The sequence below is a fragment of the Meriones unguiculatus genome, chromosome 8 (genome assembly GCF_030254825.1).
Source record: "Meriones unguiculatus strain TT.TT164.6M chromosome 8, Bangor_MerUng_6.1, whole genome shotgun sequence".
NCBI classification, from domain to species: domain Eukaryota; kingdom Metazoa; phylum Chordata; class Mammalia; order Rodentia; family Muridae; genus Meriones; species Meriones unguiculatus.
This window is the reverse complement of record NC_083356.1, coordinates 17,563,907-17,848,177: the sequence shown is the minus strand read 5'-3', so window position 1 is coordinate 17,848,177 and position 284,271 is coordinate 17,563,907. Positions and strand designations below refer to the sequence as shown.

The window sequence follows — 284,271 nt, the reverse complement described above, 5'->3', positions numbered from 1 at the left end:
GCAGAGGCAGGCAGATCTCTGTGAACCTGAGGGCAGCCTGGTCTACAGACGGAGTTCCAAGACAGCCAGAGACTACACAGAGAAACCCTGTCTCAAACAAAACCAAAAGCCAACCCAACCAACACCTACCCCCTGCAGAATCAACCAAACAAACCAAAAACTGGAAAAACAACAACAACACATTAATCATTGCAACTGGGCAGAGGGGCCTGGGCTGCCGATAGAGGTGTCAAGGAAGGGGGAAGCAAAGGATGATAGCTACGTGCCAACGTCTGTGGGAGCTTCTAGTTGGAGAAGGCAGGGAAGCAGGGTCCTTTCAGAGCCTCCGAAGGGGTCAGCTCTCCTCTCCTGACGTTGGACCTCAGCTCAGTAACACCGGTTCAGGGCTTCCGGCCTCCAGCATGCATCCCAGGATGCATGGGATGGTTGAAAGCCACCGGAGTCGTGGAAGTCTCTAGAGCAGCCACAGGAAGCAAATCTCCTCCACTGTAGCTCACCATCCACATGGGCCAGCAAGGGTGGCAACAGGGGCCGAGTCCCTGAGATGCCCTTGTTCCGCAACTGTCCCTGCAGCTGAACTTGCCGAGAGAGCAGACTTTGGGCACCCCAGCTTGAGATCTCGTCTCACAGCAGGCTGGCCTTGGCCTACCGCTTTCCCATACTAGTGTAAACACCACGCACAGGGGCGCAGTCCTGGAAACTTGGGGGGGCTCGTCGGCTACTGTTATGGCTTTGTGGAGGGGTGTTCAAAGTGTCAACCTTCTCAGGGAGGGAGGGAGATCCCATGGCTCCCACGAGCTAGCCCTGTTGGTCAGGTGTACCGGGAAGCCGTGGTGTGCTTAGAGCCTGCTCCTGTGGAGGAAGGACTGTGGGTATTTTTCTTCTCCATCCTGACAATAGCTGGCCTGAATATCACACTTGTGCTATGAGTGTGGGGTGGCCAGCCTCCCAGATGCTGCTAGGACTGGACTCAGTGCCTGGCCTGTCCCCAGGGTCACCACAGGACTAGGTCCCTTGGGTCTGCTCTGCTCAGACCCTCCACTCTCATTCCTTGCCTCCACCCTCCATCCCTCTGCTCCACACACTCTGTGGGTTTGTTGCCGCTATGCTGAGCAGGGACCCTCTGGATATGAGGTTAGAGGGGACAGTTTCCTCTGAGACCTACTGGCAATCTCAGGGGTCCCAGGTTACCTCAGGGTTGCTAATTCACCAGAAGGATATCAGGATCCACCGGGAGCTACTGTCCTAGTGGTCACAGTTGGTGACAGACACCATTTTCTGGGAGAGGCACACTTGGGCACTGGGATCAGGATCTAGGGAATGTTGTGGGAGAAGGGGTTGGGGCCAAGTGATTGCTCCTGACTGCAGGTGGTTCTAGAGCCTCAGTGCTCGGAGTCACCGTGTGGGTCTCAGAGTTTCAGAACATCATCCGTGTTGCAGATCAGTGGCCCAGCTTCTAGAGGTCACCTGTGAAGGTGCTGCCTAGAGACAGGTTTTGTTTTATGGTTTTGCTATCTCCCAGAGCTGAGGATGGCATCCAGGACTTTCCTCCATTGCTGAACCATACCCATGCTCACCCCCACCCCCCAAGCAGGCTATGTTGGCCTGAGCAAGCCAGAGGACAGTTGGGTCTGGCTGACATCCTGTCCTGCTAGACATGGTCACCATGGCTGTCTGTCCTTCACTGCCTTTCCCAGTCTTTGGGATCAGGGCTGAGTTTCTGAGGAAGCCTGGCTGGCCTTGTTCCTCCCTCTCCTGCTCTCTGCCCTCTGTGTTTTCCCTCTGCTGTCTTGGTGGCCTTCTCTGTTGCCTACTACTTTAGGATTGTCATCTTTGCAGTGTTGTGAGCTGCCCTCTGCCTTTTGTCTGAAGTCCTTGGCTCTGGCTGGTCAGGCACTGGGAGTGAGGCTGACTATTAAAAACTATTTTGAGCATCTTGTCGTGCTTACTGGGTCATTAAGGGATGAAGGTCTCATCCCAGCTCAGAGGAAAGTGGAGCGCCTTGACCCCTGGCCATTCATTATCTGATGATGGGCATGGAGAGGTACCAGGTCTGGTGGGGACTGTACATTGGCCAGCTGGGCATCACCTTAGAAATGGGCCTGCATTCTGTAGGCCTAGGAGCCTCAAACACTCACCCTGGTGTCTGCTGCTGGCATTTCTTCCTGCAGCCATTTCCTCTGGAATCAACCTGGATTCCCTGTTAGTGTGTTGGAGGCCAAAGTGTCCTGTGCTTTTGTTAGGGAGAGGCCTCCATGTTCAGTGTCCAACAAGGAGGCCCACCTTGTCCCCAGGACCTGGCACAGAGCTCTGAAGCCCTCGGAGTTTCCTGTGTGAGATGTCCTCTGCCACACACACTCTTGGCCACACCCAGGTCACTGCTAATGAGGGCATTTGGTGAGCTCCTTATTAGCTTCCAATGGAGGTTGATCCTAAGAAGACCCATACATGCACGGTCAAGGGTTTGGCCCTGTTGATTTCTGGGAGGGGAGGGGTCTGGAAGGTGGTTCTTTTTTCTGATGGCCAATGACTGAGGCCACGACCTGGGATGTTCTACCCTGGCCAGTGACTGTCACAGCACATTGACTGCCAGACACCTGAGGTCAGAGCACTGATGTTGGAGCACCAGTTTGTGGGGAAGAAACCCCCCTCAAACCTACACAGCCCTTCCTTTTAAGCACGACAGCCAGAAGCAGCAAGACATCTCATGCAGGGGATGGGGTGCTTCTTCCTCATCTTCACATCTCATTGTTCAGTTGCTGGGCAAGGCTTAGCCTTGTCCTGGAGCTGTTCCCCACTCCTCTCTCATGCCCGGGTCAAGGGGAGGTATTCTTCCATGCTCAGGCCTCACTGGCTCCCACTCCATTCAGTAAGGTGTGTCTCCATCCCCTGGAGGACAACACAGCCCTGGACTCTGTTTGGTAGTGATTAAAACGTTACTATCATGGCCCTGGGGAAGACAGACCGCAGACCCAATTACAATTCAAGAGGGACTAAGGGGGGAAAGTAATTTTTTATTCTAGTTGGAGCAAGCTCCTAGAGCTAGCCATGATCGAGTACCGTGTAAGGACATAATTAATATATGTCCTCCTTATTCGCCCGCAGGACCTGGGGCTGGCAGATGAGCGAGTCCCTAAAAATAATGGCTGATGCTATCTTTAAAAGCTCTTTTGTGAAATGGAAGATTAAGAAGGATGACCGGGAGCAGAACGACGGGGTGATGGGTGATGTCCCCAAGTCAACTGCTCCTCCTGGGGGGTGGTGTTGAGACAGGAGAGGATTTTTGCTTCCTAGACCTGAGAGCCTGGCCCATCGTGGAGACTTTGTTTTTTGAGCTTTTGTCCTTTTGTTCTTGCCTTTGGGCTTGATCTAGATGTGGGTTTTTTTGTTTGTTTCATTTTCCTTTAACTTTTCAATTCTCAGAGAAGAAGCATTCTCTCAAGATTTCCTAGCAGGGCTGTGTTTGAGAAAGAAAGCCCCTGGAAGCAAAGTCCTATAGAAAGGTCCACGTTCTTTCTAGATGTGAATTTTCCCAGGCGGTTCTCTGGTTTGTTTGAGAACTTGAGTCTGCATCTGTCTTAGCCACTGCGGATAAGTGCTGAGCAAAACAGCTCCCTCGCCAAGCTCACCGTGTACCTGGGAGAAAGACGTGATTAGGACCAAGTAAATACGTAAGCAGTTAGCAGGGGTTCCCTCAAAACCTCAGCCCCTTCTGCTGTTTTCTGCAGGGCAGTCACCGAGGTGGCATTTAAGCAGATCTTCGTGTCAGTACCCAGGTGAAGATCATGGCCAACTGCCCAGTCACAGGTGCAAAGGTCCTGTGGGTATACCGGTGCTTGGCGCGTTCTAACAACCACCGAGATGGGTAGGGTGATGAGATGCGTGAGCATTCAGGGGAGTGGCCAGAGACACAGAGATGGATGTCCCATGCCTGTACCCTTCTCAGCCTGACACCCATGACAGGCGACTGCCTCTGTGAACAGGGACTCCACTGCATCTCTCTTCGTCCTCACTTTCCCAGGGTGGCCTCTGATGTGGGCACTCGTGTTCTTATCCTCAGGGGAGAGCTTAGAAATGAAGGGACAGCAGCTGTGGCTTCCTTCCCTTCCTTTCCCTTCTTGACAACTGGCAGAGTTGATTCCCCCTTACCCATTGTCTTAGGGTTTCTGTTGTGACCAACAGTTACCAACACCACATTTGGAGAGGAGAGAACTCAAAGCAGGAGCTTGGAGGCAGGAGCAGAAGCCACGGAAGAGTGCTGCTCACTGGCTTGCTCAGCCTGCTTTCTTATTCTACCCAGGAGGACCAAATGCCCAGGGGTGGCATTATTCATGATGGGCTGGGTCCTCCCTTATCAATCAAGAAACTGTATCACAGGCTCGCCTACAGGCCAGTCTAGTGGAGGCGATTTCTCGACAGAGGCTGCTCTTCCCAGGTGACTCTGGCTACATCCAGTTGACACAAGTCTATCCACCACTGTAACCCCAGCGATCTCAGCATACTATCATTCTTCCATTCCTTATGAACTTAAGGTCTTTCTCTTTTGTCCCGAGGAAATCCTTGCTGTGGTTTGCAGCCCCTGGTGTGGGAACAAACCTTAGACCCTTGGGCAGAAGACAAGTGGGCTTTGGGGATAGGGCCCTTTGCAACCTGTTTTCCTCCAGCCAGGCCCTCTCTCCTAGTTTTCATTGCCCAGAGGAAACAGGCCAGTGGCCAGAGAACACAGGCCAGACTGGAGTCCCATCAGCCAGAGAGCTGGAGAGGTCTCTGACTTTGTCCTCCTGCCCCTCGGAAAGTACTTTGATACCTCCAAGGGGCTGGGTGGCCCTTTCCCCTAGCCACATTCGACTCATAAGCTCCGTGCTCCCTCTGAGTATCTGATTCAGTCTCCCATGTGTAGCTGGGCTTCTTGGCTACTTTATTGGGTTCTTTTTCCTACCTCCCTACACCATTCCTTCCAGTCCACCAATACCAGGTAGGAGAGAAAGAAGGGTAGAGGGAAAAGTAGGAGGAGGAGCATCAATATCATTCGACTACTTCCTGCTGATTAGGGGCATCAAATTCCTTGGGGCAAGTTTGATCTCCGTTGTCAGGATCTCTCCAACCGGCAAACCAGTAACCAGCAATCCAGCAACCAGCAACAGGGGAACAGCAGCTGCCACAGGCCCCCATGAGGGTCTATATAGACCCTCTGAAGAGGGACTTCTGGCTTTCCCAGAATTCCAAACGTAAGCTATCTTCAACTGGCAAAATCACACCTCCACTAGAGCACGAGGCAAATCATAGCCAGCTGCTATGGACAGGCTGAGGCAGCCCCATATCCCACACCTGTGAGTAGAAAACAAAACAAAACAAACAAAAACATATTGCCATAATATTCCTCTGTTTTTTTGGAGAAACCCAAATTTTCGCTACACCTGTAGACACTTGGAAGCCGGTCAGGACTTGATGGGACCTGACAGGTCAGGACTCTGTGACCAATTTCTCAGGTCATTGCTGTTTCAGAGATTAATGAGACCTGTACTTTCGGGTTTGTGCACTTTGATCCTTCTGAGAGTGGCCAGAGACCTCCACCTCTCAGGGGTTAAAGGGTCCAATTAGACAGCTTAATTGATTCTTCTGGCATGGAGACCCACAGTCCAACTGTCATGACTGCAGCCTGGGTGGGCATCTGCTTTATTCTGGGTGGGATGGTGAGTAGAGCTGGCTTTATTTTGGCAGCTCTTCCCAAGTACCATCCTTGGGAAGCCCTCTGTTCCGTTCCAGAGACACAGTGGAAGGTGGTTTGCCTCCACAGTGTGTCTTCCAGTGCACTGAGTGGAAAAACTTGTTAAGAAAAGCCTTCAGGAGAAGGCAGGGATGGAAAAATGGAAAGGAGAAACTTGACCTATGAGTGTTCACAGCAGTGTGACGGGCAGAAAGCCACAGGACTCAAAGGTCCAGCCGTGAGGGAGACAAATATGATGACCCTACTTTTGTGTTGTGCTATAAGATGTTCAGCCGGAAGTGGGGCAGAGGCAGGAGCTGTGACAGGGGTGGGCTTCGAATACCATGCCAAGAGAAAAGCCAGGCACGAGGGAGGAGTTACATGCTGTGCAATCTCACTGACTACAGGAAATGGAAAGGGGCAGAGCCTCGGGTAGCAGGCCTGGTTTCTGTACAGGGACGGGAAAACATTCTAAGGTGGACTGGGGTGACCATCACACGGCTCTGTGGTCTGCGGGACACGGCAGGTGGATTCTCCATTGGCAGGACAGTCTACAGAGTGTGGTGAAGAGAAGCCATGCTGGGACCTTTTGTATCAGACCCGGCAGGACCATGGTTGCTGCAGGTTCGCAGCCTGCCTGGTTCTGCTGGGGCCCTGCTGGGAACTGTCAGGAAGTCCCAACTCCATGCGTGGGTCTGGCTCTCCACTCCTACCCTGGCCATGGACCAAGAGGCACCTGTTGTCCTCTGTGGTCACCAGGCAGCACTTGTGTGGTTGAGCAGCTGCCCGTCTGCACCTGCTCTGACCCTGGCTTTACCTGGCATGTCTCTCACCTGCCCCAGGTGCTCCTGGACTGGATCAACGATGTGCTGGCGGAGGAACGCATCATTGTGAAGCAGCTGGAGGAGGACCTGTACGACGGCCAGGTGCTCCAGAAACTACTGGGTGAGTGCCAGGACCCCACCATGTAGCACCATCCTCCTTGCCCCGGGCTCTTGGGAGCAGACCCAAAGCTTGGTTCACACCTCCTTGTGGCCCTAGCTGTGGTTTCATTGCCACCTGTCTTCACGGTGTCTCTGCTGGACAGTGAGTCCCCAGCCATGGAGTCACAGCAGGTCCTCTTGGAAGCTCATGCCCTCGTTGACCAAAGAAACAGGCTTCAGAGGAGAGTCATGCCCCTTATCTCAGCCCTCTGGCCACCCTTGTCTTATCCAGTTATAAACACATTTAGATTTGTGGTCTTCAACAACGCCACGTGAGAGAACGTGTCATTGTCCTGACTCATGCCTCCAGGCTTTACTGTCCCCAAGTTCTGGCTGAGGATGATTGAGTATGTTCCCAAGCTAGATTGATGGGAGGAAAGACGGACAGGTGGGCAACCTCTCCATGCAATGTTCCTGAGCCTTGCTGAATGCTGGGCTCTCGTCAGTGGCTCATGAAGCAGACATCTACCTACCCTGCCCTTCTGGAGTGTGTGGTCTGTCTGAGCAGCCAGTGACAGATGCTGTGGATCTGAAGAGTGGAAAGGTCATACAGGTGCCTATGGCCAGAGTGGGTAGCTTTACCAAGCACTGGGGTCTAAGCTTCTGAGGAAGGTGAGGGAAGAGTGGCTGGGAGAAGAGTGGAGAAGAATGAAGTCAGGAGTGAGGAATGGCAAGGTCATCAGAGTCATGATACCTTGCCCTGGCGTGGTGATTCATGCCTGTCATCCTAGCACTTGGGGTGCTGCGGCAGGGGGATTGCTGGTTTAAGGCTAGCCTGCCCTATATAACAAAAGCCCGTTTAAAAAAAGAAAAATAACGAATGATACATCCTGGGCACCAGCCCGTCTCTCTTTCAGCTGTTTGTCAGGTGCCTGAGGCACCTGTGTTCTGATTGTAAACGTGTTTTTCTTATCACAGCATGTTCTCACTGCAGCCCAAGGGCAGGCCCAGTGACCAGCATCTCCAAATGCCTTTTCATCCAAGGCATTTTACCCAGTTCTTTCCTGACTTCTCAAAACATCTTCCTCAAACCTACCCCCCACCCCCATTTTTGTTCCTCTCCATCGCTTATGACATCGTTGAAGGACTTGGGAATCTTGTCTTATAGAAGATGGACTAATGTAGGTTCATCTGATCTCCCTTTTCTTTTTCTTTTTTTTTTTTAAAGATTAATTTATTTTGATTTTATGCGTATGAATGTTTTGCGTGCATGGCTGTGCGCTACTTGCATGCAGTGCCTGTGGAGGCCAGAAGAGGGCATCAGAGCGCCTGGAGCTGGAGTTTACGGATGGTTGTGAGCTGCCTTGTGGATGCTGGGAATGGAACCCAGATCTTCTGAAAGAGCAGCCAGCACTCTTAACTGCCCAGTCATCACTCCAGCCCTGATTGCACTTTCCTTGGTGTTACTAAACAGGCCTTTTTGCTGGAGCTGGTGCAGGGCCCATTGCTTCACAGTGCCAAAGGTGCACAGTGCCAGTTTATGGATGGATCCTTAGCCAAGGTGATGAAAAAGGGAAGTGGTGAGGTTATTGAGTTGCTGAGTGGCTGGGTGGTCATGGTGACTCCTCGGGGGAGCTCACAGCCACATACACCCACAGAGCTCCACATCCCTGCCAGTGGCCGGGCAGGGCACAGGGTCTGAGACAGGTTTGTAGAGCAGGGAGGGAGATGGGATCTGGGATGAGGCCAGGAAGATATACAGGCCCAGATCTGGTAGACAAAGGCTTTCCCTCTAGGTCACAAGAGCCGCTGGGAGTTTGAATGGGGCTGTGCCATGACCTCTGTGGGATCTTACAAAGGGTCACTCAGGCTTCTGGGTGCAGAGTGGGTGAGGATGAGGGTCTGGAGTTGGAGCTGTATGTGGCTCAGGGTGCTCTTTGCAGAGCCCCAAGCTTCAGAAATGGCTCTGGCCGGGGTGGAACGCAGACGTGGACAGACATTTTAGAGGGTAAAGCTGCTACAGGAATGGAGGGTGGAGGCCACAGAGATGGACTGAGGAATTAGCAAGCCAGGAAAGAGCTGGGGGCCCAATCAGTAAGGCTTTGGGGGTGAGTGTGCCTGTTCGGAGCCTGCTGCTGGGGCAGGAGTTGGTGGCTCCTACTGCAAAGTGAGATGGAGTGCAGCTGCTGGGAGGCAGTGTTTAGCGCCTCGGGACCAACCATTCCCTGGAAGGGGGTCCCAAACTCCTCCCTGGGCTGGATGCTGAGGTCAAGGGTGAACGTGGACATTTGGCTAAAAATGTGGTCTTAGAGTAAGGTTCACTCTCACTGAGCCTGGAGTTCACCAGGTTTGGCAAGATTACCTGGCCAGTGAGCTCAAGGGAGCCTCTTATCTCCCCTTCCCTACCTAACCCCGATCTGTGCAGGGATTTCAGGTGGGCACTGCCACACTAGATTTTCCCCTTGGAGTCCAATTCAGATGTTTTTGAGCCACCTGACTTGGGTGCTGGACTCTGAACACTTGGTCCTCATGACTGAGAGGAAAGTACCCTTAACCTCCTTCCGTGTCCCTACACACACACACACACACACACACCCTTGGCAATGCCTTTTCACCGGAGCAGTTCCTCTAGTGGGCGCTGAGTCTCAGCTCACAGACAGGACAGGCTCTTACTTTGCGTCTCTACTGGCCGTGGATGGCTGTCACAACACTGATGCAGCCCTTGGTCCATCTTTGAGAGCGGGTATTGTTGACCTTTTGGGCACATCTTTTTTTGGTTCCCTCTTCAGTTTGCCTGGCCGATGCAGCACTGACCTGAACCCCACCCCGTTGCTTCTCCAGGCTGTGTAACATGAAGCTTGGGGTTGCCCAGGCTCTGCTGTCTTTGTGTTGTGGAGTGGTTGTTATTCCCTCTCATTTGAATATCTCCAGTACTTGAAAAAGCAGCTGGGAAACCTCTTATGTCAAGTGGGTTGGTCGGACGGAGAAACGGACAATGGGAAGAGTATTCGGGGCTGAAGGGGACGCCGGCATCTGCCTGGTTGTGTGGGCGACGCTGTTTCTGATGAGACGTGATGACGATCCACGTGATCTCTGAGACTGGGCATTCCAGGTGTGACCTTGATGCAGGCAGTGGGCTCTCGGGCTTCCCCACGGCAGCTCTAGATCACATAAGGGGGTGCTGGCTGAGCAACAAGGCTGAGGCGGTGGAGCTGGGACTGGTTAGGATGAGGAGGAGCCAGCAAAGAAGTCTGGTGAGATCAGCATGTGGGAAAGGACCATGAGAAGTGTCACATGGGAGTAAGAGGCGGAAGAGGTTATTTTTTTATTAATTTGAATTACATGTTTTTGCGTGTGGGTGCATACATGTGAATGTGGGCATGCGTGTGCCACGGTGCATGTGTGGAGGTCAGGGGGTGAGCTAAGGCTTTTTTTTCTCCCTCCCCTGTATGTGAGGCAGGGTCCTTTGCTCGCTCCAGGCTAGACTGGCCTCTGGGGCATCTCTTACCTACACCTTCATTCTTGCTCCCAAAGGAATTCTGGGATACAGATCTGCACATGAAACACACCTGGCTTTTTGTGTTCTGGGGATCAAACTCAGATTCCCATGCTTCACCAAGCAATGGAGTTACCCACGGAGGTAGGTCCCCAGCCTGAGGAGGTGTTTTGAGTACATGAGAGTGAATGATGAGGACGGTGTGGGCCGCTGGGTGAGCCACCAGGGCACCCAGAGGAGCCCCTATTCTTGAGGAGAGAGGCTGGAAACAACTGGGGATCTCTGGGCCAGGCCGGGGTTCAGCTTGGCTGGGTGTGTAGTACGCACCTCAAGGTGGTGGGTCGGGTGGGGTGGCCATGTTGGATGCTGAGGAACTCCTGGGCCAGCCGCTACTCCCTGCAACACCTTCAGGCCTCCCTCGTGCGTCCCATCACCCTCCATCGCGCGCTGCGCTTTGAGGGTCACCTTACCTTTTGTCTCTTCCATGTTGGAAGATGAGGCCATGGCACATCTGTCACCCTCAGCAGTCTGCAGATCAATGCCTGGGTGATACGCAGAGAAATCTCTTTTCCCGCCTTCTGGAGTTACTGCCTCATGGAGACCTAGGGCAAGAAGCGGGACACAGGACCCGCCTTCCCGGGCTGAGTCATAACCCCCAGCCCCACATTCATCTATTGACATGGCTGCTGGCTAGTTTTTATGTCAACTTGGCACTAGCTGGGATCGTCCGAGAGGAGGGAACCTTGACTGAGAGATCGGACTGTAGGCCAACCTGTAGGTCGAGACCCCCGTGACAACCCTCTACCTCCCAAAATATTTACAGTGTGATTCAAAGCAGTAGCAAAAATGACAATTATATAGTAGCAATGGAAATAATTTTATGCTTGGGGGTTACCGCAACAAGAGGAACTGTATTACAGGGTCACGGCCATTAGGAAGATTGGAAAGCACTGCCGTAGGGCATTTTCTTAGTGAGTAGTGGGGGAGGGCCCAGCTCATGGCGACTGGAACCACTCCTGGGCTGGTGGCCCTGGGTTGAGAAAGCAGGGTGAGGCCAGGCCTGGTGACGCACACCTTTTATCCCAGGCAGAGGCAGGCAGAGATCTCTGTGTTTGAGGCCAGCCTGGTCTACATAGTGAGTTCCAGGACAGCCAGGATTATGTAGAGAGATCCTGTCTCACGAAAGGGGTGGGGGTGGGAGGAGCAGGCTGAGCAAGTCATGAGGAGCAAGGCTGTAAGCAGCACCCTCCATGGCCTCTACATCAGCTCCTGTATCCAGAATCTGACCCATTTGAGTCCCTGCCCTGATTGCCTCTGATGATGGACTATGATTGGGATGTATAATCAAAATAAACCCTTTCCTCTCAAGTTGCTTTCGGGCATGGTGTTTCATCACAGAAATAGTAGCTTTAATTAAGACAGCATCCTAACCCTCAGACCTTAGAATACGGCTGTATTTAGAGACACATTTTAAAAAGAAGTAATTAATTCGAAATGAGGTCATACCTATGCCGGTATGTCTAGAGTCCTTATGAGAAGAGATTAGCCAGGGGACGTGCGGCATACCTGCTGGTCCCAGCACTGAGATGCTCAGGCCGGAAGACAGAGAGTTCAAGACCAGCCTCAGCTACATAGGGAGACCCCATCTCATTAAAAAAAAAAAAAAAAAAGAAAGGTGGAGGAGCTTGGGAGACAGCTGCACACAGAGGGACAGCCGTGTGGGCACATAGGGAGAGGCCACAGGAAGAAAAGAGCCAACACCTTGTCTCAGGCCTCTGGTCGCAGGGCAGAAGATCCCATAGCCTGTGCTGACTGACGCGGTTTCCCTCCCTCTTCTGTTGCCTCTTCCTCTGCCAACCCAGGTGACCCAGGTGGTGGCATGGGACAAGAGGGCACGCTGGGTTCTCTTTGACCCTCCCTCCTTCCCTGTTTTCTTCCCCCGGGCCCTGCTCTGCCCTGTGCTTGGTGGCCGCACGCCTGTGGGTCCAGCTTGCTGTGTATTTTCATGTTGTTCACACACGCAGCTGTGGGTGTCCCTGCTGGGCCCTGTGACACAGGAGGCAGGTGGTGAGACTCCGAGGAAGCGGGCACTCCTGTCCGTAGGGGCAACCTTTTCTCCATCACGCTCACCGCCCCTGGACCTGTCATGTGTCTGTTCGTGGTCCTTGATTGTCACCTCCACTCTCTGTCTCACCCCCCCCCGTGTGTTGTCCTCTCTTGTCCGGCGCTTAGGATGGCATCTGTGTCCAGTAGCTGTCCGTTGGGTGGACATATGATTGCAGAGCGGCGCCGTGCAGCTCTGGTTGAGTGCCGCAGTCTGACCTTTCTAAATGCAGGAGCCAGAATTCGGGAGTGGGGTTGGGGGCGGGGTGGGCAAGCACACTGAAGTCCTGGTCGCAGTTAAGATGTATGCGACAGAACTTTGTGGGACCTCAGTGGGGCTCACGATCTCAGTGACAATGAGGCCGATGTGATGGCAGCCCTGCCTCTCTGGCCACAGACATGGTAATCACCCTCTAGGAAATTGCCTCCAGTCATCCTGGGCCTGGGCTTTTTGCTAGTTGGCGGAGGAGACCTGTCAGGGAACGTCACATCTTGGAATTAAAGACTAGGAGGGAACAGGGCTCCGAGCTGCCTTCAGCAGGATCCCCTGAGCTCTGGCTGCTGTATCTGTGGCTACCTGCTCTCACCTGCTGCCTCCGCCGTTCCCAAAGGAAATTGAAGGCGGCTGGGTCTCCGTCTCGGTAATTGAATTCCGAGTGAATGTGACAATTCTCACCCAGGCTCCTCCAGAGTGCTTCCTGCTTGCTCTTAGAAATGACACAGTAACAAACCCGGCAAATGTCCAATCAAACTTCTTGCGAGTGAAAATGTTAGAGGCAGGGAGAAGGGGAGCCTGGAAGAACAGGCAAGCAGCCTTAAGGTTTTCTTACTGTGTTTACCAAAGTGTGCAGTCTGGGACCCCGGGGAACACACCCCCTTCCTGCACCCTGTGCAGCTGACCAAGGATCTCTTCTGCATCCCCCAACTGCACATTTCGCTTTTGTTTTAAAATCACTATTTCTTATCATCGCTATTATTATTATTATTAGTGTTTGATGTGTGAAGGGGTCATTGGGTGCATAGAGAGGTCAGAAGACACTTTTCTGAGAGAGGTTTCACTGTGCAACCCTTACAGACCTGGAGTTTGCTATGTTGTTCAGGCTAACCATGAACTCACAGAAATCCATCTGCCTCGCCTCCTGAGTGCTGGGATTAAAGGCATGTGCCACCACATCGATTAACTTTTATCTATCTTTTATCTATCTATCTATCTATCTATCTATCTATCTATCTATCTATCTATCTATCTATCGCTCTAATTAAAAGATTATTTATTATGTATACATGTTTTGCATGTGTGCCTGCAGGCCAGAAGAGGGCACCAGACCTCACTATAGATGGTTATGAACCAGCATGTGGTAGCTAGGAATTGAACTCAGCACCTCTGGAAGAGCAGCCAGTGCTCTTAACCACTGAGCCATCTCTCCAGCCCCTAACTTTGATTTTCAATAACATTTTTTAGGGTATTTTGAGCGTTTTATACATGAATACTATTAACATCATTTTTATGTCTTCCACTCCCTCTTAAGTTCATGACCTCATCTTTAAATATACCTGTGTATGTGTGTGTGTGTGTGTGTGTGTGTGCGTGTGCGTGCGCGCTCACTTGTTTACAACCTAATGAGTCCATTTAGTGCTGTTTATATGTGTGTGTGTGTTTAGGGCACACACATATATGTGTGTGGTATGGAATGATCAGGTAGGGGCTCATTCTCCCTGGAGAAGGCTGAGTTTCCTTCTCTCAGCAGCCATTGATGGTTCATGGTTCTTCATCTAGGGGTGGAGCTTTGAGATCTCTCCATCCATGTTGGCATGCCAACTGGTGTTGTCACCTTCGGGTCTTATTCAGGCAGCCATGAGGTTGAGAGTTCATGGGTGCTGCCTTCCGGAAACATCTAGAAGGTACTAGCTAATAGCAGGGGCAGAGCACACCTTCTGAGTAAACCCTCCCCTTCCTCTGTGGCTCCTGGCAACTGACTGCCACCACGCGTGGTCCCCGGAGGCCTCTTGACCTACTCTTCCATGGTGCGCACATAGGCTTGTTCCGCAGAGCCTGCTTCAGCCTCAGCTGCCCCCTTCACTCACAGTGCAACTTTCGCTCAGTAGAAACGGCCTCCCGAGTCCAGAGCCTCCTGGCTCAGCACAGCACCCCTGGCCCCCTAGCACCTCTGGCTAGGGCACAGGTGGCTCCAGCCCCTTCAGCCCCGACACTGCCTCGTGACCGTGCTTCACGTCTCCACAGAAAAGCTGGCGCACTGCAAACTGAACGTGGCAGAGGTGACACAGTCTGAGATCGGGCAGAAGCAGAAGTTGCAGACGGTCCTGGAAGCTGTGCAAGACCTGCTTCGTCCCCACGGCTGGCCGCTGCGCTGGAATGTGGACTGTGAGTGGCCCCTGTGTGGGGAGGGGGTGTGGGGAGGGGGTGTGGGGAGGAACCGCCTTTTCGTCTTTCTATATTGTCATCGATCATCCCATATGGCCTTGTGGTTAAAACACAGTGCTCCCTCCTCCTGAACTGTTCAGCCAGAGGCCCAAGAGAGGCCTGGAGATGCTAGGTTGGAGAACACACAGCTAAGCACTCTCACCCCCCAACTCCCCGTCCTTCAGCTCTAAGGTTCTTGTTTGTTCCTATGCTTGTTTAATTTGTGTAGGTCTGAGTGCACATGTATGGAGGCCAGAAGCCAACCCTAGACAGCATTCCTCAGGAACTATGCGCCTTCTTTGTTTTGAGACAGGGTCTCTCACAGAGAACCGCAGCTCACCAGTGAGGTGGGACTGGCCGTCCAGCAAGCTCAGAATCCTTCTGTCCCCAACTGTCTAATGCTGGGGTTACCTAGCACGTGGTGTCACAGCTGGCTTTTTCAACTCCAACTTGGGTCCTCATGCTTGTGTGGCAGCCATTTTATGGACTTGAGACATCTCTCCAGGCTTTGTTTTGTCTTTGAGAGTCTCACGTAGCCAGGCTAGCCTTGGATTTAAAATGTAGCCAAGCTTGACCTTGAATTCCCTGTTTTCCTGTCTCTACCTTCTGAATGCCAGGATTACATGTCTGGCCCAAGGAGTTCTCGCTGGGACTTTGCACCAGTGCAGTTTCACAAAGAGAGCCCATATCGGGGTGGCTCACTGAGGCAGAGACCCAGCAGTCCACGCTAGCTCAGCAATGTCACTTGTTACTGGCTTGAGGGGGTTGTGGCATTACAGAGGGAGAAGGAGGGGATGAGCTGGCTGAAAAAGCTGATGGTTTCTGACCTGTCCTTGTCCACCTACCCTCACCCCCCTACCCCCACATCCTCTGGCTCCTTACAAGGCAGGTGTGGTGTGGCATGCCTCCAGAGCCTGTCCCTTCAGGGCCAGGAGGGCTCTGCAGCCTGCATAGAGAGCCCAGATCTTAGCTGTGGAGATGAGGCTGGCTCTGCCCCTGGTTTCTTGGCATGACTTTGGGTAGGCACGTCCTTCTTCCCCGAGGTGCTGGGGCTGTGGATAGGAGGTGTCCTATCACAGGTTTGCTATAACCTGGCCCGAAACTAGGGCAGGGAGCCAGGACTGACTGGGGGTCTAGAGCAGCCCCTATCCTTGTCGCCTCTCCTTATGGGGACAGCTGATTGCAGAGTAGCAGAAGTTAGCCCAGTGCCAATGGTAATGAGATGCGTTATTGTGGTGGGACTGTGACTGTGACCTGGCTTCCCGGCAACCTGCAATTCTCTGCTTGAAAAGACACAATGCTTTTAAAAGTGGCTGCCAGGGTCAGGCAGGGTGACACGCACCTTTAATCCTAGTACTCCGGAGACTGAGGCAAGGGAATCATTGTGCTTTTCAGGCCCAGCTAGTCTCTAGGCCAGTTGGGGCTATATAGTGAGACCCTGCCTTAACAAAACAAAACAAATAAACAAAAATAAAAATCCCAAACAATCTGAGCACAGGGATCTTTTCTGAGACTGATACTCCAAACAAGGACCATTCATGGAGATGACCTAGAACCCCTGCACAGATGTAGCCCATGGCAGCTCAGTGTCCAAGTAGGTACCCTAGTAAGGGAAATAGGGACTGTCTCTGACATGAACTCAGTGGCCTACTCTTTGATCACCTCCCCCCTGAGGGGAGTGCAACCTTACCAGGCCACTGAGGAAGACAATGCAGCCAGTCCTGATGAGACCTGATAGACTAAGGGGAGGAGGACCTCCCCTATCAGTGGACTGGGGGAGGGGCATGGGTGGAGGAGAGTTGGAGGGTGGGATTGGGAGGGGACAAGGGACAGTTGGTATACAAAGTGAATAAACTGAAATTAATAAAAAATGAATAAATAAATAATAAAAAAAACCCTCAAACAACAACTAAAAAACCCCAAACCAACAAGCAACAACAAAAATCCTAAAATCATGGTTGTCAAGTTGCCTTGGGCCAACAAGAAAGGAAGAAAGAGAAGCCAGGCATGAGCAGGCAGGAGGCCCTGGGGGGGGGGGCTTATCATCCCTGTCTATCTGAGGTCACACTTCCCTCCCCTGGAGGTCTCCGTAAGACATACCCTAGAGACTGGTCCCTGGCTCGCTATGGCAGCTGACTCGAGGCCTCTGTTTTCTTCCCTCTCCACCCCAAAGCTATCCACGGGAAGAACTTGGTGTCCATTCTCCACCTCCTCGTGTCTCTGGCCATGCATTTCAGAGCCCCCATCCACCTCCCCGAGCACGTCACCGTGCAGGTGGTGGTAGTCCGGGTGAGTACGCTGCGCTGACTTAGCCCCTCTCTCTGTCCCAGGGGCTGGCTGACTTTCTCCTCTTGTAGTTTTCCAGCTCTTTCCCCTCTCCCATCCCGAGAGTCCACCTTCTATTTCCCCCCCCTTGATAAAATTCATATCTCACCCCGGCTCTCGGAGAGATGATTGGAGCAGGAACAATGCTGTTGATTTGGAGAGTGGCACACGGGTGTTGAGGTTTAATTTCCCAGATTTCTGAGGAGAACATTCATTTCTCTCCAAAGCCACCGAGTCGGAATTCAATCCCCTTGAATGTGCTTATTACTCACTGGAGGAGGCTGCGACCGGCAGAATGAAATAGACACCCAAATTAAAGGCTCTCCACATTTGCTCTGTATTATAAGCCATCATTCCCCATTATCTCTTTTTTTAGGTTCATTTCTCTTGATTTACTCAGAGAAGGGAGCCAGGACCTGGGGTTCTGCTAACAGGGGCAGGCGTGGGTCTGTTCCGTGTACGCTCCTGTGCGTTAGCATCCAAGCGTGCAGGTGTTGGCCAGGCTTGGTTCCTGTGCACCTTCACCAGTAAGCGTGTATCAAACACCTACTGGATGCTGGGCATCTGCCTGTACTGCTGGGGACCTGGAGTAAGGATTACCCATTTTGGCCTGGAAGAGCCGCCATGTCTGCCAATGGGCTGAGGACCTATACGTCACTGGTGTTTATGCTTTCGGAGACACTCAGCTACACTCTGTTCTCTGAATTTTTCACTTATCTCTTCTGTGGTCTGTGGTCCGTGGGGACCTGGCTGAGCCTGTGTTTTCTGAAGCCATCCTGACCTCTCCGCTACCCTGGGAGCTTAGTGGTTCCCTGCCGGGAAGGCCCTGTCTGACATTAAGAGATGGTCACCTGCCATTTCTCCCGGCTTCCCTCCCAGTCAGGATGTTTGTGGTCAGTGAGAGTGACGCAGACCCAGGGGGACCATTCCTGTGGCCCTAGTCTTGGCTGCTGGCTCCTAGGCAGTGGGCCGGGAAAGGCTTTCCAAGGACACAAGGGAAAACGGTTCCTAAACCTACCTACGTCAGTCTCAGGCCCCAAGAGTGCTGAGCGGGCTCACCGGCTGGGTATTTCCTTTCAGTTTTACACATTGATCCAAGACAATCTTGGGCTTTTGGAAAATCTGATCGCCCCCTGCAAGCCCCCTCCAGCATGCTGTGCCTAAACTGGGGTTCCTGGGCTGCCTGAGCTGAGGCCAAAGTAGAAGAAACTGGGCGAAGAGGTTCAGCTGGATGGCAGCCTCTCAACATCACCAAGCCCCACTCAGTCTCTCTGCCTCTCCTGAGGTCCTCTGGGCGAGCTTATTTGAGATGGGGCAAGATGGGCATTTCATGTGGCATTTCATGGCTGGAAGGCTTGAGAGCCAAGCCTTGCTTACCCCCAGCAGCAGAAGCTTTGGGGAGAAAGAACTCTTGACTGCTCAGGGCTGCAGGGATTGGCCTACAATTCTGGGGTGATGTTGCCATTAGTTATCCAGCTCTGGGTTTACCAATGCCTTCCCCAATGCCCGGGCACTAACAGGCACCTCATTGATGCTTATGCACATAAGTCAACCAAATACCTAGAGTTCTCTCTTGAGTGTCAGTTGGAATGAGGCCTGGAGTAAGCCAAGCTGAAGTCACCAGCTATGTTTCCTTGTTACCAAGGACTAGTCTACAAGATCCTTGGGGCCAGCTCAAGGAAGAGCGAGAAGGCTGCCTGGTTAGGACACAGGTTCCTGTCCCTCCGGATCTTCAAGGGACATGTGGCTATGGTTACTTTGGTTGGCCTCTGGGAACTCCTGTTGCATGTCCACCATCACCTCTGCTCTCCTACTGGTGCCGCCTGTGCCTTCCAGGGTTGCTGCGGTGAGGTACCACTAACTGGGGGCTTCAAGTGGCAGGTGGATTTCTTCTCCTAACACTGCCAGCTTCAGGAAAAATCAGCCCTCTTTGCCCCATTCTGCTTCTACCGAGGCTGTCTGTCTTTAGTGTCCTGGGTTCATGGCCATGGGCCTCTGTTTCTGCTCTTTCATTTTTCAAGAGTGCCACTCACCCTAGCTGCAGAGCTTTTATCACCGTGTCACCTCTCTTAACTAATGTTGGAAGGAAAAGCATGTTCCAAGGTCCTGGGTAGACATGTTCGGGGGATCCTGTTTGACCCATTACCCACATGTTTTTTCCTCTGGTGCCTCTCCAACATGACTTGTGAACTTTCTGACTACCCATATCTCCTCCCCCAGCTGTAGTATCTGGCCTTTATTTGGTGGGTCTTGCCTGGGATGTTTCTCTTGAGCCTTGCTTAGTGACCATATCTCAGGGCACCAAGGAGAACAATTTGGGGATAGTCACAGACACCGAAAGGGTCCCCTTTGTGGTCATCTGGAGTATACCTGTCCAGGTATGAAGTGTACACCGGGGTATGTGGCCCTTCTTTGGCTGCTGTCTGGCCCAGGGTCACCTGGGAGGGGATTACCCATGAAATGATCAGCCCGTGTTCTCCACTTCACTAGTGCCCTGTGGTCTGGGTCTTAATTTGCTTGCTTCGGGGTTTTCAGAAGCGAGAAGGCCTGCTGCACTCCAGCCACATCTCGGAGGAGCTGACCACGACCACAGAGTAAGTAAATGGCGGCTGCTCCTCGGGGCTCTGTACCTCATGCCAATGGCCCTTTGGGACCCATGCCTCATGCAAGCCAGGCTCCAGGCTCTGGCTTTACTGGCCCCAGGTGAGCCTGTATTCCTCCATATTAGCTAGTTTGAGTGTGTGTGTTTTTGTGCAGGTACCTGCTTGCCTCCTTCTTCCACACACTTCCTTCCAGACTTTCTGTGTTAGACTCTCTCCCTCCTCAGAGGCTTTCTCATTCCTTATTTTAGAAGGTGAACTGAAGGGATGGTTCAGTCAGTAGAGTGCTTGCCGTGGGAGCATGAGAACCCGTCCTCAGCACTGAAAAAAATCAGGTACAGGGGTGCATATCTATAACCCCATCACCGGGGTGGCAGGGACAGAAAAATCAGTCTGCCTGTCTAGCCAACTCAGTGAGAGACCCTGTCTCAAAGAATAAGTTGGAGAGTCCTGTTTGTCTTTTAGTTTTTCTTTTCACATGTCTATCACCAATTGTTCCTTTAGAGGGAGGAACTGTGTGGCTGTTAGAACTGTCCTATGGTAGACACTGTTGAGTCCTCTGATCTCTTTGAGAAAGCCAGATTTTTTTTTTTCAAAAGCCTAGAGGAACTTGACCCTAATAGCAAGCTTGAAAGTGAACCACGTGTGTGGCCCCCGTGCTCCATGATGGATCCTAGGAACTCACTGCCTCTGCTCCTCCTGACTAACCTTGTCTCAGTGTTTAAAGCATGGACTGTGTCAGCTAGCTCACTAGCTCCATTCACACAGACGCTAAGGCTGTGTGTGCCGTTACAGCCTTTCAGCAGCTGACTGGCACAGAATCCACTCAGGCGTGGTGAGTGGGCTGCCAGAGAAACTGAAGATATGGCAGTGTGCCCTGTGGTGTGTGTGTGTGTGTGTGTGTGTGTGTGTGTGTGTGTGTGTGTGCGTGTGTGCTATCCTGCTCCAGGCATCCCCCAGGGAAGGAGAGATAGCTGGTGGGTCAGGCGGTTGTATGCTGTGCCAGCCCCGTGGATCTGTGGCTGCAGAAGGGTAAATTCAAGGAATGGAGTGTGGGGTGGGGGGCTTGGTGGCCTGTCTTGTGAGATGCTCTCTCCGAATCATTTCATTTCCTCACAAGCCAGTCATCAGCCATGTGAATGGGCTCAGCCAGGCAGTTCTGATAATCTTGCTGTGGCTGGTCCTGTGATAGGTATATCTGAAGGCTTCCCAGAGCCTTCTCTCCCTGCCTATTGTCCTCATGGGTTGAGCTTCCTCTCCAGTTCCCTTCATGGTCTGCGAGAGTGAGTACCCTCATCCTGGGTTCCTTTTTTTTTTTTTTTTTCTGTGAGTCTTGGGTCATCCCGGGTCATGGGTTTTCAGGAACAGACTCCACCTTCTGACCTTGAGTGGTCCATGGACCTGTGTGTGTGGGAAGCTGCATAAGCTGTCTGTTGCAGTCTGCTCAGGGCGAGAGGGACCAGAGAAGGTAACAAGAGGTGCTGGGGACCCCACAATCATTGGTGGCAGAACCTGAAAGCAGAGAGAGTAGTTTGTCCAGTGCCCTCCTGACAGCCTACCCGCTGTGTCCAGTGCTCTGGGGGCCTGCTGTGTGCCCATTGGAGCTGGTCATGGGAGAAACAGGGTGTGTGTCGGACATGGATGGCCCTGTGGTGGACTCACAGTAATCCACTTACCCCTGCCCCTCGAGTACTGGGATCAAAGGCGTGTCCTTCTGGTTTCCTAGAGGCGTCTCCCTCCAGAAAGCCCTCCCAGCTTGCCAAACAGAAGTGAATGGTCTTAGCGTAGCCTTTTATGTCTTTTCTTGTTACCAGCCTTGAGCTGAGGAGGAGAAACCCTGGCCTGCATGGGCTCAGAGTGTCTGGTTCTGTGTCTTTATGTCCTGCAGATAGTCCGTCTCTCCAGTTAAGTGTTTAATAAGATGGAGCCCAAGGATTTGTCCTAGAAGCAGGTGTCTGGGGACCGAATGCATCTCTTGACATTAGGAAAGAAGCAGGTGGATGGTAGCTGAGCTGCATGAGAGACTCACCCTCATCCTTCTGGGAGTTGGCTCCAGGGTCATGCCTCAGGGGTCTTTGGGAACTTAAAGTTCTCACAGGTTTCCAAAAGCTTGTCATGCTTCCTCACAGACATGGTGGCTGGGTTAGCTATAGCCAAGTCATCTTAATTTACTTTCCGTAGTTGAAATAAACACCATGACTGTCTTAGTTAGGGCTTTATTGCTGTGAAGAGACAGCATGACCATGACAACTCTTAGAAAGGAAAATATTTAATTGGGGCTGGCTTACAGTTTCAGAGGTTTAGTCCATTGTCATCATGACGGAAGCATGGTGCAGACATGGTGCTGGAGAAGGAGCTGAGAGTTCTACAGCTTGATCCACAGGTGGCAGAAGGAGACTGTGTCCCACACTGGGTGGAGCTTGAGTATAGGAGACCTCAAAGCCCGCCCCCACAGTGACACACTTCCTCCTACATGGCCACACCTCCTAACAGTGCCACTCACACCCTATGGGCCAAGCATTCATACACATGAGTCTATGGAGGCCGAACCTATTCAAACCACCACAATGACCAAAAACAACTTAGGGGGGAAGTGGTTTATTTCAGTTTACAGTTGAAGTCTATCACTGAGGGCAATCAAGCCAGAAACTCAAGGAAGGAACCTGGAGGCAGACGCTGAAGCAGAGGCCATGGAAGAGAGCTGCTCACTGGCTTTCCCAACCTGCTTTCTCATAAAACCCAGGTCACAGACACAATCAACTCAAAGCAAAACCAAACTCCAGCAGCTGTACTTGGTTCGTGTCTGACATCTGGGACTCACTATCTTCTGGGCTCCAAGGAGCCTGGGCAGCTTTACCTTTCTGGCTTACAACTTCACAGCACACACAGCTTGTCTCCTAGGCTCTGACTCCATACCACACCTGCTGATATCTTTGGTGTTCATCCCATGTACTGGCAGCTCCAAAATGCTGTGGTCTCCACCCATGGCCTCCTGGCCTCTCTTCGGGGACTCTGACCCTACCACATGTTGCCAGGCCTTTCTCTGTGACCCCTTCGATCCTGGGGCTTCTACTGCAACTGAGGTTGTCCCCTCATCAATGATGTCTTCTGCTCTTTCACAGTGCCAAGCCTCAGCTGCTCCCTGTGACCCCTTCATGCCTTCAAAACTAACACCACCAGGGGGACTCTTACACACTACCAAGTTCAGAGGCCAGCCCCAGATGCAGCCTCTGTGCTGACCCTGAGGAAGCAGGTCCCAGGTTTCACCTCGATGATGCTGGTCTTTTGTTTATCATGGCTGATTCTTGAGTTCCAGCTCAATAGAGCCACACATTATTTCAAAATATCACCTATTCAGCCCCATGGAGTCTTTGAGGAACTCTCAAAATTCCCTCCAAAACTTCACAAGCAAGATCTCCCAGCACTCTCTTCCAAGTTCCCACCACAGTTCATTAATCTTTAAGCATTCAGTGGCTTTTCTAGCCCAAAACTCCAGACCCCTTCCTCACTCACCCTCTCTCTCAGAGGTTTGCAACCTTCCTAATGCTACAACCTTTTAATACAATCCCTCATGTTGCCGTGACCCCTGCCAACCATAAAACTATTTTCATTGCTACCTCGTCACTGGGATCTTGTACTGTTACGAATCATAATGTAAATATCTGATATGCGACCCCTGAAAGGGTTGTTCTACCCCTAAAGGATTCGGGACCCACAACTTGAGAAACACTGGTCTATCTGATGGGCACGGCTGTGAGACACTTTGGCTAGAATCAACGTATTCCCAATTCCCATGGTCCATTATGTCTGTCCTCTCCAGATGGTATACCAGATTGGTCACCGTGTCAGGAAAGAGGGCAGTTTGCTGTCACTCAGTCATTCAGACATGCCCCTCACATCTGCTAGGCTGGAGCAGAGAGGAGGTCCATTCGTGCTGGGGGCCCTGAGTCTGGGCGCCAGGGGTCTGGTTGGCTTTACCTGCCTCCCTTTAAAGACTAGGTCCAAGCGACCATCTGACTTTTTGTTCTTGTTCACAGGATCATGATGGGCCGGTTTGGTAAGTACCCTGGTTTGGGGTGGGATACACTGAGACCCCTGGGCACACAGGGGCCAACCCAGAAAGCTCTGGGGTTCTCAGGCAGGAGGGGTGAGGCTGTCGGGAGGGGGGAATGCCAGCATGGAGACTGTCTCTAGCTTACCTGCAGGGAAGGAGGGAGAAAAGGAGGTGACTACTCATCCTGCCCCTGTCCTCAGGACAAGAGGGGGCAGACAAAGGAATCAAAAACCTGTGGCTGCATTTAAACCGTCAGAGGCAGAGGCCTGGCTCCCGGCTTAGGTAGGGAGGCCAAAGTGGGCAATTCAAAACAGAAAGCACCTCGGCCACTCTAGTGTGTTCTCCAGCTTGTGGGAAGGGGAGAAGGCTGCTAGAGGAGAAATGGAAGCCAGATAGAAGCTCCCAGTTCCTTTCCAGATGTGTGCCTGGCATTGGGGAATCCTTGAGGGAGAGGCAAGTGCCATTTCCAAAACCCAGAGCCCTTCTCTGACCTGGAAGTTCTGCTCTGGGGAGAGTGGACACAGCTCTGGCGGTCTGGAAGGCCTTGAGTTTGAGAGAAAGCTGCAGCTGTGTAGCCCCTGAGCCTTTGCTAATGGAGCTATGCTTGTTGGGGAAAAAAATCCACAGGCTTCTTTAGCATTTTGTTAAAGCAGCTCCTCTCTCCTGCTTCCTTCCTAGTCTTTATGTCACTATTTTAAACACAAAGGAAGACTGAATAGGAGGCAGAGGACAGATAGGGTGGAGGCAGACATGGGTCATGTGGGACCCCTGGCTGTGCCCAGGTACAGGCTAGTTTAGAGACACATCTCTCCCTGTCACCTCCTCTACATGGAGGGGCTCTGAGCCCCTGGGGACCGCAGAGGTGGAAAGATGACAAATGAGGACCCGAGAGTGCCCGAGAGTGGAGTTGTCACAGTGTGCATTTGGGTTGGCCCTGTTTCAGGGTCACAGGATTTGAAAAGGGTTGGCTTGGCTGCTGGGGATGGTGGTTGGAGGTTGGGGATGGAGTGGGCCCATTCGGTATCTTGGGGGCCACCAGGCTGGGAAGAACCTGGTCAGGTGTGCAGGCTGTGGCTCCCAAGGGGAGGGCCAGGTGAGCCAGGACTCAGCCACAGTGCTGGGGACATCTGAGGCCGCACGAGGCCTCCTAGGAGGCTGTACTCACTTTACTTCTCGAAGGCTCTGGCGCAAGATGAAACAGGCTATTAGCTAGTGACAGGCAATTAGTTCCGCCCCCGCCTTGCGCTTCTGCTGACGCAAGGAGGTCTCCTAGTTACGAGGCTGACAGCCTGAGCCTTGGTGCAGTGAGTCCTGGGGCTCCCAGGCACATGGCTGTCCTGGGATTTCTGGTCACATCTGGCCTCACTGCCCTGCCAGAGTCTGGTCACACAACTACCATTGGTGCACAGTCGGATTCCACCCGGCATTTCTGTTCGGCTCCTTTGCACATTGCTGAGGAGGAAGGGCTCAAAGCATCCCTTGTCATTCTGTTTCCTGTCCACTGTCCCTACAATGGCCTCTCAGGACACCCCAGACATCACATCCCCTGTAGCCTGCTTGTTTCCTCACCTCCTGAGTGTCCAGGCCCAACTTCGTGGCTTTCTCAGAGCCACTGCTCTCCATTTGAGATGCCCTCCCTAAATTACCCTATGGTTCCCTCTTGCATTGGCTGAACCGTCGCTCACCAGGGATCCCCTGCCACAAACCAGCCTGCACCTTCCCTGCGACCTTCAGCTTGTCTTAGTCGTCTATAATCATCTGACACACCCAGAGCCAGCCCTCCTCCCGGGAGCCTCACAGTGTATGTGTGTGTGTGTGTGTGTGTGTGTGTGTGTGTGTGTGTACTTTCCTTGTCCCAGGACAATGGTGCAATTGTTTGTAGGCACATCCAATGTCTTTTCCTTTCCTCGGGGGCTCTAGAAGCCACCACCCCTCCAGCCTGCATGATCTCAGCAGCCTTCCTGGACCACTGTCCAGTGTGTGGAGGTTTCGAGACAGCAGGAGGACCCTCCACGGCTGGGTCAAGCTGGAACCAGTTCCCTTTGCTCTTTGGCCTTCAAGTGTTGCGCCCAGCGATGTGGCTCTTCCCTGGTTACTCTCCCATCACTCTGTTAGATGATGGGGTGCCCGGCCCCTTTCCATCAGCATCTTGTCCTGGCTGAGGTGGGAGCAGGTTTTCCTCTCCCTGGAAACAAGTCTCCTGGGAGCTGGGAGGTTACAGCCTGGTCTCCATAGCAACAGCTTTGCCAGTTGCCTTTTCTCCAGCTGGTGGACCTTCCTCCCCAGTTCCCCCACTCTGAGCCCTTTCTGAGGCTGTCAGGATGGGGGGGGCAAGGGAGGAAGCACCTTCCTCTTCTGTCCTGTGCTTGCTGTGACCCAGTCTCTCCCGTTCACCTCTCCAGCTGAGCCTGTGCTAAATTAAAACTCTCACCTCATGCTCACACCCTTGATCATCCAGGACACCAGGACACCACCCTGAAGGATACAGCTCCTGACAGCCTCCCCTCTCAGGCCATCCTGCTCTTGAATCTGGTTCTCTTTGCACGCTCTGATCCCTCTGGCTGGAATGCCCTTCCCCTTCTCATCTCTCCAGCAAGCCTGGCTCAGACTTCAAGGCTCTTTCTGACATCCTTCCATTACTCCAAATCTGGCCCATGGGTGCAGACTTGGGTGCTGCCAGAGATCAGCCTAACAGAGTTGCTCAAACCCCAGTAGCTGAAGGTTATGGCAATGGGGTACCTGGGAAAATAGGAGCTCCCATTCTCGGCTCAGGTGCAGCACCTTGATGAGAGGTGGGGTGTGCTCCCAGCTTTTGTTTTAAAAGGGGAGTCAGAGCACCTTCTGGTCTAATGGAGACTGAAGCTCCAGGGGCAGATCTGGGACCCTCCTGTTTGTGCCCTTCCCAACTAGTGACTTCCCCCGGCACAGGAGGGAGATTGGTAGAAGATCCAGACATGCAGAGGGTTGGGCTTGTCCCTGAGACCCTGCCCCTGCTCTTGATGCTCACAGGGGTGGTGGGGAATGGACAGGGTTACAGAGGAAGAGCCCCTTTGGCTGGGGAAGGGACCTGAAGTCTGTGGGTAACCCAGTGAGGGTTTGAACCCAGCTCTTCCCTGACCCCACCACCCCTGTTGGGAGCCCCTTGTCCCTCCTGGCTACGGGGCCACATGATTTGTCTTTTAGGACTAGGTAAGCAGCTAGTGTGGGAGGTGCCAGGCAGCCGCCCACGGCGCCCTCTGCCAGCCCAGCAGTGGCCCAGCTAAATAAACCAGTGACGTCAAGAGCCTCAGCTCCTGGGGCTTTGCCTAAGCCGCTTTGCAGGGCTGCACTGCTTCAAGAGGACTAAGCTCCTTTTGCCCCTTTACAGATTGTTTTCTGGGGGATAATCTGACTTAGCTGGTTATGGAAGTGAGTGACATCTGGTGCTAACTGAGGGTGGCTTTTCGTCCCCACTGGCCCTTAGGGGAAGGAGCTGCCTCCCTTCAACAGACACACATACTCATGTACACATACAGAAGCAAACGGTCCCTTCTCTCCATTTTGCCTCTCATCTTCCCTAGGGCTGAGAAAGAGAGGCCCCACACTGGATGGAGCTGCCTCCAGACCCTAGTCTGAATCTCTGGCACCTTCATCTGGGGCTAGGTTGGAGGGAGGCTTCCTTTAGACAGTCCTGACTGGCTCTTCTCCCAGGAGCCCTGGCTAATCAACTCACCCCAGCCTTCTTTGTTCTTCTCCTTGGCACCCCTTATCCCCTGAAGTGGGAGAAGGCTCCCTGGGCCCTACCCCTCCAGCCAGGACTCTTGTGTTGAAGCTGGGGGTGGAAGGCCTCTCCGCTAGCTCCTTCTCAGGAGCACACACTGCCTCAAGAACCAAGAAGACAGAAGTCAGTGCTGAGGTCCCTTCCAGTCCCTCTCCTTCCTCTGCAGCACTCTGCTGGCCCTGGAGGCCCCAGGCCTCTGCCTGACCTAGCTATAGCCTTCTATCCTAACAACTTCTGTATTCCCCACTTCGTACAAATATTGGCAGACACTGGGGGTCAAAGGGCATCTCTGGAGAGATTCTAGGTTCTGATCAAAGAACAGAGCAGAGACATGCAGTACAGCCGGAGCAGACTGAGGAAAGATCCGAGATGGAGGAAGCGATGCCTCCAACGTGGACAGCTGAGCCCGCTAGTTACCTTACAGCCGACTTTCCCCTCATGTGCATCGCAAGGGTGTTTCGGTTCATTTGCATAGAGTAGGCTTTTCTGAGCGTGCGTTACTTGTCACATGTTCACAGAAATCCATGTGTCAGCATGTCTCACTAGCATCTTTAAATCTGCCCCCCAGGGGAGTGCCACACTGTTTCAGTGAGTCCCGGGCCACCCGCAGACACTTTGGAGTGCACGATGTCCTGAGCCAGAGGCACAAGCAGATTTTCAAGCTTAAATTTTTTCCTTTTCTTTGTCAGCCTTGGTGGGCCGAGGGTGTGTCCATTGCGGTTAGGGAGGGGCTTGGGGGGGGTTTTCCAGTGTCCCTCTTTGCCAACTTGTCCTTTTCATATGCTAATTTTTCAGAGGACCAAAGAGAGTAAGGGATGAAGACTTCTGTGGGGGGGGGGACGGCAGCTTGCACACACAAGCTGTGTGGCAGTTAGAGCAGACTGTGGGTCATCTGGGAAGAAGTGATGGGACACCTCAGGGGGAAATGAGCTGCCTGCACAGGTATCCTGCAGAGGACACCAAGGGCTCCCTGCTGCAGGAGTCAGAGACAGGGCCGGGAGTGGGAGAATTGCCCCCCTCTCCAGGAAAGTCAGGGGCCGAAGGTCCAGCAGACTGCATTGCAAGGAGAAACTATATTTTCAAGCTGTGATAAGTACAAGGCTACACCCTTTCCTTGGAGAGCAACCCGGGGGGGGGGGGGGCGCAGTGAGGCTCTGTTAAAGAGCCCGGGGCATGTTAGTGCTTGAGGGATGCTGGAGTGCGGAGAGGCTGCTCTTTGGTAAAGGCTGGGAGATGTGTGGGAGGGCCGCCATCTTGTTATACCCATGGGAGTGAGGTTGGACCGCAGTCTAAGATGATGAGAGGTTGGGTTTGGGTAGGCTGGTGGAACTGGTGGAAGTTGGCCAGTTGAGCTGGAGACTGTGGCTGCCTCCAGGTGAGGGGAGGTGGACCAGGCCTGGGGGCAGCAGACATGGGCTTCACAGAAAGTTAGTGATAGCTCTTAGGAAAGGAGAGGCAAAGATGCTTCAGGTGCCCAAGTGAGACCTGGTATTCAGTGCCCAAAGCTTTACTACTATCAAGGAATCTCCACACAGTTCTCATTCATAACACAAGCCCGGTTTTATTCATACTCTGGGGCTGTGTCCACCTGCAGGCTCCCCTGCTCTGGACGAAACTAGAGGGGATCAAGCAGGCCGGGACTCTGAGGCAGGACATCCTGAGGGGGGCCAGGGGGGCTGTTTGAGACCAGGAGTTCCTTTCTAGAACTCCTCTCTGTGTTCTCTCTTGCATGTCATGAAGAGCGGGATGCCTTCGACACGCTTTTTGACCACGCACCGGATAAGCTCAACCTTGTGAAGAAGGTAGATTCATCTCCCCACCCCACTACCCCGACCCCCAACATCTCATACCCCAACGGGACTTGTGCCTGTGCAGACTCCTTCTAAGACTCTTTGCAGACCTGAGACAGGCTGAGATGGTAATGAGAGATATTTGGAATTTCTAAGGTTTGCCTTGTGTGTTGAGACCGCACTCAGCAATGTGTGCCGTGATGGTGCTCTTTTACGATAGGGCCGTGTAGACCAAACCGAATGGACAGTCCGAAGGTACAGCTTGATCCCTGTGGGCTCTGTGCCATTAAAACTAGGGCTGGCTTAAGAGCGTGGAGCCTGACACAGTAATTTTGTTTCAGCCATCAGAGGAGGGTCTGAAGCGTCTCGTGCCGGGGTGGGGGGATTAGGTGGGTGGGTGGGGTCTGGGGTCTGTGGAAGGTTGCTGATGTTGCCTTTGCCTCTCTGCCCGGACAGTCTCTCATCACGTTTGTGAACAAACACCTCAATAAGCTGAACTTGGAGGTGACCGACCTGGAGACCCAGGTAGGCAGGGCTTTTGGGGAGGGTCCCCTCTGGCCTGTGGTTCTAACAGCTCTCAACTTAGGTGGGGAGTGGGGACAAGTGGGACCGCCTTGCCTCTCGGGAGGAGCTCCCAGGGTATAGCCCACAGTGTTTATTGCTCCAGCCTGACCAAGCTGGCCGCTCACACCTCTGCTTCCTGTAGCTGTGGCAACCAGAGACGGAAGGTGGAAGCCAGGGGCTCTGCAGGCTGAGTCCCCAGAGACCCAAGGCTGAAGCCTGGGGCTCTGCAGGCCTGGTCCAGAGTCACCGTGAGGGCGGGCTGGCTCCTTCCCACTGCTTCTGTGCTTTCGGCAGGCGGGCGTCAGTGTTCTTGAGTCCGTAGATGTATTACTTCCATCCTCTGTGGCCTCCTCCTGTGTCTGTATTCTGCACACGGCTCTGTGCTGTTTCTCCCCCACCCCCCGCCCCGTCTGCTTCCCAGAGATAGTGTCTAGAAATGGACACTCGAGAGCAAGGAAACATCGCGCTGGACTAGAGCCCACCCCAACGGCATGAGAACAAACAGACCCTGTTTCCAAATGAAGTTGCGCACATAGGGTCTAGGGGTTAGGATTCCAGCCACAGGCCCTCTGCTTCGATGGCCTCTGGGTCTAGAACATTCCGCACCTTCTGCTTCAGAGGTGGAGACGAGATAGCTTCACATTTGGCCCTGTGGCAGCATGGAGGCAATCCCCTATCCAACCTGGGGCCAGCAAGGTGGCTCAGCTGACAAAAGTGATGACAAGGCCAAGCAAGCCTGATGACAGGTGTTTGATCCCCAGGGACCCACACAGTGGAAGGGGACAACTGACTTCCCGCACGTTGTCCACTGACTGCCCAGGCACCGTGAGCCGAACCTGATGCCCCGCCCCCTACATCACAGGAATTCCAAGGATAGTAATAAAATAAGCATCCATTTGGTGAATAGGGACAAAACACTTCTGCCAAATGTAGAGCGCCATTGCAGTGACAGTCTCCAAGCACACAACACACCTTGAAGGCCCAGCAGGATTTTTCTCGCTTGGTTGTGTGGTTCAGTTCAAAGCCGCCCCTCCACCCCCCAATCCTCGGAGCGGGCAGACGTCCCTAAACGCATAGCTTATCCTCTAAACCCCTGGGCGTTTTCTTCTATTGCTTTCTCTCCCTCTAACTTCTCTCATTTGCTTTTCTAATTAAAAAAGTAATTCAGGTTCATCGCAGAGGTGTCTGAAAATGAAGATAAGGAAAACAAACAAAAGTCACTATAATCTATCACCCTGAGGGCTCTGCACGCCAGGGGGTTTGTTCCGAGAACTTCTCCTGGGTGTTCGGGATGGAGGCTGTGTGTGTGTGTGTGTGTGTGTGTGTGTGTGTGTGTGTGTGTGTGTGCGCTCTCTCTCTCTCTCTCTAGAGTGCTCAGGCGCACACGTGTGTGCATGATTCGCAAACTCGTCTCTTACCCTGAGCTATTTGCTCATGCAGCATGCTTGCTGTGTGACACGTTAGATTTCTTGAAACTCGGGAAGCCAAAGTGAAAAGCTGTTTCTCTTCCTCCCTGCTGCTCCCCACCCCCAACCCCTTTCAGAGTGTTCATGCATAAAACAACACACTGTCTTTAATAACGGTCCATCACGCCAGACAGCTGTTTTGTAATGTGTTGTTTCTTTTCTCCCTAAATACATTTGGGCATCTTCTTTCGAGAGATGGATGTCTCTGTCTGAAGCTATTTCTTTTCTCAGTCAGTCAGTCATATTCATTTTCTTGCTATCTCTTTTCCTTTCCTCTCTCCTTTCCTCCCTCCCCCTGCTCCTCCCTCCGTCTCAAGACAGGAGAGTCACCTTCGCCTTGGATCCACTTTGTAGCTCAGGCCGACCTTAAATTTTTAGTGATCCTCCTGTGTTAGCCTTCCAGGTGCCAGGGTTTATAGGCACGCACCTCCGTGCCTGGCACGGTCCCCTTTTAACAGTAACCTTCTGAGGCTGAGAGGTGCGGCCGGCTCACTTGCATAGCATCATGCTGAGCATGCTTCAGGCTCTTGGGTACCCTACCTGGCACTGTTAACATAATTTCCACAGTTATTTGTGCCCTGGCTGTTGGGGGGAGGGGGGTTAACCTCTAGAAATGAAGGCAGCATGCGCCTGTGGGGCCTGGGAAGGTCTGATCATGGAAGCTGGCTCCAGCTGAAGCCCCGCCATCATTTCTTATGTGACCCTGCATTTTTTTGCATTTTTTTTCTTCCCCGACATCATATAGCGCAAGGCAGGCAAAGGCTGCTTGAGCTATCACTGGCATCCTATTAAAGTCTGTGCTTGATGGCCGGTCCCTAGGAAGCCCTGCCACCCGCTTAAAATTACTTTATGGCTTTTTGCTTCTTAGGGGAAATTTTCCCCAACCTCCTGGTTCTTAAAATCAGATATTTGTGATGTTCATTTATGCGCCGTAGGGTGGGAGTCTCCAAGGCCCGTCAGGAGAGTGGGAGGCCTGGCCGAAAGGGTTTGAGCTTTTAAAGGGTCCCTCCCCCTTCTTCATGCTCTCCTTTACATATTTGGAGATGCTAGTCTCTAGAAGCTGCAGGTCACCAAGGCGGCTGTCCCTTTCCCTCCTACCTCTCCAGGAGTCCTGTTTGGGAATCTTAGAAGAGCCCTGATGGTGGGGTCTCCTTTAATGGTGGAGGTATTCTGTGGGTGCGCCATTTACTACTGCAGTTGCTGGCCATGTGCATCGAGGCTGAAATCTGTCTAGTACCACCGGAAACTACCTTTCGTTTTTTGTTTTTAAAGATTTATTTACTTATTTCATTATGTATACAGTACAAAATTCTGCCTGCATGTACGTCTGAACACCAGAAGAGGGCACTAGATTTCATTATAGATGGTTGTGAGCCACCATGTGGTTGCTGGGAATTGAACTCATGACCTCTGGAGGAGCAAGCAGTGCTCTTAACCTCTGAGCCATCTCTCCAGCCCCCACATTTTGTATTTCAGTGCAGTTTTAAAGAGCCAGATTCAGGGGTCAGCAAAATGGTTCTGAACGAAGACGATTGCTGCCGAGCCTGACAACCTGGGTTTGATCCTGGAACCTGCAAGGTTCAGGGAGAGAACTGACTCCCACACGTTGTTCGCTGACCTCCACACGTGCGCCCTGGCGTGCAAGAGCACATGCGCACACTCACCTCACTGAGTAATGTAATTAAAGGAGGCTGGAGAGATGGCTCCGTGGTCAAGAGCAGCTGTTGCTCCCGGAGAGGACCATCCCGCCACCCACATGGCGGCTCACAACCATCTTTAGCTCCAGTTCCGGGGGATCCAATGCCCTCTTCTGGCTCCCATGGACACTGAGCATGCCCATTGTGCTCATACATACATTCATACGTACACACGTACATACTTGAAGGTACCATACTTGTGCACAAAATAAATCTAAAAATAAAAGACTGTCGTCAAATTCAGGAGATTTGAACATTGCTTGCTCAGTAGGAATGCTTCCGGCTGTTTACATTTAGCGGTGAAGGTGTATAAACAGCCATAATTTAAATGGTTTGACAAGGAAAAGAGCCAACAGGGGCTGGGCGTGAAAGGACAGGTACCACGTGATCCGCTTTCGTGAGTTCCGCCGAGAATAAAACCCCTGGAGGTAGAGAGGATGGCACGGATTCCTAATATCAACACCTGGGAGGCTGAGGCAGGAAGATGGCTGAAAATTCCAGACCAGGCTAGGCTAGAGCGAGAACCTGTTTAAAAAAACTTTGGGCTGGGAGAGTGGGCTCAGGGGGCCAGAGCACACGCTGTGGAAATATGAGGACCTGAGTTCAAATCCCCAGCACCCAGGTAAAAAGCCAGGTGTGGTCATGTGCCCCTGTAACCCCAGGGCTGTGGAGGGAGCAGACAAGAGGATCTGTAGGGCTCACTGGCCAGCCAGACTAGCTGAAAATGGTGAGCTTCAGGTGCAGTGAGAGATCCTGTCTGAGGGGAATACAGCCCCAAATTCTAGCACCCAGAAAGCTGAGGCAAGAGAATCGTTTTGAGTTTGAGGCCACCCTGGGGTACATAGCATGACCCTGCCTCAAAAGATAACATATAACAACAACACCAATAATAGGAGCATGGGGTTTCCTAGGGAATCGGTGCTCCACGGAGTCAGAATTCTGGCTGGTGGACAGGGTGCATGACAGTGTGAATGTTCTTCTTGCCACCGGAGCATCTAAAAGGGGTGAAGACGGGGACCAGTGAGATGGCTCGTTATCAGGTTAAGGTATTTGCTACCGAGCCTGATGGCCTGAGTTCAACCCCTAGGACCCGCCCACCGACTCCTCCTACAAGTTGTCCTCCAAATGTGCGCTGTGGTATATGTGTGCACACATACGTACAAAAAAATAAATAAAAATGTAAGGGCTAGAGAGATGGTTCAGTGGAGTAGAGCACTTGTTGCTCTTCCAGGGTATCTAATGCTTTCTTCTGACCTCTGTGGGCACCAGGCTTACACCTGGTGCACATACAAGCATACATACATACATGCATACATACATACATGCAGGAAAAACACTCATTCACATAAAATAAATCTTTAAAAAGTTAAAATTGTTTTCAGCTGGTTAAGTTGATAAATTTTGTGTTATGTAACTAAGGCACCCATTGCTCCCAATGCAGAAGCAGCTGGTGCCCCTGCCTGGCTTGCTCAAGGAGGGGCATGGGTGTCAAAAGGGAGGGTTCATTGTCCTGTACCCTGGTCCCCTCCTGTGGGTGACTAGGGCGCGGGACTCTTTCCCTGAGCTCTGCCGAGAGTTTGAAGGGCAGTGTGGGAGTGCTGGGTGGGGCTCGGGTCCTGGGGTGAGTCTGCCCACCCCGCTCATGCCCCAGGACTGTAATTGAGTTTTCTCTGCAGTTTGCGGATGGCGTGTACCTGGTTTTACTCCTGGGCCTCCTCGAAGACTACTTTGTCCCCCTTCACAACTTCTACCTGACCCCTGACAGCTTTGACCAGAAGGTGAGTGCCTTGTCTCCCGGCACTGTCCCCAGCCATGCCCAGTGGGGCAGGCAGATGGAATGTCCCCTGCTGCACTGGTCAGCCGCAGACCCTCGGTACCCTTCAGCATCTGAAGCCACAAACGTGTGGGATTCAATCCCAGAGAGCTCCCTGAGTGGGAAACCCTTGGTTCATGTATGTTGCTTGGTTATGACCCTCCACATCAAATGCCACACACAGCCCTCTGAGCTTCCCTGCTTTGAGAGACTCCAAATGTCGTGTCCCGGGGTGACACATATGTGACTCTGCAGCATGCTTGTCTGTGTGCCTCCTGCTGGGTGATCCTGGCTGCGTCAATTTGCTTCTATTTTTCCTCCTGCCACAATAGGGCTCTTTCTCAAATATTTACAATCGTCTCTCTGAATCTGCTGGGGATGGGTTCCAGGGGCCCCTTGGGTACCGAAGCCTGAAGATGCTCAAGACCCACATATGAAACGTCGGGTCTGGCATCAAGCCTACGCACTTTTTCCCGTAGATGTTAAATCCTGTCTGGTGGCTTATAATACTTAGTGTAAACATGCAAATGCTATGCAGAGTAGATGCTTTCTGTATTGTTAGGGACCAGGAGTTGGAGGGTGCTTATTCAGGATGCTGTAGTCCTCCAGACACTATCTGCAATTAGTGTCATCTGAGTGTGTGTGTGTTTGTGTGTGTGTGTATCTGTATGCTGTATGTGTATGTCTGTATATGTGTACTTAACATGTCTCTCCATGTGTATGCATACATGACTGTATGTATGTTTCTCTGTGTGTATGTCAGTGTGTGTACTTATGTATGTGTACATATGTATATGCCTATTTATATGTATATGTATGTGTTGCTGTTTATGAATGTATATATGTGTGTATAACCATACCTGTATTCATTTATATATGTATGCATGTCTATGTGTGTATATGTGTGTATGTGTGCATGTATGTGTATCTAAGTTCTCATTATATGCCTGTGTGTATATATATATATATATGTGTGTGTGTGTACATATGTGTACGTATGTATTTGTGTGCATACATGTAAATGTAAGTGTATATGTGTATGTGGTGGGATTTCTGTGGTTGGTTTCCTATAAAATTCCTTCTGTAGGAGCCTCTGGGTTGGTCCTTGAGTGTAGCTCACCCATGCTACCTCTGTTCCCTGTGTCTGCTTCTATGCAGTCTGTCCTTCCCAGGCTTCCTGCAGTTAGGCCTGTCACTGAAGAGTTAATGCCTCACTTATGGGGACTTGGCAGAGGCCTGTCTGGGTTGCTTGGGATTCGTGACACCTGCCACTTTATTTTTCCAAAGTGCAAGGCCCGTGATGCATGGAGGCAGACGGCGGCAACTGCAGTGGGAGCCAGGGCAACAGCAGAGAACGGGCCAGTGTTTATCAATCTGCCGGCTCCTGGCACCAGGCAGTCTGTCTGCTCATGGCCAAATGTCGTTCCCACCATGCCTGCAGAGATAGAATTGGACAAATCAGAGAGGTCTTGGCATGTGGGCGTCCACATTGGAGATGGAGGGAGAGTGAGTGCAGTGAGGAAGGAGCTGTACAGAGTTCACTGAGACCATGGAGCTGTTTTAAGTGTAGAAACCAGAGGTCAGGTTGTCTGCTGAACAGGTTTTTGCATAGCCAGGCCCTTGTGTGGCTGTGTTATCTCCGGGAAATCATGTCTTTGTTTGAATGCATAAGGAGGCTGACAGGAACTGTGGATTTAACCAGTAAAAGTCAGATGGCAGAAGCCATGCTCTTCAACTTTCTCCCTTTGAAACCAGGATATACATCTTTGCTGGCCACTGCCTGGCCTAGAGATTAAGAACAGCTCTGGTGATGAGCAAGCATTGAGAGGGACCCCCCCCTCTCCAGGGAAATGGGAGGCCAGGGTGTTTGACCCAGGGTGTCTGCAGGCATCTGGGGCCTTCTCCTCCGGGAGTCATGAAAACTGGGCTCCTTTCTAACATATTTGCATATATATTCTGACCTCTTTATCCCGGTGGTGGTGGTGAGGGTCATCGCAGCACATACTGCCACATCTCCAGGAACCCTGATTTCTGTATTTGTCTCCCAGTCCTCATGGCTGGGAACGCCAGGCCCTGCATGGGGGTAGGAGGCAGCATCTCTGACCAGTTCTGTGGCCTGAAGCTGAGGGTTCTTAGCTCTGGCCCTGGGCATCTTGGTTGCATCTCAAGAGTGCTGAAGGAGGCGGAGATTCAGCGAGCAGAGCAGGAGATGTACGAGAAGGCGGTCCCTCAAGCATCGCAGAAGTCTACGTCTTTAACCAAAGGCATTAGGCTGGGGTGCGGCTTGCTTGGTAGAGTACTTGCCTAGCATACTCAGGCCCTGGGTTCAATCCCTGGCATCGTGTAAAGAGGCACAGTGATAAACATCTGTAATCCCAGCACTTGAGATGAAGGAAGAGTAGGTCAAAGTTATCTTTCTTAAACTTGGTTTGAGGTCAGCCTGGGCTAAATGAGACTGTCTCAGAAAACAAAAACCAAAACAGAAGCAAACAACGTTAGGGTTGGAGGAATAGCTCAGTGGCAGAACACAAGCCTTGTGCATAGGAAACCCAGGGTTCACTCTCCTGCACCGGGGCAGGGGGAGCCACAAGTCCTCACAGCTCAGACCCTCTGGGTTCCTGCCTTCTGTTAATTCATAATTGACACTGTAAGGGAGATCATTGCTGGCATTCATGGCTCACTCACAGTGGAGTGATAGGCAGTGCTACTGCTGGAGAGACAGTTGGTCACTCGGAGCCCTAAGGCCTGTCCAGCTGGCGTCTGTGCACTCACTGGATTGATTGTCCACCTGCCCATCCTCCTGTGCTCAGGGAAGGCAGAGGCTGCACATGGCTTGGTTGGTCTTGTGGACTTTAAACATGGCAGAGAGGCTCCCACTTGGAGCCTCTCCGGCCATCATTAGCAGAACGGAAAGCCTCCACTGAGTCATCAGTTGGATGGGCAGGGGAGGGCAAGCAGATAGTTGGGGCCAGGACTAGGAACCTCAATGCCAGCCTTTAGATTAACCTCAATCCCAATATGGTCCCCAATTGCCTGAAGGACAGTGTACCCCACAAAGACACACCAAGCCTCCAGGGATGCCCAGCTTGTTCCAGCTCTTTAGTTACTCACCAGATAGCATGAAGCTGCCCTGTTCAGAGGAGCGTTCAAGGTGGTGAGTGCCTTTGCAAGGGACTTGTCTTCCCCAAGCCTCAGTTTCCCAATCTGTCATTTCTCGAGTAGTAAATTCTGGCTCAGGGGGAGCCCTTGGCTATGAATCCTAGGGAAGGAAGGCAGGCTGGGAGTTGCCATCCTTCCATCCATCAAACCCAGATCCCTGACACAGGAACAGGAACTGCTGCCTCAACCCATGGACTAACTGTGTGTGTGTACCCTGTGCCCTGTCCTGTGTTCTGGTGGGCTTTGTACAGACGAAAGTGGTCAGTTTTTTCCACATAGAAGGAAGGACTGTGTGGATGTGGTCAGATGTGGGGGCCATGGACCTTCTTGGCACTGACCCTACTGCTTCTTGTCCCGGGCAGGTGCACAATGTGGCCTTTGCCTTTGAACTGATGCTGGATGGAGGCCTCAAGAAACCCAAGGCTCGCCCTGAAGGTAACACCCCATCAGAGCAGTCCCAAGCGAGGGAGAGTGGGGCTCAGGGCCCCAGGCAGCCTGTGTGTCCGGTTTGAAGCCTCACTTCTGCTACACACTTGCCCACACAGTCCCACAGTTCCTGACGTCTGTCCTCTCCGGCCAACGCTGTCTGTCTGTTTCTTTCCACAGACGTGGTGAACCTGGACCTCAAATCCACTCTGCGTGTCCTTTACACTCTGTTCACCAAGTACAAGGACGTGGAGTGACAGCGGCTGACCCTTCTGGAACAATTTCTAGGCCAGAAAAGTGGGAGTGGCCATCCACGGCCCCTGCTCTCCCAGGAAACACCTCCCTGGGGAGGCCTCAGGCGTCCCGGCTGCCTGCTGCCCCTTCTCTCTGCCCTCTGCCTGGTGTGGCTGTTGTTTTAAATCCCTGTCCTGTGTGGTTCCCCGGCCTTTGAGAACTTGGTGCTTTAAACGCCCTCTCGGGTCTGAAACTTCGCTTCCTCTTTTTCTCCGCCTCTGTCAAAAGATGAAAAAGAACAAAAGCCCCAGCCCACCCCTCCGCTGGAGTGGGCTGTCCACCTGTGCCCCAACCCGTGGAGCAATTACCAATGGCAGGAGCACAGCAGCCCTGGGCGCCAGGGACTCTGCCCCACTTGTCCTCAGGAATCCCCTGGGCTGGGCTCTCCTTGGAAGCAGGGTCTTGTCTCAGTAAAATCCTCACAGTTCTTCACTCCTGAGTCTCAGAAGCTTTAGACTCGTGACGCGGGTCCCCACCTCCATCCGTCTTGTGGTTTTCTGGGTCTAACTGACTGTTTTACATGAACCCTCAGGACCCAGAATGCCTCAGGCCCCCAAGGCAGCTTGCACAGGGCATGTCTGGGTCTGTTGCTGGCTCTGAATGTACGGCTTGAGCCAGCTTGGAGCCGGCACCTTCTGTCTCTGAGGCCCTGTTAGGGGATGGACACATTTTTAGAGATTTTACAAGGGGCTGGGAATCCATTAGCAGGGCTGCCTGACCACAGGCTACCAGCAGCCAGAAAGACAGAGGCGTGCATCTGGAGGCTCTGGGGGCTGGGAGTAGGAGACAGAGGTGCTGGCAGGACACTTCTCTCTGCCTTCATACCAGCCCTCCTCCTGCATTAGTCTCTTCTTCATTCGAAGTGGAACCCATTCCCCTGTATAACCTCGCTGACTCCATGACATCTGCAAGGCCCCTGTCTCCAAATTTCGGTCTCCCCCAGATAAGCCAGGAGTAGGTTTGTAGAGCATGTCTCAGCTGCAGGTGGGGGCATATGAGGTGTCCAAAACCCTCCTGGAACTCTCCTGACATCCCCTGCAGCATGGCCTATAAGAGAAAATGCTGTTGCTCCTGTGAGCCTTTCGCCACTCACTTCCCTTGACTCCAGAGAGGAGTGGTGATGCCGTGGGTGGCTGGCTCCTTGTCTCAGGAACCCTACTTCTGAGGTTCACCCCCTCTCATGCTCCTGCTACCTCCGGCCCTCAGTACAGCTACCCTCTTCCTCGAGTCTTCAGTGTTCACGGCAGCTACAGTAAGCCTTCCTTTTCTGATTCCCACCTTGCCACGGACCAGGGCTGTGGAGGGAGGTGTTGATACTGAATTGAATGCCAACCGTGAAGTTCCAGAAAAACAGTTTAATATCCTCCCTCGGTCCCACTGTTGCTAAGCTAGGGACGGGCTTGGATAGCCGCTCCGATGGAGGTGGCTTCCCAGCAGGGGAAAGAGATAATTAAAACGGCATTACCGTGTCTCCCTGTGGGATGCGCTGACATTAAAGAGCCACACTGACAAAATAGTCGGGACGGGAACGTTCTGTGCTGCCTTCCTCACGTGCACAGAGCCACAGCAGCATCCGGGAACTGCTGGGTCCATCTTGCTCTGCTCACAAGTAGTGTGGGCAAATGTGTCTCCTATCCCCAGGGCAGGGGACCTAGATGCAAAGGGTTTGCAGAGACCTGTGGTGCTGAAGGGAAGAAAAGGGTTGGTCTGGGAAGGGCCGTGGCCTTCTGGGCTTCTCTATCTGAAGGGCACATGTCCCACTTGGCATCCAAGAAGGCTCTTATGCCTCCCATAAGAACCTGTGAAGCCAAAGGACTTCATGAAGGCCTGAGCTTCCCCAGCGGCTGAGCGTGGAGGTGGGGTTCTCACATGCCAGTGAAGGGCTCCTGCTGTCCTTTCTCTCCTTTCACCATGGGGTTGGCATTCACACCACAGCTTGGACAGAGACACCGAGAACCAAGGTTTCTAGGTCAACTTCAGGGCCACCTGTGTAAGGCAGGCTTTCTTCACAGGAAAAAGGGAGAGCTGTCTCCCTCCATGACCTCAGGTAATCAGTGCTGATCCCCAACCTTTCCACACTCCCCCACCCCACCGGGGCAGGAGGAAGGAACAGGCAGATCTTCATACTCACTCTTCCTGCGAGCCAGGGCTGGAGTTGCTCCCCTCTGTCTTCACTGGTTGGGCCATCCCCTCCGGCTCTGCTGACCTCTGCAGACCAGCAGGCAGCTCTTGTTCCTCTTTTGCACCTAGTTGAGCAAAGCTGAGCCCAGGGCCCCCTGCTTCCTCGTGGGCCTGACAAAGGGGGATCTTTTCTTTTCTTTTTTTTTTTTTTTTTTCCAAACCAAGTTCGGTCTCCCTCTGTGAAACAGCGCTTTATTGTCTTTTTAATTGTTCGAAGCAATGTGTCCTTTGGATTTCTGGATATTAAATAAAAACCACTAAACCCCCGGCTGTGCTTTGATCAGACCCTCCTGGCAGACAGCAGGGACGGCGTGCTTGCGACAGCTCAAACTCATGGCTTCCTGTGCCAGGCATTCAGTTGGGAGATGAAGCTTGGGGTGTCACAGTGTGCTCTGACTTACTTTAGTGATGAGCTCGGATGCACCAGCCGGCTTTTGGCTCTTTGTGGGGCCGCTTCTCACATATTCCATGTCTGTTCTCCTTGCCTGGAGCTGGGGCTGCATCATTTCACATTGCCAGGCTAGCTCCCTCTGATGCTACCAGGCACAGGCTGAAGGAAGATAGGGGTGAGGAGCAGAAGGGCTGGGGGATGGGCTTCCCTGCTTTCTGTGTAGATGGGGTAGAAAGCCAGAGCTAGTCTGTGATGGTGACCTCAGCCTGGCACTTCATACCCCCTTTTCTGAAGAAATCCCATGCCTCGGGCACACTCTACAGAGTGGTGCTCACTGGGAAGCCAAGAGTTCAAGGCCATCCTGGGTGACATAGTTCCAAGAAAGCCTGGGCTATAGAGTGAGACCTTGTCTCAGGCAGTTTCCTCTACCCCAAAATGCACAGTTGGGGTGGACGGCAAGTTGACGTTGCTATTTACACAAACTGACTTCCTTCAATGGAGACTGTCTTGTGGAACTAGAACCTCATCTCCTGGGGTTGGGAGATGGCCCATGGGTGAGGTGCTTGCTGTGCAGTTGAAAAGACCTGAGTCAGAACCTGCAGCTTTATCTGCTCGATATGGTATCGGGAGTCCATAATCCCAGCCCTCCCGCAAGAGACGTGAAGACAGAATCCCTGGAAACTCAAGGGCCAGCTACCCTTGGTGTACACAGCAGGAACAGCAGAGAGAGCACCCGCATCAACAAGGTAGAAGCTGAGGGGCGACGCCCGAGGCTGCCCTCTGACCACTACCCACGTTGCCGTGGCGTTTGTGTGCCGCCATTCGCAACAGAAATAACATGTGCCCACAGAGACTTTTTAGAAGGCTAAAAATGACTAACTGTGGCTGGGAAGGATTTAGGCTTTGGATGGGCTCTTGGGCGCAGGTCCAGCTTTGTTTTTCGATGACTGCTGAAAATTTGCCCGAGCCTCCCAGTTCTGAGGAAGAGAAAGCAGCCATCTCCAGTACTGTGTCCCTCGGCGATGTGCTGTAAAACGTCTGAAGGTGGATTGGTTGTCACAACTCTGAGCTACTCACGCCTGTTGTGGAGGCGTGGCTTGCTGCTGACGCCCTACAGCTCACAGGACAACAAAGAATTCATGTCCCCAAATGTCATTGTGTTCCGTCTGGGACACCCTGAGGTAAATTGCCAGCTCCTGGGGTAGTCAGTCCCTCTTCTTTTGTTGTACAGGATTTATCTGTTACTATTGATGAAGGAAACAAAACAAAACAAACAAAAAGCTTTCCTCTCAGCAGCTGGGGCCACAGATCAGTTGGTAGAGTTCTCAGCTAGATACTCCAGGCCCTTGTGGGGAAGCTGAGACAGAAGTAGAGTCCTGAGTTCGAGAGCAAACCAGGCTACATAGTGCTAGGCTCAATTCCCAGCAATATATGGGGTGGTGGCATATGTCTATAATCTCGGCACCAGGGCGTGTAGAGGCAGGAGAATCAGGAATTCAAGGCCACCTTCTACTATACAATGAGTTCAAAGCTAGCCTGAGCTACATGAGAGCCTGTCTAAGGAAAAAGTGTGTGTGTGTGTGTGTGTGTGTGTGTGTGTGTGTGTGTGTTGGGGGACTGGGGCTTATGTCCTAGTTTGCTTTCTATTACTGTGATAAATACCATAAACAAACAACCTGGAGAAGAAAGGGTTGATTTCAGTGTATAATTGCACGTGATAGTCTCCACTGAAGGAAGTCAGGACAGGAACTCACTCATGCAGGGCAGGAACCTGGAGGCAGGAACTGAAGCAGAGGCCATGGAGGGGTGCTGCTTACTGGCTTGCTCTTCATGGCTTGCTCAGTGCACTTATAGAATCCAGGTTCACCTGCCCAGCTGTAACACTGTCCACTGTACTCTGGGCCCTGCCACATCAATTATTAATCAAGAAAATGTCCCACACGCTTGCCCCTAAGCCAATCTGGTGGAGGTGTTTTCTCTGTTGAGATTTGCTCTTCCCAGATGCCTCTAGTTTATGTCAAGTTGGGGAAGAAAAAAAATAATAGCACATATTAGAGACCAGTTCTTGAGGCCAGCCATGACACATGACCCTCTAGGGACCTTCTGATTGGGTCTTCTCAGTAGGTCTTTTTTGGGGGGTCCTGATTGATCAGAGCCAGTGGAATGACCAGAGATAGAGCTGAGCTCTGTATCAGGAGACTCTAAGGATGACTCCTGGTAAACCAGGGTGACAAGGCACAACAGGTTGTGGTTATACACGTACAGAAGCCTGTCTTCGTGAGGGTTTCATTGCTGTGAAGAGAAACCATGACCACGACAACTCTTATTAGGAAAACATTTCACTGGGGTGAGCTGACAGTTGTAGAGTAGTTTAGTCCATTATCATCATGGCAGGAAGCATGGCGGCATGCAGGCAGACATGGTTCTGGAGAAGGAGCTGAGAGTTCTACATCTTGATCCGAAGGCAGCAAAGGGAGACTATGTGTGGCTTGAGCATATAGAGACCTCAAAGCCCACCCCAACAGTGACATACTTCCTCCAACAAGGCTAAACCTACTCCAACAAGGCCACATCTGTTAACAGTGTCACGCCTTGTGGGCCTATGGGGGCCAATTACATTCCAACTATAACAGACCTCAAAGCCAGCTCAGAGGAGGAACCAGAGCTGAGGGCTTCGTGGGCTGTGCAGGCCTTTGTATCCCTCATCTCTCAGGAAAATGTTTCCATTCTCCTGAGGTGACCATCTGTCTGTTGTCAGGCCCCCCAGGGAAGTCTCCTGTTCAGAGTTTCTGGGCTTGTGTGGAGTCCCTGTCTTCCTCTGTAGCCAGTCTGGGGAATGTGACCACAGGGAGTTTGGACAAGTAAAGGGCCACCTGCTATGACCCGTGCAACCCTCCCCAGGCTAGAGCTGGGACAGTACTGCCCTGGACGATATCTTATAGCTGGGACGTGGAGGCCTGCCATGGAAGCCCCCTCTGCTAGCTTCAGGTTGTCATGATTGTCAACACCATCAAGGGTGGCCTGTGCACTGGGCGACCCGTGTAGGCCCTACACAGGAGGGACTAGTTTCTGAACGTTCACTCTGTGTCACACCTGCTTAGGACCTCCACATCCGTGATCAGGAACTGCTGGAGTCTGGCCCCAGCTGTATCTCTCCCCATGGACCGTGAGACGTTTTGACTCACTGGCTTTGTGGGTCAAAGTAACACCCAGTGTCTGGTTGCTTGGGGTGCTCTCTTAATTCCCTGTTGCTGTGACAAAACATCGAAGATGGTAATTTGCAGAACTCAGAGGAATGCTCGGCTCATGGTTCTGGAGGCTGAGGAGTGGGTTCTCCAGCAGGGTTGACATCTGTTGGGGACCTCCCGGGAAAACAGGACAGAGCACATCTCATGGAGAGGCAGAGTAAGAGTGCTGGCTGAGCTCACTCTTTTTCTTACGGCACCAAGCCTGGGAACCCCACCTTCAGAACCTCATCTACCCCTGGCTCCCTCTCTTAAGCCCCGCCTCCAAACACCATTAGCATGTGACTAGGGATGAAGTCTCAGCACATGAACTTTTGGTGGGGGATACATTCACACCACAGCTTTAGCCTGTCCCGGGACTCTGGCAAACTGGGGGGAGGGGAAAGCAAGTTCTCAACAGGAGGCAGTCATGACGTCACTGGACAGCACTGCCTACCACTGCCCACTGTCTGTCATCCTGGTGGGCTGTGCCCACATGGAGCCTCTATGGACCTACTGGCTCACAAAAGCCGGGTAACTGACTGTGAGCACTCTTGCTAGAGTCAACTGAACACCTTTTGTCCTCATTCTGTCCCCAGTGGGCAGCCTTGTAAGCTCTGAGGTCCAGGCATGGCATATATGGGCCTTGGCATCGAAACAGCCCCCATCACCAAGGATGGGGCCTCCTCATTAGCTTTGAGAGAAGAAAGGCTCAACCCTCACAATTTCATTTGGGAGGGGTTGTCTTTAGATTTCTAGACAAGTGGATCCCCAGAGAGCCATGGGGCAGCAAGCCCCTGGACTAATCTATAGGTGTCCCCACAAGGCCCAGCACAGGACTGTCCACTGTTGCCATATATTATATGCAATATAAGTATAATTATATTGTATATAATATATGTATATTATATATAATAAGCATTATATATATATATATATACACACACACACACACACACCACATACACACACACATATATATAATATATAATGCTTTACCCCATTCCATGGACGCTGGTCATTGATGGGGTATGGTGTAACCCTCTGTCACCATAGCTGCCCCCTGGGCTGCTGAGCTAGCTTGGCTTTCTCTTCTGTTGACGGAGCAGATCCTTAGTTGGTGGCCATCTGTTTCAGTGCTGGATCAATTGTCCACAGCCTGCTGGCCCCAGGCTAGACCCTGCTGAGCATGGCTCTGACCCTACATCCTAGCCCAGCACCCAAGCTCTTTTCAGTGTTGACTGGTAGAAATGCTACCGTAATCCCTCCCTCCCCTCTATCCGTGCCCTCGGGTGACACCTTCCTGTGCTGGCTCTTGCCCTGGCTGTGTGGCTGGCTTGCTTTGGCCAAAGGGACAATAACAGAAGTGACACTGAAGGAGATTTGAAGAGCCTTCGGGCTCTGTCTCCCCAGCTGGGGATGAGGGCCATCCAGTCGACAGCCGTAAACCCTGCTTACGGTAGCCTGGGACTGAAGCTGTTATAGACAATCAGCTACCAGCTGGCTGCAGACATGGAGAGAGCCAGTCAGGGCAGTGCTCTCCAGCCCAGACTACTCAAAACCATGCCATGAGGAGGAGGGCTATTGGAGTGAGCCTCCATATAACTCCCACCAACTTCCAGAACTGAAGGGCTCCCATGGCAGATGTGTGCCTGGGGGGTGGGGTGATGGAGCCTGAAGGGAGAAAATTAGCATTCCCTGTAGGGTAGACACCTCAGATGGCTGCTGGTCCTTCTAGGCAGGGCAGAGGCTTTTCTTGCAGACCCGGGGTGGGACTCAGGGTTACAAGGCCTTCCTGGGATTTGGGTTGCTCAGAGACCCTCTTCCTGTACCCAAGTCCCACCTTCCTGTGGAGACTCAGTGGGTATGGCCTTAGTCTGTGTCACAATTCCACATTTCACAAGTTGAGATTCTACATCTGTCTCTTGGCTGCATCTGTCCTGCAGCCCCGAGACAGGGACACCTTCAGCACCACCGTAAGTCTGCCTGGTGTGCTGACCAGAGCTCAGCTGAGCGTGTAAAGCCTGGGATGGTCCTTTTCACGTGTCAGACTCTCTAGGTGCCGCCAAGAGTAAGCCCACCACCATGCTGGCATAGCCCCGCTCCCGGTATTTCACACACATTGAGCCAAGGCTGTGGACTAACCACTCCTGGCTGCAAATGATCACTGGGGATTGTGTCACCACATGTGTGGCACTCTCCCAGGATTCCTTTTGCTCATGGCTACTGGGTTCTCATGCTTCTAAACCTACCAGAGCAAGAAACCAATCCCAGGCGCCTGCTTCTGAAGACACACAGCCTGCGAGTGAGGCTGGACCCCATTCAGTCCCAGAAAGTCTGCGGTGACCGTGGAAGGCTCAAGGGGCAGGCTGCAGGTGGCTCCTGGCAGCGAGTGGCACCCACTGCAGTGTTGGCCTGGGACAGTTGCTGCCAGGACCAGGAAGCCTTGATGACCTCTGCTCCAGGGTGTTCTGTTCACCCACTCTTTGTACCTGTTCCTGTTCTATGTCCTGATCTCTGTGGACCGAACCAGTGGGCTTCCCTGGCCCTGGCTCCCAGCAGTTTTTGTTGAGGTGGGAGTTGTTGCCAGGAAAGTGTGTGTGGCGGTTGTTGGGGGGGGCGCATTCCTTTTTCTGTGCCCTCAGCCAGTCCTCACGAGTGGGCACGTCCCTATTTCAGCCTTCCCCCAGTGGCTTCCTCTTTCTGGGCTCAGCATCCATGGGTTGCTTGCTCTCTGGGCTCCAGCCCCCTCCCCCTGCTAAACTGGGGTACAGCGTCATCTCTTCTGGTCCCCCTATCTGGTGCAGCGTTTCCTTCATGAAACCATAGAACTTACTCTGGTTTCCACGCTTCAGTGTGTGGGCTGTGTTCACAACACTCGCTGCAGGGGTCAGGGAAGCCACTCAGAATGGTGAACCTGGGTTCTGGGCTGAGCTGCGGAGCCGCCCAGCAACACGGGTCCCGAGCATGCTTGCTCGCCCACCTCCTAATGAACTCTGGTCCTGCTTTGGTGTGTTGGAATGGCAGCGGCGAGCCAGGAGCCTCCATTTTCCCTGCAGAGTGGTGGAGTGACACCTGCTTTGCAGATTGAGTTCCACAAGGTGACAGTCCCTTAAGGTTTGCTTCCCTGCTAGCGATTACATAAAGATGACCAGGAGTGACCGTGCCCACAGTCACCTTGACAGTGTCTTCGGAACCCTGTTTAGTGTGCCTGTGCACTCTACCTCTGCCTCCCACCTGCCCTGGCCACTTCTCTACTGATGTGTCACAGACCAACGGTGCCTAGCTTCCTGCTCACTCAGCTTGCCACCCGTCATCACGGAACTCTTCATCTCGGGCTAGACCCTGGAGATTAAAGCTCTGAGACCAGTAGGGACCTGACAGAGCCACAGTGCTCTGCCTTCCTGATATTCCAAAGGCCTTTGCGTGGTGGGTCCCTCACCTCCAACCTCATTCCCACACCCTCGAACCAGCAAACTCCTACCGAGCCGTCAAGACTTTCTTCTACAGAGAGCCAGCTTGGTCCCTGAGGTGGCTCATGACAACTTGGCTGCAGAGGTGTTCGAGGAGGCACACCTCTGGTGTGTCTGGAAAGGTGTGTTTTAGAAGGGTTTAAGTGGGGAGGGAAGACCCACGCTGAATGGGCGTGACACCATTGACTACAGACTAAATAAAAGGGTGAAAGTGAGCGGAGCACCAGCATTCATCTCTCTCTGCTTCCTGACTGCAGACTCTATGTGAGCGGCCACCTCACACTCCCGTTACATTCCTTCCCTGCGCACACCCTCAGCTGTGAGGCTAAATAAAGCCCACCTTCCCTAAGTTGCTCTCTCCAGTTTTTCTTTCTTTTGAAAGACAGCATCTCAGGCACTCTTGAAACCCAGGCTGACCTTGAACTTCTGATCCTCCTGCCTCCAATTTCTGAGAGCTGGATTACACGTGTCAGCTGCCAAGCACAGTTTATGAGGTGCTGGGGATTGAAGCCAGGGCTTCCTGCATGCTAGGCAGTCACTCTACCAGTTCAGCCACACATCCAGCCCCTTTCAGGTATTTTTGTCACAGCAACAAGAAAAGGGACCAACCCAGTCTTTAAGCAGTAATAAACATCGAAGTATAATCACTGAGACCATTCTGTACTGGGTGCTTTCGTAGGCACTTGTTGTGGATATAAACATGGTTTTGTTTTAATCCCAGGTGTGGGATGTAGGACTGATTCAGATGGCCCACCGCAGCAAACTATTTGCATCGAGTGGGCTCTGAGAGGAGTTCTTTGCCAGCTGCAGATCTGAGGACTCTGGAGAAAGATTAAATGGCAGAGCCCAGAGAGTGTGGAAGTTCTGAGAAAGAACAGGCTGCTGCTCCCCCACCCCACCCCCACCCCCACCCGAGGCTCCTGTGGCTGTTGATGCAGTGAGATCTCCTGAAACAAGGATTGGACTGGCTCCAAGGAACCCAATGACCCTAGCCAGCAGGAAGCAGCTAAGAGAACTATGCTCCTTCTCCCAATAACCCTTTCTCCTTCCTACCTGGTGTTGGGATGCTGGAAGGGATTGAGGTGGAGTAGGGAGAAAGAGATATAAAAAATATAAATAAAAGAGTTTTTTTTTTTTTTAAGTATGCGTCCAGGAACTGGCTTTTAATAGTAAGTGGGAGAAATGGGCCCATTCCTGCAGAGCTCTTGGTTTGCTGGGGGGCTGAGGGGGTCCAGCTCTCAAGCGCTGGCCATTGTCGTTGGCTGATCCAGCATGGTTGCAGGCCCAGGCCACTTGTGAAAGACAAAGATGTCGTGGAAGGGTTCCTAGAGAAGGAGATACAGAAGCTCATGCCGGGAATGAGGTCTGAGCTGTGTGAAAAGCTGAGTAAGTGCTTACAAGACATGGGCACAAGCTGTGTGACGTCAGCATAAAAGCCTGTGGCACTGGCAGACAACAGGCAGGTGTCAGCGGAGTGTATGGGGAGAAGATGGAGAGCTGTGGAAGGTAGGTTATGGATGTGGGGACTCAGGCTGGGACCAGTAGAACTGGCTCTTATTTAGGACTTACTGGCTGGATGTAGTGGCCCATGCCTGTATGCCAGGCATGTAAGAGATGGAGGTAGGAGAATCAGGAGTTGAAGGTCCACCTTAGTTTGGTGAGTTTGAGGCCAGCCTGGGCTAAGTGAGACTGTCTCTCAGTCAATCAATCAATCAATCAATCAGTCAGTCAGTCAATCAATCAGTCAATCAGTCAAGCTCAGTTGGCATCTTACTCAGGTGGAGTCAAAGGGGAAGGTTGGGCACTCTGAGAAGAAAGGTGGTGGAGAGCTCACAGTTTGCTGCTGGGGCCCTAACCTCAGACAGCCATTGCTTGGAAATGGAGAGGCAGGGGCAGGGAGGGAAGTGAAAGAGACCCAAGCTGCCCTCTAGCCTTGGCGGACTAGGGCACAGGGCAGGGGCTGGGGCTCTGGCAGCCTTTCGGTGGATTTAGGGTACCTCACTCGCCAACAGCTCGGAGGAGGAAGCCGCCTTGCAGCCACCAGGCAGAGGAAGCGAGCAGAAGCCCTGCCTTCCACCTCCAGACCGGAACCTGTCTCTGCTGGGGACCTGGCCGCCCTCTAAGCTAGTGGGCTCCGTTTCCTGGTGTGAGAAGAAGCAGCCGGTGAGTGCATCTGGCCCTTGGCCTGTGGAATCCCTCAGCTACTAGAATCTTCCAACCTGTTCACATGGCCCTGGGTGCTGGAACTCACAGAGGAAGGCACAGAAGCCCCTGGACTAGAAACCCAGAGCCTCATTTCAGCTGCGGCCTCACAGTAAGGGGCTCTGCCAAAGGGGGAACCACAAGTCCTGCCACATTGCTGAGGCTGTCGCCTCGTCCTACCAAGGAGTTGTGAGCCCCCACCTCCACCCCCAGACAGAAAAGCCCTGACTATCTCCCCTGCAACCAGATGAGCAGTTTTTGTACCAGGGCCCTTCAGAGCTTCACTGCATTGGGAGAAAGCCGAGCTCCCTACCATAAAGGAACTGCTGTATGGGACAGGGAAGAGGCCTGGGACTGCTCACCAGAGGCCAGTACTTGGCTGGACAGAGGGTCTAGGCTCTCCCTGTAAAGATGTATCAGGGCCAAAGAGAGAGTGGGCTAGCCTATAGTCACGCAGCCTGAGGGAGCAGGAGCTGGCTGGGGCCTAGGCTCCCAACCCCCCAGCCTAACTCACTTCTCACTTTCTTCTTCTTCTTCTTCTTCTTCTTCTTCTTCTTCTTCTTCTTCTTCTTCTTCTTCTTCTTCTTCTTCTTCTTCTCCTCCTCCTCCTCCTCCTCCTCCTCCTCCTCCTCCTCCTCCTCCTCCTCCTTCTTCTGTTAGTGGGGCTTGAAACTCATTCTCAGGGGCTCTGTCCTCTTGCTCCTGGCTTCAGGGTAAGAATAAGCTTCCTGAGGTTTCCAGACTGTGGCAAGTTTGAGGAGGGTGGCCTTCAGGCCCCACAGGCACCCCTTCTTCCACACAACTCCTGGGATCCTTGTTTTAATACTGGGCAGGGGTGGAGGCCGAATGAAGGATGGAAGGGGGGAGTCAAAGGTGGCCATGCAGCAAATGAAACTTCCAGAGGGGAAGTGGGAGGGGAGAACCAGAAGTGGATTAGGGAACCAGAAGGGGTCCATTAGCTTCTGAATCTGATCCTTTCTGGGTGTGGGGAAGGCCTAACACTACTCATCATGAGGCCTGGGGAGGGACTGCTAGTCTTTCACAAGGAGCATGTACTCTGGGCTTCATGAGCAATGGCCCGGAGAGACCACACCCCAAGTGTGGGGATGCCAAGCCAATCTGAGAAAGCTTCATTCAGAACTAGAGGCCAGATGGTCAGTCTCCCTCTGTAAGTCAAGCCAGCATGGGGTGGGGAATGCACCTGGGTGGCTTTGGCCTACCACCTCATTCACCTCATCCGTGGCTGGAGGAGTGTGCTCTGTTTTGACCTGCCCTGGATTCAGGGACCCTGAAGGGATGGATGGCCACTCCACCCCAATGGTGAAAGCACACCCTGATACAGATTAACCCAGTGTTCCCTTCCCACACTTGTCTGATGCTCTGTGGAGGCTGGGGGGGCAGGGTTTTGTTCTGGCTGCAGAGGAAGGGCCAGGGCTCCTGGCCTGGGTAGAGAGCAGGCTTCCGTGTGCATGGCTGACAGGAAACCCGCTTTCTCACCAAGCCTCACCCAGGCTGTGCCCTCAGCCTGTGCCTTAACTAACTCTTCTTGTCGCTATGGTAAAACACCTTGACGAGAGGAGCATGAAGGAAGGAAGGGTTTCTGTAGCTCACACTTTGAAGGTACAGCTCCCGTGTCGGGGAAGTCATGTAGCAGGAGCAGGAAGCTGCTGGTCAAACTGCAACGGAAAGGAGAGAAAGAGAGATGAATGATGGTGCTCAGCTCACTTCCTCTTTTCTCTTTCAGCCCAGGACCAGCCCACGGGATGGTGCTTTCCTTGTTATGACGAGGTAATCTAGGCACGCCCAGAGCCTTGCCTGCCAGGTAAGTCTAGATCCTGCCAAGGTCAAAACTGAGATTAATTATCAGAGCCTGGTACCATCTCTGCAAGGCTTGGCTTCAAGCGGCTCCACACCAGGCCCCTCTCCTCACCCTTGCTTGGCTCTCAGTGTCTTGTCCACTCAGTCACGCCCCAACCTCCATCCTCTACTGGAAGAATGAGTGCATGTCGAGTCTGGGCTTTGGGTACAGTAACACACTCTCCTATCTCTCCCAGGGAAGGCAAGGGAGAAGATGGAGTCGGAGCCCATCTACAACCTGCTGCAGCTCCCAAAGGAGGTGGCTCAGCCCACAGAGGAGGAGCTCCCACGAGGTGCTGGTCCTGGCAGGCCAAGGGTTGTTGGAGCAGGAGGTGGAGAGAGTCTGTGACCAGCTCACTAGAACAAGACGGGCTTACCTGGGGACTGCCCATGTAGTCATGTTTTTGTCTGTCCATCTATCCACCCACCATCTATTCTCTATTCATCTTCCATCCACTCACTCATCCATGAATCATACATCCATCCCTTCATCCACACATTCATCCACACACCCATCCACACGATTATCCCTCCCTCGTTCTATCCCTCACTTTCTCCTTCTATCTCTCCCTCCCTCCCTTCTCCCTCCTTCCTTCCTTCCTTTTCTCTCTCCCTCCACCTTCATCCACTAGCTCACTCATGTCATCAGGAGCAGACCCCAGGCCAGCACATGAGTGAAATATTCTATTTATTGTCCCATCAGGACAAGTATGCTTCAAGGTTTTGGGAGCTCGAGCATCTAGTGGGTCACATAACAGGTTATATTTTATGAGCTCGGGGAAGGGCTGACTCAGTTTCTTCATGTTCACTGAGACCAGCTGGCCTACAAAGTCCCTTTGGGCCTGATGCTTTGTGGGTCCTAAGAATTTAAAATGTTGGGAGCCTGCTTTCCAAGGTCTCAGGGAAGAGAATAGCCAAGCCAAAGCGAGCACAGGAGGCCTCAGTGATACACCCTGACCAGAGCCGCTTGGCAGCACAGGTGATGCCCCCTGGCAGGTCTTTTACTCCTCTGGGTTGTTTCTTCACTCTAGGCAGGTAGGCAGGGTTTCTGGAAGATACCACACATCAATCTGCTTCATGACCTTCGGAGTGAAGGGTGACCTCTGGGTTTAAGTGTGCATGCCCAGTGTGAAGTGCTCATGATGAAGTATGAGAAATAGGGCTAGGCTCCGACAGGGACCCGGTTCAGTGGGTGACTCGCAGGGAGACAGCTGCCAAGTGCCCTCAGGGTCCTCACATTCCTCACACCCACCTCTGCTTTTCCAGGAGGAAAGAAGAAATACCTGTCCCCCATTTCCCGGAGGGACCCCAAGTTTGAAGAACTACAGAAGGTATACCACCATCCCGAGCCCTGAAGTCTCTGGAGCCAGGCTTGGGGCCCCCCGACTTAGGGACATCACACTCCTGTCCACACCCGACCAGACACCGCACTCCTCTGTTCCAACAATACACGCCTACTTTCCTCCCGAGACCTCCATGCTTCTACAACCCTCTCTTGGAGGCAGCCTAGGAGTTATAACCAAATTCCTATTGCCAGCTGCTGCCATCACCGAGTTGCACAGCTATTCCCCCATTTTAGGTTTTTGGTACACTGATGGCAATCCCTAGGTACCGAAACCTCACATACCAGAATTATAGCTCCTCAGGGCAGATGTCTGAGAGTTCTTGGGGAGAGGGGTGGTCTTTGTGAGTGCAGAGCAGGCTCCTCATGGCCAGGGAGAAATTTCTGGAAGGTGTGCTACTTGACCAGGCCTTGAGGAGGGGGTAGGAATTGGTGGGTAGGAGAGGTCACTCTAGCCTGAGGTGGGAGCCTGGTCAGGTGACTCCTGTCTTTGTCAGCTGTCCCTCTGTGACCGGCAGGTGCTGATAGAATGGATCAACACCACACTCTTGCAAGAGCACATTGTGGTCCGCAGCCTGGAGGAGGACATGTTTGATGGGCTCATTCTACATCATCTGTTCCGTAAGCAGAGGCCCTGCCTTGACCCATGTGTGTTCCCGAAGCAGCTGCTCATGGGGCTTTGGGGTCCAAGTGCACCCACCTTGGCCCCTCAGGTGGCTTCCTGCCTCAGTCCCCACCACAACCCCCTGGGGTATGCCTAGAAGTGATGTCCAAAGTCAGGCCAAATGTCTGCCTCTGGCTGACTTTTCTTACCCATGTCTGGTCCGCAGGTGTCTTGTGCAAGGAAAGAGATCCTGGCAGCAGTGGGGTCCAGAGCCATAGTCTCAGAGCCTGTTCAAGCCACAGTTCTACAGAACTTGGCAGATGGGCTCCAGAGTGATCCTCCAGCCTTCGCTGAGGCTTCTGGGTACTTCTCAGGGCGTAGGCACTGTCAGCTTCCTGCACAGCTCACTACTATTCCTCTCCCTGGCTATGGTGAGACTGAGGCTCCTAGACACAGAAGGATACAGCCAGCTCTCAGCATTCAAGAACGCAGGGGTTGGGATAGTAGCCTAGGAGTAGTGTTAATGACCAGGCCATGCTGCCCCATGGGAATGGCACAGCCACAGAAGTGCAAAGACCAGCAGGGCAGAATGGTCAAGGTGAAGTGGGCCAGAGGGGAGAGCCCAGAGGGCTGTAACCTCACATACATGGTCCATGTGTCCTGTTGGCCCATTTCCCATGTGGACAGGAGCTCCTTGGATAACAGTATGTTTGGTTGAGGCTTCCGGGGTTGCCCAGGGCCCAGCACCGTATATCCCATAGATCCATATACTTCTGTCCAGGCTTATCCTCACAGAGGGTCCCCACGACACTTGACTGTCCTTTTGCCACCAGAGAAGCTGTCAGCCGTCAAGCTCGAAGTGGAGGAAATCTCTCTGACCTCAGCCAGCCAGAAGCGCAAGCTGGGAGTCATCCTGGAGGCCATCAACCGGAGCCTGCAGGTTGAAGAGCAGCAGGCCAAGTGGAGCGTGGAGAGTATGTGGGGGATGAGCCAGGCCTGGTACCTGGGAGGAGAGGGGGGCCAAAGGTTATGGCTTCCAGGGACACAGCGCTGCAGAGGCTAGGAACACACTACACTCCTCAGCCTGGTCAAGTGCTCACAGTCCAGCATTCTCTCTCTCTCTCTCTCTCTCTCTCTCTCTCTCTCTCTCTCTCTCTCTCTTTTTTGTTTTGCCTGTTAACAAATGAATGTGCCATGTGCATGGGATAGTCTTCCCATCTATCCTCCAGACTGTTCAGTATACTGTCTGTCTGTCTCTCTCTGTCTTTCTTTCTCTCTCACACACACAACACACACAGAGAAAGACAGAGAGACCACCCTACCTGTATCTGTGTCTGTATATGTCTGTCTTTCTGACTTTCTGTCCTCTCCTCTAGCCATCTTCAACAAGGACCTACTGGCCACCTTACATCTCCTGGTGGCCCTGGCCAAACGCTTCCAGCCGGACCTGCCCCTCCCATCCAACGTCCAGGTGGAAGTCATTCACGTTGAGGTACCGGCTAGGTGGCGGAACGGGCCAGTCATCCGAGAATCCTGCTCCATGCCACCGCATCTGCATGGGGCCATTGTCTGGGAGTGACTCCAGGGGCTATGAGGACATTATATTAGGACAGCAGTTGGTGGGGAGATGGCTCAGGGCTGGCAGAGACCCAGAAGGGTAGGAGGAGGGCCCTGGCCAGCCAGTGCTGCTCAGCAGTCAGCTCTCCCTGGCGGAGGCAGGGACAGGTGCTCCAATAGGGAGAGCAGCTGGTGCCACCACATTTCCTGGGTCATAGGTGACTGTCTCTCCATGGCCCCCCTCAGTATAAAGCCTTTTTCATCTGTCACCCATCATGACCACATCCTGCCTCCTCTTCTGAGAAACCTTTGCTCTCTGGCATTGCTAGCTTGTGTTCTATGGTGTGTGTGTGTGTGTGTGTGTGTGTGTGTGTGTGTAAATGAATATGTGTTGGTTCAAATGAACTTGAAAATGTGTGGTTACCTTTGATTTTTTTTCCCATTTATATACGTGTGCACACGCATGTGTGGGAGTACACACAGGTCATACGGGGCTTATGACAGCCGTGGACAAGTTTCAGGAGTCAATTCTCTTTACCATGAGGCTCTCAGGGATTGAACTCAGGTTGTCACGCTTGGCAGCAGACAACCTTTACCTGCTGAGCTATCTTGTCAGCCTTAACTCTGATTTATATGAGTTTGAGGAAGCCATGAAACTGCTCAGTAGTGAACTTGCAGCAAAGGCTTGGAAAAGGTGAGAATGGGTTTGACCAGGCCCACCTAGACACAGCTGATTCTGTAGGGCAAGGAGAAGGAACACACATACACAGACACACATACACACACAGACACACACACACAGGACTCTAAGAGGTCTTAGGAATGAGGCATCCATAGTGCTATCCTCACGGGTTCAGTGACCACAGGGAACGTGAACAATGAAGCTGGCCCACAGAAGAATCCTGAGCTGGGACAAAGTGGAGTGTACTGGGTCCTTTAACTCTGCTCTGCCCTGTGGGCTTGGTTTTGCCTGTCTCTGGGGTCACACCATTTCTTCCCCTTTCCCTGTTGTAGAGTACCAAGACAGGCCTGAAGTCAGACAAGCTGGTGGAGCAGCTCACAGAGTATAAGTGAGTATGGGCCGGGCCTTGGCTGGGTAGGAGGCGCAGGGGGTGCTGAGCCAGCAAAGTCCTCATTGTGCCAGCTGTCTCTCAGCCTGCAGCAGGCCGCAGGGACCCCCAGCCCTGACAGCCTCAGCCACACAGCGTCTAAGTTTTCTGAGGTGTGTGCACGCAGGGCGAGGCTGCCTGCCTATCAGCCTTTGCTTTCCTCACGCAGGGTCACTGCGCCTCCCCTGCCTTGATTGCCCAGGAAAATAAGCCCATCTCCTTGCTGCCTGCTGGCAGCAAGCTTGTTACATTAGGTGATGAGAGGGCCGCAGACTTTTTGCTAACTCTTTGATTGCTTTTCTGTCTCCCGCAATTTCCCTTCTAGCTCACACAAGGAGCAGCCTTCACGTGAGTAATTTCATAACTGAAGGAAACCTTTCCCTGATGATGGGTTTGAAGCAACTGTGTGTGTGTGGGGGGGTTAACTGTAGTCTGTTACTCTGCCTGGCAGGATCTATTCATGAATTTGTTATTTCTTCTGTGTGCCTGGCCTTTTGCTGCCTAGTACTATTTCCTCATCTCAAACACCTGGTGAATGACGCCTGCTAAGCTGGGTCATTTTAGAGATCCAAGTGAGTGACAGGCACGCATCACAGTGACTGCAGTGGGAGAAGGGGTGCAGGGATGGATGATTGGGAAGATGTATATCTGACTGGTTTGTGTATCCATGGATAAATGGATAAATGGCTGTGTGTATGTACATGGACATAGATAATGAATGATGGATGGATATGTGTGTGTATGTGTGAATGATGAACATGTGTGTCTGTGACAGGTGGATATATGTGTATTTATGAATGGATGGATAACTCATTGGGTACTTAGTTCTGTTCCTTTGGGGACAGACCCACAGTCCACGCAGCGAGGGCAACATGACGTTGATGATGAATGCCGCTCTCTCACTCCTTAACCATGTAGGCTTGGGGAGGTGCCTTAACCCGTCTCTGCCTCAGTTCCCTCAACCTGGAAGCCGCTCTCTAAGCTGGAGGTGAGGGCTAAAGAAGGCAATCTGTGGGTGTGCACAGCACACGGAGCACTCTCGGTGGTATGTGGGCAAGCACATGGCTACTGCTAACGTGACGAGCAGTTCTCCAGTGGGTGCACTGCCCAGCTGTCACCCCTGTCATTTTCCTGTTCCTCAGTCAGCTGGTTGAGTCAACTATGCACCCACTTAGTCATTCATAACCCTTTTTTCCAATTATCCATTTATCTGCCCACCCACTTATCTTTCTGTGATCTATCCATCCATCTATATACCTATATAATCATCCACCCATTTATATATCCATTCAGCCACCCATCCACCCAGCTGTGTATCTACTTAACCATCTATCCACCTATCTAGCTACCTATCCATTCATCTAGCTAGACATCCATCCATCTGGCTATTTAGCTATCCAACCATTGATCCATCGACCCAGTTATATGCCTACCCAACCAGTTATCCATCCATCCATTCATAAATATACATATACCCATCCATCCCACTCACACATCCATCATTCATATATGATATATATATATATATGAACATATCATCATTCATACATGCACACACATAGACCCAACCACTTACTCATTTATCCATCTATAAACAAGCCAGTCAGATCTGTATCTACCCGACCATCCATCCCTCTATCTACCCACCTCCTTATCCCACTTCAGTCTCTGAGATGCCTGTCCATCGTCATTCCCTTTGATCTCTAAAACGACCCAGCCTAGCAGGCATCATCCACCAGGTGTTTGGGATGAGGACACTGAGAGTACAGAGGGGGAAGCCCCTCCCACGCTCAGCCAGAGAGCTGTGTGTCCCAAACCCAGGCCTGTGTCATTCAGGAACACGAAGAGCAAGCTGAGGCTCCCGTGGGGCTGGTTATTCTGAGAAACTTTTGTGCAAAAACATTCTGTTTGGAGCAAAGATAACAGTATCGTAATGAGCTGTTTATCACTCTGGTCTGCAGAGGACGCCTTTGATGAATTATTTAAGCTGGCTCCGGAGAAAGTGCATGCCGTCAAAGAGGTAGGGCAGATCAAAGCTTCCCACTCCCCCCACCCACCTGCCCGTGTCTCGGGGTGATGGGGGAGGACACGGAGCTCACTCCATGCCTGCTGGGTGCTGGGTGCTAGCAGTTTGGAAGGTGGCATGAGGGTCCCTGAGTGGTGTCGAGGTTCTTACTTTTCTGTCTCAGGCCATCGTGAGCTTTGTCAACCAGAAGCTGGAGGGCCTGGGCCTGTCTGTGCAGAGTCTGGACACCCAGGTAGGGGCATTTCTGGGTCCCCGTGCAGGGAAGAGGGTTTCTAGGCCCTAGAGACTCACTGTGAGACTGGAAGAGAGGAGCCAGAGACCTCTCTAGTGGGGTGTGCTGCTGGCAGGCAGCATTTACAGAGAGGGAACCCCTGGAGAACCTCAGCAGGGGGGCTGTGGGAAGCTGTGAAGCTGAGCTACCTCTACGGCTGCCTGCATCATTTTTCAGAATGGCTCCTAGGACTCTCTAGGGCACACTGCCACTAGAGCGAGGGTCCACCACCCCCCATACCCGTGATCATGTTTATTCAGGTGTAGCAGTGAGATTCACGACAGGTCCGTTTCCTAGGTTGTTGGTGCCCAGGACTGGTTGGAGGGGCTGGGATGGCACCACCATCTCTCTGTCCTCTCAAGCCCTGAGGGCTTAGCCCAACGTGATGACACAAACTCAGTTGTCCTGAGGTGGAAGTGGAACCCTGCATCTCTAAAACACCTCCCCTAGCCATGACCTTCCATGGAGATTCTGTGTCTCCAGGGTTCCCGCAACCAAAGGGGAGGAGACACAGAGATCTGACGCTGCCTGACATACCGGCAGCATGGTGATGGGGTGCCTCCACAGTCTGTAGCTGTCTGCCACATCTCAAAGCCTATGCAGAATCTGTTCTGCCCAGAGCAGAGTATTCTCTGCCATCAGCTCTGAGACTCCCCCCCACCCACCCAAAGTTCCCCGTAGATGTGAGAACTGATAAAGTCCCGTTCAATAGATGATACTATTAAGGCACAGAGAGGCTAGGCAACTTACCTAAGGTCACACAGTGATTAAGTGGTGGTCCTAGGATTTGGGTGAATTACCAGACCTTTCTGAACCTCAGGCTCCTCGCTTTGTAAAGTGGGAGCAAATCCAGCTCGTGGAATTGTGAGTTGGGGAGCATTGCTCTTTAGTGTCATTCAGTACCTGTGTCACCTGACTCACTGTGGCCTTTCCCCGAGCAACACACCCATCTCTGATTGTGTTTCTACAGGCGGACATAAGACCATGTCTCAAGTTTACACTTGTACCTCATCCTTCTCTCCTTTGGTAAAACAAGAGCGAGCAAGCAAGGATCACAATTAGACACGTTGGGGGGTGGCAGAGGAGGCTTTGGAATTGGGTTTTTCCAGCTACATTCTGAGGACAGCAGCAGAGAAGCTTCCAGGCCCAAACTAATAACATCAGAACAGACTTAATCGGGGGAAATTCCATTAAAGACAGAACAGCGTCTTTCCGAAGCATCCAATCTCCTGTGCTTTGTATCTTTGAAGAGATTCAGCAGGATTACATTAGCATATGGCGTGCTCACGGCAGTGTTATCTTAGGGCGTTCAGACAGAACAGACAGAAATATTAATGGGCCCGTGTGCCCGTCTTTGCCTTTCCTGATGGGAGGATTTTTATGCTAACTCTGTTTTCACTCATGTATCTGTAGTCCGTGGGATGACTTGTCCTTTAAAAATGGACACGAGGGGCGTGGGAAGGTGGCTCAGGTGGTAAAGTGCTTTCCCAGAATCCTGGGGTGTGGTGGCACGTGTTTCTCTTTTATGTGTGTGGGTTCTTGCCTGCATGTGTGTATGTGTAACATATACATACGTGCTTGGTTACTGAAGAGGCCGGAAGGAAGTGTCGGACTTCCTGGAACTGGAGTTACAGATAGTTGTGAGCTGCTGTGTGGGTGCTGGGAAGCAAACCCAAGGACTGTGTAAAAGGAGAGTGGTCTTCACCACTGAGCCATCTCACCAGGCCTTGGGCACACATTTAATCCTGGTATTGAGGAGGCAGAGACAGGAGGATCCCTGGGGCTTGCTGGCCAGCCAGTCTAGACTACTTGATAAGTTCAGGCCAGTGAGAGATCGCCTCCTCCCACCCCCAAAGAGGTGGACTGTTTCTTTGGGATAATATTCTAGGTTGTCCTTTGGCCTCTGCATGTACATGCATTTATGTGCACAGTTATCTGCCCATATGCATGGTTGCACACACATGAACACACACATATACAGAGGTAGGTAGGTAGGTAGGTAGGTAGGTAGATAGATAGATAGATAGATAGATAGATAGATAGATAGATAGATAGAACACAAGGTTATTCTATAGTAAGTTTAGAAATGGCTCTTTTAGTCAAATGTATTCTGAGAGCCAGGCAGCCCCTAAACTGCTTCATGCTGCTGTTGATAATCCCCCATGCATCTGGGATTGCCAAACCCACTTCTCAGAAGGAACATGAGGCTCAGAGAGGCAGTGAAACTTCTTTCAGCTCACACAGCATATAAAAGGCAACGTGGAATCGCTCCTGGTTCCTTTCTTTTGTCAATCCCTTACACGTCACTGTGACAAATGCCCAAGACAAAGAGGAAAGGTTTGTTTTGGTCACAGGTTCATGTTTGGTCTCTTTGCTTGGCTCCACGTTCTTGGGAAGAATATGATGGGGACAGGAGTGTCTGGTGGCAGGCAGCTGTTCACATCATGGTGGGCAGGAAGCTAGAGCAGAGCGGGAAGGAGCCAGGGAGGCTGTACCCACTAAGAACTCACCCTCCTCCCCCAGTAATCTACCTATAGCCAGGCCCCACCCAAAAAAAGCATCCAAGCCAATGCAGCAGCTGGGGACCAAGTGTTCACAGCGTGCTATGGGGTCCGTTAGGACTGAAACACAACACCTGCAGTTTGCAGATGGAGTCATCCTGCTCCTGCTGATTGGACAGCTGGAAGGCTTCTTCTTGCATCTGAAGGAATTCTATCTCACTCCCAGCTCTCCCATGGAAATGGTAAGCTTCTGAAGTCTTCCTCCGTGGGTTTTCAGTTTGTTTTTGTTTTGTTTTGTTTTGTTTTGGTGGCAGGGAATGGACAGATCTATGGCATTGGCCTGATAGTCTTTATTCAATTCCAAACAATGAGAAAGGTGGAAGGAAATTTTGTTCATATGCCTATCTATCCATCCATCCTCACACCCATCCATCCACCCATTCACCTGCTCAGGCACCCACCCACTCATCCACCCATCCATGTGCCCATCCATTCATCTATCCACCCACCCATCCATTGACACCTATCCACTCATCCTCTCACCCAACACCTGTGTACCTTTTTATTCATCCTTCCACAAAGCTATCTACTCATCTACCCATTCATCCATTGACCATCCATGCTCAACCATCTGTCCATCCATCCATCCATCCATCCATCCATCCATCCATCCATCCATCCATCTAGTTTTCTGCATATCTATCCATTGGCTCATTCACCTACCTGTCTGTCCCCATATCTACTTACCCACCTTCCTCAGCTCACCAAATCACCCATTCACGCACCCACTTATCCACTCACACACCAAACTACCTGCTCTCCAAGGGTCTGCTTAGTGCCAGGCCACGCTGTCCTGGACACAGAATAGTCCCTCACAACTCTGACTTTCAAGTTCCTCCGCTTCTACCAGCTGTGCTCCTGGGATGGTGGCCTTCTAGGACATCAAGGTGGACATTGGCTTCTGGTGTGCTGGACAGAGACTGGGGTGTGTTTTACAGAATCCAGAAAGATGAAGGTCACCTTGAATAAGGGAGCAGGCTCAATAGAGACTCAGAAACACTTTGGGGGAATGGTCTGAGGCTCACAAAGGCTACAGGGACTGGACAGGGCAGGTCTGGTGGGTGAGGCATGTCACATGGACCCTGCAGCTGCCAGAAGACACAGCTTTAGTCCAGGCAGGCAGCTAGGTTTGACCCCAGGAAGAGGGATGGGGAGCAAAAGGCCAGTGAGTAGATGTGAGTGGCAGGGTGTGCTCCTTCCGAATGTGCCTACCTTCCCCACAGAGACCCCAGCACCCTCCCTCTGTCCTCCCTCTCTGCCCATAATGCTCTGCATCTGAGCCTTTCACCCGCTCCTCTGGGTTATAGTCCAGGCTTCCTTGAAGAAGCCCTTTCCAGAGGCTTCCTTTCCAGGGAGGAGACTCCTAATGCGTTCTACACGAGGATCCCAGCAAGGAAATTGAGTACTTTGTGCTGGGTCAGAGCCCTCTGCTGGTCTCAGGCTTCTTGTCTCTGAGATGGGTTGCCAGCACTGCTTTGCCCACTGTCAGCTTGTGTGGAAACTGAGCAGTAAGCAGAAGTGTGGAGAGCTATTGGGAAGGAAGCTTGGAGGGGCACATATCCCTGTTCCCCTACTCTGTGCTTTCTATGGTTACTGTAACCTTCCGGTCTCGGGCAACCCTTGAGAAGGGTGATGGGGGTGTAGAGTGAGGACAGTTGGTGACCTGCCTGGGACCAGATGGCTGGCCTGTCTCCATCCACATTCTTCTCAATAGTGACCTTTCCTCCTGAAGTAAAACCCAGGATGTCTGTCCCCGAGTGTGTCACCTGCAGACTGGGTCCTCCCAGGGGCCTACCACCTTCCTAGTCTGGATCTTGTTCCCCGCCTCTTTTGCCCTTCACCTGCTGTGCCCTCTGCCTGTCTTGCCCCATTGCAAGGCCCCTGCAGATACCCAGAGCTCAGCCTTGGGCATCTTGGCTTTACCTACCCTGGCATTGCTATCTACATGTTTCCCCAGCTGGCAGCTCTGCCTCCTTCTCACTTCCTCAGAGGTCCCCGGGCACTTAACAGGCCTCCTGATGAAGCTTCTTTCAGGTCCCTTGGCATTACCCTCCCTGGCCCACCCTTCTGCACCCTGGGAAGACGAAGGGTGAATTGTGTGTCCACTTTACACAGAACAAGACTGGGTGCTTGGAAGTCTGACAGTCTCTTCTGGGACCACACAGATCACTGATACAAGGCTGGCCCATGGGAACAATCCACCCCCGAGTCATTCTTAGGACCAAGGCGAGCCTGTGGGAGGCTCAAACCTGTGCAGGACAAACCTGCATCCATTGAGTGGGACATCAGGGATGAACCTTGGGACAAATCTGAGGAAGGAGACAGGCACCACACAGCAGGAACCGAGGCTCAGCAGCATGGAGCCATGCCCATGTCATTCAGAGGCCAGGCTTCTTGGGACTCAGCGCCTGTGCTTGCTGCTTCATCTCCCCCAAGCCCCAAATACAGGCCAGGCCAGGGCACAGAGGTCCAACATTCCTGGCACAGCTAGTTTGTGAACCCACCACTAGATCCTCTTCCAACCCTTCTTAGGAATAGATGCAGAAACATGGCATTAGCTTGGAACCCAAGAGAAGAGGGTGGGGCTTGTGGAAGAGACTCAGGGCAGGAACATGGCTGACAACACTCACAGGTCCTTAGCTGGAGGCTGGAACCCTGGCTGGTTCTCTTGCAGATTGGCCTCCCAGGAGTGCAGTTTTCATGGACAGGTAGTGCTTGATTACAGCATAGACACAAGGGTGTCAGCGTTCATTTCCAGAGTAAAGTTACCAACAGAGAGTGAGGTGGTCATTTGCTTTGCAGAAATCAAACCGCCAGAGCCAGAAAGCTCTGGCTTCCTCCCACATCTCTCTTGGGAAGATGGGAACTCACCTCTTGGGTCCTGGCCTTCCTCCACAGAGCTTTGTCTTCATCACCTCAAAGTGCTCAAAGCAAAGGACAGGCTGGGGAGGGTGGGACAGGCCTTGCAAGAAGCCTGACCGAATCTGTGGTTCACGGGCTCCTTGGAGGAAGCATGTGCTAAGTTGCCGAGTGTTCTCTCAGTCACTCACACACGCCCTTCAGCACAGACTCCCCGGGAAGAGGTGCTGTTCCGATTCTGGGCTGTGTGCATGGCCAGCCTGCAGTTGAGGGTCAGCAAGTATTTTTAAAATATGCGAGTGATGGGCAGGCCAGGCCAGATGGCTCAGTGGCTGAGCATGCTTGCCGCCCAGCCTGGCGACCTTAGTTTGATCCCCAGGACCCACTCAGTGGAAAGAGAGAACGGGCTCCTGCACGTTGTCTTCTGACCTTCACACACGTGTTGTGGCATATGCTCCCCTCCATAAATAAATAAATGTAAAAATAAAGTAAGTGCAGTTACAGCCCAGGGCAGCCACACAGACATCCAACATTCCTGGAACAGTCAGCTCTCAACCCATGTGAGGGAAATATGGTAGCTGCTTAGCTCGGGGGGCCCAGGAGGTTGGAGTGGGGAAGCGGCTGGTGGGGGAAGCAGCAGGGTAGATCTGGCAGTTGGTGCATGCTTGAATCCCCAACTGTTTGAGAGGCTGAGGCAGAAGGATGGAAAGTCTGAGGCCAGCCGGGGTTACGGAGTGACATCAAGCCAGTCTGGACAATTTAGTGAGACCCTGCCTCAAAATAAAAAGTAGATATTGGCTTGGAGATATGACCCAATGGTAGAGCGCTTGTGGGAGGCCCTGAAGCTGATCTCTAGAAGTGCAGGAAAGAAGCCTTTCCCCCAAACTGGCCCACGTGAGGTGTTGAGACAAATGGAGCCAATGGTCAATTAACTTGGGAGGGGAGGAGACAGGGAGGGTGACAAAAATACCCTTGAAGCTTCTTGACATATATTTGTGTGTTCAAGACTCTGAGAGGTCCTGCAGCGAAAACCCCCACAGTTTCTAGATCCATCTGGCTACAGATACCCTGTCCCTTGACATCCCGGATCACTCTTTAGGGATTGCTGGCTTGTCAAGAGCATTCAAGGCAGGGCATTGAGGTCCAGGGTAGGGGGATGGAGTTCCCTCTTACTGATATTTTCTTCCTGGGCAGTCTGCAAGCAGCATTCCTGATGAGAATGTGCCAATAATGGGGAGACACCCCCCCACACCTTTCTCAGGATATTTTCAGGGAGGGACTCGGGAACATAGAGGCAGGCCCGAGCCGTGTGCGCCCCATCTGCATTTACTCAGACTGCTTCCCTCTTGGTCTGGATCTTCCTGAGGGTGCCCAGCCCTGTAGAGCCGAGGGCCAGTGATCTTCTGGGTGCTTCGCCTTATCTGTCCTACTCCCCCAATGGCCTACCAAGCAGAGAAGGATTGTTTACCACTTTCTAAGGAGACTCAACCACCTACAAGCTCTAGGTCCCTTCTGAGACAAAGTCCCCTCACCTGACAGATTCACATGCAGGGGGTCACTTCCCCCCATGGAATGTCTCAGTGAGGACCTCCCCCCACTCCCCCACCCCCGCTAGCAGTGACCCCCTTGATCCTGCAGCCCAGCATGTGGTGTCTGTTAAGAGCTGTGTGCTGATGAGGGCCTCTGTGTGAGAAAGTGAGCTCCCCATTCACAGGGCACAGAGAAGATGCTGAGTGTCACCTGATTGTTGTAGTTCAGGGGTTCAAACCTTGGATGGGCAAGAACAGATGCCGTTGGTGACATGTTGGTATAATGTTCTTTTGATATATATACATATACCTTGCCCTTGTTCATTCAAATGCTGATTTCTCTCCCTCACTCTCTGGTTTCAAGCCGGAACGTTGCATTGTGATACTTTTTCTAAGCATCACCTGTCTCAACTTTGTGTAAACATGACAAAATAAAACAACCAGCCACGATGTTGAGCAATAGAGAAGAAGGAGTAGGTGGGAGAGGGGAGGAGCCAGAGGACAGGAAAGAGTGGGAGGGAAGGGCAGAAGGAGGCTGGGAGAGGAGAGGCAGGAGCAGAGGTCTTGGAACGATGTGGAGAAATGAACTGGACCTAAGATTTCACTAAAAACAAGTATAATGTGGGAAATCTAAATGTTAGGAAACTATGAGGGCTTGGAAGTTTAGGATGGAGTAACTATTGCCCAGCAGTGTGTTCTAGGTTAATTAAATAAATCCCAGTCTCTGTGTGGTGACTTGGGTATATAGCTGTTTAAGATATTAATCACAGTTTACAACAGTGACAGGACCTGGTGCCTGGACCCAGGGTCTCATTGGCTGACATTCGATTGGCTTTATCACTACAGCTGCACAACGTGACCCTAGCCTTGGAACTGCTCAAGGATGAAGGCCTTCTCAGCCACCCTGTCAACCCTGAAGGTGAGTGCATGGCTGCCCCTTACCTGGTTGACCTGCCTTGGATATGCCTGAGAGCAGTAGCAGGGAGTGGAGGGGCAAGCGTTGCTAACAGGGTCCCCTGGCCCAAAAAGAGATTCTGACTGTGAGTTTTCCTATGGAGGGGTGCTGTGGCCACCATGCCGGCAATCAGGGGCTAAAGTCCCTGGGGATAAGTGCTCAGAGGACCCAGACCCCAGAGTCCCTGTTGTGGGGGATTTCAGGGGAAGCCCAGAAAAGAGGAAGGAGGCAGGGTCATGTGGTTACCCCTGCGACTTGAGCTCCCTTGACCCTGTTTGCAGGAGATTTTTCTTGTAGCATGAATCTTCCCCCATCCCAGGGGACAAATGCTCCTCCCTGGCCTGGCCTAAGAGGCTGCCTTGCTCCCTCTGCCCACAGATATTGTGAACAAGGATCCCAAGAGCACACTACGGATACTCTACAGCCTATTCCAGAAGCATGCGTTGAGGGCAGAGGGCGACAGGGCACGCCATGGTACCCCAAACTAGCCACCTCTGCCTCCCCATGCCATTTCTCAGGACCTGCCACATTTGGAGGACCCAGCAGTCCCATTTCCTCTCACCCCAGCCTTGTTGCTGTGGGTTGGTCATCATGCTTCCTTCTCACACCTGTCCTGCTTACAAGTGGGCTAATACCTTTGACCTCACCAGATGGGGAACTGTTTTAAACCCATCTCTGCTTTGCTCAGTTTAGTTTGACAGAATTGTATTTCTGTGGGGAAGGGGGTTTCCACGTGCCTGTGGAGTCCTGGCTGAGCCTTTAACTCTGGTGTAAGTTAATGGCCGCCCAGCCCCCACAAACATGGCCTCCCTAGCCAGAGGCTCTTTGGCATCAAGGCTGACGGCCTCTGGCCATGGCCTCAGTGTAGTCAGTTCTTGTCAGTCTCCCTCCTACTGGGGCAGTTAGCTCAGGATCATCACTCAAAGACCGGAGCCCCCCATGAGAGGAGAAATGAATTCAGTTTCTTGTCAGAGGACCCTACAACTGCAGCCCTGAGCTTCACCCTGAGCCCCAGAAAAGAGAGCCTATAGTTGGTTCTTGGGTTCAAGTTATTTGCTGGTCTGTCTTCAGACAGCCATGAGAATTCTGTCCCGTGAGACTTAGTGTCTTCTGCAAAGAGAGAGGAACAGCTGAAGAATTGAGCTGGGTCCATCCAGGCTGGAGGAGAAGCTGGAGGCAGCGGTGGGGGAGATGCAAAGCAGAGAGAGAGGGGTGTAGTGACTCAGTGGTTCAGGGATGTGGGGAGGCCAGGCCAGCTGTCACTCCTCCGGACTTTTCCCTGCGTGCCTAGCTCCAGGCCCCTGGGATTCCTCCAGTCTTCTATGTTTGGGGGTGTACAGCCAAACACTTTTGCCTTGAGGAGACTTTGGAGCAGAGTCTGGTCAGGATAGGACAGCCCTACCAGGACAGTGGGTGGAGCTGAGTGACCTGGAGCTCCTGTGTCTGATGTGAGGAGGCCAGAGGCTCTTCTCTCTACCCAGCTCCAGTCCACCTGTCCCTTTGCCTGCTCTGCAGGCCGCTCATAAGTCTTAGAGGGTCCGGTCACATATCTCCTCTGTCCTGCTGCCCCTGAGACATGTCCCTCTCCCATTGTTGGGGCATCCTCATAGAAGCCAGGGGGGGTGGGGCCGCTGCCTCTACCTGCTCTTGGCTCCCTCCCTCCTGCTTCCTAGCCTATTTGCCCACCTGGCTCCCCAGTGTCCTCACTTCATGCCCTTACCTCCTGTCTGATAGCAAATTGAAATCATAATGAGAATCGTTTTTGTAAATTTATTGAGGAACAAATAACATTTCCTAGCTTAAATGTACAACTCAATGACTGTTGACAAACATTCGCAGTCACGTGCCTCCGCCAGAAGGGTCAAGGCCTGAAACAGCCTGTCACCTGATGTCCCACCTGTTGGAGGCCTGGCCTCAGAAGCAACCGGTCCCCTTCTGTTACTGCCATTTTGCTGTTTCTGCACCTTTTGGAAACTGTATCAGAGAGGAAGCAGCCTTCCGTGTGGGGTTTCTTTGCCCTGGCACAGTTCTACTGTCTCCACAGTGACCCCACAGCCCATCCCTCGCTGATGACAGCCCCCCTCAATGGGTGTCATTCATTCCTGCGTTCGTTGTCTACAAAGCTTGAGGGCTGTCTTTACTCTTTAGTTTCTATACAGGCTACTTGCTACTCGTGTTTTGTAGACTGTTGTGTGTGCTCACGGCTCTGTATGGACACTTTGAGTTTTCCCAGGTGGATACACAGGACTGACATGGCTGATCCATACAGTAATTGTATGTTTTATTCTCTTAAGATACTGAGAAATGTTTTTTTGGAAGTAAATATACTGTTTTCACTCCCACCTGTAATGCCCAAGATGGTTACTCTCCATCTTGTCAGCACTTGGTATTATCTGTCTTTTCAAAGCTAGCCACTCTAGAGGGTGTATGCCAGCATCTCACCGTGGTTTTGACTTTAAGTGTTATTCCTCTCATGACTAACAGTTTCGGGAATCTGTCTGAGCTCCAGAAACCATAACACAATGCCACAGACCAGGCAGTTTAAATAACAGGCCATCTGTCCGACAGTTACGGTGGCTGGGACTTGTGACGTGGAGGAGCTGGCAGATCTGATGGCTGGTGAGAACCGTCCTCCTGGCTCAGAGATGCCCTTCTTTCTGTGTCTTCATGAGGGTGCAGGTGGCGTGGGGTGGGGGCTGTCAGAGGGGAGAGAGAGAGAGAGAGAGGTCACCACCCTGGCATTGTCTCGCTTTCTTCCTCTGGGGACCCCGCCTTCATGACATCATCTGAATCTAATCGAGGGAACCTCACCTCCACATAGCATCCCGGGGAGGCGGGCCAGCACGACAAGGGCATCACCACAGATTGGGGAAGGGCGGCATCCGTCTCAGACAGTGTCTTCGCCTGGATTTTCCACCCTGTATCATCCTTGGCAAAGTGTTCTTACATCATTTGCCTTAAAAAACAATTTGCATGTTGGATCCCTGGAGCTGGGGTTACAGGACTGATGTGGGTGCTGGGAATGGAACCTGGATCCTCTGAGCGGTAAGGGCTCTTAGCCACTGAGCTATCCTTCCAGCCCATTTGCCTTTTCTTTTTTCTTTTATTCTTTGTCTAGTGTAGAAAAAAAAATCATTGTAATTTAAGCTTCATATGTAGTGTTGGATGTATTCTGAGTTAATTTTTACATAGAGGGCAAGGGTTGAACTGTAATTTTTCCCGCTGGGTACTTCATCATTCCAGCCCAATCTGTTGTAAAGACTTTCCTTCGTCCACATCAAATCTCCATGGTGCCTCGGTGCAAAATCAGTCTTCCGGCCCAGGGTTGGGCCACGCTCAACTGTGTGCCAGGGGGGCACCACGGGGTCTGTGCCAGGGTCTTAGCTGCTGGGGAATCCACGAAGTCACGACCAAGCAGCAGGTCCGTCGGCTTTGTTCTCTCTTTGAGAAGCAGCGTTGGCTCCTGAGAGCCCTTTTAATTCATTTGATCTCCATGTAAAATTAGAATCAGTTTGTCGTCTGCTGTTTTGTAAAACGCCCCTGAGGTTTTGATTGGAGTTGTGCTGACCCTTCAGTCAAGTGTGTGTGTGTGGGGGTGGGGGGGTCAGCCGATGGCTTAGAACCCTGGGAAGCTGAGTCACTTGACTTGGGCACCTCCTCTCTCTTTTCACCTTTCACCCTCAACTCCTCCTTCATCTCTTCTCCCTTCCTCTTTTTTTTTTTTTTTACTGTAGTTTAAAGATATTATTATTAATTCTTTGAGAATTTATCTTATTAACTTAATCTGATTGACAGTGGACATTAACAATGACAGGCACAGGCAATTCTCTTAGAATTTCCTACCATGTGTTTTGATCTATGCACCCCAACTCCTTCCCCTAACTCCTTCCAGATGGAGCTGGAGTGACGGGTGGTTCTGAGCCACCTGCTGTGGGTGCTGGGAATCATTTTTAGGTCCTTGGCAAGGGCAGTGCGTGCCCTTAACCGCTGAGTCATCCCTGGGGACCTGATTCATGGTTTCCTATTACAGCAAATTGTGTATGACACGTTTCACCCGGTCATCATTTTCCTGCATGATTTCTGTGGCACTGACTGTGTTCTCATGATTGCACCACCATTTCTGTGCCCACCTGCACCTGTGTCTCCAGGCTACCCCACCCCATCATTGTCCCCAGCCTTGGGGAGACCACCTTTCTGGGTCCCATCTCCGGGACACTAACTGTGCCTGGCACTCTGGTACATTTGAAGGTGTTCCTGCTACTCATCCCACTGGGCCCTCGTGTATTCAGTTCTTTTGGACTGAAGGCATTCTCACAGCCTGCTTTATTTCCATCGTTGGTTCAGCCGCCGAATTCCTTTGTTTTCTTTCTCTGGTGGCATCTCTGGTGTAGATCCACACTGCTCTCCTACAGCTGCTGTGCTCTCACAGTTCTAAATGCTGGAAGTCTGGAGTTAGGGGCCAGTAGGGCTGTGCTGGGGAAGACATCTGTCCCTTGCCTTTTCCAGCTCCTGGTAGCAACCTGCATCTCAAGGCTTGTGGCTGCATCACTTCTCTATTGCCCACAGCCATTTGTTTCTTCTTTTCTCTCTCTCTCTCTCCCTTCCTTCCTCCTTTCCTTTCCTTTCTTTTTCCTTCCTTTCCTGCTTGTCTGTCTTTCTTATTTCTCCTCTCTCCATTTCTTCCTTCCTTTCTTTCCTTTTCTTCTTCTTTCTTTCTTTCTTTCTTTCTTTCTTTCTTTCTTTCTTTCTTCTTTCTTTTTTTCAAGACAAGTTCTCACCATTTCATCTTGGCTGTCATGGAGCTCACAAGATAACCCAGGCTGATCTCGAACTCACAGAGATCTGCCTCCTTCTGTCCCACCATCCAAGTGCTGAGATTAAGGTGTGTGCTACCCCACCTCACCCTCTAGTTCTTTCTCTGAACTCTCTTCCTGGGTCTCCTTTACAAACACTTGCTATGAGATTTATAATCCCCAATGGCCTCAGAGCATTTCATGTCACACTCCCCAACTTGAAAGTGTGAGGATGTCATAGTCACTAAAATACATGCTTTGTAATTGCAAGGACCTGAGTTCGGTTCCAGGAACCTGTATAAAAGTGCCTAGTGTGGTGGTGTATGCTCATTTTCTGTTACTATCACAAAATATTTGAAGCTGGGTGGTTTATAAAGAACAGGGGTTTGTTTCTTACATTTCTGGTGAAGGGGACCACACCCCATGCCATGGCGGAAGGCAGGGGGCTAAAATTATAATGATATAAGTATACTCATAGAGGTGGAGCCCCAGTGACCTAACATCTGCACGGGGGATTAAGTTTCTAGTGTGTAGGCTTTGAGCACACTCCCAGAGCAGAGCAGCCTCCTTCAGATTTCACTGCAGCGCCAGCCCACTGTCAGGGTCTGTACCTTCAAGAATGGATTCACTTTAAAGAAAAAGGTCTCTGGGTGTAAAATTCTAGATGGACAGGGTTTTCTCTCTCTCTTTCTCATTGTTTTTAAGATTTACTTTATTTTTAACTGTGGTTATGCCTGTGTGTCTATGTGTGGGTATGTGCCTATGACGGCAGAGCCTGTGGAGGCCAGAAGGGGGCGCCAGATCCCCGGGAAGTGGCATCACAGGCTATTGCAAGCAGCCCTCAGCCTCTAGTGCTGAGACTAGAATTGGTTTCTCCAGAAGAGCCATCTCTCCAGCCATTTATTCATTATTTAATATTTATTTTTACCTCTTTCCCCATCTTCATTCTTTGCTGCTGCTCTTTCTTTAAGTTGTTTTTGCAGGGTTTTCTTATGGTGTCTTCCAACTTTTAAACTTTGCAGTGAGATGTTGGCCATTCCTCCCCTCTGACTCGCCTACTATGTCTTTTTCTATTTGGCTGTTTTATGTGATTTTCAATTCATCCCTGTTTTTTAATCATGTGACCTTGAAGAGTCTTGGCATGTGTTTTTACATTTGTCTTGTGGTTTGAGTGTTTGGATAATTTTAATTCTGTGGGCTTATGGTTTTTATGAAATTTGGGAGAACTTTGGCCATCATTTCTGCAAACAATAGTCTTCTTCCCCCTTCTCTCTGATTCTTCCTGAATTCCAGGTTAAGTGGCTTTTGACCTTGTCACACTTGGATGCTGTGTATTTGTTTTTCCTTTTTCTCCCAGTGCTGGGGATCAAAGCCAGGGGTTCACACCTGCTGAGCCAGCACCCCATCTGTGCTGTAGCTCAGTGGTGCCTTCACTTTGTCTCAGCCTTTTTCCCTTTTATTTTCAAGTCCATCGATCGCTTCTCTAGCGCAGACTCCTCCGCTTTTATCACCACCGCGTTTCCAACCTCAGACGTTAAGCTCTATCGTCTTGGGAATCCATTTAGGTCATTTAAAATATCCCCCAGTTCTCACCACACTCACGCTTTCCTCTACCTTCCGTGCATCTGAGGCTTTTTTATACTTGTGTTTAAACACTTCCCATCTACTGAACTGTTGTCTGTGATGCTTCTGCGCTTCTTCCCTTTGATCAACTCTTCTGATTATGGTTTATGTCTGTCTTGTCAAATAAAATTGTATGCCCAGCAAAAATTTACATCATGGATTTTATGTCACCGGGCACTGAGTTTCTTTTACAGTATTTCTTGGGGCTTGTGAGGTGACTCAACGAATAAAAACACCCTACACCACACCCGATGACCTACCTGAGTTCAGTCTCTTGGAACCCACATGGCAGAAGGAGAGAACCAACTCCCCAAAGTTGTCCTCTGACCCCCACATAGGTGCAGTGGCATGCAAATGTCAGCTGCCAAATAAATAAGTATGTAATAAAAATAAAACATTTCTTTTTTTTTTTTTTAAAAAAAAAGATTTGTTTACTTGGGATCTGGAGAGCTGGCTCAGTGGTTAATAGCGCTGGCTGTTCTTCTAGAGGATGCAGGGTTCAATTCCAGCACCCACATGGCAGCTCACATCTGTCTGTAACTCCAGTTCCAGGGAATTTGACACCTTCACACAGATACACATCCTGGCAAAATACCAGTGCACATAAAATTAAAATAAATCATTAAAAAGGGTTTCTTTATTTCATGTGTAGGAATATTTTTACATGCATATATGTCTGTGTGCCCTGTGCATGCCTGGTGCCCACAGAAGCCAGAAAAGGGCACCAGGTTCCCCTGAACTAGAGTTACCGATGGTTGTGTGCTGCCATGGGGGTGTCAGGAATCAAACCTGAGTCCTCTGTGAGAGCAGCAAGTGCTCTTGCCCACCCAGCCACCTCTCCACACCCTTAAATATTTCTTTACATTTATTTGAGAAACAGTTGCTGGGAGTTTGTTCAGTCCTTTTGTCTGTGAGGTGCTGGGCTCAAGCACAGTGCTCGCTAGGCAAGTGCCCTACCACTGAGTCACACCCTCACTCTCATCTGCTCCTTGGAGGCATCCTAGGAGCCTATTTGGTGAGTCCAGAGCACACTGGCCTCACCACTGACCTACGCTGAGCTAAGGACCCTCCCTGTAGTTGGAGGTTGGGCTGGCGGGATGATAGACAGCTCTGTTGAAACTCCGGTCCTGGGCCATTTCGTCTTGCCTCTGGCTCCTTTTCCAGATGGACACATCAAGGAGACCTCTCCCCTGACCCGTGAGATGAAAGGCAGTGTTTGTTGAACTTGGGCCTCTACCTACAGTTCCTACTTCTGGAACTCTCACCCACAGATTGTGGGGGTGTTGGTGTTTTCATACTCTAAGTCTCACCCCTCCTATAGGGGCTCTGTCTGGGTCCTGCTTCATTTGCTTTCCTGGAAAAGGGAATGTTGGCCCTGCCCTCTCTCCTCTACGATTCCTACCTCTCTCCCATGAGGGCTACTCTCCCAGCTAAGCTCCGTATTTCTTTCTTCTGTTCATGTGCTTGTGAGTATGTATGGAGGCCTAAAGATATCCTTAGGTATCTTTCTTTAGGTTCTATTTACTTCTTTCTTTTTTATTTTATTAGGCAGAATCTCTCTCTCTCTCTCTCTCTCTTTTATGTTGTATGTGCTTTTCAGGACAGGGTTTCTCTGTGTATCCCTGGCTGTCCTGGAACTCACTCTGTAGACCAGGCTGGCTTCAAACTCACAGAGACCCACTCCTGCTTCTGCCTCCGGAGTCCTGGGATTAAAGGAATGCACCATCACCAGACTAGAAAGAGTCTCTTAATAGCCTGGGTCTCAACAGATAGGCTAGGCTGGCTGGCCAGCTAGCCTAGACATCCGCCCATCTTCATCTCCACAGCATCACTGTTAAAATGCTCACCACTATGGTGTAGTGGTGAGCATTTTAAAAGTGGATTCTTGGGGTTTTGTGCTGGCTTGTTTTATGTCAGCTTGACACAAGCTAGAGACATCTGGGAAGAGTGAACCTCAGTTGAGAAAGTTTACCCACAAGAATGACCTATGGGCAAGCCTGTGGTGCATTTTCTTAATGATGATTGATGTGGGGAGGCACAACTTACTGTGGGCAGTGCCACCCCTGGGCTGCTGATTCAGGGTGCTGCAAGAAAGCAGGCTGAGCAAGCCACAGGGAGCAAGCCAGTGAGCAGCATTCCTTCATGGCCTCTGCTTCAGTTCCTGCTTCTGGGTTCCTGCCTTTTGCTCCTGCCCTGACTTCCCTGGACGATAGACTATAATCCCTAAACTGAAATAAACCCTTTCTTCCCCAAGTTGCTTTTGGTCATGGTATTTTATCACAGCAATAGAAACCCTAAGGCAGATTTGAACTCAGGTCCTTATGCTTGCAAGGCAAAGGCTTTAACAACTGAGCCAGCTCCCTGTCTGCATGCTGGGCCATCTTTAATTGTGTGGCTCAGCAGTGCTGAGTTGATTCTTGACCGTCATGACCCTCTCCAGACTCTACTCTTTCCACTGTCCTTATTAGGTAATAACTCCGCCTCCTTCCCCTGGCTGGTGGCAGCCCCCAGGCTACTTCCTTTTGACTCAACTCACATTTACTGTCCAGAGCCTGGCTTCTGTTGGGGTGCCACTCAAAACCCTCACCTCCGAATCAGGTTCTACTCTTCCCTGGCCCTGCCTCCTTTGCCCCCTTTGCTCTCTTCAATCTACCCTTCTAGTGTCACGATACCCCTGTACTCTCTCCAGCCTGCCTGATGACGTCTCTGCTCTTGAGGCCTCATGCTATCCAGCCGGAAACACACCATCCCTGAGGGAGTGTGGCTCCCTGGGTCTTGGGAGAGGATACTTGGGGGTGCAGGAGGAAGTGGTCCCACAGGAGGCTGTAGGGAGAAAAGCCCTTCCCATGCTTGCTCCACTGTCCAGGCGGCAGCTGCACCCTCCTCCTCCGGGACGTGACGTGAAATCTGACTCCAGTTGCTCCCAATGTTGAAGGTGAAGCCGTAGCAGGCTAATTATAGTGGGCAGAACGGGAAGACATCCAGGGTTAGAGCAGGAGCTAGCAGCCCTGGTGGGGCACACAAACAGTTTCAGAGTGATGGGAAATGCCTCGAAGGCCGCCCGGCCGGCCGGGGTGCCTAGGAGTTGAGCTGCTTCCCAAAATAACTCGGGGGCAGCTGTCTCAGCTTCTGAAACTGGGTCTGGCCTCGGGAGCGGTGGGAGCCCCAGGCCCTACACCAGCCCCACTCTGGGAACAGATGGTGTTAGTGATTTTTATTTCTTCTACCAAAGTCAGCTGGTGAGGAACAGCTTGCCTAGAGAAGTGTTGCCCACTCCCCACTCTTTTGGCTACGGACCAAAGCCACCCTTCCCCCACTGCCTCTGTCTCCTTTCCTTTTAAGTCTGGTGGAGGGGCCAACAGCCTCTTCCATTCCAGAACCCACAGGGTCCTCACCAGCTGGACAGGGGATGTAGCCCAGGGAGCATCCTGGTCCCTGCTATCAGTGGCGGTCTTGGTGGAGATGGGGCTGCAGATTCTGAGGAGGCCCGGCTGGGTGGAGAACAGACAAGGAGGGTACTCCAGAAATGAGTCTTCCAAGCCCTGGCCCACTGACCCCAGGCTGGACAACAATTGCCCGGATTCTTTCGTTCACCCGCATGCCTTTCATACTGATTGACAACCAAAAAGGGGGGATTCGCCACCCAAGAGCCTTCTCCATCTGTGCTGATCAGTAGGTCTCCATGTGTGTGTACTTTCTGTGTGCAAGGCTTGGAGCAGGGGCTGGAGAGATTATAAACTGGGGTGCTTGAGGTCTACTTCTTGGCATGCTGGTTTGGATGCAATGCTTGGGCCAGCTTCTGCCCCGTGATCCCTTTCCCCTTTCCCCACATGAGACTCTGGCCCAGATCCCTTACCTCCCTGGTTCTCAGAGTCCTTGTCTGTTAAAAGGAAGCAAGAAGGAATCTATTCTTCATGAGGTTTTTTTTTTTTTTTTTTTTTTTTTTGTGAAAGTTACAAAGAGAATCCATCTAAAGAGCTAGACAATTAACAATTGTCTAAACTAGACAGTTGACACTTAATAAAATATTCCATTGTATCATCACCATCATCACCATTATCACCATCACAATTACCGCCAATATCACCACCACTACCATCACCATTACCTTTACTGTCATCATTACTAATCATGATCATCATCACTTGCCATCAACACCAGACTGTCTTCTTCATCATCATTATCATCATCATCATCATCATCATCATCATCATCAACCCCATCACTATCATCACTTCTCTAAAAGATAGTGCTGAAAGTGTCCTCCTCCATCCTAGAGAACATGCAGTGACATGAGGTATGTGCAGTCAGGAGACTGGTTCACAGTTGGCATTTAGGGCCAGGAACTGAGAAGCATTCAATGCATCCTCACCCCAGTCTTCCCCGTGGACACGCAGGGGGCATTGTGTAAATGCTTGGTGGAAGACACACTGATGGTGACCTCTTAAATTTCCAGGTCAGGCAGATCTGGACATAAATATTGCCTTGCCTCCCGGCTGCCAACCTCTGGCAACCCTGGCAAGCCCAGGATGCCGGTGTTAAAGCTGGAACCAGCTCCTGACACTTCCCTGACCCCTGGGCTAGTCTTGTGGGCTCCTCAGTTCAGCCAAGAAAACAGAGGGATGAAGAAGCTCACCGCTTCATTTCTTCCCTCCCACCCTGCTGTCTGGAGGAAGAGGTGCTGGTATAAGATGGGGAGGCTGGTCCCCGTCTCCAACCAGGCCTCCCAACAGCCATGTGCTCTTGGGTAAATCATGGCCTCTCTCTGAACTGGAGTTTTCTTATGTGAGAAATGGGAATGGCCCTCCCTGCTTGGGTTAGCTAGCAGGGAGGGTGCAGAAGGAGGAGCTGAAATAGTGATGGATAGTGTTTGGGGCTGAACTATGTGCTAGACAGAGGCCACAGCCAGCTTTGGCTAGATCTTCCCCTTCCATCAGCAGCCACACCCCAGACAACCGGGGTGCTTACCAGCCCCTTTTCTTCCTCCCACTGGGCTTGCACTGGACTACATTACCCAGCCTCCTTTGCAGTCTGATGTATTCCAGTAACATCCTGTTCGATAGAGATGAATAAAGTAAGATGCTGGCTTGTGAGCCTGGTTCTGGCAGATGCTTGGGCTCTCCGATACTCAGAGAAGCTATCAAGCATGGCAGTCTGAGAGGCTGTGTGGTCAACATGGTGAAGTCACAGACGGAGGCACCAGGGAGCAGAGCCTGGCAGTCGAGAGCCTGTTTCCAACTCTACATGGATAAGCAACACCCAAACTCTCACTGTCTGGTGCTTACTGCAACAGCTGGTGTGCCAAACCTGTGCACCTTGATCAAACCGAGACTGTCATGCCTCCATCACTCACTTTGTTTCTGTCACTATGGCTGTGACATTTGAGCTGCTACTTTACCAAAATGCCACGGCCATTTCATAGTCTATGGTCTCACTGATAGACCATAGAGCCTGACAGGAAATGTTAGGAGTAGAAGAGAAGAGAGCCCTTGTGAGGCCTCCTGGGGCCTCTGAATGGTCACCTCCAGGAAGCATAGAAAGAGGTCAGGATAGCTGGGTTCAGAATCTGTTTCCTTATTGTTCTTGGCTTTGGACCCTGACTCCAGCTGTCATCCTGGATCACAAGAGACACTTCCAGCTTTGGCCTTGAAGTGGGGCAGAAAATGCCGTGTCTTAGGCCATGTTCTGTGGTCTGTGGCCTTGAACCACAGCCCCATCCATGCTGGGATGCCACCATGTCTCTGGGAGTCTTGGACCAGGCCTGGCTCTGCCTCTTGCATGACCGTGATATGGGCCTAGGTAGGATTAGAACAGTCGGTGAAGACCTACTGAACAGCTGGCCAGGGGCCAGGGGAAGGCTCCGGGGTGTGTTGGCGGCTCCAATCTGTTGCTGACCTTCTTCTGGGTAGTTTAGGGCTTGGCATGTGTCCTTCTGAGCCACAGAGGTGATGTATGTCCTGCCTGTGTGGCAGTCAGCTCATTCTAGCCTCAGGCTAGGGGAGGTAAGTTCCAGGGCCATGGTTGGGGATGAGGTAGGGAGAGTCAGACCTAGAACCAAGGGAAAGCTTCCTATGTCCAGCTCTGCCCCATAGCCCAGGGCTCCTTGGAACGTCTACTTCCAGGTCATTTCTTTGCTTTCTAAGTTGTCCTGGTCACTGTAGGATAGTTCACACCAGTGGAGAGGACCACCTGTCACACCTCATCCTGCTGCTCTCAGTGAGAGGATTTTCTTTCTGCTCTGCTGGATGTGTGTCACGCTTCAACAGATGTCAGAGTAAGTGCTATACCCACCACGTTGGCCTAGAACATTCTAGATGCTTCTCATCCTCCTCCTAGCTTTGTTTCCATATGAACCTGGCTCAGCTTCCAGATGAAGGACCAAAACTGAGGACAGCCTGGAACCATCCAGGTGGCAAATGAGACTCCTTCGTGTTGGGTATTTAGAAAATGTTAAAACCTGAGGAGGCGAAAAAACTGGCCTCGCACCACACATCACCCAAACCAACCACACACCCGCTTTATGGTGAAGCATTCTTGAGTAGGTTATGACTTGTGTCACAAGTCTTTCTTTTGGCATACCTGGCCGTGTGATGAACATAGAGCAGGTCTCTCTTCCATTAGTCCAGACACCAAAGGCCTACCGAGAAGTTAGGACATGGATAGCAGGGGTGGCCTGAGGTCCAGCAGGACATGGAGTCCCACCGGGGCCCTGTAGGCAGCAGAAGGGGTTGTGCCATCACCCCTAGTTACCAGCCTCGTCCTTCCCTGATTAAAGACAGAGAATGTGTTGGACCTGGGTTTCCTCAGAACTCAGATTCAAGAGCTTCTGTGGGCCAACATGGCCAGCCCAGAGGGAGCTGCACCAGATACCGGGAAGGTTCTAGGCTGTTTAATTTCCAGGCGCAAACAGCCGCTCCCATTCTCTCAGGCACTGGAGGAGAAGGAGAGCCATACCTGCAGCCCAGGGGAACTTTATATGAGAGTAAAATCCTTCAGACACGCTTACTCATACACATGCCAATCAGCCTCTGTGGGAAAGAAGAAAAGCACACACGAGAAACATCAGCCCTAGGCAAAAAACAAAACAAAACAAAAAACAAACAAACAAACAAACAAAAACTGTGTCTGGTGCAAGGTTACAGGGTACTGATGACTTGCTGGGAAGATGGGTGAGGAACATTGACACTTGCTATCTGTACACCTACTATGAGCCGCTCCTGGCTATGTGTTTCCAATCCCCCATCGCCCACTGCAGAAGCTCAGAGTCTTCAGGCTACACAGTGGCAGGCTGAGCCAGGAGAACCATGCATGACGGATGCTGGGCAAGTCTGGGGTATCTGAGGGGACCAGACCTTTTTGGTGTTAGCAGCAGAAAGACCCAGCAGAGAAGATGCCAACCTCTGTCTGTGCTGGGCCAATCACCTATCACTCTTCCTGCTAATGTTTGAAGAATCCTGGTTTTGTTAGCAGGTTTTTGCTGTTTCTTTCCCTCCCCTCGTTGCTGGAGATGAAACCTGGGTCTCACCGGTGCTAGGCAAAGTCTCTGTCACTGAGCCTCATCCTGACTCTCCCCAAGGGTAGCAACCAGTGATCACAAGCTGGGCCGCTTGGTAGAGCATGGCTGGCTTCGCTCACAGCTCCGAAGGTTAGCTTCAGGTGCATACCAGGACGGAGGCCCTGGAATCCTTGAGGGAAGCTATTCCAGGCCCTTTCCTGGTCTTGGTGGTTCCTTGGCTCTCTGCTCAATAGATCCTGTCTCTCTGGCTCTTTTCCACGTTGTGGGGCTCAGACCTCTCTCCTGAACACTCATTTCACTCTTTTAAAATGCAAACAAGGTGTTTGGGGAAATGGCTCACTCATTAATGCGCTCTCTGTTCAAGACCTGAGTTCAGTCCCCAGCTCCCATATAAAAATGAGGTGCTATGGGACGCGCCTGCAATCCCAGTGCTCGGGACTGGGAGGGCAGAGGCAGGTACTTGCTGTCCAGCAAATCTAGACTGGTTAGTGAATCCCAGGTTCGTGAGAGGCCTTGTCTCAGAAAGTGAGGTGGAGGGAGACTGAGGGATAACACCTGAGGCTGCCCTCTGGACTCCATACATGGACTCAAACACACACACACAAGCACACATGAACATACGCACGCACGCACACACACACACACGCACACACACACACACGCACGCACAGGCACTCAAACACGGGCATGTACCCATAAACTAAGCTGGGCCTGGTAATTCCGACACTCAGGAGGCAGAGACAGGAGGATTGCCACACCTTGGAGGCCAACCTGGGTTACACAGTGAGTTCCAGGCTAACCAGGGTTATACAATAAGACCCTTGAAACTGCCAAACAACATCGGGAAACAAAAATCAAACTGTATCAGGGAGCCTGGGGCCCTTCCGGCTGTTCACGGAGGGTCACTGCAGATGAATGGCTGTGGGCAGAAGGTTCAGCTCAATATCATCAGAGAACAGTGACTCTCACAAACGTCTTCTTGTCCCCACAGCCCGGGTCCTCTCACCCAGGAGGCTGGTCAGAGCCCAGGTTTCCACAGGCCGCCTGCCCTCCCGGGATCAAGGCCCTCCCTCCTCAGCTGAGGCCACACAGGCCTCCTCCCCCCACCGTGAACTGCACCAGGAAGTGAGGCTCCCCGGCGGAGCCAGTGACTGGCCTGTCACCACGCGCTTGTAAGCATTTCACTCCTGTTACAAGAGTCCGGACGCCTTTTCAGGGGGACGTTTTAATCAATGTGTTCCATAAAAGAAAACTCTTGGTTTTGAAATGAACGCCTTTGTGGGTTTAATTTAACAGCAGAAGCTTAATAGCTGAACAATTCTGCTCTGTTTAAAATAATTCGCAGCGGCAGGGAAGCGTTCGATTTTTGAAAACATAACCAAAGTGGGAGGGAGGGATTCTGAACATTGGGGATACTGGAAACCAACCCCTGCTGGGTCTGGTGGTGTAGGCCTGCCATCTTAGCTGCTAAACAGGCTGAGGTAGGAAGGAGGGTCTCATGTCCAAGTCCTGTCTGAGGACCTGGTGAAACCTTGTCTCAAAATAAATACAAAAAGCCAGACGTGGTGGCGCATGCTTTAATCCCAGCACTCAGGAGTCAGAGGCAGGTGATCTCCGTGAGTTCGAGGCCAGCCTGATCTACAAACCGAGTCTAGGACAGTCGGGGCTACACAGAGAAACCTTGTCTCAAAACACCAAAAGAGACGCGGGGAGGGAAATCAGGGGATGTGGCTCATTGCTACACACTGCTTACCATTGGTCACCCACGCTATGGCCTGGTTAGTTTTCTGTCAGCTTGACATAGCTAGGGTCATCTGGGAAGAGATGGAAAACACCTCCCATCAGTTTGACCTGTAGGAAAGTCTCTGGGGCTTTTTTTTTTTTTTTTTGGATTAATGATTGGTGTGGGAGGGCCCAGCTCTCTGTGAGTTGTGCCATGACTAAACAGGTGAACCTGAATTGGATAAGAAATCAGGTTGAGCAAGCCACTGAGCAGCATGACTCCACGGTTTCTGCTTCTGCTCCTGCCTCCAGGTTCCTGTCCTGAGCAGATGGACTGTGATGCAGGAATGTAAGCCAAATGATGATGATGATGTTGATGATGATGATGATGATGATGATGATGATGATGATCAACCTTTCCTCTCCAAGGCAGTGGGTTTTGGTCACTGTTTTATCACAGCAGAAAGCAAACTGAGACAGGGGTCCTGGGTTCAAGCCCTAGCACTGCAAATAAACCATAAAACCCCAGCCAGCTACTGAGTAAACCAAGGAGGCAGTGTCTCTTGGGTGGCACTGGGCAGCATTTGCAGTGGGGACACTGACATTATCTTTTTTGATTTTCAGATGGCCTGGTGAATGGGTTCTTTTCTCCCTGCACTCTCAGTAACACCCTCAAAGGCAATTTAAGATTATTATTGAGGGGGATGGAGAGGTGGCTCAGCAGGTAAAAGTACTGGCTGTTCTCCTCAAGGACCCAAGTTCAATTCCCAGCGGCTCACAACTGTCTGCAACTCCAGTTCCATGGGATCTGACACTGTCACATAGACACACATGAGGGCAAAACACCAATGCACATAGAATAAAAGTAAGTTTATTATTTTTAAAAAGACTGTTAAGTGTTCTTTCTGGTTAGAGATGGCCAGCAATAGCTGTTATGTGTGAAGGGCTGGCTGCTTGACTCTCTCTAGCCATTTTCTTCACTTCCTGCACTGGCACACACTTAGCCAGCCCCTGGGACACACTGGGGTCATTGTCACTTCCCCAGTGGGGATGCCTGTTGGAGTTGGCAGGAGCACACAGCGCCATGATGTGTCTGTCGTTTCCCTGTCACTATAAAAGCTTCTGGATAACTTGGGGGTCTTCCCTTAGCAGCCTGTGAGACTAGATAACAGCTTCCTTGTAACCACATCTTCCAAGGCCCAACAGCTTACGTCATAACTTCTGCAGCCCCTGATGTGAACACTCTTCAGCTTGCTGGAGGCTTGGAGCAAGATCTTCATTTTTGGAGGCCTCTTTAGGGCTGTCCCCAGGGAAAGTCAGCAGCAAGATGGGTCTCCAGAGCAGTCCTGAGCAGTGGGAGAGGTGGGGAGACATACTCACTGAGGGTGCAAACTGAGTTGCCACAGCCTCACCCCTCTGTCCACAAAGTACCCCTCAACTGCTCTGATGCCTGGCCTTCTGCTGGCCGGTTCTCACAGCTCTGGCTACCCCAGGGATCTGTCTTGTGTTAGCTTTCTCTGCCATCACTCCTTTCCCTCCGCTTGTGTGGGCTCCTGTGAGTCTCTCCCTTGGGGGCAGGAGCCTATAAGTCTCGTTCAAAGCACCCTGTGTCTAGAGCAGTGCACAGATTTCAAAGACAGCTTTGTCGGATGGAGAAGTTTGGTTCATCTGACAACAGAACCAACTACCAGAGTACTGAGTTCCTCACCGCTGGTGGCATGTAACCCATGTCACAGACAAATGACTCTGGCCTTATTCTCCTGCCCCTCAAGACTCCAAGTCACCCCTGTTCTTCCTCCGGCATTCCTGTAGATCTGAAAAAGAAGAGGCAGCAGCAGCCCTGTGTCTGTAACATGCAGACACATGCTGCAAGCAGGGACAACTATTCATTATCATCTTCAGACATTAGACAGAGAGCCACAAATAGACATCTCTAGCAAGTGTTCCTGCCTGCGGGGCCCGCTGCACTTTCCTCCCTCGTCATGTCTCGCCACCTCCTGCTCTGAGAATTGGATATTCGCCAGTCGCTTGGTTATTTCCTGGGGGGATTAATGAGAAGGTGGGCTGTCCTAGAGCTGGCAGGATGTTATTCTGAAAGCCCGTGTGTGTCCCCCCTATCTGAGCACCAAGGCCACATGAGTGGAGGCTGGCCTCCTCTTGGAACAGGCCGCAGGCCGAAGAGCAGTGAGTGATGAGGGCCTCTGGCTGGGGGACTCCCTGGAAACGCCTGGGTACAGCGCACTGACTTCATTCTCTGCTGTGCACTTGGCCGGAGTCCATCTGCACGTGGCTCAGGACAGATGTGTGGGTGATACCCTTCCACCCTCGGCTCTCAGCAGCTGTGTCCATGCAGCTGCTGTTTCTCTCATCTCATCCATCCTTCTCTGCCGTGCCCATTCCCTTCTTCCAGCAAAGTTCCATGATCTGATGCTCGAAACCGGCTCTTGGAGGGGTGGGCAGGGATTGGTCTTAATGATACAGAAGAAACTGGGAATAATAACTGTATATTATAAAGGGAACTTTCTTAGGAAATAAAAAAAAAAACACGAAGTAGAATTTAGCTAAAGGAATGCTCAAAGCTGTGTAGAGTACACATAGACCAGTAGAAATGACAGGAAGGAAACATTTGTGCCTGACATAACTGAGCTTTAGGTTTGCTGAGAGCATGTTTCTTAAGATTGTTTCACCAGAACCAGGCATGCTGGCACGTGCCCTTAATCCCGGCACCCAGGAGGCAGATGCAGAAAGATTTCTGTGAGTTCAGGGCCAGTGTTGTCTACAAAGCAAGTCCAGGACAGCCAGGGCTACACAGGGAAATCCTGTCTCAACACCCACTTCCCCACAAAGTGTGTTCTATTCACATGATAAAAAGGAGACACGGTTGGCTCACAGCTGGCCACGAGGCCCATCCCCACATCAAAGACCCTCTACAGGACAGTTCAAAGAGGACAGCTCTGGACCAGGGCAGCATTAAGTACTGGTCTGTCATTAAGCCCTGTGCACAATTCTGCCAGGCAGGCAGGAAACATCCCAGAGCTGGTGTGTCTTGGGATAGCTACCGTAGTGAGTATTTCTGCATTGAAAAATCTCCCTATGTGTCCGGACAACCAAACCTTCTGCTTCTGTGGAGCACGAAAAACTGCTCAAAGTGTAACCTGGGGCCACCATGAACCTACATAAGCAGGGTTTCTGCACAGCCGCCTCCCTTTTGTGCAATAGCCAGGACAGACAGGTCACGTGCTGTTATTACAAAGTTCTTTCCTTATCCGTCTCTGAGTGCTTGGAACGATTTCTCACTGGGAAGGAGAACTAACTCTTCAACAGTAACCAGAGGCTCTGCATCACCCCTTAGCCCTGCCAGCCTTCCCACCCACCAGCCTTTGCTCCCATCACTAAGTCCCTTCCCTACCCGCCCTGCAGTGTGACTACTCTAACCACTCTGCTGGGTCCTCCTTGTCCTCCTTCTGACCCTATTGACCTCCTTGACCTTGAACGTGTTGGTGGTCTCTTGGGTTCAGTATCTCTTTTCTCCCCTCCCTTACCGATTTGATCGTGCTTGCTGGCTTTACATGACTCTGAGATGCCCGGGTCTTGGCTGTCCCCTCCAGCTGAGTTTCTACCTGTCTCCACGGCCTTGCCAACTTGCATGTGAGAGCTAAGTCTGAATATCAATACTGAAGCCCTCCTCGAGTGGCCAGGGAGCAGCTCCCAGCTTCCAGAGCTTCAAAGGCCTGTCCACCAGGCTTCCGCCCCAGCTCCAGGCTATCAGAAAAGCCTACAGCGATGTCTGAACCTGCTTGCTACTCTCCACTGCCATTCCACCCTGGCCAGTCCTCTTCCACCCTGGCTCCGCGCAGCAGGCAGCCCTCCCTCAATACTCCGAGTTCTTGTAAATGTGAAAGTACAGCACAGCACCCCTCATCTCCAAACCTCCCCCACCTAGTCTCCAAATCCCTCTCAGCCTTCCTGCCTTGTACCGGAAGTACAACTCAAGTCCTTACCAAGATCCGCAGAGCCCGCTGTAGTCTCCCGTGTCTCCTCTCACGCTTCATGGAACCGTGCTGTCCACCTTGAGGTCCCCTTGACAGTGCACCAGACACCTATGAGCTTGACATTCCTCTTCTTGGATGCTTCAAGATACCCATTGAGCCTTCACCTCCTCTGATTCTGGTCGCCATCTTGGTATGACCCTTCCCCACACTGCACACTCTTACTTGCTCTATCCAACACAATGCCCCCTGCCTTTCATCACACAATGTTTAACTAGTAAGTGTTGCTTTTCCACCCAATGCTGTTGGGATGGAAGCGCCTTCCAAGGCATACAGTGGACAGGCAATACGCGTTTGCTGGATCCTAAGTAAACAGATGGGCGTGTGTAAAAAGGTGTGTGCACAGCTGATCCTGACCGGCACCCAGTGACTAGTTGTCACAGGTATATGTATCATTGTTAATCTTTCTGACCCTCAGTATTGTCATCCATAGAAGGGGGTAACAGTGGGCCCAACTTCTGAGGTCAGTTATGAAAAAGTGAGGCAATGGACTGTCACAGTGCCCAGCGCCATGCTGGAGCAAAGCCTGTGTTTTCCTGTGATAGTGACATCACCGCCATGCTGGGTTCTGATTGTTATTGCTTTTAATGGTGTCACTGAAGCTGGCAGAACATGAAATGCTAACTATGTGGCACTTGCTAAGGACTTTGGGAGCATCTTTCTCTGCTGGGGCAGCTCCCTCCTCTCCTGTCCATCAAAGGGAACACGGCTGAAGCCCTCCATTCAGCTGTGATGTTCTGCTACGCAGAGGCCACACTGAAGGTGAGGGGCTGGAGGCTCACTCCAGGGAACTGAGGGCTGAGGAGCAAGAGCTGAAGTGCTTCAAGGGAATGTGGGATAAGGCTTCCACAGCTCTGCCGGCCCTTGGCATTCAGCATGCTGCCTGGGATGCGGGTAGGTAGATGGACGGGTATAAGATGGATGGGTGGGCAGGGTATTCATTACCGTTCTCATGGGGTGGTAAAATACCTGACAAGAACAACATAGGGCAAGGGAAGTTCCTTTTGGCTCACAGCTTAAGGACACAGACCACCGTGGAGGAAGGCATGGCGGCAGGAAGATGGAGCAGCTCCTGGCCACTTTGCATCTGCAGTCAGGGTGGAGAAAGAAATGAATGCTGGTGCTCAGCTCGCTCTCGTTGTTACACTTGATCTTAGCCAGAAGGCTACGGAGTGGTCAGTTTCTCCTTTTTGTCCACTCTGGGACATCCCCGCATGTGAGGTGGTCCCACTTCAACTCAGGATGGGTTTCTCCTCCGTAATTAAATCTCCATGGAAACACCTTAAAGGCACACCCAGCAGTGTGTTTCCATGTCGATTCTAAATCCAGTCGAGTCGACAGTGAAGATTAATCATCACAGGCAAATAAATGGATAGGCGGATGGCTGGATGGCTGGGCAGATGTGTGTAGGTGTATAGATGTGTGTGTCTCTAAGTACAGGCAGATGGATAATGTGGTGGTTTCACTAAGAATGTCCCAGGGGATAGAGAGGTTGCTCAGTGGTTAAGAGCACTGGCTGCTCTTCCAGAGGGCCTGGGTTCAATTCTCAGCACCCACATGGCAGCTCACAACTGCCTGTAACTCTCAGTTCCAAGGGAATTTTACATCCTCACACAGACAAACATGCTGGTAAAACACCAATGCACATCAAAATAGAAGTAAGTGAATAAACAAACTTGTCCTGTATTTAAATGCTCAGTCATCAGGGAGTGGCACTCTCTGAGAAGGATTAGGAGGTGTGACCTTGTGGAGGAAGTGGAGGTGGACTTTGAGGCTTTGGAAATCCATACCAGGCCCAGTCTCACTTGCTCTCTCTGCCTATGGATTAGAATGTATTTCTCAACCACTTTAGTACCATGTCTCCTGTATGCCACCATACTCCTGGGACATCATGGGAATGGACTAAACCTCCGAAACTCTGAGTAAGCCTCAAGTTAAACGTTCTTCTTCTAAGAGTTGCCTCGATCATGGGTCTCTTCACAGGAATAAAAGAGTGACTCAGACAGACAGATAGATGGGGGAGTGGGTGGATAGATGGATGGATGGATGCATGGATGGATGCATGGATGGATGGGTAGATATGTAGGTGGGTGAATGGATAAATGAATGGATGGATGGTGGATGGATGATGGAAATATGTGAGGTCGGGGCAAGGACAGGACAACAAGTTTGTCTTATCAAGAATTACTAGAAAAACATAAATGACAAAAGTCTTGCCTGCAGACTTAGCTGGTGCCTGTTCTCTGCCTCTGTGTGATGGTGGACACGTTGCCTTCTCCTCTTGAGCCTTTATCTCCCCATTATCAGATGAGATATTTGGACTGGATGCCCACTAATACTCCCCCTCCGTCTCCCAGTCTCAACGAGTCCATGATTCTGTGTGTGCTCGTGTGGACCCGGAGGGCGGCAGTGGTTTACAGAGGGCATCATCGCTAGCAATGGGCATCAGCGCCTCTCCTCCACTGGGCAGTCTTACTGCTTCCTCATCAAAAGGTCAGTTCTGTTGCTCCTCTCCATGAATCTGAGCTGGCCCCGAGGCTGATAGATAGAACCTGGTAGAAATGACCATTCTCCAACCGCTGCCTCTTGGAGTGTTGCCTGTTAGAACCCAGCCATTATCATGTGAGGAAGCTCAAGCTACGGCAAAGAGAGGTCCACGGAAGAGAGCTGAGCTCCCAGCTGCCGACATCTGACACCAGTAAGGGAGGTCGTGTGGAGCCTCACACCGTCACACCCCACGTCCCTGCCAACACAAGACAGAGCGACAGCAACACAAGCGTGGCCATGGCTTTGCCAAGGTGCATGCTTACAGGTGACTGTCTGCTTTAGGTTGTCCCGGCTCAGCAGAATTCTCCATAGCCAATCCTTTATAATGAACAGAAATTTATGTTCTCGTGGTCAGTTCTGGCACTGGGAAGTCCAAAATGGAGTCCAGCATCTTGCTGCGCCCTCAAATGGTGCAAGGCGAAGGGCGCCTCCGATGGCCCAGGCCTTTTTATGGTGCCATGAATCCACTCCTGAAGGCATACAGCTACTGTGATCGAAGCATGTTTGGGAAGCCCCACCTCACAGCAGAGTCACCCTGGGGACCAAGTTTCCAGCCGAGGGGTGTTGGGGCGTTTCAAACCAAAGCACCAGTTTCAACTGGAGTGACTCACTGCACAGGGAGAGACTCTAAACCACTGTCCAGAGGAGGCCTTGGCTAACAAAGTAGATTTTTAAGCAACATAAATAAACTAAGTGCATCCATAGATTTTTATGCAAATGCCAAATGGGTTAACATATGCATGGTTTGCTTTCTTGGCCGCCTCTTTGGTTCTGTTTTTCTATTTTGTTTGGCTCCCTTTTCTCTTTCCCACCCATCTCATCGTCGGGCCAACCAAGCTCTGATTTATTCTGCTGAGGCTTATGGTACCATGTACCTGCGTTCACAGATGCACCTACAGAGGTACCAGGGGTCACAACGCTGTAAAAACGTGACCAACAGTGTGCTTTTTTGCCATGTTAGGTCTGCCCTACTTTGCTAACTGACAGTCCTTTTAAACCCACCGCAGGACACTCTGCAATTCATCCTTCTACATAGTTGCATGGAATTCCAGGCCCTTCCTCCATCAGTCAGCAGTGGCCTGAGCCAGTGTGGGTGGCTGGGATAGTAGATCGTGCATGCCTTGGGGAGTTTATGCGTCAGCTCCTAGAGTCAGCAAAGGTGCATAATGGGAACACCCCCCCCCCCCCCCCCCGTTAATCTCATCACGCTGCCATTCCCCCAACCCTCCCAGCTCAGGGACCAACTTGAAAGAAGGAAGGTGGAAAGAGTGGATGAGCCAGAGGTCAGAGGGGACAGAAAGGAAACAGCATCTTCCAGGCATGACAGGACCGCTGCACACATGAACGCACAGCAGCTTCAGTTTCGGCACAAGGTCAGGCCAGTTAACATTCCCAGCATGGAAGGAAGGAGCTCAGAGCTCCCACACCAGCCGAGGCTCCGTGGACACTTGGTGGCCTCTGGGGAGGGAGAGTCAGTTTTCTTTCAGGGTGTCTCTGGCCCCTGAGAGTGAACCACTCTCCAGCAAATCACAGTACATGTGAGAGAATACGTCCAGCTCAGTGGCTTTTATTTTATTTTATTTTTTAAAGAAGAGAAAGGGCATTAAGTTGGGAGTAAATGAGGAGGCAGCGAAGGTGGATCTGTGAGCAACCGGAGAAGGATCTGGGGAGAATATGATCGAAATGCACTGTGCAAAATTTTCAAAGAATGAATAACATTTAAAAAAACACATTTTTTGTTGAAAGCAAGCGTAATCAATGTTCAGAATGTTGGTTGCGCCTCCTTCGCCGTCGTAGGTGTTCTGGAAGTTGTTGGCTGTTGCTATGGAACAGGACCCAGTGGTGCACGGCACAGCTCTCCCGAGGCAGCACTCAGGGATGACATGTTGTTGGCATTTCAAGTTGGCTACGGGCCGTGTGTGCCCCACGGAGCCTGGCAAGCGCAGCATCTCAGGGCCAGATGGACTGTTTTGTTGACTGTCTAGACTTGAGCAAGTCACAGAGGGAACATTACCAACCCGGTCAACTTCAAGGTGCACCGCGTCTGTGGCTGCTGCACCGGGAACAGAGGGATGAAGCTGGGGGAAAAAAATGTTCCTCTGAGATCTGAACACGTTCAGTCTATCCAGAAGGAGGCCGAGCGTGCCAAGGAGTGAGGCACCTGCCCACACCATGGCTTCCACCCCACTGTAAGAGTGAAAAATCACACTGAGTGTGCTGGGTGGAAAACTGTTTATTAGTTACCAACACATCCTGGAGCCTGTCCCCTGTTGATAGAACACACACACACACACACACACACACACACGTTTGTTCCCATCCAACACAGAATTCCATTCTTTCCGTGCTGGCTCACAGGGCATACTTCATTTTGAATCGATATTTTCAGGCTGTCTCTAGAGCCTCACTATTGAGAGGAAGGTGCTGTACCACCCAGCATTTTCTTCAGCACCCCGCCACCTGTTTTTATTTAGACCAGGCTAGCCTCCAACTCTAGATGGAGTCTCCTTCCTTCACCTCTCAAGTGATGAGCTTATAGTATCTGCCACTGTGTACACCTTGTTCTCCCCTTTTTAGCAAAGCTTAACCTAAACAGAATACTTGATCAATATTACAAGGGATTCTAGTTTGCGCTAGTTTGTAAAAAAAAAAAAAACCAAAAAACAGTCTGACTTTATATGGAAAACTCAGCTCTGGATCTCTTCCCTGGCATACAGAGCAGCCCACTCATGGACTTGTCCACAAAGGACTTGTAGAACGGTTCCTGCCAGTCTGCTGGGTGCCCAGCACAGCCTCATCATCTCACCTGCTCCCCGTTCTGATGGCGGCTTCTCATGGTCAATGCTTCTTCATGTCCCCCGATGTCCTCCCTGAGTCCCATGTTCCCTTCTGTCAGTATGTCCGTGTTCTCAGCATGCTAAAAACAAGGCCTGCTTGTACCTGCCTGGGGCTCTTGTGTTCCAAGTCTCTGCTTTCATGTGTTGATGTTGACTGTGTCATCTTCTATCACGTAATAATTATGATTAATATTTTATGACCCAATCTTCATCATGTCTCCTGAAGCTCCAGGGCATCTAGTCTTGATTAGGAACGTTTCCTCATGTCCAGAAATTTTGTAAATTCCTGCAGGATTTCTTGCCTCACTTTCATCCCATCTTAGTTGCTTTTCTGTTGCTGTGATTAAATACCCTGACCGAGGCAACTTATGAAAGAAAGTGTGTAACAGGGTTTAGGGGTCCTAGAGGGTTAGAGTCTGCAATGGCCAAGTGAAGGCATGGTGGCAGGAACAGTTGAGCGCTTACTTCTTGTACCACAAGTAGGAGGCACAAAGAGAGAGAGCAAAAGTGAGTGAAAGTGAGAGAGAGAGAGTGTGAGAGAGAGAGAGGGACTGGATGTGGTATGGTCTCTTGAAATATCAAAGCCCACCCCCACTGACACACCTTCTCCAGCAAGGCCACACCTCCTAATCCTTCCCAGACAGTTCCAACTGTGGACCAAGTGTTCAAACATATGAGCTTGAGGGGCCATTCTCATTCAAACCAGCAGATCCGTGTATACACAGGACAAAGTGTGGCCACCTCCCCCAGTTGGTTGCAAGAGTGGCTTCTCACCAGTCCACACTAGGTTCTGCGTGAATGAGGCTTGTTCTTTTCTTATGCCCACCTACTGAGCTTAATTTTGTCTTCAATTCTCTTGAATGCTACACCTACACAACTGTAACAAGTGTTCAGGACACAGGCAGAATGCAGTAAGATTCTCGGCTCCAGCCAGCTCATGGTGGAGTCCCCTTCTTCTCTGTGATGTCTTGGCAATATTGCCTTTTTCTAACATAATATTTTTATTGATTATCTGGGAATTTTATACAGTGTACCCTGATCACACTCGCTTGCCATTCTTTCCACGTCTGCCCTCCTCAAGGAATGGGGGGAAAAAGAATGAAAGAAAAAAAAGAAGGAAGGAAGAAAGAAGGAAGGAAAGAAAGAACACACCAAGTCTAATGGCTAGCCCCTTAAAGAACACTGTGTTCTCCCCACCATTCCCCCGAAAAGCCATCAGCCATAAAGAGCTACACTTCAGCATCTTTATCACAATTTTAAAGGATCTTCTTCAACAATTGTCTGGACTGTTTTCTTTTGGGGCATGTGTTTTGGGGGTGGCTGTCACATAGCCTTCAATGTCTCTCATTCTCATTATGACTCTGGAGTCACTGATACCACTGCAAAAGAAGCGTCCTTGCCCGTGACAGCCAGCGGCAGCATGGATGCTAGACTTCCACATGGTTTCTGGCGGCAGCAGGGACCTCGGGCATTCATTGACACCGCCTCAGGCATGGAACATGAACTTCAACATGGTCCCCAGTGGAGGCACAGACCTAACTCAATGTGGCCTTCGTCGGCAGAACAGACCACAGGACATTTCCTGTTGGTACTTGGCATGGCGTTCTGATCTTCTAAACTCCCACGTGACTGGGAGTGTAGAATGCTCAAAGCATTCTAGGGTTTCTCCAACTCTCAGCTTCAAAGTCTTCCACATTCCTTCCACAAATCAGTTCAGAGGCCTAAGTTCCACAAACTAAAGTTCAAAGGCATGGCGGAGTTTGTCACAGCAGCCCTGCTTCTCCACACCGTTTCTTTATATTAGTTACCTTCTCCATGCTGCCAGCAAACACAGGCAGCAAGTCTGGGAAGAGAGACTTATTTTGGCTCACGGTTGAGGTGAGGCAGCCCATCAGGATGGTGGAATGGTAGCAGGGTGGCTCTCTGTGCTGATGGGGCCTCGTGGCAGATGTTTAGTGATATCTTAGCAGGACAAGGAGACTGAAGGCTGGAGGCAGGTTAAGCTATAACCCTGCCCTCCTTCCCCAGGGACCTGCCTCTTACAGCAGACCCCACCAGCTAAAGGCCCCACAGCTTCCCCAAGTGGACTGAATCATCAGCTAGGAATTAATGGTCAAATACCGAGGCCTTCGGGGGAGGGGGACATTTCCCTTTCAAACATTTCTGTCATGTGTAAACAATAAAGGGGTATGGAGCCGCCACATTGCCTACCACACTGAAGAGGCCATCATACAATTGGATGGAGGGATCAAGGTGGCCGCAAGCGTCGCGCTGGGTGGTGGCTACCCTTTGTCCCTCAGGTGCCCTTGTTGCCAGCTCTCTGGAAAAGCATGCTGCGTGCTCACGCAGTGAAAGGGACAGAGGCCAAAGGCACACGCCAGAAGAATCAGAACACAGCAGGAGACTTCAATGAAGTCCTCTATAAGGTCACTAACCCTATTCATCTGGGCTCCACAACTTCATCCCTGACAGGACCCACAGCTCAGTGCTGTTGAGTTGGGTCATTCGCTGCCCCTCCCCCCATCCCGTCCCTCTATGAACTCAGGTCCATGCAACCACAGTGGTCTTTCATCTTTCTTATCCTTGTTCCACCTGTAATGACATCTTTTAAATGCCTGCTCTCGAGACTTCGTGCTTCTTATTTTCATCCTGCTGAGGAATGATGGGCTTATTAGCTTCTCTCGTAAACCATCCTTTGGCCTTGAGGTCCCGTGTGCTTTAGTTTCTTCCCCCTTGGTCGTGCGTTCATCATCATTGCTCTTTTCCTCCTATTTTGTGTTCCTCTTGCTATTCTATTTTTAATCTGTGGGAGGAGTGGCTTGATCATTAGCTCGAAGCCAGCTAAATTCCTGCGTCAATTTGGACACAGTTGCTGGATCATGAGCTGTCTGTTTCTTAGTCATTCGGATCTCTCTCCCCCTCCCCTCCCCTGTTCTTCCTTCTCTCCCCTCCTCCTTCCTTCACCTTCCTTCCCCTATCTTTGTCTTCCACTCCCCTTTCTTGTCCCTTTCCCTGATTTTGTCAATACAGACAGACTCTGGTTGGTTTGCTGGTTTGGGTTAGTGTCCATGGCATATTTTCCCATCTTTTAATTTTCATATCCCCTTATGAATATCTTCTATAAATACATGTTTTGTTTTGTTTGGGTTTTGGATTTTCAAGACAGGCTTTCTCTGTGTAGCCCTAGCTGTCCTGGAACTCACTCTGTAGAGCAAGCTGACCTTGATAGGACTCAGAGAGCTGCCTGCCTCTGCCTCCCAAGTGCTGGGATGCACCACCATGCCCAGGTGTTTTTATTTTTTAAATTTAAACAATATTCTCGTGTATTTATTTTCTGTGTATGCACACATGTGTGCATATATAGGCCAGAATACATGTGTGGAGGTATCATGCTTCCGTAGAGCCTTTCATTCACAAATGTTATATGTGATCACTGCAGGGCTTAGGCTCAGATATTTTAATTATGTGCTCTTTCACTCTCCATCATTGTTGTTTCCTTTGAAACAGGCCTGTAACTATGTAGACCAGGCTGGCCTTGAACTCACAGTGATCCTCCTGCCTCTGTTTCCTGACTGCTGGGATTAAAGATGGGTGTTACCATGCCTGACCTATTCCTCTGTCCTCTATCCTAACCACTCCCACTTCCCTCCTGTCCCTCCCCTGCCAGCTCCTTGATCCCTGGCAATTGTTAATATGTTAACCTCATCTCTGATAAACTTTAAGTATGTCATAGAAACAGAACTATATAGTATGTAACATCTATATAATATGCAGTATTGTACAGTGTATAACAGCAAATCACTTTTTTGCTCTGAACACTGATTCTCAGATCTCTGTGTATATCAGTAGCTCATTTTTCTTGCTATCTAGTATTCTGTGGGGTGGATGTACTGTAGTTTGTTTAGCCACCTGCCTGGAGAAGAAAATCTGCTTCCAGTCTTATGCCCTTAGGAGTATGCAGCTGCCAAGAGGTTTCTTAGTGTGGATTTTAATTTTGAATTATCTGGACCAAATGCCTGGAGCATGACTTCTGGGCTACGTACTAGTATTTTTAAAGACTGAGCACTTATTTTTAATTACGTGTGTGTGTGTGTATGTGTGTGTGTGTGTGTGTACACTAGAGTGCATTGTCCGTGGAGGCCAGAAGAGGGCACCATGTACCCTGGATCTGGATATACAGATAATTGTGAGCTGCTTAATGTGGCTCTTGGGAACTCAGAAGAGCAGCCAGTGCTCTTAACTATTGAGCCCTGCTCCCCTCTAAAAAAGAAACTGACAAATTATTTGCAGAGTGTCTGGTTTACATCTCACTGTGATGTGGGTGTCACCCTCTTCTCCACATCCCATCCCCATCAGCGTTTGCTATAATTCTTGACTTTGCTGTTCTGTTGAGTATTTCATGATGTCACACTGCGGTTTCAGTTTGAATTTCTTTGTTATGAGGTCTTATGCTTCCTTGCTTCCATATTTAACAGAAGGGTGTCCTATTTGCATTCAGTTACTGTGATAAACACCATCACAAAAGCAGCTGCTTCTTCTTCTTCTTCTTCTTCTTCTTCTTCTTCTTCTTCTTCTTCTTCTTCTTCTTCTTTTCTCAGCTTACAATTCTAGGTCACAGTTTATCACTGAGGGAAGTCAGTACAGGAATTCAAAGCAGGGAACTGGAGCAGAAACCATGGAGGAACACTGCTTACTGGCTTGCTCTCTGGCTCATGCTCAGCTACCTTTCTTATAAAACCTAGGAGCACCTGCCTAGGGATATCACCCACAGTGGGCTGGACCCTCCTATGTTAATCACCAACTGAGGCAACCCCCCCATAGACACACCCACAGGCCAGGCAGGTGGAGGCAATTCTTCAATTGAGATTCTCTCTTCCCAGGCTTATCAACTTGGCAGGCAAGGTTAGCATCGCAGAATTAAGACGTGGGCTCTGAAAGTGGAAATGAAGCAAGATTCAGGCAAATGGGAAGACATCCCATGTTCATGGATTGGAAAACGTGGTAGGGTTCAGACAACAATGGTTTCCAGGCTGATCTCTAGACACAACAAAGTCTCCCTCAGCACCTCAGATAGTTTCACTGCATAGAACAAGAGGCAGATCCTAAAGTTCACACGCTCCACAAGGAACCAGAACAGCCCAGACACTACTGAACAGAACAGAGAAGGTTCAGATGTCTATGAAGCCGAGCCCATCAGGACAGCGTGTTCTTGGCATTGGGAGACGTATTAGTCACTGGGATAGAATTTAGAGTTCAGAAATAAACTCATCACATTTATGATGAGTGGATTTCTGACACAGGACAATTTCTCACGGCACTGGGACTACTCATGGTAACCGGAACTACTGGATACTGACATGAAAAAGGATGGATTTGAAACTAAACTTCACCGTATGCCAAACTAATTCAGGATGGACCAAAGGCATATATGAAGGGGCTAAATTGTCAGGCTGAAAGGAATCTGCATGGGCTTGGATTAAGAAGGAGGTTTTTTTTTTTTTTTTTTATACAAGGCTTAAAGCACAGCCAATAAAACAAAAATAGGTATTTGGCCTCCATCAGAATTGTTGCCTTCTGTGCTCTTTTTAGTGAATGTCTTCTTCATGTCTACTTTGATCTTTAACCATTTTCCTCACCTGTTCTCCTCCTTTTACTCTCCCCGCTCCTCATTATTTGAGATGGGGTCTCAGGCTGACCTCAAACTCGTTGTGTCACTGAGGATGATTTTGAACTTCACATCCTCCTGCCTCCGCCTCCCAAATGCTGAGATTACAAACCATGCCTCCCTGTGCCCAATTAATGTTGTGTTGAAGATTGTGCACGGGGCTTCGTGCATGATACATGAGCATTCTGCAGGCTGGGCTACATCCTGGCCCCTAATGTGCCGCTTTTGTGTTTAGGTCCGGGTCTCCTTTATGTGTTTTGGCTGCTAGCTCTTCGTTGCATATGTGTTTGCAAATGTTTTCCTCTTGTCCATGGCTTGTCTTCTTTTTGCTTTTTAACGGGGCCTTTTGCAGAGCAGAGCTCTTGGGAGGAAGAACTGACATTTTTATAATGTGGGGTCTTTCAATTCGTGTCGCTTTGGTTTAGATACTCTTTGATTTCTTTTTGTAGAGCCTTTGTTTATTTGTTTTTGGTGTTTAAGTCCTGCACATTATTTTCATATTTCTATTCTTATATCTATATTTTATATCTCTAAGTATCTAATTTTTGGGCTGACCTGTGACTGTTTGGCATTTTAAACTTTTCTGTTCTTACGTTCAATATTGGTGGGTGGAAATCAATTGATTAATAGCTTCTCATCTAGCATCCTATGGGATTTTGAACTCATGGTTCTTAGTCTCTGTAAATTCCTGGGATTTTCTCTCATACATTCGCAGAGATTTCTTTTTCTTCCTTTCCTGCTGTTCACCCTGGTCCCAGCATCCAGCACCGCCCTTAGTATCACGAATGGATGCAGACATTTTTCTCTTGTTTCTAGAGTCATTTGCTTTTGATTTTGAGCAACTATATTTTAAAATAGCTTTGGGTTCATAACACCTCCAGCCACCACACACACAGTCCCCAATTCTAGCGTTCCACTAGAGTCATGTTCACGCCACAGTCAATGGGTCACGTTGACGAGTCATTGTCACCAGACTTCTGAAATTTCCAGAAGATCTGTGAACTCCGGATGTGAATCATGTCAGTTTTGACACAGGTACAGCGATAGGGACCCAATCTTACAACCTCATATGAGGCAGCTTTACTGCCCTGAGAATCCCCGTGTTCCTCCATTCCTCCCTCTCACCTTTTCCAGAACACCACAGAATCGGGATGCGTGAGCCAGCATCATCTTCCGACTAGCCTCTTGCACTTAGACATATGCACTTCAAGTTCCCTCAGTCTTTCCTAGCTCAACAGCTCATCCCTTTTTAGCACCATATCCTATCCCATCATCTGGGCAGGCCACTTTCTGTTTCCTCAGTCTTCTGCTGAAGTGTGCTTGGCTGCTTCCACGTTCTGGCAGTTAGGGACAAGGTTGCCGCGGCGGCCCCAAGACTTTGTGTGGACAGGCTGTCAGCGTCTTTGAGTGAATGGTGAGCAGCAGGGCTTCGGTAATATACGGTGAAACACAAATTTGTTTAATCCCACTGACCGAAACCTGCTGCTGTTGTCACCAGGTTTGGGAACTGGGGCTGGGTTGTGAGGGCCGGCACCCTTACTCCTGGGGTGCAGCATTTGGTTCTTTGCTGTCCTTTTGTTCCCCACTTCAATGCCCAGCATCCTGGGCTCATCCTGTGAGGTCCTCACCTTTCCTCCATCACCTCCCATGCTGGGAACCACCGAGGGAGGACTGACTGGTCTCTGGGGTGTGGGGTGCCTCTAAGTGACTCAGGAGGTACCAGCTGGCGATTTCCTATCCCCTTGGTAAGCACTGATCATCATGGTCCAATAGAGAAGATAGAGGAAATATTTCAGAAGGAGGAGTGTAGATGGAGGGAGGGGCCAAGGCATCCCCATAGGCAGGACCTGGATTTGGGGATCCAGGTGGTTCACACCTATGTGGATTAAGGATGTGGGTCTTAGTCACTAAGTAATGAGGGCCACCGTCCCCTCAGCAGAGGCAAGGAGCATGGTTGGTTCATGTGAATCAGAGCTGGTGAGTGTGTGGATGGGTGTGCTGTCCAAGGATGTAAATTGGGGGCAGGCACTCCTGCATGAGGCCTGTACCCTGGCCTCCTTGTCCTCCTTGTCTGAGGACTGGGACAGGAGACCCACTGTCTTCTGAGAAGCTCAGGCGCTCCCCACTGAGTACCCAGGGAATCAGATTAGCCATATCCAGGCTTCCCTATCGGAGAACCCAGGATAGCAAGACAGCCACACCCAGGCTCCCAAACCTTATACCGCTGCCGGCCTCTTCCTCACGCCAACCAGGCTGCACCCGCTCAGAACAGCGTCTTCGGGCCTAGTTTTTGGCCCTTGACCTTGAACCAACCTTGAGGTCTTCAGGATGGGCCCTTGACCCTCAGCCCCTTGGCTGAGCCCCCAGAACCTGGTCCTCTCCGCCCACAGGGACAAGTTACACTGCTTGGGGTTCCCAGCGTGTGTTCTAAAACATGGAAACCAACTTCAGCCAGGGGAAACAGTTGTCTCGATTTCTCCTTTATTAAAACTAAGGACGTCATTATAAAAACCACTATATAGAAAGACAAACGCAGCGAGACAGCGTCAGTGTGACACACACCATCATTACATCGGATTGGGACGAGGGAGGAGAGCTGATATCAGGTTTTTTTGTTTTGTTTTTGTTTTTGTTTGATTTTGGTTTTCCTGGTTATGGGCTTTGAGAGAGACCCCCCATGCCTACTCAACACTGGCGATTCTAGCAGAGCGATACCTTCCTGCCCCACCCTGTCGACCTGCCTGGTCCCACTGACTCAGGGTGGAACAGGTCCTTTGCAGGAAGGTCCCTTGCCTCTCTAGGGTGGCCGGGCCCTGGCCCTGAAGCTTTCCTAGTTATTGCACTTCGCCCATATGCTCACCTGTGGGGATTAGAAGAAGACACTTCCCCACAGCTTGAACACAGACAGTGGGGAGAGATGGGAAGAGACCGGATGTGAGATCATGAGACACAACACAGGCCTAAGAGCTCACACTAATCAGATACTAGCTGTGACCAAGTGGGAGGTCACAGTGGCCCTGTGACTCCAGTTGCTGGTCCCATGCTCAATTTAAGGTAGATACTGACCGAAAGGGGACTTGGTATGTCTCAGAGGGTGGTTCTAGTTGGCCAAGGGTAAACGGGTCAGGGCTTTGACATTAAGATAGGAGTGTTAACCACCGAGTGACTGACTAATGGTTAAATCCACTCACTCCGAAAGCATTTCTAGCACCGACTACCAGGCAGGAGTCTGGACTGGAGACGGGGTCGGGCGGGACAGACAACGCCAGCTCCAAGGTCACTTCTGTGGGAGGGACAGATAAATGTTCTGTGTGTATTTTGGGGGGAGAGGGTGGGAGTGTTTCTGTTAGGCACAGCGAGTCAGGTAGCAGTGGCGGACCCCAGCCTCTCGTGGGGCCCCTGCGTGTTCTCTGACACAACACACGTGTTCGCACAGGCAGGACCTCAGGTGGACACTGGCGACACAGCAAGGGCTGCCCAGCGAGCGTCAGCTGAACAGCGTGTGGGTGGTACGTGTGTCCCTGCGCAGATGGCCTCGGCTGTCAGTCTTTCCATCCACAGCTCGCAAAGTGTGGGCACACTGCTGAGGCTACAGAAGGCGTGGGAGACCACCGTGGCACCCGACACGACAGGCACCAAGCCTGGTTTTCTAGAGGGCACAGGGCCACGCCTCCTCATAGGCCCCGCCTCCTCATCAGCCCCGCTGACCAGCCAGACATTGGCACATTCAAGGTTTGCTGAGTGACTCAGCCCGAGGCCGCCACTGCCTCGGCACAGCTCTCTGGCACACAGTGTGCTGGCTCCCTGCCTTTCACACACACACACACACACACACACACACACACACACGACGCCGCTCAGATTGTCACCTGTGCGGCACAGCTCTCTGGCACACAGTGTGCTGCTGGCTCCCTGCCTTTCACACACACACACACACACACACACACACACACACACGACGCCGCTCAGATTGTCACCTGTGCCCAAGTGCCTGGGGAGTCTCATGTTTACCTCCCAAACAATTCCTGTTAGCGGGAACCAAGCAGCGAGGTTGAGAAGTTAAAACAAGCCAGTAAGAAACGTCCGGAAGCCCGAGGCCCTGGATCCTCTCGAGACCTCTTTCAGACTGTGTATGTGTGTGTTCGTGTGTGGATGCATGTGTATTCATGTGAGTGTATTTGTGGATATGTGTGAGCTCTACACATGTGGTATTCGTGAGAGTGCATGTGTACACGAATGCCGGTGTTTGTTCTCATGTATACACGTGTGTCCACAGATGTGCGTTGCTGAACATATGTAAATTACACTCACTGGTATATGCACATATATGCACGCATGGATATGTGCATATATGTGTATGCATGTGAGTGTGTGCGTGCATGTGTGGACATATGAACAAGTACAAGTTATGTTCACATGGGTGGGTAAATTGTGTGTGTGTGTGTGTGTGTGTACATGTGTGTGTATTTCTGGATATGCACATTTGTGTGTGTGTGTGTGTGCTCCTGTGTTGGGATTAAGGCCTTTTGCACACTGGTGACAGTCCCCGTCAGATGCTTGGCCACTCCCACGAGAGATGGGCCAGCCATTTCCTTGGTGAGTACAGCCAACCAGGGAGGAGGTTCCAGTCACACAGATGACGGGGCATAACACTGCTTACTGAGGACATACAGTTCCCAGGGGTAAAAGTCAGACAGACACAGGGATGTCCCGTGACCCTCTGTGGGCACACAGTGTTTCCCGCCTCTCTGCTTTCTATGGCTACTCACTCGTGTACTGTATGGAAAGCAGGGGACAGACGCAGCTGGACGGGGCAACAATGGGAGCCTCGGCCGAGACACCGCTCCACAGCTATTTGGGAACTTGCAGTGTCTCTTCAGGACATGCTACTAACTGGCACATCTGTCAGCCATAGACAGGGGGCAGGGGACGGCTTTTCACTGTGGCCCCCTGGGGTCCTACAGCCCACCCCGGGTGCTCAGATCTACACGGGCACAGCTCTTGCCTCCAGTGGCTCTGTGAGGTGGCACGGGGTAAGACCCTGACCTCTAACCCCTGCTTGCCAAGTGAGAAGTGGAGCCTCAGGGAGCATGGGTGGTGGGTGAGCCGGGATCACCCAGCTGAGTGGGAGCAGGGTGCCCAGGGCCTGCACAGCCGACCTCTGGGGACAGGGGTACTCCTGTGCCCTGGATAGAGTCCAGATTCTTACCTCAGACACATACATGAGAGATGCAACCAGAACCTTCACGGCGACCTTCTGCTATTCCCTAGGAGACCTCTGGTGGATGCCCCTCCCCACCCAGAAACCCTGCTGTCCGCATGCCGTGGTCCATCCTGTGTCTGAGGAAGAAGGCTTCGCAGAGGAAGTAACCCTGAGCCCTGTGCAAGCAGCTGCAGGAGTGTCACCCAGAGCCAACCAAAGCCAGACATCCCCTCCATCTGCTCTGACTCCTTCCTCTTGCTACTGGGGAAACTGAGGCAGGGCGGCCTGTGATCACTTTGCTCACGTGCTATCAGAATCTGTCTTATGACCCCCCTGGCCCCGACCTCTTTAACTGCAGAGGCTCTGCCTAAGAGGCTGCAGGTGTGGCCTGATGCAAGTGATCCAGTGCTGAGAACCCTCCAGGGCAAATGGCTGTTCCACACCCTATGACGTTTCAGCACGTGGGAGAGGGTCCATGTCCATCTTTAATCAAGCTTAGGTTCTCCAGGCTGTGTGCAGGGCACAGCAGCGCATCTGAGAGAAACAGGCTGGGTGCAGAGACAGAGGTCTTTGACCCGTGAGGCCTTTAGAACCAGCAGAGTGACAGCTTCCATCGTCTACAAATGGGACCACCGCTTCCTCACGTGGGGTTGAGAGGATCAAGGGCCTGCCCGAGTGGAAAGAGCCTTATTTCCTGAAACACAGCACCGTCAAAGGTGAGGCCTTGTGCGTGTGCATCGTTATGGTGACAGAGATCTGGGTGCGGTGTCACCCTCTCACTTCTGCTGTTCTTCCAGTCCTGGCCACCTAGCTTGTTTTCGTCTAGGAACCTGAAGGGCATTTACTCTTGTAATGGCACTTGCCTGGGCACATCCCTCTTATCTAGATCCCACTGCCACCCTTGTATGTCGTTTGAATCAGGCTTAAACATCTCTGACCACCCAAGCCCCACGCAGCTTCCATGATTTGCCTTTGTGGTGCCCAAGGGGGACCTCCATGTTGGCTCTTCCTTCCTCGCCACCCCTTCCTCACTGTACTCCACAGTGTTGGGTGGGCAGGTTGCCAGCCCATGTGGGGACCCCCTGATCTAGTGAGGATGCAGCTTCGGGAAGAACGGGTCACAGGGCAGATGCTACAGGCACCCAGGCTTACTCAGAAAACCCCGTTTCAGGTAGACAGATTCACGGAACCCTCCGCTCTGGGTTTCCGTAGGACCCATCACCCTGTCTGTGCGGTTTTTCTCCCTCTAAGGTGCGGCACCCCGGGGCAGAGTCTGGCCCTCACTCACTCACTCACTCACTCACTCACCGGCCTGGTGCTGGGCAGGCATGTGGCTAGAGTGAGCTTGTGGGTGACAGGCTCAAGCAGTGACAGTGGAGGACCCCCGGGTTGGGGAGGGGCTGCACTCACTGTGAAAATGTCAGACACGTGCTCCAGGGACCGTACGGGGAGGACCCTGGGTCATGAAGCTTGTTACGCTTTAGGAATCAAAACCCAGATTTGGGTTCCTGTCACCCGGGGTCCAAGCTGTGGAGCTGACCACTCCCTGTCATGAGACTGTGGCACCCTTCCCCAACCTGCACTATTTCCAGAGGCATTAGCGCTTTCCAGGGACTGTGATGGAGCACACAAAATACCAACCTAGGATGCCCAAAGCCAGTTGAGATGCTTCCTTATTACTGCTATGGGGATAAATGCCACCAGAACCAACCAGCACTGGTATGCTCTGGTGCCTGCTGCCTACGGCATGGGAAGACTGGGCCCCATGCCTGCTGACTCCACTGCCTCACAGTTGCTGGCCACGGCAAGACGATGCCTGAGCCTCAGACAAGGACACGGGCAAGACTCCTCAGCCACATGGCCACCTGTGCTCACCAGAGAACCTGTGGCCGGTGGCGGTGGGACTCAACTAAAAACTAACTGAATGGACGTATGGAAAGGACACCCTGACCACACACACACACACACACACACACACACACACACACACGGTTAATATTCCGACACGCATAGGCCTAAGGGGGGGGCACTATTGGCGGGAGTGGAGGCAGGGGAACATCAGTGTTTGGACCGCAGCACAACTCACGGCCCCAAGTCCTTCTGGCTGGGATCAGCCAGGGCAGCTTCGTGTTGGCCATCTCAGTCCACACCGAGTGTCTTCTCAGAAGCCACCAGCCCCAAAGAGGACTATTGCTTGCAGACAGGTGGCTCGGACCTCCCTTCCTGCACCCTGTCCCCGGACCCTGAGTTCGCTCCTAATCTCAGAAGTCCACGGAAGGGGGTTCTGGGCACAGGTGGTGTTTCCTCTTCTGTTACCACGCCACTGCCCCGGCTCTCCCTGGTGTCTTGGTTGAAGCTGTTTTTTGGAGGCTGCACCAGGTGCTCCGGGTCTAACCTCCTTCATCCTGAGGCACAGCAAAGGGGTTTTCTGGAGAGAGCAGAAGAAAGAAGCATCACGCATTAGAGTGAGGAGGAGCCGAGGAAGTACAGCATTTGTACTTAGGACACAAAAAGGGTCTGTGGCACTGTGGTTGCATGGCATTCTAGAGCTCGCGGTCCATGCAATAGGACAAGAGAAATATAGAGTGCCGGGACTCGAACACAAAAACCCAAATCACAATTAGCTGTTTTACAATCTATCTGGAAAATCTAACAGATGCAGCAGGCTGCTTATCAGAACACAGGTTGCCAAGGCAAATAAAATTCTCACTCTTTGAGTCATCAGATCTTATGAGGCCCAATGGGTTCATGTCCCACAGCTTAACTATATATCTTGCCTTGAGACAGTTTCACTGAACACTTGCCAGTGAGCATATTTTTTTTTTTTAAATACTGCTAGTCTTCAGCCTTCCAAAGTACTCTGATTTGGATGGAAATGTATATAGCATTCTTGTGAAACAAGCAAACAATTATTCAAAACAAATACATGATGCCATTCATATGAATAAAAATCCCATTATGCCTTTTGGGCTCTCACCATTGGACAGGGCTCCATGGCTTTGGGCCAGATGAAGTCATGGAAAAGAACCAAACACACTCCTGGATCAGGGATGACGCAGGAGACCAGTGGGTAAGGTCAAGAAGGTAAGAGAGGCCTGAGGACTGAGGGCCTTGACTGGCTGAGGCAGGGTGCAGGCAGGACAACAGGGAACAGGAGCAAACTCCATCTACACCACAGATCACCACACTAAAAACGACTACCCAGGGCGGGCGAGCTGCTTCAACGGTAAAGGTGATTGCCCCCGAGCGAGCCTGACAACCCACATGGTGAAGGGGGGAACCGACTCTCAAAGGTCATTCTCTGACCTTCACACAGGCGCTGCAGTGTACACACCTACACACAGACATGCACAGAATAAAGAAATGGATGTAATTTTTGAGAAAAAAAGAGAAAGAAACAAACAAAAAACCAGCAACCCACCGGCAGGTCTGTGTCTTCCTAGAGGCCTTTGCAGATGAGGCCGAACACATGTTGGGGTGACTGGCATAGGGAGGTCAAAGTCTACTGGGCCACAGGAGGGCCGAGGTGGTTGGCTGTTTCCTTATCCTGTATTTCCAGGGTCTAGAATGCCAACTGGCACCCAGTAGGACTCAATAAATATTTGTTGAATGAATGAATGAATGAATGAATGAATGAGCCAACCAAGCAATTTAAAGCCTGGACAGGGGAACCATCTTTCAATCGTGAGGTCAGCGGAAAGATGCATATTTGATGCATTTTTGAATTACTGTCCCCGTGAACACTTCTTAAATAAATCACACAGGACAGGCTTGTGCACGTGAAGGGCCATGGGGGAGGCTCTCGCTCTAGGGTTATGTTTGAAAAAGCCCAAGGGTTCTGAAAAGCACAGAAGAGAATGGGAATGAAAACAGGGAAGCGGTATAAATAACAGATCGTGGGAGGGATGAGGTGAGGAGGAGGTGGTGTAGATAAAGGAGGTCTGACTCATTTAGAGTTGGGGGCCTGAAGAATTCTTCAGAAGCAGAAGTCAAATCAGACGTGTGAAGGCGCCCAGGACAAAAGAACACAGTGATGGAGAGACAACAGGAGGCGAAGGAGAAGACATCCGACACTGATGTTGCTCATTGTGGGGAGAAAAATAAACACGGTATCAAGAAGTAAATGATTAAGCCTATCGCATCCCATTATAATTACGGAGGTAACCATGGCATCCAAACACGGCTTTCCAAGTGATCAGAAAGGCATTTACACAGAGAAATAAAACAAAGAAAACCCAGGCCATCTGGGGGAAATTGACAGCCCCCACCAAAGCTATAAACACACACACACACACACACACACACACACACACACAAATGTATCATAAACCAGGACAACAGAAATGGGCCTGAGTGTGTCTGCTCCAGAAGTAGACATAATGAGCCGTAAGAACTTGCTAAAAAAAAAAAAAAAAAAAAAAAAAAGACGCTTAGCAGGGATTGAAGATACATTTCACTTCAAGCCAAGTGACTCAGAAAGGCCCACCCTTCACACCACTGGAGCCCACACTTCAAAATGGTCAGGTGGTTAAGTTCTGCTCTGTGTACTCTACCCCGTTCCAAAAGAAAGCATGCCTGGCAACACACAGTTGCAAAACAGGAGGAACTGAGGGGCCTGGGGTCCGTCCTCAGCACTGAATGAACTGGTGTGGTGAGAATTCAAGGTTCCCCCAAACAACACGGGCACTGGGAAATGGGCAAGAGGATAAGAAAGCAAGGTAGTGTGTGAGGATGGTAAGAACAGGGACCGTGAAGGCCCAACACTAGTGAATGCCTGTGCACGAGACAGCACAGCTTTGGATTTGCACCACAGAACAGCTGGGAAGGCAGTGAAGAAAGAGAGGCAGAGTGGCTAACATCAGTGAACCCAGTTCCCTTCTCTCCATGACACACGGAGTGGCCAGAACGTACATAAGGGAATCTCCCCAACCCTCACACAACCCTCGCACTTACGTTAGATGGAATCTATCCTTTATTCAAGCGTTGTTGAAACAGTGCCCTCACAGATGCTGACAATCAAGTCTAAATGTCAAAAAGGCGGAAATAAAACATTATCTCGACGTAGTGTAATGGAATTCGAACAAACAACACAGGTCAGGGGCAAGAGGTGGTGAGTGGTACACACTCTCTCAGCTTTCAAGACACAGAGGCAGGAGGATTTGCTGCCAGTTTGAAGCCAGCCTGGGCTGCATAGCAAGACTGAAACAAAAATAAACAAAAGACAGCTCGGCTGGTAAGGTGCTCGCCGTACAAGCTTAAGGGCCTGAGTTCAGAACCCCAGCACCCATGAAGAAAGCTAGGTTTCATGGTCCCCTCCTGCTCCTGTAGTTCCGGCACTGTGGAGGCAGACAGGAGGATCCCTAGACCCACCGACCATCCAGTCTAGCCAAATCGGTGAGCTCCAGTTCAGTGAGAGAACCTGTCTCAAATGGTAAAGTGGAAAGTGATTAGGAAAGACATGATGTTTCTTACCCTGTAGCCACCACAGACATGTGCACACACATGAACATATACACCAGAGAAAAGTGACAAAGCAAAATGAAGCCTACAACCAAAGACTTTACCTAAGTGAAAAAGAGCGAGAGAACAAAGGGTAAAAATTATAAAACAGCGGGGCACGGTGGCGCACACCTGTGATCCCAGCACTTGGGAGGCAGAGGCAGGCGGATCTCTGTGAGTTCAGGGCCGGCCTGGTCTACATACAAAGCAAGTTCAAGACAGCCAAGGCTACACAGAGAAACCCTGTTTCAAAAACCAAAACCAACCAAACAAGCAGAGAAGAAAAACAGAAATTTCAGAAATGGTCAAAGACCATTTCTGAAATGTTATTTTCAGTCAAAGACTGAAGATAACATTTCCAAAGCCTAGTGGTACAGCCCAATCCAAGAGGTCGTTTCATAGCCCTAAATGAGCCTTTCAGAAATGCCAAGACACAAGTGGGTCGCCAGGCTCAAACAGTTAGAAAGGACAAGAAACAAACAAAACCAAGGAAGACGCAGGAAAGCAAGAAAGAGATTAAGATTGAAACATCAGCCTGAAGACGAGGCTTATAGACAAATCCAGCTGTTGGTTCTTCGGAAAGCAATGGGCTGTGTGCATAGCCGGGGATTCCAGCACAGCAGAAGGTGGGGAGATAAGGGGGAGATGACATCTGTGTTTTCTATCTAACCAGATTCTATCCAATCTCCAATTAGAATGACTCCTGTCACAGTCTCCAGAGACCCCCACGCAGCTAAATCTGTAGCTAGCAGTTACCACCCCTTGACACTGGCCTAGTGGTGCTGACTCAGCAACACTTCTTGCCCTTTCTGGCTGGCTTCTAAAGCTGCTGACACCCAGGTCCCTGACCGCCAACCCTCCTGGACGTCTCCGTCATCTCAGACTGTATTTTCCCGTCACCTTCAGCCGCAGCATTTCCCAAGGATTTCAGACACCATCCACACTCCTTATAGCCTGTTGCTGTGAAAAACACCACGATCAAGACCAGCCCGGAGAGGAAAGAGTTAACTCTACCTTCCTCCGCCATGGAGTGAGAGCCAAGGCAGGACCTCAAGGCAGGAGTTTGAAGCAGAAACCATGCCCCTGTGCTTGCTCCAGGCTTACCTTCAACTGCCTTCCTTACACAGCCCATACCCACCTGCCTAGGAAGGGTACCGCCCATAGTGGGCTGGGCCCTCCTCCATCAGTCAGCAACCAAGAAAAACGCTTCACAAACATGGCCTCAAGCCAATCTGATAGAGGTACTTCTTCACTGACCTTCCCTCTTCCTGGGTTTGTCAAGTCGATAAACTAACCACCAGAAACTAATGCTAGTTTTCTTGTTTCAGTGACTGTGAGGGGTGAAACATACAAATGGACCACCTGGGTCAGCTTAGGTCCAGCTACTGAGGAGCAGGAAATGCTAGGCCTGGTACCACTTGCTCATCTAGGCTTTCCCACTCAGGCTAGAAGTTCAGATTTAAAAAATTACTAACTGCCAAGCTTGCCCAGTGACCTAAAGATGCGACCAGGCCATGCACCCCATAAGCTTTAAAACAAACAGGATGTAGGATGCACAGATAAACCCAAGCACTGTCTTTGTAGGTGATGGATGATGTGGACAATTGTATCCTGACTGCTCAGCCAGTGAGGAACAAGGGGACGGGCCTGAGTTGGGGGCTACAGAAACAGCCCTTTATGTACCTGCCAGGGGCTTACTTGCTGCCTGAATTTATTAAGTCCAAATAAACTAACTCTCTTTGCTACCTTGAGTCGCTAGTGCTTGTAACAAGCGGGGTTCCTCGTTCCCCACAGTGACCAAATCCCTGAAATGAAGCAACTTAGAGCACGACAGATTTATTTGGGTCCATGGTTTGAGGGTCCATCATGTCGGGGAAGGGAATGTCAGAGGAAGCAGACCTGAACTGCAGGCGACAGAAGCAGGAAGCTTCCGGCTTATATGTGGGAGGATAGGGAGGCAGACAGCAGACAGGAAGTAGAGGCCAATCCCTCTTACTGCTTCCTCCGCTGAGGCTCTGCCTCTCAAAGGGGACACGGATAAGATTAGTGTTTGAATGGGAGATGAGCAAAGAGAGGGGGCCTTTGTCATTGTGGGCTCCCATGCCCCTCCAACAGAGGCTTGAGGAGGGGAGATCACCCCTGCCGAAAGTGTCTGGGCTAGGACATTGCCTTCAGACCCAGCTTGGACAGGAACTCATCCCTTTGGTGCATGTGATGGTTGACACGCATTGGGAGACTGACATGCTCTCGAATGACCACGGAGACAAACCTCTGGGCCTCTCTGTGTGGGAGCTTCCGGAGTAGCTTCACAGATGTGGGAAGATCGGCCCTGAATGTATGTGGCACAGTTCTACAGGTGACTAAAAAGCAGAATGTATGGGTGAGAACAGAGCTCTCCTCTCTCTTTCTCTCTGCTTCCTTCCTGGCTGTGGCATGATCAGCCAGCTCATGCTCACGCCATCATGCCTTTCCCACAGTGATGGAATAAACCTTTCTGCTCTCGAGTTGCTTTCGTCAGGTGTTCGGTCACAGCACTGAGCAAACTGGCACACAGTGCCCCTGATCCCCATGCCCTCATCTGCAACCTTAACTGCTCTGTAGTGGTCCCTGGCTTGCTGAGGCCTGTCTTGGGGCCTCCTGGCCTCCATATCATGCAATCTGCCATTATCAGTCACTGACGACACACAACACACATGCCATCATCTACCCCGCACAATCTGTTCCATTCTCCCCCATTGGTACCTGCTGACTGCCAAGGCTAGACCACACCTCCCCTTTCCCACACCCCGCTCAAACTGCTTTCTCGATGGCAGCCCCTGCCCTGCTGACAGCCCAGCCAGTCACTCCATGCCTCTCCTTAACCTGGGCTTGGGGTTGGCTTGGCCACACTGAAATCCTAGGGCCATGATGGTACCTGGCACACAGAGGCCACCGATCAAGCTCAGTGAACCAACCAATGACCAAAGAGGACCAGATCCAAGAGGCAGTGTTTTCCACTCGCCCCAGCTTTATCAGAAAGCCACCACAACATAACTGCCTTTCTGGGAAAGGGGAAATATGCAAAGAGCTTGTCGAAGGCAAAAGCATCTACCTCGGGAGATGGCCCGATCAGAGCCCAGACTGCCGGGAGAGTCCTGTTTCTTCACATTGCTTCACTCATTGCGCAGGCCAAGACCAGAGAGGGTGCACAAAGAGGGTGCACCCAGGCTTTCTGTGGCAGATGAAGGTGTCGACACCCGAGGGACTTGATCCAGTCATGCCACTCCGTCCCTCCAGCTCCCCCACACAGGGTGAGCAGAGACCTCCCAAGGTCATTTGTCCAGCCACAGGGGTCACAGCTGAAGGCTGTGCCAGCTCAGAGATGCTGGCTCCCACACCTGGGGGACTGAACCAGAAACCAGAGTGGCCAGGATGCTGAGGTTGCCCCCAGGCCCAGGTGTCTGGACTTAACCTCCTTGGTTCTTGCTCTCCTCCCCAGGGTATTATCAGTGACCTGTACAGCACTGATACAAGCTGAGGGAGGCCTCGACATAGCAGTCCCAGCCTCCTCCTGAATCCCCCTCCCCATGATGCTCAGGCACCTCGCTTTTATCCTGTCCCCCACCAAACTCCTACACGTTCCTCTACAATGACCCCTTCCTCCCCCTATTCCAACTTCTCTAATCGTGCAGCTCCACCTTTGCCCCTTTCCTGCCTTTCATCCCCAGGCTCCCTGAGCCCACTTTCAAAACCATTCAAGCACGCCAAGGCCACTTAATTCTCCTTCAGAGTCTGGGTACCTCTGCCTCAGGGTCATTGCTTCTCTGGTCCCTCTACATGGATTGCTGGCCCGGCCATTAGTGCAGGCCTCAGTTTTTAATAGTTTCAGGTCCTAGTAAAGACAGATGTATCTATCAGAAATGCTGTGTGACTCTGGGCAAGTTATTCAGTGTCGCAGGTCCTCAGGTACCCACTGGATGCCACTCCAGGCCTGCAGGACTTTGACACAGCAGGCTGTTAACCACAGTGCCATGCCTTGGCTGGGCATTAGCCACGTCAGAGGCTATGCATGTTGGGTTGCCTGGCCTTGCCCTAGCCTTCTGGAAGGAACTGTTGGCTTTCATGGTGATCACAGCTGATCACGAGGAGCACAGGATAAAGAAACTGTCCCTGACTGGCTGCTGACTCCTGTCTCCCAAGTGTGCCTGTTCTCCACAGTATGCCTGACCCTTAGGCCCTCACTGACTCTGGCCCCAGGAGAACTAGGCCCGGAGCCAGTCATACCCCTTCACACGGGGCCAATGCCACCATCTTCTCCATCACTTTTGGAAGCCTGACCTAATGGAGTCTTCTGTAGCCTTTTTGAGCTGGTGCTGGGATCATGGGACTAGGTCACATGTCACTGCCTCCCTTTAGGACTCTGAGCTGGGTTAGAACATGAGGACCCCAAATATATTCAGGGGATTTCTGATTTGTGTGGCCACATTAAAAATGACGTCCCGGAAGGCCTGACTTGGTCCTCAGCTCAGTGGGGGCCTGAGCATGAAGTTGGTTGGTCCTGGGGAAAGGGCAGGCAGGGGACAGCCTGGTTGAAGACATTCAGAAGGCCATAGCAGGCCGGGTAGGAAGACAATGCCTACCATCAACTTCAACTCTAGATGAAGGTCCTCAGACTCCATACCAGGACCCTAGAGTTCAAGAACATCCTGAGAAAGGCAAGTTAGTTATGGCTGGGCAGTGCTGGAGCTATTGGGCCAAGCCTCCTGTGCCAGGTGCTGTCCCCTGGGCTGTGACCCCATCCTCAGGACCTGGGCTCGGAGGGGACACACCCATTGTTGGCTTACCCATCAATAATGTCCAGCCGGTGCTGGGGGTGCTGACCACTGGGACACACCATCTCCAGCCTGCACAGTGGCACTGGTGAGTGGTGCTGAGCCCGGCAAGGGGCGGGGTGCAGAAGGAGGCACCGTGCAGCTGGCAGGCAGGGTGGGCCGGCGTCTGCCGGCAGCCCTGGCTGAAATGAGATGGAGCACCTGGTAATTTGAATAGTAATGAAAGCTTCCAGAATGCCGGGAGAGTCTGGAACAATAAAAGCAAAGGAGAGACGAGAGGCTTCGGTCTAACGGCAGGTGAAGTGTGGACATGGCTCCTGGGATGACAATAGTTCACAGCCACTTAGTGCTGGCTAGAGGCCGGGCCAGGGCAGGAGCCGTGACACATTTCCTGGGGTGTTCTCCCAGCAGCCCCACCGTTGGGACAGCTTTGAGCAGATTTTACAAGGCAGCAGAAGGCAGGGATGTTGGGAGAAGCTCAGTGGGAAGGGTGGTGGCAGATGTAGTCATAGTGGCGGCCTGGGCAGCAGATGTGGGCCCGGCGGGTGGCGGGTCTCCAGTAGGAGGTGCTGTTCCTGCAATGATGCCACATTAGAGGCCACATGCTCACTGTGGGGCCAGATGAGGATGTGAGCAGGCCGCGGCCCATCCTTAAGCTACAGGAGCGCTGAGTACCCTGACATCCATCACACACCTAAGTAGACAGAGTAGGCAAGGCCTCCAAGCTCCCCTGCCCCAACCCCTGGGAACCGTGTGCTTCTACCTTGCAAGTCAGGGGGCTTGCTACTGGGATTCCACTCGGGGTCCTAACAAGAGGCCTGGTTAGGCTCATCCAGTTGGGCACAGCCAGGAGAGTGTTAGAGGTGAAAGGTCTCAGAGGCAGGGGCTGAAGAGCAGCAGTTAACAGCACCGGCTACCCTCTCAGAGGACCTGGGTTCAGTTCCCAGTACCCACACGGGGGGGGGGCTCACAACTGCCTGTAACTCCAATTCCAGGGAATCTAACTCCCTCTTCTGGCTTCAGGAGGAACCAGCCATGCAAGCGGTACACAGACTTAAGCTAAGCACCATACACATAAACTTTTTTAAAAGGTTTAAAGAAAGGAAACAGAAGCAGAGGACAGACAGCAGCTGTTGTGGGTGGGGCCATGGGCCAGGGAAGGCAGGTGCCTCAAGACTCCCCCTCACAGCCTCCTGATGGACTGGACCTGCTGGCTTGATGTTAGGGCCAGAACATCCCATAGCAATGGGATCTTTCAGTTCTGGAGTCCCCGTTTGCTAGGATCCCAGCGTCCCAGGGTCCTCTGACTCTGGGGTCTCTGGGCTCCACAGTCTCTTGGCTCTGGTGTCCCTCAGCTCTGTCCCACACTGTAGAAGTGTGGCAGTCCATCCTAGCTCTGTGTCCCTTCTCAGTTTTGGGTGTGTCTTGGGTGGTCAGCAAGGATTCAGGCCCTGGCTTGGCCGATAGGCGCATGGACCAGGTCCTGGCTGGCCCTCAGGATGAGTCACTGTCTCACTTCACCCCAACTATTGTCACCTACTTCCATGAGCCACTTCCCTGATCTGCTCAGCAGAGATCTGCACACACACAGTAGTGACCCTCAGAAGCCAGCGGCCTGGGCCACCTGCACTCGAGGGGTTGCTAGTCATCTGTCACCTGCTCTTGGAGCAAGGAGGCTTCCAAGGCCAAGTTCAACCAGCATGAGGTACGGGTAACCCATTGGTCCCAACACAGGCCCCGGAGGGGAACAGATGTGTGTGGAGCAGCTGTCAATAGCATGTGCTTTCGTAAGGGTCCCTCGGGTCACCCAGCGGGACAGACACTGGCTGTGATCTCAGAGCAGAAGAAGCGAGCAACGAGGGTTTGCGTACATGGCAGTGACTGGCTTGCACGCGGTCTGACTCCCTTTCACTCCTCCCTGGGTCTCCCAGAGAAACAGTGAGGCCTCAAAATGGTGCTGCTGTCGGCAGAGAGGGTCCTTTTACTCTGCCGTCGTACTGTGAAGAGTTTAAAGTGTGAGATGAAGGTGTGGGTCAGCTGGTGGAGGGCTAGCCTGGCACACATGAAGGGCCATGCTCCATGCCCGGAACCACATAAACTGGGTGTGCGGAGGCAGGAGGATCAGAAGTCCAGGGCCAGCCTGGCCTACATGAAACTGTCTCAAAACAAAGACCTTGAACATGAGCCCTGTCTGCTCCTTCAGAAGGAAGTTGTCTGGGAGCTGAAGGAACGTCATTCTCCTGCTGGTCATGGAGCCTCTGTCAGGTTACAGCCTGGAGGATGGGCCAGGCGTCTCTATGGCACAGGATAGTGGGCAGCACAGCTTGGTAGCAGGGTACAGGGTGGGCTGTGCCCTCTGGAGCTCCCTTCTTCTAGATCTTCTGGCTGCCCTCCTTCCTGCCGCCTCTCCCTCTCAGTTGTGGGAGGCTTGGGCCTTTTTAACACAAACATCCTGGCAGTTAATTTTTAATGTCACTCTGGTCAATAATTGATGGTACCACTTTAACAGGAAACCTGTGTTCTGCATCAGCTGCCGCTCAGCACCGCCCATCCCTTGGAGGCCTCTGTCTGGAATCGCCCACCTCCCGCCCCGTGGGAATCAAGACTCCTTCTCCTGCGTCAAGGGTTTCAAAGCACTTACCCACTCTTGTCCCACTCTTTCCGGCAGCCCAGGAAGGTCAGGAGGCTCTGTGGAAAGGTGGAACCGAGACATGGAAGGTCACGGCTGACCATGGTCAAACGGCAAAAGGGGGTGGAAGGTAGAATAGGGTGCCCGCTCCTGCCCAGGGCTCTGCCCTGGCCCTGTGAACTCTGATGACTCAGATAGGCCCTGTTCTCCTCCTTTCAGGGTGCAGACCATGTGGCTAGGGCGCTTAACTGCAGTGGACACAGGGAGAGACGGTTCTCGAAAGAAATGCCCCCCCCCACCATCAAAGAAATGGCCTCAGTAAGGTTCTGAGGGATGAATAGGAGTTCGCTAGGGCTCGGAGACTAAGTGCTGGGATCAGGTCTGTTTTGCGTTTTCAGCCCTGACCTGCAGCCCAATCTTGGGTCTATGTCTTGCGGATCATGTGGAATAAACATCCTCTGCTGCCCCTAGGGTATCATTCCTTGTCCCTGATTATCCGTGACTGTTGGCCCCACTGGTCCTGCTCGTGTTCCTTTAGACCTGAGTGCAGGCTGGGACCTGTTTCTGCTTTCTGCAGTTCAACCTGTAAGTTGCCCAGACCCATCAGACTCTCTGTCAGGGTTAGCTTGGGCGGTCAACTTCACCCAGCCCTAGGGCTGCCTGGGAAGGGCTCTCAGCTGAAGAAATGCCCACATCAGACCAGCCCGCGGGCATGTCTGTAGAGTCCACTGTGGGCGGGGTCACCTCTAAGCTGTGTAAGAAAGCTGGCAGAGCAAGCTAGGGGGAGCAAGCCACCCAGCAGCATTCTCGTGCAATCTCTGCCTCGAACTCCTGTCTGGAATTCCTGCTCTGGCTTCCCTAGACTTTATCCATAAGCCAAATAAACCCTTTCCTCCCAGAGTCGCTTTTGGTCAGCATTTTATCACAGCAAACAAACAAACAAACAAAACCCCAAAACCTAAAAAAAAAAAAACAAACTGGGATGCCCTCTTACTGCCCTTTAACAGGGGTGGGGTGTGGAAAGAAATTCCATCCAAGGTCAAACCCAAGCACAGCGTGTCAGCACATTCACTTCCTTGCATGGTACACAAGGACATATACTATGTCACATAGGCCCCACAGCACATCTACACGCTGGTTCACACCCAACAGTGAATCAGAGAACAAATACACAAGAATCCCACACAGACACACACATGCACACTGACACATATACACACAAACTCACACACCCACACACAGACGCATACCGATACACACACAGACCCCCCCAAACACACACACGCAAAGACAACACCCCTCATCCTTGTCCACGGCTGCCAGAACAGCCGGAGACAAGCCATCTTTCAGGGGCGGTAACCTACCCAGCATTCCTCCTGGGTCACCATGCTTGCTGGAGAGTCCTTTGGGCATCTCATCTCTCCTTTTCACCTGTGACCTGTCCTGGCCACTCAGGATTCACCCCACCCCTCCTCTTCTCCCCTGAAACCCGGAGTGCCCTGTCCCCAGCACAGTGACTAACCATGCCACCACGCCCAAGTCCCTCTGGAGTCTGCTCTGCTCCCTTGCCTGCTCTGTACCCACCTTTTCCACTCCAGAACAGCCCTCACAGCCCCCACACCTGGCTGGAGCACAGCTACTGCTTCCCTTGGCAACACGTACCCACTATGGCACTTGGCCTCCCCAGCCCCCAGCCCCCAGCCGGAAGCTCAGACGTCTCAGACTAATGGACTATGTATGCGCTCTTGTCTCTAGGCACCACAAAGAGCTCTGCCCCCCTCTCCTGCTGTCAGCTGGGAGACACACTGTTGCCACTGACTGACTAATGGCTTTTAGGAGGACAGAGTATCGGTCCATTACATGAATGTATCTATCGATCGGCAGGCACCCGGATTTGAGCTCTGCGAGGCAACACAGCTCTGGAAACACGAAAGTGGCCTCAGTAGAGGGAGGACACAGTGATTACAGGAGGGAGGCTTGGAGGTACTTCTCTGGCGGAGTGTCAACTAGCCTTCCCGGTACCCTCTGACCCCTGGCCCCAACCTATGGAATAAGGTGTTTGATAGGGGATTCCAACTCTCACACTGGGTGGGTACTGGTCAGGGAACACCTAGGGAGGGCACTGGGCAGCTCAGGTCAGGAGATCACGGGAGGGGGGTTGGGAGGGGCAGTGCAAGGACTATTCCCCTGTGAAGTGGCAGCCAAAGGTCTCTGGATTAGGGGAGGCTCATGTCCCCTTAAGTCTCCAGTAGGTCGCTTGGCTGGGGTTGGGGTGTTGAAGAGAAGGACTGGAGAGTAACGGAGACTTTGGAGGTGCTGGGGCTGTGGGTCCCGCACAGCCAGGCGTTCTGGATCTTCCTGCTCAAAGCCACGATACCCAGCTCCAGCTGCTGAGTCTTTCTGAACCCCAGCAATGGCAGCCGTTATGACTGGGGAAGCAGGTGCTGCAGTACAAAGATCCAGGGGTCAAGGGGATGGCAACAGATTCAACCCCTGGGCCCTTCTCCTAGGTGGCTGGAGGAGCAATGACACAAGCTTCCTCTTTCCACTGTGGTGGGGCATGGGACAGTGTCCCTTCCCTTCCTCCAACTCCCATGGGTGGGAAGAGACAGGCAGATATGGGCTTTGGGGTCCTTCTCACGAGTAGGTGTGGCTCAGCGGGATTGTAGGAATTCTGTCATGGACACGGAGGGTTGCACCTGGCCTTTAGGAGAGGCCTCTTTATTAATGACTCATAGATCTGGCATCTCTACTTACACAATTACTGCGTTAGGACGTTTTAATGAAAGTTCCATACAAGTGCGTGGGTTGGGTCTCTGCAGTCCCCACAGCAGTGTGAAGGTGGCCAGCTGGGAAATGGAGGCCGTGCTGCCAAGCTCCCAACAGACCTGCCTGCAGGCTCTCAAAGTCCCTGCTTTCCCAGGTAGGCGAAAGGGGCTTGCTCAAAGACTCAGGGATCCAGCCCCAGAGGCTGCCCTCCCCCAGCCTGCTGAGCAGCTCCTGGTCTTTCAGACCAGCAGTCTGCTGGGAACTCAGGCTGCAAGAGGCACCCGCGACCTCCCCACCCCATCAAGGTCACTCTGGAGTGGTCTTTGAAGCACTTCCCTGCCCTTCTCTGAGGTGTGTTTGCCCTCGACAGAAGGCATTGATTTTTCCAAGCGAAGCGGGAGGAGGTCAGTGTGGGCCTTCTCTGAGTCAGCAGGGCCTTGTGAGGGCTCTGGGCTCTGCCTTCTTCAGCTCTGGAAGCCTTGGTACAGGGCTTCAAACCTGTAGCTGGCCTCCGAAATACACTGGTTGTCAAGTAAGGGTCTGTGGTGTCTGTGGAAGCCTTACCACCACGGAAGCTGGCACAGGAGCAGCCTGGGGCTAGGAAGAGAAGCCTACTGTGGTCCCCTTCGGGGACAAAGGATCCGACAGTAGAGAAAGAGAGGCCAGTCTTGCTTTCTCAGCCTGGTGACAAGGAAGGACTTGGCAAGCACCAAACACCCTGCCCTCAGGTACCAACATAATCCCCACCCACTAGCTGAGTCCCAGCAGTATGGGCAGAGCCCACACTGCCTGCTTTTGAGATGTAACACCCCAGCTCATTGTCATTAAACGCAGAAAGGATGCCCTGGGCCAACCCATCTGTAGATCTCTCCTGGGCAGACAAGCCGGACCAGTTCATACATTCCCTAAGGCAGGGACAGCACAGCCGCAGCCAACACAGACACCTAACAGGAAGTGTGGGCTTTTGAAGGGTTAGCCTCTCCGAGTCCATTCCGGTGTATTTAATCATCAGCTTATACAGTTTGATTTTTTTTTTTTTTTTTGCCTTTTAATGAGAGCCTCCCAAATTCCCACTATGTTCCTGGGCACTCTTGCCACGGGCCTGGGAACCTCACAGCGTGCGGGACACATAAAGGCAACACTGAGTACCCAGCCTGAGCCGTGCCACTCAGGGCAAGCCCTGGTTTTCCAGAAAAGCAACTTGACTGAAAGTTAATTTAAAATGTATTTAGGAAACAATAAGAGGGAGTGTAGGAGAACCCCCAAGGAACCAAGTTCTGAGAAATAAGGGCTGCTTTATGGAAACGGAGACAATTATCAACGCTCTTAGAGGTGCAGTAAAATAGAGAGGAAACAGGACGGATTAATAACAAAACCGTGACAATTAAAGAGATAGCGCCCCAGAGCTGCTTCACGAGCCCATCTGTAGTGCCACCAGGCATTGCACAGCTGTGAAAAGAGTCATCAGACTGTCACCTCAGACTCAGGTTCCTTTCTGCCTGGGGTCCGTTAGGAGGAAGTAGCTCACTGAGGGGAAGGGCCAGAACCAGTGAGGTGTTTGCATGCACCCCTTGTTTCCCAGTGGACCTGCCACTGTCACTGCTATTTGTCACAGCAAAAGAAAAAAAGAAAGAAAAAAGCGTGAGCTGTCTTAAATGTCGCTCTGTGGGAAACTAAGTAGATGCTAAAATGATGTTTAGAGACATTAAGGAAATTCGCATGATAATGGCCAATTTACTGTGAATAAAGCTAGAATGCAAATCCCCGAAACATCCTTGCAGGGAGGCCAAAAAAGCAGGCACAGGGGACAGCAGGAAAGGGAACAGCAGCCAGGTGGGCCAGGTGGTTTCCCCTACTCCATCGTTTCCTATTTAAATAACAGCAGCAATAATAATAATTCGTGTTCGCTGAGAAACTGACCATACCTGGACCGCTGGAATCCTCCCTAGGAGTCTACGAGGTGATCTGGTTTGCACCCATTTCACAGAGACTCCAAGAAGCTAAATGACTGGCCTGAGGTTCCCCACTGGTCCAATCCCGAGACAGCTGCTCTCAGCCCTGCCAGGTTGCTAAGAGTCTGACCAGGAGATGGGGGGATGGGCATGGGGGGTGAAACTGACTGGAAATAAGCAGGAATGCTGCCTGGCTGCACTGCCCTGGCCTTCTGAGGTGGGGAGGATAGACCAGGTGGAGGGCACGTGGTTAGCTGGTGGGTGGACTGTCAGGATGGGTGTGCAGGTGGGTGGGCAGGTGGGCATGTGGGTGAACAGGTGAGTGGGTAGGCAGGTGGCTGCTTCGTGCTTGGAACATCCTTGGTGCTGGTATAAGAGAAAGGAGAAAGACACCGAAAGCCAGGGCCCTGGGCCTAGCACGAACCAGGACAATCTGTCAGGTCTCTTCAGCCCTCAGGAAGAGGCTGGAACAGCAGGAGCCCAGGCTGAGTTCAGATCACTACTGCCCCAAGCCAGAGAGGGCTTCCTGGAGCCCTAGGCTTCCTGTGGTTTGGGGAGCACTTGGAGTCCTTCCAGGGATGGGTGAAGCCCACTAAGGGAATCCATGCTCTCCAGCTGGTGACACATCCAGCTGTCTGGATGTCCCAGCCATATCAGGAGGCAGATGTCCCAGTAGGGAAGGGGCCTACATTCCCGGACACTGGCTCAGACATCAGCCACCCTGAATTCTACATCCTGCCCAGGCTCTAGGCCACTGTAGTTCTCTCCCTGGGCCTCAGTTTCTTGGGGTGGCCTGAGGACATTCATGCTGCGGGGCTGCTGGGGACAGTCTGTGGCCCTATTCGTGGGAGCTGTGCAGGCCTACACCCTCAGCCTGCTGTGCACTCTGTGGTTAATTCTCTGAGCTGACCTTCCCGGGGGAGCAGCCTTCAACTCACCATCCCAACAGACACAGGGCCTTCGTGTGTGCCTACCATGAGCTGGGTGTTTTTCCTCAGTGCTGGAGCTCCCAAGAGTTCGGCTTTCCAGGATTCCCTTCCCATGGGACAGACAGACAGACAGCAAACAGGAAACCGGACACACTGCCAGGTGATGGTAATATATAAAGGGGACCAAAGGAGTGTGTATGGAGTACGGTGTGATGCGTGGGGGGTGTGGAGGAGTTGGAGGGGAGGTGTGATGACAGTCTTCCTGGATGGAGACTCTGGCCATGCACCTGGTGGAATGAAGGGAGCCAGCCCCCCAGATTTTCATGGGAGGAGGTGTTCCGTTAGATCGGAAGCATTTGTTAAGGCCCCTGAGGCCGCTGTGCTGGGTGAGCAAAAGTGAAGAGGATTTTGATTCCACTGGCTGGTTTTGATTTCCATTTTTAAAGTGTCACTCTGCTCTGAGGGAAAAAGAGTAGGGCAGGGAGACAGGCAGGAGGCTCTCGCCTCAGTGTGGGGCAAGGTGGCTAGCAGCCTGGGCTGAGCATTCAGGCAGTCCACCTGCGTTCAAATGCTGATAGCTGACCTTCTGGGTCAGCTATTGGGCCAGTCACCCAATTGCTATGGGCCTCACTTTCCTGGTCTACAGACATAAATGGCGGAGCGCTGGGCAGGGAAATCAGCGGACAGGCCGTGCAGATGTTTGCAACACATCTGGAGGAAGGGAACAGAACACAGAAAAGTCCCAAGATTCAGAGGCCTCACCTCACCTGGAGGGGGAGGTGATAAAACAGTGAGCAACTCTTGGGGAGAGGAGTCTCTTCAGGAACACAGAGGGCTCCAGGGGCCTTTGTGAGACTTCACACATACTGCAGTGGGGTTTTTAGTGACTCAGCTCCTGAGTCATTCACGTTTCAGCTCTGTCCCTAGCACCCACATGACCCAAGCCCACACTGACTGGGCCTCGGTTTCCCAATCTGTGAAGTGAGGACCTGTCTGATGACCTGTCTGAGCATACTCCCTGAGCATCTGCTATGAGCCGCAGGCAGCCCCAACATGGGCTGAGAGCCTGGACCCTCCAGAAACCACAAGAAAACAAGCTGTTGGGACTTTCAGCAGGAGACAGAGGAAACCTAAAAGCCTGGGTAGGGGGCTGGTCTGGGTACAGTAACCACTGAAATACGCAATCAAGGAAGAGGATGAAGCGCTACCGCCTGAGGAAGGCAGAGCCCCCCAGAGAGGGTAAAGAGAGATTCAAGGTGTGGAGGGCACTGGGGTCTCAGGGAGCTGAGTTTCAGTTCACCTGAACAGAGATGGAGAATCTGAACAAAAGTTCCTCTGTCAAATTCAATGAAGGCAGCGAATCTCCGACTCGCCCTGGGCTCCACTACTCCCTAACTCAGGGACACAGGGCAGGACAACAGGCCGAAGCTCCATATACCTAGCTGTTTAATTTGGCACCTGGGTTTGCCTTCAGCCAGGCAGTCACATGGCTCAAGAATGAGATGGAGTAACAGAGTGACTATTCACAAGGTTTGAGGGATCAGGACTGTGCCACAGCCCCAGGATCTCTAATATTGTTGCAGAAGCCTCAACTTAGAGGCTGCCCAGGGCTTGTCACTTACCAAGCCCCCCGCTCTGCCCCCGGAAGCCATGGGCCCAGTAGTGGCCCCACTGCTAGCTGGGTAACCCATGGTACAGCTTTCCCCTGTTTCCCCTATAGCAGGGCAGGTGGGCCCTAGAGCTGGGCAGCTGACCACAGCTACCTGCATCTACATCCTGCCCAGCTGGCCACGTGGCCTTGAGCCTCAGTCTCCCCTAGAGGCCCCGTACCTATTGCTCAGCTCAGCTGACAGAAAGCCTCCCCAGGGGCAAGGTGACAAATGGGTTTGCCACGATCACCCTCTTGGCTTCTCCTCTGGAGGCTTCGTGCCCCAGCAAGGGGAGGCCGTGTGCCAGAGAAGCCAGGGAGCCGGACAGCCAAGATGCTGATGTATAGAAGCCAAGATGTCTTCTATGCAAGTCAGGATGAAGAGGGAAAAGCTGCAGGCTGAGCTCAGAAGATATCGCCCATAGTTCTGCACCCTGTCCCTCTAGTCTCCCAGGGGACCCTGGGGTGCCAAAGGAGAAGATCCCACATGGCTGTCCAACTCTCTCCCCTTGCTTCTCCTCTGAAAAACTGAAGCCTCATGCTACATCACTGCACATCCAAGGGCAGAAAGGGACTGGGAAGTAGTGTGTGAACGTGGCCAGTGACTAGAACACTCTATCCCAACACATCATGCCCTATGGGCTTCTGGGCCATGGTTTGAGTGGGCAACCAGGTAGCCTCAGGCACAACTTCCCAAATCCCAAGAGGAAACCAGGAAGGCAGAGACGGCTGGGGCTTACAGTATTTAATGTCCCAAATGGACGGACTGACACTTTCCCTCAGATTCCAGGTTCTGTACCATTCCAAGCTCTAGGCACACCCCTGCCACCTCTTCTGCTCCTGCACCCCAAAGGTACAGCAGGGCACTTGGCATACAGCCAGTGCATAGCACATTCACGGTGGTGAAAACCAGTGTTGGAAGGGGGAGCACTCGACAGCTAAGCCAGGGACGTGGGGAGCAGAGGTGGGACCTCGGTACATCTCCAGGTCCTGTGGGCCTCCAGGTAGGCAAACGCTCCAGCTGAGATTACAGAACACTGATAACCTTCATCGCCCTTCTGGGCAGCAGGTGAGCACCCCAAAGAAGAGGGTGGAGGAGGCCCGTTCCAACTAAAGCTTGGCCACAGCAAGATGGTTCTCAGACGGAGGCGCCCACAGGCACCCCCACCAGGCCCTGTTGGCCCGTGGGCTCTGCGCAGAGTGTTCCGTGGTAACAGACCCTGGGTTCATACTTTGGGAAGCCCCGCCGTTAGGCGCAGTGAACGGACTGCTCACTGTCTAGCTTTCCCTGGGTCTGGGGCTTGCTTTCCACCTGAATGGCTGCTCTCCCCACCCTCGCCTCCTACCACAGGAGTCAGCCTGGAGCTCATCCAAAGGAAGTCAGGCAGTGGCTGTCTCCCGCATGATAGACAGGCAGTTACTCGGTCCGTAAGCACAAGGGGCTGTAAGTGCATCTGATTAATTATTCACGCCATTCATTATTGAAAAGGTCGCTACCTGGGAGCTGCTCCAGAAGTGGCTAACAAGCTCGCCCGTACCTCCCAGGAGAAACAGCCAAGGTTCGCTGTGTGCCTACTATGCGCCGGGCACCCCGGAATAACCCAAGGTAGGGTACGCAGCCCGGGCTTCTCATGGGGACTGGAAGGCCGAAGGGTGACATAACAGTCTGAAACTGTAGTGGTGGGAAGTGGCAGAGCCAGGGGTGGGCCGGTCAGTCCTCTGCAGGGCCCAGTGGTCTCTATGCTGGGAGGTGTAGGTGGCCAGTCACCCACAGAGCCCAGTGGTCACCGTGCTGGGACCAGCAGGTCACCAGCAAGAGGGCTCAAGATGACCTTGCAGCCTGGGCTCTGGGATGCGACCCCCCAGGGATGCTGTGCTCAGAGAGTCTGGGACCCCAGCTACTTTTCAAGCCCCAGACCCTGCCCACCCCAGATCCTGGGCCCAAGAGCAGGCATGTTTGTCTCTGTCCTTTGGGTGAGTTGACCTCATGAGACAAGTGCTTTCAAAGCCCTCAGCTCTAGGCAGCAACGCTGCCATCAACATCAGACTGGCAAAGGGCAGAGATAACAGCTGCCCAGATGAGGCCGGACACAGCCGTCCTCAAAGCCCTTGATGCATCACCTGCCTTACCAGCAGCCTTCTCTCTGCTGAGCCTCCACGGGACAGCCCTCCCGAGTCACCTCCAGGTAGGGATGGAAAAAGAACTAAAGAATAGAGTTGAGATTTATTTCCTGACCTCATGCTGGAAACTCTTCCCCAATCCCTGACAAGCTTTCTTTCCTTTGACCAGACCACCAAAACTTCTCCTTTCGCCTTGGCAACTAGGAAACTCAAGTGACAACCTGTCTCTTCAGCTTCTCCCCTGGACACACGTGTGCCTCCTTGGCAAACAGTAAGGGCAAAAAATAGCCAGGTCACCCCCGTGATCCAAATGCAGCAGCAGCAGTAATAATAGAGCCGAGTCCACCCAGACTCTTGTTTCGGACACTCACCAGGCGGATGAACTCTGGAAGGCCATCAGGGGTGGGCTGTGTGTGTCTCCCCGAAGCGTGTGGACGGCCTGGAGGGCTGGTGGCAGGGCACCCGGGGGAGGCTGCGGCTGCGGGGCCGGCTGTCCTGGCCGATGGGCTCGTGCAGGGTTCCCCCACCGCCGGGGGTCCTGTTTCATCCACCGTCCGTGGATGCCCCACCGGGTCAGGTAAACCTTGCAAATGTCGTAGTTCATGGCGGAATAATAGAGCAGGTCCAGGACCAGCAGCGTAAGCACGAAGAAGCCATAGATCCACACTCCCAGCAGTGCCGTGTAGTTGCTGGGGAAGGAGAAGCAGGGACTGAGCCAAGCACTCCCAGAAGCCCCAGCCCCCTCCGGCAGCACCCACCACAGGTTGACGAGCACACACTGCTCGCACCAGGATTCACCCCTCACACTCCCTCTGAGCGTTCACTGCGCTGGACCTGCCCTATGCTCTAAGTTAGGTTCCCTGGGCCCTTCCCTGACAGGCACTCCTGCAGGAGCCCAGAGCTTTCTAAACTGGGTACTGGCGTTCCCATGATTCACGAGCCTTTTCCTTCTGATCCTAGAGATCTCTTAATCTCCTCCATGACTTTATTTTTTTTTAAAGATAGGACCAGGCTGGTCTTGAACTTGCTGTGTAGCCCAAGAGAACCTTGAGTTTCTGATCCTCCTGCCACCACTTCCAGAGTGTTGGGGTGACAAGTGCTTGGTTTGTGTGGTGATGGGAATGGAACTTGGGGCTTCTTGCTTGTTAAGTGAGCACCTTACTAGCTGAGCTACTTCCTGGCCTCTCCATCACCTATCTTTTCCCTCACACAGCATTTACCCCACAGAGGCTGCAGAAGTGGCAAGACCCCTGAGGGTTTAGCATTTCAAACGCTTCCAACCCATTGCAAGCCTTGCTGTCTCTTTACAAGTTGCTTGCATGCTGAAGCACACGTCTGGCCACTCCCAGCACAGGGCCTTTGCACAGGCCACACCCTCTGCCAGGTAGCCTTTTCCACATCCCCACCTCCTTCCCTTCTGCCCGATTGTTCCTGGTACCCTCATTTGAGACTCTTCCAACCCCCCCCAAACCTTCATTAAGCCCAGCCTCTCCTCTAGACCCCATCCTTTGGCTTATCTGTTCCCTCGACCCCTCTTCCCCCAGGTTGGGGTCTCAGTCCCCTAGGGTGGGCTGCCTCCAGGCTTGCCCACAGCTGGGTTTCCGAGATTCTGATAGCACCCGCCACAGACTGGGTTGTTAACCACTCCAGTGACACCCACCTCAGTCTGTTCCCTGCCATGGGCAGCTGCTTGAGTGGGTGTGGCCAGAAAGGGTGTTGAGAAGAGGCCAACTGGAAACCTCCACTCCAGGGGGACCTGTGGGCTCAGTCCAGACAGGACCCTTGAGTGCTGTAGCCCCCGGGGACCCCATTTGGAACTGGAGCTCCAGCCTGCCCTGGGTTCCTAGCTCTGACTCGCTGTGTGGTCTACGAGAAATTCAGCCCATCTCCAGGTTTGTAGGGGACAGCCTTGTCTCTCTTCATCTTCCAAGGCTGACCCCAAGTTCCACCTGTGACCTCTGGTGGAGAGAAGGTGGCTAGCCTCTGCTCAGCCCTGCCAGGGCAGAAGCAGAGCCAATAAGCCCGCTCTCATTCTCTATTCAGGAGAATCTTTTCCAGCTGGCCAAGTTCTTGGATTGAAGACTTCTCTTGGGAGTCAGGGTCGGGTGGGGGAGGGGCTGTTGGTAAGGCTCTGCCCTGCGTGCTGTGCACAAGGAGCTTGGCAGCCTCAAGACAGGTGCTCAGAACTCAGTGCCAGTTAGTATTTGGGGTCAGTACCACTCAGTGCTCAGTACTCAGCAAATCCTAAACAGAGGGGTCTTAGCTCCTTTCTGTAACCCCACTTCTCAGACAGCATCTACCACCCAAGAGTGTAAATAACTGACAGCCAAGCACTTGGCCTTTTGTTAATGAACATTAGCTTTGCCTGGAAGTGTAAGGGCACAGCAAAGAGATAATGCCAGAGGAAAAGGGCCAAGAACCCAACTCACTCGCAGGCTGAAGTCTCACGGGAGACAGATGTCTAGGTGGGCTCTGGTCCCAGGCGCCCAGCTCTCCCCAGATTTCTCTCTCTTGCAGCCCCCATGGCAGGGCTATGAGAACCAGGCTGTTCCTGGTGGTTCCCATGGCAGCAGCCTGGGGGCTGAGGAGGCGGGAAGGGAGCAGGGCCGTTCTCCGCAGATGCTGTTTGGCATCCAGAGCAAGAGGGGTGGTGGCCCTGTCTGGAGCTTGAAACACTCCAGAAGTGAGCTCAGGGCAAGGGGTCCCTCTGCTCTGCACAGTGCTAAGGCAGAAGGAAACAGACCTGTCGTGTCTACGATGAAAATTGGGCAGAGAGAAGCACCCCAGGGGGACCAAAGTCTTCTCTGAGATCCCCCAGCCTTGATGGCAGTACCAGGGCTTGAATTCTTCAGAGAACCTTGGCCAAGCCCAACATGAGCGGTTCCAAGGGGTCCCACCTAAGACTTAATAGCCACACACCTGTGATGCGCCTCTGATGGGTCAACCCCCTGCCTCAGGTGTACCCTGGTGCTGGGTCACAGCTTGGCCATCAGGAAGCCTTCTTGAGCTTCAAGTGGCTCCCCACACCACGGAGATTCTGAGGTCATCCCATGGCCTGTTTTCATGGCTAAGCTGTTGCCCCTTGAGACCGCAGATTCCCGGAAGGCACGCTGGGACCAAACTTGTCCTGGCATGCCCGACACGTCGTTGTAGTACTGACACAGCGAGAACCGGGGATGGTCAGGACACGGGTGGCCATGCTACTGACCAGAACTGGCCAGGTGTTAGAGCTTCGTGAATGGCACGCCAACGGGGAACAGGGTGGGAAAGTAGGATTTCCATCCCAGGCCAGGAGTTTAGAGTCAGGTCCCTACAACCTCAGACTGTGCTAAATCATGGGAAATCCCAAGGCCAAATCTAAAACAGACACCAGTGTACTCTCATCCTGGCTCCACCTGTACCCGGAATTAAGAACGAGTCCTGTCCCCTCTAGCCTGAGCATTCTGACTAATGAAAGAAAGGTCTCTTTCCATGTATGAGCACGGCTTGGCCTTGGGCCTCTGCTGCCAGACAGTATCCCCGCCTGTCCGTTTATTTATTTCCGATTCTACAGAAGGTGCTGCCTACAGGAAATGTGCCCTGTGTGTGGCAGGTGGGGTGCCAGGACCACAGACCTCAACAGCTTGCAGCTCCCCCTAGGCCATGCTCTCTAAGGGCTGCCAGCTGCAAGGATTTGAGTCTTTAATTTTTAAAACGCAATTTGAAATATGCAATCTGGAAATTAACTGCATCCAGATGCCGGTGGAGGGCGAAGATAAAAGACAGAGGCTGAGGCGGCGCATCTGTGCGCGCCCAGCCTCAGACAGTGGCAGTCACGGCGCGCGGGTCTGGGTGAGTCAGCTTCCGTAGGGTTTCCAAAGTGATAATGGAACCTTCCCACCGGAGGACTTGCAGTGTGTCTGTGGAGCAGAGAGGCTACGTCAGCAGCCATCAGCAGACAGCTGCAGCAGCAGCCTGGCCTGGGATGGAAATCCCCGTCCTCCATCCGGAAGTCATGGGAGCAGTGGTCCAGCCCATCAGTCAGGGCAGGATGACCCCTGGCTGCAGCTGGTTGGTTGGATGGGAATGGGTATAGCCTTTTGCAGACTTCATCCATAAACCGAGAACACAGAGCACACTGTGGAAATGGCCTGGTCAGCCTTTCAGTGGAGACGCCAGCTCAGGAGGTGGGAGCCACTGGGACCCAAATTCAGGTCTTCAAAATTCACTTTCCATGGTCAGAAGGAGATGAACCTTAGTTTCTGCTTTGAAGTAGGAGTGAGTACACGTCCTACTTTTGGGGGGTCACTGTGAAGCTTCACAAACCGGCAGGAGAAGGGACCAGGGGCTGCAGCTTGGCTGGTGGAGTTTTTGGTTTGGGTTTTGGTTTTTTCCTGGTGTGAATTAAGCTCTGGGTTTTATCCACAGTCCCACATAAGATGTGCACGGTTGCACAGGCCTGTAATCTCAACTCTTGGAAGGTGGAGGCAGGAGGACCAGTCACTCAAGGTCATTCTTGGCTACATAGAAAGTTGGTAACTAGCCTGGGCTACATGAGACCCTGTCTCAAACAAATAAAAAACACATAGAGAAGAAACCAATGAGGGCAGGCAAAACACAGAGGAAGCCAGGAATGGTGGCACACACCTTGATCCCAGCACATGGGAGGCTGAGGTACAAGGATCTCCAGCTTGTGGCTAGCCTGGGCTACAGAATGAGGCATTGTATCTACACTCACAAATAAAAACCACAGAGGATGTCCTCAATAGGTCCAGGCCTAGAAAGGTACAGCACCTTGCCTAAGGTCACACCTCAAGACAGAGGTCGGCTGGTACAGTCGTGGCTGGCACGGGCCTGAGCCTTGCATTTAGTAACCTGGGAATTAGAGCTCACTTGCCTTAAAAATGCCCATTCCTTGCCAGGGTGGTGTCCCTGTGGGGTCAGCTGCTGTCCCTTCCAGCTAATGGACTTAACCAAAGGGCTGGGCCACAGGGTCAGGAGGCACCATGCTGCAAGAGCCAGTTGAACCCAGACACAACTCAGTTCCTGAACGAACAAGCAGATGCCGCTCTCCAGAGCTGAGGCGGAACTGGCTGTGATGGAGACAGCACTGTCCAGAGCCGTGCGAGCAGAGGCACCATGGCCTTTCCTAGTGGAGCCACAGAAGCGCTACATGTGACTTCCCCATTGTCCCTTTCCCTCTGCCACAAATCACCCTGCCCTAAGTGGGGACCGCTACACCAGCCTAGGCCATAACACTTCATGTGCAGAGCCACGAGTGTCCCATGAGGATGTCACCTCAGCACAGCTTGGTCCGTGCGACAGCTGGACAGGTGTTGCTGTGGCCTGGTGTGCTGTGTGGTTTGAAGACACACTTCCACCCTCCCTGGGCCTCAGCCCTGGCTATTGCACTTGTTCACCTATAATCGCTCTGTATGGATGGCAGGGAAGTCCTGGAGAGGGGAGGAGGGTGTCTATTTATAGGCTTGGGGGAAGGGGTGTTTAGACAAGCATGATAGTTCTAGAAGGTCTTCTCACGATGATGGTGTGTAAGGAGATTTCACACCTGACAAGCCTCGGCGGGATCATGACTCTGTGGTCCCCACCCTAGTCTAGATAGCCACGTTCAGAGTGCAAAGCATGCTTCAAGATGCCCGGAGGCCATGGCAGAGGCCACATGGGGTAATCATGGTGCTGGGACTCAGACTGGTAACTCCACACTGTGGGAGCTTCACTCTGACCACTGAGAAAGGAGAGATTTGGCAGAGGCCAGGAAGAAGAGGACTTGACTAGCCTGTGAGGTCCAGGAGTGCCGACTGCTGTCTTCCTGGAGACCCGATCTCCACACCTGCAGGTCCCTATCCCTAAGCCACCTCTTGACATCCTGTCCCTGGAGTTGGGGGAGACACATACACACACAGACAGAGAGAGAGAAAGAGAGAGCGGACGGACTGTTCTCTCCTACAGCTCTGAACAAAGGCCTCCCCTGACTTGTCGGGGAAAGGCCTGCCTGGGAGGGGTGCAGAGTGCCTGGCTGGCCCTCATTTGGCCCTTGGCTGCCTGCACGGCTGGAAGCAGGCATCTTGCTGCGGTGGTGGAATCGGCAAAGCAGCCTCCTATCGTTCCGTGGCTCGCCTTTCTGCCAAGCAGCCGGACCCGCCACACACCACTCTTCATCCAAAAAACACAAATAAATAAAGCACTGGAGAGACACAGCTTCAGCTAGGTCACCAGCCTGCTTCCTGATGACTCATGGTGGAGAGGGCGGAGCCTGCATTCTGAACAGGCCCCTCTGGGGTCATAGCTGGCTAGGCCCCCACAGGTTTGAATCTGAGATTCTGGGTCTCCTGCCTCAGTGGAGATGGGACAGCTCCCTTGGCCACAGACAAGCCCCCAGCTTCCTGGACATGTGGCTAGAATGACAGAACAATGCTCCTGTGTCCCCAGCCTCAAGTTTTGTCATCACCTGCTGGGGTCAAGGACGAGAGACCTCGTCAGCATGTTTTTGGTCCCTTCGTTTTTTCCTCCCAGAGGGTCTGTGAGGCTGATCAAGACTATAGGCCCACAGTGGCTGTATATCTACAAATGATCTCCACACTGTGAGTCCACCCTATGATGACCTTCTTTGGCCATGTTTCAGGCTGTCATCCTGACTTCCCGCTCCCCAAGACTCATCCTCCTGTCACCCCCCTCTGCTACCAACTCTACTTGGAAGCCAAGCCCTGCTGCAGCTCCCTGGGCCTGAGTTCTCCCCACGAAGTCCCTGAGTCTAGAAGCAGGACAGAGGGCTCCCATGGCCCCTCTGTGGAGCTTGATTCCCACCCAAGCCACATTGTGGCTTTTGTGGACTGGTTAGGTCCACAGGGGCCTCATCGGAAGAACTGTCCCAACCAACTGGAAGGCACCACCTTGGCTAGGAAGCCGAGCTGCTACCTTGGAGGCCTCTCCCCTATCTGGGAAGCCCCGCCCCCATCTGAAAGGCTCCGCCCCTGGTTGGGAGGCTCCACCCTGGCTAAGAAGCCCCGCCCCTGGCTGGGAAGCCCCTTCCTGGCTAGGTGGCCAGGTCTAACAGTTTCATTCCTGTCCTCTCCTCCTCCTCGGCAAGGAGTGTGCCCAGAGTTACTCTTCCTTTCACCTGTGTCTGCCTCACTTTGCCTCTAGGTCTTGTCTCCCTTAGAAGGGGTGCTGGCTCGGTGGTGAGGAGTAGGGCCCAGCTGCCTGTCCAGGGTCACCTCACATCCTCAGAGGGCTATGCTCTCATCTATGGAAAGGAGATATCAGGATGATGGATGGAGACTCACACAGGAGGATGTGCTAGGTCAACAGGCTCCACATCTGTCAAGGGATACTGGTGTCAGCACGGTGCATGTGGGATGGCTGCTCCCGACATCTGACAGGTAGAGGCTGGGGATGGTCCTACAAAGCCCAGGTGATCTCACAGTGACTGACTAGACCCCAACATCAGGGTGCCTTGTGAGGGATCCCTGCCTGGGATCTTAGGCCTCTCCCTAAGTTCTGCCTCTATCAGAAGAACTCTCTGGAGTTCTTAAGAGGACTTCCAGAGCCCTAGGATGGCTGTGGTCCCCACTGTTCTCGTGGCTCAAATTTGCTGTAGCTGGGCACTTCTATGGCATGCACAGCAGGACAGACAGCACGGAGACTCACAGCCGCTATACCCTAGGAATGCTTCTGAAGGCTGAGGAACAAAAAAACTCAAGCTAAGCTTCAGAGCCTCACTCACTGTTCCCACTCCCTCTGGGGGAAGGCCCTTGTACTGGCAGCCAGCAGCAACAGCCAGGCCCCTGTGCCTGCTTTGTGGGAAACCCTGTGTGAGCAGATTATAGAAACCTGTGGGCTTCTAAGGAAGGCTCCCAGACCCCAGGCGCCAGACCTCTGTCGAGGAAGTCTGGTTGTGGGGCTCAGCCTCTGCCTGGCTTACATGGGGCACCTGTAGCAACCTGGAGTCCTGACCTCATTCCTGGTGCTACCCTTTCCCCTCAAGGAACTAGCCCATGGTCTTACAAAAGGCTTAGGCCGAATTCTAGGCTCGGTTCCAGGCCCACTATGATGGACGGGGCTTGCTGAGCTACTTCACACACAGGATTATTCCGAGGCCCAAGCAGATGGCAGGATATTCAGGGGAAGCACGGTGCATCTGAGAGAGGAGCTCTCAGAAGCTGGCCGTGGTGGGAGGAGGAGAGCTTTGGATGATAGTCAGGGAGTCTGCATCCCCTGCCCACCCGAAGGGAAGCGGCACCTTCCCCAGAGTGAGCACAGTCTGGTCGCAAAGCCTAAAGCCTCAAGCCCCAGCGTCAGATGAAGCTAGAGGCTTGGCTTCTCGGCCCTGCTGCTCCCAGCGCTAGCACAAATCTTATTAACAGCCACTCCACAAGATCCCCATCCAGTCCATTATCCCTACCTTGGAAAAATGCTTCAACCCCAGGAGTCAGCCTAGTGTGTGCTGGGAAAGGATTTGAAGCTTCCCATAATGCCAAGGAAGATAAGAATGCCTGACTGTTGACCAGTTATAGAGTTACTAGTCTACACAGCTGAAAAAGGAAAAAAACAAAACAAAACAAAAACAGAAAGAAAAAAAAACAATCAAGAACAACAACAACAAAATGTCCAGCAGTTGTGGCTCATGTCTTTAATCCCAGCACTGGAGAGACAGGGGCAGGCGGATCTTTATGAGCTCGGAAGCTAGTCTAGTTTACAGAGAGAGTTCCAGGACAGCCAGGGCTACCAGAGAAACCCTGTCTCAAAACAAAACAAAACAAAACAACAACAAATAAGCAAAAACCTGAGGCCAGAAAATGTGAAATCAAGACCAGAAATCAAGGCCCATCCTATGAACTCAGCCCTCAGGAGGCTTCATGCATGTCCTGGGGCCATCCTGTGAGCTCCTGCCTTGAAAGCAAGGCAGAGAGATGCAGAGTTATTGCTTCCAAGTAGCATAATTGCAAACAGGAGAGAATCGATTGAAAAAAATGTCACGAAAACCGAGGACAAAATTCATAAATAAAGACCCCTAAGTTTTATCATCTATAGTCAGAAAGGTAAAAAAGAAAGAGGCTATTTCTGAAAGCAACATGAAAAGCTAGAAACAAACGCAGGCAACACGCACGACTTCCCTACGAAGAAAATCAAAAGCATTACAAAAGCACATTTGAAGAGCTGGGCTAGCTCAGTGGCAGAACGCTTGCCTAGAAAAGTTGAATCAATGGGCAAAGGGGCTGTGTGTTTTTTTTCTTTTCTTTTTTGTTTTGTTTTGTTTGTTTGTTTGTTTATTTGTTTGTTGGCTGTGTGTTCTTGCATGGAAACAGTCAACACCAAAAACTGAAAAAGAAGCAATGTCATAATTTTTTCCCCTTATTCTAAGCTGTCATTCAGAAACTGAAGTAGTCGGCACTAGTAGGATTTTGGGGTTTGTTTTGATGAGGGCAGGGATAGGAAGGAGCAGGAGAATCAGATAAGCAACTTCTAAAATTCAGGTGCTAACGAGCCTGGGATGATTAAAACACAGAAGCATGAAGACAGAGCAGAAGTCAGCAGCTTCACATTGTAACACTCGGATATGACATGGGCCAGCAAAGGCCACGGGGCTATGACACTCTGTCCTGGTGCTCACGTGTGGTACATAATAGCACAGCATGAGTTTTTGAATATCAAACCACTGGACAGTTTAGCAAGGAACATGGGGCTTTGTTGGCCTTTGGAGGTGAAATGTTCCTCACAGGCTCATGTGCTTGGACACCTGGTCTCCAGATGGTGGTGTTGTTGGTGAAGGCTGTGGAACCATTCAGACAGGGAGCCTTGCTGGAAGAACTGAGTCGCCAGGGGCTGGCCTAGAGTCTTTGGAACCCGGACACACTTCCTCTTCATGCCCTTCTTCCCAGGTACAGTATGGCCAGCCAGCTTCCTTCTCTTTCTGTTACACTTACCCTGTCTGCCGCCATTTCTTCCCTGCATTGATGGACTGTGTCCTCAGGAACTGTGAGACAAGATAAGCCCTTTCTCCCTTAGGTTGCTTTAGTCAGGGTATTTTATCACAGTGATGGGAAAAGAAACCAAGACACTCTTGTCATAAAACTTACAAGCCTGACCTAAACGACAGATAAGAGACCGGGAGGTAAAATTTGAAACATGAAATAGAGAACATAGGAGAAAGGCCTCTTAGAAGAAGAGGCCTTTCTCAAAAGGACATGTATTAGACAGTATAAAAAAATAAATAGAAGCTGGGCATGTTGGCTCACTCAGGGAGGCAGAGGCAGGCAGATTGCTGTGAGTTCAAGGCCAGCCTGGTCTACAAAACGAGTCCAAGACAGCCAAGATGACACAGAAAAACCCTACTTCGAAAAACAAACAAACAAACAAAAGGAAAACATTCTGTGATCATAAGACGGGTTTTGAGCATGTGTGAAATGCACCTCTAAGTGAAAGGCACACTGGAAAATATTTGTATCGTGTCTCCTTCATATATAAAGATTCCCTGCTAAAAATAAGAAAAACACCAAAAATGTAATATTAAAAAAAAAAAAAAAAGGCAAAACCACACCAACAGTCAGCACACAAGAAACACAATTTCCCTGAACACTGTAAAGGACAGTCAACTTGGTAAGTATGTGCCACTTTTACCAGTCATGTTCTACCAGCAAATTCCTCTTGGAGATCTGATCCCAACATCTTTTAACTCTGCCCCCAAAGATCAGTCTCATGCAAACTGGATTTTTAAAAAAAGGCACCAAATAGTTCTGGTGACTTCCAAGCATCACAGACTTGACCCCACTCAACCATGCCCTAGGCCCATTTCTCAGGTGGGAACTAGAAAGCTCAGAGAGCAAGTCAGTCTTTGCAAAGTCCCTTCTAAGCCCGCCTCCTTGCCTCTGCAGATTCCCCAGAGAAGGGGTGGGCAGTGGCTGGAGGAGTTGGTGGGGGGTTGGTACTCACTTGTGCATGTAGCCCTCGGGGCCGGCTGTGAGGTTTGCCTGCATGACCGCCTGGAACTCCGTCTCGTTGCAGCAATATTTGAAGACCGTGTTGTTATGGTGACAGCAAAGGACGAAGGTTTTGTTGTCCGAGAGCCGGGGGCAGTGGAAACCGAAGTGGTAGCGGCCCTTGTGGTCCGTGTAGGGCTCACAGACCCGGAAATGTGCCGACAGGACTGGAATACAGAGACACCAGGTTTGCCAGGGGCCCCTTGGCAGCCCACAGGTGCTGCTCCAGGGTCCTGCTGGCCCTCACCTTCCATAGGAACTTTATGGTCCAGGAAGAGCCTCGCTTCTTCCCCAAAGCGTCCTGGAGCCCTGACCCCCAGCTTTGCCACACTAGTCTTAATAGCCCAGTCTGAGTGCTCTTTGGGGCTCCTTGAAGCTCACCCTTAGGTGGATTTTCTCCAGCATCTCAGCCTGTAGTGACTAGGCACCTAAGGGCCTAGTTCTGAGGGCTTCTTCACTTAATCTGCATGGCCACTCTAGCAGGCGGGCTTGTGATGTCACTTCACAGGTAGAGAAGCTGAGGCCAGGAGGCCCAAAGGACTCAATGGAGCTGGTCAGTGGCGATGATACAGGATTCAAAGCCAGCTCCTGCATATTCTCTCTCTGTCTCTCTCTCTCTTGCTCTCTCTTTCTCTCTCGCTTACTCCAGAGTAGGCTGGGTATAAGCCACGTTTTCCTAGGTGTCAGGCCACAAAGGAGTGTAAGACCTGGGGCCCACCTATATTAAAAGTACCAGCTCCTCTGTGCCTTACAGTCTAGAAGCTGTTGTCTCAGACCCGAGCAAGGTTCAACCTGGGTCCCACACATACAGTGAGAGGGCTGTGCTGGCCCACGGAAGGAGGCCCCTATTCAGCTTTCTCTGCTGCAGAGCAGGATGTGCTGATGGTGATAAACAGGACCGAATGCGAACAAAGCAACAATGGAAAAGCTGGAGCGGCTGTCTCTGGCTTAATTAGTATCTTCATAAAGGGCTCACTGTATCTAATTTGTATCACTGAAAAGGGGCTTCTTGGCACAGGCAAATCTCAGGCACAAAGGCCCCGGCTTCTTAGAGCTCCCACAAGAAGCGCTGTCTGGCTGAGAGGTTATTAGATTGCAGCCCACACAGCGCCACCGCGGGGGACCCCAGCGGGCCAGCTGGCAGGGGGCGGGCACCCTGAGGGCTGGCCCCAGGCTGGCTCCAAAGGCCCTTCCCCGAAGGATAGTTCCTCCTTCCGTGAACACAGTGGGAGGTAGTGGTTCTCCAGGCTCCAGCACACCCTTCACCTTGAGAAGAACCTGTCCGGGGACCCAGAGGCCGCTTGGTGATGCCCCAGAGATGTCAGTGTACTTGGGCAGGGGACCACTGCCCCAAGAGCAACTGCACACAGCGAGATGAACAGTGAGAGGCAGAGGAGAGCATTCAAGTCCCATGACCCTTGCATGACTTGAAGCCCTGTCGCGGCTGTGTGCTCCATGTGGGCACCCGGCAAGGCTGGACATTCCTAGGGTGCTAGCTGAAAGACTAAGCCTGGCTCTGGGACTATTGGCTATAAGACCCAGCATATAGGAGGAGGCTGCCTGGCCTTGGCAGAAGCAATTGTGGACACTCCTACAAGCGTGAGCCTGGCAGGTCCTGCCCAGGACCCAGTTCACAGCCCCATAGCTGTCCCTGGGTGCTCTGGCCTTAGTCATTTGCCAGTGACTGGGACACCCTGCTGATTCCCCAGGGTTGGAGGAGCTGGGGACCAGGATTGAGACCCCCTGGCCTCCTCTCTTGTTGGAGAAAGATCAGTGCCCCTGTGGCGGGGCTCCAAGGAGCTCTTTGCACACTGGTGAGTGCACATTCACTGCCTCCAGCTCTTGTGGACCCCAGCACCCCAGCACTTGTATAAAGCATGATGAACCCTAGCTCTGGTGACCCAAGCAGGTCACAATTCTCCAGTTGTGTGACCATCACTCACTTGCCTTCTCTGAGTCCCTGTCCTCAGTGGTAACAGGAGATGACTGAGTCTTCATGCCCAGGATAATGAGGACCAGGTCCTCTATCACATGAAGAAGAGCTGGGGAGGTGAGGACCAAGGGCCTCCTATCACATGGGAAGGGCTGGGGAGGTGGTGGCCCCAGACTCTGGCCTCAGCTTGGCTTCTGCTCTGCTCTCCTGGGAGTGCTATCCCCACCCAGCCCCTTCACAATCTTTCCTCTGAGCTACACCCCAAGCAAAGGATGAGGGAAGGAAGCCACGGGCCCTGAGCAATCGCTTGGTCATGATGTGGGGAAGGTTCAGAGAGGAGAGGAAGAGCCACACACAGCAGACAGAAAGAGACAGACACACGATTGAGAAAGAGATATGAGAGAGACATGTGAAAGAGATATACAAAAGAAACAGAGAGATACATGAGAGATACACAGAGAGGTGGGAAAATATACAAAGAAACAGAATGATACAGAAGAGGAGAGAGGGTGGGACACAGACAGACAATGCCATGAGAGCCTCTGTGTAGGGTCAGGCTCAGGCTAGGTCCTGGCTGGCCATGCTGGGCTGTCTCTAGTCTTGGCTCAGTTCTAGTTTGGAGGCACAGAGGGTCTGGTTTCTGTAAGTCCAAGCTTGCCTGCAGCATCACCCAGAGACTGACTAGTGCCAGGAGGGTGTGGCTCTAGTGCCCAGGGTCTGAATCTTAGCCCCTCCACTAGCTATATTCTCCAGCCTTAGTTCTCACCTATCAAAGAGGTAGACTGGCATTGCCTGATTTTGATTTGCAGAACTAGAGGAGCAAGTGTGAGTTGCAGGCGCTTGGCAGTCCCATGCCCCCCCCCCCCCCCCCGGCATCCAAAGGGCCTCAGCGCACCTCAGGACAACATCATCAGGAGACTAAGGTATCCTTGTCCTGTTGACACGAAAAGCCCCAGCTGCAGCCCTGCCCTGGAAGGGTCCCTTCCCACATTCCCTCCTATCCCCTGAGCCCCACAGAAGTTTTACCTGCAGGAAACAGCAGGGAGAATACGGCGAGCACGTTCCGGGACCGCTGGCTACAACTGGTCATCATCCGGCTGGCATTGGCCCGTCCGGCGCTGCCTGTGTAAGACAGAGAGTCGCGGCAACTGTCTCCCCACACTTGCTTTGTTACCCGCAGAGGAGGGACAGCAGACAGGCAGCAGCCAGCAGGAGCCGGGGCGGGCGAATGGAGGATAAAAACACCTCCATCCAATTTCCTCTCTGGCATGAGTGACCTTCCCCCAGCAGCCCCATCACCTCCTTTGCTTTTCACGGCAAAATGAGACTTAATCAAAGGATGCCGATGGCGCAGGTGGTGAAATCACCATCCATCTGAAGTGTCCAGGAGGAGGGGGATGACAGGTCCACTACCTCTGCCACCTCAGGGCTAGGGACACCGCCTCCCTGCGCTATCTCTGAAGGCGACTTCCATTAACCTTTCTGCAAGCAGACACAGACCAGGCCACACTTCTAGGCACGAGGGACACAGCAGCCGACCAAAGAGAAAGCAAACAGTGGAGAAGGAAGCCTTTCCTGATGTCATGTGTCCCAGGGTAGAAGCCCTAGCACTCATGGGTGAACAGGGGCCAGTGCTGGGAGACTCGGACCACAGACTCGGACCACAGCAGAAGCTCCACCGTGTACTCACACCTGATACCCACAGTCTTTACTTGCAGCAGCCAAAATAACCTAAGTCTCCACAGACACCAGGGGATAAACCAAACACATGTATACACACACAGTAGAATATTATTCAGCCTTAAAAAGAAAGGTAATGAACTGGGAATGTAGCTCAGTGGTAGAGTGCTTGCTTTGAGTGTGCAAGGCCCCAGGTTCAATTCCCAGTACTGCAAAAAGGAAAGGAGGTTCTGAAACACTCTACTGAGTGGGAGAATTGGCTAGCCGTTGTATTTGCTGAACTAAGACAGACCCAGAAATACAAACATGGAGTAATCCGGCTGACTGTCACTCAGGGAAAGTGCCCAGAAGAGTCATATCTGTAGAAAAAGGGACCTAGAACTTGGTGACCACAGCCTATGTGGTGCATAGGTAGGGGACCTTGTGCTCCTCCCCAGCTTGGCTGTCTACCCCATCCCTATGTCCCTGCCATCTTCAGGATAGACTCCAGCCCCTTCACATGGTTCTGGTGTCTCCAGAGCAAAGATCAGCATTCCGGGGACAGTCTGGGACAATGCCCAAGTGCACTGCCAAAAAATACAGTTCAGCATTGCAAGAGCCATGTCCACAGAGGGGTGCCACTTTCTCTGCCCACACTGTTCCGTTCCAGGCCTTACCTCAGCCTTCTTCAGCCAGTTTGCTGCCACCTCACTCTGGTTACAGAGGGAAGAGGTGGGAGAGTGTCAACAAGGGAGAACTTTACTTTGTCTCCTCAGAGATCAGAGAGCTGGGGTTGGCTGAGGGCCACTGAGATGATCCGGAGGTTGGCCAGGCATGTATGTGAAAAGCCTTTCCTTTTCCAGAAGCCTGGGTCTTGAGGAGTGTGTGTGTGTGTGTGTGTGTGTGTGTGTGTGTGTGTGTGTGTGTGTTTGACCTCTAGGGACCTTTAGTAGTTAAGTTTGCCAAAGAGAGGGGACAAGCTTGACTCTCAGATAAATGTCGCCAAAGCTCAGCACTGTGAGTCTTGATGGTGGCATGGCTCCTATGGCCTTGGGGAGGGCCCGTCTGTACCCTACTCCCCTCCTGTTTCCTCTTGAGCTGTAAGCTGCTTAATTGTTCCGTGCTTGACCTCCCGCCCCTGGCCCTCCTGGGAGGAAGAACAGAGATTAAGGCTTTTGAGAACATTTAGGAAAGGATTTCCATGTGGAAACCCACAGGGCCGGCTCTGAAAAATGCACTGTGAGGAGAAAGCACCCCTGAGATGCCTGCACCACTTGGGGGTGGGGATGGAGGTTCTCACACTACAGCTCAGGGAAGGGAGGCCTGAAGAGATTGTCTGGGTCTCCAGATGCCCCGCCCCCTTCCTGGCCTGTGGGGAGGGGCTGCCTGACTTCTGTTTCTATATCAAGAAGGGGATTGGGGTTGCTGAATCAAAGAGCTGCTGGCTTGAGGCATCCACCTCAGCGCTCTGTCTCAGTCCCCCCTCCCAGCAAAGTCCCCGAATATTGGCTGAGGCTGTGGAGGCTGTCATTGATGCTGGGGTCAGTCCAGGTCCTGCTCCCTTGGAGTCACATAAGTAACTAAGTACCTCCAGGATTTCTGCCCTTATTTCAACTTGCCCCTCAACTCAGACCTGTGAGGCCCTGCCCCCTCCTGACACCAGTATCTTAATTCACTTACTCTCCTGCTAGGTTTTCCTCCCTTCGCTGGCCACTGAGACAGGAGGCAAAATGGACCCAGAACTCACTCTACCTCCCATAGCCAAACAGCACCCAGGGTCTGCAAGGCCTTCTGGGGAATGCATGCCACCAGTCTCCTCTGAGACTGATGCTCCTGCCACCTTCAGAGCCAACTGTGTACTCTCCAGCCTGTGGCCCAGCAGGTCCTGCCCACAATAATCGACCCTGTGGCCGAGTCTGACTGTGAACCAGCCTTCGACGGTCTCAGTGGTTTTCAGCTCCGTGGTCCAACAGGGCGCTTTTTTTCCTACCCGGCTCTGGCCTCAGAGAAGCCAACCAGGATTAAAAGCCCCTGTGGGGAGGGAGCATCACACAGTCACATACTCCTGTCTGGGACGTGCAGAAAGTGGCATCTGCTGGATTTCAGTCCACTGGAGAGGGACAGGGACTGTGATAGCCCTAGAGGTGGCTGCCTTACGCTGGCTGGGTCTTCACAGAGCATGCTCTGCCCCACACAGCACTGCATCATCTCGGCTAATTTCCACACTAACCCGATACCCACAGACCATTTCGGCAGAGAGGAAACGAAGACTCAGAGAGGTCGAGTGACCAGCCCAGACTCACATAGCCACTCAGCCTGGAGACGGGAGACAAAGAGCATTCCACCTCCCAATGCCAAAACAGTATGGGAGCGAGCGCGCGGCACAGGCTCATCTGAGATTTATCCCTGTGTCTTCCAGCACTTCGAAAACTGGTCAACTGCCTAAGATGGTAGCTCTCCTGCTACCCGTAGGACCTGAGTAGCCTGAGAGGGATGTGGGACTTCCCTGGCTGAGGTTTGACAGGATCCAGGATCACGGTTGGCACACACCACCATGGCCCACCCTCTCTGCCGGTCAGCTGGGGAACGCTGCTCTAAGATTACAGCGTTATTTTTAAACACCGAAGTTGGTGAGGCCGGGAGGGGAGGAAGAAGGGCCTGTGAAGAGAAACAGAGCTTGGTGACATGGATGAGACCGCCAAGAATGGATCTGTTTTCACATCAGCAGGGCTCTGCAGGGCAAGGGCATGGTGAGCAAGGGACAGCGGAACAGGAGAGAGATAATGGAGGGCCTCCTCAGTGGCCTGGACAGACACCCAGCAACTTTGGTTTCCTGCTGCCTGTCATTAGTCCTGATGCCAGCCTGCTGGGCATGAGCAGGGTATCCGGATGGCCTAGAGGGTCAGGAATGTGGGAGCAATCCTCAAGGCCAGTCACTCTGCCTGGGGCTACCTTCTGGCTCTGCCACCTTTTGTAACCACATCTCTAGTGACAGGAAGAGCCACCTTCAGTCTTCTGCGTCCTGGAACAAGGGTTGAAACCGTCCGCACTCACACGAGCACTGTGCTGCCCCAAGACTCTTTCCGTAGTAGCGTGAAGCCAGCATCATTGCCTTTAACTCTCCGTATCAGCACTCCTCACCAGCCCAGCTCCCAGGCAGCCATGGTCCCCATTCCACAATGCACATCAGACACTTTAGGAAGCAATCGCACACTTTAGAAGTCAAGGCCTTTCTCCACGCTGGGGCCTTGGTGCTCACCACTCCATCACTCCATACCACCTACTGTATAGATTTCTGCCTCCAAGGCCTATGCTCCCCTGAACCTTTGCTGTTCCTACCTTCCAACCCCAGGTCACCCTCCCCACCCTGCAGCCAGGACCAGAGGCTCAAGGGCCTGCTCCTCTGCAGACAGGAGCCACAAGGACACGTCACTGGCCAACTCAGGTCCCCGAAGCACACGAAGAAGCTGAGAGCTTCAGGGAGGAAGTGCTGCTCTGCCTTCTGGGTTCCAAGTGGCCTCTTGCCTCCCCTGCACTGGCACTGCCTTCTGAACCATTTGGGATGTTCATATCAGATCTGCCTCTGTGGCACAGGTCAGTGTCACCTTGTCTCTGAAGCAGCCATGGTACCGGATGAACACTGGATGAGCTGCCATAGGGAGACAGGTAAACCTGATAGACAAGGTCTGATAACCATGGATGAAGGGCCTGGTAGGAGCAGGCATGAAACCAGTCATATGATGAGCTAGTGATTAAACTTGGGCCCCTCGTGGCAGTGATCTTAGTGTTGATATAATTAATTCTGCCAGGTCCAGTCCCTCCAGGGTCTCATACACAGCCCTGTGGATAGCAGACAGGAGCCACAAACAGATAGCAGATGGCAGGACCCGTCCGGGCTGGGACAGGGCTCAGCATCTTCCTCACTCATCTTGCTCGCCATCCCTGTCTGTGTCAGAGACTGTGCATGTGTGGAGGGAACAGCAGGCCAGGAGACAAGTGTCAAGCCTGTGCCTGTACACAGAAACCAGAATGGGAGGCTGCACAGCCAGCTAATGGGGAAGGGTCCATACACATTCAGACACACACATCAAAAAAAACGTGTAATTCCCTCATGTCTGCTCCGCATGTACACAATCCAAGAAATATGCCCTCACCCACACACACCCCTTCCCACAACCCAGAGGCATGGACACACACACCTCATGCCCAATAGCCCACTCACAGCCTTGTGTCACAGTGGCAACTGTCACTCAAGTTCCCAGCAGTCAGCCTGATGTCAGTGGCATGATGTCAGCAGGTTGTTTTTTTTTGGGGGGGGGCAGAGTGGGGGAAACAATGTGTACCTGGAACTTAGGACACGTCACTGTGAACTTGAAGGCAGATCAAAGTGTGTGCCTTTGATCTGCTTCCGGCAGTAGAAGGAACAAAGGTGCCTTCCTGCACTGGGCCAGCCAGACTGGGGTGGTTGCCGTATGGATGGGGGAGGAGGCAGGAGAGGTGACCTAACCAGTTGCAACCAGGAAAAACGGTCAGTGGTCAGCGGTTGGAAGGGTAGGCTAGCCCCTAATACCCTGAGACGGCTGCTGTGGCTCTATCCCTGCTGGTGCCAGCCCGGTGTCTTTGTCGTGTGGGACAGTGGGTGTGGCTCACAGGAGGCATCCCATGCTGAGCCTAGATCATCTCCTCTACTCCCAGAAACAGTTTCTCTGTGCAGCCCAAGCTGTCCTCCAACTCACAGAAATCTGCCTGCCTCTGACTCCTGAGTGCTGGGATTAGAGGCCTGTAATCCCACCGCGATTCTGAGCTCAGAGAGGCCAAGAGATGTGCCAGAGCTGTGGGGGTGCACAGATAGCCTAGCTAAGCCTGCCCCGCACCAACTACGGAGGGACTCATGCTGGACTTGGGGTGCACACCCACTCTGCTCTGCATCATTACGGGTGGCTTTGGCACTAGGCGAGCAGAGGGAAGCAGCACGCAATTGCTTCACCGGTCTGTTTCCTGGCGTGTGGCAGGGGACCCATGCCACCCACCTCGAGGGCCAGAGTGAGGCTAGACAGAAGGCCTGAAGCTGGCGGGGCAGCAGACAGCACACATCTGGCAGTGGCTCTTACAGGTGGGGCCGCTCACTAGCAGCTCCCGGAGGCAATGATTAGGTCCTGAGAAGCTTCGTGCCCTTAAACAAACACGTGAAGACCATGCCGGGTGCCACTCCAGCTCTCCCTGCCCAGCTCTGCCAAGCTTTCCCTTAACTCCTCCCCTCCACCCCCATCACCTGGCAGTCTCCCAGATTCTTAACTTCACCTCTATGTTTTGCATACAGTAGGCACTAAATAAGCGTTCATTTTCCCACAGAGTAGGAATGCTGCTGGCACTCTGCCTGGACATCGACAAAGCTTTAGAAACCCTGGAGAGGGAAAAGGGAGGCCACACAGAGGCATGGTGCGAATGGCTGGCTCCTTCTGCTGAGCCTCTCGGCTGGGAGCCACCTGAACCCTTCAGCCACGTAGACTCAAGAGGCCCCAGCTCCGGGGCTCCCGGGATGAGCACCAGGCTCAGAGCCCCAGTGTGCACGACGCCATCTTCTCCAGGAACCCCTGTCAGGTGAGGGAGGGAAGAAGGCTCTTTTGTCTAACTGGGCAAGAATGCAGCTTTACTGCCTCTGGCCTTCCTAAGCCCTCCCTTCCAGGGAAGCTTTTATCCCCATTTATGGCTCCTTTCCTTCACAGCCAACCAGGCTCTAGAGGGTCCAAGTTCTGAGCCCAACCGAGGCTGCTCCAACTGCCGCCTTCCAGAGCTTCCCCAGTCGACACCCATGTGCGGTTCTGTGTGCGCTGTTTGAGGCAGATCCCCCACTGCCAGCCCATTTCACAGGAGGGGAAACTAAGGCCCGAGGAAGAGAAGGTTCTAGCAGAGATGACCCTTGACCTTTTTGGTACAGCCAGCCTCCCCACTTCCCCCCACAGCAATCAGCTGTTCAGAGGAGGGGAAGCAGCATCAGGAACTCCAGGCTCAGAAAGAAATGTGACTTGAGGAATGTCCCTTACAATGACAAGTGGTGGGAGGAAAGGTGGGTGTGGTCTGGCGTCTTTCCCAAGACATCCCTCGGTCTTAGGGGCCTTCAGTGGGAGAGGAGCGAGGGCCGTGAGCCTGTTTCCTCTCTGTGATGGGGCAGCCCACCCATCCTGAAGGACATGGGAAGGGTTAAGGAGAAGATTCATTCATTAAATCACTTGCTCCTTCACACAGCATGTGAGACTAGCCCGGGACCCACAGAGCAGCAGGAGGAGGGCCCAGACTGGTCTGAGTCCTAGAAGCTGAGGTCTGGTAGGTAAGCAGGCCTGAATCAAACCAGAGGAGGCTGAGTCTGTGTGAGAGGACCCACTGCCTGCGGTGAGCGCAGTCGTGCAAAGGCCCTGTGGCAGAAGGTGGATTCGCAGCCGTGGGATTGGGGGAGAGAGGGGAAGGAAGATGAGGCTAGAGTAGCAGGCTGACAGGGCCCATTGAGTGCCCTGGGCACACAGAGGGTAGGTATGCTGTACCTCGTCAGAGTCACCTCACAGCTCACAGAGACTGCCTGCAACTGGGGTGCAGGGGAGGAGAGGGTGGGGAGCTGAGGGACAGTGGAAAGGATGCACCATTTGAACACCTACTATGTACCAGGGGAGGGGCCCGCAGGGAGGTGTGGCCACTGCCCCCTGGGGATATGATCTGTCCCCACTGTGCTCTGCCTAGCAAACACACCTAGTAGGGCCGGCCTACTGGGTGGGCATGGAGGAATAGAAAGCCATCCCTGGACACTGGGTAGGGAGGGGGACCACGTGGAACAGTACACGTGTCTAAAGCCAGCTGTCACCAGGGTCAGGTCGCCTAAAGGTGGTCAACCTTCGGGAAGTTGAAGAAGTAGGAAGACGTGGGTCAGACTTGTTTCCCCCCCCTGCCCCCATCACCGTGTCCTGCTGGTCCACAAAGCACCCAATATACCCCCACCTCAGGCCTGCAGCTCTCAGCACCCTTCAGGACCCAGTCTCTCACCCAGCTCTCTCTTCCCAGCCACCTTCCATGCTACGCTCTTGCCATTAGGGCATTGAAGCGCAGAGGGAGAGGGTCAGCACCAGCCCAAAGCCACAGAGCAAAGGGTGACAGAGCTAGGACACGGACAGGACAGGCCACGAGCCAGCTGTCTGTGCTCCCCTACAGGAACGCCCAGGCGCCTGACACTGACCCCCCAACCGTCTTTACCTTCTCCTGGAAACTTCCACAAGACATTCCCTGTTGGCAGAGTTCTATGAGGCAGCGTCCGGAAACTCCTGCACTGACTGTGATACCTCTGCAGCTTCTGGTCTCTCTCCTGGCGCTCAGTAGCCATCAGCCCGGAACCCCAAGCAAGGCTAGTAGCTGTGTCGGGCCTTGTATAGTCAAAGGAGGCTTCCAGTCCGCCAGCCCGCCACCCCACCCAGTGGGGTGTGTGCCGGAAGGAGTCTGGCTGCTCCCGGGATGCAGAGGCTAGGAGCATGTCACCGGCAACCCCTTCCATCCTCCCGGTGGGACAGACTCTGGGCTCGCTGTCCCATAGGTCCCTTTCAGCACCCAGTGAGAATCAGTTCTCAGATGAGCAGACCAAGACAGCCCCGTGAAATGTCCCAGCTGTGGTGGGTTTCCGGGGGCCTTTTAGCCGGGGCTCAGCACACATGTGCACCCCCTGAGTCTTGGCTTGGAGGAGGCAGGTAGGGGTTAGGGTGGTGCTCCGTGGATCCCTCCTGCACCCTCAACTGCCCTGAGGTGTGCAGGGAAGAAAATGAGCTTCAGTATCAGCAATGAGGACAGATGTCTCAGGAGCCCGGGGAGGTGGTAGTCCGTCATCGTTGGTTGACTCCATACTGTCCTGGCTCCTCCCTGCCCTAATTCCATGATGGATGCCGTCATCTCCCACCGTCCAGCCCGTTGCCCGGAGTAGAGGTCCCACCCTGCCGGTTCATGGAGCATTCAGCTTACCCCCACCTCACCTCAGGCCCCCGGACATTCTCTTCCCAGCTACCTTCCATTCTAGACTCCTGAAATAAGGACACTGAGGCACAGAGAGGGTTCACACTAGCCCAAAATCACACAGCGAGGGGTAGAAGAGCCAGGTCATGGGCAGACCTGAGGAGCTTGTGCGGGGCCTCTCTGCAAGGAAAGCCACCCTTTCCTGTTCTTTGTGCTATTTCAGGCTGGACAGAACCCGGAACCTTGCATCTCAGTTTCCACATCAACTTTGTTGGCTGCCTCAACTTACAACACCTTGCACACCAGATCTGTGCGGCTCAGCCTCCCCCACCCACCCCCCCGCGTGCCCTGGGCTGGCATCCCCACAGCAGCCTGTGCTGCAGCTTCTGGGTGGCATCAAGAGCCAAGCCATAAAGGAGGCCAGCTCCCCAGGCTCCCGCCCGCTGCCCCTGGAATCCACTTTCCTGAGCCAGGCCAGAGATAAACCTTTTTTTTTTTTATCCTTTTTGGCAGGCATCACACACGGGTCTGTGTTCCCTTATCTAGCCATAATCCAGATGGACTGTGGCAGCCCAGAAAGCTGGGTGCCCCGAGGGGCACTTGGTCACGTAACAGTCTTGTGGCAGGGGCTGGGTGGTCACATCATCCTTAAGGTTAGGGGTGCCATGCTGATCCCCAGTGCACGAGCCAGGGCACAGTTAGCTTGTGACAAAGCTGAGACCCGAACCGAAGTCTCTGACGGGGAGCAGGAAGGGCTCTAAGCTTGGAGTCTGATTGCAGGTTCGAGTCTCAGCTCTCCTGCTTCTTAGCTGTGATGGCCTGGGTGTTACTTGGGTCACTCGGCTGCTTTGGTCACTGTCTCCTGAGGGCCATGGGGGAACGAAGCTGACACCACATTAGGGTCCTCTCCTCCCCCATCGACAGAAGCAGAGCCACGAAGAAGTCAGTTGCATGCCAGCAAAGAGCCCCAGGAGGGGGCCTGTCAGGTTCTCTGCATCACATCCTGGGTCCTCCCCCTCTGACCACCCAGACCTCATGACTAAGGAGTATGGCTAACACCCCTTCTTGGCCGAGCAGAGGTCCCGCTGTCTCAGGGGCACCAAGTTCTAGAGTGGTCTCATAGTGGCACTGTGGAAGTGGCCCAAGATGAAAATGTGCCTCGAGACGGCCAACTGTGGGAGCCCCTCAGGTGTCAAAGCGAAGAATGGTCACATCAAACATCCCAGGCCACCCTCGCCATGCCAAGCCAAGGAACATGCTCACATTCCCAAGTCTGAATTCAGATCAATACTCTTTGACACAAGGCTGAAGAGAGCTGTACAATGTGTATCTACTGGATGTATCAGAAGACAGCCAGCTGGGACAAGGCCCACAGAGGAGAACGAGGGACAATGGGGGCACACAGCAGCCAGTACCTGACCCTGGTAAAGACAGACAGACAGACAGACAGGGATATTTGCTCTACCACAGAGTAACAACAAACATCTATCGAGGGTACCGCACGGATTTAGATGGGGAAGAGCCAGAAGCCAGGGGCAGCAACAGATCCGATTCTGTGGTCTAGGCCCCTCAAATACAATACAGAGCAATACAGAAAAGGCCTGCATGAAAACCAAGTGCAGTACAGGGTGTCTATCATCCCAGCGCTCAGGAGGCACAGATGGGTGGACCCTGGAGCTCAATGGGCAGCACAGCTGCATCAGTGGGCACCAGTCTCAAAACATAAGATGGAAAAGCAATTGAGGAGAATACCAATGTTGAACTCTGGCTTACACACACACACACACACACACACACACACACACACACACACACACACATGCACTTAACAGGGAACACTGGAACCCCGCCGAGGTTGTGCCACCTGGGGCCCTGGACACAGATGCTCTGATCCCAGAAGGGAATTGTACCCCAATGATCCCCAGCCTCCTTCAAGTGAGCCCCAGAACCCTGTCCTTTGGGAGACTTTTTTGGTCAGAGACTCCATACCTCAGTTTCCTCACCTGTCAACTGGGACCAACAGTAACAGACGTCGTCATATTTCGGTGCTTTGGTCTAATGTGGGGGATCCCACACTCAGCGCCCAGGTCACCTCTTATGTGGCCCCACTGAATGACCAAGAAAACACCTGGCCTTTTGGGGTGTTCTCTCCTTCCTCTATAAATAGTCTCTCTCAGTGCTGGGGAAAGGAGAGGCCTATGTTCTGGTCTCTCTCTTGACCCTCCAAGATTTCACAGCCCAAAGGGGACAGATGAAGGAAACAGAAATCTGGTTCTGTGGATTGCTGAGGGGGAGGTAAAAGAATAGCCCCCATCGGCTCTCCCGGGGATCACATTCATGCCTTGCCCACAGCCCAAGGGAAACCACATGGGCTACTCTTAGACCTGCCTGAAGGGGACACTATTCCTAGCAGAGGCTTTTGTTTGGATCCAGACTGGCAAGAGACAAGAGTGGCTGGCCAGCTGGCTAGGTGGTGCCCTGGGGGAAAGGGGAGTTTGCCAAGGATGCCAAAGAGAACAGCTTACCAGCTTGGGACGCCGGGCGGATGAGGACCCTCTCCCAGCTTCTGTGTTTCCATCTGTCTAATGGGATGGTGCTTGGGTCCCATTGTTAAGTGTTTGTGCACTGAGGGTTTTAACTCTTGCTTGGCCCTGTTGCGAGGTAGTCAGTTAAGAGGCAGGACCTAGTGAGAGGTCTTTCAGCCACTTGGGGCATGCGTGAAAGGGGTGCTGGGACCCCAGCGCCTCTTTTTCCTCTTACTGTCTCTTGTTCCCAGCCAGGAGGTAAAGGAGTTTCTCCTATCACACATTCCTACCACGATGCTCTGCCTTACCAGGAGCCCAAAGCAACAGGGCCAACTGACCATGGACCGGTGGTCCGAAACGATGAGTCAAAACAACCTTTCCTTGTTTTACGCTGATGCCTCAGGTATTTTGTTGCGGTGTGGGAAGTCCTAGGATGTGGCTGATCACAGTGCCTGGGGTGTGGCTGTTGCAGACAGTGAGGGTGGGGAGTGGTTAGGAAGGCGACACTGCTGTTCCTAGAGCTACTCCAGTTCTAACACTGATGGTCTAACCAGAAGCCGGCAACATTTCCTGTAGGGGGTGGTCACTATGCCTCTGTTAGTCCTGTAGTCAGGAAGTGGCTGTAGACAGAGCTAGTGGAAGTTGGATGCTGTGTTCAATAAAGCTTTATTAGCACAAACCATCAGTTTTCAAGCCCTCAGGCCACCCCTGGCCCAGCAGGCCCTGCACTCCTGGGAACTGGTTGGAAGTGCCTGCCCTGGGTTGCCCCATTCTTCCTGGGAACCTGGCTACATGCTAACAGCTCTCGGTGTCACAGCTCGCAGAGTCTGCAGGGTTGAGCTGCCCTGGGCTGGAACCCATGGGGGAACCATGCTGAATAGGGGGAAGGGGAGGGAGTGTGGAGAGGCGCAACGGTGCCAACCATAACAAACCAAGTCACCAAGGCGGCTAATTGACAGCGGCCGCTGTTCCAACCAGAGGTTTTGTCATCTGTGATAAAGTGAAGTTGCCTCCGGGCCAATCAATTTCAAATTCATGCAAATAGGACCTCCACAGAGACAGCCCCGCTCCCTGACAGGCACAGTCAGTCTCTCAGCTGTCCTGGAGGACTGTGGCCACTCCTCACACATCCGCTCTCAACCTGGTCCAAGGCTGGGATTAATGGGCCCCACTCACATGCCCTGAGATTGACACAAAAGTTGCCACCATGAAACAGGCAAGACTTGGATGTTCCTCTCAACCATGACAGTGGCCCCACGAATGACCTGTGACCTCCAAGATGGATTCTCAGAGGCGTGGCTAGACACAGAGAGGACCAGGCACTTCCAAAGGCTGCAGGGAGTGGATCTTGACCTCCTTGGGGCACACATATAAGCTCTTACTCTCCCAGACCTGAGCAGGAAACAGTTTCTCCATGCTGGCTTGCAATCCTGTGGCCCCTGGTGCTGTAACTGTGTCAAGATCCCCATAAGATTTCCTTAGCAGCCCAAACCCCAAACTCCTTTATCTTGGATGGCCACCTCCCTGACTTGCCTTCACCCCAGGATGAGTTCCTGGGCAGAGGGGGGAGGGCTGTAGAGTAGATAAAGGATGACCCCACCTATGCCCCCCAAACAGACACCAACGAAGACACAACTGTCCTGTCTGAGTGCACCATGTGGGGCCCTCATGCCTCCTTACCCGGGCATGGCTGGGGTCACTGGTTTAGTTAAGAACTCCCCTCAGGACCCGACCAAACCTCTGATGACCTAGAAGTGGAAGGAGATACCTGGGCTCCCAATGGCTTTCCTTTCCTGCCTGTGCCTCCTCCGAGGTCAGACTCCAGCACTCCTGACCTAGGGGTTCCCTCCTCTGCCCCCTCACAGCAGAGAGAGCACCAGCTACTACCTTCTCCTTCATTGTTCGCCTCAACCGCCACCCCCCACACTAATGAAGACTAGAGAGCTAATCATACTGGAACAAGAACAGCCCGTCAGCACATCATCTGCTCCTCCCGCCACCGCCCAAGATGCCAAGAGGGGATGATGGAAGGACCGTCCAAAAACTCAGCCAGCCTTGGGGGTGTGCGCCTTAGGGAGAGCTCACCTTGGGGAACATATTGGGGAGGGGGGAGCTCACTGTAAGGAAACTTCACTTAGAGGCTGTGCCTGTTAGATTTTCATTAACTTGACACAAGCTGAGTTATCTGGAAATGACATTGAGAACAGGCTCCCATCAGTGAGGGTGTCTGTGGTAAATTTTCTTGAATGGCGTTTGGTGTGGGAGGGCCCAACTCACAGTGTGCGGCGCCTCCTCTAAGCAGGTGGTCCTGGGTTCTATAAGAAAGCAGGATGAACAAGCCATGAGGAGCAAACCCCCAAAAACAGAACCCCTCCGTGGCCTCTGCTTCTCTTCCTGTTTCCAGGCTCCTGCCTCATGCTCCTGCCTTGACCTCCCTCAGTGGTGGAGTGCGACCCTGGGTGTGTGAGCCAAAAGAAAAAAGAAAAAATTCCTCTTCGTGTTGGTTTTAGCTCAGTGTTTTATCTGAGCCATAGAAAGCAAACTAGGACAGAAGCTCACCTTGGGGGCCTCACCCGGATGGGGATCTGGGGATCAGGGCCCCATCATGCACACTCAAAGGGCAATGTGTTCCCCTGGCCCACCCTGGGAGACCCGTCCTTTTTCAATTGGAAGGTGTCTGGTTATGGAGAGGAAATTGCCATATCTTGTGGCGTCGTTGATGTCTGGGTAAACAAGCGTCTTGGAGGTCTAATTAGCACCGCTTTGGGGGACTGCAGGCTCAGAACTTTCTTCCACCAGGGAGGTAACACCAGAGGCTTTTGTAAAGGAGCTTGGTCTGCAAAAAGTCTCAAGGAGAATCGTAGCAGGAGAGGATCTGGGACCCGGAGCATGTCCGCAGAGGGTGGTCACAGCTACAGCCACTGAGGACAGAGTGAAGCCCTCTGGGAGTCTGGGAGCAAGGGCCCTGTGACTTAGCCCTTAAAGTGGGGTGTCGACTCTAGCCTGGCCTGGGAGGCTTGAGGGTGAATTTTGACCTTGGAGCTGTCCCTCTCTCTGCTGGTTCTCTGTGTGTGCTCAAGGATGGCCAGGAGTGGACAGGGCCACTTGTGAGCCTCAGAGGAGGACACAGGCCTTATCCGAAACATCACCTCTTTTGGGGAGGGGGGGTGTCACACACCCTGTGGCAGATGAGAACTGGAGTTTCAGACTTCCTGGTATGGGGCTATCTCTATACTGCCTCCAGCCAATCCAGACCCATCCTCATGACTCCCGTGTGGCTCAGGGTGGGAACTCAGATACTTGGGGCTGGAGAGTTCCCTGTGCTCTGACGTTAATCCCTTTGTCATCTGGGGAACCTCCTTCCCCCATCGCTGCACTCCTCCCCCCCAACAAGCCCCCGTCCCAGAGGGTTTAACTGCTTCCACGCAGTGGAACCAGGAGGGCAAGACTGTCCTGAGCACTTACTGTGCACCCAGCTCCTTGCCGCCTGAAGTATTCAAAAGAGGGGGCCTGCTCTCAGTTCTCAGAAGAGAAAACGAAGCCCAGAGAGATGCTGTGCCAGCAGCGGAGCTCCTGGGACTTAGCCCTAAGCTTGTCTGATCTCCACCGTCCAGAATCTTTCTGAGCTTTGGCTCTTGGCCTTGGACTTCAGCGAGAAAACGGAGTTTAGGGGAGAGAGCTGCCAGTCCCTGAACCAACCAGGAGTCCCCTCCCATCCCTGTGACTGAAGAAAGAGCAGGAGCATTCGAGCCACTGGCATTCCCACTGCCCAGAGGTGCCTACAGTCACCTACAGCCCTTAAGACCCCTTGGTGGGGGCCACTCAGGCCACGAGGAAAATGTCAGCTTTCTGGCCTGCTCTGGCTCCGTATTCAGTCTGTCACTTTCAAATAATTAGCTCGTGGCTCAGAGTCCAGCTGTGGGACAATGAGGAGTATGATGCCCCACGGGCCGGCAAAGAAGGTGGTCACAGAAATGCAGGGTCTCAACCTTCCAGGCCTACCTCCTGGACCCCAGGCAATGGAGGCTGGCTGGCCACCTCCACAAGGAATAGCACAACCAGGAGTGGGGCACTTGAATCAAAGGCTCATTTTTGTTTTTTTTTTTTTTTTTTGTTTTGTTTCTCCTTCCCTCCCCTTGCCCTTCCACTCACCATTCAGATTAGAGCCCTTTACTAAACAATTACTACATAGCCTCCACCCCAATCCCAGGGCCTAGGGAAACATGCGGGATTACTCTTGGGGGCATGTGCCATCCTGAGTCCCTGGTGTACAGGGCTTCAGCCCAGGGGAGGGGCAGGGGACCTACTTTTTCTGGGAGCTACCCCTCCAGGTGCCTTGGGGATGTCCTCTGGGGCCCCTGCCAGTGTTGGCTCCCCAAGGCTGAAGGAGGGTAACGCAGCAGAGAACCCCCTAGGTGTTCAGCTGGAAGTGGTTTTAGAGGAGGCTGCTGTGGGCAGGTGGGGCATGAGCAGGTTATGGGGAGGGGAAGGTCTGGCTAGCCTTGGCCAGGTTACAAATAAACTCCAGCCCAGCCGCTTCCCAGCCGCGCCGGAGGGAGAGAAAATAGCTTTCACACTGTATTTGCTGATTTTTTTTTTCACTCTGCTGCTTCTAAATCGATCCCGAACAGATTGTCCGATTGTTTGGATTTCAGGAGAGAAGTCGAGCGCCTTTGGCTGGTCTCTCTCCTGGTGACATTCTCTCTCTCTCCACTTTTAGCCAGGGCTTAGATGGACTACCAAGGCTGGTCCTGGGCTCATCCTGGGACCTGGGACCTGCAGGGGACAAGTGAGGGACTGGCTCCAGAAGGGAAGGGTCTGTACCCCACAGGGGCACCCCTGCCTAGGGATCCATAATGATATGATGTTCCTGGTGGTATAGTTCTGCTTCCCTAGGAAGGGCAGGACCCTCCAGGCAGGCTGGGGCCATGGAGCCACACCCTTCAACACCCTTGTCCAGAAGAGTACTGTAGGTGTGGAGCTGAGCATAGACACAAAGGACTCTGTCAGCTCTGTGGTCCCACTACCCACAGCAGGCAGGGTAGCTATGTACCCTCTTTTAGGGACTAACAGGACCATATTGTATAGAGGACTGGGTTACCTGTTCTGCTATGATGGGTTGATTAGTAATATCTGCTTTGGGCACAGCAGTGGGCGGTGGTGGCATTCGTGTCATTCTAAGTCTACAGGGTAAAACCAGAACTCCGTGCTGTACCTTCATGGGCGGGGATAGGAATCCTACGGCCCCTGCCTCTATTCCGTTTTACATGGGTGCTGTGGGGTAACCAGGCTACGACGTGGACAGTGTGTCAAACTCATTCCTCAGGGCTCTAACTGCTGCTCCTTTTGCCTTTCTAGCCTCTTCAGCACCTGGGTTGCAACCTCCTCCAGGCAGGCCTCTTTGAGGCTCCCACCCCTTGCCAGACAGAGTTGCTCCATATCTGTTGTGCCCAAATATCTGTGAATCTCCTCATAAAGCAGTCATACCTCAGAGAAGAGAAGGTGACTGTCCCGGCCCCACCAGAGGCTCCGATCCTGTCGGGCAAGTCCTAGAGGTCAGTCAGATCAGAACATACGGCACACGGGACAACTGAGCTGCCCAGTCCTGTTTCCGAGAAGGCTTGTAGCACGGAAACCAGGCTTTTGTGTTAGTTCCTCCTTGTCTGTCTTACACCCTAGACAAAGCCGGAACCACACAGAGCAGGGTTCTGAGCCTCCCCTGCAGGCCCGTCCCTTCCCCGGGATAGCTGCCCTGTCTTGCTGTCCCAGACATTTAGGTAACAGGTGGTAAGGAATGGACCCTGCGCCCTCAGCAAACCGACGTGGACCCACTTCACAAAGAGGGAAACTGAAGCAGAGAGGGAAAAGGTCACCAAGTGAGGCCACCACACTGAGGGGTGGGTGTATGTCGGACACCGTTCTCCCTTCCTTTCCCTGCCAACCAAGAATTCTTCTCCCACAGTAGGAGAGGGAAACTGGCTAGGCTCCGGTGAGTCCTGCTTTAGAAAGACCTCTGCTAGGACCTGCCATGAACCTGAAAGAGGGTGCTGTGGCAGGATAGAGCTGTGATCAGGAGGAAGGGGGGGGGTGTCTTCCAGAGACCTGGCTAGGTTGCCCAGTTTCCTGTGGCTGCTTTTCAGCATCCCTGACTTCTGCCATCCCTTCTCTGTTCTGTGCCCTGGGCTCTTGAGAAGAACTGGCATCGGGGACTCTGTGGCACTCACTGCTGTGCCATGATGCTCCTAAGCCTCGTATGCTCTCATCACTGCAGCTCTGAGCCCAGGCTCCTCCCTGATTTTGTTCCCTTACAGGCGGCAGGCGCCCTTCGAACACGGTGTCTCTGCTCCCAGGACTCTGAGCAGTGACAGCACAAGGTGGCCCATTGCATGATGGGAAGAAAACAGTCAGGGAGCTCCAAGGTGGTGGGGAGGAAGGAAATTCAAGCTGAATGTGGCTTTGCCCAGCTACAGGACCAAACTCTGAGACACCAAAGAACCTGTGCCCCATGTTGGGCCACCAACCCAGTCAACAAATTAGTGGTGGGAAGAGAGACAGGAGAGTGCCACTTCTGAGCTAGACTTTTGAAGTTTTCCTAGGCTGCCCTGTCATGAAGCTGTGGTGCTTCCCCTGCCATGATTCATTCATTCATCCATCCATCCATCCATCCATCCCATTCACTTGGCAATCCCTCTCTCCCTTCCAACAGAGCAAGCCTGTCTAACATGCTAGACCTAAGCAGAAGTGAAAAGTATATATGTCATGCCGTGACAGTGTGCGCTGAGCATTGACCATGTACAAGACTCACCTAAATCCTACAAGAACCCTGAGAGGAAGGAACCTGGGGATCAGAGAGGAGTCGGAATTGGGGTGGGACAGAGGTGCCAACAGTGGGACTGGTGGCATGCCCAGAATACCACAGCCCCTGCCTTCATCCTCTCCACAGCTGTCACTGTGCTCATTCAGGTCCACCAGGCTTTGAAGCCACTGGAGCTCAGAAGGAAGCATAAGGCCCCTGGCTGCTGAGGCCCTCACTGCCTCTTCACCCCATGCTTAGCAGTTGCCATGGTACTGGGACATGACATTGGGCTTCAGCATCCTCCCAGCGACAACTTCCATTATGGATACCCCTGGTTCAGGGGCCCAGGCACCATGCATCTGCTTTTTCTGGCTCTCCTGGGAATGTTGAGGCAGCAAAGGCCACAGACTAACAGTTTACATCACAGAGCGGTGCTTCTGAGAGAGCTGGCTGGGCCCTGAAGCCAGCAACAAACGCATCCTAAACAGTCACCCATTTCTCAGGTGAGGAAACTGAGGCTGTAGGACCATTAACTTACCCAAGGTCCCCCCAATGGGTAGCATGCAGAAGACAGATTTGTCCAGCATGGAGCCCAGTATAGCTTCTGTGACTCCCAGGGCTCGTTGCCTTGGTGACAGGCCCCAGCACAGCAGCTGGGCTCAGTCCCAAAAGGGCTCCGATTCCAGGCAGTTACACCCAGCGATGTCACATTCCGGACCTGCTCCCAGAAGCCTGAGCCATCTAAACATCACAGCAGCACAAACAAGATGATGGGACTGTGGGCTTCCTGCCGTGCTGACGGCATGGGCCCTGATGCTAACCTGTCCACAGACTTACAAAGGCTCCACCTGCCTGTTTCCAGATGTGCAGAAAACGGGGCTCAGAGCACGCAGTGGGCTTAGGCAGACCCAAGCCCTGTGTCCTGAAGCCCAGGCCCTGCCACAGCTGAGAGGAAAGGCTCCAGAGCCAGCAGCGTCTGAAGCTCTTTAGTTCAGTATTGACTTTCGGTAACAGCAACAGCCTCTCTGCTGCCCCCAACCCTCACAGAGCCCACTCCATCCAGGTTATGTCGGATCTGGCCACCTTCCCGCCTGCTCTCGGGGGGCTCAGCTCTCTTTAGAGAATCAAAGATCTGTGTGATGGGTGACAATGGGCACAAAGGTCTAGGAAAAAGACACACATCAGGCTACAATGTAAAAAGGAAATGTATTCAAACCTGGAGATGTCACTTTGGGGCCAGGTCTCTGTGAGACATACATCATTCCTTCTAGAAGCGTCCCTTGCCTCCTCTGCTGGGCATTACGCCTGCACACCCTTCAAGATGCCAGCTGAAGCTCCCTTTTCCAACAGCCCTCCTGGTTCCTCCTCCAGTCTGTGCAGCACAGCAGGGCAAAGGGGTCAACTTCTCTCCGCCGCTCGCTCGCTCGCTCGGAGCCTGGCTCGGAGCGAGCAGCAGCATGGGAGGCTGCTCCGGGAGCTGGGAGTGAATGAACACTAACTACGCTTGTTCTCAGCTGGGTTCCAGCTGCAGGTTGCCCACAAGCCTCCGCGAAGCTGTCCCCGTCACTGCTGAAGCACGCCTGGGAGCGAGCGTGCTGGACGAGAAGCTGGAAGGAACCTGCCTTCAGCGAGTGCTGATGTCCAAGAAAACGGCAATTTATCAGGAGCCCCTCGGGCGTCCGGGAGCTTCGGGACCTGGCACGGGAGTCCAACTTCACCAGCCCCACACTGCTGAGAGGGCAGGGCTCTCAGCCAGGTCAGCCATGTCCCTCCTCCAGCCTTCCCTCTGCCCGTTCCTGAGAGGCCGCCAGGCAGGAATAAGCAGATTAGGCAACTGGCTTTTAAGAGACCATGATTGGTCTTGTTTTCCAGGGAAGTGTGAACAACAAAAATATTTTTTTCTCTCTCTTTCTCCCAGGACTCACAGAACTTAATTCACTGTTAAACGGGTGTGATTTGAGATGCGCCGGGGCTATATCTCTATTCTCCAAGGTGTGTGTACCCCGGGTCTGCTGAGGTCAGCTGTGCAGAGAGCTCACAGCACCCTCACAGGAGGGTGAGAGCAGGGTGCTGGGTGCACGGTGATCTATATGCCCTATTCACTGAGGCTGACTTGAAAACAGGGTTGGATGATGAGTGTTCACATGGCCAGGGAAGGGATTAAAGAGGTGACTCTCAGGAGCTGGCCTGGGGGTGGGGGGTAGAGAAAGTTCATCTGTTGTGAAGCATCTGCACCCCTCCTCCGGGCCCTGAGTGACACCCACCATCACTGGCTAGATAACCTTGGCTCTCAAATACCTCCTGGGGACATTTCCTAGCCACTCACAGTCCCCAGTGTCCACACCTATGTCCAATATAGACTATGGAGGGAGGTATTCACAGGCTACAATTGTTGGTGCCTTCAGCACTTTCCAAGCCGAGGTGTCCGCAACCTGCCAGGGACAGGCTAAGTCAAGACACCCAGAGGAGGACACTGAATACCATCAAAGGAAGGGAATGGGCTGTGCTGTGTGTCTATGGGGGCAACATCAGCAGGACCAGGGCAGCTGGGACAGCCCAGGCCCATTTGGAGATGGTCTATTCAGACAGCCAGTGCTAAACGAGGACTTAGCCCTCATTGCATCTAGATGGAGCTTCCTAGGGGTAAGTCTGAGCAGGCCCAAGGTCCTTGCCACCCTCCCATCTAAAAGCAGCCATAGTAAGGGGCCCTGGAATGCGATGAGCCTGCTGGAAGGAGGGAAGGGCAGGAGAGAGGAGGAGGAAGAGACAGGACCTCATTCACCAGGCCTGTACAGCAGCACCCAGAGGGCAGGAGACACACAAGGCATCAAGGAGGTGTGACCCAGCACAGGCGGGACAACCTCCTCACTCACACCTGCTGCTGAGCTTCCAGAACCTACTGTACAGGACGGTGGCTAAGAACAAGGCCCCTATGCTCAGGGAGTGCCCGCAGTCATGGAGGATGAATTAACAGAGGCAGAGCACAGGCAGAGACACATTCTGAGACCACCCTGAGGAAAGCTAGCAGGACGATACTTGCAAGAAGACCCCCAGTGGTCATTACAGCACCTGCAGATCCAACTCCTTCCTCTCCCGGAGGGTCAAAGGCTGGGTTCTAGGCAATGTGGCCTGGTCCTCAGTAGCAGGGTGCCTGCTGAGCTCTCATCAGCAGCCTCTCCCATGCCTGGTCCTCCAGAAGAACCGGCAAATGTACCCTCGAGGGCTGGTGTGAGAGTCCAGAAGACGGCTCTGCTCCAAACAATGGTCCTGCGTGCCGCCTGCCTCATGGAACCCCACCGCTGCGGGTGAAGCTTAGAGTCTGTGTCAGCGAAGTCCCTTCCTGCAGGCACACAGGCAGCTGACACAGCCAAGCCTGGAGTCCACCTGCCACCTTCCCCCAGAAGCCAGGCCCCAGGCAGCAGGAGAGGGGCCGGCCAAGGGCTACAGTTGTGCCAGAGGGACACATTCCTTCCTCTCTACACCTCTCTTCCGTGCTCCCTTCCCTCCGGGAGCCTCGGGGTGGGGGAGGCCTGGGGAGCTTTACTCCTCATCGACCACCCCCTACTCCCTACCTCCATTCCCAGGCTGAAGATAGGGGTGTCTGTTGCTAGGGCCCTGCTGTGCCACCTCCTCTGCCCTCCCAGCCAAGGAGGGTCCGTCCCCTCCCCGCTGTCTGCAACTTTACTGTGGAGAGTTTCTCTCCCTTCTAGCCGATCCACAAATCTCTCAACCCTACCCTCTCCAGGGTGCCTACCTCTTGTGCCCCATGATCAAATGGCTCCTCAGGGCTCCTCAGCTGCTTCCCCAAGAGCCATCGAGGCCCAGGCATGGGGCCAGTAGAGAAGGGCAGTGTGCAAACAGTAGGTGGACAGATGGATGACAGGTGATCGGGGAGTGGCTCTCAGCTGCTTTCCTTCTGGACAGGTCCCAACCCCTTTCTTTTCCCTTGCCTGTGTGAAGGGCTGAGCAAGCAGAACGGCCCCCAGCCTCAACCATGCCCCTCCTTTCAGCCCAGCTACCCCCAGGACAGCAGAGTGGCTGGTCCAGAAGCATTCCTCTCTCCCTCCCGCTTTATAGTTCTGTGCCTGCCCTGATAGAGGCCTGAGTCAGCACTGGGACCCGGCGTGACTATGAGGTTAATGCTACCATCCCCCACCCCCACCCAACTGCAACCCCACCCCCATCCCAGCTGGGAGGCAGTGGTGGCTCCAGCCAGTAAATCCAAGCCCTTTGGTTGCTGAAGCTCAGGAGGGGTGCAGTGAATCTGAAGCCATCCTGAGCGACATCATGGGTTCCAGGCCATCCTGGGCTACAGCATGGAAGCATGTTTCAACAAAACAAAACAACTAAACTAAAACAAAATTTTAAAAGAAATCCTGCTCAGATGCTTTGGGCTCAGCTTGAGCACTGAGGCACAGGGGCTGCTGGGCAACAGAACTTTCTAACCAGCTCTTCTTCCACCAGGACCGGCCCAGCATGCAGCCCTGCCGTCAGGGAAAGAAGGATTGATCTAGGGAGGAAAACCTAGGTTCTGGACCAGCCCTGACCAGCCTGGGTTGATACCAGGGACCAAAGTCTGGTCTCAGAGTCTGGTCTGACAGGCATCTCCAATCAGCCCCCACAAGGGGACGGAAGGTAGACAGTCTCAAAGGTTTCCTGGCACCTTTAGGCAGTTAGAATAAAACGAGAACAAAGAGGGACGGAGGGGCTAACTTCTGGGTTGTCTGGTTCTGGGTGGAGCCCAACTTGCAGGCTCGCCAGCATTGATAGTCAGAGTGTCAGTGACCAAGTCATCTTAGCATCTGGAAGACCGGTCCAGAGACAGCCTGGGGTCACACACAGGAACTTCACCAGGCTTGCTCTCCGGGTTCCAGCAGCCTCCGCTGACGGGAACCACTCCCCTTCTGCCTCACAGACGAGGGGGGAGATGGGCTCAGAGGAGTTGAGAGCCCTGCTCAAGGTCACGCAGCCTCAAGAGAGGTCCCTGTAGTTTCCCACGCAAGGCACTTTCGTCTTCTTATGCCAGGCTGGGGTTCCCTGGCAGGAGCGCCCACTAAACCCAGGGGACCAGAAAACACAGAAAAGTCCAAGGTTGGGGGTGGGCACAAAGATGCTTGTATGTAAATACCCTCGGGACAAATTATGTAACTCTGGTTCCCTGGCACTCCGTGGCCCCAGGGGTCTGACCGGGGTAGTAATCACCCACTTCAGCACCCACTCAGGGACCCTAGTCTGAGGGACCCCATCAAGAACCAGACTCCGCTTGGCCCATCAGGCAGTAGGCGCTGCTCCTTCCAAGGAGAGAACAGTTGGAGGCGCCAGGATGCGCGCCCCCTTTCCTTTCTTTTTCCCTCTGGCCGGATAAGAAATACTAACACTAATAATGATAATAATAATTAGAATAAATAGAACCCGGAGACGCTGGGGTCTCGTTGCTATGACAACTGCTGGCGCTAATGAGCTTTTCGGAGGCCGCCGCCCGGGCCACCCAGCCCCGGGCGCGGGATCACTATCGATCCGGCCTCGGAAGGCGGCGGTGGCTGAGCCTTTTGGAGGGGGGTGGGGGGTCCCCGGTGTCGCCGAGCGGGGACCCAGGCAGCCAAGCGGCTCTCAGCGCGGCTCCAGAGCTCTGCCCCACGCGCACCGACTCCCCAGCGGTCTGCGCTCCGCGGCGACTCCCAGCCCGACCCCGCTGCTCGTCTCCCGGCCCGAGCGAGCGACCAGCAACCTCGCCCGGCTCCGACGCTCCCGTCGTCCCCGACGCCGTCCCGCCCGCGCTCCGCAGCAGCGCGGGGACCCCGCAGCCCCGCGCCCCAGCTCACCTCGTGCTGGCGCCGGTCGCTCCTCGCTATGCAGCCGGGAGCCGGCGCCCGCGGGAGCCGCCTGCAGGGGCGCGGGGCTGCCCACGCGCGCCGCCGCAACAGTTGTCCGCCGGGCTGCGGGCGCGTGGGGCTCCGGGGCTCCGGCCGCGCTCCGCCCGTTGCGCCCCACGCGTGTCCCGCTCCGCGTTCAGCCGGGCCGCCGCGCCCTCTGCTGCCCCGCGCCGGCTCGGCCTGCGCTCCGCTCGCTGCCTCTGCCTCTTTCTGCCTCTCTGCTTCTCTGCCTCGCTGCCTCTCTCTCTCTCTCTCTGCCTCTCTCTCTCTCTCTCTCTCTCTCTGTGCTTCTCTGCCCCTCTCTCTCTGTCCTCCCCCCCCCCCCGCCTCCCCGTCGCTTCTCTTCTCCACCTTGCTCTCGCTCCGCCTTTGTTTTTTTTCTCCATCTCTCTCTTGTTCCGGCTCTTTCTCCTCACCCTCCTTTTTCTTTTCCTCTATCCTTCCTTTCTCTTTCTTCCTAGCTTTTTACTTTTTTTCCTCCGCCACTCCGTCCTCTCCCCTCTTTCCTCTCCCTCTCCGGTTTCTTTCTTTCTTCTCCTTTCCCTCTTCCCTAACCTCTTCTTCCACCAGGGGCTTCTCCTCAATTCCCCCATCTTCTCCCCCGCCCCCCCCCCCCCAGTCTGGTACCTGCTCCGAAAGACAACAGCAATTTGCCCTCAGGGATTCTCCGTGCAGGTGGACAGACCCCTGCCTGGGCAGCCAGTGACATTCTGCCCCACCCACTCTGTTCGGTCTTCCAGCCTCTGGCTCCGGGATGATCTGTTAGCCCTGAGCTGGACAGTCAGGGGCCAGGGCAGACTAGGTCTGCCTTTGTTTGGGGAAAGCCCTGCTTCCCTGACCTCCTAGGCCCGGGTCTAAGCCCTCACCCCAGCACACCCCTCGTTCTGACTTCAACCCTCCCCCCCATTTCATCGCTGACCTGCAGGACAAGGAGGTGCTGGATTCCAGCCTCAAGCCCGTGGGCCTGTAGTTTCCCGTTGCCTGGACAACCTCACAAAGTCCATCAGGGAGCATGTAGCCGCCCCTGCGTTCCCCCCAGGGGCCGGCTAGGATGGAGCTTCTTCGCTAATCACTGAAAAAATACCCTTGAGCACCTGAAAGGCAGACGCCCAAGATCCACCCCTCCAGGCCCAACCCACATTTCGAGGTCACTTTTGACTTTTGAGACCTCAACGGAAACTCAAGGAAATCTGGGCTGAGCCCATCATACTCTTGAACTTCCTCCTTGACTTGTTACTGAGCAATTTTCCGCTCTGCTGACAGCCAGCCAGGCTCAGAGACATTGAGAAAGCACCTCAGGGCCACACAACTGACAAGGGGCAGAATCAAGGCTCACACTGAAGTCAAGCATCTCACTTTCCTCTCCAGGTGCCCCCTGGGAGCCTTCCGTTACAGCCCCCCTCTTCACTTCAGACTCTACAAAGAACCCCATGGCATGCTGGGACCTACCTGGCACTTGTGCTGCTTTCGAGGTTAAGGGGCTCAGGAAGAGACCAGCTGGAGAGGATCAGTGCCCTCTCCCACCCAAGCCTGTTAGGGCGAAGGCCTCGGTTTCCATCTGTCACAGCATCCGTGCCCTGATCCCTTCACAGACATAGCCTGTACCCACCCAAGACTAGGGCTGCCCATGGGATCGGTTTCAGCCAACAGTGAGGGCACTAAAGCTGACAGGATGGGTGAGGCCAGGCTGTGGAGTGGGCTGCCGGGGGGGGGGGGGAGACAGCCTACTTAGTGTCTGCAGGGGGTCGGGGTGTAAGGGGAGGGTTCCCCAGGACTCGGGGTCATGGACACAAACCAAAGGAACTCTCTATTCCTCTGGCTGATACAAACATTCCAAAGAGGAGGTTGAGGAAGACCCTACTTCAGCTGAGATCAAAGAGGAGGACCCTCTGGGGCCTCTGACTACTCTGTGTTGGCTTGGGGACCAGACAGAGGGAGGCAAATGCAGGTTCTGGCAGGAGCAGGGCGAGGTAAGGTTTGGGCTCTCTGGCTGCTGTTGAGACCCTGGCCTCAAGCTCTCTGCAGTGGAGGCCGAGAGCAGAGACACTCCTCTGTGGACAGACAGCAAGGGAGCAGAGCAGCATGGAGGAAGTGTAGCCCGTGGTATGCTGAGTGGGATCCCTGTGTGACCTCAGATACGTGTGTGTTAGGTGTGGGAGTTGTGCAGTATATGTTGTGTGTGTTGTGTCTGTGTTACGTGTTTGTTTGTGTGTCACCTGTATATACATTTACATGTACGTTATGTGGCACGGTGTGTGGTGTTCGTGTATGTGGTGTGATAGGGGATGTGGGCTATATGTGGTGTGTGTAGGGAGCAGGACATAGCATGCACTGTGTGTGTGTGTTGTGACTGTGGTAGCGTGCTTTCTGTGTGTACATGTGTGGTGTGTGTTTGGTGAGTGTCACGGTATATACTCATGCTATCTGGGGTTGGGGAAGATGAACGTGGCAAGAGATCTTGGGACACAAGGGGTGGAATGAATGGGCATCTCACTTTGTCAGGCACTCCCGTGTGATCCCCAGGCATGGCGTGTCTGTGTGTGTGTTCACACACGTGAGGCAGGCTGTCTTGGTGAGAGGGATCTGTGTCTGGTGCATTCTGGGTGGAGGTGTCCCCTCCCCGCCTCCAACATTAATGGCGAACAGGCTCCTATAGCTAGTGACCACTGATGCCTGGCCTCTGGTCAGCCCAGTTCCACAGGACACACCCCCAGGCCCCTGTCTCCACCCCCTTGCCTACTTCTGCAGCCAGCCTGTGCCAGTCACACGTGGGCACACGAGGTTCCTCACCCCTTTCTATACACATACTTCCTCCACAGGTACAGGGCCCAAATCTGCCCCCACCCCATTGTTCATGTGTCCCTACACTTAACGAAACCCCTGAGCCTCCCTGAGCCTCAGTTTTCTCATCTGTAAAGTAGGATGACCACCAGGACCAGTGGGAAGATTAATGACAGGCATCACATCAACCTGTCAGGTCAGCAAGCAAGCGTTGGCTTAGTGGGTCCTTGGTCCTTGCCAGTGCCTCCTTGTCCTTTAGAGGGGAGGAGGTATTGTCTTTCACCTAGCTCCGCCAGGTTTCCTCTCCCTTTCCTCTGCATCCCAATGTCCTGTGGTTGCTCTAACAGTGACCAAGCACTAGGTCACTATCATGTCACGCAGTTCTGAAGCTTAAAAGTCAACAGTTCTGCTGGCCCTAGATCAAGGTATAATCTGAGGCCATATTTCCCTGGGAGCCCAAGGAGAGGGCCAGGTGACCCCAATATCCTGGTGTCTGTGTTGCTACAACCTATGCCAGGGGTTACCCCAACCATCCCTGTTAACCTCCCATCTCAGCTTCTTTAACTCATCCCCACACAAAGCTGTTAATTTCTTCATCTTTTCTTTCTTCCTTCTTTTCTTACTTTTTAGACAGGGCCTTCAGTGTTCCAGGCTGGACCCACACTCCCAAGGTCATGTGACCCTGAGCTTCCTGATCCTCCTGCCTTCACTCCCCAAAGGCTACGATTATAGATACACACCACCACGCACAGTCTGAGGGAATGGACTCCAAATATGTATGCTCGGCACACCTTACCGGCTGAGCCACACCCCAGCCTCCATTTCCCTTCTTTTCATTACATTTTATTTATTTTGTGTGTGCGCATACGTGCAAGTGCTCGAATACTCACATGCCATGGCGCACACGTGGAGGTCAGAGGCCAACTTTCAGGCATCAGTTTTCTCCTTCCACTATGTGGATCCCAGGTATTAAACTCAGGTTTGTCAGGGCTTGGCAAGAAGGCCTTTACCCATTAGGCCATCTTGCCAACCCCCAAAAATCCACCACAGGCTCAGGAATGGGGCTGGAGTGCCTCCTTCCCCATCTGCATCTCTCTGGGCAGGGAGAAGCAGGTGAGGGAGGCAGCTCACTGGTCATCTACGGAGCCATCAATCCGTCTGCGCTGAGTCCCCTCCCCCACCCAGAGCTGCGCTGGGAGGTGGGCTTGCTTTCTTCACAGCTGACCAAGCAGCTGCTCTCACCCCATCTCGGCACCTGCAGTGGGGAGCCCTGCTCTGCACCCCAGCACCACCCTCATCCCGGGGCCTTATTTACTATTTCTCAGCCTTCGGGAGGCCTGCTCCCCCGCAAAAGCAACTGCTCACCGGGCAGGCGGGCCGGCCTGGCGATGACTCATGCTCTCTCTGTGGAGTGCAGCCTTTTCAAAGGGCTGGCTGGGGAGGAAGCTAAATTTAAAGCCAGGCTTCCCGAGAAGATCACCTGCCACGTCAAAATCACTGCCATTTAATTAGAAGTTGGGGGCATAAGGCTTTCCACCCTGCTCTCTTTGGAATCCTCCTGGGGAAGGCTGAGGGGGAGGCACATCCCCAGGGGGCAAGAGCCAGCTGGCTGCCCAGCTGTGACATGTCCCTCCCAGACTTCTTTCAGGGAGCGGCCCCCACCTTCCAGGAAGCATCAGTTCCCTTCCTTCTTCCTCTTCAAGCTTTTGGGGTTCTAACCCTGGACCTCAATTCCTCACTGTGCAATCCACATAGAGCAATATATGTAGGGCTCAAGGGGTCTAGAGGTCCTTGTTCCCCCAAGCAAGGAGAAGTAAGGCAGCATCAGGCCTCAGCCCCATCTTTAGACACATGCCAGACCACGGGACATTCCGTGGGACTTTCTGATCTTTGCTTGGAGGAGTGGAGGCCTCCTGTTGCCTTGCTTATCCACAGGACGTGAGAGTCCTTTGCTGGAACAAGTTCTTGGAAGAGCCCGGAAGGCTTCTTGGTAGGAAGTAGAGACCCTGAGGTGAAAGCTACCCAAACAAAGCCTATTGGCCACTGCTGCCCATCTGCTTTGGTGAGCAGGTGAGGCCAGCTGCACACAGCTGCACATTTCCCAGTGTCTTCTAGAGGCACTGATCACAGCACAGCCCTGGCCTCCCTGGGCTGTAGGAACAGGAGCCAGGCTGCCCAGAAGCTTGGAAAGCCAGCTACGGCATCAGCCTGTGCTCCCTCACTGCGCTCACCCAGGAGGTACACACACACAACTGACCAGGTCAGACGTAGAGAAGTGAGCAGGGTGTCTGTGCCATCTTGAGGACTTGAGAGCTCAGAGTCGAAGAACTGACCCAGGGATCCAGGAAACTTCCCAGGCCGCATGCCCTGAAGAATGGCCAAAGACCCAGTCGCCTACACCGGGACTCCAAGGAAATGCTCGATTCTCCCTGCCCTCCTTGCCTGCTTCCTCCTGACCGAAGCTCTCACAACCACTTTCCCTAGTCCTGAAGGAGGTGAAGCAGGACAGCTCACGGCCCTCACAGCTAAGGCAGGTACTCACGGCCCACCCAGGTCCAAGAGGGACCCAGGATCTTCCTTCCGATGCTGACCTGGGACTATGTGGCAAGGAAGAAAGGAGGGAGGGTGCAGAGATTGCTAAAACATGTTTTCCCATGAATCCCACTAGCTCACCATGAACAAGATATTAATTATTCATGCCAGGAATAAGGAGGGCCAGAGGGGTTAAGGGTCTCTCTCAAGGTCACGCAGCTAGTGATCTGAAGACGATGCCTGAGCCATAGATCACAACAGCATTGTTTGTACACAGGAAAACAGAGTCCTACCATAGAGGCGGAGCGATGCCCTTCCCTGGCCCTTTCCACCTAAGCCATGCCAGGGGTAAGAGCTGGGCAGGCAGACTCATTCATGGCTGGCTCCCAGACTCCCTTGACTGCTGAATCCCAAGCTAAAGATGTGAGGCTGACTTCTGCCCCAAAGCACTATGGGAGCATCCTGGAACCACCCGCCAAGCTGGAACTCAGAATCACAGCCCACCTGCGACTAAGAGGGGCTGAGACTCTGACTGCCGGTGAGGAGGCTGAGGAGGACCGCTTGGGGACTTGCCCTGCTCTTGGAGGCTACCCTGTTCTGAACCTCCAGGCAGCCTTCATGTCCCTTCCAGACGCGATAGCTACAAAGTAACCCCAGGCCTCTGAATCTGCCACCTGCCAGGAGCATGTCACTTGGGACAAGTCGCTTTCCTCCTCAGTAATCTCATCTTGAAAGTAGACTCATCATTCCTTTATCCTGGAGACCCTGGAATGTGGCTGTATCTACCAGGGCCTTGGGAGGACCTGGGGAAGCTGCTGGCCCTCACCATCCCCAGGCCTCTAAAGGCGCATGCCCAGAGCATGCTGCTTCACTTGCATAGTTCTCCTATGCAGGGCTTCCGGGTATGCAATGGCATCACTGTTGGGGAGAATATGGCCATGTGTCACTGATGACGGGATGCCACTGAGAACAAGGACACTAAGAGACTATGTCACAGTGTAAGTGTCCCACAGTAGGACAGCCAGGATCACAGTGAGCAAATCTACACGAGGGTGACTCAAGTGTAAGGTAAAACAATGGCGTCAGTGGTAGTCAGCACAGAAAGGGCAAGGCTGTGGCTGGCAAGGAAGTGGCAAGCTGGCCCCTGTCTGCTCCTTCTTCATGAGCAGAGAGCATATGATCCAAAAGAACAATGCCAAGTCAGGCAGTGCTGATTAACCCGGCCACTCACAGCCACCACCCAGTGCCTGGAACAGAGCTACACGCTGCCATTGCCTACATGTTTGCTACCCGAGTACCACAGATTCACAGGGACCTCACTGCCTGCAGTGTCACCAGACTATAGGAGCGTCCCTGCGTGGTGGATGCTGCCAGGGAGCAAATGACCTCATTTTATTTGTGGCTATAGCCGCAGCTGCTTTTTGTGCCATTATTGGGTACCACTCAAGTGGGAGTCGGATGTCAACTGCGCTACTGCGAAGTGGCTGCCATCATTGCCACCCCTGCCTCACAGACAGGCAAAAAATGACAAACAGCATACTTAGAGCCCTTTCTTGTTGCTGTGGCCAGTGGCCAGCAAAGGTTGTGGCTCACGGTTTGAAGGTACACAGTCCATCCAAACAGGGAAGGCTTGGAGGAAGGAACGTGAGGAGGCTTCTCAGTCTGTGCCCGTGGGAAGCAGAGAGGGATAAGGCTGGTGTTCGGCTTTCCCTCTTCTTTTTGTTCAGCCCAGAACCCCAGCGCAGGGAATGGTAGAGCTCACATTCAAGATGGGTCCTTCCTCTTTAGTGAAACCTCTCTGGAAACACTCCAAGACACAAACTCAGGGGTGTGTTTCCATGGTGATTCTAAATCCAGTCAAGTTGACGATGAAGATGAGCTGTTGAAGCTCCACGCCTTGTAAACTTGACACAAACACATCATTTTTAAAGTACAGCACCCCACCCTGGCCTATAAAGTCTTCCTTCCACCTCATAATGGAAAATGCACTTTGTCCACCTCTGAAAGCCTTTAAAAGCTTAAAGCATTGTTCAAAAGTCCAAAGTCTCTTCTGAGACCCACGCAATCTCCTACCCATGAACCCCATGAATCCAAAAAAATGGTTACATATTTCTAATAGTGTTATAGAAGGAATGTTCTCGTTCTAAAAGGGAGAAATGGGGATGCAGCAAGGAGAGACCAGACGGAAATGACTCAGATGCAGTGAAGCAAACATGAAACCCTGGCACCTGGGACTCAGGATGAAATTACCTGCACGCCAACAACCTCTCCTGCAGCTCTCCTCAGTGGTTGTCCCATGGTCCTGGTCCCATGCCCAGTATCCTGGGATCATTGCCGCAGTTTAGGCTTCATCTTCACAGCTTCATGTAATGGCCTCTCCAGCCCTTCTTGCAAGGACTCTGACCCTGATCCAAGTGGCTTTCTAGAATCTCCACGGAAGTCTTTATAGGCCCTTTACTTTTGCCAATTTCATGCCTATAAGAACATCTGGGCTGAGCTGCCCTCTATAGATGTAGTCCAGCCCGTTTGGACCACAGCTGCAGTGACCTCTGTTATCTTCAAGGCTGACTCTGGACTAGGGAGAGGTCCCTGTGGTGTCGACCTCAGCTCAGGCTCTCTCCTCTCAAATGAACTCGCATTTCTGCTGGAGCCTTTAGTTGGTGGAGCCTTGACCTCAGGGCCTCTTTCCCAGATCCCCAGTGGAGACAAGGGAGTCCTCTTTGGTGGTGTTAATCTCTAACACTTAGAGCTGCTTCTTCTGAGCCTTCTTGTCTACACAGTGAGCTCTCTCATTCTCTCCTCTCTGCCAATTTGTAGGTTTCTCCACATCTTTTTCTTCCTCTTGTTACTTTCTGTTACTACAAACCTGGACAGAAGCATTGGGCAGTAACCACTCTGCTATCTCGAAATTCCCACACCTAACAAATATGTCCTTTAATTAATTAATTAATTAATTAATTAATGTTTTTTTGAAACAGGGTTTCTTCATGTAGCCTTGGCTGTCCTGGCCTCACTTTGCAGACCAGGCTGCAAATTTCTAACTCACAGAGATCCACCTGCCTCCGCCTCCCTGAGTGCTGGGATTACAGGTGTGTGCCACAGCCCCCTGCTCTGTCCTCTGCTTTTGAGTCCAGTCTCATCCAAGTTCTCAGGAAGCAGACAGAATGAAGCTGGATTCTTTGCCTAATATATGGGCTCTAACACAGGCACTGATGGAGTCCAGCTGCTCCTCTGAAACTGTGTGATCCCATTAGGCTCGGCTTACAGTGCTCTCTAGGTCTTAGTCCCCTGTAGCTCCAAACTGCTCCACCCCCCCAAAAAAAAACTAGTCCCAAAGCCCTGAGACCTACACGCTTATCAAAGCACCAGCTCTATTTCCCAGCACCAATATTTTAGGCAATTTATTTGTGACTGTAACCAAATAGTTAAAAGGAGGGAGGGAGGGAGGAAGGGAAGGAAGGAAGAAGAGAAGCTAGCTCATGGTTTAAGGAGAGGACACTCAGCAATAGTGGGGAAAGGGTGGTGGCAAAAGTGTGGACAGAGAGTCACATCACATCTGTAGTCAGGAAGCAGAAGGGAGAGGGATGCTGGTACTCAGCTCACTTCCTCCTTTTCATTCACTTTAGGACTCAAGCCAGGGTGATGGTGTCAGCCACATTCAGCCTCCTCACTGAAACCTTTGGGAAACCCTCACTGACACACCCAGGACTGTGCTTCCATACCTTTCTAATCCAGTCAAGTTGACAATGAAGATTAACTCTAGTAGTTGTAAAGCCAGGATCCTACTGTCCCAATGAGAGATGCCTCAGGCAGCTTCAGGGCTCCGCAGCAGCAGAACCTGGCTTAGCAGGAGAGACTGCAGAAGCAACAGGAAAAGCAGGGGGAGGGGCGGGGATGCCTGGGACTTCCCCCAGGTGGGTGTCAGCAAGGCTGAGGAACCTCAGCAAGGTCCCTTCCCAAAACTGGAGTTGGAGCTCAAGCAGGAGGCTTGTGAAGCAGAATGGGGGCTTGTCTGGGAGCAGCAGGGGGGACCCACCTGTGCCGACACAGGCTTGCTCACTCTCATCAGACAGGCTCCCCATCACCAGCATGTTGGCCTCACTGGCAAAGCTGCTCTCCTCCTCAGGCTTCCGGTTCTCGCCTTTCAGGTACCACTCCCATGTGCTCCCCTTGATACCCACAGGTGCCGCTTGGCCCATACCCCACTCTCTCCCACGTGGACATGTGCGGTAGTCAGCACACCTACCCCAGCTCCATTCTCTGACCTCGGAGCTATCAATCAAATACAGCCCAAAGCTGTATATGAAACCCCAATCCAAAGAGCCACTCTCCTGCTTGCAACCCTCCTCTGGGTCCCCACTGCCCTCAGGTCAGGCCTGTAGTGTACCTGCCCTCCAGCTACCAGAAGGTATCTACTCAGCCTTGCTGGAAATGGGTCCTGCAGGCCACTGGACCCAGCACAGGGTTCTTTCGAAGCATCCTCTCAAGCCCTTGTAAGTCCCAGGCCACTGCAGCCATTTTCTGCCGCAAGCTCCATTTAGGGCCTCTGCCTCCCTTAGGCCTTCGGCCTGTCCCAGCCCCAAGCATGGAGTCTGTCTATGCTTCTATGTCACCATCAGGAGTTCCCCGAGGACTCCACTCTGTGCTTCCAGTGTTCCCTGTGTCACAGGCTCAGTGTGTGTTGGGCTTTGCAGACCCAGGCTCAGTGACTCCTCTCGAGAGAAAGAGCACACATGTGACAGTCCTCGGAGCCACTGTGCTGTACAATCCGGCTACTGCGCAACTTGATGCTGGTGGTTTATTAGCAAGCACACTGGCCACTGTGTCACACCTTCATCCTCTGCCTCAGAGTGTAACCCCAAGTTTAGTTATGTCTCCCCATACCTCATACCCCAAATACAGAGACCTCCCCTTCAGCAGATAATGACACATGAAGTTTTTTGTTTGTTTGTTTGTTTGTTTGTTTGTTTTTAAATAAAGGTGCTGTAATGAATTTCACATGCTCAGCCTTCTGGCCTCCCCAGAAACCCACAAGTAGGCTGGGGAATCCATCATAACTATCATGGTACCATGCTATTGTTATAAACCCGTGCTCCAGAGCTATTCTGGGCTACTAGAAAGATAACAAGATAACACAGGGTATTGGAACAGAGTTCCCGCAAGTCACTGGATCCGCTCAGGGGACAATGGAAACTCAAAACTTCCCTCCTCCACAAAACCTACCAGGCCTGGCCAGTCCACTTGGCGGTGGCCTCGTACTTTTCAGCTCCCTTCTGCCCTTAGAGTAATTAGGCCTGGCTGAGAGCCCTCAGTGTGGATTCAAATTTCCATGTCTGTCCAGCCTTGGAAACAATGACAAGTGGGTATCTAGAAGGTGATGTGTATGGGTGGGAGGGTGCAAGAATGAGCAAATGGAGATAATTAGAAAGATGGATATGTCGGTGGATGGATGAGTAGGTGGGTATGTGGGTGGATACAAAGGTGTGTGGGTGTATGTATGTATGTATGTGTATGCATGTATGTATGTATGATGTACATACATTGGTGGATAGGTGGGTAGGTGGATGGATGGATGGATGGATGAATGGATGGATGGATGGAAAGGTAGGTGGATAGATGGATGCGTAGGTGGATGGATGAGTGGGTAGATGAATGAGTAGGTGGATTGATGGATGGATGAACTGGTGGATAGGTGGGTGGAAGAATGAATTGGTGAATAGGTGGGTGGGCACATGGATGGATAGATGGATGGAAAGGTGGGTCGGTGGGTAGATGGATGAGTGGGTGGATGGATGAGTGGGTGGGTAGGATGAGTGAGTGGATGGATGAGTGGTGGATGGATGAGTGGGCGGATGGATGAGTGGGTGGATGGATGAGTGGGTGGATGGATGAGTGGGTGCATGGATGAATGGGTAGATGGATGAGTGGGTGGATGGATGAGTGGGTGGGTGGATGAGTAGATAAGTGAGTGGTTGGGTAGGGAGGCTGGTGAGTGGGTGAGTGGACAGTTGCCTAGGCCTTGCATCTCATCCTTGCACTTCTCAGAGCTCTGAGTGTCTATACCCCCAATTTAACCCCCTCCAACTGGATTTTGTTCCTACCCTTCTCAGCTGTCTCTTACATGCTCCCCACCACAGCAGCTGAAGGGGCTTAGGCAGTCAACTTCATTTTGCTGCCTCCCTGCCCCAAGCCCTACTCTGTTCTGCCCCAGGCCATACATACCTAGTAAGTGCATCTTCCAGAGGACTAGACCACCATGCAGCCATACCAGAGCCCAGGACCCCTTTAACCCCTGGTAGCCCCTGGCATGGCTACCATCATCACCATCTAAAAGTCAGCACAACCTCTCTTCCACCCAGGGACTATGGCCTGCAACTGGTAGTAGCCTTAGCTTCTTCTGTGACTTTAAGGGTGGCTCCAGGCACACAGAGGGTGGCAATGATGTCAGCTCATGCCATGTCATGAGGACTAAGCAAGAGAAGTAGCTGTCTATGCGTTTGTTGCTATTATCATAGTACCGGAAGCCACGATCTCACACATACTAAGAAAGTGCTCCACCCTAAGCCACACCCCCCAGCCTTGTTTTTACTTTTTATTTGGAGACAGGGTCTCACTAAATTCCTCAGCTTGGCTTCGGCTCTCTGTGTGTGCCAGGATGAACTCAAACCTGCCATCCTCTATCTCAACCGTTTTCCTGAGTAGCTGACATCATAGGTCTACGCCACGTACCATCGCTTTGGGCTGTGATGTGTCTGCCTTCCCCAGCAAATGGTGGGCTTCTGGAAAATTAAACCCCAGCTTCCCTGATTTCCCAGGGAATGCACAGTACATCTGACAAGTTTTTACAAGATGCCTGGGGGATGGACACCTCAGTGAGTATGGACTATCCTAAGACATGGCCCAGGCCCTTGCCACCTATTGAAGAATGGTGACCAAATAGTGGGATCATGGATCTATGTAAATGACAGCAAATGGGACAAGCCACAGGGCCTAGTGGGCCCCACTCTCCCAGGCTGTTCACCTGCATCAATTGCTAGGCCTTGGGTACTCTCTGTTCTTGAGCAAGGCAAACCCACTGCCCAGCCCTCCATCAGAGCATCCCAAAGTGACGTCAATTGCCTCTCAGGGACAGAAGGTGACCTTGTTCCTTCTACAGCTCAAGGTCTGAGACCGGCCTGGGACACAGCAGTCCCATCGCCCGCTCCTGCTGTATATCAAGTTCCCCACAGTGTGCCCAGCTGCTGCTGGTGTCTCTGGGCACATGTCTCTAAGCCCTGCCAGCTGTTGAGGGACAGGAGGGGTGCCTGGGTGGAAAGAATTTCCTCCTTCAAATATGCTGAGCCAGCACCTGGCTGTCATCCCTGTTTCCGAAGTCTCTGTAGGTTGAGGACATCTTTCTGCCACTTACGAAGGACTGACTTTAAGCCTACTGCCCAGAAGAACCTGCCCTCACTGTGTAGGGCCGACTCTCTACCATTCTGATTCTGCCAAATCAAGTGACCCGGAGAAGGCAGCCCCTACTTGCCCCCATCTAGCCCCATAGCCTTCCAGCCTTCCAGCTGTGTGCTTGGCCTTGACTTCCCATATTTACTTACAGAAACAGGAAGGACCAACAACCAAGTGCTTCCCCAAGCCTTAGGCTTAGAGCAAAGCTCAGCTCAGGCACTGTTGGACCTGGTGACGCCGGAGGGGTTTCTGCACCTCTCCCGGCCTTCTCTCCTGTATCAGATGGGAGTATGTGTGTACATGGCACACAGTAGGAGCTTCTGGCACTCACTGGATGCATCCTGCTTCCTCATGGGACAGCTGCTTTGGTGATGATGTTTGGAGAACAGAGGCAAACCCTTGCTCACTGTGAAAATAGGGGGACCCTTGGGATGTCCCAGAACAAGAGCCCCAAACAGTCCTGGCAGGATTCTCCCTACTCCTAGAGGCCGGTGATTATCAGCTGGTTCTCTGTGTGGGACATCACACATCTCTGTGTGGGTCAGGGACTGCCCTAGAATTTCAGGACCCCTCAGGTGGCATAACCCCATTGGCATCAAATTCAGACTAAACAGTCCCTACAGCTCCCCTCTGTTCCCTACTGGAGCGCTGTGTCTGTGGCTTAGCTAGGGGCTCAGCAGTGACATAGGTTTATCTGTCAGAAGAGTCTATGGACAGAACAAAGAACAGGTCAGCATCCTAAACAGAAGCAGGAAGAGTCCCTCCTGCATGCTGACCTGAGGAGTAATGCCCTGCCCACTGCACCTTGCTTTCTATCTTTGTTGCAAACTCACCCCTTTGCTCTAGGTTTGATCTCCAGAATGGGCAGGCACTGGTGAGTCTCTGTGTGCCTCCCATAAGCCTTAGGGACAAGCTACCAGATGAGTAGATACACCCTCGGGTACCACTTTGAGGGCAGCAATTGCCTGGGGCTTTGGAACCTGGGTGGAACCCGGGCAGGCGGCTCTCACTCCGGCACCCGCACGCTTCTTCTGTTCATTTAGTAGCACCCATGAATCTCGACGCAGAGTAACACAGTAGGAGGAGAGGGAGGGACTCTTGGTGGCCGTGAAGGTGAGGCTGGAGGACACAAGGGAAGTCTGCAGACTCCTTTGTGGTTCCTCTGGAGAGGGGATCTGATTCCCACGCAGCTGTGGGCTTTGTTTCATTATTTCTGGGACTTTCTTCAGCGCTCTGCCCACGGGTTACATGATATCATTACATAAAACGATCTCAATAATGAAACTCAAGAAACTTGGTTCTTGCCGGTGTAGGACAGGCTCAGTGCTCACAGAGAACAGCAGCCGGGGCTAAAGCATGACCCGGGATCAGGATTTGGATCTTATCCTGACACGGGGATGGGGGGCAGGGAGTAGAAGGGATCAGGCTCTAGGGAAAGCAAGTCCTGGCCTGGGCCGGGACCCAGAGTGACACCCACGCTGGGTCTCCTGTATTCAGCTCTGTGGACCTTCAGCTAAGCACTGTGCTGCCTCAGGACCTTTGTACTAACTGCTCTGCTCTTCTTAGGAGAGCGCCTCTGACATACGTACACCCCATACTTCTCTCTCCTCCTCTCATCCTCCATCCTCTCCCCACCCCACCCCGACTTACACACTTACAGAGAGAGACCAGATTCCAGATTTGTGGAAGTGGAGGCAGAAGGACTTAGGAACGAGGAGCGCTCCCCTAGTTTCTGGATTGAGGGAGTGAGGTGTAGGTAAAGCCATTGCCCTGTGAAGGGATTCTGAGATAGTGCTTTGCCTGGCAAGCACAGGTTTCTCGACGTGATCCAGCGGCCTCAGTGTCCCATAGCCTCTCCTTTACCTGGACTATAGCTAGTTACACGTGGTAATTTGCCTAACTGTAACAGGCCCCAGGAACTTAGCACAACTGACTCCATGATGGAAGTACCATCCAGACCTTAAAACTCAACACATAGACAGAGCCACCTGTGGAAACTAAAACAAAGTCCTACTCCATCCAAGTCCATAGTTCTGGACAAGTCTCTAACTGGACTAACCTTGCCTTTTAGCTTCTGTAGTTCTGCTCCTGGCTAGCTGTTGTTAACTGAAGTATGCCAACCCAGGATATGGCTTTGTGCTTAAAAGCTCACCCTGAGAAAGGCTTGGGGCTACACTGGGATCCCAAACACCCAGTGTAGTCATTGGCCCGCTAGTGAAGACTTTCTATTGACTTAAACCCATGTCCTTTTAGTTTTCTCTGGTAAATATCCCTACAAGACCAGCCAGATTCCCAGGTCTGCAGTTGTTTTCCTGCAACACCTGCATGCTGCTGCTAGGAGCTGCATTGTCTCTAGATTCATAGGCAAAGTCCAAGCTCTGGGCTTCGGATGTGACTTTGTATAGAAAGAGTCCTGCGTTGTCAGGGAGTAGCCGGGGATTGTCTCTCTTTGGACACAGGAAAGGGGATGCTAGGAAATCTATGCATGAATGCGATGACAAGGGTAGTGGGTCTATAGGACCAGGAGGGCAAGGGCAGACGCTGAAGGAAGCCGAGATGGCTGCTTTCCCCACACCACGAAAGGAAGTTCAGCTGCCCTCGCCCTGATCATTGATTGTGGATGCTGTGTTGCACACTCTTCAGTCCGAAGCCTTGAGGAGCTGATGGCATCACCATGCCATACCCCAATCATCGACTCTCGGCCCTACCCTGTCCAGGCAGCTCTCTGTGCACTTCCGACACGTGTGGGGAGCAAGCCCAGGGAGCCTAGGGTGGATGTGTAAAGAGCAGAGGAAGTCTTGAGTAAACGTGTTTTGTTGACAGCCATGTCTACAACCGAATCAGACCCGTGGGAATGGCAAAGCCTTCCCCGTGGGTCGGGCTCAGCGGGATGGCAAAGCCTTCCTCTGATCCAAGCGCAAATGTTGACTGTGTGTGTGGGGGGGGGACAAAAACCTAGCAACTGAAACCTAGGAGAAGAAATCTAGGCGAAATCTGGGAGCTAGGTGAATGTAACCTGAGACTTCTCACCTTCAGAGACTTCCTACAGAGACCTCCCATACTGTACTTACTAAATGTACTGGGTTCCAGGTTGTTGTGTTAATGCTGCTCCATCAGCGTGTGCACAGCCCATCTGGCCCCAGCTTTTCTGTACACGTGTCTGTGTAGCTGTCCTTTATGCGTGTCCTTACCTCCCCAGTCAGGTCGAGTGTGAAGCCATGCAGGACACGGTGAACAGACATGTTCGTATCCATGTCTACTGCCCCCATGCCAGCTCATTGACACCAGCCTCAGAGAGTCACGCCCAGAGGCAGCTCAGAGGATCAGGGCTTTGAAGGCCCAGGAGAAACCTGACCCAGCCTAAGGGAGGCCAAACTCTCCAAGAAAGTGCCATGGGTCAGGTGGTCATGGTGGTTTCACGACAGACAAAACCCAGAAATTCCCCAAGCCCCCTGGGGAATTCACCTTTCTCCCCTGGGAAAAAGACTCAGAGATCAGACACACGGCTTGAGCCTCAGTCTCCCTAGACCCTGCTCTGAAAGTCAGCCCACGTGAGGACACGTGTCACCTGTGAGACGCTCAGGCAAGGTTAGATTAGACTGGCTGTGCTGACTTCACAGTCGGAACCCAGAGCTGCGTGCTCAGCCGAGGATAAGAAAAATCCCCCGGACCAGCTGCTCAACATTCCCTAACAAAAGACAGAGCCGGGCTGCAGGAAGACCTGTGCCCCAAGCCTCTGCCGCCAACAGCCTCCCACCCTGATGAACAAGGCTGGCCACCCACCAGTCCTTTTGTTGGCTGAAAGGGAGGGCTAAATGGGGAAGCTGGCAGATGTGGCCAGCTCTGAGAGATGCCACCTGGGATTTTGCTTTCCCCATTGAAGACAGAATCCCCCAGCGACACACAGTCTCTCTTTGCTGGCAGGTTTAAGGCTTTGTGTAAACAGGAGCTAGAGAAAGAAAAAGAAACAAGCTTGCCAAGGCCCGCTCCTGGCCTGGCTCTGGGCTCTGGGCTTTGCATGTGGTTTCTTCATTCCACCACGATTTTACAAAAGGCAATGAAGGCACAGGGGCTGAGCCCACTCAGGAGCTTTAGAGGCCTGGGCGTGGCTTGAGTGTGTGCCCATGAGGCTTAAATGTTCAGAGGTTGGTCTCTAGTGTGGGTGAGTGTGTAAGTGGTGACGGGATCTTTAAGAGGCTGGGCCCAGTGGGAGGGCGTTAGGTCACAAGGAGAGGGAGTATGTCCTTACCCAGAGTAAGGTCACTTTTATGGGATCTCTTAAGCCTGATCCCAGCCACACTGGTTTCCTCTCTCTTCCTTTCCTATACCCACTCCCACCTCATAACCTTTGCTAGACACAGCCTTATGCTGTTTGGACTTTCAGCATCCAAGATAGTAACCTAAATTCTACCCTTCCCCCCTTTTTTTTCTTTGTAAAACAATCTGCCTTTGGCGTTTTACTGTAGTAAGAGAAAACAGACTAATACTGTCAGGAACCAGGTAAACCTAATTGTGGACTAGTTTCAGGGACTTTTCATGAAAGGCCCAGGCTGCTGGAGACTCAGGGTGTGTCCAAGGAAGAGAGATTGCACCAGGTGCTGGTTAAAGTAGAAGAAGGAGGAACAGGAGTTCAAGGCCAACCCCAGGGCAAGCAGCAAGTAGATCCAGGATTGGGGAGATAAGTGGATGAGCTGTTGTGGAGCTGTCCTTCAACATCCCTGCTGAGGGGATGAGGACTCAGACGCTGACTGAATATGGGGGTCCCCAGAGCTGAGCTGATGAGCAGGGCTCTAAGCGGCCAGGTGTAGCCTCCTAGAGGACACAGGGCGGCTGCTGGAGGTTGGGTCAGTCTCAGGGGGAAGGAGGGGTGCTTAACCACTTAATTCGGGTGCTTAATCTGGCAGAGTGTGGCTCTGCCAAGACCTCCACACACTTGTCAAGGCTCAGCAGTATCGTAGATACAGTGAAGGGGGAGGATGATGAAGGTCATCCTGAGGACCTGACAATGCTGGGACCCAGAACTTTGGGTCCTGACGCAGTTAAGTCTGGGTATAGATGATGACTTAGCCCTGGGATGGGGAGGGGGAGGGAGCTAGCCCTGGGGGAAGGCAGTGGACTTGGGGTTGGTTCCCCCACGACATCAGAGGGGTGACCCTCACCTATATCTGAGAGCGCTTTGCAGGTGGGTGGGTGGGTGGTGGGCTGGCCACCCTCGGGCAGCTATCCCCTGCTTCCCGCTAGCAGAACATAGATGTTTGGGTCAGGTAGCCATGTGCCGGTCCTACAGGGAGGAAAAAATACAAGTGATTTGTCTGGGGTGGGGGTGGGGACACGGCCTCCACCTGCTATTCCAGAGTCTCTAGTGAGGCCAACAGTCAGGGGCCTTGTGACTACAGAGGCCCATCCACCTCTGCTAGGTCCAGGCAGGGGAAACACAACGTTGGCCCGGTTCCAATTTCGTGTTCCTCAAACAGGTAATCAGGACACCTGTTCCTCGGGGTTGCCGTGAGGTTTGCATGGCCTTAGCCTGGCGCAGATGATGACTTGATGATCGTGAGGCATTAGCTTACCTCACAGGTTCATGTTGGGCAAGCCTGACTGACATATTAAGTCCCTCTTATGCGGGCTGCCTACGAGTTTATGCAAAGAGCCAGGGTGAGCTGGCGGTGACATCCGTTGACATTTCCACGGTAGAAAGCCATTTCCTCCTACTTCCCATTCATCTTTCTATGACCCTTTGGTAAGACCATGCTCACTAGTCCGTGATAGTTCTATGGAGAAAGAGGCTGAGCCAGTGTGGGAAGGTGGCTGCCCAAGTTTCCTCTGAAGGAGAAGAGTTCAGAGGACACTAAGCTTTGGGACGCAACAGGGAGGGGCTTTCCTGTTTCCAGCAGGGGCTGCTGTGGGCTGAGAAAGAACAACTCAGGCCACGAAGGGAGAAGCTGGGACCTGCAAAGTAGAGGAAGTGTGAGAAATGGCATTTGCTGGAACATATTTGATTACCCTCCAAATGTTGCAGTCCCCTAGGCATAAACCCCACTCAGTCCCTTTCTGGGGCAGAGCCTGGGCTGTTGAGTTGATCCTGTGACACGGGATTTGGACAGCCTAAATGGGTGGCTAGGAGCACCTTGTACACGCAGAGGGACTCTGTCATTTGTCCCCTGCCGGTCGTCCTCTGCCCAGTAGCTCAGGGTTTTGCAAATTGCCTGTTCAGCCCACCACATGCAATACAGCCGGGAGAGAGAATTCTCAGCGGGAGGCGGGCACGCATTCTTCATTACCGCGGCTTCGTGCCCTGCACTGGCTTGGGCTGGTGACAGCTGGCAGGGCCTGGGGACCAAAAGTGGAGGAATTCAGGGCCGGGGCCAGCACGGCGTGTCTCCTTCCAGCCAAGACATGTCCCTGATGCATATTTCTGGTGGTGTGGCAAGTGGCTCCATCCGGCTGCTGAAGAAGGGACAGGGAGAGCAATGTGTGTGTGTGTGTCGGGGAGGGGGGGAGGTGGCGCTTTCTCTGGGGAAGGCACCATCTTCTTTGTATTCCGTGAGGGCTTCCGGCAGAGCCAGTGTGGGGCCAAACTAGAATCTGACTCTGGTTCTTAGTCATCTTTGGTGTCCAGCATGGCTAGCCACCCTGCCATGTCAAGGACTTCGTGTACCTCTCGAGGCTGGAAACCAGCACTGTGTCACCCACAGATTTAGCCGACAGCTCCCAGCAGCTCTCTGCTGCTGCTGAGAGAAGTGTGCCAGTTTCCCCATGCTACCTGCAACCAGTATGTCCCTGTCATGGCCACTGCAGGTGGCCTGGGAAGCTGTGGTTCTTGGTAGAGAGATGACAGTCTTTGGGTCTGGCCGTGCTTCAGCATCTGGCGAGACAGCAGGCCTGATGGTGCAGTTATGAGTCTCACTGGGAGACACTGTTGGGACTTCCAAAACTGGTGCTCCATAAGCTCTAGAATCCTGACGAACCCTGTGGCCGGGACCACGCTGTGTGCTCCCATCAGTGAAATTCAGCCCCCAGCTCCTGAGGCTGTGACCATGTTGGAGACAGGGTCGGAGAGATGAGTCAGAAAGAGGTAGTTAGTATGGACCGGGTCCTTACAGGAAGGAGTCGGACACCAACCAACACAGACAACCTCATGAGGACAGGGACAAGGCACTCTCTACAGTAAAGGACAGGGGTTCCTGGCCATGTCTTAACCTTGGACTTGGGGCCTGCAGAATAAGGTAGTGCAATCTGTCTGTCATTTAATCACGCACGCAGACTTGGGTGTTTGTGGTGGCGGATAATTGGGTACCACAGTGGTGAAGGGAAGAGAATGGTCGGACCATCAGAGCCTCTGGCAATTGCCAGGGGAGAGAGCTCGCTGACATCAGTCAGGTCCCCTCACCGTTTGAGATTCCAGGATGGGATGCCACTGAGCAACGGAAGCATGCCTAGCATGTGTGAGGCCCTGGGGTCTATTCCCAGAAATGCAGAAACTAGAAGTAGCTGGAGGCATACAGCTGTCCATGTTGACATTGTCTTGATCACAAAACCTCTGGGGGCACATGGACGCCCTTTGCACCGGCTCAAACTTGGAGGATCTACACGCTACACTTCAGGGTGAGAGGCGGGAACCCAGAGTGCTTACTGCTAGGCCCTAACTTACCGTTTATCTTCTGTATTTTTTTTTTTTTAATCACTTGAGGATGGTGGATATTTTTATCCCAGCTTTACTCTCCAGGCTGAAAAATACACCCTGGAGCACACAGCAGTTAGCCTCGGTGCTGGGGTTAATTCACTGAGCCAGGGAAACAGATTTAATCTAGGCACGAAGCAGGGCGAACCTCACATTGGCATGCTGGCCAAGAGGGGGTGGTGGGCTTTGGGAGCTGTCTTCTTTCTCAAACACCACCACAGCAGACAGACAACAGACAGACAAGAGCGTTCAGCACAATGTCCCCAGTGAGACCACCCCCACCCCATCCAGGCTCACACTGTCCTCTGAACTGGCCATGGCTTTGTCTGCCAGTGTCCTGGGCAGTGTGAGGGCACGAGCAGTGACCCTCTCCCCACCCCATGTCTCTGTCCCCATGGTGGAAACCAACCGGAAGACAAACATTGTGCTACAATGTAATACATGTTAACTCATATCCAGTGCCCGCTGTGCCCATTTTACAGATTCACAGATGGAGTCCAGAGGGGCAAGTGGCCCACCCAAGGCATTCGCCTCAAACAGCCAGAACCTGGACGTTAGGAGCCCAGCATTTCCTGGCTCTCGGCACCCGGCTGCTGCGTGACTGAGTGAGCGTGTGGCTCTGATGCTGAATGGCTAAGGGCCTATGCGAGTTCCTTAGCCTCACCCTCCAAGTGGGCCTCCGTCTGTCCCCACCAGAGCCTCCTCAGGGTGCTGGGGTGGGGGGAACCTGTCAGAAACTGGTACTAAATGGAAACGGATGTCCATTTGTGTGAGTGTCAGACTTTGAAGCAGAGATGGCAGTAGCCGTGAAAGTCTGCCTTGACGTGGGAGCTGGGAACACAGCGTATGAGTGACAAAAGCAGGCTTGGACTTCCAAATACAATGGCTTTCAGCTCCTTCGAAAGGAGTCCCAGAGTTGGCTCAAGGAACCTCCAGTGGTACTATCTGCGTATTAGCAAGTCCAAGTGCCCTGAGGGCCAGCCAGGCTCCCATCCAAGCCATGAGGTCACAGTGTTCGTACCCTGTCCCTCTGCCCAGGACAGCCCTGGCCCTGATGGCTTCCAGCTCTCCAGAAGGAAAGAGCCTCGCCCGCTGGCTTTGGGATGCTGGCGGGTAAACGAAGGGTTCCCTGTGAATGAGAGAGATTCCATCCGGCTGATGGTGTGGCCTGGATGGTACCCAGAGTCTTCCCAGGGCATTCCGGGAATCCCGCCCTGGCTCTTAGTCTGACGAGGCTGGAGTCGGGGCTGGAACCAGCTGGCTCTGAGCGACCCAGAGATGGAGCAGAGTACAGGAAGAGGCCGTCGCCCTGACTCAAACCTCCCATTTCACATGTAAAGGTCAAAGCCTCAGGCCTGCCTCCTGTCCATCATCTCCACCCCTCTTCCTCCTGTCACACGCAAGATGGGATCAGTGTGACTGGACCACCTGTACCCCATTTCCTGCTGCTGGGGACTCACTTAGCCCTGAGGAGACAGGAGCTTTGGGTATTGGGAAACGGCCTCTATGGTCAGCAAAGGAAGCCAAAGCCAAGTGCCATAGCAGAGGCAAGGACACTCTCAGGACACCCACCTCCAGCCCAGGCTCCCTGGGCCAAGCTAGGTCTGGAAACCAAGGAGTTTTTCCTTGCTCTCACACTAGCCAAAGCCTTCAGATGCCCGTGAACCTCTTCATCACTGGTGCCAGGTCCAGTGTGGGAAGGTGTCTTTGTCTTGAGACCTGTGCTGCAGTGTGGCTAACTCTCACACTCCGGGAAGGACACGGTGTTACCAGGTAAGCTGGGGGGGGGGGAGGGGGAGAGATTTGAGATGGCTTCTTCATCCAGATGAGCCATCCTGCATGACTGGCCCTCCCAGGTTCTCTGCCTGCTGCGGCTCAGTCAGAAATCACATTCAGTGGCTGGCTACCCGGGGTGGTCAGCAGCATGGGCTGTGACAGGGACTGGGCTCAGTAAACTGTGCAGCTAAACCACGGTGAGGCTAGAGGAAGGCCTGGCTGTGTTTGACCACATCTGAAGCAAGTTCTGGGAGCCAGGTAAGAAGGCGCAGGCAACAAACTACTCAAGACACATGTGCCCTGGTGGCCAGGAGCCATGCTGTGCTAGAAGCCTCTAGACCAAGGAGCTCTGCCCAGTCTTTAACCAGTGTGGATTTGGAAAATGCCAGCAGGTCCCAGATAAGGGGGACAATGGCCACCAGGGGCCAGTAGGGAAGGTCACCGAGAAAAGCGGAGGGAAGAGAAGCAGTCCTCAGTCAGTTCTTGCTGTCTCCCTGAGGCCATGGTGAGGATTCCAGGAAAAGATGTCTCCTGGGAGCAAAAGAGGACAAGCAGATGTCTGGCTCGAGCGCCTGCGATATCCACGTTTACCTGTGGAGGCCCTCACACCCCTAGGCTGCTGTGGGGAAGGCGACTAGGTTGTGGGGCAGAGCCTTTGGAGGACTGGGTCTCCCTGCATGAGAAGATATAGCAAGGACAGGAGCTGGTGACCCTCTGTGGGCTGGCAACGTGTCCTGTGCCCACAGTAACCACTCGCTGCCACAGCCTGCTACACAGAAGGGCTATGTCAGTCAGTGATGGGGAGAGGGAGGGGCAGTCCCCTCCCCAGCTTCCCCAGGAAGGCAGCTGAGACAAACCCAGCCCTGGGACTGGCCCTCAGCATTGGCAATGCTATCTTAGCCTAGAGTGTCTCTTTCTTCCTCACCACCCAAGTGTCCTACACTTCCTGAAGCTGTGCCTTTATGGCAGGCCTTTCCATCTAAGCCAGGGACATTGAAAAGAGGCTCTGGTCTTCAAAAGCTTTTTGAAGCAAATACATCTTTTCATGGCATAAATGACAGTTTGAAGAAGCCGAATCCTGGCTGTAGCTCTGATCTACCCTTCGGTTCTTTGCACAAGGGAAGGGATGCCTATTCAACACCCACACCCGCATCCACACAGGCACACAGATGCCCACATGTGCACACATGCAGACAGACACACATATGCTCCGGCACACACTCATTCATGCATACACATGCCTGTCTATACGTGCCACGCATGCTCAAACACTGACATACATGCACATACGTTGACACGCACGCACACACACACACAGAGATACATGTACACACATGGGCGCACACGTGCACACATACATGTTCATATGCAGACACCCACACCTATCCTAACCCTTCCCTGAGTCACCCAGTCACCACCAGTAACCAAGCACATACAAACTGCAACGCAGCATCGGGACAGCAGCTCATAGCAGCTCACGAAAAGAGCCTCAGAGCTGAGACCCGGAGGGTGGTCAGGGACCAGCTGATAGGCGGCAGGGCTGGGCTGCGGAAGCCTGTGCAAAGGCCCTGAGGCAGGATCTTGAGGTGTAACTGAAGCAGAGAAACACTCAGTGTGGCCCAAATAAGACTGGGAGAGCTTTGTGAATTCCGCTGAGATTTTTTTTTTCCCTGGGAGTTGGGAACCCTTGAAGATTTCTTGTGGAGGATGTGACCAGGCTCCTGGGCTCTCCCTTAGCCGACACCCTGATCTCTGGAAGCACTTGAGGACTTTCCCCAGCAGCATCCAAACCAGATGTCAAGGGCGGCGTTAATGAAGTGTTGATGCTCAAACATCCGGAGCCAGTTTCCTGGTTGAGAGCAGGAAGCGACTGCAGCTGTCCCTGGCAAGGACCACTGTCAGTACAAGATCCCACAAAGTAGCCTTCAGAATAGTGACCTGGTTCTGGTTCTGGGGCATCTGGCTGGGCATCTGGGGCCCCATGCAGGACCCTGTGAGGAAGGTGTGACAGTTCCTTGATGGTTGCATGCAACAGCATACTTCCTTTGGCTCACTTGTGAATACCCACAAGGCTCTTGTGTGAGGTGACCATGTCACAAGACCTTCCGGGAGCTCGGAGCGTGAGCCTGCTTGGTGCCCTCACTTCCTTTCCGTTACTGTGACAAACACTATGACCAAAGCTACTTAGGGGAAGGAAACAGTTCATGTGGCTTTCACTTCCAAGCCATAGCCCTCATTAAAGGAAGTCAAAGCAGGAAGTCAAGGCAGTCCTGCTTGCTTTCTACACAGCACTACCTCTAACCAATGGGCTCGTTTCACAGCCAAAGAAGTGTGGTAGAAACCACAGAAGAGCTGCTGTCTAGGTTTCTTACACAGTTCAAAATGGCCTGCCTAGGGAATGTTTCCACCCACAGCGGGCTGTGCCTGCTTTCCTACATCAATTAGCAATTGAGACAATCCCCCACAGACACACCCACAGGCGAGTATAAGCTGGACAGTCTCTCAGCTTTGACATTCTTCTCAAGTGACTCCACGTTGTCTTCCTTTGACAGTTAAAGCCAACTGAGAACTTGGAACCAGGCTCTTGGCAGATGGGTTCACCGAAATGTCGTTGTACTGTGCTTGGGGGGGCCCTATGCCCATGGCAGAGACACACAACCAATGAAGGGGCAGGCAGTAGGATGGGCTGTAAGATGGCAACAACACGGGGGCATTGCAACCACTAGGATCTAGAAGGGACAGGAAGGCTTCTCCCTGGGTCTCTCGGAGGGGACTAACTCTGTCGGCACCTTGATCTTGGTTTCTGTGTCCAGCACCATGAAAAAGATGAAACGTTGTCATTTTCAGCCTCAGGTATGAGGCCATCTGTGCCCACAGCTCTAGACAATGGCCATAGGTTCTAACCCACAGGTATGTCTGCATTTCTGTGACAAGAGACTCCAGTTGTCTTCCAGGTGACTGGTGCCATGAGTTTATCTTGAGGAACCCACCATCACATGTCTTTTCTACTAGAAATGTCCCATGAGGAGGTGATGATCATGTGACCAGCTTAGCCAATCAGAGGCTCACCAGATCTTTGCTTGGAGGCACAGAAACAGGCATGGCACCGCACTGGGAGGGGGTGGGGAGGACTTTCCTGAGGGAGACGAGACCATCAGCCAGCAGTGCCTTCAAGGCATGCAGCCAGATCTGCCTAGGTCCTAGGTCATCAGAAGCCAACCTGTGGTTCTTGCCCCTTTCCTGGTTGGGGTTGCCAGATGATACTTCCTAAGTGTGTTGGAACTGGAGCAATGGCTCAGTTGTTAAAAGCACTGACTGTTCTTGCAGAAGACTTGGGTTCAATGCCCAGCACCCACACAGTGACTCACCATCTGTAACTCCAGTTCCAAGGGATCTCATGCCTTTATAAGGGATCTTATGCCCTCTGCGGGCAACAAGCATACACACAGTACACAGACATGCATGTAGGCAGACACTTATGCACATAAATTAAACTCTCCTTTTTTAAAAAAAGAACGATAAAGCTGAGTGTTGGTGGTATATGCCTTTAATCCCAGCACTTCAGATGCTGAGGCAGGTGGATTTCTGAGTTTGAGGGCAACCTGTTCTACAGAGTAAGTTCCAGGACAGCCAAGGCTACACAGAAACCCTGTTTATAAAAACAGACAGAGAGACAGGCAGACAGACAGATAGGCAGACAGACAGACAGAGAACTATTTTTAAAGCTAAAACAAATAGTCTTTGTAAGCAGCCCCTGGTGCCACCCTTACCCAGGCTTTGTCCACTCGTGATAGATACAGAGTCCTGTAAGTGACCTATTCAGTGTACCAGGTCGCCTCTAGAAAATGTACCATTGCCACCATCAGAGGAGAGGGACTAAGGGTCCCACCCAGGGCATGAACACCCGCTGTTGTTGGATGGACCCAGCTTCTGCTGATGGCTGTCCCCTTCCCCTGTTGCCTGCAGCCTGACCCCTCCTTCCATACTCTCCAAGAGTGGAAGCTTTGAGCATGACCATGCTGGGGATGGGATGAGGACGGGAATGGAATTGAAGTGGGATGAGATGGGCATGGGCATGGGCAAGGGCATGGGATGGAGATGGGGTAGGATGAAGATGGGATGGGATGGGAATGGAATGGGGATGGGATGGGACAGGGATGGAATGGGGATGGGAATGGGTGGAGGCCAAATAAGGCTTTCTAGAGAAGACAGCATTCAAGCTCTGAGGGATGAACAGGAGTCCATCACCATGGCCTGGGCATGGTCGAAAGTAATTAGGAGCTTGGCTGTGGATGAAGAACTTTTGGAACTTTAGAAGAATCAAGCATCTTGGATCCAGCCCTATGTCTCAGCCCACATGGCCCCACATAGCCCTTCTTCTGGTCCCACCTCTAAACCCATCACAGGTCCTTAGTAAGCCTCCATATGGTACTTGTGAGTGGGTCCTAGAGAAGGGGTCTTCAGTGGGTGGCCTTACATTCCCTGTTCCCTCCATCCTGTGTATCCTGTGCCATCTCTGCCCCTGTGTCCTTATACACCCTCTTGCTGTGGGGCTCACTCCACAGGTGACTCTAGTCCCAGCCCCCAGCCCCATATGTCACAGCTAGTGATGGCAGCCTTTCAGGATGCTATGAACACAGCCATGCCTCAGTCCCTCCAACCTAAAAGTGGGAGGAGACTTGGCCCACAGTGCTTGGAGGTTGGGGGAAGCCAGAAGCCAAGGGAGGAGTAGAGCAATAGGCTTGGGACTTGGTGGCCCAGTTTACTTTGTCCAGGAGTGCCAGCTGCCTAGGAGACAGATGGTATGGGGCCTGGGGACCATCCAGCTTCTCTATGTCACTCAAGCCTGGTCAGGGTGAAGGGCACCCTGGGCAGGGAGACTCACGTCTCGTTATAGCACTCACATCTCACACACAGACTCACGTCTCACTGTTCATCAAATCCTCATATCTTTAACCAGTTCATTCCCTTATGGTGACTGGCTCTGGCTCACTGCATCATTAGGAGGATCAGGCCAAGCTCCCTTCAGCTGGCAAGGAGACTGACATCGGACACATAGAATGATCAGGGCCGTGTGGGGCACTCAAGGAAGAGGCTAGATCTCTTACAATAGAATCTCTTCCAATAGAATGAGAGACACAGAACACCCAAGAACGCATCTAAAGGGGGAATGTGTGCAATCGTCCCATAAGCATCCGAAAGTTACCAAGAAACGGAAGCACGGCTCTGTAACAACAGAGAGACAGCTGTGAGAAGACTGGGCCCTGTGAAGCTCCTCTTCCCACTGGTGGTGACCATGACACACTTGCCCAATCCCAGCAGGCCTTGGGGCACGACTTTAGAAATGAATAAATGGCGCCTAAAAGTTGCAGAGAAGCAGAAGTATGCTGTCATCTTCAAAACAGCAGAGTTGAAAGTCACAGCCCTAAGTTTCTAGTGAGTTCAGCACGCACAGCTTTGAACATGGAGGGCCAGGCAAAACAGGCACCAGACATCGGCAGGTAAAGGCAGGTACAGAGAGGGCGACAAGGACGTCTGCTATTTGAGACACCGAGAGAACGCTTTGTAAACTCATGCACGAGCATTCTGAATCGGCTGTGGGACCTCTTGTTATCCCATTTCATTGGTAAGTAAACTGAGCTCAGAGGGCAAAACCACTCACCCCAAGTCACCCAAGGTTGGGTTCTCACAAATTTAATGCAGTAGTCTAGGTCTGGACCAGCAAGGAACCCAGGAGTGATCAGGGAATGGCCACACTACTGGGCCTGCCTCCTCCCTCAGAGGTAGGACTCTCTTGAGAGATGGACACAGTCTGTCCAGGCTGCCTTTGCTGATTTCCTCCTGTCAGCAAGTTTTGGGCTCCTGCAGCCCCTGCATTGCCTGCATCGCCTGCAGCCTGTGCAGCTAGATGGTGCACAGTTCAAGCGGCTTCTGTCTACACCTCCTAGGTCTGGGAGGGAGGTGAGCTGTGAGAGGCCACAAAGAAGATGAGGATGAAGAAGACCCATCAGCCTTTGAGCTGGTGAGCAAGGCAAGAATGGACCCCTTGCTGTGCAACTGAGCTCAGCCACAGCCAAGATGCTCCTAATAAAGACCACCCGAGCACCAAGGCCTAGAATAGCTCCAGGACCTGAAGACCCTGCAGGTGTATCCGTTGCTCTCACTAGTGATATCACTGTGAGGTGTGTGCTCAGAAGGGGTGTAAAGGAGTAGACGGGTGCCAGGGCCAGGAAGGCCTGTGACTCCACAGCATGGAATCATGTTACCAGGTGTCTCCATGTGTCCCTTATCCTTCTCTATGTGTCCACAGAGGGTAAGGACTCTGGAGGAAGAGGGAGCCCACAGGGCAACTAGAACTATGTGGAACACGTGGCTCACACCATCAAAGCCTCTGGGACCAGGTGTGGAAACAGCAGGATGAGACAGGGAGAGGCGGGGCCGGGTGTAGTGCCCTCCCCAACACCCACATGTCAGACCACCTGGATCACCAGGATAGCGTAGACTGGTCTCGGTCACCCCGTTGATGGGGGTGTGCAAGCACAGGCTGGGTGTGTGGGAGGGGCTCCTGAGCCGGAAGTGCCTCTGATCTCCCACATTCGCATGGGGTGGCATGACACATGGGATGACTCCCAGCTTATGGGGTGGCTGTAGGCGTAGAGTGTATCCCCACTTGCAGAGCTGAGACAGATTGCTGGTGTGCGGGGACACAGGCTGGGACCATCACCCCGTGCTTGTGGGGTCTAAATAAATAGACAGCAGCTCAACCTGCTGCCAGGCTCCTGTAGACATTAGAGTGTTGGGTGGGGGAAGGCGGCTGGGCCTGGAGACCGGCCGTTCAGCTTGGCTCGGTCCTCCGAGCATTCGTCTTGATCCCAGATCTCAATTAGCGTTGCTAGACCGCAGGGCGGCTTTATGGAGTGGAAAAAATCCATTAAGGATTTTAAAGCAAAGCTCAGGACATAATCACCTCATTGCCAGGGTTTCCGCCTGGGCTTTGGTCTCCATCAGCTCCCAGGGGGCCCTTGCCCTCCACCCACCTGACTCAGGTGTGGGCTGCGCCTAGGGGCAGCCGAATGAGCCAGGTCTCTAGTAGCATTCCTCCCGCTGCCCCCCCACCCAGTCCGGACCACACTTGCAGGATTGGAGGACTGTGCCTTTTGAAGCTGTTCCCTGCCTAGGAATTCAGCCAGCCAGCTTCCCCCACCACCACCACTGAAGTAGCCTGGGACAGTTCAGACCTAACAGTTCCACCAGACACTCTGAGGGGTACATCCCTGCAGCCAGGTTTCCTCCTCCACTGGATGCCAATGCAGGCCCAGTCGGTCTTTGCCTCCAGGAAGCCCTCCCTGCTTACCTAGAGCAACCTGGCAGTAGGGAGCACACAGGGGGTGGAGGTGGTTGATTTTGAAAGGTGAGGCCCCAGGTTGAGGCCCCAGCACAGGAGGTGCCCCAGGGATTCCAGAAGCTTCTGACACAGCCCTGAGTCTGGCCAAGCCCTTCCTAACGGTGTCCCTCTGCTGTGGGCTCACGGGTCTCAGCCCACTTCCTTCCCCACCTCCACCTCTTTATACCTCCATCTTTTATTCGGGCTAGTCCTGCTCCTACCCACTCCTCCTGCCCTGGCTTTCTATCTAGGCTTATGGAGTTCAAGCCCACCTGCTGCAGGAAGTTCCCAGCTCAGTCTCTCTCTCTTTCTCTCTCTCTCTCTCTCTCACACACACACACACACTTTTTTTCTGCTGGCCCTCTGGCACTTGGCTCCGAGAGCAACAGTGAACACAGAGGACTACACCAGAGTGGCCTCCCACTGCTCGTCCAGAAGAACCCGTGTCCCTGAGCCTGGCTCAGCAGGTCCGAGCTCGTTCAGGGTCACACACTAGGGGTACCGTGTGAACTCCCTCAGCACAGCCCCGCCTCCTTCCCCACTCAGACCCTTCCTCCAGCTCCCACTGCCCACAGTGCTAAGTGCCAGGCTGAGTAGGGAGAGGAGCTCGCAGGGCCCTAGAGAGAGATGGAGTGCACTTGCCTGGAATTAATGGAGGGAAGCGGAGAGCTTCTCCCTAATTGCCCTGGTTTCCAGTGTTTACAGGCGCTGATTTCCCCTGGCTCCAGGCTGCCTGTCTGTGGGGCCTAGAATGCAAACCCCCAGCTTCTTCTGAGACCCTGCGCTTTCGACCTCTCTCAGGTGTGCGGCAAGCAGAAGGGTGAGAACCGTCTGCCTTGAAGGGAGCCAGCGGCATCTTCCGGGACCTTCTGGACCTGGAAATAGCCGAAAACAACCTTGAGGAAGAGTTAGGCATCCCAGTGGCTGGGTCCTGGCTGGAGGTGTGGGGCAGGGAGACAGGAGTATGACAAGGTCCTCACGCTGGGCTCCTGTTCCTTCTCTGCTAATGGCCTGACTCTGAGGACGAGTTCTAACTCAGAGGCGGTGTGCACAGACCTGTCTTAGACTGTAAAGTGCCAATCCCTGCCGTGAGTGAGTGATTTCAGAGCCTTTTCATAGCATAGGTGAGGATGTCTGGCCAGCTCCCAGCCCCTCAGGGTCAACCTCATGTGGGCAATGGTTACCATTGGTGCCTATGCTCTACTTGGGTTTACTGCAAAATGGCTTTCATGATGTCTGCACTCCAGTCCCCAAAAGCTGTGTGTACCCTCCCATGACAATGGTAGCAACCTACCAGCAGTAGCCATGCTTTTTTTTTTTCCCCAACTAGGATAAAGACCCCGGCCAGCAGAGGCCCACCCACTCCTCTGCCTGTCACCCTAACATGGCCTGAGGGATCTGTGACTGCCGATCAGCAACAAAGAGACTTTGCAATTGACTTGGGGAGGAGCCTCCTGGTGGGAAAACTGGGCCTTGCCTCCAGTCTGAAGCTGGGTTAACCATAGTCTCCTTGGACCAGGAACCTAGAAGGAAGGTGAAGTGGGCAGACCTGACCTCCAACGATGACCTAGACACCGCGGCAGAGGTTGTGAACTGGCCACAGGTTCCTTCTGGCAGCTGAGAACAGCTCTCCACCTTTATCCAACAAGGGCACTAGGGACCCAGTCCTCCAATCAAGGAGCAGATCTCCCCAAGCCCCCCTATCTCCTCCCCCCGAGTTCCCAGAAACTTCGAAGAGGAGCGCAGCTGCTCATGCCTTGATTTCAGCCAGGGACCAATGTTCTCCTCCACAGACAGGCTAGAGAACAGGTAGATCCAGGGCCGAGTTTGTTTGTTTGTTTGTTTGTTTGTTTGTTTGTTTGGGGTGGCACGTGTGTAGAACCTGAGGCCTCACACGTATTAGTTAGGCAAGTGTTCTATCTGTGAGCCATGCTCCGGCAGGCAGTGCTGTGTAAAGCGCCCCCCCTCCATGTTTGTAGTTGTTCGTGACACAGAAGAAGGAAAGCAATCCACCGTAAAATCCCTCCAGAAAGGTGCTGCCCTGGAGCTTGGGGTGGGCCTCGCTGGCTGCTGGCAGATCCTAAGGTACAAGAATCCTCAGGGCAAAGAGCCAAGGAGATGCTGCGCTAGTGGAGCCCCAGGCAGTTGGTGGAAAGGCGACGGGCTTCGGTTTCAGAGCCAAAGGGGCCCAAGGCAGTCAGGGACCATGAAGCCCCCCTCTGCCTCCGAGGGAGGGGTCCTGAAGACAGGTGGTCATGACACCAGTGAGTAGCTACAGAGAGACTACCCCGATGGCCAGGGTAGGCCTCCTCGCGTTGTCGCTGGAGACAGGGCTGTCTGAGCAGAGAAGATCCGGGGAGGTGAGTCGATCCACACTTCTTTTCCTCCCCGCTTTCACCTCATGTGGCATCTCCTGGCGTCTTGAGCGTATTGTCACCAGGCGTTCCTGGAGGGCAGGGATGCAGTGGTGCCTGTGTGTCCCTCTGTCCCATGCAATGCGTGTGAAGTAAGCACCCACGGTAAGCCAGGCCCTGGGGTGCAGGGGCTGCTAGTCAGGGCCATCTCATGAGGGGTGCTTGGCCCCGGCATGGTGATGCTGGGGAGTCAGACATAAGCATCAGCGGCTACGGTGAGCAAAGCAGCTGTCGGGATGTCGGGGAGACACAAGGGGCTTCATGGGGGACTCAATGCAGAAGTGGTGGTGGATTTGTAGCATGCGGGGTGGGAGCAGGGGCTTCCTGTGGAAACGGAGGAAACTGAGGCGGTGTTGAAAGCACGTCGTAGGAGCTGTGCAAGGGAGGAAGGGAGCGGTCCCAGGTGTCGGAAACAGCATGGGCTGAGGGAGGGTATGCAGAGTGGCTGGGTACAGGAGCAGATCCCAGGAACCCAGAGGAGTTGGGATTTTGGTGTGGGTAGCTGGGAGAGGAGGGAACGACTCTCTAGGGAGGGGGTCCTGGGCAGGTTTATGTCTTGAGAAACTGGCAAATGGCCCAGCCTGCAGCACTCCTGCCAGAGGCACCTGGCCAGCCCTGCTGTGGAGGAGGGGTGCGGGGAGGAAGACAGGCCCAGGGTTCCATCAGAGCAGGAGGTCCAGGCAGGCCCAGCTTCTTCCTGGGCTGCCTGCCTCGTCTCCCTGACAAGTTGTCTAAAAATGGTCTTGATTAAAAACAGAACGCCAAGTGACAGAATTCAAAGGGCCCGTCTGTCCATCTCTTCTCGGGATTAGCTGCCGGGAACTAATGATTTTTATTAATGCCATCGGCTGTCACAAGTCTGAAGACAATGACCACAGCCTACAGTCTCTCCTGAGGGCTGAAGGAACATTAATCACACCAGATGATTACTTCTGAATGCTGATGGGCTGAGCTCAGAGCTCACGGCCAACGGCAGAGACTAGCAGGGTAGCCAGACGCCTTCTTTCCAGACGCCTTCTTTCCAGGCGTGGTGGTGATGGAGGAATACCAATCCGGCCACAAATGAGCTGCCCGTCCTTCTTAGGGTCCACCTCTTGGATCCACATTATCGCTCCTGGTAGAGAGGATATTGTGTTCTCTGGTGTGCAAGAGCTGTGATTCACAGAGGCCCTATGGCTTCCCAAAGGTCATACAGCATGTTTGTATTCAGTTTCACCAAGTCTGGGAACCCTGGGTCATGGTTCGTCTTCCTCTTTGGGCTGATTCTTGGGGTGGTTCCCACAAGAGAGAAAAGTGCACAGAAAGGAAGGCAAGGGGAAATGGCAGACATCCTCTTCCATATCCACTTAAGGGGACCACACATGAGTCCTAGGTGCTGGTTGCTGCCTGCCCCACCTCCACGTGATGGCCCAGACCTCATGCCAACCTCCCCTGTCCATTGTGTGGCTTCCAAATGTGACGTGATACTTTGAGTCCCTCCTGGTGCCCAATCCTGGTCCATGAGTCTCGAAGCAAGCCAGCAAGCAGCACTCCTCATGGTCTCTGCTTCAGTTCCTGACTCCAGGTTCCTACATTGAGCTTTTAACCCCTGACCTGGCTTCCCTCCACAAGGGACCATAACATGTTAGCGGAAATAAGCCCTTTCCTCCCCAAGCTGCCTTGGGTCATGGTGTTTATTGCACTGACAAGGCAAAGTAGGGCTGGTAGTAGCAGCCTGAGGGACTCAAGGAACTGAGGCAGTGCTGATTGGGAGGGCAGACATGGGGAGAGCTGAAGTGCCGGAAAGGGGAAGAGAAGGGAGGAGTGTGAGGGCGGAGTGAGTGCCGCAGATGTCCCAGGCTCAGGGCCCTGGACCCTGGACAGATGGAGTCTAGCCTTGACCAGAAGTGCTGCTGTAGGGTGCTGGGAAATTTGAAGCTGGGGACAGCCCTGATGTCGCCAGCACCATCTGGCTGTTGGCTGATGGAGGACACAGGGACAGGAGGATGACAGAATCAGGAGGTGACAGTTGGAATCAGGAGGGCTCAAATGGCCTAGGTTTGAGGTCATGAAGCCAATTAGAGTCTGTAAGGGCAGAAAACACCATGAGCGTGGGGTGGGAGGGTTGGGAGGGGCAGAGATAGAAGAGGACCAGGCCATGGAGAGAGCCACACTACAGAGCAGGGGAGCCAGGGGTGGTGGCGAGCTGGTAAGATGTGTGGATGTGTGTTGTTAAGGTATAAAGAGAACAGACAGGATTCAAAGCTCGAACTGAGAACAGCCTTAGGAGGGGAGGGGGGGAGCCTGGGTGGGGGATGGGAGCAGGTGGGGGAAGCTGGCACCCTCTATTTTATACTATTCGTGTGTTTTGCATGCGTAATTCACATGGCTGGTCTCGTATGTAACTTTTTTTAAATTAAAAGGGAGGGGAGTTGAGAAGCTAGGAAGATGCAGCCAGGGCTCACTTCCAGAAGAATCAAGCCACCAGGCCTAACTCTGTGAGGGAGGAGAAGACACTGCTAGCAGTGTGACCTTGAGACACATGGCTGTGACCTTGAAGCAGATAGGAAGAGGAAATCCATCCAGGAAGCCAGGAGCCTAAAAAAATGTGAAAGTGTCGACTGGTGAGTCTTGGGACGGTGGGAGCTGTGGGGTCCAGGCAAGACCATGAGGAAGTGAGGCAGGAGAAGGCCCTTGGTCTGGGGTTGAAAGGCATCCCCTGAATTTGGGGCTATTTGGTGAGAAGCTTGAGACCATGTTGAGCTCTCTGTGCCACGCCCACACCCAGCACGGGACACAGGCTGCTTCCTGACTCTTTGAAGTACAATGGTGCCCACGGTGTGGACAACCAAGCGGAGGCTCTGAGGGGTGTATTAGCCCACTCAGAGCGAGGAGATATGTCAACAGCACAGCCACGACTTGAACCCAGATAGCTAGGCTACTGGCTTTTCCATAGGCAGTCCCTCTCCCACAGACAGATGACAAAGGCAGAGATAGAAGCCCAGCCCCACAAGGAGGGTCCATGTTGATGGCATCAACCAGGCCCAGGACTTCCCAGGGAACAAAGTTCAGTTCAATTGTGAATGCATCAAAATAGCATCAGAAGCCTTGGGTCTGCGGAGACCCCCAGAGTACAGAGGTACCCCCTCCTGGAGCTCGGCTTAAGTGCCCCTGCCTCCCTGAGCTGGGGTTCTCCTTGTCCCGCTTACATGGCTTTTTCTCGGGCTGCCCTCTGCTCCTTAGGTGTTCACCTCCAGTACACAGATCCTATGCTAGCTGTGAGGACACAGGAGCAAGATCTGATCTTGCCCTGAAGGAGCCTGAGGAGAGAGCAGAGCCCTGAGTGGACCTTGAACAAGACACTGGAGTCACACAGGAGAGCTAATGGAAGGCAGAGTCAGGGTTCAACAGGAAGATAGGGAAAGGCGTTCTGGGTATTGGGAGCTTGGCAAAGACACAGAGGCATCCAACTGCATCAGGTTGGAAATAGCATACAGTCTCCCATGGGTGGCTTGCGGTGTTTGCGTATACTACAACAATGAGTCTAGACATTACTTGTGGTCAGGCCAAGGTGGAAGGTAGCATCTCAAGAGCCCTCGGTGTTCAGGCTGTACAGTGGATCATGGGAAGGTGTCCTGGAATGACCCCTGAGGTCCAGCTCCTCTTGGGTTCAGGTGTACACAAGAGTAACATGGTGTCAGCTACTGGACCCAGATTGCCTGAGCCTGAGCTCTCTCCTGGAGTACATGGGTTCTAAGTCCCATTTCCAGGATGCAGACTGGTGAGGCTCAGGACACATCAACATGGACTGCCTGGGGAGAGACTGTGTGCCTGGGGAGAGGCTGTGTGATTGGAGGTGCTGGGGTTCCAAAGGAAGCATGCCAGAGCCGGGGCCTTGTCTCTTTGGAACAGAGCAAGGCAGGGGCAGAAGCCAAGAAGAGCTGCAGAAGTGAGAAAGGACCAGAATGTGGGAGGGCCTTCACGGTGGAAGGTGAGGGCAGCTGATGGACCAGAAAGACAGGCTACAGAGCGTGGGATGGACCAGAGCCAAAGGCCAAGGAGGAATTGCCCCTTGCCCAGCTCTGTGCTATGCAATGTTGGATAGGTGAAGGGGAGGTTTTTACATGGCTGTAATGGATGGTACTTTCATGTCGTGGTACTTTCATGTCACAGAAAGATCACACAAAGTCATACAGTCATACAGTCAACACCCTCCTGCCTCCTGGGATAGACCACAGAGTTCCTGGGACCAACACAAAGCCTGTCCAATGCCCTGACTATTCATGCTCATTAACAGTTATGGGTTCTAGCAACTTCCTTTGCTGTCCATGCTGCACTGCAGACAGCAAAGTATACGACAGTGTCATCTCATGAGATCTGGACAGTGGCCTGGCCGAGCACGGCTTATTCTCCTTCCGGAATGAGAGAAAGGGCCTGCCCAGGTACACAGTAAGCCAGTTTTCTGTGCCTGTCGCCTGGCCAGCCTTGCATTTAGCAGCTGTTTGCCAAGAGCTGTCGCCACCGACTGTGTTGGCCTCTCAGACTTCATCACCCATCCCAGCGGTGGGTGACACAGACCAGGGCCAGCATTCTGCAGGCTCCTGTTCTGTTTCCCCACAATGCTAGGAGTACAGGCATTTGGTGCCACTCCCAGCTTCTACAGCTCTGATCACAGGTCCAGGAAGGTCCTGAGCCTCAGCCACTCACTCACCAAGGTCGCCAGGCACCAAGCAGGGGATGAGCCCAATGCCACCCCAGCCCCGGCCTTTCCTCTGCAGCCTTCCCCTGGCACTCTGTGGTAAGAGCCCCCATCTGACAGCAGGGTGAAGCCAGCCGCTTCGGTTCCCCTTGGTCTTGCCACCTTCGGAGCTCTGACCTCGACCTAGAACATCAAGTCTTGACAGCGTTCAGAACCTCAGTGAAGTGGCTTATCTGAGGAGCAGAGGCGAGAACCGGGAGGCGCAGTGACCCTAATTGCCTTCTAAGCTCTTTATTGTGTGTGGCATTCTCTCCACACAATCTTCAGGGCTAATTGGAAGAGGAGCGGAGCTTGCCAGGAGCAGCTCTTCCCTCCCAGTGACTGATCTCCAGGAGATCAGAAAGCTGGGAGCCACTCTCTGAAGAAGCTCAGAGCAGGCTTGGTGACAGGACCAGGCAGTGCTGGGGGCCTCGCTGCAGGTGACTGCATGGCATGCTGGAACAGAGGTGGCACAAGAATTTATGGCTCGGGGCTGATTCCGAGGTAGGTTGGTCAGGTCAGGGGGGATTGGGTCCTGACTCTAAAGTGACAGTTAAAGCACAGTGCAGATGGATGGCCTCTGGGCAGAGGAATTTCTGAATCTTCGCTATATTACCTAACCCCAAGGAATTCACCAGCTCCATGTCCAGATTCTGCACTGGGCCCCAGTCACGGGAAGAGCAAATGAGCAGGAGTGGGCCACAGCAGGTTCTGTCCTTCGGTGATGTTCTCAAAGGACCAGAGAAAAGAGCCCAAATTCCTCTCTACCCCTCTACCCAACTTATAGATCTTCCAGAACCTCTCATGCTCTGCCCAGACCCTGCAGATAGATTGACAGACAGACAGACAGACAGACGTATACATGTATACATACATACATACATACATACGTATATATGTACATACGTACATACTACCCACTTCCAGCAGCTATCTCAAGCCTCCTTGCATATCTTAGGCTCTTTTGCATCTCATTTGAATACCCCCTTAACCTTCCTCAATGGTTTTCTAGCTTTCTTTCTACTTTGCCAACTACCAACCACCCTGGAGACTCAGCCACAGCAAGGAAGGCTCTAGGCTGGACTCCACTCCCCCCTTTCTCTGCTTTCGGTCCTCTTATCCCCAGCTTATCTTTACATTCTGTATCTCAGAGATCCAGAGCCAACTGGCCTCAGGACTGGCCTCAATTGGAGGGATAACACAAGTGCATGGACAGATCCCACCTAGAAGATGGTGCCTGATCAGGGCTCCTGTGCCATGGGCATTTGTGCTGCTGAGTCTCATGGGAGCTCGGGCTACCTCCTCACCAGGTTCCATGTTGCAGGCCCCGTCAGCCACTGCTCCCGGCCTTGGGCAACAGTTGAATGGAAACTAAATATTTACCAGAAAGACAGATGTCCTTGGAACAAGAAGAACAACAGGGACCAAGGGATGGGCTGGAAGGGCCAGGGAAAGTAGAAGGAGATAGAATACACAACTTTAAAGTGTCTGGGTATGGGCTCTCTTTCTGGCTGTGCACAACGCATGCTGGGTCCCTTTAGGTACCACCACTAGCTGGGTGGCCAGCCCAGGTCCTTACCTCCTCTGTCCTTTTCTTCGGAAAGGGTAAGGGCCGATAGGACGTTCTGGAAGGAAGCAGCTAGAAAAGAGGTAGACCAGTAGGATCCCCACACCTGACAGAGTCACGGATGCCTGAAACCCTGCCAACCATTGTGCTCCAGTATACCAGGGCAGGGCCCCACAGGACGGGGGAGAGGGGAGATCTGCGCCACAGAGGCCGAGCTATGAGCCTCTGGAAAGGGTAATAAGGATAAGCACCGTGTGTGTCCCTCACCATCTTCACAAGCACTGCCATCACCTGGTGACAAGGAGAGGGCAGGGCAGGGCCTTAGGACCTGACAGGGCAGGCTCCCAGCATTAAGCACCTCTTGTGGGGAGCATTGGCATAAATGATGGAAGGCCAGAGGCCTCTTGGGGAGGGCTGGAGGACGGCTCAATTAGCTCTGGCGAGTGGCTTTTATTGCACATTTGTGAGGCAGGAGAAGAGAAAATGCCCCACTCATCCACATTTCAAATCAAGAAGGGAAAACATACCCTGCTTTTGAGCTGCTGGAGAGGCCACTTGGGATGAGAGAGGGAGAAGAGGAAGAGGGGTCCACAGAGAAGAGAGGCAGGTGGAGGAGAGGAGGGGCAGGCAATGTGCGCGGGGGCGGGGGGGGGGGGAGAAGGTGGGGGGAGGGGGCCATCTACATACAATTGTCTCCAGGAACTCAGAGGTACATCAAGAGCACCCCAGGAGTCTGGTGGTTCCTGACCCCCAGCCTGTCCCCCTGGCATAGCTCATGTGTTCAGGGAAGGACCCAGAAAAGGCCGAGAAGGTGGGAAGAAAGCCCCTGGGCCCCATTGCCCTCTCCGACTGTCTGTTGCCCCAGAGTCAGATGGGCTTTCTGGAAGAGACAGGCTCAGCCAGGAGTTGCCATGCTGTTTCTAACCGAGAGTTCAGGGGTTGGTCCCCACATGGAGAGGCTGGTCCCACACTATTCCCCAAGCAGGCCATTCACTTTAGAAGAGATGATATTCGGAACCTATCAAAGTGACTATCAAACTCCTCACACTGCAGTCTAGTGGACCCAAAGTCAAGGTATTCCCAGCCAACCAAGGCCCTGAGGCTGGCCTCTCTCAGCAGCTGCTGTGAAAGAGGTGTGGTTGCCTAGGACTAGGGGAGGTTTCCTGGGTGCCAAAGAAAACACTTTGTTGTTATCGTTGAGACAAAAAAAATCTCACGCAGCCCTGGCTAACCTTAGATATACTTTGTAGCTGAGGATGGGTTTGAACCCCTGCTGCCGATCCTGCCTCTACCTCCAGAGTGCTGGGATCAAGCCCAGGGCTCCATGCATGCCAGGCAAGCACACTCCCAACCGATCCATAGTTCCTGTTCCGAAGAGATAGGAGTGCTGGGTGCTGCTGCCATGAGGGCACTAGGAGGTTAGATGCCCACTAAGCTCCCATGGTGGCAAGTGGCAGTCTGGGGCTGCACCCAGGCCCGGCTCCAGAGCCTGAGCACATAGCTACTACAGATATGAAATGACCAAGTTCCCATCCCTTCTCTTTCTGTGCCCCCAAGGGAAACCCTCCATATTCTTCCCTCCCTCAGTCTTGTCCCTGCTGGCCCTGTTGCATATGTCCTCACACCCAGAGCCTCTGCCTCTTAACTCTTGGAGGGTGGTCCCAAGCAGAGAGCATCAGCCCGTTTCACATATGGCTAAACAGAGGCTCCAGGGGGCTGTAGATATGCCAAGGACACACTCTCACCAGACACAAGGCCCCTGGCCTCCTACCTCCTGGGTCTCACTAGAAGGCTTGTATGAAGAGAAGTTACCTCACACAAAGGAGTGAGTCTCAGGTTCATGTACAGAGTGTCAGCTCTCTGCCCAGGGTCTTGAGGTCTTGGAGGGCAAGAGAGTACTTAGCCAGAAAAAAAAATAGCTCAAGTTTTCTTAGCCTGCACAGGCTGGCATTTAAACACCTTTGCCGATTAAGGACAGGGAGCCATGGATTCTTTACATTGTAAATGAATGTAAAGCAGTGCTGGCCAGTGACCTTTAAGGCACGGGGCCTCTCTTTACTCAGCTGGCTGGCTGACTCTCCGGAGTCCAGCCCCTGCCTCTGAGGCCGCACTGGCAAGAATGATTGAAGAGTAGATAATTCCAGTTCTGGGATTGGCATCTTGGGGTCCCGGCACTGAACCGGGGCAGGAGCCAGGGCGCTCACAGGAGTTCTGAGGGAGCAAGTCCCGTGAGTGGCACAGCATCTGGTGGGGTCCCGGGGTGGCCCCTCTCCAGTGCCCATACTGGGGGAGAGATGGCTTGCTCAGCCCGAGGCAGCAGGACAGAGTCCAGCTCATCCAGTCCCCCACCCGCCCTTCTGCCTGCTGAGACCCAGGCATCTTGCCATTTTGGAACACCTCCCTGGTCCTCCTGTCTTCTCCGGGGTCTTCAGATCCTTGCTGGTCTCCATTGCTCATCCTGGACATTGGGCACTAGGAGGGATGTTTCTATACGGTGGTGACTATGAGCTTGACTTTGCTCATTGCAGTAGTAAGGTACGGAAGGATTATTTGGGTCAGGGTTCCATCATGGCGGAGGCATCTTGGTGGCATGTGGGTGGGGCAGCTGGTCACATTGCATCCACAAGCAGGAGCAGGAAGAGTTAACAGTGCAGGACCCCAGCCCATGACAAGGCACTACCCATTGTTCTGATGTGTCTTCCCTCCTTAGTTAACCTACTCTGGAAACTTCCTCACAGGCATGCCCAGGCGTGTCTCCCCGGTGAATCTAGTTGATATTAACCATTACACTTGCTGACCTCTGTATCCACTGCTTAAGACACCTACACCCACGGGGAAAGCTGCATGGGTGGGCCTGCCTTCAGGAATCATGGCAAAGACAGAGGCGGGTAGATGAATGAGAGAGTAGAAGATGAAGATGGGTGTAAAGGTTCCTCTCTGCCTGTTCTCTACCCTTTGCAAGGTATCCAGGAGAGCAAAGGAACACCTCGGCCTGAGGTGTGGCCCTTTGAGTGAGTGCTAGCCTCCAGTGGGCTGGTGGAGTTTGCTTTGGCCTCTCTGCCATTACCAAGAGAGGCTGGTTGACAGGCCAGCATGCCTGACGAGGCAGCCTGAAAGTTGAGAAGAAGGTGGGTGAGCGTCTGTGAGCCACAGGCGCGGTTTATTACACAGCACTGTTGCTTCAAGATGCAACAGAGATTCATGTGGACCAAAGAAGGGTCCTTCCTCCCTGGTGGGCAGTTAGTGTGAATGAATGGTACACCAGCGAACCAGGGCACACTCCTGGGCAGAATTCACCCTCTTGGACCACCAGCCAGGCAGGTGGTATCCTGACCCAAGGCGCCCTAGAAGGCAACACCCAAGGCAGCATTTGCATCTGGTGTGCTTGCATCTGTACCTCCTGTGCTCAGATTGCAGTGCGAGTGGAATCAGATTCTTTCTTTTTTTTCAGTGAGAATGACCAGTTAACTGTCATGGCCATCCATCAGGAATACGCAGCCTGTCATTGCTGCTCCGGGATATTGCTTGGGTTTTCAGGCATCCCTTAGCAAGCCTGCCCGACCATGGCCTAGGTCCCTCTAATGACATGCCACCTTTGACTCCTCAGCCTTGGTGGAAAACTGTGGACACAGTACTCCATCTAGCCCCACGGAGGTATACGAGCAGCCTTAGGGAACAGGTTAGAGCCAGAGGCACCAAAGAAAGGGACATGACTCCAAACACACATTAGAAAGGAAAGCGAACCACCAACATAAAGCCACTGCTCCCAGGATGGAGAACCCGTGGTAAATGAACTGGCCTTGGCGTCTGGACTGATCTGGGCCCCGTGCTCACCCACAACATGAACATTCTCCCTTATAAGGAAAGGAGTTCTGTAGGACTGTGGTCCAGCCTCTATCTACAGTACCGGCTGGACCCTGAGGGAAAAAGCAGGGGCAGGGGGTGGGGCTGCTTCCAGGGCATCAGCCTGCCCAGGTGGGGTTTAAGTGAAAGTTGGAGCCAAGGAGATGAGGCCCAGGACAGAACTGTTGCTGGGTGCCTAGTCTGTGTGTGAGTGTGTGTGTACACGCGCCGTATGTGAATGTTCGTGTTCATTGTGTAGGTCTACCGTATCGCTGGCCCTGGAGGCACAGAATTTCATCAGAAAGCAGGAGCCATCACTGCAGAAAGCCGAGGCAAGAGGATAACCACAAGTTCAAAGCCATCCTGAGCTACATCACAAGTTCTAGTGGGGCCTGGGTTGCAGAATCAGACATGTCTAAAATAAAAATTCCAAAAGAACAGAAGTCTTTGATGTACAAGGCATGCTCCTTCCTGGCTGCAACCCTCAGGGTAATGTACAAAGCACACTTCCTCTCTGGTCCTGACCCCACGCTGCTCCCCTTCCTGCTTCCTGTACCTGAGCTGCTAATCCTCTGGCTCCTTGGGGATAAGAAGGGAGCCTCACTCCATTTTTATTGATGAGAAGATGGAGTCGCAGAGGGGCCAAGGGCTTTGTCAGGTTCACAGAGCTAAGATCGGCTTTCCCCAGGAGCAAGCCCATGCTGGAATTTTAGCTGAGATGATAATCACCTGGTCTTAGCCACACAGGTCACATACAAAGACTGGATGCTGTATAGGAGCTTGGAGTGGGAGGTAGGTGGACTGGAACAGTCAGACGGCAGAACCCCCTGATTTCCCAGAAGCAGCCGGAAAAGCGATAGCAAGGGCCAATCCTTATATGACTGTGAGCAGTTAGCAAGGGGGTATGCGTGGGGCATCTGGGTATTTCTAGCAGGAGCCACATGCCCACCCCCAGCCCTAATGGTCAGCTTGCCATTTCTCAATTGACCACCACGGACTGCTTCCCTCCCAAGCCCAGGCCCCTTCTTACAGACACATCTTTGAGTCAAAAAAGCTCTTGCACTGTCATTCCTGTCCCATCAGCCCTACTGGAACCAGCTGTGGCAATTGCCAGCTCTTCCACAACAAGGAAAACCATCACATCTCATTCCTGCCGCTCAGAGTTCCGCTGAGTATCATCGCAGGCCCCTCAGGCTTGCCCACAGCACCCACACCCCACAGAGCCCATCAGCACGAATGGCCTCGCCATTGGGGGAAGATGTTGTGTGTCCAGGGACAAGGCACAGAAAACCAGGGAGGCAGAAAGCCCAAGCTGACAGCCCCTCAGAGTTGCCAGTGCATGATGGGTCCTACGTTTTCACATCTGTTCCCTTGGACCTGGCTTGGCAACCCAGCACAAATCCCACTGAAACAGGCTCCTTCCGGTGAACCTTGAAAACGGAACAGTAAAAAAAACAAAAACAAAAACTGGAGACTGGGGCCCAGCACAGCCTCTGTCACTTTGGAGATCAGTAGCTGTCCCCAAGTAGAGTCACTCATCCCACCCACTTGCCCCACTCACCCCTCAGAACAAGAAGGAAGGACCTTTCTTCTCCTCCCAAAGGCCCAGGCTTCTTGACACCCAGTACATTTCTTCTGAAACCATACTGCTGCACCAGCAACAAATCCTCGGAAGAGGACAGCACTGTAATGTTTGGGTGGTGGCCAGGAGTCACGAAAGACAGAAAGGACATTAAGCAGGCACAGACATGGCCCCTTCCCCAGGAGCTGGGTCCGTACACTTGGCTTCCCAGCTAAAGCAGGACAGACGTAGGAACCATAGAGAGCTACTCCTGCCTCCCCTTGAGCCCTTTCATCCCAGGGCATCAGGCAACCTCTTCCCCAGGAAGCAATCCCTCACTCCTTACCTGTGCAAAAAAAGCGGTCACGTGTCCAGCAGAAGGGGAAGGCAGGCTCTCTAAGCTAGTCTAGGCGTTCCAGGCCAGGCCACGCTCCCGAGGCAGGGGCAAATCTTGCTGGGGCACGTATGTGCAGGTGTTTGTGGGGGTGAGGGTGTTCGGAGACAACATCGTCAGCAGCCAGCCCAACCCAAGCGGCCACTGCCCCAGAGCAGGACTCCACAGCCAGGCAGGGGCCACTGTCATCCGGGTAAGTGTCAGGCACTGTGCTCAGACTCCAGCTATGCTGGCCGCTGTCAGGATGGCTGGGTTTATTTTTAGAGCCCAGCCCTTCCCCAGACACCAGGATCCCAGCTGAGATTTCCAGCTACTCAAACTAGCCCATTATGGGCAGAGCTGTCCCTGATTGGGAATGTTCTAGAAGGGAGAAGAGACCCTTAAAGGACTCAGTCTTAGGCATCCTGATGTAAAATTGGAGAGCTGGACCTGGGTCCCAAGATCCTTCTGATAACAGACTAGCACAGCCTAGGATGAACTGAGGCAGGGGGCTCCTTTCCCGGGAATGCCTCAGTTTCCTCAACCCAACGGTGAAGCAGACCAGACCCACTTGTCCAGAGCACGTGTGGGTTGGAGTCCCCAGCAATTCCTATTTCATGCTTTCCCCAGCTGGGGTCACATTGGGGTCCCATCAGAGCCTCCCTTGCCCACACCACAAATAGTGCTGAACAATTTTTAGTAAATCGGGGACAGTAGCTTCCCCCTCTCCCCCCACACTAATTTCAGTCTTCTATTCTACAAGCTCTCCAGAAAGGCACACATCTGACCAATGGCATCCAAGGTCTAGAAGGGTAAGGGGCTTTCCCAGGGTGCCACCAAATGGTGGCAACATGGGGCTCCCAATGAGAGAAACTTGTTAATCCTTGCAAACCAGATGCAGCAAGCTCTGGCCTCACTGTGGTAGCAAAGTGTACTCATTGAGCTTGAACCTGAGCTGAGGAAGCTGGATCTTTATGTCCTGCCCACCACCCTCCCGGGCAGGTAGGTATTGCTCCAGAGTTTAGGAAGCCTCTTAACTTCCTTTACTACCCAGAGGATGCCCAGAGTCTCCAGGATGGCTCAACTGCCTTTATATTTTGAGACTGGCCTGTGTTCTCAGAGCTCCAGAGGGTTGAGGTTAGGAATTCTTGTCCCCCACTACCCTCTTGGGGAAAGAGAAGCTTGATCGATCCGGTGCTGTAGTGGGACAGCTGGAGATATAAGCAGAGATCCCACCCAGAGACAGACATCAGCCCATTCCAGCCTCGCATCAGGAAATGGGGAGCCTGTCCATCTCCCCCTCACTCTGGAGGAGCCGGGACTTCCTCCACATCGCAGAAGCAGGCCAGTGCAGACCCAGCCTGCCCTGCAGGGGATACTGATGGTGTCCCCACTTGATTCACACCACTCCCCACCACAAGGGACCAACCCCCAAGGCAAGACCGCAGGCTCCAAGGGCCCCAAAGGCCTGCAATTTCTGTTCAAGGACAGGGTCTCCCAGAGGAGGGGGCAAGAAATGACAGGCTCCCATGATGTCACCCCACAAGACCTTTTCAGACTGTTTTCTAAAAATTATCTAATATCATGGGGAACGGTGGTGAGGGAGTAAAGTAGATTACAGGCTGTAAATATAGAATGATTTCAATTTTGTCTAAGATGTATATTTATAGTTGGATACGGGGAAAGAATGAGGCAGCTCCCAGCACCAGCCTGGTGGGAGTGCTGCTTCAGGATACCCTCCTTTTCAAGTTTCTGTGTGCTTTTCTTATTTTATACCCTGAGGAGGGCTTGTTCAAGGATTCATGAAAGGACGCCAGATACATCTTAAGGGGTCTTCTCTATCCTGCCATCCTAAAGTCACCATCCCATCTCTGATGCCTTGTTGCAGAGGAATCTGTCAGGAGCTCTTGTTGGTGGTTGACAGGAATGGTGGCCATGGCAACCACAGTGACCTCTGACCTCTAAAAGGCTTGTCTCTCAGGGTTCTTTCAGTCACCTGCTTCATCCAGGCAAGAATTGGCTCCTGAGGCTTCTGCCTCGGACCCCAGGACACAGGCACAATCCTTCCCTGACCCAGCAATCTCAGTAAAATGAGAGCCAGGCCTCACTGTGACTGGTGGAAAAGGGCTAGCCTTGGGAAGCCCCTGGAGACTCATGGGAGGGCTGGGTGCTTGGACACCAGGGTCTTCAGGGGAATGTGTGCTCTGAGGAAATCACAGTCCCTGAGGCCAGTCAGACTGGCTCCAGAGGGAGGCAGGTGGGGCAGCGTCTTGATGGACAGACACCGAAGAATGGCTGGGAATGAGGAAAGCAGGGCCAGCCGCGGCAAGTAGGAGCAGGCTCTGGAGATATGTAGGCCTGACAGAGTGTGACAAAGGCAGTCCCTGCCCTCTCTAACCTCAGTTCAGGCGGGAGGACCTCTGAGCGCCTGCATAGCTGACCAGATGACACAGCCTGGGGCTTCACTGGCAGGCGGGCACACTACCCCTGGCCGGACATTAGATGCTAGGGGGAGGGCTGCATGTTTTTTCACTTGTCACCAGCCATTCACCTGCCTAGGCATCTATTCTGTGTCACCTCTTCAGGACGCTGGGGACAGGGTAGGTCAGTGATGTGAATGCGCTGTTAGCACGTGTTCGCATCTTTTCACAGTATCAGAATTTATTGAATTCACGTGGTCCGGCGGTTTCAATGGCAGCAATCTGCCTAATGCCCCAGCTCTCCTTGATGGTGAAGAGAACGCAGGCTCTTGCTTTGACCTTAATTACTAATATTAACTCTGAAACCACACGCTACGCACCACACTATAGCAAACCTCCTCTCTATATAATGTGTACGTGGAGGTTACAGAATGGCTCTCAAGAGCTAACAAGGCAAGGTGTTCCAAAGAGGCTCGAGAGGCCAATGTTGGGAAAGAGACGGGGACGCAGGAGTCATTGATAACGAGTCAAACTGAGCTGGAGAGGCTGCCGGCCATTGGGTCAGCCTCCTGAGCTGAGCTGAGCCGAGCTACAGACTTAAGTGAAGTACAGGACCAGGTCCAGACAAACAAGCAGATGGGTGGGTGGATGGATGGATGGGTGGATGGATGGGTGGGTGGATGGGTGGATGGGTGGATGGGTGGGTGGGTGGGTGGGTGGATGGGTGGGTGGATGGATGGATGGGTGGGTGGATGGGTGGATGGGTGGGTGGGTGGATGGGTGGATGGGTGGGTGGGTGGATGGGTGGATGGGTGGGTGGGTGGATGGGTGGGTGGATGGATGGATGGGTGGGTGGATGGGTGGATGGGTGGGTGGATGGGTGGATGGGTGGATGGGTGGATGGGTGGATGGGTGGATGGGTGGATGGGTGGATGGATGGATGGGTGGATGGGTGGATGGGTGGATGGGTGGATGGGTGGATGGGTGGACAGCAGGCCCTGGTGATGAATATGAAGGTGAAATGGCAGATCGAGGAGGCCATGTCCACAGTGGAAACTGAGCCAAGCTGAAGGCCTGGGACAGTCAGGAGTTCCCTGCTGGAGGTAAGGGAGGGGGCTCTTGAGTAAGCACAAGATTGCGAGGTGCAGAAAGTAAGAGATGTGTAAGGAAGAGAGGAATCAAGACTAAAACAGCTTCCCAGAGAGAAAGGGGGGACGCTGAAAAGCAACATCAGGTAATCTGTTTATAGTTAGTAGTATAAAGACTTCAATTGCAAAAGAAAATTTTTTTTAGATCTGCCTGCTCCTGCTGGGGTTGAAGACATGAACCGCCATGCCTGGCTTCAGAAGAAACCTCTTGAAGAGGATTGAACATTAGTTTAATTAAGAACAACAACAATGAGTCTATAAAACCATGGGGACCAGAGATTGGTTGACTGGTTAAAAGCACTGCTGCTCTTTCAGAGGACCCGTGTTCAATTCCCAGCACCCACCTGACAGCTCACAACCATCTGTGAACCATTCCAGTTCCAGGGGATCTGATGCCCTCTCTGGCCTCTGCTGGCACTTGGGGCATGCATGGGGTGCACAGATCCCCATGCAGGCAAAATACTTATACACAGAAAGTTAAAATAAAACAAGAACCCCTCTCTCCAAAGAAGGCCCAGAGCCCCTCTTCATGGAACAATTAACAGAGGCTGCTCCTGACAGTTGGTGCCATGGCTCTGCCATCAGGGGCAGCCAGCACAAGTTAAAGACAGGAGGAGTGGCCTCAGTACACACTGCATGACCTTGAGCTGAGTGGCCTGTCCAGATGCCTACGGTCAGGGACACCAAGGACAAGAGAGTCAGGGACAGACGACCCCCAGCACACACTGCTTCTGTTTGGAAGCCTCTCAGGTCCCCCTCAGCAACTCTGTTGTGAGGGGTGGGTGATTACACATCTCTTACGACAGCAAACTCACTCTCTGCCGAGGCAGGCCAGTCCACAGACACAAGGGTGTGTTCTCCAGTGTCTCCCCATCAGTCCCTTCCCTTCGAAGCGGTTCTGGGATCATGGGATACACCCGTGGCTTTTAGTCTTTGATCTCTTTGTCTACTAGCCACGTGCCTGGGACCTTATTCTTGTCCGATGCTTCTTGTGTGTGATGACCGGCCAGCGCTTCCAAGCCACGGGTGTGCTCCAGTGTCTCACGCTCGCCTCAGGCACACACCACCACCTCAGGCTGTTTTACCCGGCTGCTGAGACTCGAACTCAGGTCCTCGTGCTCACTGAGCCAAGCCCATCACCCACTGAGACCTCTCTCCATCCAGGTCTCTGTTTCTCTGTATTTGTTTCTGGCAGTTTTGCATCTGCAGAATTTTTACAGAACCAGTGTGGAGTTCCTGTGCCTCCCAGGCTGCTTCTCCATTGTCCCTTGTCTTGTCACAAGGGGAATGGCTCGCCCTGAGGGGACTATTTTACACAATTGTCAACCAATGCACAGGCTTTGCACAGGTTTCCTAGAGTCCTTACTGCCCTGGGGTCCTGCCAGGAGGCCCCTTTACAATTCTTTGTCTTTTTTTTTTTTTTTTTATGGTTTTTAAGTGTCTCCAACTTTGCTTCTGCTGCCTTTAAGGTGTTAGGTCATCCTGTGTAGATCTGTCATAGACTGCTTTTAAACTGGAGCTTCAGGATACTTTTTCTTATGGTTAAACTGGGGGTGCAGGTTTTGAGGAGGAGGACCAGGAGGGTGAGGTGACCATACCCAGGTGACCGAGGACCCATGCCATTGATGGGGCATTTCTCTGTTGGTGCTGGCCATGTGACTTGATCGTGTAACTGATTCATCAGCTGTCAGCTTCCCCCTTTCAAGATTTCGCTTCTCATCTGTCCTCTCTGGGAAGAAGCTGATGTGTCCCTCACCCACTTCTGGAGGGAGGGCCTCCTCCAGCCCCTTCAGTGTGGAGTAGCTCCATGGCTTCCTTGGAAACTCTCAGCCTGGGAAATTTGAATTCTCTCCTCACCAGCTTATGGCTTGTGTAGGTACTTGCCTCTTCCTTGAGTCTTCACGTGGCCACCACTACTTTTATTTTATGGCTCATGACAGTCTATCATCCTTGGCAGCTCTTTCATTAGCTTGTGTGTCTCTCATACTCCCTCACTTCCTGACCCAGAGATGCCCTAGGCTCATGTTGTGTTTCCTGCCTCAGTCCGGGAATGAGCCAGGAAAGTCAGACTTTGGTACTGGTGCACAGCCTTCTCCTGTATATTACCTTTAGGTGGCTGCAGCTGGCCACCTAAGTGAGGGAATGTGTGAGCTTGTGGGTGCTTGTGCATGAGTGTGAGTGTGTGTGTGTGTGTGTGTGTGTGTGTGTGCGTGTGTGCGCGCGCACACACAGATACATGTGAGCGGGCAGGCACGTGCGCACACACATTAGTGGAAGCCAGGGCTCAGGGCTGGTGCCCTTGATCACTTGATCATTCTCTACCTTACTTACAAAGTCTCTCATCGATCCCAGAGCTCAATGATTTGGCAGAATGGGCTGGCCAGCGAGTTCCCGTAATCCTCCTGTCTCCACATCCCCAATCACTGCGATTTCAGCTGTACATGACCATACAGGCTTTTAACATGAGTGCTGGTAATCCCACCTCAGTTCCTCGTGCTGGCCAGGCAAGCTCTTTGCCCACTGAGCCATCTCCCTGGTCCCTACAATACCTTCTACTGACCATCACAATGTCATAAGGACTATTTCACAGGCAATGAAAGACTCCCGCTCTTCACCCCTGCAGCCCCCCACCCCACCCCCAAACCCGGTCTCTTGGCAGTGAGCACTTGGTTTAAGATTCTGTTGCTCTCCTCTGTGCAGCGCGCCTCACTCCAGGAAGCATGCTCGCTCAGCCCAGCCTCCTGCACCGACAGCGATGAGCATTCCCAACTCTCCTCTCCACGCTTCCTCCTGACAGCTCATCTCTCTTCATGGCTGAATGATACTCGGCTGTAAGGACTGGTACACTTTAGCCATCCTCCTGCCGGCCAGTGTCTGACAACTGTGAATAATGGCTCTATAAATAGCTGCCGCCGGTTTCTGTACGGACATGAGTCTTCAAGTCGGTTAGGTGGCTACCGGGAGAGCAGTTGCTGGACTGTCAGGTACGGCAGCATCTGGCTCTGTAGAGAGACTGTCAAGCTGTGTCTCCGGGTGGCCCCGGGACGGTTTGCATTTCCCTCCAACCAGGAACACAGATTCCAGAGTCTCTTAGCTATGCCTCCTTGCTGCAGACAGATGCCGTAAGAGAGCTCAGTCCAAGTCCCAGCTCAGGCTGATATTCTCCTCTTCTTCAACAAGTTTTATATTTTCCTCCTTCCCAGCTGGGTCCCAGATCTGCGTTGAGCCAGTTGTCACATAAGGCCCCTCCTTTCTTTTGCGCAGCCGAACATATTGCAGACGCCGTATGCAGGTGTTGCCTACTGTTGGAACACCATTGGTGCAGAGACTATTTTCTGCCTCGTTCACTTCTTGCTTTTTCCCCCCTCTCCGTTCTCATGTTTGGGTGGCTTCTAGTGACCTTCCCCTGTCATTTCTGGCGCAGTGCAAGCCCACCCAGTGAATTTATCGTTGTACCTGTTATACATTTTATTTCTCAGGTTTTTGTTTGTAAGTAGTTTGGTTTGCCGTTGTTTTTGTTTTGGCTCGTGAGAGTTGAAACGCCTGCCGCTGAGCCTGAGGCCCTGAGTGCCGTCTCTGAGACCCACACAGTGGAAGAAGAGAGCGGACTCTTGGAAGCTGTCTCGAACCTCCACATGGGTGTTGCGGTACATGTACACACACACACACACACACACACACACACACACAACAGCTTGTAAAAGAGGCTCTCTAGATGACTGACCAGGCTACTGCAGTGTGCTCTGTGACATTCCCCCAAGCATGGCCCAGTGACACCGTTCTCAGAGTGTGTCTCCCGTTGGTGAGCGAGGCGCGCTGTATCCTGATGGGTCGCCCCCCTCCTTGGCTCTGCCTTACATACTTCCTAGCTACTTCATTTTCCTTGAGAGAGCTGTGGCAAGCCCTCCTGCACCCCTTTGCCATCTGCCGTGCTGTGCCTTCCTTTGGCACCCCGCCCCCACGCACACACATTCTCATTCATTCTTTTCTCCCGCAGCAGAACCGAGTAGACGCTCTATCCTGATGGAGCCAAGTCTAGCAGGGGCCTCCATCACACTCCCACGCCTGGGCCCAGAACAGAGAAAGCATGGCAGGAAGTTCCTGAAACACAGGATGTGAGGAACAAGAAGCAGGGCTCGGGCTGGATTCAGAGTCCTCTTGGGACAGGTGCAGACTCTCACCCCGAGAGAAGAGCCACGTAGGCCCTGAGTCCTTAAGGGGCGTGGCCTGCAAGAGGAGTTCAAGTGCCCTTGAAGACTGAGGGAGCTGAGAGCACGTGGATCTGGCATCTTCAACACACATTAGGGCTCATTTCTTCTGGCAGAACGGGGCACCACAGCAGGGCTCTAAAACTATGTGGATTTTGCCTGATGAGCTGGCTCAGCAGGTAAATGAGCTTTCCCCACAAGCCTGGTGACCTGGGTTTGATCCCCAGAACCCGTGCAAAGGCGAAAGGAGAAAACCAACTCCACAAAGTTACCCTCTGACCTCCGAACGCGCCAAGGAAAGACATCCACTCCACACACATTATTCATGAACACAGACCCAAACAAACAATGGTAAACTATGCCGCTGCTAATGCCTGTCCTCCTCAGGACCACACGCCTACTGCCTCCTGGAGTGACTCAGCGTTGTGTCTTTCAGAGCAGTGGGGAGACTCCACCCCACCCCACCCCACTAAGGGACAGAACTGTGCCTGACCACCCTTGTGCCCCCAGGCAGAGAAGCTAAGTTGCCTGAGGAACACGCTCCACTGCCTCTGCTCCACAGGACTCTCCCTTGTTCCTTGGGCCAGCAGGCACCAGGACCCAGGATATGCCTCAAGTGTGGCTGCTGGAGCTGCCCTTCCCCTCGCAGGCTTAATGAACTATTTGTAAATTCAGTGGCAAGTGGTGGCCAGAATCTTCCCAACTGATAATTCTGCTATAATTGGTGTTTGTTTTCCTCTGTTCCCAGAGGCAGGCGAGAGGGTAGGGAGAGTAAAAGAAATGTTAACAGTTGCTGAGTCTCTTCTGACTCTAAGACCTGGGTTGCAGGGAGGAATCACCTAGGGGGAGGGAGGGACGACCGGGGTTGGGGGGGGCGGTGGCCTCTTCCCCATCCAGGCAGAGGTGATCTGTACACTTGGGCCCCCAGTGACAACCACAGAGTGAGCCCCTTCTCAAAAAGTATACCAGCACGTCATAAAAAAACAAATGTATCTCCTGAAACCAGACTCCAGAATGCTCTACAGGGTTGGCACAGGTGCAAAAAATACCTTCAGGGCCCTTCACTTGGAAGAGTTAGAGGGCATAGATGCTGCATGGGATGAGAGACTGTAGGTCCTAAGGTCAATTCCGCCGATGCCACACAAAGCCACTCTCTGTGAGCCTGGTTTCTCCTGACTGCAATGTGGGGAGAGGGAGGGCTGGGGGCGGGAGGGGCAGGTGGAGCTGCAAACTGGAGCTGAGAGAGAGGGGACCTTCGCTACCTGAGGGAGCCCTTGTCGGTTCTCTTGCCCCCCAACCCACTTTCCTGGGCTACCCCCCTCCTTGGGCACCACACGCCACATCTTCTCCAGGCTTCTCATAACACCAGGGCTTTTGTGCGAGGTGACTTTTATCGGCTGTTTAATATTCCATTGTCCACACCTGCTTGGTCCTTCTCTTAAGCAAATGTTTCTATCCAGCGACGAAGGCTGCTTCCGATGCCCCATTTCGACAGAATTGCCTGGTTCCGCACCTCTGAACACAGCACCGGTGGTGATTCTACAACATAAAAATCCCCCTAGGGGGAGTTTCCGGAAAGAAATAATCAGATTTTTCAAAGCTTATCTCTGGTGTTTCTATTGATTTTACAGTTAGGGGCTATTACTCTCGCTTTGCAGACTGTGAGCGATTTCTCCCCTACCATCCGGAAAAGACTTCCTGCCCACCCTTGCCCTCAGCACCCACTACCTGTCTCTAGGCCTCTCTCTAGCCCAAAATATTCCAACCCTGGGCTCTGCCGTGCACATTCTGAGGCTGGAGTCTTGCAGGGACAAGGGGAAGGGGTCCCTCCCTTCACTGTTGGGGTTTGTGTGAGTTTATTCTGCTCATGAGCAGCATCCTGGCAATTGCATTTCCACCCCTCACTCCCATCCCCCCCGCCCCACCCCCCACCTCCACCAGCAGTACCTGTGCCTTTCTATCTCCCTCTGGAGCTTTCGCTCCAGCTGATCGGCTGACCCGCCGCCGATCAGCAGGCTGTGAATTAATTACTCACAGTATCTGTCAAAGAACTGAGAAAAATGATTTTAAAAAAGAAAGCCTTTTCCCCCCTCGCCTGGTGGTTTTTGCTGTAGGGGCAAGGGATGGTTATGAATTACATCAGAGCTATTCCGGGGTTATGGGGGGCAGGGCGAGCAGCCCCAGCTCTGCTCCCTGAGCAGACACTAGATCTCTGGGTACCAGAGCTTATGCCCTGATGACACCCCCTCGGGCATGAGAGTATCACCCTGAGTTGCCCAGGATCCGAATCCTGAGGAACCTTGGTATTGAAGGGCTGTCATTGGGGAACAGGACCCTCCTGGTTCCTAAAGAACATTCAGATCAATCTTTGCATTAAGGAACTGGAGCCCTCAAGAAGGGGGAGGGGCAGTTTTCTACATTACAGAAGGACTGATGTCTCCTGGGCTCTGCAACCGTCACCTTGTCCCCTCTGCAAGGTGACCCTTAGTTTATAAGGGAGGGGCATCATCTTCAGTTGTTTTCGTTGGGAACAGAGATACAGACTCAGCCCAGAAAGCAGTAGTTGGGGAAAGCGCTCAGTCAGGGAGGACACCCCATAGATGCTTCCAGTAGGTTCCATGGCGGCTTCATCCCAAACCCTGAAACCTGAGAACCCAACTGTCTTTGGAAAGGGGGGAGGGGCCTCTGCCAATGGAAGTTACACACCTCAAACTGACAACTGGGAAGAGCTGCAAATCCAAGAACGTACATCCTTGTAAAAGAGGAGGAGGTGACAGGGACCAGACAGCTATGTGAGGACATATGGCAGAGTCTGAGACTTGAGTGATGGGATCACAAGCCAAGAACTCTGGAGCCAGAGGGAGCTGAAGAGGCAGGAGGGCCCTTTGGGGGCTGATGGAAGGACGCATGCCCAGCGGACAAGGTGCCCTCCACAGAGTGTGCATTCTGTTGCCTTGAGCCACTGAGCGTTGAGTACTTTAGTGTGGCAGCCTCCGGGGACCAGCACCGTGTGTCTGCATGATGGTGAAGTCAGGGCAGAGGGAGGAGAGGCCTGGACAGATCCTCTGGGGAGCTTGGGGTCTGGGTGGCTCTTCAGAAGTCTCCAGCTGCCTATTGGAAAGCACTAGGAGCTGCCCAGGACTCCCTCACCCAAGTCTAGGTCCGGTCCAGGTGCAGCAGAGTTTGGTCCCATCGCCACACTACAGAGAGATCAGTGACAATGTGGTGGGGGACCTGAGCTCCTAGAAGGGAAGAGGACAAGGGGAGCCACCGCAGCCAGGGGTAGAAAAAGCATGTGCCAAGACCCATAAGAAAGGCGTAATCATTTCCTTCTGAGCATGTGTGAGAAGCAGCGCGAACACCATCCCCAACAGGATGAGAACGTGGGTAAAATATGACAGGAGAAGAAATACACACACACACACACACACACACACACACACACACACACACACACTGAATACTGCCTCACTAGCAATCAGGAGGCAGAATGAAGGCATCGCCACATTATCCTCCCCCGTCAGGGTGGCTCATGGCACAGGGAGGGGTGGGGATCTGGAGTGTGCTTAGAGGAAGAGGTGCAGAGACGCTTTGGTATTGTGGAAGCCTCAGACCTCGAGCTGCACACACCCTTTCGTGTAGGCAGGTTTTGTGCAGGGTTGAATCTCAGCTGAGACGCTCCACAGGTGCATGGAGCCCGGCCTGCCTCTGGCTACAGCGCTCTGCTTCACAAAGGGAAGGACACACATGGCGCCTTAATGTGTGCAGGCCGGAGCCTAGCACACCAGCTGTACTGTGATTCCCAGTGGCTTGCAGGCACGGGATCCGCTTTTCCCAGATAGGAAAGGATTCCATGAGGACCCTCAGCAGGCCAGTTCTAGTGTGCCCCTCACGCAGGAAAAGGAAAACACGCTCCTGTACAACTGAGGATGTGAGCAGACAGCACTCGAGGCCCCCCTCATGCTCCCCGCTCTCTGCTCAGCTGTGACCTGGCTTCATCCTCTCTAGGGAACAGAAACCACCAGGGAAAGCTGACCTGTGTCTTTTCCATGCCTCTGCCCTAACACAGGTGCACATTGCTAGTCCCACCCATATCCCGTTATGTCACTTCTTGTCCATTCTCCTGGCAGCACAGCCATCTTGCACTCCAAAGAAAAAGCTTGTCCTTGGGTGTCCTTCAGAGAAAAACAAAAAACCAAAACGAAATGTCCCAGCCTCCCCTTAGGTCTCAGGTCTCCAAAGGCACCTTCTCTACTTCTGCCAGTCTTGGTGCTAAGCAACTTGCACAACCCTCTTCCCCAGCTCTGTCTCTCTCCTCTTTTCCTCTTCCTTTCTCCCTCTCCTCCTCTTCTCCCCACTTCTTCTCTGCACATTGAGGCAAGAGAACAGTCACAAGCATTCCTAAGGAGCCATCCACCTTGCTTTTTGAGACACGGCCTCTCATTAGCCCCCAGCTTGCCAGCTCAACTAAGATGGCTAGCTAGCGAACCCCAGAAACCCCCAGCTCTGTCTCCCAGCACTGGGGTTATGAGTATGCACCCAATCCCCAGCTTTTCTGGGTTCTGCACACATTAAGGCGCCATGTGTGTCCCCTTGTGAAGCAGAGTGCTGTAGCCAGAGGCAGGCCCCCTGGCACCGGTGCACTGTGAAGCTGAGATTCTCCTCTGCACAAACTTGCCTACTCAAAACCACAATAGCAGAGCGTCTCTGAGCCCAGATCCCCACCCGTCCCAGAGCCACGAGCCAACCCAGCCACCTGGGTTCTGGGGAATCAAACTCAGGATTTCATGTTTGTGAGGCAAGCACTACTGGCCAAGCCGTCTCCTCAGCCCAAATCCCAGTTGGTTTATTTTTAATCTTTTAATTATTTTATATACAGATATGGGTGTTCGGGCTGCATGTACATCTGTGTACCACGTGGTGGCCACAAGAGGGCATCAGATCCCTAGGAGCTGGAGTTACAGACAATTGTGAGCTGCTGTGAGGGTGATGGGAATTGAATCCGCGTCCTCTCTGAGAGCAGCCAATGTTCTTATCAGAGCCATCTTTCCAGCCCCTCATTTTATGTATTTCTGTGGTAAGAAACGCATAGCACAAACGTGGCTATGAACATTTTCATCACACCTCGAGCAGTATTGGGTCCTACATGTGCAGCCTCCACAATGTCACCTTTGTCACGTCACCCCCAGAACTGTCTTCACTCTACAACACCAAGTCAGTGTCTGTGAACCTAGCCCAGAAGCCTCCATTTACCTCCGGTCTCTGTGAACTTAATGACTCTAGGGACCCGTGAATGTAGAATCATTCAGTGGTGGTCCTTTTGTGACCTGCTTTTTAAATTAAAAAAAAAAATTTTTTCTTTTTGAGACAGAATCCTTTATTTGTTCTTGAACTCACCGTGTATCCGAGAATGGCCTTGGCTTTCTGATCCCCCTCCTCCACTTCTCAAGTGTTGGAATAACAGGCTTGCACCACCTCATCTGGTTTGTGAGGTGATAGGCTGGAACCCAGGTCCTGCTGCCTCCAAGGCTGAACTTCATACTGGGCCACATTTAGCCCTTAGACTTGCTTCTTTGATGAAGCATGAGCCCATTCTCACAAGCTATACCAGGTGCCAGGGTCCATTCCTCCTTGGAAGTTGACTCACTCCTGTTAACCTTTCCGTGAGTTTGGTGCTCAGCTATCACTGGCATTCTTCACTCCACAAACCCAACTGAGCACCAGAGAACATGCCGAATACCACTGCAGGAGCTTGGGGCACCACTGAGGCAGAGTCTGGTCTGTCCGTGGCCCCAGAATCAGAACGGAAGCCAGCGGCTTGTTGTAGGGAGCCAGATAATTTGTGAAGACTGAGCAGGGTTGAAATACAGAAGGCACTTTCTAAGGAGCTACGGTTATGAGTAACTGCACCCCTTCACATGCTCCGCGCCTGTTATAGACCGCACTTTCTGAATGACACACTTTGGCTCCCATGGAAGACAGTCAGCCTCCCCGCCTCCACAGGGTATCTCCAGGCGCCACTTGACAGAGGGAGATACTGAGGTAAAGAAAAGTGGGCCAGCACTGTGACATCTGGGCTCAGCTTTGCAGTCTCCACCCCAGGCAGTCTGGCTTGGGGCCCCAGGAGGCTGAGTTGGGGTGGGGGATGAACTACTTCCCCCCACAGTCAGGGCTACCCCTCCCAGATGTGGGAGGGTGTGGATGTTGACCTGGCCTCAGAGACACAAGCTTCTAGAAGTTCCCAGGCCTTGCCCGGGCTTTCAGCTGGGTGGGGTTTGTTCAGAAGATTCTGGCTTGTCCAAGAGTGGGATTACCTCAGGGACAGGAAGGGAAGCTTCGGACTGGGGCTCTATTTTAATTGGTGGGTGGCAGCCATGTGGCTTGCCAGGTATTAGCGGGTGACTATGAAAAGTTCTGGACGTCTTTAACCTCTCTTCCGTCCAGGGCAAGTGGGGATGGAGGTGTCTGTTAGCCCTCTCTGCGTAGAAGAAGGCAAAGGCTGAGAGAGTTATCTCTGGTAGGGTCACGTGGTGTCTGAGAGGCCAAGCTGCCATCCTGTACCCAGTATGGTGGCCCAGAATGGCTTACTAGGAGGACACCTAACAGTTGGCAGAGGAGCAAGCCACATTCCTGAGGTGGCTCAGTGGGAGGAAGTAGCTTCAGCAAAGCCATTGGCATCCTTACCTAGACTGTGACTAAATTGGAAGTGACAGGCTACAGAGCAGGAACAGGTGGCAATTTACGTGCTCTGTCAGACATCAGATCTGCAATGAGGGCCCCTCAGATCCCTAGGGCCAAGGGACCCTGAGCAAGGGGGCAGGCAGGGCTATGTGGAGAGTAAGTGGGCCAAGGACACCCGGAAGGGCTTAGGCAACAGAAGGCTGGCTCCAGGTTGGCCATCCCATCCCGCCAACCCACCATGCCTCTCAATCCCAGCAACGAGAAACCAGCACTGAGCGGATCAGTGTGGACTCGGGCCTACTGACGTTTGCGGGAGACTGCTTGAGGGCTGTCTATCATCATGTTAATTCTCTGCAAAGAAGGATGGACTCTCCTGTGGTGACCCAGCATGTGGTGAGAGGACTTGGGGTTCATCAGAAAAGGAATTAAACTAGAGATATCAAGGTTGAACCCCCAAGATTAAAAACTGAAGTCTGACCCCAGGCCAGGACTCCTACCTCCCTTGAACCCAGCCCCACAGATGCAGCTCTTTCCTCTCTAACTTGACCTCTAACCTCTGATCTCTGTCCCTGCCCTGCCTTGGCTCAGCAGAGACCCCCAGCATGTCTTTCCTGTCAGGATCTTCAAACAATGGTTCATATCGTGGCCACAGTCAGGAGCAGAGCGAGGAGGTGAATGCATGGTGCTTGCTTGCTTGTGCTCAGCTGGATCAGCCCACTGTCTTCAATAGGAATCCTATTGCTGTGGTGAAACACCATGGCCACAGCCAACTTGAGGAGGGTGCTGGCTAGTTTGAGTTGTTGTCATTTGGGAAGAGGGAATGCCACTCGGGATAAAAAAAAAAAAAAAAAAAAACTAAAAACAAAACAAAAATAAACCCAAAACTCCATAAGACTGACCTTCAGGCATGCTTGTGAGGTCTTGTCTTGATTAGTGATTGATGTGGGGGGGTCCAGCCTAGTGGGAACAGTGCCACCCCTGGGAAGGTGGTCCTGGGTGGTAAAATTAAGCATGACTTGGGGAGCAAGCCAACAGACCTCAACGTCAGTTCCTGCTTCCAGATTCCTGCCTTGAGTTCTTGCCTTGATTTCCCTCCGTGACAAAGCATCATCTGAGAGTTATAAGCCATAATAAACATTTTCCTCCTCAAGCTGCTTTTGGTCATGGGGGGTCTTATCACATCAATAAAAACCAAACTAAAATGGGGAAGACAGTGTTCATCTCTTCTTACAACTTGTAACAGTCATACAGGGAAGTCAGGGCAGGAACTCAACGCAGGAACCGGGAGGCAGGAACTGATGCAGAGAGCGTGGAGGAGTGCTGCTTACTGGCTTGTTCATGACTTGCTCAGCCTGCTCTCTTACACCACCCAGGACTTCTATCCCAAGGGTGGAACTGCTCACCTTGTCCTAGAATCCTCGCACATCAATCATAAAAAATATAATAAAATAAATTGCCACAAGCCAATCTGGTGGGGCATTTTCTCAGTTAAGGTTCCCTCTTTCCAAATGACACTGTGTCGGGTTGGCTTAAAAGTAGTTATCACACCCACTTATGCAGTTCAGGACCCTCTGCCTAGGGTGGGTCTTGCCACATCAATTAATTTAGTCAAGAAAATTTCTCCACAGATATACCCCATAGGCCGACTTGATCTCCGCAGACCATGGTTGAGAAACTGGGGGCAGTGAGGGAGCCTGGCTATCTGTCCCTCCCCGCCATGTGCTCTGCCCTTTCTGCACCAAGGAACAATCTTTCCAGTAGGCTTCACACTCACGGAGTCCTGTCACCAGCTGTGGCTTCTGAGATTTACTGGGATTTTACTGTGACACGCTTGGCGATCTAATTGAGGAATTGGACAGTTTAGCTGAGGAAAGTGATTTATTCAACAGTCGCGCTCTATTCTGAGCCACAAGGCTCCTCTCCAGGCAGCTCTGGGTGAGAAGGGTGCTCTGCTGTTGACAAGCGGAGAGCCCCAGGACTTGGGAGCTGTAGCTCAGGTTCCTTCAAAGACCCACTGGGGAGCGTGTGTGATGCGATTGCCTTCCCACATAACTAAGGCTGGGAAAGCATCTCTGAAGTAGCCTCAAGAGCCCCAGGCAATTTTCCCAGGAGATTAGAGGAGCTGACCATGGCAGCATCTTGGGGGTGGAGGTGGGGGTGGAGGTGAGATTCGGGAGTTCCTCTAGGGAAGAGCTTGGCAGCCTTTGCAATCTAGCAGGCTGTAAGAAAAACAAACAAACAAACAAGGTGGTTATGAGAAACCTCCACCTCAGCCTCTAGCCCCTCATCCCGGCAAACACCCACCCCACCCACTGAACGATCCTCTGTATTGGTTGCCCCTCTTGGGCACATGGGCCTCTCTACACATGCGGCCTGAGTGCTGGCCCTGCCTCTGAGGTTGAGCATGTTTCCTCTGGCCACTCTCAGTTGTAAGGTCACCTCCGAGGGGGGCATCTCTGTCTTCCTGGTCCCCCGTGTCCCTTTTCCTCCTTTCCCCTCTCAGTGCCTTTTGCAAGGAACATGTAGCACTGTGTGTGTGTCCTCAGGTGTTAGAGTCCCAGGCAGGTAAGCCTCCCCCCATTCCCATTACATACCGGTTCACTCACCAGACCAAGAATGAATACAGGAGGCCACAACTTTCACCAGGAGTCTGGGCTGGTTTCACTGCCAGCGGGGTCCGGGGGAGTCAGACCTTCCCTGCCAGCCACCTCAGAAACCAGGGTGGCTTATCAAGGCAGGTGACAGGGAGGTGTGGCCACCAGAGGACCCTGAGATGACAAACAAGTGGAATGGTCTCCTCTGACTGTCCATACAGCCCACGCTGCTGAAAGAGAGCTGAGTCCTGGTGAGCCCTGAGGGATCAGGTGCCAAGGACTGTCATCCGCACTTAGCACAAGGAAAGGGAGAGGAAAGACATGGAGGAGGAGGGAGCAGGGAGGGAGGGAGAGGACATGCAGGGAGGAAGGGATGGATATGGGAGAGAAGGAAGAGGGTGGATGAGAGAGGCAGACAAGGATGAGGAGGGTGCAGGGCAAGGAGGAGGAGGAAGGGAAGGCAGTTGAGAAGGGAGAAGAAAAGGGTGGAAAGGGAAGAGGAGGAGGCTGGGACAGAGGATGGGAAGACGATTTTGCTATTTGTAGAGAAGGCATCTTCTGTAATGGGGACCAGGAAACTCCCTTTTAGTCCTGGGGACATAGGGATTGGGGGAGGGGATGGGCCCTCCACACTCTTCTTCCTCTGTTATTGGGCCTGGGGAATCACAGAAAAGCCTAGAGGCTCCCTGAAACCAAAGCCTCTCTGGAGACCATGAGGTAGAGCTGCTCAGCCTTGGATGGATCAAGTCTCCCTAGGCCTGGGAGACACAGGGGGCTCTGGTAGGCCTGAGGCCCAAACCACAGCCCTGAGAAGACAGGGCACCTGAGGGAAGAGAGCAGCTGCTACAAGGAGAAAGTTCTGAAAGCATTTACCTCAGTCTAGCAGGGTTTAAAGCACATGGTCAGCACCAGGCCCTCCACACACACCTACCTGCAACAGGAGGCGGTCACCCGTCCACACAGGTAAACACACACAAGGCATGCACACACATGCACAAACACACACACATGCACAACACACCATACATACCATGGACACACACACTGACAACACACCCACACAGGAAGGGGGCTGCACTGGGACTCTTCTGAAGATCCACAGGGCGCCCTCCTGAGGACAAGGCCGGGAGGCAATTCAGCCCAGCTTTGCCAGAGAGTATGTGACCTTGGTCGAGCATCCTTTCTGGATGTCAGATTCCACAGCTGTGAAACAGAAGTCACCCACAGGACAAAGCGTTCTCCTGAGTCAGAATGAGATCCTGGAAGTGACGGATCTACCCAGGCCCTGGCACATGACGTCACCTGTGTGGAAGTCTCTGGCCCTTCCCTCCTCTGTTAGGTTCCAGAGGCTCGAAAGAAGCCAGCAAGTAGACCCAGTCGATGGTGTCTTCGCTTCTGACACTTGAGTACAGGCCATAGCTCCCGTGCCTTCCTGCCTGACAGAGACCTCTGGTGAAAATTTTGCAAGGTGGCCATTCTCGGTGTGGCCAGGGACCACCTGGACCCACTTAGGCTTCTAGCACAGCTCCGCTTTCACCCGCCAGGACCCTCTGCCATGGATGATAGCATCTCCAGGACAGCCAGAGAGAGACCCAGTCTGGTGGTAGCACACAGCAGCTGCTCCTGACACAGGCCATCTCGTCCTTCTCCCCACCAGGCATCCTTCCCACAGCACCCGGGACACGCAAGGCTATGCCAGATGTCAGGATGCACCGGTTCTGCCTCCCCAGGCACGCTGAGCAGAGAGGGAGTGAGGTTGTAGCAGGCTAACTTAAGAGATAATTAACGGGTTTGTCAGTAAAACATGTTAATCCCGCCGCTGTCTGTGCAGCCCAGGCTCCGAGCCAGGCGCCGATGGAGAAAATGAAATTTCCTAACCTGTTCCAGGCACTGGATCTTCTCTTGGCCCTCAGCATTGCTGCCCACTTAATCCTGACAGAGTGATGGCGGAGGGCCTGTGACCCATTTACAGAGGAGCACAGAGGCCAGGAAAGGCTGAAATGTGAGCTGCTGGGCCCCTGGTTTCTGTCCTGTCCCTTTCCCACTACTCCACGTGGAATGCTGGGTGTCTCTCCACTGAGTGCTGGGTGATCCCTGCCCTCCCAGAACTCTGGCTGATAAATCTACCAGGATAGGCAATGGTACTGCCATCTGTCCTGAAAAATCCCCGGGGAAAATCGGGGAAGGCTTCCCGGAAGAAGTAATACTTGAGCCGAGAACAGAAGATGCAGCCGAAATGACAGCTGCCGAGTAGAAAAGCAGGACCCAGGCCTGGTTTCTCTGGGTTTGCAGGGCCACTCAGCCTGAGACACAGGAATCACAGGGGGATCCTGGCATGATAGGCAATGTGGGATGAAGCAGAGGGCAGGGCAGCAGGGCAGAGAGGCCTGTTGCTCAGCCTGACACCAGCTATGTGGGGTAAGACACCAGGGGGTTCTTGAGAATGATGGCTCCACCTTTCAGGAGAGTTTTAAGCCAGTGACTGCCTGACACCCCCATCCCCACCCCCCAAGTGCTATGGTGTGTTCAGTGGAGCAGGTGATCCGATAGAATTTGGTAGCACCTTCCCAGGCCCAACTTGCAAATGGTGTGTTCGGGAGAGGCCAAGCAACACGAGTCCTCTGGCTGTTCTGGGAAAAAGCTGCTCTGGCTGTTCCTTTATCCTCAGAATGCCACTGGTGTCCTCAGTTGGACAAGAATACTGGCGTCCCTTACAGTATTTGGCTGGCCTCGCCCTGGCTGTCTCTAAGGCAGAGAAAAGGTAGCTTGGTGGTCATGAGGGGGGACAAGCTTGCTTCCCTGGAGCCTGTGTGCTGCATCTGAGCCAGTCTTGGTGGTGATTTGTACACCCTGGTGGAACTCACACTCCCATGCCCCAGAGCCTGAATAATAAAACAGGGAGGCCAGCACTAGCTCTCCATAGGTTCAGGCCAAAGGCCGGGGGTGCAGGAGCAAAGGGGTCTGCCAGAGAGGACCTCCTGGGTCAGGCTCCACCTCCTCGTGATCTCAGGTCCTGTAACTGTAAAGGCATGGCGTGAGGAGACCGCCAACTTCACAGGACTTCAATGAACATCCACGTCATGGATACAACTGTTGCCAAGGTGTTCCTGACACTGTGGTGCCTAACGAGTAGTGAATTGTCACCCCTTGGTGCCCTGCAAGTATCTGACGTCTGTCTCCCCCTGAGCGACAGCAGATGGTGTAGCCTGGATTTCCATGTTCTACCAGGGCCTTCTGCGACAGTGTGGGTTGGGAGAAAGCCCCTGGAGCTGGAAGCCACACCACACAAAGGCCACCGGGCCAGCTCACTCAGCTCGGCTCTGCAATGCCTCAGGCCTAGAACTTAGATTGAAATCGTTTCCTCTGGCTTCTCACAGACAAGTGTAAGCCCTTTGGAGGAACTGAAGTGGGGTGCTGAGGACTATGGGTGCTGGACAGGCAAGCCATGAAAGTCCAAGGCTGATACCTCCTGAGACCCCAAGAGAACCGGGTGCATGAGTGAGACCCGGCAAAGCGCCACGTGGCTGAGCCAAACCCGCAAGGTCTTCAGATAGCAGAATTTCTAGACAATACATATAAAATAAATGTTTAATGGGATTAAAGAAACATCAAAGGAGGGGGAGTAAAAAAAAAAAAAATTAGGAGTCAGGAGCCAGTGATGGCAGAAACAATCAAGCAGATTGGGGAAAAGAATAAAGAAATTAATAAGTCAGTAATTGCATAAATTGGTGTAATTACTCTGGGAAGCAATTTGCCATTATCCAGTAAATATGGGATGATCAACACATCAGCCTACTTTCTCACAGGAGACAGGTGCCAAGTTCTGGGATCCCTGTTTGGGAGGTTTGGTTGGTTAGTTGGTTTGATATTGTCTCCTTATGTAGCTCTGAATATAGCTCTGAATCTGTAATCCTCCTGCCTCAGCTTCCCACAGTTATAGGTGTGTGCCATCATACCCTGCCTGGGAATGCTGTTCGTAAGAGCAAAATCAATCAACTAAGAAACACAACAGAACTAAGGAAGAGGGAAGCAGGAAGATGTAGAGGGAGGGAGTTGGGGGAGGGAGGGAGGAGAGGAGAAAAGGAGGAAGGGAAGGGAAGGGAAGAAGAAAGGGAGGAAGGGAAGGGAGGAAAGGAAGAGAAGAAGAGAGGAAGGGAGGAAGGGAAGAAGGGAAGGGAAGAAGGGAGAAAAGGAAGGGAGGAAGGGAAAGGAAGTAGGGAGGTAGGAAAGAAGGGAAGGGAAGAAGAGAGAAAGGGAGGAATGAAGAAAGGAAGGGAAGAGCTTTTCAAAGGCAGAAACTCTGGTCTGGGAAGACTTGGCTTATAAGGTAGTAGCTCCCCATCACAGGTGGGAGGGTAAACTGAAGCAGACAACTCCCTGTGAGTCTATTTAAGATTCTCAGAGCTGCCTGGCACAGGGTGAAAGACTGATACCTCCTGAGAGCCCAAGTTTTGGGCCAGATACCAGGGCCCCATGCGAGTTGGCATGTGCGTGAGTGAATGAAGACAGACTGACTGCAGTTGTCTTCCTGCTATACCTGTGTGCCCACACTCAGCCCCACCACACCGGCTCCCTGGAGCCCTGGCCTGCATGCCTGTCTCCCAGGCATCTGCCTCGCATGTTCTCAGGAACATGGAAGGCATCCAAGCCTGGAACTGTCTGGCCCTGCAGACAGAGCTGGCCTTCCTGCCTGAGAAGCTTGCTGCCTCTGCCTCTGCCTCTGCCTCTGCTTATTCATGCCCAGCCAAACCTGGTCCCCCCAAGCCGGTGCCTGGGGGTGAGGAGTTGGTGCCCCTCTGCAGTCAGACCGTCCTGGGAATCAGCCCCTGCATCCTCTAAGCAGTGTGACCTTGGTGGATGAGTCGAAGTTTCCGAGCCAAAACTGCTCATTTGCATAATGGAGAAAAGAATAAGGCCTTTGGGGCTGCTGAGGGAGTGGGGGAGATGTGTTTTTGTCGTTGTTGTTTGTTTTGTTTTACAGATTAGAAAACTCTGTATAAAAAGGCTGGGCTCAACCAAGGGCTCCCAAACCCCCTGGGGTGGCAAATACCATCCCCAGGGTTCTCCGAGTTACCCTGTTTCTCTCACCACAGCTAAGGCATCTAAGCCACACAGGTCTCCACTTTATGAAGGACAAAACTGAGGCCCCAAGAGGAAGGGAACACACAGACCTTAGAAGCCATGGGCTTCAGTGTGACCCCCGCTGTGCACTTGAGGACCTTTGACCTCTCAGACTTGGTTCCTACTCTGCTAGATTACTCATAGCTCTAAGAGAGACACTGATCCTTAGGACAGCCTGTAGCTCATATCTAGTGACCAACCAGGAGAAGACCTATCTGAGATGGCCTGTCCCCAGGACCGCAACCTGAAGTCTGTCACCAAGCAAGGCCAGCCTTGTCGCCTGGCTCTCCGTGACCTGCCACCACAAGTCCGAGGATGTCGTGGTCGCCTGAGTGAGCTGTCCCTCTCAGGTGCCTGCTAAGCTAACTTACTTTGGTGACAAGTGACTGATCCGTTCCCTGAGCTTTGTCTCTTTATCAAACGCAGAGATAAGGCCAGCACGTGCAGGCAGTGCCCTGGAGAAAGAATGGGCAGTCTAAGTGTGCTACACTTGTGTGAAGCTCGGAGTCTCTTGTGGCGCGCCACAAAAGCAGGCACCTCACACCTCCAGATCCGCTCTATCAACTGGCCGGCCTGTCTCCATGCCCAGGGTCTGGCCCAGCACCATGCTTTATGGACAGAATCTTTTCCATAATGGTTTGCACATTGTGACCCTGACTTCTCAGAGTGTTGCTTGGGGTCAGCTTGCTCTTAAACCTGGAACAAACTCTCTGGTGTCACATTGTTGTCCCCAAGATCCACGAGATCCCAAGATCCAAGAAATGGAGAGAAGCAGGCAGATGTTGCATCCCGTCCACTCATGCTGTATTTTTCCTGAAGCCAAGGCCCAGGTTTGCAGGCTGGGGACATGTGGCCTCAGCAGACTAGGAAGGGACTTATCTGCAAAGCACAGGGACAAGAACCAGGCTGGGCACCCACACATCAACACACCAGAGTCACATGTCACATGGCAGCTAGCTAATGCAACATCAGCTAGGGAGACAGGCATAGACAAAGGACCAGAGAAGAGCCAGGTGTCAGGAAAGGCACCTGCGACCCTGGCCTTGCCTCTGCCCCCTGCAACAGCAGGGCACACCAGAAGGGCACACCATCATCTAGGAACACACGGGCACAGACGACAGGAACAGAGGTTCCTGTTCATGCCAGCCTCTGCCCCTGCAACACAAGGACACTGAGGTTCATACAGCCTCTGCCAGGCCGCTACCCTTCTCTACCCAGATGAAGTATCTGAGAGGCCAGAATGCCAGCCTCAGCTACAGTGGACACAGTCTTGTCCAGCTGCCCTGCCCCAGTCCCAGAGCCTAACCAGCCACTCCGAGGAAAGGCTCAAACAGAGAACAACAACAGTGAGTCACACATGCAGGAGAGACAACCTCTGTGTGACCTTTCCCTGTGCGGGGACACTGGAAGCACTGTTCTAGATCGTGATGACTTCCTGTCTGGGCGAGAAGGCTGTGCTTCCAATTCTGTCCACCAGTGACTAGTCACTGCACGTGAGCTGGGAAGCCATCCTGCTACAGCAGGAACTCCATACTGTCAGTCTCGCCACTTGTCCAAATGATCTCACACAATAGATTTTGCTGTCCCCATTTCACTGAAGGGCAAACTCAGCCCTAAAGACATGAAACCCCCTGACCAGAGTTGGGCAGCAGCATGGGACCCAGGATCTACCCTCCTATATTGCTCTTCTATCAGTTTGTTCATTTGTTGTCCTGGTTTCGTGAGACAGAGTCTTGCTTTTTCTTTTCTATTCTTTTTCTTTTTTTTCTCATGTGTATGGATGTTTAACCTGCATGTGTGCCTGGTACTTGCAGAAGACAGCAGAAGGCATTGGACCCCAAGAACTGGAGTTATAGATGGTTGTGAGCCACCATGTGGGTGCTGGGAATCGAACCCAGGTCGTCAGCAAGTACTCTGAACCACTGAGCCATCTGTCCCGTGCTTGAGACAGGGTCTTACTATGTAGATTGGCCTAGCTTTAAGCTTGCAATTTCCCTGTTCCAGCCCCCTGAGTGCTGCGATGAGAGGTGTGTGGCACCGTCATCCATTTGTTCATTCACTTGATCATCTAGTCCTTGATCATCTAGTCCTTGCTGGATACTGGATACTGCAGACATAAGTTTTTACTCACGCTGCCAGGCCATGCTGGTGCCTGCTGTACCCTGGGATAGCTGTGCGGGTTGTGGAGGGTGGTCCCATTCTGATTTGTCATTGCTGAGGCACTGGTGTTAGGGACGTCACTGTCCAAGCAGGGAGAGGGTCTGCCTCTGGGCAAGGGTTCTGTGTGTCCATTCCTGAACAAACCGCGTGGCCAGGGTGAGTGGAAGAGAGCAGGTGTGCTTGGCTCCTGGTTCTAGGAATTTCAGAGTGGACGGTGGCAGAGACCAGAGAAGGCACAGGGCTTCCACTGAGAGGTATGTGTGGTTAGAATGTTCTCCCCCAAAGGCCCGTGGCTTGGTGGCTTGGTGGCTTGGTGGCTTGGTGGCTGGGTGGCTGGGTGGCTTGGTAGCCAGTCCTTGGTGGTTCTGGGAGGTCCTAGAGCCTTAGAAGGCGGAACACAGCAGAAGAAAGTCAGATTATTGTTGGTAAACCACTACGGGGGTATTAAATACCCGCCCCCTTTGCTAAGGCTGCCATTCTGGTCTCCCAGACGCTTCACCTGGTTGGAGAAGGGCAGTGGCCCAGCAGAGGCTATAAGACCTCCTTCCAGCAACTCAGTGTGTTTGTGGTGCAGGGTGGGGGCCTGGCCTGCGCAGTGATCTCTGCTCCTGCTACCTGCCCCTCTGAGGTCCTGGAGAGTGATGCATCCTGCTGACAGTCCCCGCTGACTCTGCTACTTCTTTTCCTCATCACTATGGCGAGGAGCGTTGTTCCCCTACGCACCCCCACCACAGTGCACAAGGTCCCCAAAGCATCCGAGACAAACTGGCCGTGGACCAGAACCTCTGAAACTTGTGCTTCTTTACACTGAATTTTCTCTGGCGTTTTATCGCTTGGGAAGCTGGCGAACACAGAGAGCACAGGCTCTTCCTAAGAAGCTGCAAGGGTTGATCTCAGGGCTCTACCCAATGGCTGTTTTGAACCATAGTCACCTGCTGAAGGCTCCCAGCTCTAGACAAGATGGTCAGACCAAGCTTCCCTGCTTGGGACCTCACTCTAGGGGTTCAACTCGAGCAGGAAGCCAAGGAACAGGCCATGGCCAAGCCACAGCAAAGACCAAACCCAAGACCAAGCAAGGTTTCCAACGAGTACACCAAGGGCAGCAGGAACGCGAGGAAGTAACCGTGGCATGGCACCTGCTGACAGGAAGCAGACAGATGCATTAGCTCACCTTCTCCTTTTCATGCCGTCAGGGACCACAGCCCATAGCATGGTCCTGCCACATCTAAGATGGGTTGCTCTGCTTAACCTAACCCAGATCGCCCCTCACAGGCGTGCCTCGGGGTCTCTCCCATATCATTGTAGGTGCTGCTGCCGTGCTGATGATATTAAGCGCCACACTGATTGTCTTGCTCTGACCAAGGGAACTGGAGTGGCAAGCTTCTTGTCTATGACCTACAGCCTTGTCACTAGCAGGGCCATGGTTTTGGGGAGTCCCTGAGCCTATGGTGGTGAAAGTGTCTGAGCACACTTTAGGGAAAAGCCATTCGAGTTTGGGGCTGTTTGTTACCGCAGCAGCACTGAGGTTAATAACCCATGCAAACCTGTCACCCAACTCGGCCAGCTCAAGTTCTGGTCACATCACTGCACTGATCAGTTCCTAAGTGATTTATTGAACAAGTCCAAGTCCACTCTCTCTGATGACAGATTTAAGGCATATTGTTTAGACAAACTCAGATCCATCTCATTCTCCCCACCCATTTGTAACGAGCAGAATTCAGGCTGTAGCTGCAGCTCTTGGAGAAGATGCCAGGTCCCACAGTGTGGACCTAGAATGGTACCTCCCACAACTTAACCTCCACTCTTCTCTCTCTGCCCACACACCCGTTTTCAGGGACCTCTTCTTGTCAGGTGTCAGGGACAGATGCCATCATGTCAGCGAGCCTATTACTGAGGTCAAATTGGGCCCTGACAGGGTTTTCAGCTCTACCTGGGAGCCATGACACCTTCCTGCCCCCGTGCCCATAGCTGTAGTCCGTGTGCTCACCTCATGAGGGCCGCAGCGGGGGCTTGGCTAATTGGATCTGTGCTGGGAATGAGAGCCACCCTAGGGTTACCTCCTCCAACCCCAGCCCATTAATCAGCCTCCCGCCCCCTCACTGGCGCTGCCTTTAATTGGATGGAGGTGGCAGGATGCAGGGAGAGGTGGTGGCTGTGCTGTTCCAGACCACACTTTTGCTAGCCTCAGACAGCCTGGGCTGTTTCACCTCTCCCTTTACTGAGTTCCCAGGAGCTACTGCCCTGGAACTCTCAGCTTTGAGTGCCCTCCAAGACCCACAGGGTCAGACATCTCCTTGCTAATTAGCCTCAGCTCAGAGCCAGCTTCAGAAGGTGGGGACAGATAGACTGCCGTTGGGCTGCACACAGTAGGACTTGGTTAGAGCTGAACTGTCTTTCCTCCTATAAGACATCCCGTGCCCTCCCCAGTCCAGGCACAAGCACCACCAATAAGTCTGTTTTCCCTTTAAGCTATCTTGAGTTGGTTTCTTTCACACGATCTATAGAGTCTAGACAGGCCACCCACGGGGACTCAAAGCTTAATTGCATTCAACTTAACTCTGCGCATCAACAAGGACACATGCAGCTCAAGGCGCCATCAGAAGCCACTGTTGGGAAAACCCAGAGCAAGAGGCCTTACTCATCTCCCTCCTGAGGACAGTGTCTCTTTGCCCAGCGCTCTTGAAAACTGTCTCAGCATCATATTGGCCGAACCCACTACAGACACGATTCAGAATATGAACCAGTTCCAAGGCCAGGATACTGACTGGCTTAGCTCAGTTCACATGCTCCAAAGGAACATCCCCCCCCCCCACGCACGCGCCCTTTGAGAGAATCATGAAGAAACATAGGAGTGGCTATCTTTGAATCTAATGACATTGAGAACCTTTAAGTCAAGCCCCACAGGAAGCATTCCGTGACATGACAAGGATATGTCAGCCTCGGAGGTCCATCTTAGAGCTCTCCCTTACACTCTGCAAAAGTCCTTCCAGGCCAGAGGGAAGGGTATCCAAGGTCGCTGGGGTAGAGAACCTGGAGCCAGGTACAGGGCCTGGCACAGATGCTGGTCTCTCTCTTTGGGTCAGAATCATAATCTTTATCTGGGCATGGGCAGCCTTGACAGTTCTTGGAAAGAAGACGGATCCAGGTGAATGTTAGGTAGCCAGGGGAGGGAAAGGGGCTGTACTGAATAGGTGCTGATCAGCACCTCGCTCTCATCTCCCTCTCAACCATCTTCTGTGTCCCATCTGGAGGGTGGGGCATGAGGATAGGGACAAGAAAACTGCTCTATTTTCAGGACCAGCACAGGAGTTTCGTTTTCACACCAAGCTAGCCTCACTCACAGATTTTCACACCAAGCAAGCCTCACTCACAGATTCTCTGAGTCCTTGCATCCCAGGGGCACCCACACCCAGGAGCCCTCACACCCAGGAGCCTTCACACCCAAGAGCATCATACTCAGGTGTCCCCATGCCTAAGGGGCCTCCCACATTAGGAGCCCTCACATTTCGGGAGCCCTCACACTCAGCTTCGGGAGTGGCCTGGAAACTGGATACCACAAAGCTCATCAGGGCTGCCAGAGCATCATCCAGAGAGCTCCATGCCAGGCGTTGGCAGGGTGCTCATTTCCCCACAGGTCTCTGTAACAGCGTTGCCCGATCCTTAAGATGGATCACTGTTCAAACCACACAACAGCCTCTCTGTTATCTCACTGTAACCAGCCTCCACGGGGTGATAAACAGCCCCGAATTGAATCGTTCCTTCTGCAAATTAAACTCTGTGGGGCCGGAGGACTGCCATTACCTTAATTATATTCCAGAATTTTCCATTCATCTCTTGCAGGCTGCTGCATGTCCCATGTGGCTCTGTCTGTGGACAATGATGGACGGGCAGTCCAGGAGCCAGCAGCTGGCGATGTCCCCCTCGTGGCTGTCTCTGTGAGAGGCTCTAAGCAGCCTCAGGACTCTGCCTCTCTTCACCCTGATTCAGTCTCCAAGATGAATTACCTTACAAGTGTGCCAGCCTTTCTTCTAAATGCACATGGGTTTTGGTCTTTGGGTTCCCAGCCAGGAGCCAGCAGTCCTAGGACAGACAGCATTTGCTTTATCACATATTACTACATCGTTATGGTCTGGATTTATTGTTGTTCTTGTTGTATGCTTTTGCTGTGGTTTTGAGACAGGGTCCCTAACTGGCCTCAGACTCACTGTGTAGACAATGCTGGCCTTGGTCTGTGAATACTGGGATTAAAGGTGTGTGCTGCCATGCCCTGCTCTTTATGGTCTGCTTTTAAATCCAGGAAAGGAATGGATGATGGAAGCCCTGCAGTAGCACCTGCCTGAGACCCTGGGACATTCCTCAGGTGTTCCTCAAGACAGAGGCTCTTTCTGGGAGAGAGGGCTGAAGCAAAGATGGATAGAGAGAAGGTGACCTATGGAGCTGGGTCCAAGGCTTGCCCCAAACCACACGGCTGGCATGCCCTTGGACCTCAAAGCCCACTCCTGAGGATCTGACGTGAGCAGATAAGTCGGGGTGTCTGCGCCCACCAGCAGCTCCAGCAGCTGGTGAAAGGGCCCAGAAAACTAAGTGGCCGACACTCAAAGAGGTGGAGCTGGGCAACAAACAGACTCATACCCACACATCTGCTCAAGAGTTTTATGTGCAAGTGAGTCACCACAGTGGGTGATAACCGTGCTCTCGTTTTTTCATTAAAGACCGATTACAGACGGTCCTCGACTTTGAGTGCTTCCGCTTGGGAGACATTGCCTTTGCACAGTGAGGGAGCAGTGCCTCTTCAGTAGAAGCCACACTCCGGATGCTGGCAGGTTTGGGGGCTGAGGATCTGGGGTTCAACATCCTCCCTGCGGCCAGCTGTAGCTCCCTGGAGTCCCACAGGAAGCACTGCCGGAGAGCCCCACCCACTCTACCTCCTCACCTCCACCACCCCTGGGTGCTGCGCTGTGTTCCTAAACTAGGAGCCTTGCTGGGCTAGGGGGATTTCCAGCTCACAGTGGGCTTGCTAGGGCATGACCCCATCATAAACCGAGGATAGTGCACACCACACACACACACACACACACACACACACGATTGCAGTAGAAAAATCTGGCAGAAGAGTCACCAGTATGTAGACAGCAGTTGCTCTGCCTCTCCCTCCCCAGGCTCTCCTGAGGCCTGATCCCCATAAGCCTCTGGATCAGCACCCCTCCTTCCATGTTTTTTTGTCTAAGTGGCTTCACCAGTTCCCTAATGCACCAGAGGCCTGTCACAGAGTCCCCACAGAGCCCTCCAGGTTCACTCTCTCCCATTTAGTGGAGTCTATGTTAAGCTTGGACCCTGCATAAAATCTCCTGCCTTCCCCAATGTGCCTCCGCAGGGGATTTTCTTCTCATGGCATCTGTAACCTGATGACATTTCTGTATATTCGTGGTCAAGTGCCTATTTCCACACCACACTCTTTATCCCCACCCCATCCCTCTGGAAGAAGTTCCCCAGGTCAGGGACCTTGTCTTATGCACGGTTGTGTCCCAAGGCATGGGGCAGAGCCTAGTTCATGGTAAGTATTCAAAATCATTCTATTTTTCCAAGAGACCATTCAATGGGGCAAAGCATAGCATATTCAACAGTTGGTGTTGAGATAGCCATCTGCAGGATAAGCTGAAGCCCTACCTCACAACGCATTCAAAGGCTAGTCAAAACAGACCCCAGACCCAGAGGGAAGAGCCAAGACTATAAAATCCTCACAAGTAATCCTCATGGCTTTGGGTCAACCAATGGTTTCTCAGCCCAGACCAAAAAGAACACAGAATGAAATATACCTGAAGATTAAAAACATCTTGGCTTGGCCTGGTGGTGCACATCTTTAGTACCAGAACTCAGGAGGCAGAGGCCAGGTGGATCTCTGTGAGTTCAGGGCCACCCTGGTCTGCATAGTGAGTTCCAGGACAGCTGGGGCTAAATAGTGAGACCCTGTCCCAGAAAACAAATACCTCACCCCCCCAAGAAAAAAACCAAACCTTTCTTTCAAAATAATACTACCAAGAAATAAAAGTGCATTTTAAGAATGGAATAAAAGAATTGAGAACTACATAGCTCATGATAATTATATCTTTATTACATTAAAACAGATGTATTCAATTCAATTAAATTAAAAAAAAGACAAATAACCCAGCAGAGTAGGGCACGGTGGCTCTGAGGGTTCACCTCAACTGTCAACTTTACTGGATCTAAAATCACATAGGAATCACACACAAACACACCTTTGAGTGTTTCCAGAGAGGTTTAGCTGAGAAGGAAGACCCCTCCCCTGACTGGACACCATCCCATAGGCTGGGTTCCCATGCTGAACAAACAGGAGAAGTTGAGCTGAGTCCAGAATTTGTCTCTCTGCTTCCTGATTGAAGGTGCCATGCGCTCCCAGCCACGATGGACTGCTCTGTCAAACAAACTAGGACCTTCCTCTTGCTTGTCACAAAATGAGAAAAATAACTAATATAGTAGCTCAGGCCTATGCAAAGAAGGGCATGCTTGATTCACACTTCCAGGTCACAGTCTGACCAGGGAATGATGCCTCCCACAGTGGGCTGGGACCTACATCAATTAACAATCAAAACAATCCCCCCCACAGACACACCCACAGCCCAGTCTGATCCATTTGGTGAAGTCTCTCAGTTGAGACTTCCTCCTCAGATGATTCTAAACTATGCCAAGTTCATAGTCGAAACCAGCCAGGACAGCACATAAAATGTTCAACATTAGGGCTAAAGAGATGATTCGATCAAAGGCTAAGAACATATCTTGCTCTTCCAGAGAACCAGAGTTCAGTGCCCAGCACCCAAGTCAAGCAGCTTACAACCACCCCTACCCTCTGCAGGCACCTGAACTCATGCAAAAGTGCGTGCATACACACACAATAATGATGATGAATCATGATCATGATGATGATCATGGAGAAAAAGAAAAATAAGAAGTGTAAATTTTTTCGAAAGAATGGCAGCCATGAAAAGTAAACACAGAATGGGCAGTGTCTGGGCCCATTTGTGCTGCTTCCACCAAAATCTCCATGCTACTCAGTTTTGTGTTGCTGAGGGGAACACTGAAGGAGGAAAGGTTTGTGCTGCTTCCTGACTTCAGAGGCTTCAGACTAAAGTCACTCTGCTTCCCGGCTGCAGCCTGTAGTCGGGCAGAGACTCGTGGTGGAGAGGGTGTTCTAGGGCAGAAGCGGTTATCCAACGGGCACAGGAAGAGGGGGAGGGGCATGTCCTAGTCACTGTTCTGTTGCTGGGAGAAGACACCACGACCAAGGCAACTCTTATGAAAGGAAGCATGTAATTAAGGGCTTGCTTACAGTTTCGGAGGCTTAGCCCATTATCATCATAGTGTTGGAGAAGCAGGAGAGAGAGACTGGACTCTGCATGGGCTTTTGAAACCTCAAAGCCCATCCCCAGTGACTCATTTCCTCCAACAAAGCCATAACTCCTAATCCTTCTAATCTTTTCAAATAGTGCCATTCCCTGGTGACTAAGCATTTGAATATGCGAGGCTATGGGAGCCGTTCTTATGCAAACCATCACAGCCTTACTTCTCATATCTACCCAATAGTGTAAAGACTCTTACCAGGATGGATCTATTGAATCGGACCCTGAGCGTCCAGCCTCTTCCCCAAAGTACCCCTCTCTGAGCACAGCTACACTGAGAGGCAAGCCTTCAAAACTCAAACCTTGGTGGGAAGACTTCACATACAAATCACAATGTCTTGACCTCGCCCTCAAAGGCTCATGTCCATTTCATATCACAAAGGACATTTAATCCGTCTTCTGGAATCCCCAGAGGCTTAACAGCTCTGACATCGTTCAAACGGCAAATTCAAAGTATCCTCTGAGACTCAAGAAGAAAAAAAAAATCTTAGCTGTGTCAAACACAAGGGCATGCTGTAACCTTCCCATCCCAAAAGCAGGGAGCGGGCCATTCTTTAGAGAAAGACTAAAACCCAGCAGGGCTGGGTGAGTCCTGGGCTCCGTGGCTGACATAAGAGTGTGTGGTTGTATGCTGTGAGCCCCAACCGGCTTGGGTAACCCTGTCCCCATGCCCTTCTATTAGCCACACATGGGCCTCCTCCTGGGCTGGCTATGCACACTGCTTGTGTTGTTCCTTAGTTGATATCTCATGCCTGGCATCTCCAGGATTCTGGGATTTCCTCTTTAGCTCAGGCTTCACCCTCATGAGCTCTGGGTACAGCCTTATAGGACATCACCCTGCTTCTCTAAACCTTTCCAAATCCTCCCCTGTAAACTGGTTCCAAGGGGCACCATGAGCACAGCCCCACCAACGCCTGCATCCCTTCATCCCCGGTCTCTGTATTGGCCAGACTTTCATGCAGTGACACACGGGAGAGAGGAAGAGCCTCGGGGAGGAAGGGTTTTGTTTGGCTAGGAGTTTCAGGGGCTTCACCCCATGGTCACTTGGCCCCATCTCTTTGGGAGTATGGTGAGGGGGGAGGGGCAGTACATCAGGGATGAACATCTCATGGTGGCTAGGAAGAAAAGCAGAGATGGTGAGGGGTCCCCGAACAACACTTATCTGTGGCGCATGTCTGTAGTGGCCTGCTTCTTCAAGCAGGGTCATACTTGCTGAGTCCCACCACACTCCCTCAGTGTCAACCAAGACTGAAGCCATCAGCAGATTAATCCAGTGGTGAGGGCAGGAGTCTCATGATTCTCCGTCGCTTCCCTGAGTTGACCCCACAGCACTGGGGACCAAACCTTCAACTCATTAGTTTCTTGGGAGACATTTTACAACGCTGGTAACCACCACTCAACTAATCTATAAAGCACAAAATTTTGTTTCTCAGCGGGACAGGCACCTGGTGAGATTGTTCTCTGCTCCCGCCGTGGTGTCTTCTCATGGTGGCAGCGATGAAGATCAAGAGCTTTCTGTCCTCCGTTGTCAAGTCCTTTACTGCAGGTGCTAATCACATTGGCAAAGACGGTGCCCCCCCGGTTGTGATTTAATTGCCTCCCAAAGGTCACGTCTCTGCTGTACCTGGCATCAGGTCTCAGCATGAACGTGGGAGGAGACAACATCATGAAAGCAAGAAGAGTGGAGAAAAAGTCACATCCACATGTTACTAGTAGGTGGTCTCCAGGTAGAAGCTTCTGTACAGATGTTTACAGCAGGATTATCTCAAAGGTTTAAAAACGGAAACAACGCACACACCCATCAACAGGTGAGTAAAATGCAAGCATGCCTCTTCAATTGAATACCCCTCTGGAGGAAAAGAGGGAAATCACAGAGAGGAGGTGGAAGCATTGCGAGAGCCAGAGGACCAGGCAAAGCAGCATCTTCCGGGAATGACAGGACCGTGGCCTAGTTTGCTAGCTATTGCTGTGAGGAAACACTGACCAAAAGCAAGATGGGTTTATTTTCGTCTTACTTCTTGTAGTCCGTCACTGAGGGAGGTCGGGGCTGAACCGTGAAGGCTGGAACTGAAGGAGCGACAACAGAGGAATGCGGCTTGCCAGCTTCCTCCCCGTGACATGCTCAGCCGTCTTTCTAACAAAACCGGGAACCACCAGCCCAGGGGTGGCCCCACCCACAGTGAACTGGTGCCACTCACATCAATCATAAATCCAGAAAATGCCCCACAGACACGCAAGCCAATCTAAAGGAGGCGTTTTTCCCGGGTGAGGTTCTTTCGTCCCAGGTGACTCTGGTTTATATCAAAGCAAACAAACAAACAAGGAAAAAAAAGCCCCAAAACTAGGCAGCTTAATCCATCCAGTGGCTTTCGTCAGGCTGTTTCATCACAGCAAACGGAAGAGTGATGAACACATTCGCCGTCTGAGAAGGTTTTGCTCAGGACTGTAATGCAAGGTTAACTTGGCCCATGTCCTTGTCCGTGCAGACACTGGTTCCTTCTGCCCCACTCTGTGTTCTCATTAACTCCAACACCTACACTCCCTAAGGAGTATCACAAGGCCCAGGAGAAAGCATTAGGCTGCGTTATTTGGGCAGGATGATGGCACCAACAGCAGGCCATACTCCGAAGTTCCTAGGCTAGGTCCCCTCCTAAGTCTGCATGCAAACCTCAGAGCGGGATGCTTGCTCTCTCAGCAGGGAAAACAGCTTAGGAAACTTCCCACAGGCAACAGAGAATTACCAGATGGTAGCCCACCTTAGAGACTCAGTAAAAGCTAGCCCCTTCCTCACCCCTCTTTTTTTTTTTTTCTGTAAGCTGCTTGGTACCCTTCTTGGCCAGCACGGGCTCCCTTCTGCTTGCAAGCTGAAGCTCCAATTAAAGAGCATGGCCTGTCTTGTTCACAAGATTTGGCTTCGTTCTTGTTTCTATTGTTTCCGTGCCAAAAGATCCTGTCTCTGCCCCAGATTCCACTGCCAGATCTCAATGACGGCCACAGGAAGCAGACAGAAAACAACTGTGGACGCGGACGATGCACGACGCATCGTCAGCACACCGGGCCTAATTGGAGCGTGAGAAACCTTCCCACGGCAGCAGACGGCTCATTATCCTCAGGCACACGTGGAACCTTTTCAGAATTTGGCCGTAGTTTGGCCGTAAAAGAACTCTTAATAAACTTCAAAGGATGTCACGTGCAAGAACCCGGTGCAAGGCAATTAAGTTCAGGAATCAGGAAAGGATAACTATGAATAAAAAATGCTCGTTTCAATAATCTACAGGTCGCAGAAAGAGACGCCATGCAAATGAGGAGATATTTTGTCTTGAGTGAAAATAGAAGCGAGAACTTCCAAGCATATGGGAGGCGGGCAGCGCTGAGAACACCCGAGCCGTGAATATTAAGAAATAACCAAGGCTGAAATCTAATGAGCTAAGCAAGCATCCAGTTCACACACCTAAAAGAACTAAAAGAAGCAAAAATACCAGAGGAAATCAAATAATAAAGATGCGCCCTGAAATTAATGAAATGGGGAGGAGAGGCGGAGGAATATGAGAAATTAATGAAATTAGAAATTAATTCTCTGAAAAGACTTGGGGGATGAGAGTTAACTTGTCTCAGCCTGTTTCCCTGGAGACCAGCCTCTCAGCATGGGAGCTGGCCTCATGCACGCCTAAGTGACAGCCAGATGGAGCCCAGGGCTTGAAGCAAGGCTTCCTAGCAGCTGTATGGCTCCGAGCCAGACCCTGCCTGGCACCTGGCAGGTGCTTGGGCAAGAACGCTGCAGAATCAGGCCTTTGACGAGGACAGGGAAGAGCCACAGCTGCCTAACATCACCGCATCCTAGCCCAGCACGCCCAGCTTGAAAGTCCCTTCATGACCCCAGCAGCCCAGGCAGGCTAGACCTTCGTGAGTAGCTGGTGTCGGTCACGTGGACGGCTGCTCCCTCTTGGAATTCCCCTTTATGTACACTGTGCATCATGGTAATTCTGTACCTGGCTTGCAGGACCCAACCATGGAGAAACCTCTAGAAAAATTGGTCACAGAGAGAGAGAAAGACAGAATATGCGTACACAGAAACTCAGCTGGAAGGAAAGGCTGACGATGTGAACCCTGATGATACTACAAAGCCAGCGAGACATTGCGCTAGGCTGAGCTGGGCAATGGTCTGGGAGGAAACCCAGGGCCTCCACCCAGGACAGAAGACCTTGCAGGAAGCTGAGCTTCTGGAGAGAAAGAGATTTCACTCTCTGGCAATGTCATCACGAGGGTCCTTAAAGCAGTGAAGAGGATTTGGCAGCAGACAGGAAGATGTGATGGGAAGGGGGCCAGGCTGGAGGTGATCACTTGAAGATAACGGAGGCCACAGGCTAAGGGATGCTGGGAGGCACCGGGGCCTGGAAAAGGCAGGAAGCAGACTCTGTTCTCCAGCCCTGAGGGCATGCCAGTTCAGTCTAATGTAACTCATTTCTGCCTCCTACAGTGTAGTTAGACGAAGGTATCAGCTATGGGGCGACACACAGCTTTAAGGGTTGGGGCCAGTGAAAGGTCGTGGGTCTTTGGAGGTGTGTCCTAAAAGGTGATGTGGTACCCCAGACTCCTCTGCTTTCTGTCTCATTCACTTCCTGCAGCAAAATTATCAGTCCTGACCCCCCACTTTATTTTCAGGAGTCTGTGTTGTCTCAGCATAAGCCAAAACCAGTGGAGTCAGCACATTCATGGAAGTTTTCAAAACCATGAGCCCAAACGGACCCTTCCTCTTCTTAAGTTGGTTATCTCAGGCATTTCGTTACAGTAACGGAAAGCTGACTAGTACAGACTGTAAGGGAATAAGTCTATGCTGTGTTTTTAAAGCTGTGTGTGTAGACACGCCTTTACTCTCTATAAGGCAGAGTGTATATGTGCAAGCATGTGGGAGACAGGGTGAGGTCAGAGGACCAGTCTCAAGACTCAGTTCTTGTTTCTCCTGTGCTTTGTGCCCCATTTCTAGGCAATTCTCCTGTCTCTGCCTCCCCATGTCCCTGTAGGAATGCTGGGATCAAGTGGATATGCATCAACTCGCCTGGCTTGTTCTGGCTGTTGAATTTAGGTTGTCAGGCTTAGAAAGCAAGCATTTCTGCCTCTGTGTGGAGAGGTTGTGTGTGTGTGTGTGTGTGTGTGTGTGTGTGTGAAAGTCAGAGGACATCTTGCAGGAGTCAGCTCTCTTCTTCTCCTGTGTGAGTTCCAGGCACAAACTCAGGTCCGCAGGCTTAGCAGCAAGCCCCTTTACACACTACGCCATCTCAGGTGCTCATCGCAGTCGCCGTTCCCCACAGGGCGCTCGTGCCGTGCTTAGTGATGTCAAGATGGCGATTCTCTTCTGGATTTTCACATTCACCCTCTTCTTTGCTGCAAGTCTGTCCTGCTGCCTTCTCCCGGTTCCACGCTTTCTATCTGATAGAAATCGGAGGGTGAAGTTCTGATTTCTCCCATTATTTCCCACCTGTGTGTGCCAAGCTCTTCCCATGAGGCTCTTTCAGGACAACCCATGGAGTTGGGTCTTTTTTTCAACCCTCTTTGCCAATGAACGTTTAAGCTGGTGCCTTTGGGCTGCGCCTCACAGCACCATTGCCACTTGGGAGCTTTCCTTTGCTGATTTAACATTCCTGTTCTCTCGTCCATTTTGTTTCTTTGTTTTATCCTCCCTGTATCTGGGAGTTGGGAGTCCCTTGAATATTTCTTATTAGAATCCGTTTTGACCTTCCTGAAGGAGAGCTGCATATACCTTGCTGAGTAGATTTTTAAAGTACATACTGTGTATGGGCATTGTTGTCCACTCACCAAAATGAAATAGGTGGTCTTACTGCCCATTTCAATCTCTCCATACTTCTTTTTGGAATATTACTGTCCTAAATACATTTATAAACACCAAGAACCACATGGAAAGTGGGAAAGGTTTTACTTTATTCCTGGGACACAGTCTAGGACAGTCAAGAAAAGCCATGTTCCCTTAGTTTACTCAGCATCTGGGGCTCCTGGTAGTCCTTCTCCTGTTCTGCTGACCCACTCTAGGGTCTTTGGCCACGATTCTGTTCATTTCCCTTCACTTGAGCATGGCTCCATTGCCCCATCATTCCTAGGGGATACTTTTGCTAGGTATAGAAATCTTGACTACCCATACTTTCTTTCAAGAGCCTCAGTATTGGGCTGTACAGCTCCGAGGAGGATCTGCTCTTTCTGTCTTGGTCACCCATATGAGTCATTTCTTTCTTATTCCCTTTGAAATGTCCTCCTCTGTCTTTAGTTTTCAGGCATTTGACTCTGTTGTGTCTTGGGATGTATTTCTTTGGGATCAGTTCAACTATTTGTATCTGTAGGTGTTTGTCTTTTAGCAAATTTGGAAAGTTTCTAGATGTATTTTTTTTCAGGCAGTTTTCTAAGGGAGGAAAGATTTATGTTGGTCACAGTTCTAAGGCCAAATCCTTTTTGCAAACCCATATACTTTCTTCTCTAAACTGCTAGTGCAAGGAATGCTAGATCTTTTGTCGTGCTTCCACAGGCCCTTGCGGTTCAGCAATTTTTTTTTTTTTTCAATTTTAAGACAGGTCCCACTAGGTAGCCATGGCTGTGCTGGAACTCAGTATGTAGACCAGGTTGGCCTTGAACTCATAGAGATCTACCTGCCTCTGTCTCCCAGGTGCTGAGATGAAAGAGTGTGTGCCACCATCCCAGCCTGAGGCTCAGCTTTTACTAGGCTCTTTCTCCGTGTACAGACTGTGCTGAGTCTGTGTTTCTTTCTTCGGGTCTATTGCTGAGACCAACCAGTAACTTTTTGTTTTGAATCTGACTCCAGTTCTACGATTTCCACCTAACTCTCCCTTACAGCATCTATTTATTTGTGAGAGTCTTCTGTTTTGTTGTTGTAGTTGAGGGGATATGTTACCATGGCTACTGTGCAGTCCTTGCCAGATAATTCCAGTATCTGTGCTGTCTTGACGTTTGTGCCTATTGATGCTCTTTTTTATTTGAGACTTTCTTGGTCCTCAGCATGACATGTGATTCTATTATCTTTAAAGATTTTTTAAATAGGTGTACACATGGTGTGGTGGGGGAAGAGGGGGCATGCACATGAGTGCAGTGCCTGATGTGGTCCCAAGAGGGCACCAGATCCACAAAGCTGGAGCTACAGCTGTTTGTGAGCCACCTGCCGCGGAGGCTGAAAACCAAACTTAGGTCCTCTGCAAGAGCAGCAAGTGCTCTAAACTGCTGAGCCATCTCTCCAGGCTGCCCGTGTGATTTTTCACTAGTATCCTAGATCTTTGCAGCATATGTTGTGTTAGAAACATACGTGAAACCATCTTTGTGTGACTTGGAATAATGCGATGTCTAAAATAGGAGCCTGCCACCAGATAGCTCTGAGAGGTAGGCCTCAGACACAAGCCAAGAAAAAAGGCCCCAGGACAGGCCTTGATATGCTAATGATATGCTAATGAACCACCCAAAGGTGGTGTGGATATGCTAGTGAACCAGCCCCAATGCTGAGAGCCCAAAGCAATAAGAGGATACAAAAACTGGAACTTTGGGGATGGTCTCTAGGATCACACTATCTTACCCCTTGTAGACATGGCTTCTCAAGTCTCTACACTAATACCCTATCATGAGGGAACCTGAGACAGTGTGTGGCCTTTGCTTCTGTGACCATTGAACACTTGGCACTGGCACTAGGCTCACACATGCCTGTTGGTCAGCTCTAGCTGCTGGCCAGTGCTCTCGAGGACCCCCATCAGTGCCCATCCTCCTTGCCTGCCAGAACTGAAGGACTTTATGGCAGATGTGGCTCAAGCCTGCAGGCTTCCAAAGCATCCCCCTTGGAACCCTGCAGCAGCATTTTCTGCCCAACCAACTGTTCCCTCGGCTTGGTAAGATGCCCGTTAAACTTTTACATTAGAATGGTAGCATAAGGAATGTTTGTGTGAATAAGCCAAGCCTATTTGAAAGACAAATCTTGTGTGGCCATCCTAATCGCTCAGCTCCTCACAGCGCACAGGCCACGCTCATCCCCTTGATGAGACTCTGGAATCTTGTAACCTAATGGGTAGGGATGCCTAAGGAGCCAGAGTAACTTTAGAGCCATGGTTCCAGTTCTTTTGCTGTGCTTGGCTTTCGATTCTTCTGTTTTGTCTCCATTGCTGTTTGGAAAGGCAGCTGTCAGTGGCATCTTATCCCACTGGCGGTCCCTCTAGTCTGCCCTCCCTGGTACACGGAAGATGTCTCATTGATGTTGGCAGTCCACGGTGCATCTCGGTGAGGATCTCTATGGATTGTGTTTGGACTCATTAATGCTGGGGAGTTTCTTTCTCTTAATTGAAGCTGTTGGTTTTGGAGCAGGACTCAGTTCAAGGAAGCCACAGAGCAGCAGCTGCCTCAGGCAAACATTTATTAATGGTGTCAGCAACGCTGCAGGGAGCGGAGCAAAACCCCAGCCCATCTAGGGAAAGCAAATGGGAGTTTCTTTTCCTCTTCCTTTTTAAAAAATTTCTATTTTATTTGTGTGGATGTTTTGCATGCATGTGTGTATCTGTGCCGACAGGCAAGTGTGTGCCCAGTGCCAGCGCCGGGAGGTCACCTGTCACTGAAGCCTGTGGCTTTCTCACCTAGGGCTTTGTTACCTGGAAGCCCTGTCACAGACTCCCCATCTATGTGAAGAGACAGAACCAGCTCTCCCAGAAGGATGGCAGGATGGCAGGGGGATCAAAAAGCTTCGCAGGCTTAGAAGGCTCAGGCTCAGCAGCTTATGGGGTTCACAAGGCCCTTTCCCAAGGTTTCTAAAGCAATGAACAATTTCTGCGGAGAGGAGTCCAGAAAGGCGGACTTTCTGGTGACATAGCCAACTCTGAGTTACCATCATTCTTTCAGCAACCCAGACACTCACTGGTTCACCATCCTGGACCACAGTGGATGGTGTCCTCAACCCCGTGCTGACTGGGTGAACAGCTGTTTATTCTGTCTTCCCCAGAAAATGTCCCACAACAGTTCAGCTGTGAGAATCTGTCTACATCGGCAGAATAATCTTCAAAGGTGATCACTTCAGGTCCTGGCCCATTGCAGCCCACTTTCTCCTCCTCCTGACAACTCTGTTGCCCCCTTCTAGAGTCCTCTCTCCTAGGTGTGGCCGAGGCAAAGGTTTAGTGTAGATCTGAGGGAGAGCACAGCCAGAGGCATCCGGAAGGCTCCCGACTGAGCAGGGCCATGAGAGGAGAGCGAGGGGGAGAGTGAGAGAGGAAGGGGGAGGAGCCAGGAGCCAAGAGAGCGAATAAGCAAAATGGCTGGGTTATAGAGGAATCAGAGAAGCTGAAGGAAGGGAAGGGAGGCCTAGCCTCTGGGCTGGAGAGGTTTAGGGTAGGGGGCAGGGGTGAGAAGTTCTGGGAGGAGCCACAGGTACTGAGACTTGTCCTTGGAGGGTGGAGGGACTTCTTTGAGACCTAACACTGATAAGTCTGTCTCTCTGTTGATGCCTTATTATTGGCTGTTGTTGTCACAGTCTGATTTAATTAATGTCTTCCAGTGTGCCTGTTGCCTTGTCCACTCTGCTTCCCTACATATCTACATGCATAATACTCTGTACGTGTGTGAGTGTGTGCAGGCATGTGTCTGCCATGGTGCTTGTGCAGAAGTTAGAGGGTAATTCTCAGGATGCTGTTCTCTCCTTCCACCCTGGGTACTGGGGATGGAACACGGGTCATCAAGGTTGTCACAGCAAGTGCTCTACCCACCGAGCCATACCACCAGTCTTTTATATTCTTTTGTTGTTTTTGTTTGTTTGTTTGTTTTGTTTCATTTTTTTAAGAATTTTGTTTACCTATATGTGTGTGCCTGTGTAAGTTCATGCACACCCCGTGCATGCATGTCCACAGAGGCTGGAAGAGGGTGTCAGAGCCATAGGAACTGGATTTACAGGTGGTTGTGAGCCACCTGATGTGGGTGCTGGAAATTGGAATCCGTGCCCTCTGCAAGGGCAGCAAGTGCTCCTCATCAAGGGACCATCTCTCCAGCCCTTCCCCAACACTGATTTATTTTCATGAATCTGTTCAATCACTTTACAGCCTGATGGAAGCCCCCTCCCTCCTCTCCTTCCAGTCCCACCCTCGTTTCCCCTCCCCTGATATTTTTAAGTTCTACTTTGAACACCAAAACCAGCTTGAGGACGGTGTCTTGTCCTGCCCTGCTGTCTCAACCTCTTCAGGTTGTCAGAGATGCCTCTGGTCTCCTTCCTACAGTCCTATTTTCTTCTCTGAGTCTGGATTATCTGTCGCAATGGATCGGATGCTGTACTTGAGAAAGTCTTTATGGAAATACTTCAAGGCTCAGATGGCTTCATCCTCCTCTAGGGAGAACTTTTACACTTCTTCGGGCGCTTGGGGACTCCAGCATTTAAGGCTGGTTTGAACAGCCCCCCGGGGGATGTCAGCATACCCTGGATTGCTCGGAGCTGAGCTGTGGAATAGGAAAGCCACTTCCGTGCCCATTACTTAACTTCTGGAGTCTGCCCCTAACTGCCGAGCAGAGAAGCTCACCGTCAGTGTCTGTCATCATCTCCTTCCAGAACAGTTGCTCTCTGGGAAAAAGTTGCCCAGGGCTGTAGACTTCACCTCCCTGGACTTCACTCTTGGCTCAGACTTCACTCCCTCCCTCTTCTCTCTTGGCGTTCCTAGGAGGTTTCCAAGTCTGCCCAGCCGTGCCCTGTCTTCACTGGGAAGCTGGTGCTGCCGTGTCACAGGCAGCGTGGAGCCCCGGCCTGAGATCCACTTGCTGGAGTTCTGCTGGGTGATGGCCATGGGTGGCTGCCCTCCCTCTCCCCCATGACACCCTGGGCATCTCTTCTGAGCACGCCACTCACTTCTTCCTCTCTTGTCAGTCAAGCAGCTATGCTCAGGAGAGCCCTCTTTTCTAGCTGGACCCAGGGTTTGGAACAAAGGCTTGAAAGAGATGCTGGAAAGATTCTGCTACTAGTCTGGAACATTCCATGGCCCAGGCCCACAGAAGGTGCCTGTCTGAACAATAAGAGAGTACGTGTGATTGTGCCACGTGTCTGTCTGTGAGACATCCTTTAAGAAAAGTTAAAGACTAAACTATAGTTAAAGAGTAAACTATAGTTTTCCTTTTTTTCTTTTGCATTAATTCATTAATTTAGCTTTGCATAAGTGCCTTGGATGTGCATATCACGGCAAACACGGAGAGGTCAGAGGCCGTCTTTCGGGAGTCAGTTCTCTCTCCACTACGTGGGCTCCAGGGATGGAACTCGGGTCACTAACCCTCCTGTCCGGTGTCTTTACTCACTGGGCCATCTGACTTGCCCCCCCCCCCCCCCAGTAATCTTTTTAGGCAACGATAAAGCCAAGATTCTGGAAGCGGCCTTCCCAACCGGACCCAAGCTCCGCCACTTTCCTTATTCGCTTCTCCAGTGACGTCCCAGGTCCCTTGAACGCGGTGTTCCCAGTGAGCGCTGTGGGCTGTGATGGTCTCTTGTTTTGCTTACGTCAGGCAAATTAACCTAAGAGAGAAGACAGAGCTTCACAGCTGTCTTGCTCTCTGGATGCAGTTGCCCCATACCTAGTAACAGCTCAGGCATGTGAGGGTGGGGAGGAAACGGAACACTATGACGTGACTGACCTGTGGTTCTTCCCCACTGCAGATTTAACAAGATGTTAATGACCGAGAAAGAAAAATGACAAGATGCTGGTTTAAACCAGTAGCTCATCCTTTAAAATAAATGTGCATTGTGGTTATCCACTGTCGAGTTTCATCCATGAAGACAGAAAACAGACCAAATCAGGAGTCGAGACATAACCCATATGGTGGCTTCACAGCCTGAAAGGACACACACACCGTTTAACGCTGACAAATTTTAAAAGCTCCACGAAATGGGTAATTTCTATTGAAGCCTCCCAGATGTCTGATGTGGAGGTAGGTGATGTAGGATGATCATCTGTCTGTCCTCTCAGTTACCTGGGTTAGAAGTTGCAGTCAGTCAGGTGGGGTGGGAGAGTGGGGAGCATGGGAGGTGAGCCTCCAAGGTGAGGCGGGATATGCTCGGCTGATGAGGTGTCCCAGAGCTACCACAGAAAGGCCCTGAGATCATGGGATGGAGAACTGGAATCATGGCCCTTGGGGGAAGGAGGAAACCCTGCTTTCTCCAGGCAGTGAATACAGAGGCAGCCGGGCTGCTGTTAAGCAGGGTGAATGTGAGGGGAAGTGGGAGAGAGTCATCTTAGGGAATATACACAAGCCTCAAGGTTGAGACTGAGATCAGAACAGCCGAAGAACACTGACCCTCTCAGAAAAGAGTGAGCATGAGCCCAGCCATTCAAATGTGTGTCATCTTAGCAGGGTATATGTGCAGTGTGCGTGTCCATGCTGGACGAGGGCTGAGAGATGCCAGTAGGAGTCACAGCCCAGGGATAAAATTGCAGAGTGTTTGAGTCTGTCTTCTGTTGCTATAGCAAAGTACTTGAGACTGGGTCATTTAGGAAAAAAAAAAAAGTTATCTGGGCTCATGATTCCAGCTGCTGCGTAGTAGGAGTGGTAGCTTTGTGCTGTTTCAGCTCATAAAGAAAGGTAGAAGGGCAAACAGTTGTGTGTGGGAGGACAAATAGACTGTCTCTGAAGCAACCAGCACTGATGGTCACTAATCCAGTCCTGAAAGAACAGCATTAATCTTTTCAAATCTCCTCCAAAGACTCCGCCATCTCGCAGCGCTGGGACACCAGCAACAAAAATTCAACATGAACTTTGGTGGGAGTAAATCATTTTCAAACTAGCACAAAGCTCAAGGGAGCAACAGCTGCTTACACACTTTACTCTTTATTTTTCTACATTGCTTGGCTGCTTAATATGTATAGATTATTTTGTATGTAAGTAGTTTTACTTAAAACTAAGAAGAGAAATGCATATGTTAAAACCATTACATCCTCTGTAGGTCAGTGCAATAGGAAGATCCTGCAATAATTCTGCAGTTGTTTTTTTTTTTCCACCAGCGAACATGGATCACACTTCTAAGTAGAACAAATCAATAAATGTCATTAAAAGTTAAGCTCACAAAAATAATATGTGGGTATAAATAGCAAGGACATATTTGAAAAGCCACAGTGATGAGGGACAACTTGCAAATATTTAAAAGTGACAGCAGTATGAATCAAGAATAGAATGAGTTATTTTCCCTGAGTTTCTTGTTTTTAAAATGCCAGAAAAAGCTTAAGATGTAGAAAGCCACTCAAGACTGTCACTCCTAACCAGCAATGAGGCCATACTGCATCACCATTTTCTTAAGCCACAGATCTCCAAAGGATTCAAAAAGAAGTGAGTCCCAAGCAATGAGGTCACTTCCCTTGAAAGAGGGGCAAGTGACTCACTGGGGCCGGACCACCTTCAGCTTACAATGGTAGAGAGTGTCATAAAGACAGGGTTCACCTGGTAGCCATTCTCAAAGTCTAGGTGTGTTCCCTGAGGATGGGCACCACCACTCATGAATTCTTTCCATAGTCCACTTGATGCTCACCAGAAATAAGAAACAAGCCAGCATTGTCTAGCCATTTTCTCTGAGTTGCTGTATTCCATCCTAGAGGAAAGCTCCGTAAGACTCAGGAAGTCAACAACTCATAAGTCTCAGGAGGTCCCTGAAGCTGACCAGATACACTAGGTCTCTCCCTCCCTCCCTCCCCAAAGTCATGTAAGCAGCAAGGGCAGCTGAGTAGAGGAGAGTCTCTGACCTGTTGAGCTGCCTGAGAGTTGTGCAGAGAGCTCCAGAGTTCCAGCTTTCATGATCTGTCACATGTATTTGGCTGGGCTTTGGTGATGCATCTGTCTTTAAGTGGTTCTTGCTCCTGTAAGTAACCCTTCACCCACAATCCCATTAGTAACCCCAGTAACTCAGCAGTTCACCAAGTTAGACCTTGATGATTTCCTTGCTTTGGTCTGCTATAGGTTTACTATCTTATCCCAGAATAGTGTCATACAGCAACCTGTGGAAAGAAGAAACAATTTAACCTCATCCAGGCTGTCTCAAAAAACTGAGACAGGATATCTGCCCTAGATGCCTTTGGAGGCCAGCGAAACGCTGGCACAGAGATAGAAAAGATGGTGTAGCAACATCCCTGCAGACAAGAACCATAAACATCAATAAACAGATCACATCTGAGAAACAGTTGTGGAGGTCTGGGGGCAGGGGGTGGTGGGTGCTGCTCAGTCACCATGTCAGTGTCAGACTCGCTCCAACTCTTCAGGCTCCCTCGTCACTCAAGACTCAGTTTAACTCATTGTGTTAGCAGAATGAAAGAGAAAAAATAGAATCATTTAGACAGACTCAGAAAAATGCAACTAAAAATAATTCTTAAAGACCTTCAACAGGGAGGGAAGTCCAACAGATGGGAAATCCCTGAATCTGACGCAGGACCACTACACTGGAGATCATCCCCACGGAAAGATACTGAGCACGTACCACACCAGGTGAGTGGCTAGAAAGGGGCGCACATGTGACTGTGCCACCATCATCCCAGAGCCCAGGCAGAAGACGAAATGAAAGACACTTCTCTCCTCTTTTCCCCTCCTGTCTGTTCCCCTCCTCTCTCCTCCTCTCCTCCTCCTCTTCTCCTTCCTTCCTCCCCCACTAAACAGGTTTTCCTCTTTAGAAGAAGACCTTTAACTCCAGCTTCTCCTGCTTCAGCCTCCTGGATGCTGGACCACAGGTGTGACCTTATACCTGGGTATAAAGCACTCTCACTCCCTTTATTCAGGCAGTACAGCTTTGTAGACAGAAAACCCAAAGGACCCAGGAATTCTGTGAGAACTAGTAAGTAAATTCAGACAGGTAACAGAATTAAGTGAGTACAGACAGCTCTGGTGGGCAGGCAGGATGGCTCAGTAGGTAAAGGTACTTGCCACCAAACCGGGAAGCCTGAGTTTGATCCCTGAGACCCATAAAGAGAGAGCCTGGGCTATCCTCAGACACTAAATAAATTCTTTAAATTAGCTTTCATTTTTTTACAAGAGTAACAAACAAGAAAAACTTTTTTTAAAAAATGCACATACCGTCACATCAAGAAACAAAATTCTTAGGAAGCCATTTACAGAAGGTTTGAGGAATTATTAACTAAAAACTAGGAAACCTCGCTGGCAGAAATTAAAGTCCTAAACAAAATGAGAAAAGCCTCATTCACTTAGCCGAGGACCGGGACTTACTTAAGTATCGGTTCTAAATGACTGTCCTGTTCAATGTCTTCCCTGCCATGGTCCCAGAAGACTTTTTTGTGAAAATGGATGGAACCGGTCTAAAACTTAACTGGAGCTGCAAAGAATCTAAAATCAGCAGCGCTGTGAGACGCTCTCTGAGAAATGTCCTAGCGAGCGTTTTAAGTATGGCCCTTAAACCCCGGGAGCTAAACCTTTAGTTTTATTTAATTTTAATAAATTAAGCTTCAATCTCCACTTGCCTCCAGTGACTCTACTGAAGACTGCAGCTGCAGATGCAGAATCCCAACAGAACCTGAGCCGGGATCTGCAGCCCAGTTCACTCGAAGAAGCTCGCACACGAACGAAAAGCTTGCAGCACAGTTTACACGGCATAGCCATGAAGAGGGACAAACACACGTGGAGACCCGGCATGCGGCGTCTGAGTTTGAGGATGTCACCCAGGCAAACTGAAGACCCAGGAAGTTCCTCAGTGGAGGGATTGACACATCCCTCTGCATAGGAACTAACCCAAGTCAACCCCCATCAGGTCATACACCGAAAGCTCAGCTCGGATGAGTCATGAACCTACAAACGAATATTAAGACTTTACTGTATGTGGGTCAGAAAGATGCCTTAGGGGTTAAGACTCCTTTCTGCTCTTCCAGGGGACTCAAGCTCGAGTCCCATTACCCAAGTCAGGCAGCTCACAACTGCCTGTAACTTCAGCTGAGGACAGTCGGTGACCTCTTCTGGCCTCCCTGCACACATGTGCATGTAGTCACACAGAGACACGTAAATAAAACATAAATATTTAGAAAATATCAAAACTAGAAAATATCAGAGTATTGCTGTGTCCTGGATATTGGCAAGACTTTGGGAGATGGGAGAGGTCCTGGAGAAGTTTCTGGATGCTGGTGTTCTTCATGTGGACAGGGGCCAGGGCTAACTTCCGGTCCATCTCCGTGTATGAGCTAGTAATCCCAGAATTAGAAAGAACCACTAACAGGTGTTGAACTCCAGTCAGCAAGATACATTGTTACAAGGCAGTGGTTCTCCCCCTTCCTAATACTGCAACCCTTTCATACAGTTCTTCACGCTGGGGTGACCCCCAACCGTAAAATGACGCCACTGCTACTTCATAACTGTCATTTTGCTACCATTATGTATTATAATGTAAACATTTGATATGCAGAATATCCGATATGCAACCCCTGTGGGGATTGTGACCCACAGGTTGAGAACTAGCCCTGCAGGATCTTGGAGGCAAGGGGGCTTCTGTCTTCATCGTTGTTTAGCACAAATGAAGCCATGAGGCAGCAAGGTGGACGGAGAGTGAGGGTACGTGAACAAACCAAAGCACACACAAAATGGTGGCGCCACAGACAGCCACAGCCAGTCACAGCACTGAGAGTGACTGCTCAGCCCTAAATCTGATGTCTCATCCCCCTGTCCAAGGCTCAGGGAACATTTCAGAGAGTGGAAAGAACACGGAAGTCAGAGGAAGGGGTGGTTCTGAAACACGGTGTTACAGGCATGAAGTGCCCATTGCACTCTTGAACGGACAGGAGCTGTGATGACCTGCAAAAGAGCTGCATCTGGGGCCACTCACATCCCATCATGTTGGGGAGAGGGCTCACAAGTGCTCCCCCAACAGCGAATGGAAGTTAATGGTTAATTGAGGGTGTTTTCTTCAGTTGTATAGCCACCGGCAAGATGCTCTTTAGCCTATAATAACTCCTCACCCACGTTCCTGTAAGCAACCCTAATGAAACTCACTGAGTGACAAGAAGAAAAGAATGGGAAAAAAGAGAGAGAGAAAGAAAGTAGAAGGAGGTCCAGTTGGGAAGAGAAGGGATCAACCAGTGGGTGGGGACAAGAATATAACCAAAACCCGTTATACACATGTAGGAAATGTAATGAAACCCGTAGCTATGCGTGACTGATACTTGCTAATGTGGAAGGGCAGCGAATGATGCAGGGATGGTGGGGTTGCATCTCAGGGAGCTGAGCATCCCCCCAGCTGTACTCAGTAAAGCTGGGGGTTCATCTGAGAGGTACACATGCGTCTGACTGCAGCAGACGCAGACAGAGCAACTTCAACCTTGGTTGCTCAAATGGCACTGTCCACCCAGAGAAGGTATGAAGTTGGGAGAACAATGTTTTGGGGATTATGGTGAGAGCTAGAGGGTAGGAAACTAGGAAGGCTGCAATCCTATTTCATCGTCCATGTGCAAGAAATTCTCACCAGCGATTAAACGTTATAAATGATTGAACATCTTTAATATAGTATTTTTTAAAAATATGCTTGTCAAATTAAAAAAAAAGTATTAAGGTGGCTGATGAACCAGTGTAGGATGTCTGTGGGATGGAGCCTTCAAAGCAGTGATATGGGCATTGCTGGACACCGCCATCCATGCTCTAAGGTCTCCCACCTAGGAAACAGAAGGATTAACGCTGACCTCAGCACTAAACCCCAGTGCAACCATCAAGGTGCTCGTTACCAAGCAGGAGGGAGAGGAGGAGGTTGGCTGGCTGGGGGTACCTGGAGGTTTCTGAACGGTATAAAGGCTCTGTATTGTCGCTGTGGTCACACTGTGCAGGAGCACGTATCTGTCACAACACTCACACTGTGTGTCACTTCTGAGAACCTCACAGGTATAAATTCCAATTTAATCTTTTGAAGAAAACACACATACACGCCACCCGTCACCAACCAGAGAGGAATAGCAACAGAAGCCATGCAGCTTTGTGTGATAACATGTTGCGGGCTCATTATCTTTCCAGAGCAACATTTTAAGCAACGGTAGGATGTCTATTCTACAGAATCCATCTTTTCAGGAAGATAAAAACGGTATATTCGGCGGCTGGAGACATGGCTCAGTTGTTAAGAGCACTGAAGGGTCTTCTGGTGGACCCACGATCGAGTCCCAGCACCTACACAGTGGTTCACAACCATCTGCAACTCCAGTTTGAGGGGAATCCAACACCTGTCAAGTCCAGTTCCAGGATTTCCAAAGCCCTCTCCTCCCCTGTGGAGACACTGTATGCATGTGGTGTATCTACACACACAGGCACACACCCAACACCCATAAAATAAAGCCTAAATAAATCCTCAAAACATTTTAAATGGTGTACGCAGCACATCCCTAAGCTGGAAAAAAATGGGTTTATTTGTGCCTAAGTTACTGTGGTTTTAAGGCTAGACTATTTTGACAGCTTTTGAGCTACACCCCAAGTTCAAAGCTACAGCCCCAGCAGCTGCACAGGCCTCTGCGCTGGTGCCTGTCCTCCGGAGCAGGTCTGAACCCCACTGCTTCCATTCTGCAGCCTCTTCCCTCACACATTGGCGACCAGACCTACTCCACACAGTGATCTGTGAGCTCTAGGCCTGGTCGGGCACTGCACACCCTCTGCTTTCAGAGAGAACGGCGCCAACATTCAGTGGGTGCTTGGCACACGTGTGTCGCTGGGCCATTTCTCTCCCTCAGACCCTGAAGTTCCTTCCAAACACTCTGGGCAGCTGGCAGAGCAGCTCTGGCACCACTCTGCCACAGTAACCCACAACTCCACTCCCAGTCAGTAACCCACAGTTCCTTGGGTTACCAAGTGAATTGTTCGTAACTGGTTTATTGAAGCTCAAGTCAATGGGAATATAGAGAAGCAAACTCAGTCCAGATGGGGCCCATGGCTTCTGTCCCTTCCCAACTCTAAGGTTCTGTGTTACTCCTATTTTTAGACTTGTCTCTTAGTGTTTAATGATCCACTTAAATTCAACCCAGAATGTGGCTGGGTCTCTGTGGCTCTGGGGCTGGCAGGCGAGGGTGTCCCTCTCCAGATGCTGCCTTGTGCTCTGCCTTACAAGGCCATATTCACCCAGCAGTGGGGATCAGCTCAGAGGAAGGGGGCCACCAGCAAGGATTCCTGTCGGGGAGAGAACCGTGGCTTCTCCTGATGTTTCCATACATAGCTCAGGACTTCCAAGGGCAACTTGAGCCTCCCAGGCCTACTGGTCCCTGACACTGTCCCACCCCAGGATTTTGACACCTGCTTTCTCAGGTGCCCTGCTTTGGAATTTCCTGCAGTATCGTGGTCCCTGGTTTCAAGTACCTTCCTCGGGGTAGCAGACATTCCGAAAAACGGAAAGTAGGAGGTCAGCTAGAAACCAGCAAGGGGCCAAGGATCTTGTGCCCTCCTCAGAGGCACCTTGGACACACTCATTATGCACTAGCAGTGACAGGCAGCCTGGAGAGACATCTGCACCAGCCAGCTCGTGAGGGGACACCCCAGGCTGCTGCCAAAGCAGTAGGAGAAGAAAAGCCCACTACAAACTGTTGCCATTTCTCAGCTAGAGTCAATATTGCTGTGAAGAAACACCACGACTGAAAGCAACTTGGAAAGGGTTTATTTGGCTTACACTTCCACATCACAGTTCATCATAGAAAGAGTCAGGACTAGAACTCAGACAAGGCAGGAACCTGGAGGCAGGAGCTAATGCAGAGGCCATGGAGGGGTGCTGCTTACTGGCTTGTTCATCCTGTTTTCTTATACAACCCAGGACCACCAGCCCAGGGATGGCACCACCCACAATGGGCTGGGCCCTCCCTGATCAGTCACTAATTAAGAAAATGCCCTACAGGCTTGCCTATAACCTGACCTTATGGAGGTATTTTCTTAATTGACATTTCCTCCTCTCAGATGACCTTAGCTTGTGTCAAGCTGACATAAAACTATCCAGCACAGCCATCATAGAAAACACCCCTATCTCAAGATATGTGAGTCTATGTAAAAGCTAGAAACAGGTTTAGGGATTGCAAACGTATTGGGATTTCAGTGTGGTGGTGTCTAGCTCGGGTTTGTTTGATGAGGTCTCTGAATTAGTCACTCGTTTGCTTGCTGTGATAAGATGCCCTGACCAAATGCAACTTACTGAAGGGTTTTACTTTAGCTTGGAGTTCCAGAGGGAGAGGGCATCATGGAGAGGGAGACAGCAAACAGCTGGAACAGGGAGCTGAGAGATAACATTTCCATCCATAACTGGGAAGCTGAGAGAGCAGACCGGAAGGGGTGGGGCTATACTCCCTCAAAGCCCAACCTCACTGATGTACTTCCTCCGGCAAGGCTGCACCTCCTAAAGGTTCCTCGCCAACTGTTCAGCTCACTGGAATCCAAGCGTTCAAATATGTGAGCTTACGATGGCTTTCCTCTCTCAAACCACCACAGTATATCATTGACTACAGTCTGAACAACAAGCATTAGTTCTCAACAATGTGACAACAGGGTGCGTTTTCAACATTTGAGTTGGAGGGACCTGTTTTCAGTCTACTAGAGATGGCAAAGGACCTACTGGGGAAGAGAGGCTCCTGCTGTCCATGGAATCTCAGTCTGTGGATGAACTGAGAAACTGTGCTTCCCATGTGCTCAGAGGGACAGCATGGCTGACCTTTCCTGTGCACTGGCAATGGCCCTTATAAGCAGGCCCTTACTAAAGTTGAGCCTGAGAACAAGGTCCTATTGACAAGTGGAAGTGTTCCCAAGAAAGCTAGCTACTAGGATTGTTGTTACAGCCTGGCTTCTGAGAAAAGAAATTGCAAACAAGTTACATTTGCAAAGGAAAGTGAATGTTTACTCCCTGAAGCCAATTCAGGGAATGAAATCTAAGTGTCTCAAAGACAATGTCCTGTTTTCACCAAGGCTCCTTCTCCTATTAAGTGGGTCAAGATAAGTATGGGCAGATGACACCCCCCCCCCCTTGTAAAGTAGGTCAGTGAGCGTGGGGTATTCGGGCTTCCCCAGAGTGATAGGCAGACAGCTGCTCTGGCATGGGCTATGTGACCAGGACAGCCGCCATATCTACAGTATGGTCACAGCTGCCTTGAGCAGGCCAGGCGCCGGGGGACACTGTTGGCAGAATCTCTGCCCTTGGAATGCATTTGGTGGAAAAGACCCAAGTGCTGTGGCAACATAAGATATCTGACAGATGAGAGGGGAGGGGAGGGGCAGCCAGGAAACCCCTAATCAGGTGTGGGGGGGGGGGTCCTAACAGTAACTTTAAATCTGTGTCAGTGTCCTTGGAATGAGAACAAGACAGGCTGTCCAGGCCCGAGAGGCGGGTCGCAGGACTGGCCAGTGTCAGGCCTGGGCGGTGGCCAAGTGTGGACGGGTAGGTTGACACCATTTCCACTGCCTTGGGGAGACCATGGACAATGGGGGAATCAAAGCCACCAGAAAACCCACAAGGCCACGTGGAGGAGCCTAAAGGAGGTACCAGAGTCACATGGTCACTGGGGTGTTGACCAAGTGTGGGGTTTTGTTCCCCATAGCCCTGGTTGCCAGCTTTCACCAGAGCCAGATAGGGGGACGGGTTGGGACCCAGACCTCCATACTTCTACCGCCAGGTAAGAGGGGGTGACAGGCCCAGATCTCCTGGGGCCTGCCGCCTGGGGACAGCTAGGAAGCCACTAAGCATCCTGAACCTGTATATAGCAGAGGATACCAGTCAAACCGGAGGCCAGCCAGTTGGTACGGACTCTTACAGGGCAGAATCGCAGACACACGGTGGCAACACAATGGCTGAGTCCGCTGCTGACTAGAGCCCTAAGGGGCCAGCCTGCGATGACAGGGTTCTGCACTTGCCCAGCTCTACCAGCAATCTTCAGAGCAGCGGTGTCCTACCCCAGGCTGCCTCTGCCACAGGGCGTTTAAGAGCAACCTTGGAAGTTGTTTTAGTGACAACAGGCAAGCACGCGTGGAGTGGAAGCCAGACCTCACAAAAATGAAATAAGCCAGAATAGGGCAGGCCACGGGGCAGAGCAGGCTCCAGGTGGAGGAAGGCACACTCCACGGAAAATTTGCTGTATGGTACGGCATACCAAATTAACCCCAGAAGGGGCTGTTTATTAAGAGGGAAATGAGACCCGAGGTTCGGTGAGAGCCATACCAGAGGTTCCAGAGTGGTTAGGACTGCCTGTTCTCAGCCCTTCCTAGCCCAGTGGTTCCTGCTCTGCAAGGCCATTGTTTGCTTGACGCTGTGGGACTTCCCTCCCATCTCCTCAGCATGCAATGGATTTTCTCAGAGGTTCACCACAGTGTCTCAAAGGCTAAGGTCAGGGGCAGTCTGAGCTTCCCATTGCCTCATGGAAATCCACTAAGAGGAGACAGGTCATTATTTTGTTAGAAAAGTTAAGTTTTCATTAAAATATAGTACTTGGGTTTACAAATCTCGGTTTCCTTTCATGGCTTAAACGACATTTGAAAACTGTGACCTGGCATGTGTTGACAAAGCCTATGAGTGCCAAGGGATCCTGGGACCAGACAGGCCACCTGAGCACATGGCTGCCATGGGATGAGCTACGTGGCATGGGTACCCATCTTGTCTGCCTGCTCTAAGACTGTACCTGTCCTGTATAGGTCACCCTCTGGGCTAGGTCCCAGGGGCACAGCTGGCAGAACCACCTCTCTTGAGGCATAAACACTGTGACAGGGATCTTTCTACCAGACCTGGGCCCCAAGGCCTACTGGTATGCCCATTTGTGTAAATGATTTCATAGTATCCCCCAAGATGCTGCTGTGTCCCAGCCATCTCTCCTGCTCAGTGCAGCAGCCTGGCAGAGCCTGGCACCACTTGCCCGTGTGCCTCAGCTTCAGTCACACCCAAAGCAGAAGCTCAGAAACACTCAGAGCAGATACGACACACACCGGGTTTGTATCTTTAATTACATACGGAGCTCTTACAAACTGGTCAGGCCCATCAGTGGAGGAGAGGACAGCGGCAGTCTGCAAAAGAGGAAATGCAATCACTTGGTGTGAGAAGATGCTCAACGAGCTGGAATTGAAAGATGCAACTAAAACGTGCTGCTGCTGTCCTCGGCAAGTCAGAACATGCTCAGCCTTGGAAGGAGACAGTTACCCTTGCTGGTGGCAGTGTGACGGACATGGACATTTCTGGAAACCATTTTGTCAGCAGGTGATAAAAGTCTCAGAGGGCCTCGTATTCTTTAATCCACTAATCCCACCTTTGAGATTCTAGCCCAAGGAAGTAACTTGGCCCTAGGAGGGAAACCTGATAATTTCTGATGGTGCACAGCATTGTCCCTCTGCCTGAGGGGAGAGCTGAAAGCCATTCAGCACAGGGTTGGTGGCACATGGAAACAGCTGTGTCATAAGCACCTTGTGAGGATCCACAGGCAGCACCATGGCTGTATAAGAGGCAAAGGAAGATGCAGCCAGGGAGGGAGGAAACATCAAAAAACAATGAATGGTACCATTTTCTTTCCTCTTCTGGTCCCCTAAACTTCCTGTTATATGGCTGTGGGAAATGGGAAGCCCGGGTCTAGCTGCTGATGGCACTGAGTGGGGACTCCTCTCTTTAGCTCTACCCTCTGTGCTGGACCAGCTGTCACCAAGTTCAATGGGAGGTTCTAAAGAGATGTTGAAGGTGAGGACACTGGGAAGCCAGCCTTCTGGCCCAACCTCCAGCTCACTTCCTAACCTGAGCCTCAGGTCATGACACCCTGGCAAAGCTCCTGATGGACACCTCCCAAGCAAAGGGCAACAGAATGTTCTCATCACTCGGGCTAGAGAGCAGAGCCTCTGCCAACTAACACCCTCTCCCCAGTGTGCTCCAGCTGAGTGGTACACTTACCTGAGCTTGCTCCCCAAGTCACCCCCAGCCCACGGCAGCTTCCCCACCTCCATTCACTCCCCTGCAGGCTGATGCCTGCATGCTCATCCAGTTCCATCCTCTGTAACAACAACCCAAATGTGCTACCACGCAGCATTCACACCTTGTCACATAGTCACCCTGAGATGAGTCTCAGCTGTTTCCTCAGAGTCACTAAATGCTTTTGGACAGGAAGATAATCCCAAGGTCACTCCCCCCCCCATGCCAGGTCCCACTGTCAATTAGAAGCGAATATAGTGAAGCCTGCTTACCAGATGGGTGCCACAGAGTCTGGAACACAGGTACAGCACTGCTGAAACAGTCAATGCCAAGAGAAACGCCACTCCTTCATACACCAACTCCTCCACTCCCCTCTCCTTGCTCTCTTCTGAGCTCAAGAAACTACAATCTTAAGATAAGTACAAAGCCTACCCCCCTATTCTTCCTCAGCTCGAGGCCCAGTTATCATAGCCTCCCTTGGAGCTGCATGGGCCTTGCATCTCATCATTTTGGCTGAGGACTAACCATGAACCCCCGCTAGACCCACGATGGGCTCCTCAGAAACAGAGTCAAAGCAGTTCTTCCAGGTCTAAGGCAGAGGGCAAACCTAAACCCTCTCTTACGTGCTCCAGGCTCCAAGCCACAGAGAGCTATTGAGACTATCCTAAATGCAGGGCAGCACCAACCCATTCCCATAAGCATAAGCACCAAGAAACAAAACAATCACCAAGCCCCAGCGCCACCACGGAGGCAGTGTGGACACGCTGCAGCAGGGTGATCCACGTGGGTCAGGCCAGATACATGGCTCTGACTGCAGGGTCAGCCTAGGGCTCTGAAGCAGAACCTAATGAAAATATCAGCACCCAGTGGTCCAAGGAGCCAGGGCAGGTGGCATGCCTCCCCGGTGGCTCTCTAACCCCGACTGGGAAGGCCACAAGGAAACCCACCAGTTACCTCTTGCCTCCAAAGACACTCCCGCCCCCAGTCCCCCTTTTCTGGGGACCCCCCCTACTGGAAGATCCCTGACGCTCAGCTGCTGGAGACAGGTGGGCACCCTCAGTGGGACCCTGGGGAGTCTTCCACCTGCGTAGAGCACCGTGGTGCCAGCAGGGTGCCTTGGCCTACGCTGTTCAGCAAGGCTGCTGGGCTGAGAGTTAACAAAGAGCAGGTAGCTGTGGGCTGGGAGCCCAGCGAGCATTGAAGACTCCTGGCCTTTTAAGGGCAGCTGCTTTGGAATCAGTCACTTTTTCCGATGACAGAGGAAGTCTCTGGGAGAGGCCAGGTTCCAGGCCCCAACCTCTGGGCTCTTTGGGTGGGTACTGAGGTGTTTTGTTTTGTTTTGTTTGTGGTCAAGCCAGGGCCGTGCAGAGGAAGGCAGGAAAACCCAGGAGAGGCACCTGCCTTCCCCAAGGGGCCAGGCGGGCATGTAAACACAGTTCATTTGGCAGTGAAATGTGACAGATATGTCACTGTCCAGAGACTAGGCTGAGTCTGAGTACGGTCTTGAGGTCATCCTTCTGTGAGGAAGCCAAAACTTTGCTCCTCAGAATTGGAACATGTGAGAACCAAAGCAGTCAGTCACTCTTCACCAGTTCTTCAGACTGGGGCAGCAAAAGGCCTACCCTCCCCCTCTTATTGAAGGTGCTTAAGGCCTCCCAGAGGAACTGGCCCCCAGCCAGTCTCTTCTTCTTGGACAAAGGCTAGACATTAGGCCCAGGCACAGAGAGGGTATGTTGCGTGGGCTCCTTGGCCCCCTAGAGATGGTATGAGTGGTTGAAAGGCTGAGAGCCACATGGCACCTGGGTGGACAGGGAGTCTGTCGCTAGATGAGGCCCACCATGGGGCCCTATGGGCAGAAATGCACAGACAGCTTTGGGCCTCTCCCTGGAAATCTAGGTAGCAAATGGAATCCCAAGGGGCCCCCTCAGTCTGCTATAACTGAAGCATGAATGTCAGGAATGAGCCTGATGGAACTGTCCAGGGTCCCAAGTCCATGATTAACTTGGCAGACAAATGCTAGATTTCCCTGATAATGTCAGACACTGGCAGTCACAGGCAGGTGTGAAGGAGTCTCTGTGGACAGGAGAGGCAGGAGGGGTGTCTGCGAAGGAACAGACCTTCCCAGCAACAGCAGCAGAGTATGCTGGAACACGGACTCCCCCCCACCCGCAGACGAAAGTATCCCTGGAATGAAGGCTTGGCTACTTGGCCACCTTGCAAAGTGACCAGATGTGGGCAGGATGGTTCAGGTAGATATCAGCCACCCGCCAGGCCCAAGCTGGCTTCTTTCTATCCGGAACTCATCAGCGAGACCGGCGTGATCAGGAAGGGAACTGCCAAGGGGCTTGTAGGGAGTGCACCAGAAACTGGTCCTCCATGAGCTGAGCCGACAGAGGTGGTGAGCCTAAATGGTCCCTAGGCATGTACATGTCCAAGGGGCCCTGTTGTGATTACTGGAGAAGCTGGGATTGCAAGCAACAGAGGGGGGGAGCATGCACTCAGTTGCAGTAAAGCTAGCAAAGAAAACGGTACAGCAGGGTGGGTGGCCGATGCAGATGGCAGGATAGCCTCCCAGTAGACCAGGAGAGGCGTGAAAGGTGTCTCAAAGAGGGCAATGGTACTGCATGGACAACTCTCCTTGACAAGAAAGTCTAGCTACCAGGGTGGCCACAGACTACCAGGGTGCTGGCGGGTCCCTAAAGGTTCCGGCTACGAGTGGGCAAGACCGGTGCGGGACTGCTCCCACTGGAGGCTGGATGCACTGGGCAGGGTCCTGTGCCAGCTGTGGCCAGTTGGCGGCACACCACCTGCCGCTCCCGCACGGCCCTATTGGAGGCAGAAGTCTTCCGGATTTGCGCGCGCCGTGAGTGCCTCAGCGAGGACTTGTAGGTTCTGCGCAGCTCAGCCAGAAAGCCCTGGTAGTTGTTTCGCAAAGGGCTGTCTGGTTGCATGTGGGGAATGGCCCACTTCTCCGCCTCCCCAGTCAGCCGGGACACCAGGAAGGCCACTCTCTCGGCTTCGCCCGGGAAGCGGGAGGCTTGAAAGATCATGAACCTGTCCATCTGCATCAGGAACCCTGCCAACTGGCCGGGGTCTCCTGAGAAGGGTTCAGGCAGCGAGGTGGGTGGCGTGGTCATGGGGCGGGTTCCATCGGAGGTGATGGCAGAGACAGGTGGCGTGATCTGCAGAGCGCCAGGGATGCGCGCCCGGGTGCGAAGCAGAGTAAGTTCAGCCATCACGCTCTCCAGCATGTTGGTAAGGTTGGCCTTCTCGGCCCTCAGCGTAGAGGCCTCGCGCCTCAGCGCTGAGTTGGTAAGCCGCAGGGAGGTCAGGGTATCAACCACGTCATCCATCTGCGCACCGGCACCTGGGTCAGAGGCTGGGCTTTCGGTTTTGGAGGTCTGAGGTTGGACCATGTTGGCCAAGGTCAAGCCACAGGGAGCTGGAAAACCAGAATGAAAGGCCGTGGGTGCTGAAGCAGGTGTGCCCAGGCAGACTCTCGGAGGGAAAGCCTGGGGAGGCTGGTCCTGTCCCAGGCACTGTTCCTTTCTGCAGGCTTCTCAGGGTCAAGGTGTGGGGCGCTGGCTGGACCTGCCCAGGCCTTTAAGGATGCTCGAGCTGGACCTGCTCAGCCCTTGAAGATGCATTGGCTGAACCTACCCAGGCCTTGCAGCATGAGCGAGCAGGACCTGCCCAGGCCTTGCGGGGCGTGCAGGAGACCTTCCCAGGAAAGCCTCCCAGGATGCGCAGGCTGGGATTGGCCCGGGCCTTGCGGGTTGCGCGGACCTGCGCTGCCCGAACTTTGCGGGATGCACCTGCCGGAGTTCGGCCTACGGGTGGACAGCAGGCACTGTCCACGGGTGCCACGCGACCACCTGCGGGAGAACAAAGGCGGCCGCACCTGGGCTGGCCCCAGGCGGGCGGCGTGTGTACCTGTCGCTCCGCCGCTCCCTCCGCTGCCAAGATGGCCCGCGGGTCGGAGCCGCGCCCGGCCTGCGCGTCACGGCGGCCGCCGGAACTGCTTCCCGGGAGTCGGCGGCGGCGGTTCCCGCGGGGGTTGCCGGGTCGCAGCACTGTCCCGAGCGGTCACCGCGCGGTCTTTGTGCGGGCGCGGCGGGCGAGACAGCAGTGAGGAACTAGGCAACTGACCCAGGGCCTACTGGTTGCCATGGAGACCACCGCTCCCGGACCGCCCGCCGACCAAGACCTTGCCTTCCGGAAGTGACGCAGCCCCGCCTCCCAGGCCATGCGCCTTCCTCAGCAGCCTATTACCGAGGAGCATGGGTTCTGCTTTTGATTCCCGCTGTGGGAAAGCTTAGTTTTCTTTCTGATTCTTCCCAAGGCCTAGGGCAGCTCACGGAGCCTCTCCGAGGCGGTGTCATTTTTTTTTTTTTTAAGTGAAGTTGACTTTTCTTACTGTAACTTGAACACCATTCGAATGAACTATACGATCATGGTAGAAAATTCTGACAAGAAAACTAATTTTTTTTTTTTTAATTTTAGAGTTTTGAGGCAGTCTCCTGTAAACCAGACTGCTCTGGAACTCAGGAAGTAGGCAGAGATGACCTTGAACCTTTCTACCTCCACCTTTCCGGTGCTTGATTACGGGAGTTCACTGCCTCACCGGACTGGGATGGTTTTCTTCGCCTCCCTTTTTCTGAGGCAGAGTCGTGTGTTGCCCAGACTGGCCTTCAACCCACAATGAAGCCTAGGGTGACCACGACCTTCTCAACCTTCGGTTGTCACCTCCAGTGTGCTGAGATTGCAGGCTCTGAGCGCCACAGCCCCGTGGGGATGCTGAAAATAAAACCCAGGGCCTCACACCCGCAGCACGCCAATAGTCCACCATTTTCCCATTAGTATCCTATTAGGAAACATTGGCTTCAGTGCCTTGCAAACAATCATGTGTCCTATCACACTGAATGTTGAGATTCCCCTGGGGGAGGTAGTTCGGAGCGTGACTTTCTGTTATCACCACGGGCTCCACTGAAACCCCATGCTACCTTTTATTCCCTGCCTGCCCTGATGATAGATGGCCTGCTCGTTGTCCATGCTGAATTTCATAAGTATAGTTTATAGTCCTATCCCCTCCCTCTGACAGAGACAGGAATTAGAACCAAGGAGTAACGTGGCGGAGAAGAGAAGCTTAAGGGTTTGAGTGGAGATCCTGGAGTGTAAGACCTGGGGTCTCACAGCTCAGGAGTTCAATCGCGCCCTTCCCAGAAACTCCCCCAGACCAAGACTCGTTGCAAAAGCAAGAGGTTTATTAACCATTGTACAATGGGGTCACCCCTGCCGGTCAGCAAAGAGTGGCACTGGGAGACAAAGGCTTTAGGTTTTTAAAAGAAAAATTGCGGGAAATTTGAAGTTGCAGTTTTGGCAGTTTAGGATTGGATGAGGAAGTTATAAAGTAAGATAATTGGTTAGTCTTAGGAGCTCAAGCTTGGCCAGTCCTGCCAAGTGTGGATGCAGCTGCAATTGAAGGTGGGGTGGTTAGCTCATCCTTGAAGATTAGGGACTACAGACTTTTGGCTGGAGGTCAAAAGCTACTCAGAAGAAGTCTAGGTTTGTTGCTAAGAAACGCTATCTCAAGGACAAGAGTCTGGTCCTTCTTTTGCTGAGTGAAGGTCATTGCTTGCCCTTTTTTTTTATATCTGTCCTCACAGATAGGGTCACATTCCTTCACTCTCTGGAAAGGTACTAAGAGGCTTTAGCTTAACCTGGACCTAAAACTCAAAACTATAGGCTTTAGAAGACATATAGGTTACAAAGTTAGTCTAATCCTTTCAGGAGCTTTTCTAGACTAGCCTGGCTTAATTGTTCCTTCATGGTCAGCTCCGTACTGGGGTGTACTGGGAGAGAAAACACCTTCTGTGAAGCCCTTCCACGATGCAGTCTAGGTTGGCTGCAGGTAGGAGGCAAGCCTAGAGTGGAGCTGTGTTCATCCTGCCTGTAGTGTTTGGTCCTGGGATCGGGGTTTACAGCTGAGGGTATCCATACCGGGAGACACCGCCTGCATTCTACTGTTCCACACTCTGTCTTTTGACCAGCTAGAATTCTCCAACGCATGAAGCGAGAGAGGAAAGGGAGAAGACGGTGCCTTTACATTGCTTCTGTGAGGTCTCCAAAATCAAGTGGAGGCAGGAGCTGCATTCACCTTGACTAAGGCCAATGAGTTCAAAATCAAAAATTGTTCTAGACTGAACCCCTCCCCCGCCAAACACACACTGTGTTTCTGAACACACCTGGGCATGCCCTTGTGAGTCAGCCCCTCAGAATCACAGTGGCACCTTCCCCAGGTTCCTGTCTGGCCTCAGTGGGAGAGGATGCACTTAGTCCTGGTTTGATTTGATGTGCCCAGGTGGGTTGGTATGGGTAAAAGGGGGACTTCCCTTTTCTGAGGAGAAGGGGAGGGGGAAGGGAGTGAGAGGGTGGGATGGGAAGGAGAGGAAGGAGGGGGCTTCAGTCTGGATGTAAAATGAATAAATTAATATATTTAATTTAAAAAAAAAAGAAAAGCAGAGGGAGAGTACTTGGGTTCAGTTCGGGTCCGGATGTTGCTGTGACACCATGTGTGATGTGAGCACATGAGGGAGCACAGGCATGGCCTGCTGAGTTCTGAGCCCTCCCCTGGAATAGGGAGCAGGGAGTGGGAACCAGGCCAGGCTATCTTTTGAAGTCAGAGGTGAGAAGAGATACCATTCACTTGGAAAGAGAAATTCATCTCAGCCACTTCATGGGACTCACAGCATGTGTAGCCCTTGGACCACACAGACACCATCTCCTGAGCCCATTCCACCTGGTGGATGGACAGACCACAGAAAGGTGAGACTGAGACTCGGAACCACCTAGTAAAAATCACACTGAAGACCAGGCCTCAAATAGGACATTCTAGGTTCCGGGAAGAAGTGGGGAGGGAGATTACCTACAATAAAGTCAGAAAACTCAAATCCTGGAACATCTAAAGCTACGCTTGGTGGCAACAAAATCAAGCATCATAAAATGAATTTACTCCAGATAAAATCAAATAGATGAAACACTGAAGAGAGAGACGTCAAAGTGAGCACACGTGGGTGTTTGATAGGAGCGATGCATGAACAATATTTACAAAGAGAACAGAGGGGAGGGGCATAGGGCATCAGGATCAGGCAGCTGTGGAAAGACTGGTGAAGGCACTTGCCACCAAACCCAACAGCCAGAGTCAGTGCCCCGTACTCACGTGATGGAAGTTACAGTTTTGTTCTGTGCTGTGATAAAACACTACGACCAAAAGTGGCTTGGGGAGGGGAAGGTCTGTTAGCTTACACTTTCAAGTTACAGCCCATCGCTGAGGAGGTCAGGGCAAGGAACTGTGGAGGAGTGATGCTTGCTGGCTCACCCCCAGGCTCATGCTTATCTAGCTTTCTGATGCAGCCCAGGACCATATGCCCAAGGAATAACCCCGCCCACAGTGGGCTAAGCCTTTCTGGATCAACTGTCAATGGCGACAACCCCCACAGTCGTGCCCCCATGCCGATCTGATTTGGGCAATTCTTCAATGAAGGCTCTCCTTTCAGATGACTCCAGATTGTGTCAAGTTGACAGTTCAAGCTAACTAAGGCGCGTGAGCAGAAATTTCCAAGCAAGAATCATTCACAGCAGCAGAGAATTGTGTCCACATGCCCATCTACGATGACTGGAAAGCAAAGCCTAAGCTACGGGAGAGGAACGCTGATCTGTGCTACAATGTGGACGAGCCTTGAAAGTACCGTGCTAAATCAAAGATGTCGGGTTCACGGTCCGCAGGGAGTGAAAATGTCCGGAATAGGAAATTCCCGAAGGTGGAAAGTAGAGTGGTCCATGCCAAGTTCTGGGAGAAAGGAGGGAATGGGAGTGCCTGGGCACAGGTGAACACAGGGTGGAGAATGACAAAAACATTCTGGAACTAGCAGTGGAAAATAGACTGAAAAACTGTATGGAGATTTCTTTTATGGTGTGCTAAAAGGCTTCCACACTGGTAATAAACCCTGTTTAAAAGAAGAAGCACTGAAGAAGCCGAGTGCAGCTGGTGGAGTGGCTGGGCAGGCAGTGATGTCCACACACTTAACCTGTGACGTCAGGAAATGGAAATGAAAGATGCTGTCTTAGTCACTTTTCTATTGCTGTGATAAAACACTATGACCAAGGCAACTTATAGAAGGAAGCATTATAGCTCTATAGGCTTATAGTTCTAGATTCTGTAGGCTATAGTTCTAGAGCAGTGGTCCTCGACCTTCCTAATGCTGTGGCCCTTTGATAGTTCCTCACATTATGGTGATCCCCAAACATAAAATTATTTTCATTACTACTTCATAACCGTAATTTTGCTACTGTTACGAATTGTAATGTAAATATCTGTGTTTTCAGACGGTGTTAGGTGACCCCTGTGAAAGGGTCATTCAACTCCCAGGGGGACCACTATCCACAGGCTGAGAACCACGGCTGTATTAAGGGATAAGAATCCATAGCCATCTTGGTGGGAAAGTGTGGCAGGAAGCAGCCATGTTGGCTGGAGCAGAAACTGTGTGCTCACATCTTAACCCAGAGCGGGAAGCAGAGAATGGACTAGGAATGGTGAATGGCTTTTTAAACTGTGAAGCCTGCCCCAGTGACACACTTCCTCCAGCAAGGTCATACATACCACCTACGCCTTTACAAACAGGACTCCCAACTGAGGACCAAGTGTTCAAACACCAGAGATTATGGGGGACACCGCATTCAAACTACCATAGAGAGACATTTTCTTCAGTGGTGCAGACATTGATAAGTTGTCCATGCTGCTGGAATAACCCTTTTCTCATGCTCCTGTTTGTAATCCCAAAGGAAATTCATTGGTTCACACACACATACATACACACACACACACACCTAACATATACAAAAATCAGTTCTATTTGAATATACTAAACAAATGAAGAAAAAAATTAAATGCTAGGTATTGTTGACAATCAGTTTAAAACATCCGGCATAAATCAAATGAAATGTGTGTAGAACGTTTGTATAAAATCCAACCATGAAAACGAAAGAAAACAAGCAAAAAGAATTAAAGGGAGGAAGAGACGGACTATCATGCGGTTCCCAGTTTGCCCCCTCTGCTTTGTGCTTGCTGGTTTAAAATGTGAGCCCTGGGAAGCAACTGCCCGGCTAAGCTGTCCGTTCCTCCCAGCAGGAGGCTGGCTGGTCTTTAGAGCTCGGGCAAAAGCAGCTCATTCTAAAACATATACAGAGAACAAAAGAACTGGGAGAGCTAGGCCTGTGTAAAAAATAAATAAATAAATAAAACAGTTCATTACAGTCTGTCCTATTTCAAGCCTCATACAGCTGCACGAATTGAGACCATGTTACACGAGAGGAGGCGTAGACACAGAGGTTAACAGGACAGAACGGAAAGCCAGGAATAGACCCACACACATATGCCCAACTGGTTCTTTAAGAACTTGTTTCTTTACATTATTTGTGTGTGGCGGAGGGTGTGGAGGTCAGAGGTCAGCCTGTGGGCGGTGGTTAGCTGCTTCCTCCGTGTGCGTCCCCGAGATGAAACCAGAGTTGTCAGGTTTAGCTGCGATGGGTGAGCCATCTCACCGACCCACCGGTGATTTTTAACTTTTTCACCAACTTGGAAAAGCAGGTCAGCATCAGAAAGGTAATCGTCTCAACACAAGAAGCTGGGACAGCTGGGCATCTGCAGATTAAAAATAAGAACAGCCTTAATCTAAGTCTCCCAACTCAAAAAACAAAACCTTCAAAATGAGTCAGAGACCTAAATTGAACGCTAAAATTATGAACACAGAAGAAACTGTATGGGGGACTCATCCTTAGGATATGCAGCTTGACAATCCTTATACTTGACGCCAAAAACATGATCTATAAGAAGAAAAACGATACCTTCGACCCATCACAATTGGAAATCTCTGCTTCAGCAGAAGACATCCTGGGCTGTGGTGCACACCCACAGTCCTAGCATTGGAAAGTAGACACGGGTAGATCTCTTTGAGTTTGAAACCAAACTGGTCTACAAGAAGAAATCCAAGCCAGCCAGGGCTACATAGTGGAACCCTCTCTCAGAAATAGATAAGTAAATAAAATGAAATATTAAAAACAGTGGTAGGGATGAAAATGCAGGCTGCAGACTAAAGAATGTATTTGCAAACCATGAGGCCTATGTGTGATGCATTTCTGTAACATACGAAGGGTGCTCAAATAGCGTACAGCAATCCAGTTATGAAGCAGGCAAGAGAGGTGAGTAGGCATTTCAGTGAACAGCCTATCCAAATGGCAGGTAAGGACACACACTAAGCTAAACAATGCCACAGCTATTCAGGAAACAAGAGTTGATACCATAGTGAGAGTCTATTGCATGTATGTACATACCAGCTAAAATTAAAACATCACAAAGCAAGAACCTCCCTCGTCACAAATGCTGGTGAGGATGCAGAGAAACTGAAGAGGTAGCTGGGGAAGATGTGAGGTGGCGCAGCTACTGTAAAAATAGCTATGCAACTTCTTTATGAAGGAAGAATGCAGCCTGACAGCTGCAGGCCTGGACTTTTATGCTTTTACCCCAGAAAAATAAAAACATGTTCACACACACACACACACACACACACCCCAAAGCGCACAGGTCTGGAGAGATGGTTCAGAAGTTAAGAGTGTACAATTCTCTCGTAGAGGACCCAGGCTTGGTTCCCAGAACCCAGGTTAGTTGTCTCTCAACCACCAGTAACTTCAGATCCAAGACATCTGGCACCCTCTTCTGAGCTTTACACGCACACACACACACACACACACACAAATATACACATAATTAAAAAATAAAATATCTTTTAAAACAGTACACAAGTATTTCCAGCAATTTTGTTTCTAATAACCAAAATCTGCAAGGTATAAAACCCTTCAAATGAATGATTACATGACTGTGAACTGTCCATGCCATGAAATTCAACTCTTAAGTGAAAAGGGATAGACAGTGAATACAGACAGAAACCTGAACAGGTTAAAAGGGAGTGACACAAAGAGACAGTAGCCCGTTCCAAGAGATAGACTAGGTCACGTTCCCCATATGATAAAATTCTATAGATATGAATGAGTTAGTTTTTCCAGGGGATGGGGAGGTATATGTATGTGCCCATGACATGGAAGCAGGAAGGGTCTTTGGTATCTTGAATACATCAAGGTCAAGTTCCTGGCTGTGATATCTTACTATAATTTTGCAAGGTACTACCTCAGAGGTAACAGGATTAAGGCATTCATTGGGGTTGTCTGTATTCTCTCTTACAACAGCAGGTGAATGTCCCGTTATCTAAGAACAACAACTAAAATATGCTTATGCAAAGAGTGGTTGGTTACCACAGTAACCGTCATGCTACTATTGCACTAATGGACACATTTTGCCTGGGAGGTTGATACTGTTCCAAACCCATTGTCACGGGGATGATCCTGGTAAATTCAATGGGTATTTTCAAAAGACATGAATGTGGTAAAGGAACTTTTATAAAAGATGCAGGGGGTGGGGTATGGATGGAAGAGATATTAGATAGGATGGGGTTACAGTAATCAGAATGCTGTTTATACATACATGAAATTGTCAAGATAAAACCCAGCAAAAGAGAAAAAGAAGTAGAAACTAAAACAAAACAACAACAGCAAAATGAGCTTAGGAATAAAAATGTAGCATTTTTATTTTCATCGTTTGTTTTCTCTTGGTGGGGGCGTGTTGCCGGACAGAGGGTGGGTATGGAGGGACAGGGGAATGAGTGAGATTGTAGTGCATGATGTGAGATTCACAAAGAATCAATAAAAAGTTAAAAACTAACAAAGAAGGAAGGAAGAAGGAAGAAGGAAGGAAGAAGGAAGGAAGGAAGGAAGGAAGGAAGGAAGGAAGGAAGGAAGGAAGGAAGGAAGGAAGGTCCTGAAGGATCACAAAGTCAGAGCCTGAGACATAGAGAGCACAGAGGAATAGAAAGTAGGTAAGAGAGATGGAGACAACCAAAACGTAGACCTTCATTTTCCCCAAGGGAATTATCTAGCTATTGCTGCAGGACATAGCATGTTCTGGAAACCTTGAGGATTAGAAGGTGTGGTGTTGTCGGAGGACGTGCCACTGGGGGGTGGGCTTCGAGGTTTCAAAAGCTCACACAGTTTCCAAGTGTCTCTGTCTCTCTCTGCTCCTACTTTCAGATAAAGAGGCAAGTTCTCAGCTACAGGTCCATGCCTGCCTGCCTGCCTGCAGCCATGCTTCCTGCTATGACTGAAATGGACTAACCCTCTGAAAGTCCAAACAACCCCCCAACCAAATGCTTTCTTTTGTAAGTTCCCTTGGTCATGGTATCTCCTCACATCAATGAAAAGACAACCAAGGAAGAAGACCCACATTTACTGGAGCAGAGAATATGGAACACCTGGGCCACAAGGGGGAGGATGTCACAGGTAGCTGATTGCGAGAGACTGTCCATTTTCCGTTGCCTTAACAGAACAGCTGAGACTAGATAATTTACAAAGAAAAGCTGTTTGTTTAGTCTCACGTATGGAGGGCGCGAGGTCCTTGTACTCACAGATAAGCACTGGGAAACCAGGGATGCTAAAGGCCCAGCCTTATCTCTTGAACAGAAGGGATGTATACCTTCTGTTGAAGGCTGAGGGCCGATGAGGTTAATAGCCTGAGAAGCTGTGCTGGCTGTAGGGTCAGGCCACACCTGAATCTCCCCGACTGTTATGTTTATCCCAGACCCGCCCTAGACCGTTAGCTTTGTTTCTCTGTCAGTAGAACTCATGTACATTATAGCCTGGTGACCTCTACACTACCATATAACCTAGACCACACCAGATCCTAGGCCCCTAAGCTATATCCCCTTAAGCTTTATTAAGGTGCACGTGGGATTGAGATCATTGTTACCAGAAAACTTTTTGCTAAAGTTGCACTGTACTTAAATATGTCTAAAATAAACTGCCTGGGGCCGGACTCTAGAAGTTTGAACCAACATGGGCTCAGTTATGTTGAATGGATTTCCTTAGTGCCTCGAGCAGATTGTTACTCTGCCAGCTCTGGTGGCTGCACGGACTCTCACCGACCGTTCTGAAACTGCGCAGCCTGGGAGCCTGGTGCTGGCAACAGTTACACACGGATTCAGTCAGTTCACGGTCGAGCATGGACAGGCAGGCGTGCAGCAGAGACAAGCCCTGGGGAGTGGGAACACTATAAAAACCCACCCCCGAGGGACCTACAAGAACTGTAATTCATGCAAGAGAGAAAAGAATGAGTCCATGCATGAAGATTTTCTACCCTCACGACTACTTTACCTCCAACCATTGAGAACCACTTCTCAATGTGAATTTTGGTGAAAACCAACTGCTCGAACCGTAGAAGAGTCTTTTTTGCTATGTTCCCAGTAGAGTGTCAGTGTCAAGGTCTGTGAGTTGGGAATCCAGAAGAGCACCGTGAACAAGGGAAGGAGACTGAAAGTCCAGGCCCTACCACTGCCCATTAGGAAAAAGGTGTCAACAGGAATGAGAAGCCGACTGAGGCCAGGAAGGCCAGAGTTCAGATGTGAAGGACCTAAGGTGGGCTAGCCAAGCAACTTGGGGGAGAGAACCAAGCACTGGAGGGTCTCAGAAGACCTGAGTGACCTCAGGGAAGAAGGACCGAGCCTGCCGTGGACCATGGGGCTACCTTGTTCACCCACTTTGGGAGTGAGCCCCTGCTAGCAAGAATGGAAAGGAGGAGTGTCCTGATGTCTTTCCCGTTGCATGAGGCTAGCCCACAGAAGAGCAGTAAACAGCAAATGGGGACAGGCTGTAAAACCTCAAAGCCCACCCCCACTCAGGCACTTCCTCCAGCACAGTGCCTTCTCCTAAATATTAAACACACACACACACACACACACACACACACACACACACATACACACACACACACACACCAGGGACTAAGTGTTCAAGCACATGAGCCTGTGGGGTCATTTCTCATTTAAACCACCACAATGTGTTTTCTAGAATATTACTGGGAACCTGGCTCAGTAGCCCATGATGGTGTAAGTCTTCTGGCATCCCTGGTCCCCTGATGGAGGCATTTTTCTTCTCTGTGGAATTAGGATGTTTCCTTTGAGACAGAATTGCTGGGAGTTCCCTCAAAGCTGTGTTTTGTGATGGTGAGTTATGCTTGTTGGTGTCCCCATGACTCTTTTCGGTAGACCGTAGGAGGCCGAGGTACGATAACCATCAGTTTGAGGCCTGCCTAGATTACATAAAATGACCCTGTCTCAAAATCAAACCAGAACCACCAAGACGATTCAGTAGTAAAAGGTGCCCGAAAGACTGACGACCGAAATTCAGTTCCAAGATCCGCATGGTGGAAGGAGAGAAGAGATCTCTCAAGCGGTCGTGTGACCTTCACATGTGTGACCTGGTATAAGTGCGTATGCATGCTTACACACACAAACAAACAAGCAGAAACAAACAAGTGGGGCTAGAGAGATGGCTCAGCAGTTAAAAGCACTTGTTCTCGCAGAGGACCTGGGCTTAGTTCCCAGCATTCTTAACGGTAGCTCGCAACTGCCTGTAATTCTGCTTCCAGGAGACTGGATGTCTCGTCTGACCTCTGTGAGCATTGCATGCATGTGGTACGTGACACACACGTAGGCAAACTCATACACCTAAAACAAAGACAAACCTTTTTAAGATCCTTAAATAAATAATAAATGTTTTCTTTAAAGGACACAAAACAAAAAGAAGTGTGTGAACATCCCAGCTCTGTATATCCCTAAGCTCAACCATTTTTGTTTCTATTCAGAGAAATTTCGGTCAACAAATGCTTTCATCAGCTAAAAGTTATCCCTCCCCCCCCCCACCCCAAAAAAAGACTATTCTTTTGAACATTTTGTCAAGTGTTGATTCTGCAAAATAATTTTCTTCTCTTTCAGTGCAAAAATATAAACTTTTCCAGTTAAATCCAGGAATCTCATCAAAAGATTCTTCTTACATGTTGTTGCCATATTCCAAGCACAATGGTGGGATTTACCAGCCAGGTCTCCTTCACCACTGGGATGCTCAGTATTTAATTTCTCCACCTCCTCCTTCTCTTTTGTAGAGCTGGATTCCAGCGTTTCTCAGTTGGCAAGAACTGCTTCCAATAATTACAGCATGCTGAGGCTTCAAAGCTCTGAGTCCTTGGCAGTCCCCTATTGAATGCTTCCATGAAAGAGCTCCAGCAGTTTGGAACAGGGAGCAACAGCAGTTTAGTGGACTCCTGTATAAAAAGTACAGTCCCACACTAGGATATCAGACTGAAGTTCAGGGAATGTCGTCAGGGTCCCAGTGCCTCCTAGGTCCAATGACTGAGGCAGAACCAGAATGGCACCCCATGAGGCTGAAGTCAGCTTTTGTACTTGACGGTCACCTCATTACAAACATTCTTGGAAACCAGCATTTTATAATACAAAAAACTGTGGCTTCTGCTTTTCTTGGTAAGATATTAAAGACAGGCTGGGCTTCGATGTCAACAAGGAACTTACCTGGACCAATTCAAGCATGTCAGTGCTCCTGGTGGGGTTTATTTCCACGAGAACATTGCTTTTTAGCAGAATGCAATTGTAAATTGCCTCTGTTACCAACCCTCTGTGCTTCCTTGGATTGAGCATGTCCTTTGTTTTTTATTTGGGCCCAGGCTAGTACCAATTCCTTCTGAAAAGAATTTGACATAAACTAGCCTGGAAATCGTATCCCCAAAAATCTCATGAACATGAGTCCTGAAAAAACTGAATATTCATAGAGGTTATGTTCCTAACAGCAAAACCCAGAATAACCGGTGCCGATCCACACTAGCCTGGAGAAATAAAGTGGAGTAGTGTGTGGAATATGTGTGCCAACGCAAATGTGTCAGAACCTTCTGGGAGGACCGATGACTCTCAGCCAGAGTTCCTGACTCAACGAGTACGGGTTAGACTCAAGGATTTACATTTGGTACAGGGGCTTGGTTTTAGGCACTTGTCCTTGGGAACAGTCACAGCAATGGAAATGATACAGCCCCATGGCAAAGTCTTCTAAGCAAACAAATGACTGAACGGCGATGCCCAGAAGTAAGCAACACATTTCAATCTCTGTATATAAAGCTCACGGGCAAAGGTAGCTGTACTGCCTTAGACTGCTCAGTGTATTAAAATTATTACCTCAGGATGATGCAGTTAGGTGCCCCAGCTACCTGGACACAGGAGACAGGCTCCATATCAGGCAAGAGATACGCCTGGGCTTCTGGACTGATTGGATGGGAACCGGCATTGCACAAATATTCTTAACCATTATTAACAAGTTACAGGCTTATTTGTATTCAATGTGCGTCTGCACATGCATCACGTCTCACCTTTCAAAGGGGCTTCAAAAAGAAAGAGCATGTGTGTAGACAGGGAGAACTGGAGGGGAGCCAGGGTTGGACATGACAAGTCCCTGTGACTTTGGAGCTCTTTGGATGAGAGAGGGAGGCAGTAACCAGAGGGGTACCTGGGGTTAGGTGCATGGCCCTCCGACTCTAACACAGAGCGGTGCTAGTGGGGTTTGGAGTTTTGGAAATTCCAGACTTCACACTTTTGGAGAACTACTCAACCTGTACTCAGTCCCTCCTCTCTCTCTCTCTCTCTCTCTCTCTCTCTCTCTCTCTCTCTCTCCTTTATTTTTTTATAAACTTGTTTTGAAATTGACTGGATTCCCTGATTCTAAAGATCAGCATCTCACATTCTCTCTGGAGATTTCTCAGGGGTCTGTGTCTGTCACCTGCGGCCCCCCAGTGCTCTATCTGTGTCATCTAGTCCTCTCAACATCTCTTGTATATTTCTTGCTATTTTGTCCCAATCCTCTGTATTGTCGGTAGATTTTTAAATGTTTTTTTCTAGTTAATGTTTTCCTCTACCATGTTAGAAGACGTGAAAAAAGCTGCTTTTCCCTTCCTGTGCTTTCCATTTTCCGAAATTCACCACTGTCTTACTGGGGTTTCCCTGGTTTTCTGATCCATGCTGATGATGCAGTTTCTCAGTGTGTCCACACACAGCGCTCTGTCACTAGCATCTTGATGGCAAGTGTCATGGCCCTCCATATCCTGTGGTCACCTTTCCCAACGCTTTCTCAGGATCCTCCTCATTCTCCTTAGAGTCCCCCCCTACCGGCTTTCCTTCAGCCTCTCCTCTTTTGTGTGTGTTGTTTGCCTGTATAACCCCTTCAGTAGCTGCCTCAGAACAGGCAGAAAGTTTGGATCTTTTGTTTTCTTTTCTGTTTAGAATCTGGCCACATGTTGGATGCCTCGGGACTCGCTTTAGATCTCCTCAGAATTCTGAAGACTTTGCTCTTTTTCTCAGCTAACTTCTCTTTCTGTGGGAAAAGAGAAGGTCTTTCTGCCTTGGGTTGTTCTGTTCAAGAAGTTGCTCTGTTGTCCAGAAATTTCAAATTACGCTGTATGTGCTGGGAATTTAATGAGGATCTCAATACGGAAACTCAAAGTTTCTCAGTTCAGATGTAATGGGTGACTTCCTTCTCTGGTTTTCTTTCCCTTTCTAGACAGATAGTTTCATCAACAAGGACAAGTGAGACCACTCTGTCCCCACCATTTAAACTTGGTAAGCAAACTCCCAAACTTCTCCCCTCTTTCAAAGCTCAAGGCTCTCTGCACCTCACACTACCCTCAACCTCTCCTCAGCTGATTCCCATCCATCCTGAGGATATTTAGTGATGGAGCTCTCCATTCTGGTTGCTACTTGAACCACACAGGTTCCTCCTAGCTCTGCTTGCTCTTTTGTGTAAAAGAAAACCTCTTTCTGCCTCTGCCTGAGAAACCCGCAGCACAGAAGCCCCATCTGTGACCATGCTGTAAAGTCCTTTTCTTCCTAAGACCAAATGGCCTCCTTTGCCAACATAAACCTCTGTGTGTGGGAGGGAGGCACCCATGCTGATCGCAGAGGCTTAGCTGCCGCCTCAGCAGGTGTCCTTTGCTCCCCTTCCTGAGACACCAGCTGTTCTGCTTTCTGGAGGATTCCCTGGGGACAGGTCTGTTTGTCTTCCTGAAGGTTGCCAGCTACCGAGCAGGTGGCCATCTTTCTCCCTGCTTCTGGAGTCTCACTTCTGTTGTCAGGCTAACTTTGTCTGCCCTGGTCACATCTTGTGAAATTCCCTGACTGTCATAGCATCGGTTTAGAAGGAGGGGGGAGAAGTAGTGTGTGCCTAATATACCCATTTCTCTTAAACAGGGCATCTCATGTAGCCCAGGCTGATATCAAAATTTATATGAAATAAGGATGACCTCCTGCCTCTACCACAAGAGTGCTGTCATCTGAGGCCTGTGCTACCTTGGAAGGGGAGAGCCATCCTAGGGACTGAATCCAGGGTTTCACGAACATTAGGGAAGTACTCTACCAACTAAGTTAAAGCCACAGCTTTCTCTTCCTTCCTTCCTTCCTTCCTTCCTTCCTTCCTTCCTTCCTTCCTTTCTTTTCTTCTTCTTTTAACTGTATTTCACTTGGTTTAATTAATTTTGGGTTTTTGAGATAGAATCCCACTCGGAGGCCCAGATTAGCCTCAGGTGATTGGTGAGCCCCCTGGCTCAGCTTTCCTAAAGCTACATTGACAAGCGTGAGCTGCTCTATCTGACGTAGTGCCCATCTTTACCAACTACTCCATGAACGAATTCTTGCTTTCTGTGGACATAATGTTTCAATAATCCTACAATATGAAACTGTTTCAAAGTGTTAACATTTCTTAAGTGAATGAATTCATCTTACAATTGTTATCAACAGCTGCAGAAGGACCTTGGCAGGTTGGGGCTGAGGGATGCTGTAAAGAGATCACACCATACAACAAATCTCACATAAAAGGTTTATTGGGGGAGGAAGCTAAAGGCCATCTCAGAGTGGGGACATAAGAGAGACAGACAGACCGAGAGACCAGAAGACACAGAGAGAGAGGCCGCTATGATGGCAGAGGGTACCCCTTTTTTAAAAAGTTTTTTTTTAACATTTATTTATTCAGGTATTTTATGTATATGAGTGTTCTATCTTCATGTACAGCTGCACACCAGAAGAGGGCATCAGATTCCACTATAGATGGTTGTAAGCCACCAAGTGGTTGCTGGGAATCGAACTCAGGACCTCGGGAAGAACAACCAGTGCTGTTAACTGTTGAGCCATCTCTCCAGCCCCAGTACCTCACCTTTTAAAGGGTACTTGTGTCCCATAGGAAAAGTACTCAACTCATAGGCACACCTGTTGTCTGCTGGCACTGATCCCTGAAGAACAGGCTGGAGAGGGGGGTGGTGTTTGATTCTCTAACACCCAGACCTACAGGAGGCCACGAGGACCAACTGTTCTATTTCCCTGAAGACTAAGGGATGGTCCTAGCATGTGGAGTTTTCCGTTTTAAAATGGAGTTGAAGGGGTTGGGAATGCGGCTGAGTAGATGGAATGTTTGCCCAGCAGGGATGAAGAACAGGGTTCCATCTCCAGCAACACAGAAAACAATGAGGGCAAGCTTGTCACCCTCCCCGTGATACAGAGAGCAGAGGATCTGATCTCAACCTGCTGCTGCCTGCTCATCCTCGTCACCTCAGTTGACTGTGGGCATTAGTAACTCCATAGCATTTAGATTGGAAACTAAACTGTGACCTGGTAGCATACACTTTTACTCGCGGCACTCAGGAGGCAGAGGCAGGTGGATTTCTGTGAGTTCAAAACCAGCTTGACCTACATCGAGAGTTCTAGGCCAGCTAAGGCCACACAGTGAGTCCCTGCCTCAAAAATAAAGAAACTGGAGTTAAATACACATGGCATATTTCACCTTAACATTGGTTTAAACAGGACAGGGTGATGAGTCCCTTTCCTACATGGCTCCCCACATGAAAAAATAGCTGATTACCCAGATGGAGGTGAAGCCTCATGCTGTCTGGCTACTTCATTCCAAGTCAGTGCCTGCACCTTGCTGGGTTCCTTACTGTGTGTTTAGAAGCTTTCACTGGAAGCTCTGTTTCAGTTGTGGCTGTAATACCACCACATAACAAATTGGCAGAAAACTCAGAGGATTGTTATAATATCATTCTTTTCTCTCACTAGCCTGTGATTGATTGAGGCCCAGCTCTGCACAGCAGGGTAGATGCAGGTGTGTCCACCTGGGTACAGGCTGGTGAGGCAGGAGCCACTGAAGCAGATGCTCTTTCCGTTAGTGGCAGAGACTCTGCAGTGCTAGCCCACTCCATGGACAAAGCATGTCTCAGTTACTGCTCTAGTGCTCTGATAAAACGCCAGCACCAAGGTCACTCACAAAGAAAGCATGTCATTGAGAGCTTGCTTACATTTTCAGAGGTTTGGCCCATCATCGTCATCATCATTGTGTGGAGCATGGCAGCAGACAGGCCATCACGGTGCGGGAGCTAACATTCTGATACACAGGCAAGAGGCAGAAAGAGAGCTGACTAGAAATGGTGTGAGTTTTTAAAACCTCAGAGCCTCCAGTGACATACCTCCAAGGGGACCACATCTCCTAATCCTTCCTGAACAGTTCCACCACCTGGGAACCAAACATTCAAATATATGAACCTACGGGAGCCATGGTCATTCAAACACAAGTCTTTGTGCCCTATTTGCTGCCTAGTTTTATGTCAACCTGACACAAGCTAAAGACATCTGAGAGGAGGGAGCCTCCTCTCTGTATTATCAAATGCTTCCATAAGATCAAAGCCTGTAGGACATTTGTCTAAATTAGTGATTGATGTGAGAAGGCCCAAACCAATTTTGAGTGGGGCCATCCCTGGGCTGGTAGTTCTGGGTTCTATAAGAAAGCAGGCTGAGCAAGCCATGAGGAGCAAGCCAATAAGCAGCACCCGTCCCTGGCCTCCGCATCATCTCTTGCCTTCATACAGGTTCCTGCCCTGTTTGAGTTCCTGTCCTGACCTCCTTCAGTGATGAACAATGATATGGAAGTGTAAGCTAAATAAAATCCTGTCCTGCCCAACTTGATTTTGGTCGTGGCGTTTCATCGTAGCAATAGCGACCCTAACGGAGTCACCCTGCAAGCCCTTATCCTTATGATCAAGTCACATGAGTAACCTAAAACAGAGGCAGGGAGACACAAGTTCAGCTCCACCCACTGTAGGGCCAAAGCAGGTCACATCCTCAACTCCGGCATCCAGGAGGCTAAGAACTGTACTCACCTCAGAGGCAGGGACAGAAAACCAACCTTCTGGAAGAGCAAACTACCACAAGAATAGTCTCCATCCTGGTGCTAAAATTATTCCCATCTGATACCTATTGAGCTGGGTCTTCATAGTCCATATTGCTTTCAGAACTACTGTCTTCCAAGATCTTTATAGGGTGGCCTATAAAGTCCTATTTCTAACATTCAAGAACTTTTGTAGTCCAAAGTCCCATAGGCTTTTTGGAACATCCAAGTTTCTGCCACCACCCCTGATGTCATTTTAAAAGAACTAACTAACTGTAACACTCTGGTAAACTCTTTGCACACCCTGGCCTAGTGCACAGTCCTCTACCTGAAGCACTCTAGCCATTCCTGGGGGACCCAGGACCTTTGATCTCCTCCCATCTGGAACCTTGGGCTTCTAGAGTGGCATTCGGCCCAAAAGAATCTGGCAGCACCAGCAGCTCAGGGAAATGTCAGACTATAGCTGTATCATGAGGACCATTCCAGGCTGATGGAGAGTGACAGGGGTCATCCTCATTTAAACCACCACAGACACTGTTCACCTCAAACTAGGACAGATCCCAAAGCTAAGGGATAAAACACATCTGACTCCTTATGTC

At 52.1% G+C, this 284,271-nt stretch overlaps 4 protein-coding genes across 14 annotated transcripts in view; 2 read left to right on the top strand and 2 right to left on the bottom strand.

The window, feature by feature from the left end:
* Positions 1-41,047, top strand: part of Parvb (parvin beta) — an 85,092-nt gene extending 44,045 nt beyond the window's left edge. For both annotated transcript variants that reach the window (XM_021630852.2, XM_060388915.1), the window contains exons 4-13: positions 6,550-6,652; positions 14,472-14,612; positions 16,825-16,940; positions 19,512-19,570; positions 23,614-23,633; positions 29,131-29,192; positions 29,637-29,705; positions 34,584-34,685; positions 38,242-38,314; positions 38,486-41,047. In XM_021630852.2, the coding sequence (XP_021486527.1) occupies positions 6,550-6,652; positions 14,472-14,612; positions 16,825-16,940; positions 19,512-19,570; positions 23,614-23,633; positions 29,131-29,192; positions 29,637-29,705; positions 34,584-34,685; positions 38,242-38,314; positions 38,486-38,562 (822 nt within the window). In that variant the 3' untranslated portion in view covers positions 38,563-41,047. The remainder of the gene's footprint in view (positions 1-6,549; positions 6,653-14,471; positions 14,613-16,824; positions 16,941-19,511; positions 19,571-23,613; positions 23,634-29,130; positions 29,193-29,636; positions 29,706-34,583; positions 34,686-38,241; positions 38,315-38,485) is intronic.
* An 8,749-nt stretch (positions 41,048-49,796) lies between these two features.
* On the top strand, positions 49,797-83,246 carry Parvg (parvin gamma). Of its 3 annotated transcripts, none has more exons than XM_021630841.2 (17): positions 49,798-50,031; positions 51,815-51,892; positions 52,125-52,220; positions 53,194-53,258; positions 53,788-53,890; positions 54,707-54,847; positions 55,250-55,365; positions 56,445-56,500; positions 56,865-56,887; positions 58,501-58,559; positions 58,729-58,797; positions 61,478-61,579; positions 66,632-66,704; positions 67,119-67,214; positions 81,664-81,844; positions 82,707-82,743; positions 83,019-83,246. In XM_021630841.2, exons 3-16 carry the CDS (start codon positions 52,142-52,144, stop codon positions 82,717-82,719), a joined length of 1,176 nt encoding a protein of 391 aa, XP_021486516.2. In that variant the 5' UTR covers positions 49,798-50,031; positions 51,815-51,892; positions 52,125-52,141; the 3' UTR covers positions 82,720-82,743; positions 83,019-83,246. The 3 variants fall into 3 exon arrangements, with proteins under 3 accessions (XP_060244897.1, XP_021486516.2, XP_021486517.2); XM_021630842.2 differs by lacking the exon at positions 49,798-50,031 and adding an exon at positions 51,090-51,238; XM_060388914.1 differs by lacking the exon at positions 67,119-67,214 and having other exon boundaries at positions 49,797-50,031.
* Positions 83,247-99,950: 16,704 nt separating this feature from the next.
* Positions 99,951-207,053, bottom strand: Shisal1 (shisa like 1). 8 transcript variants are annotated; one of them, XM_060388912.1, is made up of 6 exons: positions 206,844-207,053; positions 138,986-139,081; positions 135,980-136,193; positions 125,425-125,742; positions 115,647-115,693; positions 99,951-105,123 (listed from the first exon to the last, which is right to left on the bottom strand). In XM_060388912.1, coding segments are annotated over exons 2-5 (600 nt in total). In that variant the 5' UTR covers positions 139,053-139,081; positions 206,844-207,053; the 3' UTR covers positions 99,951-105,123; positions 115,647-115,692. The 8 variants fall into 8 exon arrangements, with proteins under 8 accessions (XP_060244895.1, XP_021486514.1, XP_060244893.1 ...); XM_021630839.2 differs by lacking the exon at positions 206,844-207,053 and adding an exon at positions 163,715-163,847; XM_060388910.1 differs by lacking the exon at positions 206,844-207,053 and adding an exon at positions 163,423-163,573.
* Positions 207,054-261,509: 54,456 nt separating this feature from the next.
* On the bottom strand, positions 261,510-266,694 carry Rtl6 (retrotransposon Gag like 6). Its single transcript, XM_021630890.2, has 2 exons — positions 262,747-266,694; positions 261,510-261,588 (listed from the first exon to the last, which is right to left on the bottom strand). The coding sequence occupies exon 1, from the start codon at positions 265,888-265,890 to the stop codon at positions 265,171-265,173; it is 720 nt and encodes a 239-aa protein (XP_021486565.1). The 5' UTR covers positions 265,891-266,694; the 3' UTR covers positions 261,510-261,588; positions 262,747-265,170.
* Positions 266,695-284,271: the final 17,577 nt, after the last annotated feature.

Excerpts from the sequence above, each read along its gene's own strand:
- Shisal1 (XM_021630837.2), bottom strand. The coding sequence starts at position 146,984 with ATGGCTACTGAGCGCCAGGAGAGAGACCAGAAGCTGCAGAGGTATCAC. Across the intron at positions 139,082-146,857 it reads GTGGAAGTTTCCAGGAGAAG|GCAGCGCCGGACGGGCCAAT; the intron begins GTAAAGACGGTT and ends TGTCTTACACAG. Across the intron at positions 125,743-135,979 it reads CCCGAGGGCTACATGCACAA|CAACTACACGGCACTGCTGG; the intron begins GTGAGTACCAAC and ends CTCCTTCCCCAG.
- Rtl6 (XM_021630890.2), bottom strand. The coding sequence starts at position 265,890 with ATGGTCCAACCTCAGACCTCCAAAACCGAAAGCCCAGCCTCTGACCCA.
- Parvg (XM_021630841.2), top strand. The coding sequence starts at position 52,142 with ATGGAGTCGGAGCCCATCTACAACCTGCTGCAGCTCCCAAAGGAGGTG. Across the intron at positions 53,259-53,787 it reads AGTTTGAAGAACTACAGAAG|GTGCTGATAGAATGGATCAA; the intron begins GTATACCACCAT and ends TGTGACCGGCAG. Across the intron at positions 58,798-61,477 it reads TGCAGAGTCTGGACACCCAG|TTTGCAGATGGAGTCATCCT; the intron begins GTAGGGGCATTT and ends CAACACCTGCAG.